Source organism: Aquarana catesbeiana, linkage group LG06, assembly GCF_042186555.1.
Source record: "Aquarana catesbeiana isolate 2022-GZ linkage group LG06, ASM4218655v1, whole genome shotgun sequence".
NCBI lineage: Eukaryota > Metazoa > Chordata > Amphibia > Anura > Ranidae > Aquarana > Aquarana catesbeiana.
The window spans coordinates 36,802,337-37,090,694 of record NC_133329.1 but is presented as its reverse complement, the minus strand read 5'-3'; the positions used below and the strand labels follow the sequence as shown (position 1 = coordinate 37,090,694).

Below are 288,358 nucleotides of genomic sequence, written 5' to 3'. Positions count from 1 at the left end.
GCTTCAGTATGTCACAGTACATGTTGGCATTCATAGTACACTTAATGAACTGTAGCTCCCCAGTGCCGGCAGCACTCATGCAGCCCCAGACCATTCCACTCCCACCACCATGCTTGACAAGACAAGACACACCAATTTGATGCAGTGTGCGGCATATGGTCTGATCACTGACAGGCTGACCCCCCATACGTCTTTTTCCCAAAGACAACCTTTGGATAAGACGCTGAGCACGTGCACTCAACATTTTTGATCAACCATGGAGAGGCCTGCTCTGAGTGGAACCTGTCTGGTTAAACCTCTTTATGGTCTTGGCCACCGTGCTGCAGCTCATTTTAAGGGTCTTGGCAATCTTCTTATACCCTAGGCCATCTTTATGTAGAGCAACAATTCTTTTTTTCAGATCCTCAGAGAGTTCTTTGCCATGAGTTGCCATGTTGAACTTCCAGTGATCAGTATGAGAGAGTGAGAGTGATAACACAAAATATAACACACCTGCTCCCCATTTACACCTGAGATTTTGTAACACTAACGAGTCACATGACATCGGGGAGGGAAAATGGCTAATTGGGCCTAATTTGGACATTTTCACTTAGGGGTGTACTCACTTTTGTTGCCAGCGGTTTAGACATTAATGGCTGTGTTTTGAGTTATTTTGAGGGGACAGCAAATTTACACTGTTATACAAGCTGTACACTCACTACTTTACATTGTAGCAAGAAGAACATGACCTACACATCAGAGGTTGGACCTCACGGTAGTCTCAGGTGAGGCCTTTGGATGGCTCAGCTCTTTGGGGGGTTGACAGGAGCCTTCCGCAACCTCTGACAAACTGGGGTCCAGCTCTTTGCAGGTGTAGACAAGGGTCGAAAAGACGGGATCTGGATCTGTAGATCTTCATCTGGAATCGGGGGTAGACCCAGGTTTTTGATGAAGGACTCACACTCCTGTATATCTCACATGGAGTGCTGTATTCCATCTTTGGTCATCAGGGCCGCCAACAGAATTGCCTCAGATGCCAGTGAGACCACGGTACCAGAGGAATACAAGTGGACATCGTGCCTATGAGGCTCAGACATTGTGAAGCTGATAAATGGGACTTTCGTATGGTCCTTAACATTTTTTGAATGATGCCCTTCATCTTCGGTTGAGGTAAAGAGACTGTGGCCAAATCTGTATCGAACATTGCCCCTAGGTAAATCATTTGTTGTGTTGGAATCAGCTGGCTCTTTCGGTGATTCACTAACCCACCTAGTTCTGACAATGAGTGCAGAAGTATTTCTCTGTGGGCTATAAGTTGATCCGGGTTGTCTGATAATAAGAGGATATCGTCCAGAAAGTGATAAATTCTTAATCCTCTCTCCCTTAGCGGGGCCAGGACAGATATTAACACCTTTATAAACACCCGATGGGAGGTGCACAGCCTGAAGGGTAGAGCCTGGAATTGCAGGTGGACATGACCCATTGCGAACCTTAGATACCTTTGAAAAGATGGTAGGATAAGGACATGGAGGTAGGCATCCTGCAGGACTACTGATATCAACCAATCGCTCCGTAAATGTAAATCGCTCTGATAGAGGGACAGGTACCGCTGCCCCATGATGCTGTAGCGACTTCATAAACTGATTTAATGCCAGATCTTTCTCTGGGGAGGTCGGCATCTGGGTTTCTTTGAAGGATGTGTGAGGAGGCTGATGAAAAAAAGGTCCAGAAATGTCCATACCGAATTGTTGATATGACCCATGGATCCTGGCATCTGGCAGCTCAGACTGGGAAGAAACATTTTAGTCTGGCTCCTACTGGGGGCTCCCCCCCCCCGGCATCAAAAGGACTTTGTCCCTTCCTGGGGAGCGGTGAGGGTCTTGTTCTTTCTGGCACCCAGAAAGGATGACTGAGTGCCTCTCCACAATCTCTTGTTATCTTCAAAGGGGCGAGAATGCCTAAAATCTCTGGGTTTGATTGTCCGAAGCAAGATAAATAATTTCTTGTTCTCCGAACCTTCCTGTCCTGAGGAAGCAAGCCGGATTTCCCCCCTGTCACTCGAGAAATTGCTTTATCCAGCTTCTCGCCGAAGAGGGATTTTCCATCAAAAGGAATCTTCCACCAATTTTGTTTTGATGCAAGATCAGCAGTCCATGGTATCAGCCATAGGGCCCTTTTCGCCATGACTGAATGTAGCATTGAGTTAGCCAAACAGTGGACCATGTCAATAGCTGCTTCACCCACAAAATCCGCCACCAACTTAAGCTCCTCCAGAGCTTTGATTATATCATCTTTGGGGACATCCTGTCGGAGGGCTGCTTCTATGTTTTCTATCCATGACCTAATAGCGTTGGAAACAGACGTTAGTGCAATGGCAGGCCTGCAAGCTGCTCCTGCAGCTAGATAGCTGCTCTGGAGATCCAGATCAATTGGCCTGTCCAGGGGATCCTTGAATGATGTTGAATCCTCCATCGGCAAGGTCATGTTCTTTGCTAGCCTTACAACTGCCGCATCAACCACAGGCATTGAACTTAAAGATTGTGTATCTATATCTGCTAAAGGATACAACTTGGACAGACGGACTAAGGAAAACTATTTGTCTGCTTTGTTCCATTCATCCTCTATGATTTTCTTGATTTCTCCCATTAACGGGAAAAAAAAATTGTTTTCTTTTGAGGAAAGGAAAATAAGTCTATGATTTCTGAGGTGGCTCTTCCGGGTCCTCCCAACCAATAGCGTTTTTCACTGCCTCAACAAATGGCTGGACCAAGGAAAAACTGAAAGCAGATGGTTCAGTTTCCTTCCAAGGACTCTCCAGAAGAATCCTCAGGGGAAGAATGTCTGGCTGTGCTTCCTGAAGTAGGTAGTGGGTTACTGCCCAACGAAGGACCCGGAATGTCGGAGTCTAGGCTTTGTTCCTGAACAGCCTGAGAAGCCGAATGGGCAGGAATTATGGCCGCCAGTTCTGAGAAAGAATCTTTCATGGTCTGTTTGAGCAGATCAACCACCTGACGATTCTCTAGTTCTTGGTTGGCTGCGTAGTTCCTGACACAGTCCTTACACACCAATTTATCAGGGAGTGGTATAGCGCCACATGACCAGCACTTCTTGTTTGACCCTCGAGATGGGGGTGAAGGAGAGTGATGACGTCTTCGAGACCAAGATCTCCTGAAGACTTATGACGTGAAGAACGTGACTCTTGGTCAGGACTGTCGTTGTTGTCATAGTGTCTTGAAGACTTTCTTGACCACTTTGCGGGAACAGGGCTGCAACAAACAGGGTTTGTTTGTAAGTGGCGCACTTTTTTTTTTATACTCACATAAAATATACTCGCTGCGAGACGAATGGCTCATGGCGAAATAGGCAGCAGAATCAGCTGCAGAAAAACAAAGTAAGAAAGAAAAGATCGAACCCAAAAGGTGAGAACTAACAAAATCCATGTCTGAAATGTAAGAGCAAAAAGTGACACATACCTGTTTGCAGAAATGTTTTTGATCTGCAGGGCACACACTGGCTATGTGGAGCAGCCCTGAGCCCAAAAGGAGCCAAACTTTTAAAGAAAGATGGTGGCCGAAGCTTCACCGCCCCATGCACCTGCGCAAGCGCACTAGTGGCAGCAGAAGGCTTTATTGATATTTGTGACACTCTGTGTTCTGGGCTGCGCCTGCGCACAGGGCCCCGGGACACTTCGGGCCACGCCAGAAAGGATGCTGCCACCACCCCCTCTTCCCACCATTTGTACAGCGAGTGGGGAGCAGGAACGACAAACTGGAGGTCACGGTAAGAGACCCAATTACCTTGAGACCAAAACCGGCATGGATAGCACCATTCCCCGTGATTCGGACACCAGGAAAAGAACAAACGGAATGCCCGGGCTGCGCATGCGCGGACCGGGAGTAAATGTCTAAAAGGGGGACAAAAATTACTGTTGTGTATATGTATATGTATATGTATATATATATATATATATATATATATATATATATATATATATATATATATATATATATGTTAACCTTTTCTCTCTTTTTTTTAAAAAAAAAAAGCTCTATTACCAAACTTACTTATCTTACTTTATTTAAGAAATAAGAGAGAAAGTCTAACCTGACCAAGGATACAAAAAAGCTGATCCTCCTGCTGTATCCACCAAAATTCGTTTGTTCTTGAGTCACCAGCAGACAGCGTTCCGGTGAGGAAACTCTGCAAGACCCCAAAAGATAAACAGAAGGGGTTCCCAGTCTTATTAGCGCCAATAGCGGCCCAAGAACAGGGACTGCGCACGTGAGAGGTTGAACCCGGCGGACGCTGCCGACTGCAGAGGTATGAACGTACTGCTACTCTTCACCAGTTCCAGAAGAATGAGGGAAAAAAGGAGAATGTTGGAGGAGGGGCTATGCCCTTTAATTTATGCTGAAGGAGGAGTCGAGGAGGAGCTCTATCACATGTGTACTGCCATGGAGGCACCAGGAGAACGTATTGATACAATCAGTCCATTAGAAGTAAACATGCCAAAAGCATTCCCTGGCAATGATTAAATCCTTTAGTGAATAAGTAAGTGTTCTTGTAATGTGTAATTTAGTAGACAAAATGAACACTTTGACCGGTGGAGGGCACGTGTTATTGTGAAGAACTTATTCACTAAAGGATTTAGTCATTGCCACAGAATGCTTTTGGCATGTTTAATTCTAATGGACTGATTGTATTAATACAATAATATCACTATTGCCATTAGGTGGTCATGTTCACTGTATTATGTTTATGTTATATTAAGAATAGTTTATATTTTTATTATTTCACATAATTTTGATTTGCAGCAAGTTTTTCATCTCAATAAATTTCCATAGGAGGGTCTCACCACTATCGCTGCATATTTAGGTGGTATATTGTTATCTTGGAGGTAGCCACTGGGTGGGACTATTATCATTAGATACATACATAGATATCCACATTATTTGTGTCTTTTCAATTTACACGAATTTCACTATTTTTTATGCGTGTTACTACACTGATTCTCAATATTTGTTAGCACTTTACAGTCACATTTGTATGGTATTTATTGCTTTATATGAATTTTTCTTATTCATTTGATTAGCGCTGCACTGTTTTTTATTTATTTTTTTGGCACTATTATCATTGTTATAGCACTTTTTACATTATTTAATTGAGAGGAGGTAGAGCTTGACCTTTTTACTTTATTATTGTTGTTATGTATGCCTTAAAGAGCTTGCTTATATCAGACAGTTATAGATTTTCCCTTTGGGATGAGCAGATTCACTAATCCCTATTCCTTAAACAGGAAATAGAGCGAATAATCCAATCAAAAGAAGTAGTGTGAAACTGGAGAGCCAATAGAAGAACTTGATTTCCATTACTCCATCTTCTGTTAACTTCATTGGTTTTGTTGACTAATATGATAAATGCAAAATAAAATAAAAGGTCTGCAGTCACCAGTGATACACCTCCATCCCACATAATGAAGAGAGTAAATAAAGTTGATACAAACGTTATACAATGCAGTGTATACAAATGCACGCATCAGAAAACCCGACGCGTGTTTCGTGAGATCATTGCTCGCTCATCAGGGGTGGATGCGGTTGAGATGTATCTAAATAGACAAAAAGATGTGTCACAGTGGTAAATATAAGAACAATGGCAGAATGGGCCAGAGCAAAACGGCCCAATACTTACCAATGAACGAAAAACCAGAGTGTCCATCGCTGAACCCCTAAATGGACGGCAGCAGCCAGAGTATGGCACGGGAGCTGAGGGGGAGAAGACGGACACGGGTACCCCCAGAGGGGGATGCCAGGCGGCAGACATGGCATAAGTGAAGGTGAATGGTCCTATTGTCTCAGTATGTAGCTTGATAGATATCAGCTGTAAACATACCCTGTTTCCCCGAAAATAAGACCTAGCGTGATTGTCGGTGATGGCTGCAATATAAGCCCTACCCTCCAAATAAGCCCTAGTTAAAGTCCTTGTAGGTCTTATTTTCAGGGTAGGGCTTATTTTCGGGGAAACAGGGTAGGGCTTATTTGGGGGATAGGGCTTATATTGCAGCCATCACCGACAATCACGCTAGGTCTTATTTTCGGGGAAACAGGGTAGATGTATATGTCTCAATGATTTGCCAAATTTAGTAAGATGAACATCAAGTTACCGGTATATAATGTAATAAATATTTTTGTATGAGAGCATGTATACTCTAGTATAAGTATATGTGTCAAGCTTTACTAAAAAAGCAGAGTAGACAAAAGTTGTACAGTTATTTGTATAGGAACATATGTGGACTAACCTGATCTAATAATGAAGCAGTCAGAGACCACGGGTAAGAAAGTAAATCCTGAAAAAATGTGTTTGTCTGGGAAAGAAAAAAGGAAAAAGGTTGTGTGAAAAGCAGTGTTATAAATGAAACAAAAAAGTGCAGGGAATGCAGATGAAGCACCAGGTGAGTGCTGGGGTGGGGAGAGTGTATCTACCTTGATATGCAAACAGCTGAACAGCAATGGAAATCTCTGTGGTGTGCATAATATTGGTGAGCAAAGGAAGTGATCTCAGCCATGTCTCACCCCTGACTTATATCCCCGAAGGGGTCCGGTCCGCTCCGCCCCCAATGCCATGCGAGGATGGATTGGTGTGCCGACGCCCAGGGTGTCAGCTAACAATGGGAGTATGCCTGCTCAGTGGACTCCCATCCATCCAAGATGACAAACTGCACTGCCACTGGGTGACAGCGCAACCGCTGAAGCCACCCAATGGGTGTAGGAGCATAGCGCCGATATGCCGGTGGCCCCTCCCCAAAGTCCATAGGTTGAGGGGGGGGGGCAGCAGGAGAAAAGAATCTCCCTTAGCATATCGCAGCTCCCATGCCAAACAAAAACCTCCAACCGCCAGAGGAGACAGCAAAGGACACAAAGGCCACAGAACACCACCACTGTTGGAGGCAAGGTCAAAGGCTAAAACATGTATATGAAATATATTTGTGAAAACAGTGGCTGGTGGTGACAGCAGGCCAGTTTTTGGGCTAAATGGGTGTCTTCTACCCGGGTTCAATAGAAGCAAAATAAAATAAAAGGTCTGCAGTCACCAACGATACACCTCCATCCCTATACACATATGCTTCTATTCAACCCCGGGTGGAAGACACCCATTTAGCCCATAAACTGGCCACCACCAGCCACTGTTTTTACAAATATATTTCATATACATGCGTTAGCCTTTGACCTTGCCTCCAACACTGGTGGTGTTCTGTGGCCTTTTTGTCCTTTGCTGTCTCCTCTGGCGGTTGGCGGTTTTTGTTTGGCATGGAAGCTGCGATATGCTAAGGGAGATTCTTTTCTCCTGCTGTCCCCCCTCCTCGTCCTATGGACTTTGGGGAGGGGCCACCGGCATATCGGCACTATGCTCCTACACCCATTGGGTGGCTTCAGCGGTTGCGCTGTCACCCAGTGGCAGTGCAGTTTGTCATCTTGGATGGACGGGAGTCCACTGCGCATGCATACTCCCATTGGTAGCTGACACCCTGGGCGTCGGCACACCAATCCATCCTCGCATGGCATTGGGGGCGGAGCGGACCGGACACATTTTTTCAGGATTTACTTTCTTACCCATGGTCTCTATGTCTGCTCCATTATTAGATCAGGTTAATCCACTTATGTTTCCAGGGCTTTTTTTCTCAGGAAATAGGTGCAGGAACTCCCTCCTTTTCGAATCACCCCTTGTCTCTGCCCCCTACACACCTCTGAGCACCGACCTTGGGTTCCACTCCCTACCCACCTCCCAGTGCCCTCCCTTCCAGGGAATACAGAAACAAATAATTTGTATAGAATTTGATACTGATGACAAGAAAAGCAATAAAATAGATCCCCTGCAGCCAACAACAATAGACAACCCCCATTCAATAACATACCCCCAGCAACAATAGACCCCCACTAGCAATAATAGATTTCCCGACCTCCAGCAACAATAAACCCCTCCCTCAACAGTAGATCCCTTCCAGAAACAAGTAACCCCCCTCCCACAGCAATAGATCCTCCACCAGCAACAATAAACCTCCCCAGCAACACTAGACCCCCCACAACAATAGATCCCCCCAGCGACCATAGATCCCCCAGCAGCCAGCATCAGTAGTCCCTCCAGCATACTATAGTACCCCTTTCCATTACATACATTCTGTGCTGGAGGTGCCGGAACTGCGTTCCCCCGCGTTCCCGCAGAAAAAAAGCCCTGTATGTTTCTATACAAGTAACTGTACAACTTTTGTCTACTCTGCTTTTTTAGTAAAGCTTGACACATATACTTATGCTAGAGTATACATGCTCTCATACAAAAATATTATTACATTATATAACTTGATATTCATCTTACTAAATTTGACAAATCATTGAGACATATACATCTATGTTTACAGCTGATATCTATCAAGCTACATACTGAGACAATAGGATCATTCACCTTCACTTATGCCATGTCTGCCGCCTGGCGTCCCCCCCTGGGGGTACCCGTGTCCGTCTTCTCCCCTTCAGCTCCTGTGCCATACTCTGGCTGCTGCCGTCCATTTGGGGGTTCAGCGATGGACACTCTGGTTTCGTTGATTGGTAAGTATTGGGCCGTTTTGCTCTGGCCCATTCTGCCATTGTTCTTACATCTACCACTGTGACACATCTTTTTTGTCTATTTAGATACATCTCATCCGCATCCACCCCTGATGAGCGAGCAATGATCTTGCGAAACGCGCGTCGGGTTTTCTGATGCGTGCATTTGTATATACTGCATTGTATAACGTTTGTATCAACTTTATTTACTCACTTCATTATGTGCAAATCCATTGGCTGAGCTAATATGCTATATTATCCATGTATGTACATTAATTTTAATAAACATTTATACTGCTATTACTCTTGTTACTCAGTGGCTAACTGTGACCACCTCATTAAAAGTCCCAGGGCGACTCTCTCCTTTTTTTGCATAATATGATAAATGGGAATGAGTGGAGTGATTTCAAGAGGTAGTAAATTCTCTTTGTGAACTTGTACTTGCAGGTACACTTATGCCCCGTACACACAATCAGAAATTCTGCCAGCAAAAGTCCGATGTGAGCTTTTGGTCAGAAATTCCGACCGTGTGTACGCTCCATCTGACTCTTGCTGGCAGAATTCCAGCCAGCAAAGGATTGAGAGCAGGTTCTCTATTTTTTGGTCGGAAAAAGTTCCTATCCGAAAATGCGTACGTCTGTATGCAATTCAGATGCGCAGAAAAATCATGCATGCTCGGAAACAATTCGACGCATGCTCTGAAGCATTGAACTTCATTTTCTCGGCTTGTCATAGTGTTGTACATCACCGCGTTCTTGACGGTCGAAAGTGCAGAGAACTTTTGTGTGACCGTGTGTATGCAAGGCAAGCTTGAGCGGAATTCCGTCGGAAAAAACATCCAAGATTTTTCTGACGGAAAATTCTGATCGTGTGTACGGGGCAAAACAATCAATCTTATCTGTGAGTATAATAAATATCTCCTAAACGTGCACAGTTTAGGAGATATTCACATTGGCAATAGCCAACGACATCACCCGTGTATGCGCAATGACACTCAGCATGCAGAACATATAGTATGCCATATAATGCAGAGCGCTGTGCTGCAGCAGCGGCTCCCACACGCCTGCAAGGGGTTGACCCCCGACTCATCCCGACTCCGGCCATTCAAACAGCTGGAGCCTGTGAACCCGGAGTGAGACCGGGTAAGACCGGGTGAAGATGGAAGATCCAGGGGAGCTGTGACAGCACTAGGCTGGAGGGCTCCATTTGCAGGTAAGTCTATTATAATGTGCTAGTATGCAATGTATACTAGCACATTATGTCAAAAATCTGCAGGGGGCCCCCTTTTTTTTGGTGGTTTACTACGGCTTTAAGCTAAATAGATTTTTATGCAAAATTATTGTTTTCATCATTACAGAAACTCTCATTTGAAAAACTTGTTGGATGCCAAAAAAAAAACCTTCAAATGTAACAATTCCATATATTAGACTTGAAACTCAGAGAACAAAGCTGAGTGTCTGAGGCTGAAAGTGAAAGAAGTTTTTCTTAGCTTTCAGTACATACCCCCCCCCCACACACACACACACACCTAGACTGGACGGCTATATATATATATATATATGACACAATCTGCCAGCAGATCAGACACAAGGAGTCCTCAGAGACACGGCTGGGAGATAAAACATCATCTAGAGGTAATTCATCTGATATTTTGTGTGTCTTATGTTAGTTTTTAGTTTCTTCTTTACCAGATGTACAAATAATCAAAAAAATTGCCAGAATAATGTGTGCTGAAATGTGACAAATGTTTGTGGGGTTAAAAGAGAAGTAACATTTTTTTTTTTTCAGTTTCATACTTACCTAGGTGGATGCTGCATCTGTCCCGCAACGCCTCCACACTGAGAACCGAGTGATCGAACAGCGCTGATCACTCGGTTCTCACAGATCCCAGAGCAGAGAGCTGTAGACTGTCAATCAGCATCTCTCCACTCTGCCCCCCTCCCTGCGCTCACTGGAGCGCTGAGCTGTGAAGGGGGCAGAACGACCGTCTCAGTCCATTACTGAGAGGCTGAGACTGCCATCAGTCCAGGCACCTGGTAGATCCAGACTCCCATAGTCAGGATGACGTGGTGCCTGGACTGATTCCAGTGATGTAAGCAGAGAGTGGACTTCAGACCGCTCTCTGCTATAAATGGGTGACAGATCACGGATGACAGCAGCCGTTTACCATGTGATCGGTGCAATCACATGTAAACAAACCTGCGTGATATCCGGTTCCTCTCTCCCCTCTCCATCCATTCTGAGCGGAGAGGGGAGATCGGATGCAGCAGCGCTGTGGGCTTGATGTGTAGTGCCCACAGTGCTGCTCTGTTACAATTGCAGCACTCATCCCAGCCATCCATCCATCCATGATCAGCCACCCCTCTATTACTCAGCCATCAATACTCATCCATCCATGCTCAACCATCAATACTCATCTATCCCTACATCCATACTCATCCATCCCACCATCCATACTAATCCATCCCTCCATCCATACTCATCCATCCCTCCATCCATACTCAGCCATCCTGCCATCCATACTCAGCCATCAATACTCACCCATCCCTCCATCCATACTCAGCCATCCATCCATACTCAGCCATCCCTCCATCCATACTCATCCATCCCGCCATCCATACTCATCCATCCCACCATCCATACTCATCCATCCCGCCATCCATGCTCAGCCATCCATCCATCCATGCTCAGCCATCCCTCTGTCATACTTATCCACCCATCCATGCTCAACCATCCATACTCATTCATCCCACCATCCATACTCATCCATCCCGCCATCCATACTCAGCCATCCCGCCATCCATACTCATCCATCCCTCCATCCATACTCATCCATCCTGCCATCCATACTCATCCATTACGTCATCCATGCTCATCCATCCCATCATCCATGCTCAGCCATCCATGCTCAGCCATCCCTCTGTCATACTTATCCACCCATCCATGCTCAGCCATCCATACTCAGCAATACTCATCCATCCATGCTCAGCCATATCATCCACCCCCAGCCCTACCCAGCCATGCTCAGCCATCAATACTCATCCATCCATGCTCAGCCATCCCTCTATTACTCAGCCATCAATACCCATCCATCCATGCTCAGCCATCAATACTCATCCATCCATGCTCAGCCATCAATACTCATCCATCCCTCCATCGATACTCATCCATCCTGCCATCCATACTCCACCATCCTGCCATCCATACTCAGCCATCAATACTCACCCATCCCTCCATCCATACTCAGCCATCCATCCATACTCAGCCACCCATCCATACTCAGCCATCCCTCCATCCATACTCAGCCATCCCTCCATCCATATTCATCCATCCCACCATCCATGCTCAGCCATCCATGCATCCATGCTCAGCCATCCCTCTGTCATACTTATCCACCCATCCATGCTCAGCCATCCATACTCATCCATCCCACCATCCATACTCATCCATCCCGCCATCCATACTCAGCCATCCCGCCATGCATACTCAGCCATCCCGCCATCCATACTCATCCATCCATACTCATCCATCCCATCATCCATGCTCAGCCATCCATGCTCAGCCATCCCTCTGTCATATTTATCCACCCATCCATGCTCAGCCATCCATACTCATCAATACTCATCCATCCATGCTCAGCCATATCATCCACCCCCAGCCCTACCCAGCCATGCTCAGCCATACTCGGCGATACCCAGCCATACTCAGCCATACTCAGCCTCTGTATGTGGCCAGGCTGTGGAAAAGTCTCACACATGTGGTATTTCCCTACTCAGGACAAGTAGGATAATCTATTTTGAGGTGTCATTTTTGGTATGTACATGCTATGTGTTAGAAATATTGTATGAATGGACAACTTTGTGTTAAAAAAAATGTGTTTTCATTTTCTTTCCACATTTTCCAAATTTGTAGAAAAAAAAATTACATGTTCAAAAGACTTTCTTTCCAAAATGGGGTCATTTTTGGGGAGATTCCATTGTACTGGTGCTCCAGGGCTTTCAAAAGTGTAAGAGGTAATCAGGAAATTAGATGTGTAATTTATGCTCCAGAATGCCTCAAGGTGCTTTCTGTGAAAATATTCCTTTAAATATCGTGCCTGGGGGTGTCTATAGTATGCCTGTAAGGTGGTGCGTGTTTCCTGTGTTTAGAACAGTCCCTGCACAAAATGACATTTCTAAAGGAATAAAAGTCATTTAAAACTGCTTGCGGCTTTAATGTCATGTCTGGTCCCGGCAATATGGATGAAAATCATTGAGAACCCCCCCAGCCCATTACCAGCCCCTTTGGGTCTTGTATGGATATTAAGGGGAACCCTGCACCCAAATAAAAAAGAGGAAAGGCGTTTGGCCCAGCCCTATATACTCTGAACAGCAGTACACAGGCGGTGCAAGCAAGACAGGGACTGTAAGTTTGTTCTCTAGTAGAATCTGTTTGTAATTTTGTAATGGTACATTTTTTATGTGTAGCTCCAGCCAAAAAATCTATTTTTAAGCTTTTTGGAAAACATAGGGAAGGATTATCACCCCTGTAACATTTGTTTTGTTGTCTGTGCTCCTCTTCAGAAGATTTCACCTCACTTTCTGTCCCAATGACAATTGGATTTTGAAAATTGGGGGTTTTTAGTGAAACAAGGAACTCTTATGCCGCGTACACACGGTCGGACTTTTCGTCTACAAAAGTCCGACAGCCTGTCCGACAGACTTCCGACGTACCTTCAGCGGACTTGCGGCAGACTTTCTTACGAACGGACTTGCCTACACACGACCACACAAAAGTCCGACGGATTCGTACGTGATGACGTACACCGGACTAAAATAAGGAAGTTCATAGCCAGTAGCCAATAGCTGCCCTAGCATGGGTTTTTGTCCGTCGGACTAGCACACAGACGAGCGGATTTCGGGGTCCGTCGTACTTACGACGTAAAGATTTGAAGCATGTTTCAAATCTAAAGTCCGTCGGATTTGAGGCTAAAAAAGTCAGTTGAAAGTCCGGAGAAGCCCACACACGATCGGATTACCAGCCAGCTTTAGTCCGTCAGCGTCCGTTGGACTTTTGTAGACGAAAAGTCCGACCGTGTGTACGCGGCATTACAGGAGAGAATTTCCCTTCCTAGGGGTAGATTTCCTCTTACTTCCTGTTGTCTCCTTCCGTTTGCAAGTAGGAGTCGTTTGTAAGTAGGGATGAGCTTCGAGTTTGAGTCGAACTCATGTTCGACTTGAACATCGGCTGTTCGCCAGTTCGCTGAACAGCGAACAATTTGGGGTGTTCGCGGCAAATTCGAAATCCGCGGAACAGCCCTTAAAAAGTCTATGGTTGAAATCAAAAGTGCTCATATTAAAGGCTTATATGCATGATATTGTCATGAAAAGTGTTTGGGGACCTGGGTCCTGCCCCAGGGGACATAGATCAATGCAAGAAAAAGTTTTAAAAAAGGAAGTTTTTTCAGGAGCAGTGATTTTAATAATGCTAAAAGTGAAAAAATAAAAGTGTAATATTCCTTTAAATTTCATACCTGGTTGGTGTCTATAGTATGCCTGTAAAGAAGCGCATGTTTCCCGTGTTTAGAACAGTCTGACAGCAAAATGACATTTCAAAGGAAAAAAAGTAATTTAAAATTACTCGCGGCTATTAATGAATTGCCGGTCCGAAAATACACATAAAAGTTCATTGATAAAAACGGCATGGGTATTCCCCACAGGGGAACCCCAAACCAGAATTAAAAAAAATGATGTGGGGGGGCGGCTGGGATCTGGGGGTCTCCTTGTTAAAGGGGGCTTCCAGATTCCGATAAGCCCCCCGCCCGCAGACCCCCACAACCACCGGGCAAGGGTTGTGGGGATGAGGCCCTTGTCCCCATCAACATGGGGACAAGGTGTTTTGGGGGGCTACCCCAAAGCACCCTCCCAATGTTGAGGGCATGTGGCCTGGTATGGTTCAGGAGGGGGGGCGCTCTGTCGCCCCCCCCTCTTTTCCTGCGGCCTGCCAGGTTGTGTGCTCGGATAAGGGTCTGGTATGGATTTTTGGGGAGACCCCACGCCTTTTTTTTTTTTTAATTTTGGCGTGGGGTTCCCCTTAAAATCCATACCAGACCTGAAGCGTCTGGTATAGATTTTGAGGGGGACCCCACGCCATTTTTTAAAAAAAAATTGGCAATACTTTGCAGCAGACCTGAAGGGCCTGGTATGGAATTTAGGGGGACCCCCATGTCATTTTTTTTTTTAATTTTGGTTCAGGGTTCCCCCGTGGGGAATTGCCATGCCGTTTTTATCAATAAACTTTTATGTGTATTGTCGGACTGGCAATTCAATAATAGCCGCGAGTAGTTTTAAATGACTTTTTTTCCTTTGAAATGTCATTTTGCTGTCAGACTGTTCTAAAAACGGGAAACATGCGCCCCTTTACAGGCATACTATAGACACCCCCCAGGTACGAAATTTAAAGGAATATTTTTGCATTGATCCATGTCCCCTGGGGCAGGACCCAGGTCCCCAAACACTTTTTATGACAATAACTTGCATATAAGCCTTTAAAATTAGCACTTTTAATTATTCATGTTCGTGTCCCATAGACTTTAATGGTGTTCACGTGTTCGAACGAATTCTGGTGCGAACCGAACAGGGGGGTGTTCGTCTCATCCCTATTTGTAAGTTGAATGTTTGAAAGTAGGGGCCTGCCCTATATACTCTTCAGAAATTTGGGCCTTAGGTGTTGGTATTGCCACAACACTGTAAGCCCTCACAGTTACTCTTGGTGGGTGCAGGAACGGGCCCTGCTGTGAAATATTAGATCAAGAATAGTAATTACATGCCCCTGTTGAACAGGGTCAGAAAAAATGGTCCTTTGGTGGTTGACGATGTGGATGTGTTGCCACAAAACTGTAAGGCCTCACTGTTACTCTTGGTGGGTGCAGGAACGGGCCCTGCTGTGAAATATTAGATCAACAATTGTAATTACATGCCCCTGTTAAACAGGGGCAGAAAAATTGGGCCTTAGGCACTGGTGCTGGTGCCACAACACTGCAACCTCTCACAGATACTCTAGTTGGAGCGCAGGAATGAGCCCTGCTGCAAAGTATTGCATCAAAAATTGCAATTACATGCCCCTGTTAAACAGGGGCAGAAAAAATGGGCCTTAGCCACTGGTGGCGGTGCCCAGAACCAAAAATGTTCTTACAAGCTATCAGCATAAACATTGAGGAGGAAGAGGATAGTCACTCAGCATAATAGGATAGTCACTGTAAGGTACCTGGTAGTTGAGCCTGACTGGTAGAAGGAGACCTCTCTTAAGCGCTGGTTCAGGAGCCGCTGAAAGTGGGAACAGTGGTCTCCTGAGCACAGTGGGTAGGAGGGCCTGATGCAGGTTCCAGCAGAAGCAGACACCGGAACTGGAAGGATGTCCTCAGGGATGGCAGAGCTACGGATGCAGGTAACTGGTGCAGGCCGGTAGGCAGGCAGACAGAGGCAGGCAGACAGATGCGAAGACAGCAGCTGGATGCAAAACAAGCAGGCTGGGAACAGCGTCACAGGACACAGGCAAGCAAGGTCAGACAGTCCGTTTTGGCAGGAGATCAGGCAGGTAGAAACAGGAGGGATGATCCAAGGGTAGTCAGACAGGCAGGAGTTCGGCAACAGGTAGCAGAGTAAGCAAGGTCAGGCAAGCCGGGTCGGATTGGAGACTGGAGAGTGGTCAGACGTAGCCGGGTCAATAGCAAACAACAGACAGGCAGATACAGGAACTTTCAGGTGCAGAGCTGCAGATGAACAGCACCTGACATGAGCACCTGTCACTCTTTTAAAGGGCCCTTGGCGCCAACCGGCGCTAGCGCGAACGGGTGTGCGCGCGCACCCGCGACCGCGCGTACGGGCACACGTGGGAGCGCACCGGCGCCCCCTGGTGGGGAATTTAGCTGAATTCGCCTAGAAACATTCCTTGTGGACCTACGTGCACGCAGATTCACCCGACGACTGCTGACATGCCCCTGACATTGCCCCCCCAACGGGCAGCCTCCGGATGCCCAGATAACTCTTCTTTTCAGGATGGGCAGCGAAATATGCATGAATCAAACGTTTGGCATGAATATTACAGTCAGGTTCCCATGAGTTGTTTTCCGGACCATACCCCTTCCACTTAATTAAAAACTGTACTTGCCCAGACCTCTTTCTGCAGTCAAGGATGGATTCCACTTCATACTCTTCATTGCCGTCCACCAGAAAAGGTTCAGGGACCCTAGTGCCCCTATCAGGAAAAAGATCATCTACAGCAGGCTTTAAGAGTGACACATGAAACACAGGGTGTATCTTAAGTGAGTCAGGTAAGCATAATTCATACGATACCTCGTTAATTTTCCTTTTCACAGGGAAAGGTCCAATAAATTTAGGGGCAAGCTTCTTGGAAGGACATGTCAATCTAATATTATTGGTAGACAGCCATACCTTGTCACCAAGCTGAAGGTTTAGATCTCCTCTTCTTTTCTGATCAAAGAACCTCTTATTGTCCGCTTGCGCCTTGGATACCGCCTCCTGCAAGATCCGGTTATTACGACTGAGGAACTGCACTGCGTCCTGGACCGCTGGAACTGAGGATTCTGAAAGAAAATCTGGTAAAAAAGATGCATGAAACCCATAATTGGCAAAGAAAGGGGATTGACCCGTGGCAGAGTGACTGGCATTATTGTAAGCGAATTCCGCTAGTGGCAGCAAGGACACCCAATCATCTTGCACAAAAGATGTAAAACACCTAATGTATTGCTCCAGAGTCTGATTTGTCCTTTCAGTTTGCCCATTTGTTTGGGGATGGTATGCTGAGGACAGAGCTAGTTCAATCTTCAAGTTTTCACAAAGGGCTCTCCAAAAGCGTGAAGTAAACTGTACCCCCCTATCGGACACTATATTTGCGGGGATCCCGTGTAACCTGACAATTTCCCTAATGAACACACGGGCCGTCTCCACAGCAGAAGGTGTTCCTTTTAGAGGCACAAAGTGGGCCATTTTGGATAGCCGGTCGACGACCACAAGGATCGCCGAACATCCTTCAGAACATGGCAATTCGACTATAAAGTCCATTGCTATCATCCTCCAGGGCCTATCTGGTATAGGCAATGGTCTTAGTAATTAGGGATGAGCCGAACACCCCCCGGTTCGGTTCGCACCAGAACCCGCGAACGGAACGAAAGTTCGCACGAACGTTAGAACCCCATTGACGTCTATGGGACTCGAACGTTCGAAATCAAAAGTGCTCATTTTAAAGGCTAATTTGCATGGTATTGTCCTAAAAAGGGTTTGGGGACCCGGGTCCTACCCCAGGGGACATGTATCAATGCAAAAAAAACTTTTAAAAACGGCCGTTTTTTCGGGAGCAGTGATTTTAATGATGCTTAAAGTAAAAAAAAAAAAGTGAAATATTCCTTTAAATATCGTACCTGGGGGGTGTCTATAGTATGCCTGTAAAGTGACGCGTGTTTCCCATGTTTAGAACAGTCCCTGCACCAAATGTCATTTTTAAAGGAAAAAATCTCATTTAAAACTGCTTGCGGGTTTAATGTCATGTCGGGTCATGGCAATATGGATGAAAATCAGTGAGACAAACGGCATGGGTACCCCCCAGTCCATTACCAGTCCCTTTGGGTCTTGTATGGATATTAAGGGGAACCCCGCACCCAAATTAAAATAAGGAAAGGTGTGGGGCCACCAGGCCCTATATACTCTGAACAGCAGTATACAGGCGGTGCAAACAAGACAGGGACTGTAGGTTTGTTGTTAAGTAGAATCTGTTTGTAATTTTGAACATTTTTAACGTGTTTAGCTCCAGCCAAAAAATCTTTTCTAAGCTTTTTGGAAAACATAGGGAAGGGTTATCACCCCTGTGACATTTGTTTTGCTGTCTTTCCTCCTCTTCAGAAGATTTCACCTCACTTTTTTGTCCCAATGAAAAATGTTTTTTGAAAATTTGGGTTTTTTTGTGGAACAAGGATTGGAAAGCATCAGTGGAAAGGAGAACTTGTTTTCCCATATTAACTCTTACAGGAGAGAATTTCCCTTCCTAGGGGTAGATTTCATCTCACTTCCTGTTGTCTCCTTCCGTTTGCAAGTAGGAGTCGTTTGTAAGTTAGATGTTTGAAAGTAGGGTCCTGCCCTATATACTCAGCAGAAATTTGGGCCTTAGGTGTTGCTGTGGCCACAACACTGTAAGCCCTCACAGGGCCCTGCTGTGAAATATTAGATCAAGAATTGTAATTACATGCCCCTGTTGAACAGGAGCTGAAAAATTAGGCCTTAGGCACTGGTGCTGGTGCCACAACACTGCAACCCCTCACAGACACTCTAGTTGGAACGCAGGAACGAGCCCTGCTGCAAATTATTGCTTCAAAAATTGTAATTACACGCCCCTGTTAGACAGGGGCAGAAAAATTGGGCCTTAGGCACTGGTGCTGGTGCCACAACACTGCAACCCCTCACAGACACTCTAGTTGGAACGCAGGAACGAGCCCTGCTGCAAAGTATTGCATCAAAAATTGTAATTACACGCCCCTGTTAGACAGGGGCAGAAAAATTGGGCCTTAGGCACTGGTGCTGGTGCCACAACACTGCAACAAGCTATCAGCGTGATGATTGAGGAGGAAGAGGATAATTACTCAGGGATAGTCACTCAGCATCAGCATAGGCAGTCTTTGAAGGGATCTGAGATTTCAAAAAAAATTATTCGGTTACATCAGCATCAGGTGCTTGGTAGCTGGTGGTGATCCAAGACTCATTCATTTTTATGAAGGTCAGCCGATCGACCGAGTCGGTGGACAGACGCACCCTGTGATCGGTTACCACGCCTCCAGCAGCACTGAATGTGCGTTCCGAAAGAACGCTGGATGCAGGACAGGCCAGTAGCTCAATTGCATACTGTGCAAGCTCTGGCCAGTGATCCATCCTCAAGACCCAGTAACCCAGAGGATTTTCGGTGGGAAAGGTGTCCAAGTCTGATCTTGCCCCTAGGTATTCCTGCACCATGTAAAACAGACGCTGGCGATGGTTGCTGGAACCGATCATACCTTGGGGCTGCGGACCAAAAAATTGTCTGAACGCATCGGTCAGACGGCCACCTTCTCCACCGCTCCTTCTTTGACTGACCGAAGCCTCAGCAACACGTTGTCCAGAAACAGGAGTTTGTAACCTCCCAGTCTCTGGGAACGCGTTGCACAGACCTTTCTGCAAGGCCTCCCGAAGATGTTTCATCCTCTGCTCCCTCTGCGATGGCAAGATAAGGTCCGCAACCTTACCCTTGTAACGTGGATCAAGGAGGGTTGCCAGCCAGTATTGGTCCTTCTCCTTGATACCACGAATACGAGGATCCTTACGCAGGCTTTGCAGGATCAGGGAGGCCATGCAGCGTAGGTTTGCTGAGGCATTCGGTCCGGAGTCCTCTGGGTCACTAAGAACGACATGGTCCGCAGCCACCTCCTCCCAGCCACGTACAAGTCCATGTGTTTCTTGGGACTGATCCCTTAAAGACTGCTGCTGATGCTGAGTGCCAGGCTCCACCTCCATACTGACACAATCTTCCTCCTCCTCCTCTTCCTCCTCGTCCTCTTCCTGTGTGATCGGCGGGCACGCAGGAACACTGTCTGGATAAAGGGGGCCTTGAGAGCTAAGGAAGTCCTCCTCTTCCTGCCTCTGTTCTGCCTCAAGTGCCCTGTCCATTATTCCACGCAGCGTGTGCTCCAACAGGTGGACAAGGGGGACAGTGTCACTGATGCATGCACTGTCACTGCTCACCATCCTCGTGGCCTCCTCGAATGGTGACAGGACAGTGCATGCATCCCTGATCATGGCCCACTGGCGTGGGGAAAAAAAAACAAGCTCCCCTGACCCTGTCCTGGTGCCATAGTCGCACAGGTACTCATTTATGGCCCTCTGCTGCGTGTGCAGCCGCTGCAGCATGGCCAACGTTGAGTTCCACCTGGTGGGCATGTCACAGATTAGGCGGTTCTTGGGCAGGTTAAACTCCTTTTGGAGGTCCGTCAGCCGAGCACTGGCATTATATGACCGGCGGAAATGCACACAGACTTTCCTGGCCTGCCTCAGGACATCCTGTAAGCCCGGGTACCTGCCCAAGAACCGCTGCACCACCAAGTTAAGGACGTGAGCCAAACAGGGCACATGGGTCATTTGTCCCTGTCGGAGGGCAGAGAGGAGGTTGGTGCCATTGTCGCAAACCACCATTCCTGCCTTAAGTTGGCGTGGCGTCAACCACCTCTGAACCTGCCCCTGCAGAGCTGACAGAACCTCTGCCCCAGTGTGGCTCCTGTCCCCCAAGCACACCAGCTCAAGCACCGCATGGCATCTTTTGGCCTGCGTACTTGCGTAGCCCCTTGAACGCCTACGGAGCACCGCTGGTTCCGAGGAAGAGGCCATGGAGGAAGAAGAAGAGGAGGGGGTGGAGGAGAGAGGTGTGTCACAATCAGCATTTTGGAGGCGTGGTGGCGGAACAACCTCCAACACTACTGCACCTTGTCCTGCATCCTTCCCAGCTGCCAGCAGAGTCACCCAATGCGCCGTGAAACTTAGGTAACGTCCCTGTCCATGCCTGCTGGACCATGAGTCAGCGGTAATATGCACCTTACCGCTGACCGCCCTGTCCAGCGAGGCATGGACATTGCCTTCCACATGCCGGTAGAGAGCCGGAATCGCCTTCCGTGAGAAAAAGTGGCGTTTGGGTACCTGCCACTGAGGAACCGCACATTCCACAAACTCACGGAAGGGGGCAGAGTCTACCAACTGAAAAGGCAGCAGTTGAAGTGCTAGCAATTTTGCCAAGCTAGCATTCAACCGCTGGGCATGTGGATGGCTGGGAGCAAACTTCTTTCGGCGGTGCAGCAGCTGGGGCAGGGAAATTTGCCTGGTACAATCTGACGTCGGTGTACCAAAAGCAGATTGCCCACAAGTACTTGGCTGTGACACACCTAATTCTACACCTTCATTCCTCTCACTGCAGGTCTCAGAGAGGACTGAAGGTCTAGTGGGGTTGGAAATCTCAGCTGATGAGGAGCAAGGAGAGATCCTCTTTGTTCTTTGGTGTGGGTCTTTTAGATACGCTTGCCAACGAACTGCATGGCAGGTCAACATATGTCTGGTCAAGCATGTGGTACCCAAGCGGGAGATATTTTGGCCACGCGAGATACGCTTGAGACATATGTTGCAAATAGCAGCGGTGCGATCTGATGCACTCGTCTCAAAAAAGGCCCACACCAAAGAACTTTTTGAATAACGCGCAGAGACTGCAGCGCCCTGCACATGTGGAGCTTTGGGGTGTGATGCAGTCAATGTGCTGCCCTTAGGCTGGCCCCTGGAGGGCATCCTGCCTCGTTGGTGATGTGCTGCCGCCTCCTCCTTCTCCTCCTCCTCCTCCTCCTCTCTCCTATCAGGCACCCACGTTGAGTCAGTGACCTCATCATCCCCTCCCTCCTCATCACTGGAGCAAACCTGGCAGTATGCTGCAGCAGGGGGAGCATGACTGCCAGATTGCTGTCCTTCTTGGGCACCCCCTCTGTCCGCGCTCATGTTACTGCCTTCATCGAGCTCAGTATCGTCATCAGAGCCTTCCAAACGCTGGGCATCCTCCTGGAGCATGTACCCAACACTGTGGTCAAACAGTTCGAGGGAATCCTCATGAGGACATGGTGGAGCTAGGGAAGGAGTCACTGATGACATTGAGCTGAGGGAAGAGGCCGCTGCTTTGCCAGACAAAGCACCCTGGGCATGGGTGAGAGAGGATGAGGAGGATGAGGACGGCTTGGTCATCCACTCGACCAAGTCTTCCGCATGTTGCGGCTCAACATGGCCAGCTGCCGAAAAAAAGGCCAAGCGTGTCCCATGGCCACGTGCTGATGAGGATGCACCGTCTCCACGACCAGCACTAGACACAGAGCCTGCTTGCCCTCTCTTATTGGCTTGTGACTGTCTGCCTCTCCTTCTTGGCCTTCCAGACATACTAATGGCCTGTAGCTGCACTAAGCTGGGATAGAACACCTGTAATTTTCTTCAAGTAGCTTTATATACTGTAACCAGACAAGCCTGCCTGTCAGTAGGAAGATAAGAGGAACAGATCTAGCTGAACACTGTGAGCAGGACGCACTGTACTAAATGTAAATAGTCTAGCTGCCTGACCGTGGTACTAATAGGATCAAATAGAACACCTGTAATTTTCTTCAGGTAGCTTTATATACTGTAACCAGACAAGCCTGCCTGTCATTAGGAAGATAACAGGAACGGATCTAGCTGTACACTGTGAGCAGGACGCACTGTACTAAATGTAAATAGTCTAGCTGCCTGACCGTGGTACTAATAGGATCAAATAGAACACCTGTAATTTTCTTCAGGTAGCTTTATATACTGTAACCAGACAAGCCTGCCTGTCAGTAGGAAGATAACAGGAACGGATCTAGCTGTACACTGTGAGCAGGACGCACTGTACTAAATGTAAATAGTCTAGCTGCCTGACCGTGGTACTAATAGGATCAAATAGAACACCTGTAATTTTCTTCAGGTAGCTTTATATACTGTAACCAGACAAGCCTGCCTGTCAGTAGGAAGATAACAGGAACGGATCTAGCTGTACACTGTGAGCAGGACGCACTGTACTAAATGTAAATAGTCTAGCTGCCTGACCGTGGTACTAATAGGATCAAATAGAACACCTGTAATTTTCTTCAGGTAGCTTTATATACTGTAACCAGACAAGCCTGCCTGTCAGTAGGAAGATAACAGGAACGGATCTAGCTGAACACTGTGAGCAGGACGCACTGTTCTAAATGTAAATAGTCTAGCTGCCTGACCGTGGTACTAATAGGATCAAATAGAACACCTGTAATTTTCTTCAGGTAGCTTTATATACTGTAACCAGACAAGCCTGCCGGTCAGTAGGAATTTAACAGGAACGGATCTAGCTGAACACTGTGAGCAGGACGCACTGCATTAAATGTAAATAGTCTAGATAGAAGATAACAGGAACAGATCTAGCTAAACTGAATACAGTGTATATATATATATGCAACACCTGGGATGCATATATATACACAATACACTGTAAGTGCAGCTAACTGACTGACTGTTCTGCCTAATCTAGCTAACTCAAATCAAATGACACTGTCTCTCTCTCTCTCTATCTCTCAGCACACCGGAACACACACTACACAGGGCCGCCGTGCAGGCGGCCTTATATAGTGTGGGGTGTGTACTAAATCCCCTGAGCCATAATTGGCCAAAGCCACCCTGGCTTTGGCCAATTACAGCTCTCTCTACTGACAGCGCTGTGATTGGCCAAGCATGCGGGTCATAGTGCATGCTTGGCCAATCATCAGCCAGCAATGCACTGCGATGCCGCAGTGAATTATGGGCCGTGACGCGCCACACGAATTTAGCGCGAACGGCCCATAACGTTCGCAATTCGGCGAACGATCGAACAGCCGATGTTCGAGTCGAACATGGGTTCGACTCGAACACGAAGCTCATCCCTATTAGTAATCCCCAAGCTCTGTTCCTGGGAGTTTTATTCTCGATGCAGACAGAGCAGGAGTTGACATATTTTCTGCAAAATTCCTTTAGGTTAGGCCACCAAAAAGTGCGCTGCACCAGCTCAAGGGTCTTACGGACCCCAAAATGTCCTGCAAGTGGATGGTCATGCAAAAGTGTCAGCACCTTGACTCTGACGTTTTCTGGTACAAAAATTTGACTTCCCCTCCATAATAGTCCATCTCGAGGTGTTAAGGAGGACCCCTGGAGACTTGAAGGTTCTGGGGATGCTTCTCTGATCATGGATAGAAGATCTGTTTGAAGGAGAAGGAAACTATTTGCCGGCAGAATAGTGTCAGGTACAGAAGAGTCTTTAGGATTATCAAACATGCGTGACAGCGCGTCTGGCTTTACATTCTTGGATCCCGGCCGGTAGGTGATATGGAAGCAAAACCATGTAAAGAATAGAGCCCAACGGGCCTGTCTGGGTTTTAGTCTTTTAGCAGATCTTAAATATTCCAGATTCTTGTGATCCGTATAAATCAGTACTGGATGGACTGCACCTTCAAGCAAATATCTCCATTCCTCCAAGGCTGTCTTGATAGCGAGTAACTCCTGGTCCCCCACATCGTAGTTCCGCTCAGCCGGAGAAAGTTTCCTAGAGAAGAACCCTACAGGATGCATCAGGTCCTTGTTGCCTTGTCGTTGGGAAATAATAGCACCCACATCTACTTCGGAGGCGTCAACCTCTAGGATAAAGGGCAAAGATGGGTCAGGATGGCTAAGAATCGGAGCCGACGTGAAACGCCTCTTTAACTCTTCAAAGGCCCCCTGAGATTCCTGGTTCCAGTGGAAACGAAGATTCTGCTTGGTTAGCTGTGTAATGGGGGAGATGATGGCAGAGAACCCCCTGATAAACTTCCTGTAAAAGTTTGCAAATCCAATGAAGCATTGTACGCCCTTCTTGTCCATGGGTGCTGGCCATTCTAACACAGCAGACACTTTCTGAGGATCCATTTTAATGCCGGTTGGGGAGATAACTAACCCCAGGAACTGAATCTCTTCTTGTTCAAATTCGCACTTGTCCGCCTTGGCATACAATCTGTGCAGGCGGAGTCGGGCCAAGACTTTACGGACATGTTCCCTATGTTGCTCGAGTGAACTGGAGAAAATAAGAATATCGTCCAAGTAGACAATTAGAAAGATGTCCAGGAAATCCTTAAACACATCATTGACCAGATGCTGAAATGTGGCAGGAGCATTGCAAAGGCCGAAGGGCATGACCAGATATTCATAGTGTCCGAAACGGGTCCGGAAGGCCGTCTTCCATTCATCCCAGGCCCGAATGCGGACCAGATTGTAGGCCCCTCTCAAATCTAATTTGGTAAAGATGATGGCGGACCTTAATTTTTGAAACAGTTCCGGTATTAGGGGCAACCGATAACGGTTCTTGACCGTAACTTTGTTTAACTCCCGATAGTCCACGCAAGGGCGGAGCGTAAGATCTTTTTTTGAGACAAAAAATATTCCTGCCCCAGCTGGTGCAGTGGACTGTCGAATGAAGCCTTTTTCAAGATTTTCATTGATGTAAACCTTAAGCGCCTCTTGTTCCTTTTCGGATAGCGGAAAGATGCGCCCAAAAGGAATCTCAGCTCCAGGAAGCAGCTCAATTGGACAGTCATAGGGACGATGGGGTGGCAGAAAGTCTGCTCCCTTCTTGCTGAACACATCTGCAAAGTCCTGATAGACCTCTGGTACGTTTTGAAGCAGATCTGGGTCAATGTCCATACACAGTAAGGTAGTAGCAGAATTAACAGGTTCAGGTAGGCAATGTCTTTGGCAATAGGGTGACTGAAACTTGATCTCGGCCGTGGCCCAGTTAACAAGAGGATTGTGGGCTTGAAGCCAGGGCATACCCAAAATGATTGGGAAAAGTGGTGATGAGATAAGGTCCAGGACTAGGATCTCTCGGTGCTGAGATGAACAGGTAGCAGACAGAGGAAGGGTATCTTGAGAGAACTGTCCAGATCTTATATGGGACCCATCGGCCAGAAAAATTGAAAGTCTACGTGTCTTATTCTTTAAAGGAAGATCTTGTTGAGTAGCAAAAGCAGAGTCGACAAAACAGCTACATGCCCCGGAATCAACAATGGCGTTGACTTGAATTGTTCTTCCCTGGAGCTGTAATGAGAGAGGGAGAACAAGTTGAGTGGCATTGGCTGTTAAAGCGGATAAACTGGTTGGAGTAGAAGGAAAACACTTACGGATCTTCACTGGGCAGTTGTTCACATAGTGGCCCGTCCCACCACAATAGAGACAAAGGTTCAGTTGGCGCCTGCGTGCCCGTTCTTCAGGGGTCAGAGTAGTACGCATAAGTCCCAGTTGCATAGGTTCAGAAGCATCAGTTGTTGGGTTGACTGGACTTGGCCCGGCAGAAGGTAGATACCGGGAGGCAGGCAGCGGGACTTTTGCGGTCATCCACATAGGCCGAGTTTGTTGAGAAGATCGTTCAGACCGGCGCTCACGAAGGCGTCGGCCAATTTGGATAGTAATGGCAATAAGCTCCTCCAAGGTGTCAGGCATTCCCACCCGGGCAAGTTCATCCTTAAGACCCTCAGATAACCCCATGCGGATTTGGTGGCGTAGGGCTGCGTTATTCCATTGAGTGTCCGCGCTCCAACGTCGAAAGTCCATGACATAGTCCTCGGCCGGCCTACGGCCTTGCTGGAGCGCGATCAAAGCTGCCTCAGCGGTGGCAGCCCGCTGAGGGTCCTCATAAAGCTGGGCCATGGCTTCAAAAAAGGCGGGTAGAGTCTGGATCTGAATAGCGTTGGTTTCAAGCAAGCGGTGGGCCCAGGTCTGGGGTTCCCCCTGGAGGAGGGATATGACAAATCCCACTTTGGTGGCTTCCAAGGAAAAAGTCCGTGGCTGTAAGCCGAAGTAAAGTTGACAAGCGCTGCGGAAAGCCAAAAACTTAGTTCGGTCACCAGAAAACTTTTCAGGAACAGGGACTCTTGGTTCCGGTGGAAGCATGACCACGGAAGGTGATGCAGCAGCCTGTACTGGAGCGGCTGCGGGAGCAGGAGCCACACCACCGGGACCACTGAGGTTTAACACTTGACCCTCCAGTCTGTTATAACTGTCCTGTAAAGTCTTTACTGCTTGGGTGAGGGCTGCCAAGTGCGTACAGATCTCCTGAATGGAAGAGGTCTCTCCTGCAGGCTCAGTCATGGCTGTTCGTACTGTAAGGTACCTGGTAGTTGAGCCTGACTGCTAGAAGGAGATCTCTCTTAAGCGCTGGTTCAGGAGCCGCTGGAAGTGGGAACAGTGGTCTCCTGAGCACAGTGGGTAGGAGGGCCTGATGCAGGTTCCAGCAGAAGCAGACACCGGAACTGGAAGGATGTCCTCAGGGATGGCTGAGCTGCGGATGCAGGTAACTGGTGCAGGCTGGTAGGCAGGCAGACAGAGGCAGGCAGAGGCAGGCAGACAAATGCGAAGACAGCAGCTGGATGCAAAACAAGCAGGCTGGGAACAGCGTCACAGGACACAGGCAAGCAAGGTCAGACAGTCCGTTTTGGCAGGAGATCAGGCAGGTAGAAACAGGAGGGATGATCCAAGGGTAGTCAGACAGGCAGGAGTTCGGCAACAGGTAGCAGAGTAAGCAAGGTCAGGCAAGCCGGGTCGGATTGGAGACTGGAGAGTGGTCAGACGTAGCCGGGTCAATAGCAAACAACAGACAGGCAGATACAGGAACTTTCAGGTGCAGAGCTGCAAACGAACAGCACCTGACATGAGCACCTGTCACTCTTTTAAAGGGCCCTTGGCGCCAAACGCTGCTAGCGCGAATGCGCGTACGGGCACACGCGGGAGCGCGCCGGCGCCCCCTGGTGGGGAATTTAGCTGAATTCGCCTAGAAACATTCCTTGTGGACCTACATGCACGCAGATTCACCCGACGACTGCTGACATGCCCCTGACAGTCACTCAGCATCAGCATAGGCAGTCTTGAAGGGATCTCACATTAAAAAAAAAAATATTCGGTTACATCAGCATCAGGTGCTTGGTAGCTGGTGATCCAAGACTGATTCATTTTTATGAAGGTCAGCCAATCTACCGATTCGGTGGACAGGCGCACCCTGTGATCAGTTACAAAGCCTCCAGCAGCACTGAATGTGCGTTCTGAAAGATTGCTGGATGCAGGACAGGCCAGTAGCTCAATTGCATACTGTGCAAGCTCTGGCCAGTGATCCATCTTCAAGACCCAGTAACCCAGAGGATTTTCGGTGGGAAAGATGTCCAAGTCTGATCTTGCCCCTAGGTATTCCTGCGCCATGTGAATCAGACGCTGGCGATGGTTGCTGGAACTGATTATACCTTGGGGCTGCGGACTAAAAAATTGTCTGAACGCATTGGTCAGACGGCCACCTTCTCCACCGCTCCTTCTGTGACTGACCGAAGCCTCACGTTGTCCAGGAGGACCAGGAAATTGTAACCTCCCAGGCTCTGGAAACGCGTTGCACAAACCTTTCTGCATGGCCTCCCGAAGATGTTTCATCCTTTGCTCCCTCTGCGATGGCAAGTTAAGTTTCGCAACCTTGCCCTTGTAACGTGGATCAAGGAGGGTTGCCAGCCAGTAACGATCCCTTTCCTTGATACCACGAATATGAGGATCCTTCTGCAGGCTTTGCAGAATGAGGGAGGCCATGCAGCATAGGTTTGCTGAGACATTCGGTCCAGAGTCCTCTGGATCACTAAGGACGACATGATCCGCAGCCACCTCCTCCCAGCCACGTACAAGTCCATGGGTTTATTTGGACTGTAAATGATCCCTTGAAGACTGCTGTAGATGCTGAGCGCTAGACTCCACCTCCATGCTGACACAATCCTCCTCCTCCTCTTCCTGTGTGATCGGCGGGAACGCAGGAACATAGTCTGGATAAAGGGGGCCTTGAGAGCTAAGGAAGTCCTCCTCTTCCTGCCTTTGTTCTGCCTCAAGTGCCCTGTCCATTATTCCATGCAGCATGTGCTCCAACAGGTGGACAAGAGGGACAGTGTCACTGATGCATGCACTGCCACCGTTCACCATCCTCGTGGCCTCCTCAAATGGTGACAGGACAGTGCATGCATCCCTGATCATGGCCCACTGGCGTGGGGAAAAAAAACAAGCTTCCCTGACACTGTCCTGGTGCCATAGTCGCACAGGTACTCATTGACGGCCCTCTGCTGCGTGTGCAGCCGCTGCAGCATGGCCAACGTTGAGTTCCACCTGGTGGGCATGTCACATATGAGGCGGTTCTTGGGCAGGTTAAATTCCTTTTGGAGGTCAGCCAGCCAAGCACTGGCATTATATGACCGGCGGAAATGCACACAGACTTTTCTGGCCTGCCTCAGGACATCCTGTAAGCCTGGGTACCTGCCCAAGAACCGCTGCACCACCAAGTTAAGGACGTGAGCCAAACAGGGCACATGGGTCAGTTGTCCCTGTCAGAAGGCAGAGAGGAGGTTGGTGCCATTGTCGCAAACCACCATTCCTGCCTTAGGCTGGTGTGGTGTCAACCACCTCTGAACCTGCCCCTGCAGAGCTGACAGAATCTCTGCCCCAGTGTGGCTCCTGTCCCCCAAGCACACTAGCTCAAGCTCCGCATGGCATCTTTTGGCATGCGTGCTTGCGTAGCCCCTTGAGTGCCTACAGAGCACTGCTGGTTCTGAGGACAAATCAGCACAGGAAGAGGCCATGGAGGAAGAAGAAGAGGGGGGTGGAGGAGAGAGGTGTGGAAGAATCACCACTAGTAGCATTTTGGAAGCGTGGTGGCAGAACAACCTCCAACACTACTGCACCCTGTCCTGCATCCTTCCTAGCTGCCAGCAGAGGCACCCAGTGCGCGGTGAAAGGTAACGTCCCTGTCCATGCCTGCTGGACCATGAGTCAGCGGTAATATGCACCTTACCGCTGACCGCCCTGTCCAGCAAGGCATGGACATTGCCTTCCACATGGCAGTAGAGAGCTGGAATCACCTTCTGTGAAAAAAAAGTGGCGTTTGGGAACCTGCCACTGAGGTACTGCACATTCCACAAACTCACGGAAGGGGGCAGAGTCTACCAACTGAAAAGGCAGCAGTGGAAGTGCTAGCAATTTATCCAAGCTAGCATTTAACGGCTGGGCATGTGGAGGGCTGGGAGCAAACTTCTTTCTCCAGTGGAGCAACTGGGGTAGGGAAATCTGCCTGCTAGAATCGGACGTTGGTGTACCGATAGCAGATTGCCCACAAGTACTTGGCAGTGGCACACCTAATTCTACACCTTTATTCCTCTCAGTGCAGGTTTCTGAGAGGACTGAAGGTCTAGTGGGGCTGGAGATCCCAGCTGATGAGGAGCAGCAAGGAGAGGTCTGCCTTGTTCTTTGGTGTGGGTCTTTTAGGTAGTGTTACCAACGAGCTGCATGGGAGCTCGACATATGTCTGATTAAGCATATGGTGCCCAAGCGCTTGCTGTCTAGTTCATGCTTGATACGCTTCAGACTAGGGATGAGCCGAACACCCCCCGGTTCGGTTCGCACCAGAACCCGCGAACGGACCGAAAGTTCGCACGAACGTTAGAACCCCATTGACGTCTATGGGACTCGAACGTTCGAAATCAAAAGTGCTCATTTTAAAGGCTAATTTGCATGGTATTGTCCTAAAAAGGGTTTGGGGACCCGGGTCCTACCCCAGGGGACATGTATCAATGCAAAAAAAACTTTTAAAAACGGCCGTTTTTTCGGGAGCAGTGATTTTAATGATGCTTAAAGTAAAAAAAAAAAGTGAAATATTCCTTTAAATATCGTACCTGGGGGGTGTCTATAGTATGCCTGTAAAGTGACGCGTGTTTCCCATGTTTAGAACAGTCCCTGCACCAAATGTCATTTTTAAAGGAAAAAATCTCATTTAAAACTGCTTGCGGGTTTAATGTCATGTCGGGTCATGGCAATATGGATGAAAATCAGTGAGACAAACGGCATGGGTACCCCCCAGTCCATTACCAGGCCCTTTGGGTCTTGTATGGATATTAAGGGGAACCCCGCACCCAAATTAAAATAAGGAAAGGTGTGGGGCCACCAGGCCCTATATACTCTGAACAGCAGTATACAGGCGGTGCAAACAAGACAGGGACTGTAGGTTTGTTGTTAAGTAGAATCTGTTTGTAATTTTGAACGGGTAAATTTTTAACGTGTTTAGCTCCAGCCAAAAAATCTTTTTTAAGCTTTTTGGAAAACATAGGGAAGGGTTATCACCCCTGTGACATTTGTTTTGCTGTCTTTCCTCCTCTTCAGAAGATTTCACCTCACTTTTTTGTCCCAATGAAAAATGTTTTTTGAAAATTTGGGTTTTTTTGTGGAACAAGGATTGGAAAGCATCAGTGGAAAGGAGAAATTGTTTTCCCATATTAACTCTTACAGGAGAGAATTTCCCTTCCTAGGGGTAGATTTCATCTCACTTCCTGTTGTCTCCTTCCGTTTGCAAGTAGGAGTCGTTTGTAAGTTAGATGTTTGAAAGTAGGGTCCTGCCCTATATACTCAGCAGAAATTTGGGCCTTAGGTGTTGCTGTGGCCACAACACTGTAAGCCCTCACAGGGCCCTGCTGTGAAATATTAGGTCAAGAATTGTAATTACATGCCCCTGTTGAACAGGAGCTGAAAAATTAGGCCTTAGGCACTGGTGCTGGTGCCACAACACTGCAACCCCTCACAGACACTCTAGTTGGAACGCAGGAACGAGCCCTGCTGCAAAGTATTGCTTCAAAAATTGTAATTACACGCCCCTGTTAGACAGGGGCAGAAAAATTGGGCCTTAGGCACTGGTGCTGGTGCCACAACACTGCAACCCCTCACAGACACTCTAGTTGGAACGCAGGAACGAGCCCTGCTGCAAAGTATTGCATCAAAAATTGTAATTACACGCCCCTGTTAGACAGGGGCAGAAAAATTGGGCCTTAGGCACTGGTGCTGGTGCCACAACACTGCAACCCCTCACAGACACTCTAGTTGGAATGCAGGAACGAGCCCTGCTGCAAAGTATTGCATCAAAAATTGTAATTACACGCCCCTGTTAGACAGGGGCAGAAAAATTGGGCCTTAGGCACTGGTGCTGGTGCCACAACACTGCAACCCCTCACAGACACTCTAGTTGGAACGCAGGAACGAGCCCTGCTGCAAAGTATTGCATCAAAAATTGTAATTACACGCCCCTGTTAGACAGGGGCAGAAAAATTGGGCCTTAGGCACTGGTGCTGGTGCCACAACACTGCAACCCCTCACAGACACTCTAGTTGGAATGCAGGAACGAGCCCTGCTGCAAAGTATTACATCAAAAATTGTAATTACACGCCCCTGTTAAACAGGGGCTGAAAAATTGTGCCTTAGGCACTGGTGGTGGCGCCCAGAACCAAAAATGTTCTTACAAGCTATCAGCGTGATGATTGAGGAGGAAGAGGATAATTACTCAGGGATAGTCACTCAGCATCAGCATAGGCAGTCTTTGAAGGGATCTGAGATTTCAAAAAAAATTATTCGGTTACATCAGCATCAGGTGCTTGGTAGCTGGTGGTGATCCAAGACTGATTCATTTTTATGAAGGTCAGCCGATCGACCGAGTCGGTGGACAGACGCACCCTGTGATCGGTTACCACGCCTCCAGCAGCACTGAATGTGCGTTCTGAAAGAACGCTGGATGCAGGACAGGCCAGTAGCTCAATTGCATACTGTGCAAGCTCTGGCCAGTGATCCATCCTCAAGACCCAGTAACCCAGAGGATTTTCGGTGGGAAAGGTGTCCAAGTCTGATCTTGCCCCTAGGTATTCCTGCACCATGTAAAACAGACGCTGGCGATGGTTGCTGGAACCGATCATACCTTGGGGCTGCGGACCAAAAAATTGTCTGAACGCATCGGTCAGACGGCCACCTTCTCCACCGCTCCTTCTTTGACTGACCGAAGCCTCAGCAACACGTTGTCCAGAAACAGGAGTTTGTAACCTCCCAGTCTCTGGGAACGCGTTGCACAGACCTTTCTGCAAGGCCTCCCGAAGATGTTTCATCCTCTGCTCCCTCTGCGATGGCAAGATAAGGTCCGCAACCTTACCCTTGTAACGTGGATCAAGGAGGGTTGCCAGCCAGTATTGGTCCTTCTCCTTGATACCACGAATACGAGGATCCTTACGCAGGCTTTGCAGGATCAGGGAGGCCATGCAGCGTAGGTTTGCTGAGGCATTCGGTCCGGAGTCCTCTGGGTCACTAAGGACAACAACGTCCGCAGCCACCTCCTCACAGCCACGTACAAGTCCATGTGTTCCTTGGGACTGATCCCTTAAAGACTGCTGCTGATGCTGAGTGCCAGGCTCCACCTCCATACTGACACAATCTTCCTCCTCCTCCTCCTCCTCATCCTCTTCCTGTGTGATCGGCGGGCACGCAGGAACACTGTCTGGATAAAGGGGGCCTTGAGAGCTAAGGAATTCCTCCTCTTCCTGCCTCTGTTCTGCCTCAAGTGCCCTGTCCATTATTCCACGCAGCGTGTGCTCCAACAGGTGGACAAGGGGGACAGTGTCACTGATGCATGCACTGTCAGTGCTCACCATCCTCGTGGCCTCCTCGAATGGTGACAGGACAGTGCATGCATCCCTGATCATGGCCCACTGGCGTGGGGAAAAAAAAACAAGCTCCCCTGACCCTGTTCTGGTGCCATAGTCGCACAAGTACTCATTGATGGCCCTCTGCTGCGTGTGCAGCCGCTGCAGCATGGCCAACGTTGAGTTCCACCTGGTGGGCATGTCACAGATTAGGCGGTTCTTGGGCAGGTTAAACTCCTTTTGGAGGTCCGTCAGCCGAGCACTGGCATTATATGACCGGCGGAAATGCACACAGACTTTCCTGGCCTGCCTCAGGACATCCTGTAAGCCCGGGTACCTGCCCAAGAACCGCTGCACCACCAAGTTAAGGACGTGAGCCAAACAGGGCACATGGGTCATTTGTCCCTGTCGGAGGGCAGAGAGGAGGTTGGTGCCATTGTCGCAAACCACCATTCCTGCCTTAAGTTGGCGTGGCGTCAACCACCTCTGAACCTGCCCCTGCAGAGCTGACAGAACCTCTGCCCCAGTGTGGCTCCTGTCCCCCAAGCACACCAGCTCAAGCACCGCATGGCATCTTTTGGCCTGCGTACTTGCGTAGCCCCTTGAACGCCTACGGAGCACCGCTGGTTCCGAGGAAGAGGCCATGGAGGAAGAAGAAGAGGAGGGGGTGGAGGAGAGACGTGTGTCACAATCAGCATTTTGGAGGCGTGGTGGCGGAACAACCTCCAACACTACTGCACCTTGTCCTGCATCCTTTCCAGCTGCCAGCAGAGTCACCCAATGCGCCGTGAAACTTAGGTAACGTCCCTGTCCATGCCTGCTGGACCATGAGTCAGCGGTAATATGCACCTTACCGCTGACCGCCCTGTCCAGCGAGGCATGGACATTGCCTTCCACATGCCGGTAGAGAGCCGGAATCGCCTTCCGTGAGAAAAAGTGGCGTTTGGGTACCTGCCATTGAGGAACCGCACATTCCACAAACTCACGGAAGGGGGCAGAGTCTACCAACTGAAAAGGCAGCAGTTAAAGTGCTAGCAATTTTGCCAAGCTAGCATTCAACCGCTGGGCATGTGGATGGTTGGGAGCAAACTTCTTTCGGCGGTGCAGCAGCTGGGGCAGGGAAATTTGCCTGGTACAATCTGACGTCGGTGTACCAAAAGCAGATTGCCCACAAGTACTTGGCTGTGACACACCTAATTCTACACCTTCATTCCTCTCACTGCAGGTCTCAGAGAGGACTGAAGGTCTAGTGGGGTTTGAAATCTCAGCTGATGAGGAGCAAGGAGAGATCCTCTTTGTTCTTTGGTGTGGGTCTTTTAGATACGCTTGCCAACGAACTGCATGGCAGGTCAACATATGTCTGGTCAAGCATGTGGTACCCAAGCGGGAGATGTTTTGGCCATGCGAGATACACTTGAGACATATGTTGCAAATAGCAGCGGTGCGATCTGATGCACTCGTCTCAAAAAAGGCCCACACCAAAGAACTTTTTGAATAACGCGCAGAGACTGCAGCGCCCTGCACATGTGGAGCTTTGGGGTGTGATGCAGTCAATGTGCTGCCCTTAGGCTGGCCCCTGGAGGGCATCCTGCCTCGTTGGTGATGTGCCGCCTCCTCCTCCTCCTCCTCCTCCTCCTCTCTCCTATCAGGCACCCACGTTGAGTCAGTGACCTCATCATCCCCTCCCTCCTCATCACTGGAGCAAACCTGGCAGTATGCTGCAGCAGGGGGAGCATGACTGCCAGATTGCTGTCCTTCTTGGGCACCCCCTCTGTCCGTGCTCATGTTACTGCCTTCATCGAGCTCAGTATCATCATCAGAGCCTTCCAAACGCTGGGCATCCTCCTGGAGCATGTACCCAACACTGTGGTCAAACAGTTCGAGGGAATCCTCATGAGGACATGGTGGAGCTAGGGAAGGAGTCACTGATGACATTGAGCTGAGGGAAGAGGCCGCTGCTTTGCCAGACAAAGCACCCTGGGCATGGGTGAGAGAGGATGAGGAGGATGAGGACGGCTTGGTCATCCACTCGACCAAGTCTTCCGCATGTTGCGGCTCAACACGGCCAGCTGCCGAAAAAAAGGCCAAGCGTGTCCCATGGCCACGTGCTGATGAGGATGCACCGTCTCCACGACCAGCACTAGACACAGAGCCTGCTTGCCCTCTCTTATTGGCTTGTGACTGTCTGCCTCTCCTTCTTGGCCTTCCAGACATACTAATGGCCTGTAGCTGCACTAAGCTGGGATAGAACACCTGTAATTTTCTTCAGGTAGCTTTATATACTGTAACCAGAAATGCCTGCCTGTCAGTAGGAAGATAACAGGAACGGATCTAGCTGAACACTGTGAGCAGGACGCACTGTACTAAATGTAAATAGTCTAGCTGCCTGACCGTGGTACTAATAGGATCAAATAGAACACCTGTAATTTTCTTCAGGTAGCTTTATATACTGTAACCAGACAAGCCTGCCTGTCAGTAGGAAGATAACAGGAACGGATCTAGCTGAACACTGTGAGCAGGACGCACTGCACTAAATGTAAATAGCAGGAACGGATCTAGCTGAACACTGTGAGCAGGACGCACTGCACTAAATGTAAATGGCAGGAACGGATCTAGCTGAACACTGTGAGCAGGACGCACTGCACTAAATGTAAATAGCAGGAACGGATCTAGCTGAACACTGTGAGCAGGACGCACTGCACTAAATGTAAATAGTCTAGAAGATAACAGGAACGGATCTAGCTGAACACTGTGAGCAGGACGCACTGCACTAAATGTAAATAGCAGGAACGGATCTAGCTGAACACTGTGAGCAGGACGCACTGCACTAAATGTAAATAGCAGAAACGGATCTAGCTGAACACTGTGAGCAGGACGCACTGCACTAAATGTAAATGGCAGGAACGGATCTAGCTGAACACTGTGAGCAACACGCACTGCACTAAATGTAAATAGCAGGAACGGATCTAGCTGAACACTGTGAGCAGGACGCACTGCACTAAATGTAAATAGTCTAGAAGATAACAGGAACGGATCTAGCTGAACACTGTGAGCAGGACGCACTGCACTAAATGTAAATAGCAGGAACGGATCTAGCTGAACACTGTGAGCAGGACGCACTGCACTAAATGTAAATAGCAGGAACGGATCTAGCTGAACACTGTGAGCAGGACGCACTGCACTAAATGTACATAGCAGGAACGAATCTAGATGAACACTGTGAGCAGGACGCACTGCACTAAATGTAAATAGCAGGAACGGATCTAGCCGAACACTGTGAGCAGGACGCACTGCACTAAATGTAAATTGCAGGAACGGATCTAGCTGAACACTGTGAGCAGGACGCACTGCACTAAATGTAAATAGTCTAGAAGATAACAGGAACGGATCTAGCTGAACACTGTGAGCAGGACGCACTGCACTAAATGTAAATAGCAGGAACGGATCTAGCTGAACACTGTGAGCAGGACGCACTGCACTAAATGTAAATAGCAGGAACGGATCTAGCTGAACACTGTGAGCAGGACGCACTGCACTAAATGTAAATAGCAGGAACGGATCTAGCTGAACACTGTGAGCAGGACGCACTGCACTAAATGTAAATAGCAGGAACGGATCTAGCTGAACACTGTGAGCAGGACGCACTGCACTAAATGTAAATAGTCTAGAAGATAACAGGAACGGATCTAGCTGAACACTGTGAGCAGGACGCACTGCACTAAATGTAAATAGCAGGAACGGATCTAGCTGAACACTGTGAGCAGGACGCACTGCACTAAATGTAAATAGCAGGAACGGATCTAGCTGAACACTGTGAGCAGGACGCACTGCACTAAATGTAAATAGCAGGAACGGATCTAGCTGAACACTGTGAGCAGGATGCACTGCACTAAATGTAAATAGCAGGAACGGATCTAGCCGAACACTGTGAGCAGGACGCACTGCACTAAATGTAAATAGCAGGAACGGATCTAGCTGAACACTGTGAGCAGGACGCACTGCACTAAATTTAAATAGCAGGAACGGATCTAGCTGAACACTGTGAGCAGGACGCACTGCACTAAATGTAAATAGCAGGAATGGATCTAGCTGAACACTGTGAGCAGGACGCACTGCACTAAATGTAAATAACAGGAACGGATCTAGCTGAACACTGTGAGCAGGACGCACTGCACTAAATGTAAATAGTCTAGATAGAAGATAACAGGAACGGATCTAGCTAAACTGAATACAGTGTATATATATATATGCAACACCTGGGATGCATATATATACACAATACACTGTAAGTGCAGCTAACTGACTGACTGTTCTGCCTAATCTATCTAACTCAAATCAAATGACACTGTCTCTCTCTCTCTCTATCTCTTAGCACACCGGAACACACACTACACAGGGCCGCCGTGCAGGCAGCCTTATATAGTGTGGGGCGTGTACTAAATCCCCTGAGCCATAATTGGCCAAAGTCACCCTGGCTTTGGCCAATTACAGCTCTCTCTACTGACGGCACTGTGATTGGCCAAGCATGCGGGTCATAGTGCATGCTTGGCCAATCATCAGCCAGCAATGCACTGCGATGCCGCAGTGAATTATGGGCCGTGACGCGCCACACGAATTTGGCGCAAACGGCCCATATCGTTCGCAATTCGGCGAACGGGCGAACAGCCGATGTTCGAGTCGAACATGGGTTCGACTCGAACACGAAGCTCATCCCTACTTCAGACATATGTTGCAAATAGCAACAGTGCAATCTGCTGCACACGTCTCAAAAAAGCCCACACCGAAGAACTTTTGGAATAAAGCGTGGAGTCACCAGCGCCCTGCACTTGCTGAGCTCTGTAGTGTGATGCAGTCGGATGGCTGCCCTTAAGCTGGCCCCTGGAGGGGGAACCTGCCTCGTTGGAGATGTGCTTCCTCTGCCTCCTCCTCCTCTCTCCTATCAGGCACCCATGTAGAGTCAGTGAGCTCATCATCCCCTCCCTCCTCGTGACTGGATCAAACCTGGCAGTATGCTGCAGCTGAAGGAACATGACTGCCAGTTTGTTGTCCTTCTTGGGCAACCCCTCTCTCTGGGCTCACGTTACTGCCTTCCTCAAGCTGGGTACCATCATCGGAGCCTTCAAAATGTTGCGCATCCTCCTGCAGCATGTACCCGACACTGTGGTCGAACAGTTCGGGGACTCCTCCGGTGGGGCTAGAGAAAGAGTAACTGATGATGATCTTGAGTCCAAGGAATAGGCCACTTTGGCACCTGCATTGGCAGCCAAGGTAGCCTGGGTGACAGAGGATGAGGAGGACGAGGACGGCTTGGTCATCCACTCTACCAACTCTTCGGCATGTTGTGCCTCAACACGGCCAGCTGCCGAGAAAAAGGACAAGCATGCCCCATGGCCACGTGCTGATGAGGATGCACTGTGTCCACGACCAGCACTGTTGCCTCTAGACACAGAGCCTGCTTGCTCTCTTTTATTGGCCTGTGACTGTCTGCCTCTCCTTGTTGGCCTTCTAGACATACTGTCTTTGATGTATTGGTACACAAGAAATGGCCTGCAGTGAGATGTAGCTGCACAAAGCTGGGATGTATATATATACTGATTATACTGCAGCTAGCTGAATCAACTGCCTGTCTGTGGTATTATTAGGAAGAGAACACCAGCAATTGTCAGCAGTTAGCTTTAGTTGCACACTGTGCACAGGATACAGTACACTGACTGAAAATACTGCAGCTGCCTGCCTGAGGTATTATTAGGAAGAGAACACCAGCAATTGTCTGCAGTTAGCTTTAGTTGCACACTGTGCACAGGATACAGTACACTGACTGAAAATACTGCAGCTGCCTGCCTGAGGTATTGTTAGAAAGAGAACACCAGCCTTTGTCTGCAGTTAGCTTTAGTTGCACACTGCACAGGATACAGTACACTGACTGAAAATACTGCAGCTGCCTGCCTGTAAGTATATTAGGAACAGAACACCAGCAATTGGCTGCAGTTAGCTTTAGTTGCACACTGTGCCCAGTAAACAGTCCACTAATATACTGCAGCTAGCTGAATCAATTGCCTGTCTGAGGTATTATTCGGAAGAGAACACCAGCAATTGTCTGCAGTTAGCTTTAGTTGCACACTGTGCACAGGATACAGTACAATGACTGAAAATACTGCAGCTGCCTGCCTGAGGTATTATTAGAAAGAGAACACCAGCAATTGGCTGCAGTTAGCTTTAGTTGCACACTGTGCGCAGGATACAGTACACTGACTGAAAATACTGCAACTCCGTCACAGAAGGCCTCACACCTCTTCCTTCTACATATAGCATATTACACTCCTAGAAGATTGTATAGGTTTGGGAGTAGGCCAGACGACAGATGCCCCAGGTGTTATAGGTCAGGAGATCTCATACACATGGTTTGGAGATGTCCAAAATTGGTAAGATATTGGTCAGAAGTGGTCGGGACAATAAACCGTAGATTCAAGGTAAACCTGGAATTAGATGCTAAGGTGTGTGTGATGGGGTTGGTGGGAGCTAATATGGGTAATCCCACCACAACCACTGCCATAGTAAGGTGTCTATACCAAGCGAGAAAGTTGATAGCACAATCCTGGCTCTCAACAAACCCTCCAACTATATGGGAATGGCTTAAAACAATGGACTCTTTGGTCTGGACAGAAAGGACGGTATACACTAAAAAAGGGAATTACAGTAAATTTCTTGGCATATGGAAGCTCTGGCTCCAGGAGCTGAATATACGGCATCTCTTCTGAACCAATTATTCTCGGTCCCCTCACGGATGCAGGGGCGAATAATGGCCCAAACCGGACAAATCCGGTTATAGGAACAGGCTCCACCGGGGCTTAGACAGTTGTAACATGCCGTGAGTCCTAGTGCTAATGAATTTAAATTTTGCGCTGTTTACAAGGGAAGGGAGGGGGTGGCAAGGCGGGCAGTAGATAAAGGGTGGGTGGGAAGAGCAGGGAGGGTAAAAAAAGGGGGAAAAATAACACATTGCAAGTTGTTACTATTTAAATATTTATTTTTGTAATTATCACAGCGCACAGTAGAAATGCGTGGTATTTAGCTCTACTTTTGCCTTTGTAATACGCCTTATTGTCTTTGTTAACTGCACTTTAATACAATGCGCCATGAAAGGTATGTAACTTTTTATATTGTTATCAATAAAAAGATTTGAAAAAAAAAAAATACTGCAGCTGCCTGTCTATAAGTATATTAGTAAGAGAATAACAGGAACGGATCTAGCTACATCAGGTGCCCCCAGTAGAGTCCTTCCTTACATCAGGTTCCCTCAGTAGAGTCCCTCCTTACACCAGGCATTCCCAGCAAAGTCCCTCCTTATATTAGGTGCCCCCCAGTAGAGTCCCTCTGTCATGGAACGTCCCACACTCCGCTTGAGTGCTTCCGTCAATATACCACTTCCTAAGTTCTGGAACACGAGTCCAATGGATCTGGCTATAGGAACCCCCAAGAACTAGACAACACCAGTCTTGGAGTATATCAGGACTAACTCTTTATTTGAGATCTCACACACATTTATACAGCAGGCTGACTCAAAGCTAACCTAATTAACATGAGCTAATTTACTAAGAAATTTACCCAGACCAGATGACAGACTTGTGGGTACCGAGCTTCACACAGTAGTATAAACACAATAGCAGGAGCTAATTACAACTAACAATACAAACAACAATCTCCCCCCCCCCTCAGCCTAGTCATCAACAGTTCATCTCCTAGCCAGTCCTGGAGGCTAATGTGATCAGCTCACTCAATTAACAGGTTGAGTTCAGAATCAACCAAACCAATAATAGTCTCTACATACATCATGGGAGATATTGTGGACAAATATTACTGTCCCATTTTAAGTAGTCCAAGATATATTTTCTCACTCACCCTGTGCCAGGATAGCACAGGGTGACTTAGACATAAGAGGTATATGGGGAGCTGAAACAAGGACATCCCCTACTTTCCAAGGAATTCTGAGTTCCACGGGCCCTCCCGTCACATCTCTCCCCTTTCGGCAGAAGACTAACACAGGAGGAGACCCCAGACGGGTTGACTCCGAAGTTAGTAAGTAGTTCCAGTCCTCTAATGCCTGTACCCACACAGTACCCCAAATAATTTGTTCCAAACAAAGCATTACTCACCCAGCCAACCTCTGCCTCTCTCAGAGAACATATCTGCAGCTGGGGAGAGGCCTGGACTGGCCCTTCTCCCTGGAGTCCTTTCTGCCGCTGGAGAGAAGACAGGGTGACTGGGCTTACTCTGTCATGCTATTGGGGATCTGGGCCAACTGCCCAGCATCCCTGGGGTATACAGGTGGAGACTGAAGTCCTATCCACTTTCACAGGAAATCCATCCTCTGTTAGTTGAGGGCAGAGTCCAGCAGTCCTCGGCCCTGTTGCCAGCCCTTCTGCTGGAAACCCCACAACATCTGCTCCGGCTAACTGTTGGGGAGGGAGGCCGACTGCCCCGCCTCCCTGGAACTCTGTAGTTGTTGCCGGTGCTGGGCAGGGGTTGGTAACACTCTGCCCTGTTGCCAGCACTTCTGCAGGGGACTCCGCATCCTCCGCTCCGGCTAACCGTTGGGGCAGGAGGCTGGCTTCCTCCACTCCCAAACTGTGTAGCTTCCATTGGGGAGGTGAGCTGGCTGCTTCCTTTTCCATTCCCTCATCTGGTTGCTTGGACGACATGTCTATGGTACTGTCTCCTAGGTGCACTGATCTTTGCTGGGGAGGGAAGGCCGCTTCCTCCACCCTGGCCAACTGTTGGAGAGGGACAACACACACCTCCTCTCCCTTCTCCCCCTGTATCTGCTGCTGGGAAGTGATTGCCACCTTCTCACCCTGGGCCTCCGAAACTGCCACAGGTGTGGGGCAGAGGTCTTGGACCCTCTGTCCGGTTGCCAGATCTTCAGATGGAGAAGTTTGTTGTAACTCCACAGATACTGCTGTTGGTGCTGGGCAGACCACAGTGAAGTTTGGCCCTAATACCAGCTCTTCTGCTGGAGGCTCATCAGGTTGTTCTTCCTCAGCAGAAAAGTCTATTAAATCCCCTATCTCTATAACTGGTGTCTGGGGATAGAGGTTCACCATCTCCTGTCCATGGAACCCAGAAGATGTTATCAGTGCTGGACAGAGGTTATCAGAGCTCTGCCCTGTGGTCAGCACTTCAGATTTGGGGACGGCAATCTTCAGATTTTCCACTGCCGATTCTCTGGCATGCTGTTGAACATGTTCTAGCAGTTTCCTATATGCCCTTTCCAGATGCTGTTCCTTCCTTAGCAAATGGTCCAGATCAGGTTTGAACTCTGAGACCCCTGCAAGACCGAGCATAGCCTCTCTATATTCTCGCAGGTCCTCAAGGTCAGGTTCCCCTTCATCGCCAAACATAAAATGATCTGTAAGGCTCTCCCACAGCAATCCAGGGCCTCCAAAGTCATATCCCTCCGGAGAGCATTTTGTTGTCTCTCCTAAATATCCCTCCTCTGCGTGCCATTGCAGAGCCCGATAATGATTGTCCAGCTCTATCTCCTGCTGGACCAGCCTGTCCAACTCAGTCACCCATTGCTCCTGGGGCCGCTCTCTCAGGAATGCCATCCGCAATGCTCGTTGGTCACTGGCCTGTTGCTCTTGGGTTGGAAAGCACTTGCCCTGTTTTATACCAGCGAGCTGGAAGGCTCCAATCCAGAGCTCCACCCAAATTTGCTGCCTAAGCTCCAGGTATTCATCCTCAGACACAGTCCTGGTGTATGTTGAAAGGATGATCCACAGCAGTCCCGGGAACTCTGATGCCAGGTCCATATCTCCGCTGGGGTGACTGAAGTCTGCTATCCTGATCTTGGATCCAGGTGGAGGTTTAGATTTCCCAGACTGCCGGAAGCTTTCCCACTGCTTGCCACCAATGTCACGGAACATCCCACACTCCGCTTGAGTGCTTCCGTCAGTATACCGCTTCCTAAGTTCTGGAACACGAGTCCAATGGATCTGGCTATAGGAACCCCCAAGAACTAGACAACACCAGTCTTGGAGTACATCAGGACTAACTCTTTATTTGAGATCTCACACACATTTTTACAGCAGGCTGACTCAAAGCTAACCTAATTAACATGAGCTAATTTACTAAGAAATTTACCCAGACCAGATGACAGACTTGTGGGCACTGAGCTTCACACAGTAGTATAAACACAAAAGCAGGAGCTAATTACAAATAACAATACAAACAACAATCTCCCCCCTCCTCAGCCTAGTCATCAACAGTTCGTCTCCTAGCCAGTCCTGGAGGCTAATGTGATCAGCTCACTCAATCAACAGGTTGAGTTCAGAATCAACCAAACCAATAATAGTCTCTACATATATCATGGGAGATATTGTGCACAAATATTACTGTCCCATTTTAAGTAGTCCACGATATATTTTCTCACTCACCCTGTGCCAGGATAGCACAGGGTGACTTAGACATAAGAGGTATATGGGGAGGTGAAACAAGGACATCCCCTACTTTCCAAGGGATTCTGAGTTCCACGGGCGCTCCCGTCACATCCTCCTTGTCAGAAACCATGAACCAGACCAAGACAGAAGTACAGTAAAATCACACTTGTTTATTAATAAAAATAAAAAGGTAAATAGAGTAAGCATAGTCATAGCATAGCCAGAGTCCAGTATCCGGATCGGGTAGTCAGCCAAGCCAGAGTTCAGTAATCAGATCGGGTAATCAGCCAAGCCAGAGTTCAGTAACCAGATCGGGTAATCAGCCATGCCAGAAGTCAGGGATCCAAGTAGAGGAACAGCAAGCAGGATAAGGAGCCAGAAGGGATGTCAGCAAAGCCAGTCTTTAACAGGAACACAGGAGATGGTTTCTTGTGATGTGACCAAGGCAGGAATGAAGTGAGCTGGACGTCTTTAAGTAGGCGGGACTGACAAGCAGATCCACAACAGCTGGCTAACTGTGGAGAGAGAAGAGAGCTGGCAATTAGCCGACAGCTGAGCGGCTAGCTCAGAGAAGGAAGGGCTGAGCCAGCCCTGACAGTACCCCCTCCTCAACGACCCCTCCCCCTTGGAGGACCACCGGGCTTGAAGGGAAACCATCTATGGAAATCATGGAGGAGGGCAGGGCATGTACGTCTGAGGATGAGACCCAGGAGCGTTCCTCCAGACGTACCCCTTCCAATGCACCAGGTACTGTATGCGTCCACGGAACCTACGGGAGTCAACGATGGATTGTACCTCCTACTCCTCATGGTTCTCAACCTGTATAGGGTGAGGACGTGGCACCGAGGTGGTAAAGTGGTTGCAGACCAACGGTTTCAATAAGGAGACATGAAACACATTTGAGATGCGCATACTAGGAGGATGTTCAAACGCGTAAGCCACTGGGTTAATCCTGCGAAGGATATAAAAAGGCCCAATAAACCAAGGTGCGAACTTCAGTGAGGGAACATGACGTCAGAGGTTGCGAGATGACAGCCAGACCCTGTCCCCAACCTGGTATGAAGGTGCAGGCAGGCGTCTGCGGTCAGCATGGAGTCTGTACCTATCATTAGCATGACGCAAAGCCTCCTGGACTTGTGCCCAAGTGGAACGAAGACCACAGAGATGCTCCTCTAGTGCAGAAATACTCTGCGGAACAAACAAGTCAGGTAACATGGAAGGTTGGAAACCATAATTCGCCATAGACTGAGACAAGCAGAATTCAAGGCACTGTTGTGAGCAAACTCTGCCCATGGTAATAGGTCTGACCAGTTGTTGTCATGGACAGAAATATAGCAACATAGGAATTGCTCCAAGGACTGATTGGCTCATTCTGCGGCCCCATTAGACTGCGGGTGATATGCAGAGGAGAAAACAAGCTGAATTCCCAGCTGTGCACAAAAGGGTCGCCAGAACCGGAACACAAACTGACTACCCCTGTCCGAGACAATCACCTTAGGTAGCCCATGTAAGCGAAAGATCTCCCGAGCAAAAATGGAAGCCAGTTCCTTAGAAGTGGACACATTTTTAAGTGGAATACAATGACACATTTTAGAGAACCGGTCAACCACCATAAGGATAACCGTGTTGCCTTGGGAGTTGGGCAACTCCACAATGAAATCCATAGACAGGTGGGTCCAGGGCCTCTCTCCATTGGGTATGGGTTGTAGAGGGCCCACTGGAAGGTGTCATGGAGTCTTACTCTGAGTACACACGGAACAGGCAGCTACGAAGGCAGTTAAATCAGCGTGTAGACTAGGCCACCAGAATTGTTGGGAAATAGCCCAGATGACTTGATTCTTCCCAGGGTGGCCAGCTGCCTTGGGAGAATGGTAAGTCTGAAGCACGGCAGTATGGAGACACTCTGGGACAAAGCAGCGGTCACAAGGTTTCTCAGGAGGAGCATCGACCTGTGCAGCAAGAATTTTGTCACCCAAAGGAGAAGACTGGTGAGAATCGTAGCCAGAATACGATCAGGAGGAATCATAGGGACCGGAACAAACTCCAACTTGGAAGTGGAGGAAAATTGTCGTGACAAGGCGTCAGCCCTTACATTTTTAGTACCGGGTAAGAATGAGACAATGTAATTGAAACTTGACAAAAAAAGAGCCCATCGTGCCCTTCTGGGAGAGAGGTGTTTAGCCTCAGACAAGAATGTGAGATTCTTATGGTCAGTAAGAATGAGAACCGACACAGTGGCAGCTTCGAGGAGATGTCTCCATTCTTTCAGGGCTAAAATGATCGCCAACAGCTCTCTGTCACCAATCTTGTAATTGCACTCCGCAGGTGACAATTTGTTGGAAAAGTAGATATCAATGAGTCAACTAAATTCCAGCACAGGATGTAACTGTGGGAATTTGGTGTTAGAACAGTGCCACGTCCCAAATAACAATCTAATTAACACTAAAGCAACAAAAATGGACTTTGTAGGCACCAATTGTAAAACATACATACATTTATTTATTATTAAACATTTAATTCAAAAATGGATTTCAAAAAACATTGCAGTAAAAGTGCAAGCAGCTAGCTAAACCTCTCTGATGTGAGTTTATACAATAAATGCATAATATTAGTGGAGATGGAATCCTGCAGTAAATTGGAATATAGAAGAACAAAATAAGCTCTACATGTTTCGCAATTAAATTGCTTCTTCAGGAGCTATAAAGTATTCTACAAAAGAGAGATAACATTACAAGCAATCAGTAACAATAGACAAACAAAAGTTTATTTAAAAGGTAGAATGTCTCCAGTGGTTTGCAGGGAGTGTCCGGAGGGGATCAGAGTTAGCTCGCAAAATTAGCGTGCATGCGGAGACACAGGGTATACGTGGGGGTGTGCCTGGTATAGAACATACAAAAATATAACAGTTGGTACTGGTGGTAAGCGGGACGCAGTCAGCCACCAATTAAAATACAAACATATCATTTTTTTCTATCAACAGATAGGGGAGATAGAGGGGTAAGTCCATGCAGGAAGGCAAAGGGGAGTGCGAGAATATAACCACTCACACAGGCATTAAGCCTACCTTGAATAAATGAATGGTAACCTGGATAAATAAACAGAGCCTGCAAGGTATAGGCCTGACAAAAAGATGATAATACTGGGCAGCAGTCAACAACGTTGCCTATAATGTAGATGTAAGGATATATGTAAAAATAGCCATAATAACAAAATAATAGAGGTCATATAGAGGGAGTTTTTATTTTAAGTGACCAAAAAAGAAAAGGAAAAATTGGTGTTCAAAGAGACACATAAAAAAAAAAAAAAACACCTCACCTTGTAATCTCAGGAGATGGAGAAGGCCCAACATGACAAGCAGAGGGCAGGCTGCAGTAACGAGATTAATAGTAAAAGAAACCAGGGTATATTGGAGACTGCTGGTCAGATAGCCATGCAGACAATGATAACATCCAGGCTATCTACAAAGGGCAGAAAGCATAGAGCTGAGATAAATATTGTAAATCTCCCACAGAAAAAGAGTATGCATCAATAGCACCAGAGTTCAAATAGATAGGTAATAAATACCTTTGCTGGATAAATGGTGAGAGTCCAGGAATGGACCTCTGCCATGGAGGGTAGTAGTGGTATAGGGCTGAAGGTCAGCCCTATAAACACACCCCAGTCAGGTGTGCGGAATCACCACAACACTTAACTGGGCCCAGGAGAGCTGCGTGCGCACCCCCGCTGTGGTCGCGCCTGCGCAGTGTGATGGAACAACCGTGCCAGGCGTCACCGCGCGAGAGGGACGCAGTCCTCAAGTAGTAAGGCTGTGGGCTCCCCCCAATGGTCACTCCTAGGCATGAGAGTAAAAGAATGAAATGGACCTAGAGACCTAAGGTGAAGGGAAAGAAAGGGAAAAAAAAGAGAAGAGAGAAACAGGAAAGGAAAGAAAAAAAAAAGGGAAGAAACAAGGAAGAAAAGGGAAGGGAGTAGTAGTGGAACAAAAAGAAAAAAGAACAGACACAGTAGGAGGACATGATGGAAGAAGGAAGAGAAAGGGGGGAGGGTGAAAAACCGGAGAAACAGTCCTGGATTTTTGTGAAATGGTAGGGGTACATTTGTACCCCATTACCAATTCACACGGGGGGGCCAGGATCTGGGGATCCCCTTGTTAAAGGGGGCTTCCAGATTCCGATAAGCCCCCACCCGCATAACCCCACAACCACCGTGCAAGGGTTGTGGGGATGAGGCCCTTGTCCCCATCAACATGGGGACATCCTCCCCATGTTGAGGGCATGTGGCCTGGTATGGTTCAGGAGGGGGGGTGCTCTCTCATCCCCCCTCTTTTCCTGTGGCCTGCCAGGTTGCGTGCTCGGACAAGGGTCTGGTATGGAGTTTTGGGGGGACCCACGCCATTTTTATTTAAATTTTGGCGTGGGGTTCCCCTTAAAGTCCATACCAGACCTGAAGGGCCGGGTATGAAATTTAGGGGGACTGCCACGCAATTTTTTTTTTTAATTTTGGTTCGGCGTTCCCCTTAATATTCATACCAGACCCAAAGGGCCTGGTAATGGACTGTGGGGGAATCTCATGCCGTTTTTTTCAATGACTTTTATGTGCATTGCCAAGACTTGACAATTCATTAATAGCCGCAAGTAGTTTTAAATGACTTTTCCTTTAGAAATGTCATTTTGCTCTCGGACTGTTGTAAACACGGGAAACATGCGCCACTTTACAGGCATACTATAGACACCCCCCAGGTACGAAATTTAAAGAAATATTTCACTTTTATTGTTTCACTTTAAGCATTATTAAAATCCCTGCTCCCGAAAAAACGTCCATTTTTAAAACTTTTTTTGCATTGATATATGTCCCCTGGGGCAGGACCCAGGTCCCCAAACACTTTTTATGACAATAACTTGCATATAAGCCTTTAAAATGAGCACTTTTGATTTCTCCCATAGACTTTTAAAGGGTGTTCCACGGCTTTCAAATTTGCCACAAACACCCCAAATTGTTCGCTGTTCAGCGAACAATGTTCGAGTCAAACTCATGTTCGACTCGAACAGACAGCCCATCCCTACCAGACACATGGATTAGGTGGCCTGCGCCCCTGATGGACGGGCCGCCACTGCTATACATACATAAAAAGAACAGATACTGAGGGGTTAATTTACTAAAGGCAAATAGACTGTGCACTCTGCAAGAGCAGTTGCTCCAGAGCTTAGTAAATGAGCAGAAGTTATGCTGACATCAATCATCCAATCATGTGCAAGCAAACATGCAGTTTTTTTAAATTTTCCTTGCACATGATTGGGTACTCTTTACAAAGTGAAGATTTACCTCATTAACTAAGCTCTGGAGCAACTGCACTTGCAAAGCGCACAGTCTATTTGCCTTCAGTAAATCAACCCCTGAGAATTACACCCGGCATACAGGACCAGAGAAGTAGTACTGTGCAGAGTCCATACATATAGAATAAGAACAGATACTGAGAATTACACCCAACATACAGGACAAGAGATGTGGTACTGTGCAGAGTCCATACATACAGAATAAGAACAGATACCGAGAATTACACCCGCCATACAGGACAAGAGAAGTAGTACTGTGCAGAGTCCATACATACAAAATAAGAACAGATGACAGGGATTATTATTATTATTATACAGGATTTATATAGCATCAACAGTTTTCGCATCACTTTACAATATAAAAGAAAGACAATACAGTTGCAATACAAAAAAATACAAGAGGATGAAAATTAAAGTGAAAGTGAAAGTAACATTTCTATGTGCTGCTAGGAAATCTTCCATTTATAGGAAAAGCCTCCCCCATCCCTCCCCCCCCTCCCCTTCTCTACACTCACCTCCCCCCCCATCCAATTCAGATTCCTATATAAAGTGACTGCAGTTGTACTGATAGAAGACAGAAGAGCTCCGTCCTCTGATCACAGTCCAGGTAATTATAACCGTCCTTCCTATTCTGATCATGTCTTATCTATGGAAATGTATCCATAGTGGAATATTATATAAATCATTACTTCTGTTTATTGGTATTATTGTTGCTGTTATTATTATTATTATTATTATTATTATTATTATTGTATCAGATCATAATGTTATGTTTAGGAAATCTTACTGAATGGAATGAAACAAAATTTCTCTTTGCAGAGAACATCCAATAATGTGCAGAGAGAGAAAAAAAAGGATGTTTGCTCACACATAATTGGATGATTGAAATGTGCACAGCTTCACCTCATTCACTAAGATCAGTGAAAATTTCCATTGAAAACAGAAAACAGAACATTCTCTGTGAATGTGAACGTTTTCCTCCTTTAGTAACTCAGCTCAGTGTGAATGGAAGTGATGAAAAGTCTGCAGAGTAAAAAGCAGAGCATTTCCAGACTTTATAATCCTGAGAACGGACAAAACTGGAATCTGTCAGTATGGATGAGAGTTTTATTATATTCTGGTGTTAATATCTGATCTACATTTTTCTGTGTGTGTCACATGATGAGGAGTGGAGTAAATAGAAACTATAGGGATTTATTTATAAAAAATATACAGAGCTATTCATCCTGGGGAACTGCATGTCCATTCATTCTGTGTGAACAGGGGCAAAGACCCTCCAGATTGAATGTTTTCCATGTGACCATATTAAGAATAACATTTAACAGGTAATATTACAAAATTTATGTCCCATGATTTTTATTTTTTGCGCTATAAACAAAAAAAGAGCAACAATTTTGTAAATATATATATATATATATATATATATATATATATATATATATATATATATATATATATATTTATTTTACTATAATAAATATCTCCAATTAAAAAAAAAACACATTTCTTCCTCAGTTTAGGCCGATATGTATTCTTCTACATATTTTTGTTAAAAAAAAAATTGCAATAAGCGTAAATTGATTGGTTTGCGGAAAAGTTATAGCGTCTACAAAAAAGGGGACAGATTTATGGCATTTTTATTATTATTATTTTTTTTACTAGTAATGATATGTGATTTTTTTTTCCGGGACTGCGACATTGCGGCGGACAGATCAGGCACTTTTGACACTGTTTTGGGACCATTGACATTTATACAGCGATTAGAGCTAAAAATAGCCACTGATTACTTTGAAAATGTCACTGGCAGGGAAGGGGTTAACATTAGGGGGCGATCAAAGGGTTAAATGTGTGTCCTAGGGAGTGTTTCTAACTGTGGGGGGATGGGACTGCCTGAGGGAGGAGACCGATTGTGTTCCTAAGCATTAGGAACAACTGATCAGTCTCCCCACCTCTGACATAACGGAGATCTGTCTATTTACATTGACAGACCTCTGTTCTGTCTCTGTGTGGAGCAATCGCTGGTGCCCGGATATTGCGACCGCCGGGCACGCTTATCGGCTCAGTCGTCGCGCCACAGGCACGCGCGCCCCCCCTAGTGGTCTTAAAGTGGCCGACGTACAGCTACGATGACTCGCCCAGGGCAGCCAACCTGGTGCAGTATAACTGAGCGGGCTGGTCGGGAAGCAGTTAAAAAGTGTATAAAAATTTACTCGGGGCCTGGTGGGTACAGTGACCTCTTCTTCCCACTCTGTGCCTTGCTTAAGAATGAAAAAAACTTGCCTTCAGCTGCGCCTAGTGTGCCCGCGCAGGAGGGGGCGGAGCCCGTTGCCCAACCCCCTCAGCATCAAGATCATGCCCGAGCTCAGGTTTATCTACATGAGCTGAGAGAAACATCTCATTTTTTTGTCCATGCTGCCAGCCCTGTATGCAACCTGTGCCTGTGAGGACCCCAGACTGAGGTCAGGCCTCCAGGAGTGATCTTCTGCCTTCCATTGCCCAGCTGCCTCTCTGCCTGCACATCCTGCCCTTCTTCCTCCCTGGATCCTACACAGGCTCAAAAGACCCTTCCCCCATGGAACCTCAAGACAAGCCACCCAGCACCCAGACCATCCCACTGGCGGCCCTGGGCCATCAGACAATCTAGGCGTGAGTCCCTGAGCCCTCCTGTCCTCCTTTGCTGGCACAGCAAGGTGAGAATGTACCTCAGGGCGGTAATTTGGCATGGCAAAGAGGAAAGAGTCCACAGGTCATCAAGAAGGTACAGCACCAGAAAAAACAGTCCACAGGGCCACAGTAAGATACGGCAAGCCATGTTGCACCTCCCCACATACAGGTAGTATCAATGTTATTTGGAAAGATGGTGGTTACTTTGTGAGTAGAAGAATCAGAATGAACATTGTTGTGTAAAGCATAGTATAGGTGATTGCTAAAACTACAATTGTTCTGTATTTGTGCATGGGAAAGTAAGCATTGGGAGAGTAGTGCAGTAATCATAGGGATCCTTAGCGTTGACATTGAAATTGTTATATTTGTGTGGATATGCTTACAAATGGAATACTAACCATGGGCAGAGTGAATTCTCATACAGACAAGCTGAGAAAATGGTAAAGGATCTGATGATGGGATGAAAGGATAAATGGATGATGATGATGATATGGAATTTGATTCTTCTGTGTCTTCTATTTCCTCACAGATTTCACTTAAACAGGAAGGTGAGATGGCCTCTCTCAGTGGCCAAGCACACAAACGCAATGCACATGGAGGTGGGTATAACAAGCACTCTGATCACATTACAGTCATTTTATCTCTCCTAAATACAAAGGTGAGGCACGGCCAAGGAGGACACTTTGGGTTCCCTGAATTCAGTCACAAATGAGAGATGAGAGTATGTCTGTTGATTTTGATCAATCTGTATTACGTTCTCACAGTTTTATATACAGTATATATATATACAAATGGGATTGCTGCACTTAAAATTTATTTAAAGGAGACATCACTTCGGGTTCCATATTAGTGTCAAATGCATGACAGTTTCGGTCTGTACAGATAGTGCCATACAATAATGGTAATCTATGCAAGCATATATATATACACTTTTCTCTCATATGGGATCAATTAGACATGTGCAATTCGTTTTGTTACGAATTAGTTTTTTAATGAATTTCGACAAATTTGTTAATTCGGAAATATCTGAATTAACGAAAACCCGTTTAAAGAATTGTTCCGAATATTCGTAAATTCGAATATTCGAAAATTCCTAAATTCGTACATTCGAACATTCGTAATTTCGTAAATGCTTAAATTTGTACATTCGTAAATTCATAAATTTGTAAATTTGTAAATTAGTAAATTAGTGCATTCAAAAATCTGAAATAATAATTAACTAATAATAACTTAACTATTACTAACTATTAAATTATAGGTATTGGAATTTCCTTTCAAATTTGGCTGTTAGTGAACGTAACGAATACAAATTTATCCGAAGTTACGAATTATTTTCCGAAATAATGAATGCCGTATCTAAACGAATAGATCGTAATAAATTAATAATAATAAATAACAATAATAATAATAAAAATGTTTTATTATTATTATTAATATTATTTATTATTAATTTGTTCCGTTCCATTTGTATGGATTCGTATTCGTTACATTCACTAACAGCCAAATCTGAAAGGAAATTACAATACCTATAATTTAATAGTTAGTTATTATTTCATATTTTTGAATTTTCGGATTTACGAATGTACGAATTTACGAATGTACGAATTTACAAATGTACGAATGTACTAATTTACGAATGTATGAATTTACAAATGTACGAATTTACGAATTCCGATCATAACGAATGACCCAAAAAACGAAAAAAAAAAAACAAAAACGAATGAAACGAAATCAACAAATTTTTTGGCAGTGCACATGTCTAGGATCAATTAATCAATCATTCAACACCAATGAAGCTAATTAACAAAATAGAAAAAAAAGCATGTAGATATATGTTGAATCATGGGTCATCAGGTGCTACCGCTTTTCTCATTACATTCGATATGCACTAAAGAACAAACACACATCATAAATTTAAATTAAATATAAAGAGCTGCGCTTAGAACAATGATTAAGGTATGCTGCCCCCCTTAAAAGAGCTTCCCTAGGGATTCTCTGCTAATTAGAATTGTGTTACCAAGGGGTATGGCGCTCCCTATAGGGTGATATATGAGAGGGGTGGTCTATAGTGTTCTCAGGTGGTTTCCCCCAATATGGTCCCAATGAAGGTACCTAATAACCACAGGGAAACCTAGTTACCATAAATGTATATGTCTGTGCCTACACACATATGTATATACACGTACACCCACATATACCATCAGGGATAAAAGGTTGTTATGGACAAGGGCCGTCTTCAGTTGTGGTTCACTCAGATCCCTATAATAAGGGGTGTGGGCTGGAACAGGTCTGCACCCTATACCCCCACAAATGAGATAACTATGCCGTATATGTATAGGACATATACATACACTCTGCTAGTGCAAGATAATCCAAACCATAAGTATAAATAAACTCTGCTAAACAGTGCAAAATAAATAAATATATATAAAGATATGTGCCATAACATTACATATTATAATCAAAGTTAGTGCGAAAAAAAAAAAAAAAAAAATATTATAATCAAAATTAGTGCAAAAAAACCAGTTAGCAGTTTCTCAGTGATTATAGTCCTTAAAGTGAAATAACTTGTTCAGATCCAGTGTTCCAAGCAATTTCGTGACTTGAGTGCTCTCGGATAATTCCTGTGACTTTTGTGCTCCCCCTTATGGGTCCCCACTCACCAGATCCAACAGCCCCAAAAGGGGCAGATAGCATAGGATGTCTCAATCACAGTCTCCTCTCCACAGCATTCATGCGGGGCATTCGGGATGATTTCCGTGCTGATTGGTTTCCCCAATGGATTCCCGGATCCTCCAACCTCAAAAGGGGACAGATTGCATGGGGTGTTGCGATCACGATTTTTTCTCCCCCACCGTCCTAACGAGCATCCAGGTAGTGTCCTTACTATTGGGTTCAATGTTCACAATGGCTCCCTCATAAAAAGAAAAAATAGGAGGCTCCCATAGTGTAGTAAATATAAGAACCTTTATTCAAAAGACTCCATCACCATACAACGGAGTGAAATAAAAATAAATTTAAAAGCAAGGATAAGCTAGGTAAAAAAGCAGTTTGCTAGCTCAGGGTAGGAGATGTGCCTGAGAACGGGCCCGTGACAATAAATGCGTGCCGTGGGTTGGAGCTGTTTGCGCTCCACCTGCGTTCCAGACAGAGTCCATACCCGGAAGTGACGTAGCGTGCGTGGCGCCGTTGTACGCATTTCATCATTGACGTCTTCAGCAACGAAACGCGTACAACGGCGCCACGCACGCTACGTCACTTCCGGGTACGGACTCTGTCTGGAACGCAGGTGGAGCGCAAACAGCTCCAACCCGCGGCACGCATTTATTGTCACGGGCCCGTTCTCAGGCACATCTCCTACCCTGAGCTAGCAAACTGCTTTTTTACCTAGCTTATCCTTGTTTTTAAATTTATTTTTATTTCACTCCGTTGTATGGTGATGGAGTCTTTTGAATAAAGGTTCTTATATTTACTACACTATGGGAGCCTCCTATTTTTTCTTTTTATGAGGGAGCCATTGTGAACATTGAACCCATTAGTAAGGACACTACCTGGATGCTCATTAGGACGGTGGGGGAGAAAAAATCGTGATCGCAACACCCCATGCAATCTGTCCCCTTCTGAGGTTGGAGGATCCGGGAATCCATTGGGGAAACCAATCAGCACGGAAATCATCCCGAATGCCCCGCATGAATGCTGTGGAGAGGAGACTGTGATTGAGACATCCTATGCTATCTGTCCCTTTTGGGGCTGTTGGATCTGGTGAGTGGGGACCCATAAGGGGGAGCACAAAAGTCACAGGAATTATCCGAGAGCACTCAAGTCACGAAATTGCTTGGAACACTGGATCTGAACAAGTTATTTCACTTTAAGGACTATAATCACTGAGAAACTGCTAACTGTTTTTTTTGCACTAATTTTGATTATAATATGTAATGTTATGGCACATATCTTTATATATATTTATTTATTTTGCACTGTTTAGCAGAGTTTATTTATACTTATGGTTTGGATTATCTTGCACTAGCAGAGTGTATGTATATGTCCTATACATATACGGCATAGTTATCTCATTTGTGGGGGTATAGGGTGCAGACCTGTTCCAGCCCACACCCCTTATTATAGGGATCTGAGTGAACCACAACTGAAGACGGCCCTTGTCCATAACAACCTTTTATCCCTGATGGTATATGTGGGTGTACGTGTATATACATATGTGTGTAGGCACAGACATATACATTTATGGTAACTAGGTTTCCCTGTGGTTATTAGGTACCTTCATTGGGACCATATTGGGGGAAACCACCTGAGAACACTATAGACCACCCCTCTCATATATCACCCTATAGGGAGCGCCATACCCCTTGGTAACACAATTCTAACACATCATAAATTTATATACATAACCAACTGTATCCCAAAAAAATATAAATATTATCATTGTTTCACAAGCCTAAAAATTTATAAATCAAAGAAATAAATATAATCAAAATCTGAATTCAATCATACCCATATAGCTCTCCCCTCTCTCGATCTGAGAACTACAGCGGGAGGGGCTGAGAATCCCTCGCTGATTTCAGTCGGGAGGGGGGGGGGGAGGTAGGTGGGCAGTCACGTGAGTGCTGAGCGGCGCTCTAAAATAAGGTATAGAATGGTATTTTTTTATAAAGCATACTGGGGCACCTAACATTATCAAACACAGAGGACTGTGTGAAAATGTAGGGGCGGACACTGTCACGAGCTGAAAGGCAGGGGGGGGGGACAGAGGAGAGCTGTGGATGACGGAAGCACGTAAACTGACCACGGTGGCAGGGCACACAGCAGCCATGATAAGTGTAGTCAGTTTACGAGGGAACCAGGCAGGATCAGCCAGGTATTTTAGGTGATAGAAAGGGACAAATTACACAGCACAAGCATTGTGCTGTATAACATGCTTTAAAGAAACAGGATTCTTTTTTTTTTTTTATGGTAACAAACGCTTTAAGAAGGGCTGAATTTTGGAAATATTATGGAAGTGAAGGAGGGAAGATTTAGACAATGATTGAATATAGGGCTGAAAGAAAAGGTTCTTACATTGTAGTTTGAAGTGGAATTCTATAACCAGATCTGTGAAGATTTACCAGCTGTAATCCTAGGTTTATTGTAAGTTCCCTTCATTTAGAGCTGATTTCTACCATCAAGATGAAAGCCCCAGTTTGCTTAATTAAGAACACAGTAGAAGATGGAAAAGCAAAGCTTGTGGTAAACCCTGAGGCTATCACAATCCTCTCCAAGATCCACCAACCAGTGGTGGTGGTGTCAATTGTTGGCCTGTACCGTACAGGAAAGTCCTACTTGATGAACAAGTTGGCTGGAGCTCAGAAAGGTGAGTGTCAGTTAGAAGGAAGCTATATAGCTACTGCTGCATGTTTAAATGATAATTTTTCTAAGTTTTATAATTGAAGGATTCAGCCTGGGTGCTACAGTTCAATCTAAAACCAAGGGTATCTGGATGTGGTGTGTTCCTCACCCCACCAACACGAATCACACTCTGGTTCTATTGGACACAGAAGGTCTTGGTGATGTAGAGAAGGTGAGAACATGATATGAATCGCCTATTTGTCCTTAATTAGCCCTTCGTGATTTTTGTTAATGTTCAAATAAAGTACTGTCAGGTAAAATGAAGTTATAGTCAGGTGGATTCCATAATCCCCTACAGGTTTATTTTCCTAACTTATGCTGCTGGACCTGGATTGGGCAGACTTTGGTTCCAAACTGTACAAGTTCCGCCCCACTCTATGTTGGCTGGAGGACCTATATACCTGTCTTTGTAACCACCATCTTGTGCCCATTTCTTCTGGCCAGAGGCCCTTCTCACACATTACCCAGCCTGAGACCTATCACTTGAAATAAAGGAATGTCCATGCATTTGCATCACTTTACTGCAACTTCCCATTTCATCCCATGACATATTACATGTAAAATACTCACAACTTTGGCGCAGAATGGCACTAGCATGGATAAACATTTTGTAGCAGAACCCAACTCACCTATTTTTGAGAATAGAAAACGAAATGCCGGCAACTCCGGAAATTCTTCTGTAATCTTTTATTATAACATGACCATTAAAATGTGACAGCTGACGCGTTTCGGCACTTAGCCTTGTTCACAGCACACTTATTTTTGCCGGCTATCCTTTTATTTTTCTCCTAGGGAGCCCCACAGAATTGGGACCACTTCCCCGTGTATACTAAGTGATCCAGCAACTCCAGTTTACCAATTTCCCCTAAAATGCAAGCTTTGTTTATGTATTTTTGTGTCTTGAGTGAGGATTGGGTTGTTTTTTTTAGAATATATAATTGTTATTGCTTCAATAGAATCTATATTTCTATTTTCGTGTAATATATATCTGCTTCTGAGAAAAAAAAAACTATTTTATAAGTCACAAGAAGCTCTGTAGATAAAACACAACTTCACTTAAAGTGAAATATGCCAAGATATGTTAAAGTGGTTGTAAACCCAGGCAGGAAAAAACAAAAAAAACAAAGACCTGCAAGACAAAGGCATAATGAGCTAGCATGCGTAGCATACTAGCTCATTATGTATTACTCACCTGGGATCCAAGCCCCCGCTGCGGTGCCCGTACACAGCACCAGCCGGGGACATGTCATCCCGGAGTTACTTACGGGTATAGCGGCTCTGGCGCTGTGATTGGCTGGAGCCACGAGGACATCACTTCCGCGCACGCGCGCAGGAGCCGCCGGTAACGCCACACTCACTGAAAGCAACGGCACGTACGTGCCATTGCTTCAGTGTGCATGTGCCGATTACGTCGGCACATGCAAATACAGGGGATATATCCTAAACCGTTCAGGTTTAGGAGATAGAAAATGAAAGATATGTATGTACTTCATGCCTGTCTATATTACCAGAATTAATGTGGACTACAAAATTAAATAATATATAAAACGGCTGCTGCCCCTAACTAAGGTAGATGTGGTACTTTAGATATTAGTGAAAGAAATGTAGGGGGCGCTCAAACACCAGGTAAAAATACTACTGTGCAATATACGAAAAAAGTGCCTAATGCCGCGTACACACGGGAGGACTTTTTGACCAGACTGGTCCAACGGACTTTCCGACTGACTTTCGAATGAACGGACTTGCCTACACACGATCAACCAAAGTCCGACAGATTCGTACCTGATGATGTACGACCAGACTAAAGTAAGGAATTTGATAGCCAGTTGCCAATAGCTGCCCTAGCGCCGGTTTTTGTCCGTCGGACTAGCATACAGATGAGCGGATTTTTCGACCGGACTCGAGTCCGTCGGAAAGATTTGAAACATGTTTTATTTCTAGATCCGCCGGACTTTTGGGGAAAAAAAAGTCCGCTGGAACCCACACACGATCCGACGGAGTCCAGCCTGCCAGACCAAGTCTGCCGGAAAGTCCGCTCGTGTGTACGCAGCATAAGGGAACACACTTAAGTACTCATATTAAAGTGCAAAGTGACACATAAAAACATAAATAGATGTGACTTGTGTAAAAAAAACTGTAATAAAGCAATATAAACAGTAATGAAGATGAAGATGAAGATTTGATAATCAATCAAAGTCCTAGCCAAAGTGACTCTTCTGTGCTGAAAAATCTTCTGAATATTATTATTATAGTAAGTGATCCTTCACCAGCTGAGCGAATAACACCCAAAGTGCTCCATAGGTGGGTTCTGCTTACCAGATGATGGTGACCCCTTTACTTAAAATGCAGGTCAAAGACGTTTTTGGCAAGATATTACTTGCTAAATAGGTGGAGACTGTAGAAGCATAAAAAAAACCTTCCTCCGACAAAGATCATAGATGGGATATGTAACGAAAGTATAAAAAGATACCAATAGTGTAATCCTGTTTATTTAAAATAGACAATAAAAAACAAAGTGCCCAATGGCTGCTTACATGTGTAGTGCCTTAGCCCGACACTGAGGCAGTGTGCGTGTCAGGTAGTCGAATGGTGCCCCGTGGCTCTCACTCGTAGCTGGCGTGCGTTCCACCTTCCAGCGTGAACAACCAAAGGGACCGGAAGTGACATGACCAAGACTCAGGTTTAGGAGATATCCAGGGTAACTACAGGTAAGCCTTATTATATGCTTACCTGTAGCAAAACGTGTGTTGTAAGGGTGTACAACCACTTTAAAGTATAATTTGTCCTATTGTTTTCAAATGTTTTATTCCTTATAGGGAGATAGCAGAAATGATGTCTGGATTTTTAGCCTTGCTGTCCTTCTAAGCAGTGCCTTGGTGTATAACAGCAAAGGAACCATCGATCAGGATGCCATGGACAAATTAAAGTATCCTTTTATAACTGACTACAAGAAGATATAATATGTAATTGTATTCTCAGAGATTGTCCATACAGTAAGTGAGAATTTTCTATAGACATAGACATATATGGATAGCTTGGATTCTTTATATCTACATTATTTAGAAGCCCTGGGTTGTATTTATCAAAGGGCGAGAGCTGACTATCAAAACCAGTTTACTTAATTTTTTTTAATGTGGATTAGTGTGCTAAATTTAGAGGTAAATATATGTTTATTGTATACAATAAAAATATAAGAACATTCCAGGTCAATCCTCATATCCAATGTCACATTTGTACAGCACATAGCATATCAAAAGTAGGTAGGGTATATTACATACTGGGATACAAAAACAATAAAGGTGTACATTTGAGTTACATAGAAATGTGCGCATGAAAACCAAAAAATTGGGATCCAGGATCTGAGGTCGGTGTATACTAGTATTGTAGATAAGAAAAAGGGGAGAAGAAAAGAGAAAAAAGAGAGGGATAAGAGAGTAGGAAATAAGAAGTCCCAAAGTGATCGAGGAGGAGGAGAAGAGAGAGAGAGGAGAGCTTGAGCGAACCTGATAGGGATGGGTATGATTAAAAGACCCATCAGTCTGCGGGTGTGAGCAACTGTTTTAGGGAATCCAATGTGGAAAAGTCTATCCAGAGAAGCAATAGAACTTTGAATTTATTAAAAGTATAATTATCCAGAGCTTACATCTCTTCCATAGTCCATACGCATGATGTTATTGACAGTAGAAACCCACAAGGACAAGAGGGGAGTAGTGGTTGTTTTCCAGAATAACATGATCAACTGTCTAGCTGCTGATAAAAAGAAGCACAGTATATTGTGTTTCTACGATGCTATAGTGCCTGGGAGCATAGACAAAAGAGCCATTTCTGGGGTAGGAGTCAGCGTTTTATCATAAATAGCCCTGTGTATGGAGAAAACCTTAGACCAAAGGGGTTGAATTTTAGTACACTTCCACTAGATGTGGAGGTAGCTCACCTCCTCAGATCCACACCGCCAACAGGTAGGGGTGACGGATGGGAAAATTTTGTGTAAGGAGTGGGGGTCCCTGTACGATCGGGAGATGAGTTTAAAGTTTTTCTCTAGTGTATAGCACGAGATGGAGGATGTATGTGTGAAGTGGAATGATTTTTGCCAATCAGCCATTGTGAGTTCCCTCCCCGATTCCGTGGGACACCTTCTGGTGTAAGGTGAGAGTTGGTCATGTAGTGGTGCGTGTAATAGTTTATAAATGGTGGAGAGTAGATGTCTGGGTGTTTCTGTGAAAGGTCTGTGTGTCTGAGAGGAAGAAAATAGGTCCGAACAAAAGGAGGACAAGTGAAGCGCAGTGAGCCAGTTATCTTGGCCCTCTGGGACAATCAGAGAACTTGACCTGGGATGTATGAAAGATCCAGCTACTGGCCATGCGGAGCGTGTGAATGGACCCACCCTGGAGGAACCCATCACCTGAGGTAGCGGGGTTGTCAAATAATGGGGTGAGCGGGGAGGGGTCAGTGATTAGGAGGGGGAACATCCCCTTCTTATACCATAAGTGCAGAGCAGCTGCGGTAAGCGGAGAGGGAGAGGACAGACCTAGTGGCTCCTGGCTATGGCTCCAGAGAAGAGCCCTGAGATCTGACGAGCATAAGTCTTGTTCAACCAAAATGGATGCCTTAGTAAAAGGACGGGGAAATCATTCTAGTGTCCGAGCCGGGATTGCTGTCTTGTGGTAGAGCTTAAAATCAGGTAAACCAACGCCTCCTTGAAGTTTTGGATAAGTACATAACATATGGCAGATGCGGGATAAGCCCTGAAGCCATACAAAGAGAATGGAAATAGAGCGTAAGGAGTTAAAAAAAAAAACATTTAGGGACAGTAATTGGGACCGTTTGAAATAAGTAAAGTAGCTTAGGGAGAGAATCAATTTTGAGCATATTTATGCGGCCGAACCATGGTAAGGAGGATAAGACCCAGAAATCTAGATATTTCCTAATACGGGCCAGTAAGGGGACATAATTTAGGGAATAGAGATCTGCTAGATAAGAAGGGAGTGTCATTCCCAAAAAAGAAATACCCTTGGTACCCCATTGGAAGGAGAAATTGGATCGTATTTGGGCAAGAGTGGCTGGGGGTAAAGATACGTTGAGGGCTTCCATTTTAGACATGTTTAATTTGCTGTATTCTCCAAACCTATGAAATTCCTGCATTAATTAGGGCAGGGATGTGTGTGGATGTTGGAAATATACCAAAAGGTCGTCTGCATAAAGCGAGAGTTTATGATGCAAGGAAGGTGTCTGGATGCCTATAATAAATTCATTTTGTCTAATGGCCCCAGCTAAATGTTCTGTGACTAAAACAAAGAGTAAAGGGGATAGGGACAGCCCTGTCTAGTGCCATTAGATATAGCAAACAGTGTTGAGGAGACACAATTGGCTAGAACAGATGCTGAAGGTCATGAGTATAGTGACATAGCTTTATTGACAAAGGCATTTCCTTTCCTTTCTATCTGTCTACTCCTCACCTCACTCCTTCAGTCTCCACTCGCATTACTAACTTACTAACTGACATATCAGCATGGATGTCGCACCACTTTCTTAAACTAAATCTCTCTAAAACTGAGCTATTAATATTCCCCCCTGCCCGTGCCCCCCTCCATGACTTTTCCATCAAAATCAACAATGCAACCATCAGTCCCTCCCCTCACGCCAGGGTACTAGGTGTAATCCTAGACTCTGACTTGTCATTTCAGCCTCAAATTCAATCCCTGTCAAAAGTTTGTAGAATTCACCTCCGTAACATCTCTAAAATTCGCCCTTTTTTAACAAATGAAACCACCAAGCTCCTCATTCACTCCCTTGTTATCTCTCGCCTTGACTATTGCAACTCCCTTCTCATTGGCCCACCGCTCCATAGGCTATCCCCTCTTCAGTCTATCATGAATGCTGCTGCCAGACTTATACACCTTACCAACCGCTCAGTGTCTGCCAACCCTCTACTTCAATCCCTACACTGGCTCCCAATCACCCAGCGAATTAAATTCAAAATTCTAACCACAACATACAAAGCCATTCACAACTCTGCCCCAAGCTACATCACTAATCTTGTCTCCAAATATCACCCAAATCGACCTCTCCGCTCTTCTCAAGACCTCCTGCTTTCAAGCTCTCTCATCTCCTCCTCCCATGCTCGTCTCCAGGATTTATCCAGAGCCTCTCCCATCCTCTGGAACTCGCTACCTCCATCTATCCGGCTATCCCCTACTCTTGCTACCTTCAGGCAATCCCTGAAAACTCATCTCTTCAGGAAAGCCTATCATGTCTCCAACTAATCTCCTACCACTTCCACCAGCTCATTCCCCACAGTTACAACCTTTTGTACCACCTGCCCCACCCTATTAGATTGTAAGCTCTTCTGAGCAGGGCCCTCTTAATCCTATTGTATGGTATTGTATTATAACTGTATTGTCTCCCTTTTATATTGTAAAGCGCTGCGTAAACTGTTGGCGCTATATAAATCCCGAATAATAATAATAATAATAATAATAATAATTTCCAGTTAAGGTTAAAGGCCTTCTCTGCATCAAAGGAGAGAAGGCATGCTTTTAAGTTGTACCGTTGTATGCAGGAGATGAGGTGAATGGTTTTAATGGTGTTATCCCGTGCCTCTTGCCCGGGTACAAAGCCCACTTGGTCCTTATTTATAACTGCAGGTAAAAGCACGGATAATCGGTTGACCAACACTTTTGCAAATAATTTGATGTCCAAATTAAGGAGGGAGATTGGGCGGTAGCTACTACATTAAGAGGGATCTTTGCCTGGCTTAAGAATTACGGAGATGTTAGCGGATAGCATATTCGTAGAGGGTAAGTGGGAATTGTCTATGGAATTAAATGCCGCCGACAGGATTGGGGCGATAAAAGGGGCAAATGTTTTATAAAATCTAGGTGAAAACCCATCTGGGCTAGGACATTTCCCAGGTTTCAAACCTTTGTTGGAGTCTAGAAACTCTGAGTCAGATAGAGGTTTGTCTAGCTCTGAAGCCTCTTCGACGTCCACTTGCGGTAAAGCAGTTTCTAGGATATATCCCTCCATAGTGGAGGATGGGGAACCCACATGAGCTTTAGGTGGACGTGACAAATTATATAATTGGAATTAATATTTATGGAGAGCAGATGAAATCCCCTGGGGTTCACAGATCCGCTGCTGGTCAGGACTGTGTATGAAGTGAACTGGGCAGCGAGGCGGACGAGGGTGAAGGGCTCCCGCTAGATGTTGGCTGCGTTTGTTGGCCAGGGAGTAGGGGTAGTTACGTGCCTTATCCCTCGCTATAGGAGAATTGGAATCTAGCATCTGGAGTAGGTCATGCTGAGCGTTGGACAGGTCCACAAAGACCGTCGGATCCAGGGCTTGCTTCTGAGTTGTCTCCAGGGTAGCTATGGTAGAAAGGAGGCAGATAATGCTCTACTTTAACCATGAACCATGTTGTATGAAGATCCCACGGAGTACACACCTCAGGGCTTCCCACTTCACCAGGGGGCTAGTGTCATCAGACCTGTGGTCCATAACAAAGTCATGGATCGCCTGTTTAATTGCTGCTATGCATGGTGTGTCCTTTAATAAGTTGTCATTAAGATGTCAAGTGAACTGCCTGGGATCGGTATATGCGGTAGGTGTAGGTGAACAGGAGCATGATCCAACCACAGGATGTTACCTAGGGATGTTGTGACTGGGAAATCTAATAGGGATTGGGGGACTAAGAAATAGTCAATACGACTGTAGGAGTTCTGGGCCACCGAGTAATGACTGGAGTCTCTCTCAAAGGGGTATTGAACACACCAGACATCTACTAATTGTGCAGAGCGTAATAATGACTTGATGTGTGTGAGAGTGGAGTGAGGGATAGAAGACTTACCTGAGGAGGCATCCACAGATGAGGAGAGAGCCACAATGAAGTCACCACTAAGGATGAAACAGGGACCACCTAAAGAGATCAGTCTGTCTAAGACAGCAGATAAGAAAGTCCCCTGGTCTTGGTTAGGTCCATACACATTGGTGACTGTATATATAGAAGAGTTATGCCCCGTACACACGGTCGGACATTGATCGGACATTCCAACAACAAAATCCATGGATTTTTTCAGACGGATGTTGGCTCAAACTTGTTTTGCATACACACAGTCACACAAAGTTATCGGAAAATCCGATCGTTCTGGACACGGTGACGTAAAGCACGTACGTCGGGACTATAAACGGGGCAGTAGCCAATAGCTTTCGTCTCTTAATTTATTCTGAGCATGCGTGGCACTTTGTCCATCAGATTTGTGTACACACGATCGGAATTTCCGACAACGGTTTGTGTTGTCGGAAAATTTTATAGCAAGCTCTCAAACTTTGTGTGTCGGAAATTCTGATGGAAAATGTGTGATGGAGCCCACACACGGTCGGAATTTCCGACAACAAGGTCCTATCACACATGTTCCGTCGGAAAATCGGACCGTGTGTACAGGGCATTAGACTTAAGCTTAAGAAAAATAAACCTACCAGAGGGATCAATAAGAGAGTCTAATGCCCCATACACACAGTAGGATTTTCTGATGGAAAATGTTCTATGGGAGCTTGTTGTCGGAAATACCGACCGTGCGTAGGCTCCATCGGACATTTGCCATCGGAATTTCCTACACACAAAATTTGAGATCTGTATCTTCTATTTTCTGACAACAAAATCCGTTCTTGTAAATTCCGATCGTGTGTACACAATTCCGACACACAAAGTTCCACGCATGCTCGGAATCAAGCAGAAGAGCCGCACTGGCTATTGAAACTTAATTTTTCTTGGCTCGTCGTACCTGTTGTACGTCATCGCGTTCTTGACGTTTGGAATTTCCGACAAAATTTGTGTGACCGTGTGTATGCAAGACAAGTTTAAGCCAACATCCGTCGGAAAAAAAAACATGGATTTTGTTGTTGGAAAAGCCTATCGTGTGGGGGCATAAGACCTCCGGATTGATGGTGTAGTGGAATGCTATGGAGACCCCTTTTGATTTGGATTGCGGTTTGTGCTGTGGAACCACTTTCGGAAGTATCAATTGTTGAGTGCAGATATATCCGCACCTTTAAAATGTATCTCTTGCAGAAGCAATATTTTAGATTGAGCTTGATGGAAGTGATAAAATATTTGGCTCCGCTTCTCTGGAGTATTAAACCCCCTGCAGTTAAAAGATGCCGATGTAATATTTTCACAGGGCAACATATCTATGGTAAGGTAGGAAAAGGTGTAAGTCCGCTTAATGGGGAGATTCACAGGGTCAAAGTCTTCATTAGGTTCGCTCAAGAAGAAGAAGTAGGGTGGAGAGTGTAAAGCAAGAGGGGAAGGGAGAAAAGGGGAGGGAGAGGGGAGAAAATGACAAGCAAGTAAAGGGGTTAGTATCCTTCTCCAGTTCAGAAAGGAGAGAAGGAGCAATAAGTGGAGAGAAGAAAACCAGCAACCACATAAAAAGGACAGGCAACGTATGACCAATGTGATCAGGGCTGAGTAGCCCTGGTTATCGTGGTCAGTTTAGAGGGGACATACAGGAAGTGGCAGATTCAGGTTTTATTTTTTTTTACAGTTTAGAGGGGGGCAGATTACACAGCACAAGCACTTTGTTGTTTTCAGCAGATGCTCAGTGGATATCAGGAGATTTACCCATATCACACATTGCGGCTCCAAACTCTTTGAGGTGTTAGCCTCTACGAGCCTTCAGCCTGTTTTCCTACATTATCCAAACAGGCTCTCTAAACACACATATGCTGGTTTATATTGCCATCACCTGTGTACTCTAGCTCTGTGTCAGCGCTTATTCTCTGCTCGATATATATCCATATTTTTGCTTACCAGCACTATAGCATACTATTATTTGTGTGATTGAACACTATATGATTTTTTGCTCCTGAGGAAGCGTACCTTTACCTTTATGTCGAGCAAATAACTGAGTATTCTGCGCCCGGATCCACATCCTGACCCACAGCTCCTTACATCTATATCTTTACTTGGAGATTACTATGAGTATTCCAAATATTGTCCTCTTGGACATATCAATGTATTTTTTCTACTATGTAACATGGTGTCAGAGTTTGTGTACAGGGTTTAAAATCACTAGTTTAATTAATTTTTATATGTATTTATATGCAACTATTTACTCTAATTATGTATAAAATAAAAAATCTAATCACTTTTATATGGTCTATCCGTGTGCCTCTAAAGTCCACGTTCTTAGCTTTTAGTTTTTTATATGTCCATTATCGGGACATTGGCACACTATTACCTGTGCACTCACAGTGTCACCCTGTGAAAGTACACACTAAATCCAAAATGTTTTTCACTGTGTTGTTTAATCTGCTCTAAAGGACAAGGATCTGTATTTTTCTTTTTTGAGTTAACAAACACTTTAAGGGATAAAACTGTCTAAATAAAGTATAGTGCATATCCATGCACTATAAGGCCTAAGGGGGGTATTCGTGAAAAGCACACGGAGTGTCTCCCGGTCCCAGGGGCTCCCAGGGGGTAAATCAGGACCCAAACACGTGGAGCGAGAGATGAATATCTATGATTCAAATAAAAAGGGGGGGGGGGTGGAAGATGCCAGTGGCTTAAATAGAAGTGCAAACATGTTAATTGCTATAACTAAAATAGGTAGGGGAAAAGGGTAACCAAAAACAATCTGGAATTGAACTTCATCAGTCTGTGGAACTAAACAGATAGACCCTGGAGGGTCTTCGATGCAGGGTAGCAACCTTGGGCAGAAGTAAAGAACCGTCTTTGTCCCAAAGGAAAAAAAAATGGGAATTGAAGAATGAGGTTATGGCAAGAAAAAGGGAACCAGTCCACGTTCAATCATCCAGAGGTAGTTGCAAAGAGGGCCTGGAGCATTTATTCCTGCCTTGCTTCTGCCACTGAGGAAGAAATGGGAGGCCTGGAGTCGTTGGAGAAAAAGGCCAATCCGGCAATGAGACTTGAGGTAGTTCCAGGGTGCTCAAAAAGTTAGGAAGGTCTCCCAGGGTACGAAAAAGTGCGATTTTAACGTCATGGTAGACTCGGAGCAGGAAGGGGAACCGCCACTGGTATTTGATGTGTCCCTCTTGTAGGTGTACCATAAGTGGTTTCAAGGCACGCCTCATGGCCAGGGTCTGGCATGAGAGGTCTGGTAAAAGCATAACAGGGGTTCCATTTAGCAAGATAGAATCCTAGGTGCTGGCCCCCCACACAATTTCTTCTTTAATCTTATAAAAGTGAACTCTGCACAGCGTGTCACGAACAAAAGAAGAGTCTGGTTTCTTCGGGCCCGAGGTCCTGTGGACTGAACTCAGCATCACTTACTACTGTCCTCTGAACTCTGCATCACCTACCACTGACCTCTGAACTTAACTTAACTTAACTTACTACTAACCTCTGAACTCTGCATCACTTACTACTGACCTCTGAACTCAGCATCACTTACTACTAACCCCTGAACTCAGCATCACTTACTACTGACCCCTGAATATAGCATCACTTACTACTGACCCCTGATCATTGCATAACTTACTACTGACTTCTGAACTTAGCATCACTTAATACTGACCTCTGAACTCTGCATCACTTACTACTGACCCCTGAAATCAGCATCACTTACTACTGACCTCTGAACGCTGCATCATTTACTACTGACCTCAGAAATCAGCATTATTTACTACTAACCCCTGAACTCAGCATCACTTACTACTGACCCCTGAACATAGCATCACTTACTACTGACCTCTGAACTCAGCATCACTTACTACTGACCCCTGAACTCAGCATCACTTACTACTGACCCCTGAAATCAGCATCACTTACTACTGACCTCTGAAATCAGCATCACTTACTACTGACCTCTGAACTCTGCATCACTTACTACTGACCCCTGAAATCAGCATCATTTACTACTGACCCCTGAAATTGGCATCACTTACTCCTGATCTGAACTCTGCATCACTTACTACTGACCCCTAAACATAGCATCACTTACTACTGACCCCTGAACATAGCATCACTTACTACTGACCCCTGAAAATAGCATCACTTACTACTGAACTCTGCATCACTTACTACTGACCTCTGAACTCTGCATCACTTACTACTGACCCCTGAAATCAGCATTATTTACTACTGACCCCTGAAATCAGCATCACTTACTACTGACCTCTGAACTCTGCATCACTTACTACTGACCCCTAAACATAGCATCACTTACTACTGACCCCTGAACTCTGCATCACTTACTACCTACCTCTGAACTCAGCATTGCTTATTACTGACCCCTGAATAGCAGCACTTACTACTGACCCCTGAAATCAGCATCACTTACTACTGACCTCTGAAATCAGCATCACTTACTACTGACCTCTGAACTCTGCATCACTTACTACTGACCTCTGAAATCAGCATCACTTACTACCGACCTCTGAACTCTGCATCACTTACTACTGACCTCTGAACATAGCCTCACTTACTACTGACCTCTGAACTCTGCGTCACATACTATTGACCTCTGAACTCTGTGTCACATACTACTGAACCAGACCCCTGGATTCTGTATTATTTACTACTGACCTCTGTACTCTGCCTCACTTGCTACTGACCTCTAAATTCTCTGCCACTTATTACTGACCTCTGAACTCTGCATTACTTACTACAGATCCTTAAACTCTTCCTCACTTATTACTGACCCCTAAATCTGCATCATATACTACTGACCCCTGAACTCTGCATCACTACTGACCCCTGAACTCTGCATCACTACTGACCCCTGATCTCAGCATCACTTACTACTGACCTCTGAGCTCTGCGTCACTTACTACTAACCTCTGAACTCTGCATCACTTACTACTAACCTCTGAACTCTGTGTCACTTACTACTGACCTCTGAACTCTGCATTACTTACTACTGACCCCTAAGCTCAGCTTCACTTATTACAGGCGGCAGTAGTAAGTGATTTTGAGTGCAAGAGTCAGTAGTAAGTGAGTAAGTGATGCAGATTTAAGGGGTCAGTAGTAAGTGAGGAAGAGTTCAAGGGTCAGTAGTAAGTAAGGAAGAGTTCAAGGGTCAGTAGTAAGTGGTGGGAAGTTCAAAGGTCAGGAATAAGTAATGCAGAGTAGTCTCTGTCTCACAGTATAGGTATACAGCCCTCCCCTGCAGAGCTCACCTCTGTTTTCTCTCTCCATGGAGTAACATGTTTCTTTCTGCAGCTCTGGCTGTCTTCCTCCTTTTCCAGGGTCCAGTGGGTGGGGCTAATATTTAACAGCCATTCACAACTTTTCTATGGAGTATCACAACCCCCCACCCCCATCACTTTCAGCAAAACCCAAAGTACCGCCCCCTCCCCTGTCTATACAAACACAGCTGCAGCTGAGACACAGTAGGGAAACAAATGGTGTTTCCCCACACAGAAGAGGGCCAGCACTTGATGTTAGAGCCATGACTTTGCAGTGAGAAGGAAGAGAAGGTGAATATTGCAGCAAGATTTGCGTTTTACAAGATGACCAATACACATTTTATTTTTATCAGATTGGTGGAGTTGGGCTCAGTTGCTTCTTATGTAAAGGTTGCATTAGAATCACTGGGTCCCTGCAATTACCTTCCATAGTGCACATTAGGCCTCATGCACGCAGACGCTTCACAGCTCTTTTGTGCTGAGACATAAAACCCTGGCGCTTTCTGGTGCCCAGGGAGTGGCACATGCCACGTACAGTCACCAAGTGAATGGCTGTACACAGAAATTGTAACCTTAGCAGACAGGAGCTGCTAAGCATCCATGTACTGTACATGAAGCCTTGTAGTGATAGAACATTCATTAACCACTTTAATACCAGGCACTTACACCCCCTTCCTGCCCAAGCCAATTTTCAGCGCTGTTGCTGTTTAAATGATAATTGCGCGGTCATGCTACACTGTACCCAAACAGAATTTTTATCATTTTGTTCCCACAAATAGAGCTTTCTTTTGGTGGTATTTGATCACCTGCGGTTTTTATTTTTTGCTAAACAAATAAAAAAACACCAAAAATTTGGAAAAAAAAAAGTTTTTCTTCTTTTGTTTCTGTTATAAAATTTTGTAAATAAGTATGTTTTAGCCTTCACTGATGGGCACTGATAAGGCGACACTGATAGGCACTGATAAGGTGGCACCAATGAGGTGGTGAAGTAATCAATATAATAATTAATATTATATCTGTGTATTAATTTGTCTAGTCCCTGTAATTAGTTGGTCTATTAAACTCCGAGCACATGTTATTGTTAATATCACAATAATACAAGATTAGCTATGAAACCAAACACACAATTTATAGGTAATAAAGTCTTATTTATTTCCCAAGGAAATAAGAAGCTAACATGAAATACTAGAGAAAGATATTACAAACACAGACCAACAATCAGAACGTATAATACAAGAACATCAAAGATACTTATCACAAGGCTCTCTGCTAGGCTTTGTTTCTTCTAGCTAAGAGATAGCTGGAAGATATCTGGAAGACTGAGGCATAGTCCCAAACCATGATCCAAAGGGGAAGGGGCTATTTCTCTTCCTTGCTCAGTCTTTTATACTTCGATCATACACCATTCAAACCCAACCCCATTGCCATACCATCTAGACTTTTGATGAATCACAGTATTTATGGGGTAGTCCTTCTCAACAGTACTGTCTGTCCTGCTGTACTTTGGCATTGTCCATGTCAATCTTTAGGTGTCTGTTGATCCTTTGATCTTTGTCACCCACCGTCATCAATCATCCTGTCAGCCATGGCCCCTTTCAAGTTTGCATTATAGCAATAGACGGTCCGGAGCCAAGAGCTGAGAAACGACATTCCAGACTGCCTCAGGAAAGAAAATGCTTGATTGTATCCACCAGAAAGAAACCACTTTAAAACCATGGAATTGCAAGGATTAGCCTGGGTGATCTTTGGGAATAGGAAACAGATATGTACGGATTTATGACAGATCCAATTCAAACTCTGGATACTAAATATGACACTAGACCATGTTGCTATGCAACATATGCCGCTTTGCGCCTAAAGGGCGCATACCACCCTTCTTCAGACACGGCTCCCATTGAACAGTCCATAAATGTCTTAACGCATGTCGTTTCCCATCCTGTGTTTCTGAACCAGTACCTATGGAACAGTCCTTAACTGTATTACTGTGTTGCGTTTTTCAACATGAACATCTCCTATGGAACAGTCCATAACTGTCTTACTGTGTTGCGGTTTTCAACATGTGCTTCAGAAACAGCTCCTATGGAACAGTCCATAATAGTCTTACCGTGTTGCGCTTCCCAACACATGCCGCTTTGCCACTGAGTGACACACCACCATCATTCTTCAGTGACAGCTTCCATGTCACCATTCTGTATCTTCTCCTTTCCGATATCTTTAGGGCGGCGTGCAGTACTGGAAAGGGGTGTCCATTCACTCAGTGGCAAAGCAGCACGTGTTGGGAAGCGCAACACGGTAAGACCATTATGGACAGTTCCATAGGAGCTGTTTCTGAAGCACATGTTAATATCACAATAATACAAGGTTAGCTATGAAACCAAACACACAATTATCATGAAAATTGACTTTTTTTCTTTTTGAGTCCCCCAAGCCTTTTCCCATTAATTGCAAAGCTAGGGAACAATTGCCATATTTTCCTAAAGTAAGCAATCAGTATTGGTAAACTTTGCCATATTACTCATGAAAAATGGCAATGCAATTTGCGTCCAACTACATACAAGTCAGAATGGTAGATTAGCCCAGGGGGCAAAGATTGGAATGTTCATCCAGTCTTGTTGCTGGCTATTTTTAGGGTGTGGACTGTCATTTCTTATCTCTTCTTCAGAACTGTGTGATCTGTCCTGGCTGCTATCTTTCATATCAGGCCTTTGTGCTGTGCTGTCCCTGTCCTGAGTCGGGGTTTTCATTGCAGATACCTGTATTTTTGGGGTTTCCTGCTCCACGCTAGCAATGTTAAGGGCTTTACGAAATCTATGTCCATGTCTATTCCATTTAGAACATCTGAACTCTCTCTGCCTTCCTGTACCTCTGCTTATTACGGATACACCTGCCTTTGACCCATATTCCCTATCACTGGACTCTTGACAGAAGTCTTGCAGAATATTGACAACATTTTGGTAGGATCTAGCATTCCTCAGAGCCATTCTAGTGGGACAGCTTACATAACACTTATTGGCCATTGAGTATATGAAACTTGTATCATCCTCCAATAAGTCAGGACAGTTGAAAACTTTCGTATACAATGCAAGATACTCACTGCAGAACAAAATTGGGTCATCTCCTCTCATAAATTTCATTTGTTGTAAATCACTCATACCATTATCAGGACTGTCCACAATACGCAGCAACTCTTTCCTCCGCACCTCTGCATCTGCTAAGTTATCATTAACCTGTGCAGATAACTGGCCTGCCAAAGGTCCTGGTAGCCATGCTTTCAGAAGAGAACATGCATCCTCATTACTCAAATGAAATTTAAGGACTAGAGCCTCAAATTTATTGGACAGACTCACTGGTGATTCCAGGGCTTTAAATTCACCCAGAATCTGGCACAAAGTAAGTCTCTCTTGGATTGTAATCAAACTGTTATTCTGCTTTGAAGCTATGGGTGCAATAGCAGACTGTGTTTCATCACAGCCCTTCTCCTCATTAACTGTGCAGATATTGGCTAATTGGCATGTTCCTTCGTGTTCATTGAGCGATACTATACAGTGCTTTTAGTAAGAAGCTGGGAGTGTGCATTTGCTAATTTTCTTTCTAAAGACATAACCAACTCTTCCATCTCTGACACCTTTATTCGCAATGACTCTAAAAGTTTGCTCTTCACATTACAGTCCATGCTGCACCTCTGAAGGTGTTCTTGTAGCTCACTGTTTCTTTCTGACAAATTGCCTGCTGTAGCCCGCAATTCATCCATTTCACTACTGGAGGCTGTTGCAATCTTTAGAAGGTTTTCACTGATTTCCTCTATGTCCTCCCCGAGACGTCTCCTCTCTGCTTCCCACTTCCCCTCCATTTGCTCAGATATAAATTTAACTCTGAGCAACACTGCAACTGCAATTTCATTTGCCAACCTTTCTTTTTTAACTTTTTTTTTTTTTTTTAGCTGTTTACCCAATAATCTGCTATTATATTGCTGACACTGAGACAATAGTACCTTACACTGGCTTTTAAGAGGTTCATCTGCACATGAATGATAATTGGCAGAAGTGTACTTTTTAACATATGTATACACAAGTTCCATTTCACAACCATACAATCCACACAATACACAATTCTATTTGTACTAACGTTCCAACACTGCACTAAGTAATAAACCAAACTCAATTATTGTTAGCTCTTACAACTCACAAAAAAAAAAAAACGAATCACTCTTATAGCATTCAATATTCTTCATTCATTACCACTTTTACCTGATATCCTTCAAAACCATTAAACTTTTGCATATCCATAGAAAAGACTCACCACGCTTACTGTGGCATTATCAGCTGCCTTGTATCTGAGCACTTCTGTCCTGTAGGTTCTATGTGGCTTTTAGGATTATCACATGCTTTCTGGGGAATATCCATTGATATGCTAATTTGCATCTTAGTCTACATTGAAGCTCGTCTAACCTGTTTTTACCAGAGTTGCTTCAATGCATAGACACACAAACAAACAAAAAAACTGATACAAAGCCGTTTAAACCTAACAGTGACTTGTAGTTCTACAGCCTACAAGACACAAGGCACATTTGTCCACAATAGAGACGATTTTCAGTTCTGGGTGTATTTGAGAATTTATGCTTACAGGTAGGGATGAGCTTCGTGTTCGAGTCGAACCCATGTTCGACTCGAACATTGGCTGTTCGGTCGTTCGCCGAATTCCGAACTTTATGGGCCGTTCGCGCCAAATTCGTGTGGCGCGTCACGGCCCATAATTCACTGCGGCATCGCAGTGCATTGCTGGCTGATGATTGGCCAAGCATGCACTATGACCCGCATGCTTGGCCAATCACAGCGCCGCCTTAACAGAGAGCCGTAATTGGCCAAAGCCAAGGAGGCTTTGGCCAATTATGGCTCAGGGGATTTAGTACACGCCCCACACTATATAAGGCCGCCTGCACGGCGGCCCTGTGTAGTGTGTGTGCCGGCGTTCATTAAGAGAGAGAGAGAGACAGACAGTAACATTTGATTTGAGTTAGATAGATTAGGCAGAACAGTCAGTCAGTTAGCTGCACTTACAGTGTATTGTGTATATATATGCATCCCAGGTGTTGCATATATATATATACACTGTATTCAGTTTAGCTAGATCCGTTCCTGTTATCTTCTAGACTATTTACATTTAGTGCAGTGCGTCCTGCTCACAGTGTTCAGCTAGATCCGTTCCTGTTATATTCCTACTGACAGGCAGGCTTGTCTTGTTACAGTATTTACGGCTACCTGAAGAAAATTACTGGTGTTACTTTGATCCTATTAGTACCACAGTCAGGCAGCTAGACTATTTACAGTTAGTGCAGTGCGTCCTGCTCACAGTGTTCAGCTAGATCCATTCCTGTTATCTTCTTACTGACAGGCAGGCTTGTCTTGTTACAGTATATACAGCTACCTGAAGAAAATTACTGGTGTTCTTTTGATCCTATTAGTACCACAGTCAGGCAGCTAGACTATTTACAGTTAGTACAGTGCGTCCTGCTCACAGTGTTCAGCTAAACCTACAAGTTAGTGGGGTGCGTCCTGCTCACAGTGTTCAGCTAAACCTACAAGTTAGTGCAGTGCGTCCACCTCACAGTGTTCAGCTAAACCTACAAGTTAGTGCAGTGCGTCCTGCTCACAGTGTTCAGCTAGATCCGTTCCTGTTATCTTCCTACTGACAGGCAGGCTTGTCTTGTTACAGTATATACAGCTACCTGAAGAAAATTACTGGTGTTCTTTTGATCCTATTAGTACCGCAGTCAGGCAGCTAGACTATTTACAGTTAGTGTAGTGCATCCTGCTCACAGTGTTCAGCTAAACCTACAAGTTAGTGGGGTGCGTCCTGCTCACAGTGTTCAGCTAGATCCGTTCCTGTTATCTTCCTACTGACAGGCAGGCTTGTCTTGTTACAGTATATACAGCTACCTGAAGAAAATTACTGGTGTTCTTTTGATCCTATTAGTACCACAGTCAGGCAGCTAGACTATTTACAGTTAGTGCAGTGCGTCCTGCTCACAGTGTTCAGCTAAATCTACAAAAGTTAGTGGGGTGCGTCCTGCTCAGTGTTCAGCTAAACCTTCAAGTTAGTGCGGTGCGTCCTGCTCACAGTGTTCAGCTAGATCCGTTCCTGTTATCTTCTTACTGACAGGCAGGCTTGTCTTGTTACAGTAAATACAGCTACCTGAAGAAAATTGCTGGTGTTCTTTTGATCCTATTAGTACCACAGTCAGGCAGCTAGACTATTTACAGTTAGTGCAGTGCGTCCTGCTCACAGTGTTCTGCTAAACCTACAAGTTAGTGGGGTGCGTCCTGCTCACAGTGTTCAGCTAAACCTACAAGTTAGTGGGGTGCGTCCAGCTCACAGTGTTCAGCTAAACCTACAAGCTAGTGGGGTGCGTCCTGTTCACAGTGTTCAGCTAGATCCGTTTCTGTTATCTTCTTACTGACAGGCAGGCTTGTCTTGTTACAGTAAATACAGCTACCTGAAGAAAATTGCTGGTGTTCTTTTGATCCTATTAGTACCACAGTCAGGCAGCTAGACTATTTACAGTTAGTGTAGTGCGTCCTGCTCACAGTGTTCAGCTAAACCTACAAGTTAGTGGGGTGCGTCCTGCTCACAGTGTTCAGCTAAACCTACAAAAGTTAGTGGGGTGCGTCCTGCTCAGTCTTCAGCTAAACCTTCAAGTTAGTGCGGTGCGTCCTGCTCACAGTGTTCAGCTAGATCCGTTCCTGTTATCTTCTTACTGACAGGCAGGCTTGTCTTGTTACAGTATATACAGCTACCTGAAGAAAATTACTGGTGTTCTTTTGATCCTATTAGTACCACAGTCAGGCAGCTAGACTATTTACAGTTAGTGTAGTGCGTCCTGCTCACAGTGTTCAGCTAAACCTACAAGTTAGTGGGGTGCGTCCTGCTCACAGTGTTCAGCTAAACCTACAAAAGTTAGTGGGGTGCGTCCTGCTCAGTGTTCAGCTAAACCTTCAAGTTAATGCGGTGCGTCCTGCTCACAGTGTTCAGCTAGATCCGTTCCTATTATCTTCTTACTGACAGGCAGGCTTGTCTTGTTACAGTATATACAGCTACCTGAAGAAAATTACTGGTGTTCTTTTGATCCTATTAGTACCACAGTCAGGCAGCTAGACTATTTACAGTTAGTGCTGTGCGTCCTGCTCACAGTGTTCTGCTAAACCTACAAGTTAGTGGGGTGCGTCCACCTCACAGTGTTCAGCTAAAGCTACCTGTAGAAGGTTGGTGGTGTTCTCATACTACAGGCAGGCAGTTGATTTTGCTAGCTGCAGTATCAGTACATATATATATATATATATATATATATATATATATATATATATATATCCCAGCTTAGTGCAGCTACAGGCCATTAGTATGTCTGGAAGGCCAAGAAGGAGAGGCAGACAGTCACAAGCCAATAAGAGAGGGCAAGCAGGCTCTGTGTCTAGTGCTGGTCGTGGAGACGGTGCATCCTCATCAGCACGTGGCCATGGGACACGCTTGGCCTTTTTTTCGGCAGCTGGCCATGTTGAGCCGCAACATGCGGAAGACTTGGTCGAGTGGATGACCAAGCCGTCCTCATCCTCCTCATCCTCTCTCACCCATGCCCAGGGTACTTTGTCTGGCAAAGCAGCGGCCTCTTCCCTTGGCTCAATGTCATCAGTGACTCCTTCCCTAGCCCCACCATGTCCTCCTGAGGAGTCCCTCGAACTGTTTGACCACAGTGTTGGGTACATGCTCCAGGAGGATGCCCAGCGTTTGGAAGGCTCTGATGATGATACTGAGCTCGATGAAGGCAGTAACACGAGCACGGACAGAGGGGGTGCCCAAGAAGGACAGCAATCTGGCAGTCATGCTCCCCCTGCTGCAGCATACTGCCAGGTTTGCTCCAGTGATGAGGAGGGAGGGGATGATGAGGTCACTGACTCAACGTGGGTGCCTGATAGGAGAGAGGAGGAGGAGGAGGAGGCGGCACATCACCAACGAGGCAGGATGCCCTCCAGGGGCCAGCCTAAGGGCAGCACATTGACTGCATCACACCCCAAAGCTCCACATGTGCAGGGCGCTGCAGTCTCTGCGCGTTATTCAAAAAGTTCTTTGGTGTGGGCCTTTTTTGAGACGAGTGCATCAGATCGCACCGCTGCTATTTGCAACATATGTCTCAAGCGTATCTTGCGTGGCCAAAACATCTCCCGCTTGGGTACCACATGCTTGACCAGACATATGTTGACCTGCCATGCAGTTCGTTGGCAAGCGTATCTAAAAGACCCACACCAAAGAACAAAGAGGACCTCTGCTTGCTCCTCATCAGCTGAGATTTCCAACCCCACTAGACCTTCAGTCCTCTCTGAGACCTGCACTGAGAGGAATGAAGGTGTAGAATTAGGTGTGTCACAGCCACGTACTTGTGGGCAATCTGATTTTGGTACACCGACGTCAGATTGTACCAGGCAAATTTCCCTGCCCCAGCTGCTGCACCGCCGAAAGAAGTTTGCTCCTAGCCATCCACATGCCCAGCGGTTGAATGCTAGCTTGGCAAAATTGCTAGCACTTCAACTGCTGCCTTTTCAGTTGGTAGACTCTGCCCCCTTCCGTGAGTTTGTGGAATGTGCGGTTCCTCAGTGGCAGGTACCCAAACGCCACTTTTTCTCACGGAAGGCGATTCCGGCTCTCTACCAGCATGTGGAAGGCAATGTCCATGCCTCGCTGGACAGGGCGGTCAGCGGTAAGGTGCATATTACCGCTGACTCATGGTCCAGCAGGCATGGACAGAGACGTTACCTAAGTTTCACGGCGCATTGGGTGATTCTGCTGGCAGCTGGGAAGGATGCAGGACAAGGTGCAGTAGTGTTGGAGGTTGTTCCGCCACCACGCCTCCAAAATGCTAATGATTGTGACACACCTCTCTCCTCCACCCCCTCCTCTTCTTCTTCCTCCATGGCCTCTTCCTCGGAACCAGCGGTGCTCCGTAGTCGTTCAAGGGGCTACGCAAGTACGCAGGCCAAAAGATGCCATGCGGTGCTTGAGCTGGTGTGCTTGGGGGACAGGAGCCACACTGGGGCAGAGGTTCTGTCAGCTCTGCAGGGGCAGGTTCAGAGGTGGTTGACGCCATGCCAACTTAAGGCAGGAATGGTGGTTTGTGACAATGGCACCAACCTCCTCTCTGCCCTCCGACAGGGACAAATGACCCATGTGCCCTGTTTGGCTCACGTCCTTAACTTGGTGGTGCAGCGGTTCTTGGGCAGGTATCCGGGCTTACAGGATGTCCTGAGGCAGGCCAGGAAAGTCTGTGTGCATTTCCGCCGGTCATATAATGCCAGTGCTCGGCTGACGGACCTCCAAAAGGAGTTTAACCTGCCCAAGAACCGCCTAATCTGTGACATGCCCACCAGGTGGAACTCAACGGGCCATCAATGAGTACCTGTGCGACTATGGCACCAGGACAGGGTCAGGGGAGCTTGTTTTTTTTTCCCCACGCCAGTGGGCCATGATCAGGGATGCATGCACTGTCCTGTCACCATTTGAGGAGGCCACGAGGATGGTGAGCAGTGAAAGTGCATGCATCAGTGACACTGTCCCCCTTGTCCACCTGTTGGAGCACAAGCTGCGTGGAATAATGGACAGGGCACTTGAGGCAGAACAGAGGCAGGAAGAGGAGGACTTCCTTAGCTCTCAAGGCCCCCTTTATCCAGACAGTGTTCCTGCGTGCCCGCCGATCACACAGGAAGAGGACGAGGAGGAAGAGGAGGAGGAGGAGGAGGAAGATTGTGTCAGTATGGAGGTGGAGCCTGGCACTCAGCATCAGCAGCAGTCTTTAAGGGATCAGTCCCAAGAAACACATGGACTTGTACGTGGCTGGGAGGAGGTGGCTGCGGACCATGTCGTCCTTAGTGACCCAGAGGACTCCGGACCGAATGCCTCAGCAAACCTACGCTGCATGGCCTCCCTGATCCTGCAAAGCCTGCGTAAGGATCCTCGTATTCGTGGTATCAAGGAGAAGGACCAATACTGGCTGGCAACCCTCCTTGATCCACGTTACAAGGGTAAGGTTGCGGACCTTATCTTGCCATCGCAGAGGGAGCAGAGGATGAAACATCTTCGGGAGGCCTTGCAGAAAGGTCTGTGCAACGCGTTCCCAGAGACTGGGAGGTTACAAACTCCTGTTTCTGGACAATGTGTTGCTGAGGCTTCGGTCAGTCAAAGAAGGAGCGGTGGAGAAGGTGGCCGTCTGACCGATGCGTTCAGACAATTTTTTGGTCCGCAGCCCCAAGGTATGATCGGTTCCAGCAACCATCGCCAGCGTCTGTTTTACATGGTGCAGGAATACCTAGGGGCAAGATCAGACTTGGACACCTTTCCCACCGAAAATCCTCTGGGTTACTGGGTCTTGAGGATGAATCACTGGCCAGAGCTTGCACAGTATGCAATTGAGCTACTGGCCTGTCCTGCATCCAGCGTTCTTTCGGAACGCACATTCAGTGCTGCTGGAGGCGTGGTAACCGATCACAGGGTGCGTCTGTCCACTGACTCGGTCGATCGACTGACCTTCATAAAAATGAATGAGTCTTGGATCACCACCAGCTACCAAGCACCTGATGCTGATGTAACCGAATAATTTTTTTTGAAATCTCAGATCCCTTCAAAGACTGCCTATGCTGATGCTGAGTGACTATCCCTGAGTAATTATCCTCTTCCTCAATCATCACGCTGATAGCTTGTAAGAACATTTTTGGTTCTGGGCGCCACCACCAGTGCCTAAGGCACAATTTTTCAGCCCCTGTTTAACAGGGGCGTGTAATTACAATTTTTGATGTAATACTTTGCAGCAGGGCTCATTCCTGCATTCCAACTAGAGTGTCTGTGAGGGGTTGCAGTGTTGTGGCACCAGTGCCTAAGGCCCATTTTTTCTGCCCCTGTTTAACAGGGGCGTGTAATTACAATTTTTGATGCAATACTTTGCAGCAGGGCTCGTTCCTGCATTCCAACTAGAGTATCTGTGAGGGGTTGCAGTGTTGTGGCACCAGCACCAGTGCCTAAGGCCTAATTTTTCAGCTCCTGTTCAACAGGGGCATGTAATTACAATTCTTGATCTAATATTTCACAGCAGAGCCCTGTGAGGGCTTACAGTGTTGTGGCCACAGCAACACCTAAGGCCCAAATTTCTGCTGAGTATATAGGGCAGGACCCTACTTTCAAACCACTAACTTACAAACGACTCCTACTTGCAAACGGAAGGAGACAACAGGAAGTGAGATGAAATCTACCCCTAGGAAGGGGAATTCTCTCCTGTAAGAGTTAATATGGGAAAAACATTTCTCCTTTCCACTGATGCTTTCCAATCCATTGGGACAAAAAGTGAGGTGAAATCTTCTGAAGAGGAGGAAAGACAGCAAAACAAATGTCACAGGGGTGATAACCCTTCCCTATGTTTTCCAAAAAGCTTAAAAAAGATTTTTTGGCTGGAGCTAAACACGTTAAAAATGTACCCGTTCAAAATTACAAAGAGATTCTACTTAACAACAAACCTACAGCCTGTATACTGCTGTTCAGAGTATATAGGGCCTGGTGGCCCCACACCTTTCCTTATTTAAATTTGGGTGCAGGGTTCCCCTTAATATCCATACAAGACCCAAAGGGCCTGGTAATGGACTGGGGGGTACCCATGCCGTTTGTCTCACTGATTTTCATCCATATTGCCAGGACCCGACATTACATTAAACCCGCAAGCAGTTTTAAATGAGATTTTTTCCTTTAAAAATGACATTTGGTGCAGGGACTGTTCTAAACACGGGAAACACGCGTCACTTTACAGGCATACTATAGACACCCCTCAGGTACGATATTTAAAGGAATATTTCACTTTTTTTTTTTTTTACTTTAAGCATCATTAAAATCACTGCTCCCGAAAAAACGGCCGTTTTTAAAAGTTTTTTTTGCATTGATACATGTCCCCTGTCCCCAAACCCTTTTTAGGACAATACCATGCAAATTAGCCTTTAAAATGAGCACTTTTGATTTCGAACGTTCGAGTCCCATAGACGTCAATGGGGTTCTAACGTTCGTGCGAACTTTCGGTCCGTTCGCAGGTTCTGGTGCGAACCGAACCGGGGGGTGTTTGGCTCATCCCTACTTACAGGGAATCAAGACAAAAAAAAATACATTAGGTTTTTGTGGATCCTGTGTAAAAATAAAATTCACACGCTCTCTGGGGGTGCCAAATGAAGTAATCAATATAATAATTAATATTATATCTGTGTATTAATTTCTCTTCCTTGCTCAGTCTTTTATACTTCGATCATACACCATTCAAACCCAACCCCATTGCCATACCATCTAGACTTTTGACGAATCACAGTATTTATGGGGTAGTCCTTCTCAACAGTACTGTCTGTCCTGCTGTACTTTGGCATTGTCCATGTCAATCTTTAGGTGTCTGTTGATCCTTTGATCTTTGTCACCCACCGTCATCAATCATCCTGTCAGCCATGGCCCCTTTCAAGTTTGCGTTATAGAAATAGACGGTCCGGAGCCAAGAGCTGAGAAATGACATTCCAGACCGCCCCCAGGAAAGCAAATGCTTGGTTGTATCCACCAGAAAGAAACCACTTTAAAACCATGGAATTGCAAGGATTAGCCTGGGTGATCTTTGGGAATAGGAAACAGATATGTAAAGGATTTATGACAGATTCAATTCAACTCTGGATACTAAATATAACACTAGACCATGTTGCTATGCAACATATGCCTCTTTGCGCCTAAAGGGCGCATACCACCCTTCTTCAGACACGGCTCCCATTGAACAGTCCATAAATGTCTTAACGCATGTCGTTTCCCATCCTGTGTTTCTGAACCAGTACCTATGGAACAGTCCTTAACTGTATTACTGTGTTGCATTTTTCAACATGAACATCTCCTATGGAACAGTCCATAACTGTCTTACTGTGTTGCGGTTTTGGACATGTGCTTCAGAAACAGCTCCTATGGAACAGTCCATAATAGTCTTACCATGTTGCGCTTCCCAACACATGCCGCTTTGCCACTGAGTGACACACCACCATCATTCTTCAGTGACAGCTTCCATGTCACCATTCTATATCTTCTCCTTTCTGATATCTTCAGGACGGGGTGCAGTACCGGCAAGGGGTGTCCATTCACTCAGTGGCAAAGCGGTACGTGTTGGGAAGCGCAACACGGTAAGACCATTATGGACTGTTCCATAGGAGCTGTTTCTGAAGCACATGTTAATATCATAATAATACAAGGTTAGCTATGAAACCAAACACACAATTATCATGACAATTGACTTTTTTTTTGAGTCCCCCAGGCCTTTTCCCATTAATTGCAAAGCTAGGGAACAATTGCCATATTTTCCTAAAGTAAGCAATCAGTATTGGTAAACTTTGCCATATTACTCAGGAAAAATGGCAATGCAATTTGCGTCCAACTACATACAAGCCAGAATGGTGGATTAGCCCAGGGGGCAAAGATTGGAATGTTCATCTTGTTGCTGGCTATTTTAAGGGTGTGGACTGTCATTTCTTATCTCTTCAGAACTGTGTGATCTGTCCTGGCTGCTATCTTTCATATCAGGCCTTTGCGCTGTGCTGTCCCTGTCCTGGGTGGGGGTTTTCGTTGCAGATACCTGTATTTCTGGGGTTTCCTGCTCCATGCTAGCAATATTAAGGGCTTTACGAAATCTATGTCCATGTCTATTCCATTTAGAACGTCTGAACTCTCTCCGCCTTTCTGTACCTCTGCTTATTACGGATACACCTGCCTTTGACCCATATTCCCTATCACTGGACTCTTAACAGATATCGCAGGATATTGACAAAATTTTGGTAGGATATAGCATTCTCCAGAGCCATTCTAGTGGGATAGCTTACATAACACTTATTGGCCATTGAGTATATGAAATTGTATCATCCTCCAATAAGTCAGGACAGTTGAAAACTTTCGTATACAATGCAAGATACTCACTGCAGAACAAAATTGGGTCATCTCCTCTCATAAAATTCATTTGTTGTAAATCACTCATACCATTATCAGGACTGTCCACAATACGCTGCAACTCTTTCCTCCGCACCTCTGCATCTGCTAAGTTATAATTAACCTGTGCAGATAACTGGCCTGCCAAAGGTCCTGGTAGCCATGCTTTCAGAAGAGAACATGCATCCTCATTACTCAAATGAAATTTAAGGACTAGAGCCTCAAATTTACTGGACAGACTCACTGGTGATTCCAGGGCATTAAATTCACCCGCAGATCGGCTCTCCTCTACTCACGCCTGTCAGACGCGAGTGAGGAAAAGCCGATCAGCGGCTCTTCCTGTTTACATCATGATCAGCCGTGGTTTGACACGGCTGATCACGTGGTAAAGAGCCTCCGTCGGGGCCGAGACTGAGATCGGTGTAGCGGTTTGTCAGACTGACACACCGCACCACCAATCGCTGCAATGCACACCCCCACGGGCGCGCGGTGGCTGTTATCCTGCTGGACGTCATGTCATATGACACCCAGTCAGGATAACTGAACCCCCGCCTGTGCGTTATTCTCCAAAGCTATGCTTAAGCACTGTTTGATAGTGTGAAACCCGTCAGATCTTCTGTCCGTTCTGCTGTGGCATGTATTTTTTATTCCTTTTGACGAATAAAGGCTATTTTTTGGAGTGCGGCTGTCCAGAATTTTTCTCAAATTTTATTGCTACATGCATTGCCAGCACCAGTGGCTTCCAAACTAGAGGAGAGGTTCACTAAAATCTGACCTGCCTGGAGCAGTTATATCCCTTTCTTTAAGGTCCCTTTAACAAGGGAAATGAATGCAGAATGGCCAAAATTGAGGAAGAGTCTGAAGCATACTTCAGCAGAACTGAACCCCTGTAGGTGGTGAACTAGTCTGATGAAGTAAGTTCCTTTACATATGGAAGAGGCTTGAGATGAGATACTAACAGTCTTCCTGTCTGCAGGGAAACACATACTCTAGCAAAAGCCCTGTGATTTCAGGGCAATGAAGAGACACTAAGCAGTAGACCGCCTTACTGAATGGGCTAGGATGTCTGTGTCACAGTGTGGCAAACTGTAATGCAAGGTGTAATAAACTGAAACAACTGGAAATGACAGAGTCACTTGTAGCTTGTGATGGTTTGGGTTATGGAACCCTCTCACCTGGTCTGTAGTTTTAGAAAAGTGAGGGAAGGTCTCTCAGTTGGGGAGCCCCCTTGTTCTCTCAGTCCCTCTGTGGTATAGATATATTGTTACCACGATCTGACTCTGTGCAGGGCCACCCTACTGCTTCTCAGTGATACCAGCGATCTGCAGTCCCTCTTTCTGGCTCTCTGATCTCCCCCAACCATGCCTGGGTCCTCTGAGTCCCACACTGTGATCTCACACATGTCCCCACCCTCTCACAGTTGCCTTCCTTCCTTCCCTGAAAGTTCTGGGGCATTTGATTATATAGGTTCCCACTTTTTTTCGAGCTCTTCTGGGAAATGTAGTCTGCATTCAACATGTCTAGGTACAGAAGTCCTGTTGTCAGCACACAAGTTCAGCAATGCTTTGCTATATTGAAGTCTATAATAACTGGCCTGCAGAACACTGCCACCTTGTGGTTAATAAACATCTTGCAATCAGTAACAGTGCAGTTTGTTACAATACACAAGGTATAATTACAGGCCCCTATGGAGCCCAAAAAGCTGCAAGAATAAACTAAACTAATTTTAGTAGAAGGAAAGGAGATGCATCCTGAGAGGGCGGACTTGTTCTGCTGGGTGCTTGAACTAACATGGCTTTACATAAGAAAGAAAATAAAAATGTTGTGTCTCCTTAATACTGAACAGATTTGTCTGGGAAATCACTGAATTAATAAAGGTGAAGACTGAAGACAACGAGGATGAGGAGGCTGAATTTTCCAGCCATTTCCCCATCTTTATCTGGGCAGTGAGGGACTTTCATTTGGCATTGAATATTGATGGAAAACAGGTTTCAGAAGACGAATACCTGGAGAATGCTTTAAAGCTTAAAGATTGTAAGTATGGAGGGTAATTTATGAAAATGTTCTTGTATATTTAATCATATAATACAGTATAAGTATAGGTGGTATTCTATGACCCAGTTGTACCTGTGCAGCTTCTATGCCGAGACTCTCATTCGAGGTTTGCTCAGAAGTTTCTTCTTTTAACGATTCCATTAGAGACCACAGGACCTAAAATGCCAACTATAGGAATTTATGGAAACCACTTCAGGATATGACACCAAAAGTGCAGCTGAAAAATGGAGTGCTGTAATGGTCCCTTGAGGGCCCATTCACACTGTTTGTTACATTAAAGTGGTTGTAAACCCTTCCATATACCCAGTGAAGTCACTGGCTTCAGGTGACACACAGAGATGAAACAAATCCTCCTATATAAGTTGTACCTGTTTATCTTCAGTCTTCTCTTCTCTACAGCCGTTCAAAGTTTAGATTCTATAGAGCTTATTTAAACTGTTGCAAAAGGGGGACTGAAGTTACACTCTTTAGAGCTCACTGAGGAGAGTTCTGAGAGCTGATTGGAAGGAAGAGACACACCCCCTTAACACAAGAACAGAACTGAGGCTGTCAATCAGCTGGAGCTCCCTCCCCTGTCACCATTTTTCTCTTGGTGTCAGGAAAACATGTCAGAAGTGACTCGTGCAGATAGCAGAGGAAGGAAACAGCAGACAGAAACGACACTTAGTGCTCTGGAATGAGACGAGTACACACTATAGAGGGATATGCTTTGTTCATATTTCACTCTAATGCAATGTTGTGTGACTGGGTAAGGTGTGCTACATTAATTAATTTTTAATGGGCTGGCTGCACACATTGAATGCATAAAGAAAAATGAATGTGGCCCATTCATTTCTACCTTAGCACATCATAAAGCACAGCATGTATGTTGTGGTTTGCTGTAGCATGGGTACGATGTGGTGCCATTAAAAATGAATAGCACCGCAATGCACCACAGCAAGGTAATGCATGGTGAAAATTTGAATGGGAATTTGGGGGGGGGGCAGCCCCTATACTACACTCTAAATGTAAAAATACATGATTACCCACTTGCCGACCGCCTAGAAAAATGTGTCGTTACTTTGATGTTTAATACCGGGGGTTATGGCTGCAGCTACATGCCATAACCCCAGTATCATTTTTTCCCTCATTTTCTCATAAAAGTGGTTCAAGTAGTGGATTCCTCACTGGGTCACTTTTAGAAGTGTGTTCAAATGACATTTACCAATAAAACTGGAAACCCAAATAACCATCTTCTCTATCCCTCTCATTCCATTCACAAAAGCTGTAAAAACAACGAAGGATGAGGCATATAACAGGCCCAGGGAATGTATCCGGATGTATTTTGGAAAGCGGAAATGCTTTTTGTTTCCTTTTCCGACTATCAGTGAGAAACATCTGCAGAAACTGGAGGAAGTAGATGACAATGAGCTCAATGACAACTTTGTGGCCCAGAGCAAGAAGTTCTGTGATTACATTTTCCAGAATGCCGAGGTTAAAGGTTTGAAGGAGGTGCTGACTCTAACAGGAGCACGTAAGTACATTCAATGTTGTATAGCTTTCAGCTGGTTAAAGAGAATTACAGACCAAAGGCAAATATAAAATGTGCCATCTAATGCCCTGTACACACGGGCAGACTTTTCGGCAACAATTGTCCGACAGTCTTTCCAACGGACTTTCGACGGACTTTTGATGGACTTTCTAACGAACTACCTTGCCTACACACGATCACACCAAAGTCCGACGGATTTGTACGTGATGACGTACGACCGGACTAAAATAAGGAAGTTGATAGCCAGTAGCCAATAGCTGCCCTAGCGTCGTTTTTTGTCCGTCGGACTAGCATACAGACGAGCAGATTTTTCAACCGGACTCGAGTGCGTCGGACAAATTTGAAACATGTTCCATATCTAAAGTCCGTCAGATTTTCGACCAAAAAAGTCAGCTGCGGGTCCGATGGAGCCCACACATGGTCGGATTGTACTCCGGATTTGGTCCGTTGGACCAGTCTGGTCGAAAAGTCCGCTTGTGTGTACACGGCATAAGGAGCACCTAGATCAGGGATATGCAATTGGCAGACCTCCAGATGTTGCAAAACTACAAGTCCCATCATGCCTCTGCCTCTGGGTGTCATGCTTGTGGCTGTCAGAGTCTTGCTATGCCTCATGAGACTTGTAGTTCTGCAACAACTGGAGATCCGCTAATTGCATTACCCTGACCTAGATCATTTTAAGGCATGGATACAGTGTATCTCTAGCTAGAATTTTGGTCAACTAATAAAAACAAAAAACTAATAATAGTAAATACAATTTTGTCACTTTTGATAGAGCACGAATGGTTAAAGCAGAGGTCCTGCGACCATTCAATTTTTTTTTTTGTAGTCATTCAGACACTCCCAATCATAAAGTAATACTCACTGTTTGGGTGTTTTAAATCTGTTGCTGTTTCGTTTGTAAGAAGTAGTTATAAAAAGTGATCCTGGCTGTTCCCATCTTTCTTGTGGGCATGTGAAGCCCACAAGCATTGCTTTCCGGGACCCGGTGAATGCTGAGCTCCCAGCATTCACTGCTCGTTCCCTTGCATGCTCAGTGTTTAAGGCTAGCAGCGCCGTAGGCTTCCGGCTTGCCATCACAGCGGGCGTCGTCGGAAGTTCCCGCCCCATTGTGATGGCAACCAAACCAATACAAAGAAAAATCCTCTTTCGAAATCCCGCGAGAACTCACGGCAGGCCTCCGCAATAACTCCTGGGAACAATGACATGAGCTCCCAGGAGAGTGCGGCACACAGGAAATGACGGAATATCCGCAAAATACCCACCCATATCTGCAGTGGACACTTATAGGAAGCAGAGATGAACATGAGAAAAACACAGGTACACTAGAAAAAAAAAAAAAAAGTTCTATTTATAACTGAATACATTGCTGTAATGTGATTGAGCAAAAGTTGTAAAATAGGGTGGACCTCCGCTTTAAAACCAGCTTTTTTTTTTGCTTTTACTGCCTGTGTTCCTTTGTGTGCTGGAGGGGTGGGTGTAATTTCCATTCACTTCATGTTACATAGAGATACAGTAAGAAGAAGTAGGAGGAAATCTCTCCCCAAATAGAAAATTCATCTCCCCAGTGGAGATACAGACAGCAATAAAAACCTGGCAGAAGTTCTTAGATTTCCCAACTCCATGCATCCATCCAAAATGGAAAAAATAGAACGTTTTGAGTAGACGTACAGTTTAAATTAAGATATATCTTCTCATCTAAAGGAAACTATCTCAACCAATGTCATAGAACACATTGGTTGCTGATGCGATGGAATGTGGCATGATGAGCACAGAATAATGGCAAAAAGAGGCCATTTCCAAACTTGTGGAAAATAGTCATGTTATTGGATATTGGGCTCAAGGACATCACTTGGACAGACACTATTATAACACCCTAGATATGTCTTATGTTTCTTTTTCTCTGTGTGTAGTTAGGTCCTTTAGGCCAGCTGTGGTGTCGGGGTCATGTAAGCAGGGGCATATATTTGTAACCTTTTTTTATTATTATTAACTTCCCTCTAAATGGGGATAATCCACTCAATAATGGGTCAAACTAAATTGGTAAAGTATTAGTAAACCCACTTTTTCACCTTGTACCTACAGGTAAGCTTGTAAGAAGGCTTACCTGTAGGTGCAATGAATATCTCCTAAACTTACACTGTTTAGGAGATATTGACACAGAATGCAACTGGTGATGTCACCGGTGCATGCGCTGTGAAGGTCCGGCATACTGTGCCGGACCTTTAGAGCTAGTGCTGTATATGAGGGCTCCTACGGACACCCGTGGGAGTGGCGTTATTGCGGCCCCACGGAAGGAAGACCGGGCGAAGATGGAAGCCCTGCCAGCGCTGGCAGCGCGCTGCTGGAGTGCTTCATTTTAAGGTAAGTCTTGCATAGTGTGCTAGCACATTATACATTTGTCTTACAGGGGAAAGTTTTTTTATTGTTTTTTTTTTTTTGGAGCAGTTTACTATCGCTTTAAGCTAAATGCCCAATTCCCAATCCCAATACTAAACTTCCTCAGATTGTAATGTCTGCCACACCTTCTGAGGAAGTCCTGCTCTGGGACAAAATGTGTTAGAAAGATATAAGACTGTGTAAGTGCTTCCAGCCTAAATGAGAACTGTAGGCAAAACTTTTTTTTGGATAGAGAAGGGGAGGGTTATAACCCCTGTAAGGTTTATTTTTGCCATCTGTGTCCCATTTGGGAGATTTCCCTTAACTTTCCGTCCCATAGCTATTACAGGAAGTGAGAGGAAATCTCTGCAATTTAAAAGAGAATTTGGGGATTTAAAAAACAATCATACTCACCTAAGTGGATGTGGCATCGAGCTGTTGCTGCATTTGTATCCCGCTGGCTCTGGAGTGAGAACTGAGTGATCAAACACCATTAATCGCTCAGTTATCCCCTTCTGCACTACTGTGACTGTCATTCAGCAGCTCTCTGTCCTCCCCTCCAACGCTCACTGGAGTGTTGGGCTGTGGAGGGGGTGGGAGAGGCTGGCTCAGGCTCTTAGCATATTGCTGAGAGGCGGAGCCAGGTGCCAGTCCAGACTTCTTGGGGGTATACCAACCATATGGTCGGGATCTTGCCAGAGCCTAGACCAGCTGAGCGACATCAGCCGACATCAGGCTTTAGCCCACTGTTGACTGAAATAAACTGCACACTTGTGATCCATAGGAGATAAATAGCTTTGGCCATACTTCTTCTTTAAGGAAATCTCTTGGGACCCCCCCACCCAGGTCACCAGAACTAGTGTCCCCATTGGAGGATTTCCCCTCTCTTACTCTTCTGGGGACAACCCAAAATTTAGGATTTTCTTTTACTTTCACTTTCACTGATAATGGTAAACAAGACCAATAGAGAGGATGAATCTCCTTAAAGGGGGCACAGACAGTAATTAGCTGTGGCAGGCGGTGCTCCATTTTTTTGGGGGGGCAGCAAACAAATCACCCCCCACCCCCCGTTTGGCCAGTCTGTCAGTCGATCCATCCATCCCCCCATTTGGTCGGTCTGTTTGTCAGTCAAAATCCCCCCATCGCTTGGTCTATTGGCAAACCATGTCACTCGCCCGTCTGCCCACCAGCCCCGCACTTACCCCATCTAGGTCGGGGGGAAGCTTTGGCAGCTTCCCCCTGCATTTCCTCCTCGGCAGCTTCCCCCTGCATCTCTTCCTCGGTGGCCAATACAGTCGCTTCTCCTCTCAGCCAATCGAGTCTAAAGAGCCACTTCCTGATTGGCCGGGAGGAGAAGCAGGAAGACAATATTAGTTCTCTATTGTCACACAATTGGGTGGGCTCAGGGCGCAGTGCTCTGCGCCCCGGGCCCACGCTTTTTCGAAACCAATTAGAGCCTCATTGAAATCCTTGCGTCCTGCGCCCTGCATGTAGATTAGGGGACAAGCGCATGGATTAGGGGGGTGGTGCCCCTAATGTAGCAGCCGCCACTATTCTACTCTCTATCCAACAACAGTAAACGTTTTCTTTTAAAGGGGTTGTAAAGGTTCGTGTTTTTTTTTTAAATAACAAACATGTCATACTTTTCTCCTCTGTGCAAAGGTTTTGCACAGAGTGGCCTAGATCCTCCTCTTTTGGGGTCCCTCCATGGCACTCCAGGCTCCTCCTCTTCTCGAGTGCCCCCACGGAGAAAAGCTTTCCATGGGGGCACTTGTGTGGGCGTGCTCCTGTGTCCTGCTACTGCGTCCATTGACACAGACTGCAGGACTCAGCCCCGCACTCTGCCTCCCGGGTCATTGGATTTGATTGATAGCAGCGGGAGCCAATGGCTCCTGCTGCTATCAATCTATCCAATGAGGATCCAAGACAGCGGCTTGAGCTGGTGTGCTCACCCCTGGTGATGGAAAGACCGGGTTCAGGTAAGTAAAAGGGGGGCTCTAAAGAGGGGGGTCTGCATCACAGGAGGTTTTTCACCTTAATGCATAGAATGCATTAAGGTGAAAAACCTTGAGGTTTTACAACCCCTTTAACTCCTGGAATATGGTAATTTTGTAGTAAATGGAAAAGTATCTATTAACTGTGCTATACAGTACCATATCAGTTGCCTGTGTTGTAAACTGCTATTTGTCTTCCTTTTGAGTTGGATCACTTAGTAAATTATGTAGTGAGGGGAGGAGAGATGCCGCTCTAGGAAGGGTGTCTGGAAATGTAGCTCTCCTCAGAGTAGGAACAGCAGGTGCTGGCTAAGCATAGGTAATTGGATGAAAGGAAGATTCTGGACAGCCGCACTCAAAATCAAATGCCTTTATTAAAAAAAGGAGGTAATAATCCAAAAAATACAAACCACAGCAAACAACAGATCACAGGACCCAACGCATTTCACACTTTCAAAAGGACTTATTCATAGCTTGAATGCTCGAAGATATGAATAAGCACTTTTGAAAGTGTGAAACGCGTCAACTCCTGTGATCCGTTGTTTGCTGTGGCTTGTACTTTTTGGATTATTACCTCCTTTTTTTTAATAAAGGCATTTGATTTTGAGTGCAGCTGTCCAGAATCTTCCCTTCATTAAATTATGTAGTGACCTACAAAAGATCTGCATGATGAAACCATTCTCTATCACAATGACACAGTAACCCTACAGTATTTGTTGTGGCAACAATTATCTGGTAACTTTTTGAATGATGTACTTTGCCAACAAGTGGAATCAGCACCTTTGATACATTGTTATATATCAGCCCTGATGAAAGATTGTTTCTGCATCATGATTTTGCATAGAATTGATACATATTATACTGAGACTCATTATCATACAGAGACAAATAAGCCAATTCTGCTCATGTATTTTCTAATGTCTCCAGAACTGGGTGATCTGGCCACAATTTACACTGAAGCTATAAGCTCTTCTAATGTTGCCTGCATGGAGGATGCTGTGATTTCTTTGGCTGATAAAGAGAACAAAGTGGCCATCCAGAAAGCGGCACAGCTCTATGAGGAAAGGATGAAGGAAGTTACGCTGCCCACTGAAACACTTGACAACTTCCTTGGAAAAAGTCAAAAGTGTGAAGCTGAAGCTCGGGCATTGTTTCTGAAAAAGTCCTTCAAGGATAAAGATCAGAAGTTCCTTATACAGTTTATGGTAAGGTTTTTTTTTGTTTCAAATAAAAACATAAAATACACAAATGAACAAATTGGTTCACGGTATTTAGTTAGCACTGCAATTTTAGTAATTGTTTGAGAAACTGAAGCTTTTTGGAATCAGTTTTCCCAGCTATGCCATAGGCAGGTTAGGTTGCTTCCTGTAAGGTTTGCTGCCAGATTTGGAAAGTGGTCAAAAATGTGGGCAGAGGTCAGCTCCAAACAAACTAAAAATAATATGGTACCAACATCCCTAAAGTTCATAAGACAAATAGATTGGAGATATGGGACTTTAAAGGTACACCGCACAGAGAATCACTCAAGTTTAATATAAAAATATATAAGTTATTTATTTAAGAAAGCATTAAAAAAGGTAAGGAATACAGTTTACTACAGTCATAGGTATACACCCACTTCATATTTCTGACAATAGCATAAAAAATATAAGTAATACAGCGCTGCGTAGAAAATTGGAAGTAAATAGCAGCCAACACACCTATAGACCCAAGTATTAGAAAATATACAAAAAAGTGTAGCGCTATAAACTCCGAAAATTAAGTAAATGGTGTTTAAACACAATTCACAGTGTATAACATAAAATTAAGTGTTAGCATAGAGAACTATGATGTACTATATATGTACAAATACTGTGTACATACTATAAACAAAGTGGAAAAAAAACACAATGCAATATTAGTATAAACTAAATATGATACACTGTGTACATATATAATATGCAAGTAATAAAAAACGAAAGTAGTAGTATAAATATAGTAAAGTCCAAATGGGGTTGACACCATCCAGACTTCCAAACCAAGAGGGCAATTCAACTTCCATAGTTATCCACACGGCATATACATTATATTCCAATAGAAGGCCACAAACGAATAGTCGTATATCATGCGAGAGATGGATAAAAAGACTCACATATTAGAAGATCATCAAAGGCACAAAATTCAAATAGCGGTAATTATGAAGGGTCCACCCAACGTGTTTCTGCTAAAGAGCCGTCATCTGAGGTTGGAGTTTATAGCGCTACACTTTTTTTGTATATTTCTGACAATAAAATACTGTAATCACATACAAAGTAGTATGACGTCCAAATGTTTCAACATGTTTCGCCGATGTGGCTTCGTCAGGAAAAGGGACTTAATTATCAAGTGTAAAGGAGCGTGATTCGCTGAGCCTCATAAATAGGCGTGGGAGTACAAACAATTGGAAAAATTTCCTGAGTAGCCCCACTGCCCTGCATCCAAGACCAGTCCAAACAATGCCAGATCTCCCGTAGGGAGGGATGTAATATTTATCGTTCAAACTGTCATGCGGAAAAGACAATAATACCTCAGTCCTATTATTTAATTAAGAGATACATATACTGGGAGCTCATGAGGATGGCAAGAAAGGGAGAAAGGCATTGGCATATGCTAAAATGTTCAAATAGTTTCAAATAGTTTCATCTGAAAAGTTCTCAGTAAGTCCTAATGCTACTGTATGGGATACCCATCCAACAGTCACTCAGACACCAAAGCAGGAAAGGTGCATGGAAGGAGACAAATAACAAAAAGCCGGAGAGCCGAACCCCCGAGAAAAGAGGGGGTGGCCGGCTTGTATCTGTATCTTGTTGCATTTTCTTGGGCCCTCCCAAATCCACTTATCAACTGTTTGCCAGCAATGCGGGCTCAAGGGGCAGCTGCTTTGGGCCCCACAATAATGACTGAGGACAGGGCAGCTGCCCCTTTTGTCCTGGGTTAAAGACAGTCCTGGCCATTGTATCTGGTGGCCTGAGCACAACCTGTTAGGATAACATATCTAAACATTGTGCCTAAGAAAAAACATGTTGAAAATGTATGACTATTCTATATCTGATGAGCCCTGTACCATAAATACTGATTGTTACAGTAATGAACACAACCTGACCCCACATGTGAAGTAAAGCTTGTATATTTCATTCCCTTTAGGAACATTTAGTCAACAAGAAACAAGAATTTATTGCCAAGAATGAGAAAAAGTCTCGTGAGGTATGTTGGGCCATCATTAGGAAGCATTCTGCGGACTTTGAGAAAGCTTTGCCTGCAAGAAAGTACATGGAGCGTGGGGGATATGCCAAGTTCAAGAAGGACTTGAAAGCTATAGAAGACAAATATAATAAGGAACGTGGAAAAGGTGTAAAGGTTGGTGGACTTAATTTATAATGAAATAAAGAATAGGAGATCCCAGCATGTTACATTATTACAACACATTTAAAAAGGTTACAATTCATAGAAGCTGAAGCATAGAAGCCAGAATCAGGCTGTGATTGGGAGGGGGTCTGACAGAGACCCCCTCACAACAACAGCCTGACTCTGGAACAGACCCCCTCCCAATCACAGCCTGACTCTGGCACAGGCCCCCTCCCAATCACAGCCTGACTCTGGCACAGACCCCCTCCCAATCACAGCCTGACTCTGGCACAGACCCCCTCCCAATCACAGCCTGACTCTAGCACAGACCCCCTCCCAATCACAGCCCGACTCTTGCACAGACCCCCTCCCACTCACAGCCTTCATCTGGCACAGACCCCCTCCCAATCACATACTGACTCTGGCACAGACCCTCTCCCAATCACAGCCTGACTCTGGCACAGACCCTCTCCCAATCACGGCCTGACTCTGGCAAAGACCCCCTCCCAATCACAGCCTGACTCTGGCACAGACCATCTCCTAATCAAAGCCTGACTCTAGCACAGATCCTCTCCCAATCACAGCCTGACTTTGGCACAGACCCCCTCCCAATCACAGCCTGACTCTGGCACAGACCCTCTCCCAATCACAGCCTGACTCTGGCAAAGACCCCCTCCGAATCACAGCTTGACTCTGGCACAGACCCCCTCCCAATCACAGCCTGACTCTGGAACACACCCCCTCCCAATCACAGCCTGACTCTGGAACAGACCCCTTCCCAATCACAGCCTGACTCTGGCACAGACCCCCTCCCAATCACAGCCTGACTCTGGCACAGACCCCCTCCCAATCACATCCTGACTCTGGCACAGACCCTCTCCCAAACACAGCCTGACTCTGGCAAAGAACCCATCCCAATCACAGCCTGACTCTGGCACAGACCCTCTCCCAATCACAGCCTGACTCTGGAACAGACCCCTTCCCAATCACAGCCTGACTCTGGCACAGACCCCCTCCCAATCACAGCCTGACTCTGGCAAAGACCCCCTCCGAATCACAGCCTTCATCTGGCACAGACCCCCTCCCAATCACAGCCTGACTCTGGAACAGACCCCCTCCCAATCACAGCCTGACTCTGGAACAGACCCCTTCCCAATCACAGCCTGACTCTGGCACAGACCCCCTCCCAATCACAGCCTGACTCTGGCACAAACCCCCTCCCAACCACAGTCTGACTCTGGTACAGACCCCCTCCCAACCACAGCCTGACTCTGGCACAGACCCCCTCCCAATCACAGCCTGACTCTGGCACAGACCCCCTCCCAATCTCAGCCTGACTCTGGCACAGACCCCCTCCCATTCACAGCCTGACTCTGGCACAGACCCCCTCCCAATCACAGCCTGACTCTGGCACAGACCCCCTCCCAATCACAGCCTGACTCTGGCACAGACTCCCTCCCAATCACAGCCTGACTCTGGCACAGACCCCCTCCCAATCACAGCCCGACTCTTGCACAGACCCCCTCCCACTCACAGCCTTCACCTGGCACAGACCCCCTCCCAATCACATCCTGACTCTGGCACAGACCCTCTCCCAATCACAGCCTGACTCTGGCACAGACCCCCTCCTAATCACAGCCTGACTCTGGCACAGACCCCCTCCCAATCACAGCCTGACTCTGGCACAGACCCCCTCCCAATCACAGCCCGACTCTGGCACAGACCCCCTCCCAATCACAGCCTGCCTCTGGAACAGACCCCTTCCCAATCACAGCCTGACTCTGGCACAGACCCCCTCCCAATCACAGCCTGACTCTGGCACAGACCCCCTCCCAATCACAGCCCGACTCTTGCACAGACCCCCTCCCACTCACAGCCTTCATCTGGCACAGACCCCCTCCCAATCACATCCTGACTCTGGCACAGACACTCTCCCAATCACAGCCTGACACTGGTACAGACCCTCTCCCAATCACAGCCTGACTCTGGCACAGACCATCTCCTAATCAAAGCCTGACTCTAGCACAGATCCTCTCCCAATCACAGCCTGACTCTGGCACAGACCCCCACCCAATCACAGCCTGACTCTGGCACAGACCCTCTCCCAATCACAGCCTGACACTGGCACAGACCCTCTCCCAATCACAGCCTGACTCTGGCACAGACCATCTCCTAATCAAAGCCTGACTCTAGCACAGATCCTCTCCCAATCACAGCCTGACTCTGGCACAGACCCCCACCCAATCACAGCCTGACTCTGCAACAGACCCTCTCCCAATCACAGCCTGACTCTGGCACAGACCCCCTCCCAATCACAGCCTGACTCTGGCACAGACCCTCTCCCAATCACAGCCTGACTCTGGCAAAGACCCCCTCCGAATCACAGCTTGACTCTGGCACAGACCCCCTCCCAATCACAGCCTGACTCTGGAACAGACCCCCTCCCAATCACAGCCTGACTCTGGCACAGACCCCCTCCCAATCACAGCCTGACTCTGGAACAGACCCCCTCCCAATCACAGCCTGACTCTGGTACAGACCCCCTCCCAACCACAGCCTGACTCTGGCACAGACCCCCTCCCAATCACAGCCTGACTCTGGCACAGACCCCCTCCCAATCTCAGCCTGACTCTGGCACAGACCCCCTCCCATTCACAGCCTGACTCTGGCACAGACCACTTCCCATTCACAGCCTGACTCTGGCACAGACCCCCTCCCAATCACAGCCTGACTCTGGCACAGGCCCCCTCCCAATCACAGCCTGACTCTGGCACAGACCCCCTCCCAATCAAAGCCTGACTCTGGCACAGACCCCCTCCCAATCACAGCCTGACTCTGGCACAGACCCCCTCCCAATCACAGCCTGACTCTGGCACAGACCCCCTCACAATCACAGCCTGACTCTGGCACAGACCCCCTCCCAATCACAGCCTGACTCTTGCACAGACCCCCTCCCACTCACAGCCTTCATCTGGCACAGACCCCCTCCCAATCACATCCTGACTCTGGCACAGACTCTCTCCCAATCACAGCCTGACTCTGGCACAGACCCTCTCCCAATCACAGCCTGACTCTGGCACAGACCCTCTCCCAATCACAGCCTGACTCTGGCACAGACCCCCTCCCAATCACAGCCTGACTCTGGCACAGACCCTCTCCCAATCACAGCCTGACTCTGGCAAAGACCCCCTCCGAATCACAGCCTGACTCTGGCACAGACCCTCTCCCAATTACAGCCTGACTCTGGAACAGACCCCCTCCCAATCACAGACTGACTCTGGAACAGACCCCTTCCCAATCACAGTCTGACTCTGGAACACACCCCCTCCCAATCACAGCCTGACTCTGGAACAGACCCCTTCCCAATCACAGCCTGACTCTGGCACAGACCCCCTCCCAATCACAGCCTGACTCTGGCACAGACCCCCTCCCAATCACATCCTGACTCTGGCACAGACCCTCTCCCAAACACAGCCTGACTCTGGCAAAGACCCCATCCCAATCACAACCTGACTCTGGCACAGACCCTCTCCCAATCACAGCCTGACTCTAGCACAGACCCTCTCCCAATCACAGCCTGACTCTGGCACAGACCCCCTCCCAATCACAGCCTGACTCTGGCACAGACCATCTCCCAATCACAGCCTGACTCTGGCAAAGACCCCCTCCGAATCACAGCCTTCATCTGGCACAGACCCCCTCCCAATCACAGCCTGACTCTGGAAAAGACCCCCTCCCAATCACAGCCTGACTCTGGAACAGACCCCTTCCCAATCACAGCCTGACTCTGGCACAGACCCCCTCCCAATCACAGCCTGACTCTGGCACAGACCCCCTCCCAACCACAGTCTGACTCTGGTACAGACCCCCTCCCAACCACAGCCTGACTCTGGCACAGACCCCCTCCCAATCACAGCCTGACTCTGGCACAGACCCCCTCCCAATCTCAGCCTGACTCTGGCACAGACCCCCTCCCATTCACAGCCTGACTCTGGCACAGACCCCCTCCCAATCACAGCCTGACTCTGGCACAGACTCCCTCCCAATCACAGCCTGACTCTGGCACAGACCCCCTCCCAATCACAGCCCGACTCTTGCACAGACCCCCTCCCACTCACAGCCTTCATCTGGCACAGACCCCCTCCCAATCACATCCTGACTCTGGCACAGACCCTCTCCCAATCACAGCCTGACTCTGGCACAGACCCCCTCCTAATCACAGCCTGACCCTGGCACAGACCCCCTCCCAATCACAGCCCGATTCTGGCACAGACCCCCTCCCAATCACAGCCTGCCTCTGGAACAGACCCCTTCCTAATCACAGCCTGACTCTGGCACAGACCCCCTCCCAATCACAGCCTGACTCTGGAACAGACCCCTTCCCAATCACAGCCTGACTCTGGCACAGACCCCCTCCCAATCACAGCCTGACTCTGGCACAGACCCCCTCCCAACCACAGTCTGACTCTGGTAAAGACCCCCTCCCAACCACAGCCTGACTCTGGCACAGACCCCCTCCCAATCACAGCCTGACTCTGGCACAGGCCCCCTCCCAATCTCAGCCTGACTCTGGCACAGACCCCCTCCCATTCACAGCCTGACTCTGGCACAGACCACCTCCCATTCACAGCCTGACTCTGGCACAGACCCCCTCCCAATCACAGCCTGACTCTGGCACAGACCCCCTCCCAATCACAGCCTGACTCTGGCACAGACTCCCTCCCAATCACAGCCTGACTCTGGCACAGACCCCCTCCCAATCACAGCCCGACTCTTGCACAGACCCCCTCCCACTCACAGCCTTCATCTGGCACAGACCCCCTCCCAATCACATCCTGACTCTGGCACAGACCCTCTCCCAATCACAGCCTGACTCTGGCACAGACCCCCTCCTAATCACAGCCTGACTCTGGCACAGACCCCCTCCCAATCACAGCCTGACTCTGGCACAGACCCCCTCCAAATCACAGCCCGACTCTCACACAGACCCCCTCCCAATCACAGCCTGCCTCTGGAACAGACCCCTTCCCAATCACAGCCTGACTCTGGCACAGACCCCCTCCCAATCACAGCTTGACTCTGGCACAGACCCCCTCCCAATCACAGCCCGACTCTTGCACAGACCCCCTCCCACTCACAGCCTTCATCTGGCACAGACCCCCTCCCAATCACAGCCTGACTCTGGCACAGACCCCCTCCCAATCACAGCCTGACTCTGGCACAGACCCCCTCCCAATCACAGCCTGACTCTGGCACAGACCCCCTCCCAATCACAACCCGACTCTTGCACAGACCCCCTCCCACTCACAGCCTTCATCTGTCACAGACCCCCTCCCAATCACATCCTGACTCTGGCACAGACCCTCTCCCAATCACAGCCTGACTCTGGCACAGACCCTCTCCCAATCACAGCCTGACTCTGGCACAGACCATCTCCTAATCAAAGCCTGACTCTAGCACAGATCCTCTCCCAATCACAGCCTGACTCTGGCACAGACCCCCACCCAATCACAGCCTGACTCTGGCACAGACCCCCTCCCAATCACAGCCTGACTCTGGCACAGACCCCCTCCCAATCACAGCCTGACTCTGGCACAGACCCTCTCCCAATCACAGCCTGACTCTGGCAAAGACCCCCTCCGAATCACAGCTTGACTCTGGCACAGACCCCCTCCCAATCACAGCCTGACTCTGGAACAGACCCCCTCCCAATCACAGCCTGACTCTGGAACAGACCCCTTCCCAATCACAGCCTGACTCTGGCACAGACCCCCTCCCAACCACAGCCTGACTCTGGTACAGACCCCCTCCCAACCACAGCCTGACTCTGGCACAGACCCCCTCCCAATCACAGCCTGACTCTGGCACAGACCCCCTCCCATTCTCAGCCTGACTCTGGCACAGACCCCCTCCCATTCACAGCCTGACTCTGGCACATACCACTTCCCATTCACAGCCAGACTCTGGCACAGACCCCCTCCCAATCACAGCCTGACTCTGGCACAGGCCCCCTCCCAATCACAGCCTGACTCTGGCACAGACCCCCTCCCAATCACAGCCTGACTCTGGCACAGACCCCCTCCCAATCACAGCCTGACTCTGGCACAGACCCCCTCACAATCACAGCCTGACTCTGGCACAGACCCCCTCCCAATCACAGCCTGACTCTTGCACAGACCCCCTCCCACTCACAGCCTTCATCTGGCACAGACCCCCTCCCAATCACATCCTGACTCTGGCACAGACTCTCTCCCAATCACAGCCTGACTCTGGCAAAGACCCCCTCCCAATCACAGCCTGACTCTGGCACAGACCCTCTCCCAATCACAGCCTGACTCTGGCACAGGCCCCCTCCCAATCACAGCCTGATTCTGGCACAGACCCCCTCCCAATCACAGCCTGACTCTAGTACAGACCCCCTCCCAATCACAGCCTGACTCTGGCACAGACCCCCTCCCAATCACAGCCCGACTCTTGCACAGACCCCCTCCCACTCACAGCCTTCATCTGGCACAGACCCCCTCCCAATCACATCCTGACTCTGGCACAGACCCTCTCCCAATCACAGCCTGACTCTGGCACAGACCCCCTCCTAATCACAGCCTGACTCTGGCACAGACCCCCTCCCAATCACAGCCTGACTCTGGCACAGACCCCCTCCCAATCACAGCCTGACTCTGGCACAGACCCTCTCCCAATCACAGCCTGATTCTGGCACAGACCTCCTCCCAATCACAGCCTGACTCTGGCACAGACCCCCTCCCAATCACAGCCTGACTCTGGAACAGACCCCTTCCCAATCACAGCCTGACTCTGGCACAGACCACCTCCCATTCACAGCCAGACTCTGGCACAGACCCCCTCCCAATCACAGCCTGACTCTGGCACAGGCCCCTTCCCAATCACAGCCTGACTCTGGCACAGACCCCCTCCCAATCACAGCCTGACTCTGGCACAGACCCCCTCCCAATCACAGCCTGACTCTGGCACAGACCCCCTCCCAATCACAGCCCGACTCTTGCACAGACCCCCTCCCACTCACAGCCTTCATCTGGCACAGACCCCCTCCCAATCACATCCTGACTCTGGCACAGACCCCCTTCCAATCACAGCCTGACTCTGGCAAAGACCCCCTCCCAATCACAGCCTGACTCTGGCACAGACCATCTCCTAATCAAAGCCTGACTCTAGCACAGATCCTCTCCCAATCACAGCCTGACTCTGGCACAGACCCCCTCCCAATCACAGCCTGACTCTGGCACAGACCCTCTCCCAATCACAGCCTGACTCTGGCAAAGACCCCCTCCGAATCACAGCTTGACTCTGGCACAGACCCCCTCCCAATCACAGCCTGACTCTGGAACACACCCCCTCCCAATCACAGCCTGACTCTGGAACAGACCCCTTCCCAATCACAGCCTGACTCTGGCACAGACCCCCTCCCAATCACAGCCTGACTCTGGCACAGACCCCCTCCCAATCACATCCTGACTCTGGCACAGACCCTCTCCCAAACACAGCCTGACTCTGGCAAAGACCCCATCCCAATCACAGCCTGACTCTGGCACAGACCCCCTCCCAATCACAGCCTGACTCTGGCACAGACCCCCTCCCAATCACATCCTGACTCTGGCACAGACCCTCTCCCAAACACAGCCTGACTCTGGCAAAGACCCCATCCCAATCACAGCCTGACTCTGGCACAGACCCTCTCCCAATCACAGCCTGACTCTGGCAGAGACCCTCTCCCAATCACAGCCTGACTCTGGCACAGACCCTCTCCCAATCACAGCCTGACTCTGGCAGAGACCCCCTCCCAATCACAGCCTGACTCTGGCACAGACCCTCTCCCAATCACAGCCTGACTCTGGCAAAGACCCCCTCCGAATCACAGCCTGACTCTGGCACAGACCCTCTCCCAATTACAGCCTGACTCTGGAACAGACCCCCTCCCAATCACAGACTGACTCTGGAACAGACCCCTTCCCAATCACAGTCTGACTCTGGCACAGACCCCCTCCCAATCACAGCCTGACTCTGGCACAGACCCCCTCCCAACCACAGCCTGACTCAGGTACAGACCCCCTCCCAACCACAGCCTGACTCTGGCACAGACCCCCTCCCAATCACAGCCTGACTCTGGCACAGACCCCCTCCCAATCTCAGCCTGACTCTGGCACAGACCCCCTCCCATTCACAGCCTGACTCTGGCACAGACCACCTCCCATTCACAGCCTGACTCTGGCACAGACCCCCTCCCAATCACAGCCTGACTCTGGCACAGGCCCCCTCCCAATCACAGCCTGACTCTGGCACAGACCCCCTCCCAATCACAGCCTGACTCTAGTACAGACCCCCTCCCAATCACAGCCTGACTCTGGCACAGACCCCTTCCCAATCACAGCCCAACTCTTGCACAGACCCCCTCCCACTCACAGCCTTCATCTGGCACAGACCCCCTCCCAATCACATCCTGACTCTGGCACAGACCCTCTCCCAATCACAGCCTGACTCTGGCACAGACCCCCTCCTAATCACAGCCTGACTCTGGCACAGACCCCCTCCCAATCACAGCCTGACTCTGGCACAGACCCTCTCCCAATCACAGCCTGACTCTGGCACAGACCTCCTCCCAATCACAGCCTGACTCTGGAACAGACCCCCTCCCAATCACAGCCTGACTCTGGAACAGACCCCTTCCCAATCACAGCCTGACTCTGGCACAGACCACCTCCCATTCACAGCCTGACTCTGGCACAGACCCCCTCCCAATCACAGCCTGACTCTGGCACAGGCCCCCTCCCAATCACAGCCTGACTCTGGCACAGACCCCCTCCCAATCACAGCCTGACTCTGGCACAGACCCCCTCCCAATCACAGCCTGACTCTGGCACAGACCCCCTCCCAATCACAGCCCGACTCTTGCACAGACCCCCTCCCACTCACAGCCTTCATCTGGCACAGACCCCCTCCCAATCACATCCTGACTCTGGCACAGACCCTCTCCCAATCACAGCCTGACTCTGGCACAGACCCTCTCCCAATCACAGCCTGACTCTGGCAAAGACCCCCTCCCAATCACAGCCTAACTCTGGCACAGACCATCTCCTAATCAAAGCCTGACTCTAGCACAGATCCTCTCCCAATCACAGCCTGACTCTGGCACAGACCCCCTCCCAATCACAGCCTGACTCTGGAACACACCCTCTCCCAATCACAGCCTGACTCTGGCACAGACCATCTCCTAATCAAAGCCTGACTCTAGCACAGATCCTCTCCCAATCACAGCCTGACTCTGGCACAGACCCCCACCCAATTACAGCCTGACTCTGGCACAGACCCTCTCCCAATCACAGCCTGACTCTGGCACAGACCCCCTCCCAATCACAGCCTGACTCTGGCACAGACCCTCTCCCAATCACAGCCTGACTCTGGCAAAGACCCCCTCCGAATCACAGCTTGACTCTGGCACAGACCCCCTCCCAATCACAGCCTGACTCTGGAACAGACCCCCTCCCAATCACAGCCTGACTCTGGCACAGACCCCCTCCCAATCACAGCCTGACTCTGGAACAGACCCCCTCCCAATCACAGCCTGACTCTGGTACAGACCCCCTCCCAACCACAGCCTGACTCTGGCACAGACCCCCTCCCAATCACAGCCTGACTCTGGCACAGACCCCCTCCCAATCTCAGCCTGACTCTGGCACAGACCCCCTCCCATTCACAGCCTGACTCTGGCACAGACCACTTCCCATTCACAGCCTGACTCTGGCACAGACCCCCTCCCAATCACAGCCTGACTCTGGCACAGGCCCCCTCCCAATCACAGCCTGACTCTGGCACAGACCCCCTCCCAATCACAGCCTGACTCTGGCACAGACCCCCTCCCAATCACAGCCTGACTCTGGCACAGACCCCCTCACAATCACAGCCTGACTCTGGCACAGACCCCCTCCCAATCACAGCCTGACTCTTGCACAGACCCCCTCCCACTCACAGCCTTCATCTGGCACAGACCCCCTCCCAATCACATCCTGACTCTGGCACAGACTCTCTCCCAATCACAGCCTGACTCTGGCACAGACCCTCTCCCAATCACAGCCTGACTCTGGCACAGACCCTCTCCCAATCACAGCCTGACTCTGGCACAGACCCCCTCCCAATCACAGCCTGACTCTGGCACAGACCCTCTCCCAATCACAGCCTGACTCTGGCAAAGACCCCCTCCGAATCACAGCCTGACTCTGGCACAGACCCTCTCCCAATTACAGCCTGACTCTGGAACAGACCCCCTCCCAATCACAGACTGACTCTGGAACAGACCCCTTCCCAATCACAGTCTGACTCTGGAACACACCCCCTCCCAATCACAGCCTGACTCTGGAACAGACCCCTTCCCAATCACAGCCTGACTCTGGCACAGACCCCCTCCCAATCACAGCCTGACTCTGGCACAGACCCCCTCCCAATCACATCCTGACTCTGGCACAGACCCTCTCCCAAACACAGCCTGACTCTGGCAAAGACCCCATCCCAATCACAACCTGACTCTGGCACAGACCCTCTCCCAATCACAGCCTGACTCTAGCACAGACCCTCTCCCAATCACAGCCTGACTCTGGCACAGACCCCCTCCCAATCACAGCCTGACTCTGGCACAGACCATCTCCCAATCACAGCCTGACTCTGGCAAAGACCCCCTCCGAATCACAGCCTTCATCTGGCACAGACCCCCTCCCAATCACAGCCTGACTCTGGAAAAGACCCCCTCCCAATCACAGCCTGACTCTGGAACAGACCCCTTCCCAATCACAGCCTGACTCTGGCACAGACCCCCTCCCAATCACAGCCTGACTCTGGCACAGACCCCCTCCCAACCACAGTCTGACTCTGGTACAGACCCCCTCCCAACCACAGCCTGACTCTGGCACAGACCCCCTCCCAATCACAGCCTGACTCTGGCACAGACCCCCTCCCAATCTCAGCCTGACTCTGGCACAGACCCCCTCCCATTCACAGCCTGACTCTGGCACAGACCACCTCCCATTCACAGCCTGACTCTGGCACAGACCCCCTCCCAATCACAGCCTGACTCTGGCACAGACCCCCTCCCAATCACAGCCTGACTCTGGCACAGACTCCCTCCCAATCACAGCCTGACTCTGGCACAGACCCCCTCCCAATCACAGCCCGACTCTTGCATAGACCCCCTCCCACTCACAGCCTTCATCTGGCACAGACCCCCTCCCAATCACATCCTGACTCTGGCACAGACCCTCTCCCAATCACAGCCTGACTCTGGCACAGACCCCCTCCTAATCACAGCCTGACTCTGGCACAGACCCCCTCCCAATCACAGCCCGACTCTGGCACAGACCCCCTCCCAATCACAGCCTGCCTCTGGAACAGACCCCTTCCCAATCACAGCCTGACTCTGGCACAGACCCCCTCCCAATCACAGCCTGACTCTGGCACAGACCCCCTCCCAATCACAGCCTGACTCTGGCACAGACCCCCTCCCAATCACAGCCTGACTCTGGCACAGACCCCCTCCCAATCACAACCCGACTCTTGCACAGACCCCCTCCCACTCACAGCCTTCATCTGTCACAGACCCCCTCCCAATCACATCCTGACTCTGGCACAGACCCTCTCCCAATCACAGCCTGACTCTGGCACAGACCCTCTCCCAATCACAGCCTGACTCTGGCACAGACCATCTCCTAATCAAAGCCTGACTCTAGCACAGATCCTCTCCCAATCACAGCCTGACTCTGGCACAGACCCCCACCCAATCACAGCCTGACTCTGGCACAGACCCCCTCCCAATCACAGCCTGACTCTGGCACAGACCCCCTCCCAATCACAGCCTGACTCTGGCACAGACCCTCTCCCAATCACAGCCTGACTCTGGCAAAGACCCCCTCCGAATCACAGCTTGACTCTGGCACAGACCCCCTCCCAATCACAGCCTGACTCTGGAACAGACCCCCTCCCAATCACAGCCTGACTCTGGAACAGACCCCTTCCCAATCACAGCCTGACTCTGGCACAGACCCCCTCCCAACCACAGCCTGACTCTGGTACAGACCCCCTCCCAACCACAGCCTGACTCTGGCACAGACCCCCTCCCAATCACAGCCTGACTCTGGCACAGACCCCCTCCCAATCTCAGCCTGACTCTGGCACAGACCCCCTCCCATTCACAGCCTGACTCTGGCACATACCACTTCCCATTCACAGCCAGACTCTGGCACAGACCCCCTCCCAATCACAGCCTGACTCTGGCACAGGCCCCCTCCCAATCACAGCCTGACTCTGGCACAGACCCCCTCACAATCACAGCCTGACTCTGGCACAGACCCCCTCCCAATCACAGCCTGACTCTTGCACAGACCCCCTCCCACTCACAGCCTTCATCTGGCACAGACCCCCTCCCAATCACATCCTGACTCTGGCACAGACTCTCTCCCAATCACAGCCTGACTCTGGCAAAGACCCCCTCCCAATCACAGCCTGACTCTGGCACAGACCCTCTCCCAATCACAGCCTGACTCTGGCACAGGCCCCCTCCCAATCACAGCCTGATTCTGGCACAGACCCCCTCCCAATCACAGCCTGACTCTAGTACAGACCCCCTCCCAATCACAGCCTGACTCTGGCACAGACCCCCTCCCAATCACAGCCCGACTCTTGCACAGACCCCCTCCCACTCACAGCCTTCATCTGGCACAGACCCCCTCCCAATCACATCCTGACTCTGGCACAGACCCTCTCCCAATCACAGCCTGACTCTTGCACAGACCCCCTCCTAATCACAGCCTGACTCTGGCACAGACCCCCTCCCAATCACAGCCTGACTCTGGCACAGACCCTCTCCCAATCACAGCCTGATTCTGGCACAGACCTCCTCCCAATCACAGCCTGACTCTGGAACAGACCCCCTCCCAATCACAGCCTGACTCTGGAACAGACCCCTTCCCAATCACAGCCTGACTCTGGCACAGACCACCTCCCATTCACAGCCAGACTCTGGCACAGACCCCCTCCCAATCACAGCCTGACTCTGGCACAGGCCCCCTCCCAATCACAGCCTGACTCTGGCACAGACCCCCTCCCAATCACAGCCTGACTCTGGCACAGACCCCCTCCCAATCACAGCCTGACTCTGGCACAGACCCCCTCCCAATCACAGCCCGACTCTTGCACAGACCCCCTCCCACTCACAGCCTTCATCTGGCACAGACCCCCTCCCAATCACATCCTGACTCTGGCACAGACCCCCTTCCAATCACAGCCTGACTCTGGCAAAGACCCCCTCCCAATCACAGCCTGACTCTGGCACAGACCATCTCCTAATCAAAGCCTGACTCTAGCACAGATCCTCTCCCAATCACAGCCTGACTCTGGCACAGACCCCCTCCCAATCACAGCCTGACTCTGGCACAGACCCTCTCCCAATCACAGCCTGACTCTGGCAAAGACCCCCTCCGAATCACAGCTTGACTCTGGCACAGACCCCCTCCCAATCACAGCCTGACTCTGGAACACACCCCCTCCCAATCACAGCCTGACTCTGGAACAGACCCCTTCCCAATCACAGCCTGACTCTGGCACAGACCCCCTCCCAATCGCAGCCTGACTCTGGCACAGACCCCCTCCCAATCACATCCTGACTCTGGCACAGACCCTCTCCCAAACACAGCCTGACTCTGGCAAAGACCCCATCCCAATCACAGCCTGACTCTAGCACAGACCCCCTCCCAATCACAGCCTGACTCTGGCACAGACCCCCTCCCAATCACATCCTGACTCTGGCACAGACCCTCTCCCAAACACAGCCTGACTCTGGCAAAGACCCCATCCCAATCACAGCCTGACTCTGGCACAGACCCTCTCCCAATCACAGCCTGACTCTGGCAGAGACCCTCTCCCAATCACAGCCTGACTCTGGCACAGACCCTCTCCCAATCACAGCCTGACTCTGGCAGAGACCCCCTCCCAATCACAGCCTGACTCTGGCACAGACCCTCTCCCAATCACAGCCTGACTCTGGCAAAGACCCCCTCCGAATCACAGCCTGACTCTGGCACAGACCCTCTCCCAATTACAGCCTGACTCTGGAACAGACCCCCTCCCAATCACAGACTGACTCTGGAACAGACCCCTTCCCAATCACAGCCTGACTCTGGCACAGACCCCCTCCCAATCACAGCCTGACTCTGGCACAGACCCCCTCCCAACCACAGCCTGACTCAGGTACAGACCCCCTCCCAACCACAGCCTGACTCTGGCACAGACCCCCTCCCAATCACAGCCTGACTCTGGCACAGACCCCCTCCCAATCTCAGCCTGACTCTGGCACAGACCCCCTCCCATTCACAGCCTGACTCTGGCACAGACCACCTCCCATTCACAGCCTGACTCTGGCACAGACCCCCTCCCAATCACAGCCTGACTCTGGCACAGGCCCCCTCCCAATCACAGCCTGACTCTGGCACAGACCCCCTCCCAATCACAGCCTGACTCTAGTACAGACCCCCTCCCAATCACAGCCTGACTCTGGCACAGACCCCTTCCCAATCACAGCCTGACTCTTGCACAGACCCCCTCCCACTCACAGCCTTCATCTGGCACAGACCCCCTCCCAATCACATCCTGACTCTGGCACAGACCCTCTCCCAATCACAGCCTGACTCTGGCACAGACCCCCTCCTAATCACAGCCTGACTCTGGCACAGACCCCCTCCCAATCACAGCCTGACTCTGGCACAGACCCTCTCCCAATCACAGCCTGACTCTGGCACAGACCTCCTCCCAATCACAGCCTGACTCTGGAACAGACCCCCTCCCAATCACAGCCTGACTCTGGAACAGACCCCTTCCCAATCACAGCCTGACTCTGGCACAGACCACCTCACATTCACAGCCTGACTCTGGCACAGACCCCCTCCCAATCACAGCCTGACTCTGGCACAGGCCCCCTCCCAATCACAGCCTGACTCTGGCACAGACCCCCTCCCAATCACAGCCTGACTCTGGCACAGACCCCCTCCCAATCACAGCCTGACTCTGGCACAGACCCCCTCCCAATCACAGCCCGACTCTTGCACAGACCTCCTCCCACTCACAGCCTTCATCTGGCACAGACCCCCTCCCAATCACATCCTGACTCTGGCACAGACCCTCTCCCAATCACAGCCTGACTCTGGCACAGACCCTCTCCCAATCACAGCCTGACTCTGGCAAAGACCCCCTCCCAATCACAGCCTGACTCTGGCACAGACCATCTCCTAATCAAAGCCTGACTCTAGCACAGATCCTCTCCCAATCACAGCCTGACTCTGGCACAGACCCCCTCCCAATCACAGCCTGACTCTGGAACACACCCCCTCCCAATCACAGCCTGACTCTGGAACAGACCCCTTCCCAATCACAGCCTGACTCTGGCACAGACCCCCTCCCAATCACAGCCTGACTCTGGCACAGACCCTCTCCCAAACACAGCCTGACTCTGGCAAAGACCCCATCCCAATCACAGCCTGACTCTGGCATAGACCCTCTCCCAATCACAGCCTGACTTTGGCACAGACCCTCTCCCAATCACAGCCTGACTCTGGCAGAGACCCCCTCCCAATCACAGCCTGACTCTGGCACAGACCATCTCCCAATCACAGCCTGACTCTGGCAAAGACCCCCTCCGAATCACAGCCTTCATCTGGCACAGACCCCCTCCCAATCACAGCCTGACTCTGGAACAGACCCCCTCCCAATCACAGCCTGACTCTGGAACAGACCCCCTCCCAATCACAGCCTGACTCTGGCACAGACCCCCTCCCAATCACAGCCTGACTCTGGCACAGACCCCCTCCCAACCACAGCCTGACTCTGGCACAGACCCCCTCCCAACCACAGCCTGACTCTGGTACAGACCCCCTCCCAATCACAGCCTGACTCTGGCACAGACCCCCTCCCAATCACAGCCTGACTCTGGCACAGACCCCCTCCCAATCACAGCCTGACTCTGGAACACACCCCCTCCCAATCACAGCCTGACTCTGGAACAGACCCCTTCCCAATCACAGCCTGACTCTGGCACAGACCCCCTCCCAATCACAGCCTGACTCTGGCAAAGACCCCATCCCAATCACAGCCTGACTCTGGCATAGACCCTCTCCCAATCACAGCCTGACTCTGGCACAGACCCTCTCCCAATCACAGCCTGACTCTGGCAGAGACCCCCTCCCAATCACAGCCTGACTCTGGCACAGACCATCTCCCAATCACAGCCTGACTCTGGCAAAGACCCCCTCCGAATCACAGCCTTCATCTGGCACAGACCCCCTCCCAATCACAGCCTGACTCTGGAACAGACCCCCTCCCAATCACAGCCTGACTCTGGAACAGACCCCCTCCCAATCACAGCCTGACTCTGGCACAGACCCCCTCCCAACCACAGTCTGACTCTGGCACAGACCCCCTCCCAACCACAGTCTGACTCTAGTACAGACCCCCTCCCAACCACAGCCTGACTCTGGCACAGACCCCCTCCCAATCACAGCCTGACTCTGGCACAGACCCCCTCCCAATCTCAGCCTGACTCTGGCACAGACCCCCTCCCATTGACAGCCTGAATCTGGCACAGACCACCTCCCATTCACAGCCTGACTCTGGCACAGACCCCCTCCCAATCACAGCCTGACTCTGGCACAGACCCCCTCCCAATCACAGCCTGACTCTGGCACAGACTCCCTCCCAATCACAGCCTGACTCTGGCACAGACCCCCTCCCAATCACAGCCCGACTCTTGCACAGACCCCCTCCCACTCACAGCCTTCATCTGGCACAGACCCCCTCCCAATCACATCCTGACTCTGGCAGAGACCCCCTCCCAATCACAGCCTGACTCTGGCACAGACCATCTCCCAATCACAGCCTGACTCTGGCAAAGACCCCCTCCGAATCACAGCCTTCATCTGGCACAGACCCCCTCCCAATCACAGCCTGACTCTGGAACAGACCCCCTCCCAATCACAGCCTGACTCTGGAACAGACCCCTTCCCAATCACAGCCTGACTCTGGCACAGACCCCCTCCCAATCACAGCCTGACTCTGGCACAGACCCCCTCCCAACCACAGTCTGATTCTGGTACAGACCCCCTCCCAACCACAGCCTGACTCTGGCACAGACCCCCTCCCAATCACAGCCTGACTCTGGCACAGACCCCCTCCCAATCTCAGCCTGACTCTGGCACAGACCCCCTCCCATTCACAGCCTGAATCTGGCACAGACCACCTCCCATTCACAGCCTGACTCTGGCACAGACCCCCTCCCAATCACAGCCTGACTCTGGCACAGACCCCCTCCTAATCACAGCCTGACTCTGGCACAGGCCCCCTCCCAATCACAGCCCGACTCTTGCACAGACCCCCTCCCACTCACAGCCTTCATCTGGCACAGACCCCCTCCCAATCACATCCTGACTCTGGCAGAGACCCCCTCCCAATCACAGCCTGACTCTGGCACAGACCATCTCCCAATCACAGCCTGACTCTGGCAAAGACCCCCTCCGAATCACAGCCTTCATCTGGCACAGACCCCCTCCCAATCACAGCCTGACTCTGGAACAGACCCCCTCCCAATCACAGCCTGACTCTGGAACAGACCCCTTCCCAATCACAGCCTGACTCTGGCACAGACCCCCTCCCAATCACAGCCTGACTCTGGCACAGACCCCCTCCCAACCACAGTCTGATTCTGGTACAGACCCCCTCCCAACCACAGCCTGACTCTGGCACAGACCCCCTCCCAATCACAGCCTGACTCTGGCACAGACCCCCTCCCAATCTCAGCCTGACTCTGGCACAGACCCCCTCCCATTCACAGCCTGAATCTGGCACAGACCACCTCCCATTCACAGCCTGACTCTGGCACAGACCCCCTCCCAATCACAGCCTGACTCTGGCACAGACCCCCTCCTAATCACAGCCTGACTCTGGCACAGACCCCCTCCCAATCACAGCCTGACTCTGGCACAGACCCTCTCCCAATCACAGCCTGACTCTGGCACAGACCTCCTCCCAATCACAGCCTGACTCTGGAACAGACCCTCTCCCAATCACAGCCTGACTCTGGAACAGACCCCTTCCCAATCACAGCCTGACTCTGGCACAGACCACCTCCCATTCACAGCCTGACTCTGGCACAGACCCCCTCCCAATCACAGCCTGACTCTGGCACAGGCCCCCTCCCAATCACAGCCTGACTCTGGCACAGACCCCCTCCCAATCACAGCCTGCCTCTGGCACAGACCCCCTCCCAATCACAGCCTGACTCTGGCACAGACCGCCTCCCAATCACAGCCCGACTCTTGCACAGACCCCCTCCCACTCACAGCCTTCATCTGGCACAGACCCCCTCCCAATCACATCCTGACTCTGGCACAGACCCTCTCCCAATCACAGCCTGACTCTGGCACAGACCCTCTCCCAATCACAGCCTGACTCTGGCAAAGACCCCCTCCGAATCACAGCCTGACTCTGGCACAGACCCTCTCCCAATTACAGCCTGACTCTGGAACAGACCCCCTCCCAATCACAGACTGACTCTGGAACAGACCCCTTCCCAATCACAGTCTGACTCTGACACAGACCCCCTCCCAATCACAGCCTGACTCTGGCACAGACCCCCTCCCAACCACAGCCTGACTCTGGTACAGACCCCCTCCCAACCACAGCCTGACTCTGGCACAGACCCCCTCCCAATCACAGCCTGACTCTGGCACAGACCCCCTCCCAATCTCAGCCTGACTCTGGCACAGACCCCCTCCCATTCACAGCCTGACTCTGGCACAGACCACCTCCCATTCACAGCCTGACTCTGGCACAGACCCCCTCCCAATCACAGCCTGACTCTGGCACAGGCCCCCTCCCAATCACAGCCTGACTCTGGCACAGACCCCCTCCCAATCACAGCCTGACTCAAGTACAGACCCCCTCCCAATCACAGCCTGACTCTGGCACAGACCCCTTCCCAATCACAGCCCGACTCTTGCACAGACCCCCTCCCACTCACAGCCTTCATCTGGCACAGACCCCCTCCCAATCACATCCTGACTCTGGCACAGACCCTCTCCCAATCACAGCCTGACTCTGGCACAGACCCCCTCCTAATCACAGCCTGACTCTGGCACAGACCCCCTCCCAATCACAGCCTGACTCTGGCACAGACCCTCAGCCAATCACAGCCTGACTCTGGCACAGACCTCCTCCCAATCACAGCCTGACTCTGGAACAGACCCCCTCCCAATCACAGCCTGACTCTGGAACAGACCCCTTCCCAATCACAGCCTGACTCTGGCACAGACCACCTCCCATTCACAGCCTGACTCTGGCACAGACCCCCTCCCAATCACAGCCTGACTCTGGCACAGGCCCCCTCCCAATCACAGCCTGACTCTGGCACAGACCCCCTCCCAATCACAGCCTGACTCTGGCACAGACCCCCTCCCAATCACAGCCTGACTCTGGCACAGACCCCCTCCCAATCACAGCCCGACTCTTGCACAGACCCCCTCCCACTCACAGCCTTCATCTGGCACAGACCCCCTCCCAATCACATCCTGACTCTGGCACAGACCCTCTCCCAATCACAGCCTGACTCTGGCACAGACCCTCTCCCAATCACAGCCTGACTCTGGCAAAGACCCCCTCCCAATCACAGACTGCCTCTGGCACAGACCATCTCCTAATCAAAGCCTGACTCTAGCACAGATCCTCTCCCAATCACAGCCTGACTCTAGCACAGACCCCCTCCCAATCACAGCCTGACTCTGGAACACACCCCCTCCCAATCACAGCCTGACTCTGTAACAGACCCCTTCCCAATCACAGCCTGACTCTGGCACAGACCCCCTCCCAATCACAGCCTGACTCTGGCACAGACCCTCTCCCAAACACAGCCTGACTCTGGCAAAGACCCCATCCCAATCACAGCCTGACTCTGGCATAGACCCTCTCCCAATCACAGCCTGACTCTGGCACAGACCCTCTCCCAATCACAGCCTGACTCTGGCAAAGACCCCCTCCCAATCACAGCCTGACTCTGGCACAGACCATCTCCCAATCACAGCCTGACTCTGGCAAAGACCCCCTCCGAATCACAGCCTTCATCTGGCACAGACCCCCTCCCAATCACAGCCTGACTCTGGAACAGACCCCCTCCCAATCACAGCCTGACTCTGGAACAGACCCCTTCCCAATCACAGCCTGACTCTGGCACAGACCCCCTCCCAATCACAGCCTGACTCTGGCACAGACCCCCTCCCAACCACAGTCTGACTCTGGTACAGACCCTCTCCCAATCACAGCCTGACTCTGGCAGAGACCCCCTCCGAATCACAGCTTGACTCTGGCACAGACCCCCTCACAATCACAGCCTGACTCTGGAACAGACCCCCTCCCAATCACAGCCTGACTCTGGCACAGACCCCCTCACAATCACAGCCTGACTCTGGCACAGACCCCCTCCCAATCACAGCCTGACTCTTGCACAGACCCCCTCCCACTCACAGCCTTCATCTGGCACAGACCCCCTCCCAATCACATCCTGACTCTGGCACAGACTCTCTCCCAATCACAGCCTGACTCTTGCACAGACCCCCTCCCACTCACAGCCTTCATCTGGCACAGACCCCCTCCCAATCACATCCTGACTCTGGCAGAGACCCCCTCCCAATAACAGCCTGACTCTGGCACAGACCATCTCCCAATCACAGCCTGACTCTGGCAAAGACCCCCTCCGAATCACAGCCTTCATCTGGCACAGACCCCCTCCCAATCACAGCCTGACTCTGGAACAGACCCCCTCCCAATCACAGCCTGACTCTGGAACAGACCCCTTCCCAATCACAGCCTGACTCTGGCACAGACCCCCTCCCAATCACAGCCTGACTCTGGCACAGACCCCCTCCCAACCACAGTCTGATTCTGGTACAGACCCCCTCCCAACCACAGCCTGACTCTGGCACAGACCCCCTCCCAATCACAGCCTGACTCTGGCACAGACCCCCTCCCAATCTCAGCCTGACTCTGGCACAGACCCCCTCCCATTCACAGCCTGAATCTGGCACAGACCACCTCCCATTCACAGCCTGACTCTGGCACAGACCCCCTCCCAATCACAGCCTGACTCTGGCACAGACCCCCTCCTAATCACAGCCTGACTCTGGCACAGACCCCCTCCCAATCACAGCCTGACTCTGGCACAGACCCTCTCCCAATCACAGCCTGACTCTGGCACAGACCTCCTCCCAATCACAGCCTGACTCTGGAACAGACCCCCTCCCAATCACAGCCTGACTCTGGAACAGACCCCTTCCCAATCACAGCCTGACTCTGGCACAGACCACCTCCCATTCACAGCCTGACTCTGGCACAGACCCCCTCCCAATCACAGCCTGACTCTGGCACAGGCCCCCTCCCAATCACAGCCTGACTCTGGCACAGACCCCCTCCCAATCACAGCCTGACTCTGGCACAGACCCCCTCCCATTCACAGCCTGACTCTGGCACAGACCCCCTCCCAATCACAGCCCGACTCTTGCACAGACCCCCTCCCACTCACAGCCTTCATCTGGCACAGACCCCCTCCCAATCACATCCTGACTCTGGCACAGACCCTCTCCCAATCACAGCCTGACTCTGGCACAGACCCTCTCCCAATCACAGCCTGACTCTGGCAAAGACCCCCTCCCAATCACAGCCTGACTCTGGCACAGACCATCTCCTAATCAAAGCCTGACTCTAGCACAGATCCTCTCCCAATCACAGCCTGACTCTGGCACAGACCCTCTCCCAATCACAGCCTGACTCTGGCAAAGACCCCCTCCGAATCACAGCTTGACTCTGGCACAGACCCCCTCCCAATCACAGCCTGACTCTGGAACACACCCCCTCCCGAACACAGCCTGACTCTGGAACAGACCCCTTCCCAATCACAGCCTGACTCTGGCACAGACCCCCTCCCAATCACAGCCTGACTCTGGCACAGACCCCCTCCCAATCACATCGTGACTCTGGCACAGACCCTCTCCCAAACACAGCCTGACTCTTGCAAAGACCCCATCCCAATCACAGCCTGACTCTGGCATAGACCCTCTCCCAATCACAGCCTGACTCTGGCACAGACCCTCTCCCAATCACAGCCTGACTCTGGCAGAGACCCCCTCCCAATCACAGCCTGACTCTGGCACAGACCATCTCCCAATCACAGCCTGACTCTGGCAAAAACCCCCTCCGAATCACAGCCTTCATCTGGCACAGACCCCCTCCCAATCACAGCCTGACTCTGGAACAGACCCCCTCCCAATCACAGCCTGACTCTGGAACAGACCCCTTCCCAATCACAGCCTGACTCTGGCACAGACCCCCTCCCAACCACAGTCTGACTCTGGTACAGACCCCCTCCCAACCAAAGCCTGACTCTGGCACAGACCCCCTCCCAATCACAGCCTGACTCTGGCACAGACCCCCTCCCAATCTCAGCCTGACTCTGGCACAGACCCCCTCCCATTCACAGCCTGAATCTGGCACAGACCACCTCCCATTCACAGCCTGACTCTGGCACAGACCCCCTCCCAATCACAGCCTGACTCTGGCACAGACCCCCTCCCAATCACAGCCTGACTATGGCACAGACTCCCTCCCAATCACAGCCTAACTCTGGCACAGACCCCCTCCCAATCACAGCCCGACTCTTGCACAGACCCCCTCCCACTCACAGCCTTCATCTGGCACAGACCCCCTCCCAATCACATCCTGACTCTGGCAGAGACCCCCTCCCAATCACAGCCTGACTCTGGCACAGACCATCTCCCAATCACAGCCTGACTCTGGCACAGACCATCTCCCAATCACAGCCTGACTCTGGCAAAGACCCCCTCCGAATCACAGCCTTCATCTGGCACAGACCCCCTCCCAATCACAGCCTGACTTTGGAACAGACCCCCTCCCAATCACAGCCTGACTCTGGAACAGACCCCTTCCCAATCACAGCCTGACTCTGGCACAGACACCCTCCCAATCACAGCCTGACTCTGGCACAGACCCCCTCCCAACCACAGTCTGACTCTGGTACAGACCCCCTCCCAACCACAGCCTGACTCTGGCACAGACCCCCTCCCAATCACAGCCTGACTCTGGCACAGACCCCCTCCCAATCTCAGCCTGACTCTGGCACAGACCCCCTCCCATTCACAGCCTGAATCTGGCACAGACCACCTCCCATTCACAGCCTGACTCTGGCACAGACCCCCACCCAATCACAGCCTGACTCTGGCACATACCCCCTCCCAATCACAGCCCGACTCTTGCACAGACCCCCTCCCACTCACAGCCTTCATCTGGCACAGACCCCCTCCCAATCACATCCTGACTCTGGCACAGACCCTCTCCCAATCACAGCCTGACTCTGGCACAGACCCTCTCCCAATCACAGCCTGACTCTGGCACAGACCATCTCCTAATCAAAGCCTGACTCTAGCACAGATCCTCTCCCAATCACAGCCTGACTCTGGCACAGACCCCCACCCAATCACAGCCTGACTCTGGAAAAGACCCCTTCCCAATCACAGCCTGACTCTGGCACAGACCACCTCCCAATCACAGCCTGACTCTGGCACAGACCCCCTCCCAATCACAGCCCGACTCTTGCACAGACCCCCTCCCACTCACAGCCTTCATCTGACACAGACCCCCTCCCAATCACATCCTGACTCTGGCACAGACCCTCTCCCAATCACAGCCTGACTCTGGCACAGACCCTCTCCCAATCACAGCCTGACTCTGGCACAGACCATCTCCTAATCAAAGCCGGACTCTAGCACAGATCCTCTCCCAATCACAGCCTGACTCTGGCACAGACCCCCACCCAATCACAGCCTGACTCTGGCACAGACCCCCTCCCAATCACAGCCTGACTCTGGCACAGACCCTCTCCCAATCACAGCCTGACTCTGGCAAAGACCCCCTCCGAATCACAGCTTGACTCTGGCACAGACCCCCTCCCAATCACAGCCTGACTCTGGAACAGACCCCCTCCCAATCACAGCCTGACTCTGGCACAGACCCCCTCACAATCACAGCCTGACTCTGGCACAGACCCCCTCCCAATCACAGCCTGACTCTTGCACAGACCCCCTCCCACTCACAGCCTTCATCTGGCACAGACCCCCTCCCAATCACATCCTGACTCTGGCACAGACTCTCTCCCAATCACAGCCTGACTCTGGCAAAGACCCCCTCCCAATCACAGCCTGACTCTGGCACAGACCCTCTCCCAATCACAGCCTGACTCTGGCACAGACCCTCTCCCAATCACAGCCTGACTCTGGCACATACCCCCTCCCAATCACAGCCTGACTCTGGCACAGACCCTCTCCCAATCACAGCCTGACTCTGGCAAAGACCCCCTCCGAATCACAGCCTGGCTCTGGCACAGACCCTCTCCCAATTACAGCCTGACTCTGGAACAGACCCCCTCTCATTCACAGACTGACTCTGGAACAGACCCCTTCCCAATCACAGTCTGACTCTGGAACACACCCCCTCCCAATCACAGCCTGACTCTGGCATAGACCCTCTCCCAATCACAGCCTGACTCTGGCACAGACCCTCTCCCAATCACAGCCTGACTCTGGCATAGACCCTCTCCCAATCACAGCCTGACTCTGGCACAGACCCTCTCCCAATCACAGCCTGACTCTGGCAGAGACCCCCTCCGAATCACAGCTTGACTCTGGCACAGACCCCCTCCCAATCACAGCCTGACTCTGGAACAGACCCCCTCCCAATCACAGCCTGACTCTGGCACAGACCCCCTCACAATCACAGCCTGACTCTGGCACAGACCCCCTCCCAATCACAGCCTGACTCTTGCACAGACCCCCTCCCACTCACAGCCTTCATCTGGCACAGACCCCCTCCCAATCACATCCTGACTCTGGCACAGACTCTCTCCCAATCACAGCCTGACTCTGGCACAGACCCCCTCCCAATCACAGCCTGACTCTGGCACAGACCATCTCCCAATCACAGCCTGACTCTGGCAAAGACCCCCTCCGAATCACAGCCTTCATCTGGCACAGACCCCCTCCCAATCACAGCCTGACTCTGGAACAGACCCCCTCCCAATCACAGCCTGACTCTGGAACAGACCCCTTCCCAATCACAGCCTGACTCTGGCACAGACCCCCTCCCAATCAAAGCCTGACTCTGGCACAGACCCCCTCCCAACCAAAGTCTGACTCTGGCACAGACCCCCTCCCAATCTCAGCCTGACTCTGGCACAGACCCCCTCCCATTCACAGCCTGACTCTGGCACAGACCACCTCCCATTCACAGCCTGACTCTGGCACAGACCCCCTCCCAATCACAGCCTGACTCTGGCACAGACCCCTTCCCAATCACAGCCTGACTCTGGCACAGACTCCCTCCCAATCACAGCCTGACTCTGGCACAGACCCCCTCCCAATCACAGCCCGACTCTTGCACAGACCCCCTCCCACTCACAGCCTTCATCTAGCACAGACCCCCTCCCAATCACATCCTGACTCTGGCACAGACCCTCTCCCAATCACAGCCTGACTCTGGCACAGACCCCCTCCTAATCACAGCCTGACTCTGGCACAGACCCCCTCCCAATCACAGCCTGACTCTGGCACAGACCCACTCCCAATCACAGCCTGACTCTGGCACAGACCCCCTCCCAATCACAGCCTGCCTCTGGAACAGACCCCTTCCCAATCACAGCCTGACTCTGGCACAGACCCCCTCCCAATCACAGCCTGACTCTGGCACAGACCCCCTCCCAATCACAGCCTGACTCTGGCACAGACCCCCTCCCAATCACAGCCCGACTCTTGCACAGACCCCCTCCCACTCACAGCCTTCATCTGGCACAGACCCCCTCCCAATCACAGCCTGACTCTGGCACAGACCCCCTCCCAATCACAGCCCGACTCTTGCACAGACCCCCTCCCAATCACAGCCTGACTCTGGCACAGACCCTCTCCCAATCACAGCCTTACTCTGGCACAGACCATCTGCTAATCAAAGCCTGACTCTAGCACAGATCCTCTCCCAATCACAGCCTGACTCTGGCACAGACCCCCACCCAATCACAGCCTGACTCTGGCACAGACCCCCTCACAATCACAGCCTGACTCTGGCACAGACCCCCTCCCAATCACAGCCTGACTCTGGCACAGACCCTCTCCCAATCACAGCCTGACTCTGACAAAGACCCCCTCCGAATCACAGCTTGACTCTGGCACAGACCCCCTCCCAATCACAGCCTGACTCTGGAACAGACCCCCTCCCAATCACAGCCTGACTCTGGAACAGACCCCTTCCCAATCACAGCCTGACTCTGGCACAGACCCCCTCCCAACCACAGCCTGACTCTGGTACAGACCCCCTCCCAACCACAGCCTGACTCTGGCACAGACCCCCTCCCAATCACAGCCTGACTCTGGTACAGACCCCCTCCCAATCTCAGCCTGACTCTGGCACAGACCCCCTCCCATTCACAGCCTGACTCTGACACAGACCACTTCCCATTCACAGCCTGACTCTGGCACAGACCCCCTCCCAATCACAGCCTGACTCTGGCACAGGCCCCCTCCCAATCACAGCCTGACTCTGGCACAGGCCCCCTCCCAATCACAGCCTGACTCTGGCACAGACCCCCTCCCAATCACAGCCTGACTCTGGCACAGACCCTCTCCCAATCACAGCCTGACTCTGGCACAGACCCCCTCCCACTCACAGCCTTCATCTGGCACAGACCCCCTCCCAATCACATCCTGACTCTGGCACAGACTCTCTCCCAATCACAGCCTGACTCTGGCAAAGACCCCCTCCCAATCACAACCTGACTCTGGCGCAGACCCTCTCCCAATCACAGCCTGACTCTGGCACAGACCCTCTCCCAATCACAGCCTGACTCTGGCACAGACCCTCTCCCAATCACAGCCTGACTCTGGCAAAGACCCCCTCCGAATCACAGCCTGACTCTAGCACAGACCCTCTCCCAATTACAGCCTGACTCTGGAACAGTCCCCCTCCCAATCACAGACTGACTCTGGAACAGACCCCTTCCCAATCACAGTCTGACTCTGGCACAGACCCCCTCCCAATCACAGCCTGACTCTGGCACAGACCCCCTCCCAATCACATCCTGACTCTGGCACAGACCCCCTCCTAATCACAGCCTGACTCTGGCACAGACCCCCTCCCAATCACAGCCTGACTCTGGCACAGACCCTCTCCCAATCACAGCCTGACTCTGGCAGAGACCCCCTCCGAATCACAGCTTGACTCTGGCACAGACCCCCTCCCAATCACAGCCTGACTCTGGAACAGACCCCCTCCCAATCACAGCCTGACTCTGGCACAGACCCCCTCACAATCACAGCCTGACTCTGGCACAGACCCCCTCCCAATCACAGCCTGACTCTTGCACAGACCCCCTCCCACTCACAGCCTTCATCTGGCACAGACCCCCTCCCAATCACATCCTGACTCTGGCACAGACTCTCTCCCAATCACAGCCTGACTCTGGCACAGACCCCCTCCCAATCACAGCCTGACTCTGGCACAGACCATCTCCCAATCACAGCCTGACTCTGGCAAAGACCCCCTCCGAATCACAGCCTTCATCTGGCACAGACCCCCTCCCAATCACAGCCTGACTCTGGAACAGACCCCCTCCCAATCACAGCCTGACTCTGGAACAGACCCCTTCCCAATCACAGCCTGACTCTGGCACAGACCCCCTCCCAATCAAAGCCTGACTCTGGCACAGACCCCCTCCCAACCAAAGTCTGACTCTGGCACAGACCCCCTCCCAATCTCAGCCTGACTCTGGCACAGACCCCCTCCCATTCACAGCCTGACTCTGGCACAGACCACCTCCCATTCACAGCCTGACTCTGGCACAGACCCCCTCCCAATCACAGCCTGACTCTGGCACAGACCCCTTCCCAATCACAGCCTGACTCTGGCACAGACTCCCTCCCAATCACAGCCTGACTCTGGCACAGACCCCCTCCCAATCACAGCCCGACTCTTGCACAGACCCCCTCCCACTCACAGCCTTCATCTAGCACAGACCCCCTCCCAATCACATCCTGACTCTGGCACAGACCCTCTCCCAATCACAGCCTGACTCTGGCACAGACCCCCTCCTAATCACAGCCTGACTCTGGCACAGACCCCCTCCCAATCACAGCCTGACTCTGGCACAGACCCACTCCCAATCACAGCCTGACTCTGGCACAGACCCCCTCCCAATCACAGCCTGCCTCTGGAACAGACCCCTTCCCAATCACAGCCTGACTCTGGCACAGACCCCCTCCCAATCACAGCCTGACTCTGGCACAGACCCCCTCCCAATCACAGCCTGACTCTGGCACAGACCCCCTCCCAATCACAGCCCGACTCTTGCACAGACCCCCTCCCACTCACAGCCTTCATCTGGCACAGACCCCCTCCCAATCACAGCCTGACTCTGGCACAGACCCCCTCCCAATCACAGCCCGACTCTTGCACAGACCCCCTCCCAATCACAGCCTGACTCTGGCACAGACCCTCTCCCAATCACAGCCTTACTCTGGCACAGACCATCTGCTAATCAAAGCCTGACTCTAGCACAGATCCTCTCCCAATCACAGCCTGACTCTGGCACAGACCCCCACCCAATCACAGCCTGACTCTGGCACAGACCCCCTCACAATCACAGCCTGACTCTGGCACAGACCCCCTCCCAATCACAGCCTGACTCTGGCACAGACCCTCTCCCAATCACAGCCTGACTCTGACAAAGACCCCCTCCGAATCACAGCTTGACTCTGGCACAGACCCCCTCCCAATCACAGCCTGACTCTGGAACAGACCCCCTCCCAATCACAGCCTGACTCTGGAACAGACCCCTTCCCAATCACAGCCTGACTCTGGCACAGACCCCCTCCCAACCACAGCCTGACTCTGGTACAGACCCCCTCCCAACCACAGCCTGACTCTGGCACAGACCCCCTCCCAATCACAGCCTGACTCTGGCACAGACCCCCTCCCAATCTCAGCCTGACTCTGGCACAGACCCCCTCCCATTCACAGCCTGACTCTGACACAGACCACTTCCCATTCACAGCCTGACTCTGGCACAGACCCCCTCCCAATCACAGCCTGACTCTGGCACAGGCCCCCTCCCAATCACAGCCTGACTCTGGCACAGGCCCCCTCCCAATCACAGCCTGACTCTGGCACAGACCCCCTCCCAATCACAGCCTGACTCTGGCACAGACCCCCTCCCAATCACAGCCTGACTCTGGCACAGACCCCCTCCCACTCACAGCCTTCATCTGGCACAGACCCCCTCCCAATCACATCCTGACTCTGGCACAGACTCTCTCCCAATCACAGCCTGACTCTGGCAAAGACCCCCTCCCAATCACAACCTGACTCTGGCGCAGACCCTCTCCCAATCACAGCCTGACTCTGGCACAGACCCTCTCCCAATCACAGCCTGACTCTGGCACAGACCCTCTCCCAATCACAGCCTGACTCTGGCAAAGACCCCCTCCGAATCACAGCCTGACTCTGGCACAGACCCTCTCCCAATTACAGCCTGACTCTGGAACAGACCCCCTCCCAATCACAGACTGACTCTGGAACAGACCCCTTCCCAATCACAGTCTGACTCTGGCACAGACCCCCTCCCAATCACAGCCTGACTCTGGCACAGACCCCCTCCCAATCACATCCTGACTCTGGCACAGACCCCCTCCTAATCACAGCCTGACTCTGGCACAGACCCCCTCCCAATCACAGCCTGACTCTGGCACAGACCCCCTCCCAATCTCAGCCTGACTCTGGCACAGACCCCCTCCCAGTCACAGCCTGACTCTGGCACAGGCCCCCTCCCAATCACAGCCTGACTCTGGCACAGACCCCCTCCCAATCACAGCCTGACTCTGGCACAGACCCCCTCCCAATCACAGCCTGACTCTGGCACAGACCCCAATCCCAATCATAGCCCGACTCTTGCACTGACCCCCTCCCACTCACAGCCTTCATCTGGCACAGACCCCCTCCCAATCACATCCTGACTCTGGCACAGACCCCCTCACAATCACAGCCTGACTCTGGCACAGACCCCCTCCCAATCACAGCCTGACTCTGGCAGAGACCCTCTCCCAATCACAGCCTGACTCTGACAAAGACCCCCTCCGAATCACAGCTTGACTCTGGCACAGACCCCCTCCCAATCACAGCCTGACTCTGGAACAGACCCCCTCCCAATCACAGCCTGACTCTGGAACAGACCCCTTCCCAATCACAGCCTGACTCTGGCACAGACCCCCTCCCAACCACAGCCTGACTCTGGTACAGACCCCCTCCCAACCACAGCCTGACTCTGGCACAGACCCCCTCCCAATCACAGCCTGACTCTGGCACAGACCCCCTCCCAATCTCAGCCTGACTCTGGCACAGACCCCCTCCCATTCACAGCCTGACTCTGACACAGACCACTTCTCATTCACAGCCTGACTCTGGCACAGACCCCCTCCCAATCACAGCCTGACTCTGGCACAGGCCCCCTCCCAATCACAGCCTGACTCTGGCACAGGCCCCCTCCCAATCACAGCCTGACTCTGGCACAGACCCCCTCCCAATCACAGCCTGACTCTGGCACAGACCCCCTCCCAATCACAGCCTGACTCTGGCACAGACCCCCTCACAATCACAGCCTGACTCTGGCACAGACCCCCTCCCAATCACAGCCTGACTCTGGCACAGACCCCCTCCCACTCACAGCCTTCATCTGGCACAGACCCCCTCCCAATCACATCCTGACTCTGGCACAGACTCTCTCCCAATCACAGCCTGACTCTGGCAATGACCCCCTCCCAATCACAACCTGACTCTGGCACAGACCCTCTCCCAATCACAGCCTGACTCTGGCACAGACCCTCTCCCAATCACAGCCTGACTCTGGCACAGACCCTCTCCCAATTACAGCCTGACTCTGGCAAAGACCCCCTCCGAATCACAGCCTGACTCTGGCACAGACCCTCTCCCAATTACAGCCTGACTCTGGAACAGACCCCTTCCCAATCACAGACTGACTCTGGAACAGACCCCTTCCCAATCACAGTCTGACTCTGGCACAGACCCCCTCCCAATCACAGCCTGACTCTGGCACAGACCCCCTCCCAATCACATCCTGACTCTGGCACAGACCCCCTCCTAATCACAGCCTGACTCTGGCACAGACCCCCTCCCAATCACAGCCTGACTCTGGCACAGACCCCCTCCCAATCTCAGCCTGACTCTGGCACAGACCCCCTCCCAGTCACAGCCTGACTCTGGCACAGGCCCCCTCCCAATCACAGCCTGACTCTGGCACAGACCCCCTCCCAATCACAGCCTGACTCTGGCACAGACCCCCTCCCAATCACAGCCTGACTCTGGCACAGACCCCAATCCCAATCATAGCCCGACTCTTGCACTGACCCCCTCCCACTCACAGCCTTCATCTGGCACAGACCCCCTCCCAATCACATCCTGACTCTGGCACAGACCCTCTCCCAATCACAGCCTGACTCTGGCACAGACCCCCTCCTAATCACAGCCTGACTCTGGCACAGACCCCCTCCCAATCACAGCCTGACTCTGGCACAGACCCTCTCCCAATCACAGCCTGACTCTGGCACAGACCTCCTCCCAATCACAGCCTGACTCTGGAACAGACCCCCTCCCAATCACAGCCTGACTCTGGAACAGACCCCTTCCCAATCACAGCCTGACTCTGGCACAGACCACCTCCCATTCACAGCCTGACTCTGGCACAGACCCCCTCCCAATCACAGCCTGACTCTGGCATAGGCCCCCTCCCAATCACAGCCTGACTCTGGCACAGACCCCCTCCCAATCACAGCCTGACTCTGGCACAGACCCCCTCCCAATCACAGCCTGACTCTGGCACAGACCCCCTCCCAATCACAGCCCGACTCTTGCACAGACCCCCTCCCACTCACAGCCTTCATCTGGCACAGACCCCCTCCCAATCACATCCTGACTCTGGCACAGACCCTCTCCCAATCACAGCCTGACTCTGGCACAGACCCTCTCCCAATCACAGCCTGACTCTGGCACAGACCATCTCCTAATCAAAGCCTGACTCTAGCACAGATCCTCTCCCAATCACAGCCTGACTCTGGCAAAGACCCCCTCCGAATCACAGCTTGACTCTGGCACAGACCCCCTCCCAATCACAGCCTGACTCTGGAACAGACCCCCTCCCAATCACAGCCTGACTCTGGCACAGACCCCCTCACAATCACAGCCTGACTCTGGCACAGACCCCCTCCCAATCACAGCCTGACTCTTGCACAGACCCCCTCCCACTCACAGCCTTCATCTGGCACAGACCCCCTTCCAATCACATCCTGACTCTGGCACAGACTCTCTCCCAATCACAGCCTGACTCTGGCAAAGACCCCCTCCCAATCACAGCCTGTCTCTGGCACAGACCCTCTCCCAATCACAGCCTGACTCTGGCACAGACCCTCTCCCAATCACAGCCTGACTCTGGCACATACCCCCTCCCAATCACAGCCTGACTCTGGCACAGACCCTCTCCCAATCACAGCCTGACTCTGGCAAAGACCCCCTCCGAATCACAGCCTGGCTCTGGCACAGACCCTCTCCCAATTACAGCCTGACTCTGGAACAGACCCCCTCCCAATCACAGACTGACTCTGGAACAGACCCCTTCCCAATCACAGTCTGACTCTGGAACACACCCCCTCCCAATCACAGCCTGACTCTGGAACAGACCCCTTCCCAATCACAGCCTGACTCTGGCACAGACCCCCTCCCAATCACAGCCTGGCTCTGGCACAGACACACTCCCAATCACATCCTGACTCTGGCACAGACCCTCTCCCAAACACAGCCTGACTCTGGCAAAGACCCCATCCCAATCACAGCTTGACTCTGGCACAGACCCTCTCCCAATCACAGCCTGACTCTGGCACAGACCCTCTCCCAATCACAGCCTCACTCTGGCACAGACCCCCTCCCAATCACAGCCTGACTCTGGCAAAGACCCCCTCCGAATCACAGCCTTCATCTGGCACAGACCCCCTCCCAATCACAGCCTGACTCTGGAACAGACCCCCTCCCAATCACAGCCTGACTCTGGAACAGACCCCTTCCCAATCACAGCCTGACTCTGGCACAGACCCCCTCCCAATCAAAGCCTGACTCTGGCACAGACCCCCTCCCAACCACAGTCTGACTCTGGTACAGACCCCCTCCCAACCACAGCCTGACTCTGGCACAGACCCCCTCCCAATCACAGCCTGACTCTGGCACAGACCCCCTCCCAATCTCAGCCTGACTCTGGCACAGACCCCCTCCCATTCACAGCCTGACTCTGGCACAGACCACCTCCCATTCACAGCCTGACTCTGGCACAGACCCCCTCCCAATCACAGCCTGACTCTGGCACAGACCCCTTCCCAATCACAGCCTGACTCTGGCACAGACTCCCTCCCAATCACAGCCTGACTCTGGCACAGACCCCCTCCCAATCACAGCCCGACTCTTGCACAGACCCCCTCCCACTCACAGCCTTCATCTGGCACAGACCCCCTCCCAATCACATCCTGACTCTGGCACAGACCCTCTCCCAATCACAGCCTGACTCTGGCACAGACCCCCTCCTAATCACAGCCTGACTCTGGCACAGACCCCCTCCCAATCACAGCCTGACTCTGGCACAGACCCCCTCCCAATCACAGCCTGACTCTGGCACAGACCCCCTCCCAATCACAGCCTGCCTCTGGAACAGACCCCTTCCCAATCACAGCCTGACTCTGGCACAGACCCCCTCCCAATCACAGCCTGACTCTGGCACAGACCCCCTCCCAATCACAGCCTGACTCTGGCGCAGACCCCCTCCCAATCACAGCCCGACTCTTGCACAGACCCCCTCCCACTTACAGCCTTCATCTGGCACAGACCCCCTCCCAATCACATCCTGACTCTGGCACAGACCCTCTCCCAATCACAGCCTGACTCTGGCACAGACCCTCTCCCAATCACAGCCTTACTCTGGCACAGACCATCTGCTAATCAAAGCCTGACTCTAGCACAGATCCTCTCCCAATCACAGCCTGACTCTGGCACAGACCCCCACCCAATCACAGCCTGACTCTGGCACAGACCCCCTCCCAATCACAGCCTGACTCTGGCACAGACCCCCTCCCAATCACAGCCTGACTCTGGCACAGACCCTCTCCCAATCACAGCCTGACTCTGGCAAAGACCCCCTCCGAATCACAGCTTGACTCTGGCACAGACCCCCTCCCAATCACAGCCTGACTCTGGAACAGACCCCCTCCCAATCACAGCCTGACTCTGGAACAGACCCCTTCCCAATCACAGCCTGACTCTGGCACAGACCCCCTCCCAACCACAGCCTGACTCTGGTACAGACCCCCTCCCAACCACAGCCTGACTCTGGCACAGACCCCCTCCCAATCACAGCCTGACTCTGGCACAGACCCCCTCCCAATCTCAGCCTGACTCTGGCACAGACCCCCTCCCATTCACAGCCTGACTCTGACACAGACCACTTCCCATTCACAGCCTGACTCTGGCACAGACCCCCTCCCAATCACAGCCTGACTCTGGCACAGGCCCCCTCCCAATCACAGCCTGACTCTGGCACAGACCCCCTCCCAATCACAGCCTGACTCTGGCACAGACCCCCTCCCAATCACAGCCTGACTCTGGCACAGACCCCCTCCCAATCACAGCCCGACTCTTGCACAGACAACCCTCCCACTCACAGCCTTCATCTGGCACAGACCCCCTCCCAATCACATCCTGACTCTGGCACAGACCCTTTCCCAATCACAGCCTGACTCTGGCACAGACCCCCTCCCAATCAAAGCCTGACTCTGGCACAGACCCCCTCCCAATCAAAGCCTGACTCTGGCACAGACCCTCTCCCAATCACAGCCTGACTCTGGCACAGACCCCCTCCCAATCACAGCCTGACTCTGGAACAGACCCCCTCCCAATCACAGCCTGACTCTGGAACAGACCCCTTCACAATCACAGCCTGACTCTGGTACAGACCCCCTCCCAACCACAGCCTGACTCTGGCACAGACCCCCTCCCAATCACAGCCTGACTCTGGCACAGACCCCCTCCCAATCTCAGCCTGACTCTTGCACAGACCCCCTCCCATTCACAGCCTGACTCTGGCACAGACCCCCTCCCAACCACAGCCTGACTCTGGTACAGACCCCCTCCCAACCACAGCCTGACTCTGGCACAGACCCCCTCCCAATCACAGCCTGACTCTGGCACAGACCCCCTCCCAATCTCAGCCTGACTCTGGCACAGACCCCCTCCCATTCACAGCCTGACTCTGACACAGACCACTTCCCATTCACAGCCTGAGTCTGGCACAGACCCCCTCCCAATCACAGCCTGACTCTGGCACAGGCCCCCTCCCAATCACAGCCTGACTCTGGCACAGACCCCCTCCCAATCACCGCCTGACTCTGGCACAGACCCCCTCCCAATCACAGCCTGACTCTGGCACAGACCCCCTCACAATCACAGCCTGACTCTGGCACAGACCCCCTCCCAATCACAGCCTGACTCTTGCACAGACCCCCTCCCACTCACAGCCTTCATCTGGCACAGACCCCCTCCCAATCACATCCTGACTCTGGCACAGACTCTCTCCCAATCACAGCCTGACTCTGGCAAAGACCCCCTCCCAATCACAACCTGACTCTGGCACAGACCCTCTCCCAATCACAGCCTGACTCTGGCACAGACCCCCTCCCAATCACAGCCTGACTCTGGCACAGACCCTCTCCCAATCACAGCCTGACTCTGGCAAAGACCCCCTCCGAATCACAGCCTGACTCTGGCACAGACCCTCTCCCAATTACAGCCTGACTCTGGAACAGACCCCCTCCCAATCACAGACTGACTCTGGAACAGACCCCTTCCCAATCACAGTCTGACTCTGGCACAGACCCCCTCCCAATCACAGCCTGACTCTGGCACAGACCCCCTCCCAACCACAGCCTGACTCTGGTACAGACCCCCTCCCAACCACAGCCTGACTCTGGCACAGACCCCCTCCCAATCACAGCCTGACTCTGGCACAGACCCCCTCCCAATCTCAGCCTGACTCTGGCACAGACCCCCTCCCAGTCACAGCCTGACTCTGGCACAGGCCCCCTCCCAATCACAGCCTGACTCTGGCACAGACCCCCTCCCAATCACAGCCTGACTCTGGCACAGACCCCCTCCCAATCACAGCCCGACTCTTGCACAGACCCCCTCCCACTCACAGCCTTCATCTGGCACAGACCCCCTCCCAATCACATCCTGACTCTGGCACAGACCCTCTCCCAATCACAGCCTGACTCTGGCACAGACCCCCTCCTAATCACAGCCTGACTCTGGCACAGACCCCCTCCCAATCACAGCCTGACTCTGGCACAGACCCTCTCCCAATCACAGCCTGACTCTGGCACAGACCTCCTCCCAATCACAGCCTGACTCTGGAACAGACCCCCTCCCAATCACAGCCTGACTCTGGAACAGACCCCTTCCCAATCACAGCCTGACTCTGGCACAGTCCACCTCCCATTCACAGCCTGACTCTGGCACAGACCCCCTCCCAATCACAGCCTGACTCTGGCACAGGCCCCCTCCCAATCACAGCCTGACTCTGGCACAGACCCCCTCCCAATCACAGCCTGACTCTGGCACAGACCCCCTCCCAATCACAGCCTGACTCTGGCACAGACCCCCTCCCAATCACAGCCCGACTCTTGCACAGACAACCCTCCCACTCACAGCCTTCATCTGGCACAGACCCCCTCCCAATCACATCCTGACTCTGGCACAGACCCTCTACCAATCACAGCCTGACTCTGGCACAGACCCCCTCCTAATCACAGCCTGACTCTGGCACAGACCCCCTCCAAATCACAGCCTGACTCTGGCACAGACCCTCTCCCAATCACAGCCTGAGTCTGGCACAGACCCCCTCCCAATCACAGCCTGAGTCTGGAACAGACCCCCTCCCAATCACAGCCTGACTCTGGAACAGACCCCTTCCCAATCACAGCCTGACTCTGGCACAGACCCCCTCCCAATCACAGCCTGACTCTGGCACAGGCCCCCTCCCAATCACAGCTCGACTCTTGCACAGACCCCCTCCCACTCACAGCCTTCATCTGGCACAGACCCCCTCCCAATCACATCCTGACTCTGGCACAGACCCCCTCCCAATCACATCCTGACTCTGGCACAGACCCTCTCCCAATCACAGCCTGACTCAGGCACAGACCCCCTCCTAATCACAGCCTGACTCTGGCACAGACCCCCTCCCAATCACAGCCTGACTCTGGCACAGACTCCCTCTCAATCACAGCCTGACTCTGGCAAAGACCCCCTCCCAATCACAGCCTGATGTTTCAGGATGGAGGACAGGGGCCAGTAAATATTTTATCTTTATCAGTGTTCAGTCCTCACTGAAACATGGTAAACCATGTTTACTATGCTTCAGTTTGTGAATGAACAGAAAGGCTCTAGACACTTTGTATTTCTTCATCTGTGCATCTGAGGCGGGGATGGAGGAATCTGTGTTTTCTTTCCCTTTCTCTTTTTCAAAAGTAAAAACAGGGCAGTTAAAAAAAGAAAGTTCTAAAAAATAAGTTGAAGGGGGCAGGAGGCGGAGCCTAGCGGAGCAGACATGCAGTGTTAGAGCTCCACACCGCTGAGGAGAGAAGAGAAGGACAAAGCGGAGCCTGCAGGCTCAAAAGGTATCCATTTGAACCTTTTTGCCCCAGGGAACAAACTGTGAAAGTTTGGGCAGGAAATATGGTACTGGGAGGAAACCGTGGCAGAAATAAAAATCACCTCACAAAGAGCTCACAGGCACTCACTGCAGCTGAAGCAGCTCCAGTCACCTCACAAGATACAGCATCAGGGCGCTCTCACAGACAGAAAATGTCACAGCAAGACTCTCCATTTGAGTCAGATACAGAACAAATCCTCTCACAAACTTCTCCACAAACCTCCTCAGTATCCCCAGTAATATTATTACAATTTGAAAAGATGCTTCATAAGGCTTTAAAACAAACCTCAGACCAAATAACAAAAAGCCTAACCAAAGAAATAAGAGAGCTGGGAAACCGCACCGCAGCCTTATGCCGCGTACACACGGTCGGACTTTTCAGCTACAAAAGTCCGACAGCCTGTCCGACAGACTTTCGACGGACTTTTGGCGGACTTTCGACGGACTTGCGGCAGACTTTCTAACGAACAGACTTGCCTACACACGATCACACAAAAGTCCGTCGAATTCTTACGTGATGACGTACACCGGACTAAAATAAGGAAGTTCATAGCCAGTAGCCAATAGCTGCCCTAGCGTGGGTTTTTGTCCGTCGGACTAGCATACAGACGAGCGGATTTTTCGACCGGACTCGAGTCCGTCGGAAAGATTTGAAGCATGTTTCAAATCTAAAGTCCGTCGGATTTGAGGCTAAAAAAGTCAGTTGAAAGTCCGGAGAAGCCCACACACGATCGGATTACCAGCCAGCTTTAGTCCGTCAGCGTCCGTTGGACTTTTGTAGACGAAAAGTCCGACCGTGTGTATGCGGCATTAGAAATAAAAATGGATGAAATTGAAATTACAACCCAAGAAAATATAACAGAATTGGAACAATTAAAAAAAGAGAATTTAATACTTCAAACTAAGCTCGAAGATTACGAAAATAGAGCCAGACGTTCAAACTTGCGCATAAGGGGAATACCTGAAACTGTGACAGACCTGCAATCTACTATTACTGCTCTATTACAAGAACTAAAGCCAGATATCCCTATTGAACGTTTAGAACTGGACAGAGTACACAGAGCCCTCACAGCCAAAAAGAAAGATGGACCCCCACGTGATATAATCACAAAATGTCATTATTAAAGAACGAAAGAACAAATACTAATTGCTGCAAGAGAAAAAAAGGAACTTAATTTTCAAGGACACAATTATCAAATTTTTGCTGACCTATCCCAACTTACTATTACTAAAAGACGATCCATGAAACCCCAACTAATGGAACTGCAACGCCACAACATTATGTATCAATGGGGCTTCCCCTTTTCAGTCAGATTTAACTACCAAGGTACAATTTACAGAAGCAGATCAGCAGATGAACTACAACAAACCCTTTTAAAATTAAATCTGACAGAACCCACAAGCAGCAACTCTCCCACACGCAGAAGAATGGCATCATCTTCACCTTCAGGCAGCACCCAGAAAATTTCAGAACAAAATGGGAATCATCATTCTCACAAAAGAGGCCGTTATGCCACATCATCCATGGACCAAGAAGATTCAATGGACTGACATCCTAATTCCTGATATCTCTTCATTTATTATACTAAGAGATGGTTCTCTATAAAAAAAAAACTATATTTATAACTGAGTGTAACTACATTCTGATAGTCACACACTGTGTGGGATCATGTTACATTCCAGTTATATTTCTTATTACTTCTGATTCATATGGCCTTAGAATATATAAGTGAAATAAGGAAATTCTTGTTCAGTTATATATTATCAGGTAATAACAATAGATTTATTACTTTTTAGGACAAATATGTTCAATAATCCAGAAGTAATGGAAGCTTTTTCTTTCTTTTCTTAAAACAAATATATTATTACCTAACTAGTTCCTAGAATTATGTTTTTGTTTATTCTAATCTGAAGCAATACAACCTCAATTTTATGAGTTAACATATCTAAACAGTTACATATGAATAAAATATGCAATTGTTTACTCTAAAAGGGTTAAAATCCCAAAATAATTCAAACTATCTTCATCAATACCAATGTTATTAACAGTACCTTTCTAACTGAATTATTTAGCCTAGGGCAAGACTAACCATATACAACCACCCTGGAATAAATAATTTCAACAAAAACTATATTCTGCACTCCAATTAATGAAACATCATTTTGATGTCTTTTGACATAGCACTTCTCTCCTGTAAGCGGAAGATCCGTGTACCCCCATTAGCCCTCCTCATTCTCCCAACCATATTATGTGGGAGTGTGACGAAGGCACTTATTCCCCTGAGAGAGATATTTATTCTCTTTCATGGGTAAATTGTGATTACTTGCAAAAAATAATTTATACAATGTATCATCTAATCTCATATGTTTTTTGTTTACTCTTTACTCCAGAATTCACTGGTTTCTTTTCTATCTATTCATCTCTTCAGTCCACACAGGTTGATCTGCGCAGTCAGCTCTGCATAACAAAAAGTAAGTCAAAACTATTTGATCTATTGCCATGGCACCACTGAATATACTTTCCCTGAATGTTCAGGGAATAAATGTCCCTCAAAAAAGGACCAAAGCCTTCCGTACTTTCCATAACAAGAAGGCTCACATAGTATGCCTCCAAGAAACACACTTCACCAAAGATTCTACTCCAAAATATATTTCTCCTTTTTATCAACAAATTTACACGGCTTCTGCCTGTACCAAGCAAAGGGGAACTCTAATTGCATTTCACCGATCCACACCATTCACCTTATCATCAGAAATTAAAGATCCAGAAGGTAGATACCTGATACTCATGGGTTATATAATGGATACAGCAATCACGGTGATTTCCTACTACGCTCCTAACAAACAACCTACACCATTCCTCTCACATATATTACAAGTGATTAATACACACAAAATAGGAACAGTGATAATGTGTGGGGATTCGAACCAGGTCCTCCTCCCATTTCTAGATAAATCACCTTTTACACCATCCAAAATAACCTCTAGATTACCTTTTTCTCAACTTCTTTCCAAATACAATCTGGTAGATTCATGGAGAGAAAGTAACCCAATGAAAAAGAAATTCACTTATTTCTCGCACCCTCATCAAACCTTCACCAGAATAGATCATATTTTTCTAACAATAGGAATGATACCAGAAATTATTGCATCAGATATAATTCCGATTCCGTGGTCTAACCATAATGCAGTCTACACTACTATAGCCTCAGCCATACCAAAAGCGCATGACCCAACGTGGTACTTACCGGACATAATGCTCAAACACCCACTACATCAGATGGCCATTGAACAAGCTTTAAAGGAATACATATCAATTAATAATACAACAGACATCTCCCCAATAACACTGCGGGAAGCTCATAAGCCTGTCTTGCGTGGTACAATACAAAGACAAATGGCACTATTTAAACGGGAACGCAAAAATCTAGCAAAAAAACTAGAACTCAATTTTAATGCAGCCTACGTATCATTTCAAGATAATCCATGTCAGAGTACAAAATCTCATCTTGAAAAATCTAGATTGGAATACGATCTATTTCTCACTGAGTCAGTTGATAAATCCCTCAAACGCTCCAAACACAATTTCTACATGAATACAAACAAACCAGGTACATATTTGGCTCGGGCATTAAATTCAACAAACAAATCTTTCAAACCAATACGTTTGAAATTATCAAAAAATGTTTACACTTGTAATCCAGTTAAAATAGTCCATAAATTTCACTCACATCTCGCAACTTTATACAAGACAAACAATGAATTTAATCCTACAGAGGCTGAATCCTTCTTCTCAAAAATAACCTTACCTGAGTTATCTCAGAATCAAAAAAGCAGTTTGGATGAGCCTATAACTATAGATGAAGTTGCTAACGCCATAAAAGACCTAAAACTTAACAAAAGACCAGGCCCAGACGGCTACTCGGCTTTATACTATAAAACATTCTCAGAAATACTCTCTCCCATTCTCACTGAAACTTTTAACAAACTTCTAGATGGACATTCTTTTCGGCAAGAAACACTAATGGCAATTGTTTGTATGATCCCAAAACCCCTTTCTGATGATACTTCCTGTGTGAATTATCGGCCTATCTCTCTGTTAAACCTCAATATTAAATTATTAGCAAAAATAATAGCAAAACGCCTCAATAGCATTATAGGAAAATTAATACATAGAAATCAAGTAGGCTTCATGCCAAATAGACAGGCAGGCGATAATATACGCAGGGCAGTGTTATTGGCACATATTGCTAAAAAACGGAAAATCCCTTTATGTTTTCTATCTCTCGATATTAAGAGGGCATTTGACACAGTATCCTGGCAATATATGCAATATTCATTACAAAAATGGGGTTTTGGACCCCACTTTTTAACATGGATCAAAGCATTATATAATAAACCCAAAGCCTATATAAAATATGCTGGATACAAATCTGAAGCCTTTAATATCGAAAGAGGTACCCGACAGGGTTGCCCATTATCTCCCTTATTATTTGCCCTTATACTCGAACCCATGGCCCAATACATCAGAACAAACCAAACTATAACTGGCATTGAAGTAGGAGGTATTACACACAAATTATGTATATTTGCAGACGATATATTACTTTTGCTATCATCACCACAGGTCTCTGGTCCTAACTTAATACCAGCTCTTGATGGATTTGCAGCCCTATCCGGCCTTATGATTAATCCTAAGAAATGCCTAGTGCTTAATATTTCACTCACAAACATGGAATTGATCCCGGCTAGGGCTGCACTCCCATTCACATGGGTAGAAAAATCAATCCCATATCTTGGAATTCATTTAACAGCATCTCATTCTGACTTATTCTCAACCAATTATCCTCCTGTATTAAGACAGATCACAAATCTAATAAAACAATGGTCGCAACTTCCTTTATCCTGGATAGGGAAGATTAATGCAGTCAAAATGACTATTCTACCCAAATTGCTTTATCTATTCAGAGTCCTCCCTATTCCAATTCCTTCCTATTTTTTGAGAATAGTACAAAAAAGAGCAACTTCGTTTATATGGGGCTCTTCTAAACCACGTATACCTATACACACACTACATCTTCCCAAAAATAAAGGAGGCCTGGGATACCCTAATTTTACTAACTACTACAGAGCAGCACATTTGGCCAGTCTGTCCAAATACCATGCAAAACAGGAAATCCCATTATGGGTATTTATAGAGGCTTCAGAAAATGACCCTCTATTAATATCAAATTTATTATGGCTTGATCCTAAAGACCGCTTTAAAATTCATAATCCCATAACTAAACACTTCTTATCTCTCTGGGATAAACTAAAAACCAAATATCAGTTACAATCTCCACACAATCCTCTCCTTTCTTTTATCTGAAATCCTTTTATTCGGCATGGATCTACCCAAATTCTTTTAAAGCTTGGACAACATCAGGCATTCAGACACTAAATGACTTCATAGCATCTAAATCATTCCTTTCATTCCCATCGCTTAGAGAAAAATATGATCTACCAAACTCTGAGATATTTAGATATCTCCAAATCAAAAATTTCTATACACCATTCCTAAAGGGGGATACACCATTATCCCAATTATCCATTTTTGAGTCAATCTGTACAAAAGATCCATTTGCTAAAGGTACAATTTCATCACTTTATAATCAATTATATGGAGTAGCAAATCTTAATAGACCCTCTTACGTTCAGAGGTGGGAGAAGGACCTGGGACGGACTTTAGAAGACACGGACTGGTCTAACATATGGCTCACATCTAAGTCATCTTCACCCAACATCTTAGCACTGGAGACAAATTATAAAGTCCTAACTCGCTGGTACCTTGTACCCGCTAGAGTGGCAAAATATTCACCTAATACCTCAGCTCTTTGTTTTCGAGGATGCCCAGAAATAGGCACATATTTACACATATGGTGGACGTGCCCAGTAATCCAAACCTTCTGGAAGGAAGTCTTCGTGATTGCATCTAAAATATTTAAAAAAATAATACAACCAGATCCATATTTAACTTTACTTAATCTAAAACCGGAATGGTTAACACTCTCTCAATTCAAACTTATGATCCAACTAATAACGGCTGCAAAACAAACAGTGGCCAAGGCATGGAAATCTCCTACATTGGTACTAGCAGAAACAATTCACAGAATGAATAATACAATGTCCCATGCTAAGATGGTAGCCATCGATCAAATTCCAAAATTTGAAAAACTTTGGCATCCTTGGATAAAACAACAGTTCCTGTCAAACTTCAATGACTCTGTCCTGTTGCCATGGTAACAGATTAAATGACTTACAGAGACACCCATTCTAAGGCTTCAAAGAGAACTAAAAAGAATAATAAACTGACGAGCGGGACAACCTTGTGGACCATACCTCTACCTTTCAACCCTTTTTCTTATTTCTCTTTCCTTTTCTCCACCTTACGATTAAAGCTCATTATCAGAATTTATTTGACCTATATACACTCTACTTGTAAACAATATGTATAGTAGGTATAAATCATTTAAATACCTACAAAAGTAACTAAGGAAATGATATATATCTTTAATTTAGGTTTACGTGAACCCAATGTTTAATATTTGAAATTTCATGATATTTACCTATATAAACCCTACTGTAAAACAATGAGCTTACTTTATAGATCCTTGTAAACTTACTTTATGTATCTTTATAACATTGTATACTCAATAAACTTCTTTTGACAAGGAAAAAATAAGTTAAAAAAAAAAAGAAATGAAGGTCTCGTTCACATGTGTTTTGCCCTCTGAAGAGCACATTTGACACGGGATGAGGGGTCCCTTTCAGGTAGGTTGTATGGGGCCCCATGATTTCTAACAGCAGCCCTTGCCCCATCTGATGTGTGATTTCAGCAGGTTTGGATGATGAAGAAGTGGACAGTATTCTCTCAGACAATATGTTTTGGTATACAGGGGTCTCTCTTATTTCCAGCAATATATTTCTGACCATGTTCATATTCTACAGGCAGAAGAGGTGCTACAGGAATACATGAAGTCCAAAAAAGATGCTGAAATAAACATTTTAAAAGAAGATAATTCTCTAAGTCAGAAAGAGAAGGACGAGGAAGGTAAGACATTTTTATTATCACTGTGGCATCCACTGACATAATTCCTTTATTATTTGGTTAAGTAATGGTAACAAAATTATAGGATTGGACGCCTCTATTCATTTTTACTTTTTTAAATGGTACGTACACCTCAACGATGAACAACTCTTTGGTTTCTTTTTGAACTGTTAAATTCACCATTGGAAGTATTTTGTTATACACTATATTACCAAAAGTATTGGGACGCCTGCCTTTACACACACATGAACTTTAATGGCATCCCAGTCTTATGCCCCGTACACACGGTCGGATTTTCCGATGGACAATGTCCGATCGGAGCGTGTTGTCGGAAATTCCGACCGTGTGTGGGCGCCATCAGACATTTTCCATCGGATTTTCCGACACACAAAGTTGGACAGCAGGAGATAAAATTTTCCGACAACAAAATCCGATCGCGTCAATTCCGATCGTGTGTGGCCTGTTCCGACGCACAAAGTGCCACGCATGCTCAGAAGAAATTCCGACACGGGACAGCTCGTTCTGGTAAACTTAGCGTTCGCAATGGATACAGCACTTTCGTCACGCTGCAATGTTAAAAATGGTTTAATACAGCGCACTCTCTTCTTTATAATGTGACAAGAATTAAGTAGTTTTGCTGCTCATATTCACACACACTTCTCACAAACTTTTATTTGTGTTTTTTTAGTGGGATTCCCTGAATATATTGTTATTAGTTGTCACATCTGACAGTTTTTTTATATTTTTTAATTTTTTTTTATTTTGGATTTTAAGCCTTTTTTTTTCTTTAATGTTTGGATTTTTTCCAAGGCTGATCTTTGTTCAATGTTATTTTTATTTTTACTCCAGAATATTTTTGGGTGTGTTTTGTGTGTCAAGTTACCCCAACACCATTGATATCTTTTATTATTTAATCTCCAGGAGATTGTTTGGTGTTGGTGTCCCTTGTTCATTTCACATTGTATATTTGAAATGTACCTGAATCCTCACAAACCAACTGTCATTTTTGAAGTAAAACACATAGGAGAGTATAATTCAAAACAAAAATCCTTTATTAAGGGATCAGAACCAAACAAAGAGGAAGGCAACACTGGATCAACAAGAGAAATTAGCGAAGCCTGGGACCCCCACGGCAGACATCAATTCTTCAACATCAAAATTGGTGGCCTGAGGAGTCCATATGTAAGGGAGGGCAGTCTGGTCCGGGATTCGCAGAGACCTGGATAGCAGCAGATGACATCTGTGTCCCCAGGCTGTGGTACCACAAGAGGCTGCATCTTTTGGCCGACCAGACTGAACCCAGGGCAATCACTGTCTGGTCTTCCTTCCATGCTTCATTCCGGCTGTGGCTGTGCTGGTGGAGATGTGGCAGGAGGAGGAGTAGGACCTGGAGGAGGAGGAGGACTGGGAGGACCTGGAGGAGGACTGGGGGGACCTGGAGGAGAGGGAAGAGGAGGAGGAGGACCTGCAGGAGGAGGAGGAGGACCATTCCAAAGATGTGTGTGAGGTGTAATTTGGCCCCTCATACCTTTCTCCAGAGCCTCCGATATGAGGGCCTCACACAAAGCTTTTTGGCCCTCCTCCATCCTCTGCATTTTATAGGCTATGAAGGCAGCAATGTTCTCCTGCATGGTGTGTGGTGCTCCCAGGACCTCTGTAGCCCTCCAAAAGAATGCTATAGCAGCCTCCTCTAGGGTATTCCTCCTACTGCCACTTTCTCTTTTCAGGGGGGGTGGAGGGACCTTGATATCAGCCAGCCGGCTCGGCCCGGCCACCTCCTGGCTGAGACTTCCCTGTGTATGAAAAAGGGACATAGTTTTAGTTTTTGCATCATCAATCACAATCCTAAATTAGTACTCCCAACTAACATCTAGTTAACATCATTGATTGGACAAGCAGAAATATTTAGAGGAATGCTATACCTGGCTCAATCTGGGCTCCTCCACATGTGGCCTGGAAGGCCCAGGTTGGGCGTCAGAAGCCTCAGCCGGGGGGAAGGAAGCGTGGAAGGAAGACTGGAGAGGGATGACCTGGGTCCAGTCTGGCCTGCCAGAAAGTGCAGCCTGTCGTAGTACAACATCCTGGGGACATAGATGTCATCTGCTGCTCCAGATCTCTGTGAATCCAGGACTTTCTTGCGCTCCCTCAGATATGTACTCCTCAGGCCACCAATTAATATCTTTAAATAGGTGATGTCTGCCGTGGGGGTCACCTGCTTCACAATTTCACACAATTGCTCCAGTGCTGCCTTCCTCTTTGCTTGGTTCTTGAAATGGGGGTGGGTAATCTCCCACAGACAGGGCAGCTCACTTAGCATATCTATGAATACTGACATGAAGTCATTGTCTTTCATTAAGATATCCATGTTTACTGCAAGACACAACACAAGACAAAGCCTAATGTCAGACAAAACTCTCCTAATCTTGTTACAATATAGGCCTCAATCTAAAAGCAGTATAGGCACAAGTTTGTCTCTTACCTTTGTTCTTACGATCGGCGCGTCCAATGCTCCTTCCTCCGCTCACAGATCGTACGTAATACGCACGCATGTTACGCTTTATACACACTGCGCATGCGTGTAACTCCGCCCGCCCCTGATGTTCTTTCTAGTGTATTCCCCGACCCTTTTTGTTCGGCGCAGTGGGTGAAGAGCACATGGCAGAGTTACAGCAGGTGCGTGCTAATTCTAGCAACGAGGAGGAGGAGGAGGAAAGGCCGGATCCAGACACGTCCCGATCCAGAAGGAGACGTTTTAAGGCCACAAATATGTCGTTTGGGGAGATGTTGGAGATGGTCGACATCATGAGGAAGTCCGACTATGATGGAAAATATGGGCCTTACCCCAACCCCAACATCAGAAAGGCCAAGATCATGGCGAAAGTGGTCAGGAGTCTTGAGAGGAATTTCGGGGTACGAAGATCAAAAGATCAGCTCAGGAAGCGGTGGTCGGACCTGAAGTTAAGAGAGCCAGAGCAGTACCGAAAGATCCGGAGAGTGATGCAAAAAAGTAAGTAGTTGTGCTGTGTTCCTATTCTTTCTGTCTTTATTAAGTTCGTTCTGCTCCATATGCTTTTATTAATTGTAACGTTTAAAAAGGTCAACTTTAATGTTCATGGGCCCATTATTCGTTCGTATCAAACATTTTTCTTTCGGCCTCTAGAACACCATTGTTTAGGCCATATGCATTTTCACACATTTTTGGGGGCCTACTTGGATGCCAAATATTTGTTTGTGTAGATGGGTTTGTTACTAGAATGAAATTCAAACTAGATTGTGTGTAAAGAGAGAACACTGAGCAGCTGTTTTCACATCTGGACACTGGAGCACTAGTGTGGGACCCCAGAACACCATTTTTATTAGGGGGGCCACACAGGTGCTCCAGTGTATACTATAGGGGGGGCTACATCTGTGAAGCTTGTACTAAAAAGGTAAAGTATTGCAGCTTGACAAAGGACACTAAAAAATATACATCTTGGAACTCGGCTAAAATAGACAATTGTACCCCACTTCCAAGCAATGTTTCCTATTTCTAGTTCTGCCTTCAAATATCTGTGTGCTATGTATACCATTTTTGTTTTACATATGGGAGAAAAGACTCGGACACCCCTCATCCCAGGAGACCAGGGACCCCCCCCCCCTCTGGAAGAAGGGGAAATACCAACCCAAGAAGCTGAGCAGGAGGAAGAAGAAGACGTGGTGGAGATTGGCACCACAACAGGTGAGTGTCTGCGACCACAGGCTCAGGTAAAAGAGATGGATGGTGGCAGATTTTTGAGACCTTTTTTTTTGTTCTTTATCTCTTTTTAGGTGATCGTGATCCAGAACGCTTTACATCTGAAAGTGCCCAGATACTCATCGGGGAGATCATGGGGTGTAATCTCCAATTGCAAAACATCCAGCAACAAATCAGTGATGTTATTAAAAAAAATAATAACATCATTGATGTTTTGGGGCGAATTTAAACCCCACAAAATCACCTGTTTTATCGTACGAAAATTTTTTCAATGTTTAGAAAAGCCAAATTTGGAGGATGCACACAGTGTGCCAACATGTGCTATCTGCCATCACGGGAGATCAATGGACGCATTTTGGGGGTGCAACCCCTTCCTCAATTATAAAGTCGCATTGAGGAAGGGCTTGCTCCCCCAAAACACGTCCCTTGATCCCCCCTGATGGCAGATAGCACATGTTGACATTCGTAAATTGGTGTGCATCTTCCAAATTTGGCTTTTCCAGGGGTGATTTCCCCCCATCTGAACGCTATATCAAACACAGTTCCTAAATACTCATGTCTGATATAGCCTTAAGGTTTTACCATATGTGAACTTTTTAAGTTCAAGTTTTTTGGCTTTCTTGTTGGTTTTACACAGGCCTGTTTTATCTGAAATGGATATTTCGATTTTTGATAATGCTACTGCAAACATTGTTATACAACAAACATGTTGGTTTGTTTTAAAAACCTTTGGGAAATGCACATGTGATTGTGCAGGTATAAAAAAGTGCCTTACTCAAGAATGTGTGGATTATTGTCTCAACACTACAACACCTTTGGGGTGATGTAATTGCTGTTTTATGCAAAAATGGGGGTTATTTCCTAAGGGCAAATCCACTTTGCACTACAAGTGCAGGTTCAGTGCAGTTGCAAGTGCACTTGTAGTGAAATGTGTTTTTGCATTTAGGAAGTACCAGCCAACACTGTTTTTTATAAGGTTACCCAATCACGACATTTTCTGCACTCAACACATTTCTGTCAGGGTCAGCTAAAACAAACACAAGCAGTAAATGTCCACAAAGAATTTCTTTTGGTTGTTTTTATTTGAAAAAGGTGTCACAGATTGTCTGGCATATTGATAGCCCCCCTACCCGCAAAGAACTCCAGGTAGCGTAACTGGACATCACGGGCATTCAGGGAGGGCAAGCCAGGACGGCCACTTTCAAGCGCCGTCCGTGTTGATGGATTAGGGATTCCGGCCTCAGGCCCAACTGAGCCAGCATAGTTGGCTGAATGTTTTCTTAAAAAATTATGGAGAACACAGCAGGCAAGTATTATATGGTTCAGTTTATACTCCGCCATATGGATGGGTGTCAGAAATAATCGGAACCGGCTGGCCAGGATTCCAAATGTGTTCTCCACCACTCTTCGGGCTCTGGCCAGCCGGTAATTAAAAACCCTCTGTTCCGGGGTGAGGGTCCTCATCGGGAATGGCCGCATCAGGTGGTCCCCCAGCGCAAATGCTTCATCAGCAACGAACACAAATGGGAGACCTTCAACATTGTCCTCTGGAGGTGGCAAGTCCAAGCTGCCCTTCTGGAGACGCCTGTAGAACTCCGTCTGGGCGATCACTCCACCATCGGACATCCGACCATTCTTCCCCACGTCCACATACAAGAACTCGTAATTAGCCGACACCACCGCCAACATCACTATACTATTAAACCCTTTGTAATTATAATAGTACGACTCCGAGTTGGGTGGTGGGACGATGTGGACGTGTTTCCCATCAATTGCCCCTCCGCAGTTAGGAAAGTCCCACCGCTGGGCAAAGTGGGAGGCCACAGTCTGCCATTCCTGTGGCGTGGAAGGAAACTGTTGAGGAAAAAACAATAAACATTACTATTTTTTCAAAGATACATGGCAAGCAGATTATACACAAACATTATGGGGCAACCTCCAGATAGCATTTACTAAGGGGAATTTAACAAGGCCAAAGTATAAGGTACACCTATCATATTCCCCCTCCCCCCTCCCATGGGCCATTTCTAACATTATAGGGGGGGGGCTCTTGGACAGGTAACCCTCTTCACTTCATTGAGAGATGAATGCCTAAATAATGGGTATTACTTGGAACAGCCCCTCCTTAGTTACACTATTGGCAGACCACTGGACAGGTAAGAAGTGTCATAATACAAAGATATAAATACACACTGTACACATTTGAGGACATTTGAACATTCTGCTATTACCTATCAAGATAATAATATGATACCAAAACTTTAAACAGTACCATTGGAAAGTATACAGGCAGGCCCTTGCACTACATGCTTTGGGGAATTCATCCATACATCTGACCAGTAAAGAGGTGGGTATAGTGTGTATGGGTTTGGCAAAGTCAGCAGATAGATGATTGAGGATAGAGAATTGGGATCAGCTGACTTAGCAGTTGGGGGGAGGGAGGGTTAAAAAAAATTTGGGGACACCACAAAAAAAACCCACTCTGCCTGAATTTAAATCAAAAATAACATTTCCAAACATTTTAGGGGGTGTTTGGGGTAAAGCACTACTATGGAGCTGATAAAATACATTGTTAAGTACTACATGAGGTGAATATAGGCCAGGAAAGACCATGCTGGGGAGGTTATTGAAGGGCAAATATGTATGAAGGACATAAAATAATAATTACTTAAAAATCCAGCATGCATGAGAACAAAGGGGACATTCACAGCATATTACAATCATGGTAATTAGGGAATGAGGGAAGAAATACAATATATTATCAAACATTCAATACAATAAAATGTGATATAAAAGGATAAAAATCTTACCTTCATATACTCCTTCTGCAGGACCTGGATGATGGCAGAACAGGTCTCTGGGATAATGATCCCCAGAGCCTGGGGGGAGATGCCTGTCGAGAACTTGAGGTCCTGCAGGCTTCTCCCTGTGGCCAAATACCGCAAGGTAGTGACCAACCTCTGCTCCGGAGTGATGGCTTGCCTCATGCAGGTATCCTGCCTGCTGATATAGGGGGTCAGCGAAGCCAACAGACGGTGAAATACGGGGTCCGTCATCCTGAGAAAGTTCCTGAAATCATCAGGATTATTCTCACGGATCTCACGGAGCAAAGGCATATGACAGAACTGGTTACGCTGAAGCAACCAATTCTTGGTCCATGAACTCCTCCCCACCCTGTTCATGGACTGGACTTGTGTCAAGGTCAGGACCCCAACACCAAGCCCCCGCACAGCACGAACTCTACGAGGAGTACGCATACGAAACATGGCTAGAAAACGGTCGGCTGCTCAGAACGAAGTAACAGAACGCACTGAAGAACAGCAAGGCCTGTGAAGAGCGACCTGAAAAACAGCAACGAGCGGGCAAGATCGCACAGAAAACTCTGATACGAACTGACTGCACGCACTGAAGAGCAGATACAAACCCACAAGCACAAACTGAACGGCAGAAAACGATCTGAAAGCCACGAGTCTGAAAAAGCGCGAATCGTCTCTCACCAAACTTTTACTAACACGAGATTAGCAAAAGGAGCCCAAAGGGTGCCGCGCTTGGTTCTGAACCGGCCTTTTCTAGTCTCGTCGTACGTGGTGTACGTCACCGCGTTCTTGGCGATCGGAAATTCCGACAACTTTGTGCGACCGTGTGTAGGCAAAACAAGTTTGAGCCAACATCCGTCGGAAAAAACCCTAGGATTTTGTTGTCGGAATGTCCGAACAAAGTCCGACCGTGTGTACGGGGCATTAGTCCGTAGGGTTCAATATTGAGTAACAGCTTCAACTCTTCTGGGAAGGCTGTCCACAAGGTTTAGGAGTGTGTCTATGGGAATGTTTGACCATTCCTGCAGAAGAGCATTTGTGAGGTCAGGCATTGATATTGAATGAGAAGGCCCGGCTCACAGTTTCCACTCTAATTCATCCCAAAGGTGTTCTATCGGGTTGAGGTCAGGACTGTCATGTTTCTCCACCCCAAACTTGCTCATCTATGTCTTTATGGACTTTGCTTTGTGCACTGGTCCAAATCATTTGGTGGAGGGGGGATTATGGTGTGGGGTTGTTTTTCAGGATTTGGACTTGGCCCCTTAGTTCCAGTGAAGTGAACTCTTAAGGCGTCAGCATACCAAGACATTTTGGACAATTTCATGCTCCCAACTTTGTGGGAACAGTTTGGGGATGACCCCTTTCTGTTCCAACATGACTGCCCACCAGTGCACAAAGCAAGGTCCATAAAGACATGGATTAGCGAGTTTGGGGTGGAGGAACTTAACTGGCCTGTACAGAGTCCTGACCTCAACCGGAAAGAACACCTTTTGAATGAATTAGAGCGGAGACTGTGAGCCAGGCCTTCTCGATCAACATCAGTTACAAATGCGCTTTTGGAAGAATGGTCAAACATTCCCATAGACACACTCCTAAACCTTTTGGACGGCCTTCCCAGAAGAGTTGAAGCTGTTATAGCTGCAAAGTATGGGCCAACTAAATATTGAACCCTACTGACTAAGACTGGGATGCCATTGGTAATATAGTGTATATGTTTCAATCGGTTGATCCTGTCAAAAAATTTGTGAGCTGATACCTCGCTCTCTGTCTGTGCTGCACTCCTATTGGTTACATTGTTTCCACCTCTCTGGTCACACATGATGAGTTCTGCAGCTTTCTACCAGAGTTACACTGCACATGTGTGGCACAAAAGAATGAGACAAGACTCCCTCCTGGGGCAATAGGGGTCGCTGTTCTCAATGGCTGCTCCATCCATACAGTAGAGGCAGTGTTTGCTTCATAAGATTTGAAGAAGCTTCTTCTAAATGTGACTGTGGATTGTGGTGTTTAAGTCCTGGCTGGTTGGTAGGTTTAGCACACTAAATGTGCTTTTTTCTTAAAGTGGAACTTACACTTTAACCACTTCTGTACCGGGCCAATTCTGGCATTGATCTCCTACCTGTAAAAGTACTCAGAACCCCCAAACATTGTATATATATTTTTTTTTTTCAAAAGCAATTTTTCAAACGCGGTTTTGTTGTAAAAAAAAAATCACTTTAAACACACAATATTTACCCCAATTTTTTGTATAATGTGAAAGATGATATTACACCGAGTAAATAGATACCTAACGTGTCATGCTTTAAAATTGTGCCAAACTTCGGTACATAAAAATCCTAATAGGCTACATTACATTTTTTTTACAGGTTACCAGTTTAGTGGTACAGAGGAGGTAAAGAATTATTGCTCTCACCCTAATGATTGCAGAGATACCTCACATGTGTGGTTTGAATTCCATTTACATATGCGGGCGTGGCCTCCGTATGCGTTCGCTTCTGTGTGCGAGCACGCGGGGCACATTTTTTATTTTTACACTTTCCCTTTAATTTTGGATTTTTTTTATCACTTTGATTCCTATTACAAGGAATAGGGCATGACAGGTCCGCCATACGAAGAGAATTGTGGTCTATTAGTCCCCACATCTCTCCTCTATGCTGGAAAGCATGAGATAAAAAAAAAAAGTGACCTCAGACTTTTCAACAAAAAAACTGGCAGTGTTTTCTGCCGGCGCCGGAAGTGACGTCATGACGTTGCTTCCTGCCTCTGAGGGTCATAGAGATGGCTGGAGACCATCTGGTCAATGGCCAGCTCTATGGTAAACCGCTGCCGCCAATTTCATTCTCCGACTCCCCGACCGCACGGGCAAGCCTGGAGAAGCACCAGAGGGCGACAGGAGGAGGGGGGTGTACCCTCCCACCGACTGTTAAAGCAATCAAGTTGCTATGATGACTTTTAGGGAATCGCTGGCTGAAAAAAAGATGTGGATGATGCCTGTAATATTCAGATATCACCACTCAAAGTCCAGGACCTCATATGATGTCTTTGGGTGGGAAGTGATTAAACTTTATCTGTGTTACAAAGCTTAGTTCTGCTCATCATTTGGCTCCTTTATCATTTTTTTTTGTACAGTATCTTGATGCTTTGTTTTAAATAGGTGGTGGTACCCAAAGCTTTCTTATTTTGTGTGTGTTATTTGAGTTTTTGGAGATGGGTTCGATATCTCCCCTAAAGTTTTTTTTCTTCCTCGCAAGGCTTGCCTCCCCAGACAATCTATAACAGTAATATTACAAATATAATATTTATTGTTCTGATTTCTCTTCGCACTGTTTTTCAGAGGCAAAAACTAGAAAAAAATGTGAGGAAATGGAAAAAAAAATGCAAGAACTAGAAGAGGTCAAACAAAAGTTGATGGTAGAGGCTCAGAACAACTGCAATGAGGAGACCGTGAAAAAGCTGACGGAGAAGATGGAGGAAGAAAGACATTTTATGGCAGTGAAAATGGAAAAAATCATTAATGACAAGGAAAAGGTAAGTCCAATGAATTTGGTTGATTTGTTTATTGGAAATGAAATGTAATATTGCGGCCATGAACACGCCTAAACACACAACTGGGACATAAGAAAATCACACATTGCATGTATGTCCCTTCTAATAGAATGTGTCTATGAAGGTTTTCAGTCATCAAGGCCATGGAAGAAATAATGGTACCAAATCCAAATCATCAGGATATGCTAGTTTTTGTTGAACACAATTCACTGATCCTTCCAGTGGCCTCTTCAGTTAAAGTGGTTATAAAGTCAGATTTTTTTTTTTTTTTTATCTTATTGCATTCTATGTATTAAGATAAAATGCCTTCTGTGCAGTGGCAGCTGGTGCTCAAAATTTTGTTTGGGGGGGGGGGGGGGCGCAAACGAACTGAAAAATTCTGAAAAGCAAAATATTCACCTAATACCTCAGCTCTTTCTTTTCGAGGATGCCCAGAAATAGGCACATATTTACACATATGGTGGACGTGCCCAGTAATCCAAACCTTCTGGAAGGAAGTCTTCGTGATTGCATCTAAAATATTTAAAAAAATAATACAACCAGATCCATATTTAACTTTACTTAATCTAAAACCGGAATGGTTAACACTCTCTCAATTCAAACTTATTATCCAACTAATAACGGCTGCAAAACAAACAGTGGCCAAGGCATGGAAATCTCCTACATTGGTACTAGCAGAAACAATTCACAGAATGAATAATACAATGTCCCATGCTAAGATGGTAGCCATCGATCAAAATCAAATTCCAAAATTTGAAAAACTTTGGCATCCTTGGATAAAACAACAGTTCCTGTCAAACTTCAATGACTCTGTCCTGTTGCCATGGTAACAGATTAAATGACTTACAGAGACACCCATTCTAAGGCTTCAAAGAGAACTAAAAAGAATAATAAACTGACGAGAGGGACAACCTTGTGGACCATACCTCTTCCTTTCAACCCTTTTTCTTCTTTCTCTTTCCTTTTCTCCACCTTACGATTAAAGCTCATTATCAGAATTTATTTGACCTATATACACTCTACTTGTAAACAATATGTATAGTAGGAATAAATCATTTAAATACCTACAAAAGTAACTAAGGAAATGATATATATATCTTTAATTTAGGTTTACGTGAACCCAATGTTTAATATTTGAAATTTCATGATATTTACCTATATAAACCCTACTGTAAAACAATGAGCTTACTTTATAGATCCTTTTAAACTTACTTTATGTATCTTTATAACATTGTATACTCAATAAACTTCTTTTGACAAGGAAAAATTCTGAAAAATACTGAAACAAAAACATCAAATGCAGTCACTGTGCCCATCATTGGCAGCCAACTTTGCCCATCATATGCAGCCAACTTTGCCCATCATATGCAGCCAACTGTGCCCCTTTATATGCAGCCAACTGTGCCCAGCAAATGCAGCCACTGTGACACCCCCCACCCACCCACCTGCTGTCTGACCGGCACTTACCCCATTGTGGTGGCGGGTCAGGCAGCAGGCGAGTTGTGGGACAGTTGTGGGACGGGTAGCATAGGTCAGGCGACAGCTCCTGTGTCCTCCCTGTGTCTCTTCTTTCCTTCTGCTAGGCGGCCAATGGGATCACCTGTGCCTTCAGCCAATCAGGTGACGGGTATTAGACTCGCGCCTCCTGATTGGCGTAGAGGCATTTCAGTGTTAGAAAAGTGAATATTAATGTACTTTTCTAACACATCGGGGTGGACTGCGAGTGAAATGTGCTCCAAGTCCACCTTTATTGAAGCCTATTAGAGCCTATGGCTCTAAGCAGGTGCTTCAAAAAAACACCCCCGTTGCTGGAATTCAGGCACCCGGCATCCGAAAATGGGCCGGAGCCAGATGCCTGAATAGGGGGTGGCTACAGCGGCCATGGATAGATTCATGCAATGCAGCATCCCCCCCCTTCAAAAAAAAAAAAAATTGATCGCTAATCTGCATGTTCACCCCCTAACCACCCAGCTCTCTCCCCATATGCCCCCAGAACAAATCCCCCTCCCCCAAATAAATAAATATTCCCCCCTTAGTACAAATCCTCTACCCCTCAACTTTCCATGCACAATCTTCTCCCCACCCCCACTCCACACACACACTCTAAACCAACCTTTTATCACAAATTTCCCCCACAAATTACCCCTCCTAGCACAAATACCTCCCAATCACTACTACTAGCACAACCCCCCCCCCCAAAAAAATAATCCCCCTCTAGCATATTACTTTTATAGCACAAACCCCCCTAACCCCCCCTCTTAGCACAAATCCTCTTCCCCCATCCCCCTCCCAACACAAATCCCCCCCAAATTAGTATTCCTAGCACACCTTCCCAAATCTGCCCTTCCAGAAAAATGCTAACCCCTGCCACCCCCAAGTTCCCCCACCCAACATAATCTCCTTCACCCAATCTTCTTGTGGTGCCCCCCCACCCCACATAGTAACACAGTTGTCCCTCCTGCCCACCCCTTGTCCTGGCCCTGATTGGATCCCACTGCTTTCAGTCAAAGTCAGTTAGCCAATCAGGAGAGAGAGGGGGCATGTCCGAACCAGGGATCCATGTCTGAATGAGCTGCTGCCCAGCTTGGTTGACCCCATAGCAAGCTGCTTGCTGTGGGGGCACTGGACAGGAGGGAGGGTCCAGGAGCAGCGAAGAGGGACCCGAGAAGAGGAGGATTTGTGCAGGTCCACTGCAACAGGGCAGGTAAGTATAACATGTTTATTATTTTTATAGAAAGAAATCAGAGACTTTACAATCACATTAAGCTGATAATAAGGGCCTGGGGCGATGGGCTTTTGTCCACACCAGATGGGTTTTGCGATCTCATAATAGTCTATAGGAATGCAAAACCCACATGAAGCAGCTCAAATGTATCATCAACGCAGTCTGAGTGATCTCATAAGCATCTAAAAATGGATCTCAAACTGAAGCTGCCAACACAAGCCCAAAATCCATTGACACAGACCCTAATGAACGTTCTAACATTTAAAGCCAAATGGGTAACCCTGTTACCACAAACAGACACATGGATGACACCTTGGTCAAAACCCACAGGACACAAACATTCACTGAACACATCAACTCAGTTGACAGCAACATACAATTCAAAAAGAATATCCACCTAAAGTGATTGTAAACCCTTGTACACCACTTTTACCTACAAGTAAGCCTATAATAAAAAGGATTACCTGTAGGTACTGGAAATATCTCCTAAACCTGTACAGTTCAGGAGATATTTACCATATACGCTTGCCCCGACGTCATCGGCGCACACGCACTTTAGAAAGGGCACAATCTTGACAGGCGGCTCTGCGCGGAAGTGACACCGCGCGTCAAAGGAAGGGAGAGGGGTTGAAGATGGATGCTTCCACCTGCGGGGACAGCGAGCACATTGTGGGTTTGCTTGCAGGTAAGTGGCACAGAATAGGCTAGTATGCTATGCATACTAGCCCATTATGCTTTTAGTTTGCAGGGGAATAAAGAGGAAGTAAAACCCATCAGGGCTTACTTCCTCTTTAAGGGCCACCCTGTAGCAAATATACTGCTACAGGACGGCCCTCCTGTGCATAATCGCATATATGTACAGAAGGGGCTGCCTGTCCAGAGATGCCCTCTGCCGCTGCCCGATCCTGCTGCCAATGCCTGACCCCTCTGCTGATGGCTATTACCCACCACGTAGATGGGGTAAGACAGCGAGCGGGGGGGCTGAGGGGTTTGAGGTGCCGCCGGCTGCCTGGGGGGGTGGTTGTTTGCTGCCCCTCCCAAAAAAACCACCAGCTGCCACTGATATATAGTATATATACTGTACGTGATTGTGCACTTCTGCCTAGGTGGCGCGTGCCGCCGACGGGCAGCTTCTGCTGTGATTACTCACAGTAGAAGCTGATTAGCGGGTGCTGGGCAATGGATGTCCGCCGGCAACCGCCGATCGCTGGGCAGAGACACAGAACGAAGCTCTGTCTATGTAAACGAGAGCTCTGTTCTGATGAGGGGGGATGGATTTTGAGTCCGTGAGCACTGATCACTGTATTAGTGTCACTGGTTCCCATAATGTGTGAAAAGTGTTAGTTAGGTGTCAGATTTTCCGCTGCAATATAGTTGTCCTGCTATAAGTCTCTGATCGCCACCATTACTAGTATGAAAAAAAAAACTACAGTATAGAGTATATACCATAGTTTGTAGATGCTATAAATTTTGCAGAAACCAATTTTGTTTACCAACAGTATGTAGCAGAATACATATTGGCCTAAAATTATGACGAAATTAGATTTTTTCCATTTTTTTTATTGGATATGTTTCATAGCAGAAAGTAAAATATATTGTTTTTTTTCCAAAATTGTTGGTCTTTTTTACGCAAAAAATAAACAAACCCAGAGGTGATCAAATACCACCAAAAGAAAGCTCTATTTGTGGGAAAAAATTACATACATTTTATTTATGTATAGTGTAGCATGACCGCGCAATTGTCAGTTAAAGTAACGCAGAAAAAAAAATGGCCTGGTCAGGAAGGGTAGTAAATCTTCCTGAGATCAAGTGGTTAAAAAAAGAGAGATGGCCACTTAAGTGATTTGGTATCTGGTGGAGGTCCACAATGAACTATGGGCTTTTACAGCCCCCCCAAACCACAAATATAAATGTCCTCTTACTGTCCTGAGCCCCTTTAACCACTTGCCTACTGGGCACTTTCACCCCCTTCCCGCCCAGGACAATTTGTACCTTTCAGCGCTGTCACACTTTGAATGACAATTGCTCGGTCATGCAACACTGTACCCAAATTAAATTTGGATATTTTTTTCACACAAATAGAGCTTTCTTTCTTTAAAAATGTTTTTTTAATGTTTTGCTAAATAAATGAAAGAATACTTTTTCATAATTTGTTATAAAATTTTGCAAACATGTAATTTTTCTCCTTCAGTGATGGGCACTGTTTGGCTGCATTGATGAATGAATGAATGAATGAATGATTTGTATAGCGCTGCAAATGCGAACTGAATCGCCTCAATGCGCTAGATCTTTCCTGTGTTGTCCAGCTTCTTAGAAGAGGTAGGTCTTGAGTTTCTTCCTGAAGGCCTGATGGTTTTCTTCCATGCGGATGTGAGTAGGTAGAGCGTTCCACAACCGTGGTCCTTGGACTGCGAATCTTCGTTCTCCTTTTGTTTTGTAGTGGGTTTTTGGAATAAGGAGGAGGTTTTGGTTTGAAGATCGAAGACTGCGATTGGGTGTATAGTGCTTTATTTTCTCGCATAGGTATTGAGGAGCGTTTCCTTGTATACATTTGTGGGTGAGGCAGAGGGTCTTGAAAGTGATTCGGTTCTTTACGGATAGCCAATGTAGGCTCCTCAGGGAAGGGGAGATGGATTCCCAGGGTTTTTTTCCTGTTAACAGTCTTGCCGCCATGATTTGGATGAGTTGCAAGCGCGCAAGCTGATATTGGGGTAGTCCTATGTAGAGGGAGTTTGAGTAGTCGAGTCTGGAATTGATGATTGTTCCAACTACTGCTGCTTTGTCCTCTTCTGGGACGAAGGGGATGAGTCTACGTAGCAGGCGGAGGAGATGGTGAGATTGGCTGACTACTGATCCTATTTGTGCATCCATTGACATTTCTGAGTCAAAAATGACTCCGAGACTCTTGGCTTTGGTGCTTGAAGAGATGGTCTGTCCGAAGATGGTGGGTGGTGTCCATGGGGTCTTAGTTTTGGAATTTTGATTTGCATGTAGGAGAAGAAGCTCTGTTTTTAATCCGTTGAGTTTAAGAGAGCTAGTGGTCATCCAGTCGTCTATCAAAGTGGGGCATTTTTCTAGTTGCTGATGATGGTCTTTTTCTCCAGGGATGCGAAGGTAGAGTTGGGTATCATCAGCGTATGAGTGGAAGCAGAGGTCCGATTTTCTGATGATTTTGAGGAGTGGGCGGATGTAGATGTTGAAGAGCACTGGTGACAATGGTGAACCTTGAGGGACTCCACAAGAGATTGCGTGGGTTTCAGAGGTGAAAGCTCCTAGTTTCACTGTCTGAGAGCGATTTGCTAAGAAGGATGCGAACCATTGTAGATCTGGATCTGTGACTCCTGCTACTTCTGTGAGGCGGAGGAGTAGAGTATTGTGGTCCACTGTATCGAATGCTCCACTGAGGTCCAACAGTACCAGGAGACAAGATTCTCCATCATCAGCAGCTTTGAGGGCGTCGTCCCATATTTTGAGAAGTGCCGTTTCTGTGCCATGGCCTGGGCAGAAGCCTGATTGCAGAGGGTCCAGGAGTTTGTGCGTGTCCAGGTGGTGTTGAAGCTGTTGTACTACTGCTTTCTCCATAATCTTGGAGATGGTGATGAGGCCTGTTATCGGTCTGTGATAGTTAGGGTCCTTAGGGTCGAGGTTGGGTTTCTTTAGGAGGGGTTTGACGATGCCATGTTTGAGGGGGGTTGGAACAGTCCTTTCTTTGAACGACTGGTTGATGAGGTGTGTTATAGTTGGAGCCAAGATGTCGGAACATTCTTTCAGGAGTTTTGTGAGAATGATGTCGTTTGGTGATGTGCTGTCTCTGAGGCTTCTAATGATGTTTTTGTTGGTGTCAGTGGTGATTGGGATCAGTGAGAAATTCGGTCCTTGTGTGATGATCGTATTGATTTTTTCTTTTTGCTTTGGTTGAATGAGATTGGTTGTTTTTTTCTGTTGAATTTTTTCCGGATGTTGTCGATTTTATCGATAAAAAAATCCGATAATTCATTGCAGAATTCTTGGGTTTCGTTTCCTGGGGGCTCTAGACAGGTAGGGTTCATTGTCTTGGTGACTATTTTGAAGAGTTCCTGAGGGCGGTTTAAGGCTGATGAGATGGTGTTTGAGAAATGTTCCTTTTTTGCTTTGAAGATTGCTTTGTGATATTTCTCTGTGAGTGCTTTGTAGTTTGTGTGGTTTTCCTTTGTGGGTTTTCTTCTCCAGGCTCTTTCAGCTCGTCTGCGTTCCTGCTTTAATAAAGAAAGAGTGCCATTAAACCATCCAGAGGTTGTTTTGTGGATGTGTGTTCTACGTTTTGGAGCCACTGAGTCCGCAGTTTGTAGTAATGCCTTGTTTAAGGAGTTGAGTGTTTGTTCTGTTGAGTGGCTTAAGTTTAACATTGCTATTTTGTTTGATAATGTGGTTTTGAAGAGTTTGGAGTGTAGTTTCCTCTGAGATCTTGTCCAGTGTGTTGTAATTGCCTGTTTCCGTTTTTGGAGGGTGGTGTTGGTAGTGATATTAAATTTGATAGCGTGGTGATCCGTCCATGGTACCCAAACAAACTTTTTATCATTTTTTTAAAACAGATAGAGCTTTCTTTTAGAGGTATTTCATCACCACTGAGTTTTTTTATTTTTTGATAAATGAAAATTCCGAAAAAAAAAGTTTCTGTTATAAAATTTTGTAAATAAGTACGTTTTTCTTCTTCACTGATGTGCGCTAATGAGTTTGCACTGATGGGCACTGATGAGGCACTGCGATGATAGGCTGCACTGATGGGCACTGATGAGGCACTGCACTGATAGGCTGCGCTGATGCGCACTAATAGGCTGCACGGATGGGCACTGATAGGCTGCACTGATGGGCACTAATAGGCTGCACTAATGGGTACTGATGAGGCACTGCATTGATGGGCACTGATGTACTATAGTACAAGCCTGACATTATTGATCCTTTTTGCTCTTCTTTGGAAATGTATAATGTAACACTGACTTTTTAACCACTTCAGCCCTGGAAGAATTTACCCCCTTCCTGACCAGAGCACTTTTTGCTATTTGGCACTGCGTCGCTTTAACTGACAATTGCACAGTCGTGATGTCCTTTTTTTCCCACAAATAGAGCTTTCTTTTGGTGATATTTGATCACCTCTGCGGTTTTTATTTTGTGCGCTATAAAAAAAAAAAGAGCCATGATTTCGGAAAAAAAAAACGCGTTCTTTTTTACTTTTTGCTTTAATAAATATCCCCCAAAAATATATAAAAGAACAATTTTTTTCCTCAGTTTAGGCCGATACGTATTCTTCCACATATTTTTGGTAAAAAAATTGCAATAAGCGATAATTGATCGGTTTGCACAAAAGTTATAGCGTTTACAAAATAGGCGATAGTTTTTTGGCATTTTTATTAATATATATATATATATATATTTTAAAATGGCAGCGATCAGTGATTTTTATCGTGACTGCGACATTATGGCGGACACATCGGACATTTTTGACACATTTTTGGGACCATTGTCATTTATACAGCAATCAGTGGTATACAAATGCACTGATTCCTGTGTAAATGACACTGGCAGTGAAGGGGTTAACCACTAGGTGGCAGAGTAGGGGTTAAGTGTGTCCAAGGGACGTGTTTCTAACTGTGGGGGGCATGGCTTTGTGTGACATGTCACTGATCTCTGCTCCAATGACAGGGAGCAGAGATCAGTGACACTGTCACTAGGCAGAACAGGGAGATGCTTGTTTACATTACCATCTCCCCGTTCTTCCTCCCTGTGAGGTGATCGCGGGTATCCCCGCGACCGGACTTACTGAGCTTGCCGCTGGCCACCTCTTAAAGGGGAACGTAAAAGTACGTGATTCTGCCTGTGCGAGCCCTTCTGCCAACGTATATCGTCATGAGGCGGTCGGCAAGCTGAGGCCATTGTTATTAGCCTTTTTTTTATCAAATGTTATTAATAAAAACAATTTTTACATGTTTGGTTGACAACAAAATCCCAACAGAGGTATATAATAATTTGTAGTTTTCAACCAACTGAATAGTCCTGTCCAACAGTATGTGTTAAAAACAGAGGTTTAGTTTTCACACATTTGCAAATACATGCATAAGCTACAGAGCCCCTTCACGGCATCCCAGTATTATCTGCAGTCTTAACTCAAAATTTTGAGAGCCTCCATAGTGAAAGCACAGGTATTACAATAGATAGATAGAGGGCAGGTGAGCCTAGAGGGAGCCCACCCCTCCTTAACCACTTCCCGAACCGCCTCACATACATATACGGCGGCAGAATGGCACCGCTGCGCAAACCGCCATATAGGTAAGTCGGCCCCTTTAAGAGCCATAGCAGGGCGCAGTGGGGGACCCGATGCGCATGGTCGCTGATCGCTGCCCGCCACCCACAATTGCAGGTGCGAGAGCTGGGATTTGTGTGTGTAAGCACACAAATCCATGTTTTGTCAGGGGAGAGACAGATAGTGTGTTCCTACTAAGTATGAACAATGATATGTCTCCTCCCCCAGTCAGTTACATCCCCATACAATTAGGATCACTCACGGTGGAACACATTTAACCCCTTGATGGCCCCCTAGTGTTAACCCCTTCCCTGCCAGTGACATTTACACAGTAATCAGTGCATATTTCTAGCACTGATCGCTCTATAAATGCCAAAAGGTCCCAAAATGTGTCAAAAGTGTCCGATCTATCCGCCGCAATGTCACAGATCACCGCCATTACTAGTAAAAAATAAATAAATAATAAAAATGCCATAAAAATGCCATAAATCTTTCCCCTAGTTTGTAGACGCTATAACTTTTGCGCAAACAAATCAATATACGTTTATTGCGATTTTTTTTTTTTACCAAAAATATGTAGAAGAGTATGTATTGGCCTAAACTGATGAAGACTTTTTTTATTTGGGGATATTTATTATAGCAAAAAGTAAAAAATGTGTTTTTTTTTCAAAATTGTGGAGTTTTTTTGTTTATAGCGCAAACAATAAAAAACACAGAGGTGATCAAATATCACCAAAAGATATTTCTATTTGTGGGGGAAAGAAGGACCCCAATTTTGTTTGGGTACAGCGTCTCACGACCGCGCAATTGTCAGTTAAAGCAACGCAGCGCCATATCACAAAAAAATGGCCCGGTCAGGAAGGGGGTAAATTCTTCTGGGGCTAAAGTGGTTAAAGGCACAGGGGTGCACTGGACACCCAGCACATAGCACCATGGCAGCGAAGGTGTCCAGTGTGTCCCCTCACCAATATTCCAACAGTACAAACAAATGGCCCCTGCCCCACCTATAACTGGCCTTTGCAGCAAGGAGCACATAGAAGGGCGACGCATGTGTAACAAAAACCAAAGAACCAAGGAAAATTCTCAGCTCTACTTACCAACCAGTCTGCAATCAACCAAACTAACTGGGGTGCCGTGAACAGGTTAATTCAGTTGGTTGCAGGCTGGTCAGTAAGTAGAACTGGGAATTTTCCTTGGTTTTGTTTGACACGCGTCGTCCTTCCATGTGCTCCTTACTGCAAAGGCCAGTTATAGGTGTGATGGGCTCTTTACCCTGAGCTCCGAAGGACATGTGTCCATCATCTTTCATGTCTTAAAAAAATTGGGGAATATATATTGTGGTTTTTTTTTTCATTCATTAACCACTTCAGCCCCGGAAGGATTTACCCCCTTCCTGACCAGAGCACTTTTTACAATTCGGCACTGCGTCGCTTTAACTGCTAATTGCGCGGTCATGCAATGCTCTACCCAAACGAAATTTGCGTCCTTTTCTTCCCACAAATAGAGCTTTCTTTTGATGGTATTTGATCACCTCTGCCGTTTTTATTTTTTGCGCTATAAACGGAAAAAGACTGAAAATTTTGAAAAAAAATGATATTTTCTACTTTTTGTTATAAAAAAAATCCAATAAACTAAATTTTAGTCATACATTTAGGCCAAAATGTATTCGGCCACATGTCTTTGGTAAAAAAAATGTCAATAAGCGTATATTTATTGGTTTGCGCAAAAGTTATAGCGTCTACAAACTAGGGTACATTTTCTGGAATTTACACAGCTTTTAGTTTATGACTGCCTATGTCATTTCTTGAGGTGCTAAAATGGCAGGGCAGTACAAAACCCCCCCAAATGACCCCATTTTGGAAAGTAGACACCCCAAGGAAATTGCTGAGAGGCATGTTGAACCCATTGAATATTTTTTTTTTTTTGTCCCAAGTGATTGAATAATGACAAAAAAAAAAAAAAAATTTACAAAAAGTTGTCACTAAATGATATATTGCTCACACAGGCCATGGGCATATGTGGAATTGCACCCCAAAATACATTCAGCTGCTTCTCCTGAGTACGGGGATACCACACGTGTGGCACTTTTTGGGAGCCTAGCCGCGTACGGGGCCCCGAAAACCCAGCACCACCTTCAGGATTTCTAAGGGCATACATTTTTGATTTTACTCCTCACTACCTATCACAGTTTTGAAGGCCATAAAATGCCAAGATGGCACAAACCCCCCCCCCCAAATGACCCCATTTTGGAAAGTAGACACCCCAAGCTATTTGCTGAGGGGCATGGTGAGTATTTTGCAGCTCTCATTTGTTTTTGAAAATGAAGAAAGACCAGAAAAAAAAATTTTTTTTTTCTTTTTTCAATTTTCAAAACTTTGTGACAAAAAGTGAGGTCTGCAAAATACTCACTATACCTCTCAGCAAATAGCTTGGGGTGTCTACTTTCCAAAATGGGGTAATTTGGGGGGGGGGGGTTTGTGCCACCTGGGCATTCCATGGCCTCCGAAACTGTGATAGGCAGTGGAGAGTGAAATCAAAAATTTACGGCCTTAGAAAGCCTGAAGGCGGTGCTTGGTTTTCGGGGTCCCGTGCGCGGCTAGGCTCCCAAAAAGTCCCACACATGTGGTATCCCCGTACTCAGGAGAAGCAACAGAATTTATTTTGGGGTGTAATTTCACATATTCCCATGGCATGTTTGAGCAATATATCATTTAGTGACAACTTTGTGCAAAAAAAAAAAAAAAAAAAATTGTCTCTTTCCCGCTACTTGTGTCACAATATAAAATATTCCATGGACTCGACATGCCTCTCAGCAAATAGCTTGGGGTGTCTACTTTCCAAAATGGGGTCATTTGGGGGGGGTTTGAACTGTCCTGGCATTTTATGCACAACATTTAGAAGCTTATGTCACACATCACCCACTCTTCTAACCACTTGAAGACAAAGCCCTTTCTGACACTTTTTGATTACATGAAAAAATTATTTTTTTTTGCAAGAAAATTACTTTGAACCCCCCAAACATTATATATTATTTTAAAGCAAATGCCCTACAGATTAAAATGGTGGGTGTTTCATTTTTTTTTTTTTCACACAGTATTTGCGCAGCGATTTTCAAACGCATTTTTTGGGGAAAAAACACACTTTTTTAAATTTTAATGCACTAAAACACACTATATTGCCCAAATGTTTGATGAAATAAAAAAGATGATCTTAGGCCGAGTACATGGATACCAAACATGGCATGCTTTAAAATTGCGCACAAACGTGCAGTGGCAACAAAATTAATACATTTTTAAAAGCCTTTAAAAGCCTTTACAGGTTACCACTTTAGATTTACAGAGGAGGTCTACTGCTAAAATTACTGCCCTCGATCTGACCTTCGCGGTGATACCTCACATGCATAGTGCAATTGCTGTTTACATTTGACGCCAGACCGCCGCTTGCGTTCGCCTTAGCGCGAGAGCAGGGGGGACAGGGGTGCTTTTTATTTTTTTTTTTTTTTTTTTATTATTTTTTTGCTTTTTTATCTTATTTTTAAACTGTTCCTTTCATTTTTTTTTTTTAAATCATTTTTATTGTTATCTCAGGGAATGTAAATATCCCCTATGATAGCAATAGGTAGTGACAGGTACTCTTTTTTGAAAAAATTGGGGTCTATTAGACCCTAGATCTCTCCTCTGCCCTCAAAGCATCTGACCACACCAAGATCGGTGTGATAAAATGCTTCCCCAATTTCCCAATGGCGCTATTTACATCCGGCGAAATCTAAGTCATAAAATGCTCGTAGCTTCCGGTTTCTTAGGCCATAGAGATGTTTGGAGCCACTCTGGTCTCTGATCAGCTCTATGGTCAGCTGGCTGAATCACCGGCTGCATTCTCAGGTTCCCTGTTGAGACAGGAGAGCCAGAGAAAAACACGGAAGACGGTCGGGGGGGGGGGGCATTCCCTCCCACTGCTTGTAAAAGCAGTCTAGAGGCTAATTAGCCGCTAGGATTGCTTTTACATGAAAGCCGACCGCTGGCTAAAAAGAATGATACCAAGATGATACCTAAACCTGCAGGCATCATTCTGGTATAACTACTCAAAGTCGTGAATGGCGTACCTGAAGACAAAAAAATGGTTAACAATAAAGCACAGTAAACGATAAAGTATAAAAAATTGCATACCTGAAAAGCAAACATGATAAAACATAATAACAATAAAACATTGCAGAATAGAATACAGTAAAAAAGAGCAGAACAATAGAGAGAGAGAATAGAGAGAGAGAACAATAAAACGACAACTATTTTTTTTTATTTTTGTTTGTGTTTTTTTTTTTTTTACACTTTTTTTTTTGTAACTGTAACTTTTATAACTGTAACCGGTTCCAGGTTCGGGTCTCTCAAAATGCGATGGCATCTTGGGAGACCCTGTGAAAGTGTGCCTAGTCTGTGCAATGCTGTACCCTACGCTAATACTCAACTAGTGAATGGTAGCGTTCAAAACATTCACCAATGCAAAGACCAGGATTGTCAGGACAGGAGGGACAATAATAGTGAGTGTCACGCCTATATCCGCGCTTGCTGCAGACACAACATCTTTTTTGGGGGGTTCGTTGGGTAGGGGTACTTGGGAGGACATAAAGAAAATGCCTCTCATGCAGCCGACTGCATTTGGTTGGGGATGTGAATGGGGGAAGTACGGGCGCTGCAGAAGCGGTGGGTTCCCAATTAGGATTGGCGAATGCAGCAGGAAGGGCATTATGGGCACGACGGGCCTGTGTTTGTCTTCTTCTTGGTGGCAGCGGGACACTACTTGTGCTTGCCACCTCACCAGCTTGAACTGCACTTATGGGACTCGCCACATCACCAAGTGTTACTGCAGTGCTGGTTTGACTATGACCGGGGTGTACTAGGCCGCTGGTGCTTGCCAGTTCACCAAAACGCTACAAAAAAAGTGACAGTGATCGATCGATACTGCACTTGGGTGGGCTGGACTGGGCTGGGCCGGGCGGAGGGGCAAAACGCAGGTGCTAGCAGGTATCTGGGCTGATCCCGCTAACACTGCGTTTTTGGGAACCCTAAACTGCTGGGGACGCTAGTATAGATCTGATCGGATCAGATATTGATGCGTTCAGATACTATACCACTAAGGGAGGTGTACGGTGCGTGTACGGTGTGTGCGTGGGTGTTCGCGGTACTGGCGCTAATCTGACGCTGCCTAGGGCGACGCATATCACCGCCGGGCGATCAGGGGGCTAAACCTTTTTTCGGTAATAAACGGCGGGTGCCCTGACACTATAAAAAATAAACGAACTAACCAGCGTCACCCGTAACGGTTATACGGTGATCAGTGGTAAAAGGGTTAACTAGGGGGCCATCAAGGGGTTAAAACATTTATTAGATAGTATATGGGGGTCCCTGTCGCTATAAAACACTGACGGCGAACCTAAATATTTACGTCCCTAACTAGCGTCACCAGCGACACTAATACAGCAATCAGAAAAATGATCGCTTAGCGACACTGGCGACAGGGGGTGATCAAGGGGTTAAAACTTTATTAGGGGGGGGTAAGGGGGGTACCCTAGACCTACAGGGGGCTAAACCTTTATTTGGTAATAAACGGCGGGTGCCCTGACACTATAAAAAATAAACGAACTAACCAGCGTCACCCGTAACGGTTATATGGTGATCAGTGGTGAAAGGGTTAACTAGGGGGCAATCAAGGGGTTAAAACATTTATTAGGTAGTATATGGGGGTCCCTGTCACTATAAAACGCTGACGGCGAACCTAAATATTTACGTCCCTAACTAGCGTCACCAGCGACACTAATACAGCGATCAGAAAAATGATCGCTTAGCGACACTGGTGAGGGGGGGTGATCAAGGGGTTAAAACTTTATTAGGGGGGGTAAGGGGGGTACCCTAGACCTACAGGGGGGTAACAGTCACTACCCTAACACTGCTATGCAGTAATCAGGAAAAAAAAAAAAAAATAAAATAAAAACCTGCTTGGTGTCAGTTTGTGACAGGGGGGGGGGGGTGATTGGGGGGGATCGGGGGGCGATCGGGGGGGGATCGGGGGTGTAATGTATGCCTGGCATGTTCTACTGTGTGTGTGTGTGTGTGTGTTGGTGCACTTACATGTCATCTCCCCTCGGCGCTGGAACGGAAACTCCCGAGCCTAGGAGAGATGACATCACATCCTCTGCCTCTGTGTACTATACAGAGGCAGGGGATGTTTCTCATTGGCTGGGAGCGATCGCGAGGGGGGGGCCACGATCGGATGGCCTCCCCCTCGTCTCTCATCGCTTCCAACCAAATGCCGACCGCAGCTGGCACCGGGGGGGGGTCCGATCGGACCCCCCACCCGCGGGAAGGCAATCACGTTTCAGGTACGTGATTTTGCCTGCCCGTGCCGCTCTGCTCACGTATATAGGCGTGAGGCGGTCGGCAAGTGGTTAAAGTGTAATTTTTCCCAACAAAAATGTGTTTGAAAAACCGCTGCGCAAATACCTTGTGACATAAAAAAATGCAACAATCCGGGGAAAGCACCAGGCCTGGATGGCCTTACTATTCAATACTATAAGGTCCTACTACCTTCTCTGGTCCCATTCATGACCAAACTGTTTAACGCGGTAGGCTTGACCACTTCGTTTGCAGTAGACACCCTACAGGCCCATATCTCGGTCATCCCTAAAGAGGGGAAAGACCCAACCTCATGTGGCAGCTATCGGCCGATTTCGCTGCTAAACCTAGACCTTAAACTCTTCATGAAAATCTTAGCGAATAGGATTCAACATCTCCTTCCCAATCTAGTTAATTTGGATCAGGTAGGCTTTATTCCTACCCACGAAGCTATAGATAATACCACCAAGGTCCTCAATTTATTACACGTAGCAAATAAATCTCACACTCAATGTGTATTCCTCAATACAGACACGGAGAAAGCCTTTAACAGGGTGAATTGGAGCTTCATGCTTTTGGTGTTGAAGTACTCTGGCTTCAGCTCTAACATGCTCCAGTGGATCTCCACAATTTATTCTCGCCCTTAAGCTCGAGTTCGAGCCAATGGAGTTCTGTCAGAACCCTTTAAAATCACAAATGGAACACGTCAGGGTTGTACCTTGTCACCCCTCCTCTTCACCCTGTCATTGGAACCCTTTCTACGTTCCACACGTCTAAACCCAGATGTTGCTGGCATAACGATTGGTGATACCCAACACAAACTCTCGGCCTACGCTGACGACATGTTATTCTCCCTCACGAACCCTCTGATCTCGTTCCCAAATGTAATGAAGGAATTTGAAAGATATGGAGGTCTCTAATCTTCAAATTAACTCATCTGGTGTCCACGTTGGAGAAGTGCTCTCCTTGGTGGATACCCGTTGCGGCCGTGCTCCCGAGTCCTGCTTTTGCCTGTAATTACACACAAAGCAGGACTCGGTCCCAACCCCATCGCCCGCGTCATTGTATTTGATTGACAGCAGCGGCAGCCAATGGCTGTGCTGCTATCAATCTATCCAATCAGGACACGAGACACAAGCTAGAGTTGGTGTGCTCGTTCATGGCCGGAGGAAGACAGCATTCAGGTAAAACGGGAGAGCTGGGGGGCTGCAGCACTACAGAAGGTTTTTCACCTTAATGCATAGAATGCATTTAAATTTAAGTAAAACATTTTTTTTGTTTATTTGTAAGAAATTAAAGTTACATTCAAGCATATAAAATCAACCCCCCCCCCCCCCCCCCACACACACACACACACAGCATATCCTCTCACAACTCCAGAGCAATTTTAAGTTAAAATGGAATAGTACGGCACTGACATATCTGGGCACGCAGATCCCTTCCAACGTATCCAAGATATTCAAACTGAACTTTCCCCCACAACTGAAGAATGTCAGAGCTCTTCTGGACAAATGGAACACTGGCCGCTGCAACATTCTTAAAATCAGTATTCTTCCTAAATATATTTATCTTCTACAAGCCCTACCACTCCATATCCCAACTACTTCAAACAGATTCAGGAAGTGTTTTTTGCATTCATATGGGCTCATAAATGCCCACGATTGAAACGTAGCCAGGTCACACTACCTAAACAATACGGGGGTCTGGCAGTACCAGACATTAGCAATTACTACCAGGCTATTCACCTAAGCATACTCCTGGATTGGAACAGACACGGCGACCTCGAATTATGGATTCGGATTGAACAAGCCCAAAGTGTCATACCCCTTGTTAAAGCACCTTGGTGTTATATGTCCCTACCAACAGAAGTGAAAAACCAGCCTCTGATAGGCCAAACAGCAAAGCTCTGTTCAACCCTGTTTACATGAACCCTTCTCTCTTTCCCGATCTCGCCACTATTCCCAATCCTTGGGAACCCACTTTTTACCCTTGGATTTAGAGATCCGACTTTTCGGAACTTGATGAGGAATGGACGCTCACAGGCTTCTCACTTCTTGGTGGGGGGGAGATGGCCATCGATTTTGATTCTTACCGGTCCCGCTGGGGACTTCGGCTTGGGATTTTGGGGGGCTCTCCAGCTCACACATTTTCTTCGTACCCTCCCGCCCCTGAGCAGCTATAGTAGACCCCTCACAACTTTTGAGGAATACTGCTCGGACTTGGGAGCAATGCCACAATCGCTCTCAGCCAACTATAACCTTCTGATCACACCTTCTGAACCCCATTCCCTGAGTTGCATTCGGGAATAGGAGCAAAATCTGGGTACATCGTTCAATACTCAAAAGAGACAACATATTCTCCGATTTATGTACAAATCTTCCATCTGCACAAAAGTGCAAGAGACTAACTTTAGAATTTTAACTAGGTGGTACAGAACGCCGGTAAGGTTACACAAAATTTCTCCTGTAACCTCTGATTGTTGTTGGAGATGCCAGAAAGAACGATGAACCATTCTCCATATTTTTTGGTCCTACCCCAAACTAGAACACTTTTGGAAGGAAGTCAAATGCAATGCCCAAAAATATACCGAACGCCCAATACCAGAAGACCCAGCCTTTTTCCTCCTCCATGCCTCTAATGCCCCTGGGAAACACTACAAGAAATCAATCATTCGCCATCTCCTTGATGCCGCTTAGGCATGCATTCCTCTTAAATGGAAATCCCAACCACCTCTGACCAGGGATGTGGCTTAGAAAAGTAGGGGAAATAAATAAGCTGGAGGACCTCATTCTCTTGGCATGCCACCAACAGGGACGTTACTCCAAGACCTGGTCACTCTAGAATGTGTTCATCTTCTCTGATGAAGGTAGAGCCCTCCTTGACTGTGATCCTGCTCACTAAACCTATTGTACCTGGACACTAACCCTATTGAGTATCTTGGTATTTTTGTAGTGCCAATTAGGCTTCCCCGTCACCCAGTTCTGCGATCTGGGAGGTCACGCTGAGCATCGCTACATTCCTTCCCTGACCCCCACCGCCTCCCTCCCCTCACACCCTCCTTTGCTCCCTTCCCTCTCTAACTTAGTACTCTCTTTTCTACTCTATTGCCCCGTACACACAATCTGAATATCGTCCGATGGATCATACAACTTTTTTCGCTTAATAGTCGCAAGTAGAAATTGAATAGGTAAATAAATTCACAAAAATTCTTGTACGACAGGAAAAAAAAATCGGAAGTGATGTCATGTGTTGTAATGTATTTGTAATGTATTTTCGGACGACAACTATACTGACTAAGCGAAAATCGTACGATCTGGAATCATACGAGGAAAATTTTCTTGCATGTCCGATCAGAAAATATTGGATGAACTGTCGTGATCGGCTGTCGAAAGTAGTGTACACACAAGTCGAAAATCGTACGATTCATCATCGGACGACCGTTTTCGTACGATTTACGGGCCATTACGCTATTCTTCATTCTCTCTTTTCCTCTTCTGTTTCCCTTATGCTACGCTGATTCCACTCTCTGGACCAGTGTTGTTCTTTTAGCTCCATCCCACTCCTTCTCTACGTAACATTATAAATTGATTTGGGTTGTTTCTGAGGCCTCAACCTAGCAGAATAGGGATGAGCCGAACACCCCCCTGTTCGGTTCGCACCAGAACATGCGAACAGGAGAAAAGTTCGTTCGAACACGCGAACACCGTTAAAGTCTATGGGACACGAACATGAATAATCAAAAGTGCTAATTTTAAAGGCTAATATGCAAGTTATTGTCATAAAAAGTGTTTGGGGACCTGGGTCCTGCCCCAGGGGACATGGATCAATGCAAAAAAAAGTTTTAAAAATGGCCGTTTTTTCAGGAGCAGTGATTTTAATAATGCTTAAAGTCAAACAATAAAAGTGTAATATCCCTTTAAATTTCGTACCTGGGGGGTGTCTATAGTATGCCTGTAAAGGGGCGCATTTTTCCTGTGTTTAGAACAGTCTGACAGCAAAATGACATTTTAAAGGAAAAAACTCATTTAAAACTACCCGCGGCTATTGCATTGCCGACAATACACATAGAAGTTCATTGATAAAAACGGCATGGGAATTCCCCAAAGGGGAACCCCGAACCAAAATTTAAAAAAAAAATGACGTGGGAGTCCCCCTAAATTCCATACCAGGCCCTTCAGGTCTGGTATGGATATTAAGGGGAACCCCGGCCAAAATTTAAAAAAAAATGACGTGGGGTTCCCCCTAAATTCCATACCAGACCCTTCAGGTCTGGTATGGATTTTAAGCGGAACCCCGCGCCAAAAAAAAAAATGACGTGGGGTCCCCCCAAAAATCCATACCAGACCCTTATCCGAGCACGCAACCTGGCAGGCCGCAGGAAAAGAGGGGGGGACGAGAGCCACATGCCCTCAACATTGGGAGGGTGCTTTGGGGTAGCCCCCCAAAACACCTTGTCCCCATGTTGATGAGGACAAGGGCCTCATCCCCACAACCCTGGCCGGTGGTTGTGGGGGTTTGCGGGCGGGGGGGCTTATCGGAATCTGGAAGCCCCCTTTAACAAGGGGACCCTCAGATCCCGCCCCCCCTGTGTGAAATGGTAAGGGGGTACAAAAGTACCGCTACCATTTCACTAAAAAACTGTCAAAAATGTTAAAAAAAAGATGAAGAAGATGAAGAGAAGAGCGGGAGCCTCCCCCCATGCCATGGGTGCGGAGCGGGCCGAGGAGAAGAAGATAGAAGACGCCGCGGAGGAGATGCTGGACGAGAACGCCGGAGGAAGAACCAGAAGAGCCAGAAGAACCAGAAGAACCAGAAGATGAAGGAAGATAGAAGAAAGAAGAAGTATTTAAATAAAGGAATTGTCAAAAACTGTCTCTTGTCATTTTTAACATTTTTGACAGTTTTTTAGTGAAATGGTAGGGGTACTTTTGTACCCCCTTACCATTTCACACAGGGGGGGGCGGGATCTGGGGGTCCCCTTGTTAAAGGGGGCTTCCAGATTCCGATAAGCCCCCCGCCCGCAGACCCCCACAACCACCGGCCAGGGTTGTGGGGATGAGGCCCTTGTCCTCATCAACATGGGGACAAGGTGTTTTGGGGGGCTACCCCAAAGCACCCTCCCAATGTTGAGGGCATGTGGCCTGGTACGGTTCAGGAGGGGGGGGCCGCACTCTCGTCCCCCCCTCTTTTCCTGCGGCCTGCCAGGTTGCGTGCTCGGATAAGGGTCTGGTATGGATTTTTGGGGGGACCCCACGCCGTTTTTTTTTTTTTTTTTTTTGGCGCGGGGTTCCCCTTAAAATCCATACCAGACCTGAAGGGTCTGGTATGGAATTTAGGGGGAACCCCACGTCATTTTTTTTTTTAAATTTTGGCCGGGGTTCCCCTTAATATCCATATCAGACCTGAAGGGCCTGGTATGAAATTTAGGGGGACTCCCACGTCATTTTTTTTTTAAATTTTGGTTCGGGGTTCCCCTTTGGGTAATTCCCATGCCGTTTTTATCAATGAACTTCTATGTGTATTGTCGGCAATGCAATAGCCGCGGGTAGTTTTAAATGAGTTTTTTCCTTCAAAATGTCATTTTGCTGTCAGACTGTTCTAAACACAGGAAACATGCGCCCCTTTACAGGCATACTATAGACACCTCCCAGGTACGAAATTTAAAGGGATATTACACTTTTATTGTTTGACTTTAAGCATTATTAAAATCACTGCTCCTGAAAAAATGGCCGTTTTTAAAACTTTTTTTTGCATTGATCCATGTCCCCTGGGGCAGGACCTGGGTCCCCAAACACTTTTTATGACAATAACTTGCATATTAGCCTTTAAAATTAGCACTTTTGATTTCTCCCATAGACTTTTAAAGGGTGTTCCGCGGCATTCGAATTTGCCGCGAACACCCCAAATTGTTCGCTGTTCGGCGAACTTGCGAACAGCCAATGTTCGAGTCGAACATGAGTTCGACTCGAACTCGAAGCTCATCCCTATAGCAGAATATACCGGGGTTTTGGCTATGACTTACCTGAATACTTCTCGGATAGCCAATAGATGTATTGTCATCTTGGGTCTACGGCGTTCCACTCTATGTAACGCATGTTTGTAATAATGTATGGTATGCCAAGACTGCTCATATGCCACTGTATGTCCTTGTACCATGCCCTTTGACTAAATAGAAATTTGTAAAAAAAAAATTTAAAAAAATGCAACAATCACTATTTTGTTCCCTAGAGTCTCTGCTAAAAATATTTATATAATGTTTGGGGGTTCTAAGTAATTTTCTAGTGAAAAATACTGATTTAAACTTGTAAACAGACATGTGCAGAACAAAACAATTTGTAATGTTTCGTTTTGATTCGTTATTTACATAAATTAGTTCATTAAATTAGTTTAATTTGCTTAATTCATTTTCGGAATTCATTTTGAATTAAATTGATTCAAATTTTCTGAGTTCCAATCGACTCAAATTTTCTGAATTCCAATTAATTCAGATTACATTCAAATTGCATTTGAATTCAAATCGAATTCCATTTGAATCAAATTCCATTCGACATCAAATTTATTCTATTCAAAATTAGAATTTTGGATGATGGTTATATTCTTCTATTCCATTCTATTCTTTTTATATTCTATTCTTTTATATTATATTATATTCAATTCTTTTTTATTATGTTCAAATTCACATTCATTCTATTCAAAATTTGCATTTCGGAAACCAGTTATATTGTTAAATACTTTTTATTCTATTCTTTTCTATTTGTTTATTCTATTTTACTCTAGTCTATTCTTTTATATTCTATTGTTTATTTTTAGTTCTATTTTTATTTTCTATTCTATTCTATCTGAAATTTGAATTTCAGAAGATTGTTATATTCTTTCTAATTTATTCTAGTCTATTCTTTTTAATTCTATTCTATTTTTTTTCTATTCTATTCTTTTCTATTCTATTCAAATTTTTTTATACAAGAGTATATATTGGCCTAAACTGATGAAGACATTTTTTATTTTTTTTAAATTTGGGGATATTTATTGTAGCAAAAATTAAAAGATATTGTGTTTTTTTTCAAAATTGTCGCATTTTTATGTTTATGGTGCAAACAATAAAAAACGCAGAGGTGATCAAATACCACCAAAAGAAAGCTCTATTTGTGGGAAAAAAGTCATCCATTTTTTTTGGGTACAATATCACACAATTGTTAAAGCAACGCAATGCCATATCGCAAAAAATGGCCTGGTCAGGAAGGGGGTAAATTCTTCCGTGGCTGAAGTGGTTAAAGGCACAGGGGTGCACTGGACACCCAGCACAAAGCACCATGGCAGCGAAGGTGTCCAGTGTGTCCCCTCACCAATACTCCATCAGTACAAACAAATGGCCCCTGCTCCTGCCCCCACTAATTACTGGCCTTTGCGGCAAGGAGCACATGGAAGGACGACACGTGTCAAACAAAAACCAAAGAACCAAGGAGAATTCCCAGCTCTAGTTACCAACCAGTCTGCAATCAACCAAACTAACCAGAGTGCGTGAACAGGTTAATTTGGTTGGTTGCAGGCTGGTCAGTAAGTAGAACTGGGAATTTTCTTTTGTTTTGTTTGACACGCGTCGCCCTTCCATGTGCTCCTTACTGCGAAGGCCAGTTATAGGTGTGATTGGCTCTTTACCCCGACCTCCGAAGGACACAGCGATCACAGATCCCTGCCGATGCATGCCGTAGGGGGCACATGGATGTCTATGTCGATAGACACCCTCCCAGAAATGTGCGACAGTGCTGTAGTCGTCATTCGTAAAATAAATGGGATTAAAAGTAAAAATTATTTATTGGTGGTCCCAGGATTAAATTGCTTTTCTTTCAAGTGTTTTTTTTGTATATCCACTTGCAAACTACGGTACGTATATATATGCGTTGCGGCTTGCAAGTGGTTTACCGGGGTTATGGCTGAAGCTTTATTTTTTTCAGTTGGCAGCTGGCTTTCTCATGAAAGTGGTCCAAGTGACTCATTAGCCGCTGTAACGCTTTCATAGCAGCAGGAGGTGTCGCCCCCTCACGCAGCTTACCGGTGTTTCTCGGGCTTACTGTTTTGTGGCTTACCAGATGGTCTCTGATCACCTCTATGGCATCACATCTGGTCTGGGGCGGAGTTAAACAAATATTGTTTTTATTTTTTAAAGCAAAAGATCAAAGCAACCTTTTACGTTTTATGTCTTTTTGACCCCAGATCTCCACATAAAGAGGACCTGTCATCCTTATTTCTATTATAAAAGGATGTTTACATTCCTTGTAATAGGCATAAAAGTGATAAAAAAAAGAAATGAAAGGAACAGTGTAAAAAAAAAAAAAGTGAGGCACTCCCATCTCTCCGTGCTCACGAGCAAAAGCGAACGCATACGTAAGTCACGCACGCATATGTAAATGGTGTTTGCACCACATGTGAGGTATCGCCGCAAATTTTAGAGCGAGAGCAATAATTCTAGCACTAGATCTCCTCTGTAACTCTAAACATGTAACCTGTAAAAAAAATGTAAAGTGTCGCCAATGGAGATTTTAAAGTACCATAATTTGTCTCCATTCTAGGAATGTGCGCCATTTTAAAGTGGGATATGTTAGGTATCTATTTACTCAGCGTAACATCATCTTTCATGTCTTAAAAAAATTGCGGGATATATTGTGGTTTTTTTCATTCATTAAAGTGTATTTTTTCCCCAAAAAATGTGTTTGAAAAACTGCTGTGCAAATACCGTGTGACATAAAAAAAATGCAACAATCAACATTTTGTTCCCTGGAGTCTCTGCTAAAAATATATATACAATGTTTGGGGGTTCTAAGTAATTTTCGTTTTGATTCGTTATTTACATAAATTAGCTCAGGTAAATTAGTTTAATTTGTTTAATTCGTTTTCGAAATCCATTTTGAATTCAAATTAATTCAAATTTTCTGAATTCCAATTAATTCAGATTACATTCAAATGGCATTTGAATTCAAATCGAATTCCATTTGAATAAAATTACATTCGACATCAAATTTATTCTATTCAAAATTAGAATTTTGGATGATTGTTATATTCTTCTATTCCATTCTATTTTATTGTTTTTATATTCTATTCTTTTATTTTATAGTATATTCTATTCTTTTTTATTACATTCAAATTCGCATTTATTCTATTCGAAATTAGAATTTCGGAAACCGGTTACATTGTTAAATACTTTTTATTCTATTCTTTTCTGTTTGTTTATTCTATTCTAGTCTATTCTTTTCTATTCTATTGTTTATTTTTAATTATATTTTTATTTTCTATTTGAAATTCGAATTTCAGAAGATGGTTATATTCTTTCTAATTTATTCTAGTCTATTCTTTTTAATTCAATTTAATTTGTTTTCTATTCTATTCAAATTCAAATTTATTTTATTTGAAATTGAAATTGAAATTTGAAATGTAATTTATTTGAAATTCGAATTTCAGAAGATGGTTGTATTCTTTCTATTTTATTCTATTCTATGCTAATTTTTATTCTATTCTATTCTTTTATTTTTTATTCTATTATATTATTTTCTTTTATTTCCTATTCTATTTTGTTCTGTTTTACCCTATTCTTTTATTTTCTATGCTATCCCTTTATTTTCTATAAACATTCTTGCTATTCTTTTATTTTGTATTCTGTTTTACTCTATTCTATTCTTTTATTTTCTATTATAGTCCTTTCTATTCTATTACATTTTTTCCATTCTATTCCTTTATTTTCTATTCTATTTCATTCTCATCAGCAATGTCAAAACAGATTGAAAAACTTTTTGAATTTGAAAACTCTTTATTTATAAACTATTCGAATTAGAAAACTATTTGAATTTGATCAAAAAAATTATTAGAATCAAATTAAAAACTATTCAAAATTTGTCTGAAATTTTCTTTCATTATTTCGTATTCGTTTAAATTGATCACTATTGTATATCGTAAATTTGGATAAATCTAAACCAAAAAATTGTCAGTATTTCAATTTGAACGAAACGAACTGCACATGTCTACTTGTAAACAAGAAGAACCAGAAAAGGCTCGGTCTTCAAGTGGATATATACCGTATATTAACAAACAATATCTTCACAGGAACGAGAATTATTGCTGCAGCAAGGATTGGAGAGACAAGCCCGTATGTTTCATGAACAGATCGCAGATTTAAAGAAACAAAGAGACACTCCTGATTTTGGCGTCCTTAACCCAGTCATACGTCCTATCGCAGCTGGTATTCGTGGATTTCTTGGGCTTTTTGAACCATAAAAACAGTCATGGGAAAATGTATCTCCAGCCAAAACTTCATGTTATTTTTGATTGACTGAGGAAGAACTAAAATTTCTATCAATATTTACTGCAGTATGTGGCCCTTTATAGGAGACGTCCTCTCACTTCAATTTTTAGTGATAATGTGACACTAGGACAGGAAATGTGGGACAGAGACAGCAAGAAAAACTGAATTTTTGGGTAGTTTTTTTGGCAACCGCACCACTGACACCACTGTAATGGGAGCCCCCAACCACTGAATGGGAGCATTACCCCACTTCCACCAATATAATCTAGAGGACTATACCGCTGACACCAATGTATTGGGCGTGCTACATCACTGACTGTAATGAGAGCACTACACCGCTGGCACCAATGTAATGAGGGAATTATCTCCCCCACTGACATTGATATATTAGAAGTACTGCCCTACTGTCGCCAGTTAATTAGTGGACTATAGTAGATTCGTTTTCAGGACTTGCTGGTGCCTTATGTTACACTAATGTAATGGGGGCATGCGACAGGCCTAACCAGGACAGGGGCTTTTGGAAAGGACTAGGAGCAAGCCTCTTACCCACTGACTATGGGCCCTGGATTTTAAGGGAACACTACTCTTTGGGAGGCATATGCCTGGGGGACCCTTGGAGTAATGGTACTTTGGATTAACCACTTCTGGAGCAGCCGCCACAGTTATACTGCGGCAGGCTGGCTCCCCTGCGAGAGCCGTCGTAGCTGTACGTCGGCTCTTAAAGATGCCTCCGGCAGTGTGCGCATGCAGCCAGAGCCACGCGCACGTGCCCGAAGCGTGTCCCCGGAGCCGATGCGAGTGCCCGACGGTTTGCGATGACCGCCGGGCACCCGCGATTGCTCGTTACAGAATGAGAACTGGGATGTGTGTGTGTAAACACACAAATCCTGGTTCTTTCAGGGGCGAGGAGACTGATCGTGTGTTCATACTAAGTATGAACACTGATCTCTCTCTTCCCCTAGTCAGTCCCATCCCCCTACAGTTTGAACACACATTAAGGAACACAGTTAACCCCTGGATCGCCCTCCTAGTGTTAACCCCTTCCCTGCCAGTGTCATTTACACAGTAATCGGTGCATTTTTATAGCACTGATCGTTGTATAAATGACACTCGACCCAAAAATTTGTCCACAGCAATATCACAGTCCCAATAAAAATCGCAGATCACCGCCGCCCATTACTAGTAAAAAAAGAATAAAAATGCCATGAATCTATTCCCTATTCTGTAGACGCTATAACTTTTGCGCAAACCAATCAATATACACTTTTTGAAATTTTTATTACCAAAAATATGTAGAAGAATACATATCGGCCTAAACTGAGCAAAAATTTGCTTTTTAAAAAAAAATTGGGTTTATTTATTAAAACAAAAAGTACAAAATATTGTGTTTTTTACAAAATTGTCGCTTTTTTTGTTTATATCGCAAAAAATAAAAACCGCAGAGATGATCAAATACCACCAAATGAAATTTCTATTTGTGGTAAAAAAAGGAAGTAAATTTTGTTTAGATACAGCGTCGCACAACCGCGCAATTGTCAGTTAAAGCGGCGCAGGGGCGAATCGCAAAAAATGCTCTGGTCATTGAGCAGCCAATTCTTCCGGTGGTGAAGTGGTTAAAGTCCATGTCTCCCCAAAACACACAGACTCTGGGAATCTAGGCCCCGGATCCATGTTTAGGACCTAGATGCCCCATTACCAACAATGACTGCTTCACACTGTGAGGCTCATAGATGTTAATGTCATCAGCTCAAAAGCAACCCAATTCTTGAGATCTTCTGAATTAATCAGTTTAAGGTGTTCTGTGTCTTTGTCGCATTGTATCATCTCCCATAGTACGCCTCCTAAGTGTCTTTCACCCATTGTAAGTTGTGCTAATTAACTCACCTATTGTTTCTGTCTGTCTGCTAGCAAACTATTGTGGGATGTTATACTAATGTGTAATCTACTATGTTGTGACCTTGGGGCTGGGCAGTCTGACCTGGAGTGAGATCTCTGTTTAATCACAACATTGTCATCTGGGTGGCTAGTTGTTTAATTAATATTAATGATTATAGTATACGGTATGTTGGCTGTTTCATTATGTTAATTATATTTCTGTATACAATTTCCTTTGCATACGATAATGTGATCAGACTTATGTGACCTGGTGTATTATAAATTCTGTTTGAGTTTTCAATAAAGAGTTCCAGTTCTCATACAAGCTGTTGCCAGCTAGTCTTGTATGCTATGCAAAATTCAGCTATAATATCTGGTTCCTATGTCAGACTGGAGAAAGCGGTATACTCACGGAAGCAATGAAATTTGTATCATTTTTTCACACAAATAGAGCTTTCTTTTAGTGGTATTTAACCACCACTGGCTTTTTTTTTTTTTTTTGCTAAATAAATGAAAAACATTTTTTTATAGTTTGTCATGACATTTTTCAAAAATGTAATTTTTCTCCTTCAATGATGGGCACTGATAAGCTGCATTGATGGACACTGATGGGCATTGGTGGGCACTGATAGGCGGCACTGATGGGAATTGCTGGACACTGAAAGGCTGCACTGATGAGGCGGCACTGGTGAGCACTGAAGAAAACACCTACTGGTGCATGCTGGAACTACACTATTCAAGTCCTGTGGTCTCGACAAAGTAGCTCATTACACAGCCAAAGTACTACTTGCCTATTGGGTACTGTCACTCTCTTTGTACTCAGGCCAATTTTCAGCTGTCATTGCTGTTGCACTTTAAATAACAATTGCGAATGTGAAAAAAAAAAGTTTCTGTTATAAAATTTTGTAAATACCGTATTTATCGGCGTATAACACGTGCCGGCGTATAACATGCACCCCAAGTTTAGGAGGGAGTTTTAAGGAAAAAAACTTTTAGGAGGGAAGTTTAAGGGAAAAAAAACTTACATTTAAATGCCCATCAATGCAGCCTTATCAGTGTCCATCTGCAGCCTTGTCCATCATTGCAGCCTTGCCCAGTGCCTTTGCAGCCTTGCCCAGTGCCTCTGCAGCCTTGCCCAGTGCCTCTGCAGCCTTGCCCAGTGCCTCTGCAGCCTTGCCCAGTGCCTCTGCAGCCTTGCCAGCCTCTTTGCAGCATTTCCCAGTCTCTGATTATTTAAAATTGGCACCAATCTCCACTGACTGTGAGCGGAGAGAAGCGAGCGCCAGCGAGATACACAAAGCTGAGTGTACTCGGCTAGTTTTGGCTCCTCTCGCAGTCCCACCAATCTCCACTGGTTGCGAGAGGAGAGGAACGAGCGGCACCAACAAACACATAGCCGAGTGTACTGGGCTAGTTTTGGCTCCTCTCGCAGTACCGCCCCTGACTGTAAGTAGAGCCGAGAATAGCCGAGTACACTCAGCTATGTGTATATTGCTGGCGCTCGCTCTGCTGTGTTCACAATCAGCGGAGATCGGCGGGGATCGGCATATAACACGCATCCACGATTTTCCCCTGATTTTACGGGGAAAAAAGTGTGTGTTGTACACCGATAAATACGGTAAGTAATTTTTCTCCTTCACTGATGTGCGCTAATGAGGCTGCACTGACAGGCAAAAAAAAAAATAATAATAATAATTCCACGCTTAGGATTATATGAACTGCTGCCTCCCTGTAAAAAGATTTCACCAAGGTGAAATCCAACCAGATTAAAACTCACAGAAAAGGGGGGGTTGGCGCTGTTCTATAGAGTAAATACATGTATCAAGCAGGGGGGGGGGACCCTGCTTGTATGTGATAATTTGATAATGCGCTATATGTAAACACTAAAAAATGAACTCTGGTTGAATATAAGGTGAGGTGTGCTGACAAAAAATGTGCGTAAAAGACTTCAGCTGTAAACATATAATTATTATAAAGTGACTTATGGTGGCAAAAAAACCCACATCCACTGTAACTTGTGCTAGTAAAAAGCATCAGCCGAAAACTTATAGTAAGTATAAAGTGACGTGTGCTAACAAAATTAATTGAACAATAAATAATATCAACTATACGTATATATATTAATAAATGTCCATATTAAAAAAAAAATCTCCAAAAAGTGACATGTGCTTCATATGAAAATATGAAATATGAAAATAATTTGTGCTGGCAGTGACTTTTCTGTGCTCCCCTCTTGTGCTCACACTCACCAGAGCGCTTCACCCCTGCAGGGGTAAAAGCGTTTATTAGAAGTACACTCCAGATCCTGGTGTCCCTCTGCTGGAATATTTTTCACAATGTGATTCTCACAGCAAAACTGACCCATCCACGAGTGTAGGGATGTAGTTTAACTCCTACTGCTTCCCCCTCTGTAGTGTAATCTCCAACCGGGTATCAACATATGGTTTAATATAAGAAAAAAAATCCTCATAGCGTGACTCCACAAAGCTATGTTTATTGGTATTTAAAATTCTTATAATAAAAAAAGGGAACTGCAATGCTCCAACTGGTATAAAGACAAGAAAGCGACGATCTCCGTGATCCGAGTATGTGTTCCACGGATCGTATCGCAAAAACTGGAAGTACCGGACGTGATGTATTGCATATCAAGTAAGTCCCGCCTTACGCATTTCATCATACGGACATCATCTGAGGTGCTGCCATCTTGGTACACCATACGTCTTAAGTACCGGATGGAGGTGTCATTGAGGCCAATCATTACACGCGCTATCAGCGGTAAATTAGTGTCTGCCAGGGATACAACCATTTGTATGAGGCCTAATTGCAGTACCTTGGTAACTGAAAGCCAACCACTAAGCACCACATAGAGGTGGATGTTAAAAAGGCAGCAACGACAGATCCAGTCAGGTGCAATCCAGATATTACATAGTAAAAGTATTTAATAGGCATAAAAATACACATAAAATTACAAAGCTATACATAGTATATGGGCAAACTATACACATCAGTGCATATATCGGGTCCTACATATGGACCCATAAATGCGAAATTAAAAATATAAAAAAAATATATATAAAAATATGTCTACATGCATATAAATCCATGTATGAATATTGGAATTAAGAGGCAACATGATTTTTTTTTTTTTTTCTCATCCATTCACTTTTTTTTATCTCTTCATCCATTCACAATTTTTTTTTTTCTCATCCATTCACTTTTTTTATCTCTTCATCCATTCACAATTTTTTTTTTTTTTTTCTCTTCATCCATTTACAACTTTTTTTTTTTTTTTTCTCATCCATTCACTTTTTTTATCTCTTCATCCATTCACAACCTTTTTTTTTTTTTTTTTTTGGGAGCATAGTGATATGTTTAGATATTATACATTATAATGATTTAGTCGCATCATTGTGATACCGAGTGCTCTTCACGTTCATGGATGGGCCTCCATTTATTACGGTGTGACTTTAATACATATATATATATTTTTTCCATACATGTGTTTTTTGAATGTGGTTTTATTTACGGAGATGAACGTTTTTTCTTTTCCGTACATTTCCATATATACTTACAATTTTTTCCATCACATCTTGCCTCTTGGTGAGATTCAGTGATTTTCTCCTTTCTGCTCTGTCAGTTTTACGTTCCAAATTAGCATCTGTAAGACATATTAATTGTCTAGTAATACTGGGCTTCTTCCTCCAGATGGCGCGAGAGATTGGCTCTGCTGGGAGGGGCTGAAGTTTTGTTTAGTTTCAGTCCTATGTGTCACCTTGGCAACATCCATTCACTGAGGAGCACCAGGTAGAGGCTTGGGTTTTCCCTCCCCTGAGAGTGGAGGTGAAAACGAGGCTTAGTGTGCACAGTTATACTATATAGGGGATGGCTTAACACGTAGCCCGTGCCACTTTGAAGACGTCTACTAATGACGAAACATGTAGGGCGTGGCTACGTTGTAAGCCGTCACGATTGCCCCATGTTATGCACGGGTTATTACGATTTTTATATGCCGGCTTGTTTTTAATTGTATTTTCACCTCACGGAGCGTGCACTCTCCGTTGCGGTCTGTACTTTTATTTAATAAATTCCGAAACTTTTTACACTATTGGAGCTCCGCTCTTTTGTTTTTTCCTTTGCCACACTGGGAGCAAGAGCGCTTTCCTTCCCCCCTCTCCAGGCGTTTCACTTGGACCAGCCCGGATCGGAGACAACATTCCTAACAGCTGCTGGGGAGATTTTCTCATTACATGGTCCCTGCAGAGGGCAAAAATCTGCATGCCTGATAGACCCTGCCAAGGAGGGGGTCCAACACGGAGGGTAAGAGTCCACCTTTATCACTTTCTCACTTATTGGAGTCACCGCCAGTGGATTTGCACCATCCTGCACATCTCTCTCCTTTGTCAATCCACTCATAGGGGGATTAGTTGCTGCTGAGCTGTATAGTGGATGGAAGCTTTTTTTCACTGATGAACTTTTTATATTTGAACCCATGGACTGAGTTTGTTTGATTTTCAGATTTTCACGCTATTAATATCATTGTATTTCACATGTACACATTTTTTGTTTCTTCCTTTTATTTGAGTTTTTATGTTTTGCACTTATATATTTTTACCACTCATGGAGTCATTTACTTGCTCTCAGTAGATTGTGGTTTTTACTACTACCCACATGTATTCACATCTATGTGTGTATTTTCATATAATTAGCGCACTTTATTTATTTTTTATTTTTCATGGTATACACAGATATTGGTGTATTTTGTGTGCAGCTTTTACTTTTGACCTTTTTTGCTCTGCAGCGCAGTTTTTCTTTTTATTTTTGAACATGATGTATACATGATGTCAACTCTCATGGAGATAAAAACAAATATTTAAAACAGATATTTAAAAACATGATGAGGAGTGATCAAAAATTCAAATATAGTTCATGATAATAGGGGATCCTCAACCGAGAGAGAGATGGGAGTATGGGCTTCATATTAAGAATAAAATATATATATATACATATACTGAGTATGATTATTATGTTCAGATCAATGTCAACATTTAACCCTCTAGGCACTAGGCACCCCAACTGGTATATCCATTTAGTCTCATTTTGAGACACCCTTATCTTCTTATTATCGCCTCTCCAATGATCATTAATGAGGTCTATACCGTATAAAATTAGTCCTGTGGGGTCCCTATTGTGAAACTCGTCGAAGTGTCTAGAAAGGTTATGCTTGGGAAAGCCTATCCTTATGTTACTAATATGCTCTCTGATCCTAACAAAGAGAGGCCTAGTGGTTCTACCTACGTATTGCAAACGGCACGGGCATTCAATGACATATATCACGTGGGTACTATTACAGGTAATAAGTTCCCTGATTTGGTATTCTTTCCCAGTTCTAGATTTAAAAGATGCCTTTTTCCTCGGTTGTCTTTTGCTAACGCGACAGGGTAAACATTTCTGGCACTTATAAAAACCTTTCATTTAAGAGAACAGTTTTATAGTTTTAGGTGGGTTGATCACATTATGGACCAGCTGGTTTCTAAGATTGGGGGCCTTTTTATAGATGAATCTTGTTTTTTTTGTGAGGATTTTTGCCAAAATCCTGTCTGATTTCAGGATTGGCCAATACTTTCTAATGATCTGCTCAACGGATCGATTGGTTATTAAAACCAGTGATAAAGGCTATATCCATATGGAAACTATTGTTGTTCTTCTTCTTTACCAGTAGGGAATTCCGATATTCTTTATCTCCATCTTTTGTTTCATCATGGATACCTTCTGGTCCCCTTTGTCTAAGAACTTTTTTATCAGGCAAATGTGTACAACACCAAATAGATTACTTGGATTTGCAAATTTTTAAGGAAAACGATGAACTACATACCAAAACCTTTTTTAAGGCAACGGATCGCAATGGTTATATACCAGTATCCAGCTGCCACCACCCAAAGTAGAAGAAAAACGTACCGAAAGGGCAACTGATGAGACTATGGAGGATCTGTCATAATGTGGATGACTACTGTGTACAAAAGATTTAAAAGATTTTGGATTCCCCAGTGGGGCTTTAAAACAGCAAAGGATAATATTACAAAAATCATTGATATTGATGTTATGAAGACAATTTATTGACAAAATGTCCAATAATGTCATGTACTTATACAAAGTCTGATCCAATGATGAATTCAGGTTACATAAAACGGTAAAAATGCAATTATAATCCATAAAGCGGTAAAAGTGCATTGACACATCATTACATTACATAGTACAGTAAAGTACCGAAGCCCCGACGCGTTTCGACCTATATGCGGTCTCTTCAGGGGCACATTTGAATCTATAAAAAATATAATACAATTATTCAGGATTATAAAGATTTTTTGTTGGGAAAATATCGCATTAAATAAATCATGGTGATGAATTTTACCGTTATGGATGAAGTAGGTGTTTCTAATCTAGATATTAGGAGCCATTGAGGAGTCCGAGTGGTACGCAGGCGATCCCCACCTCCCCAAACGGGGTAGAGAGCCAGCCCCAAGGGGCTTACAAGGAGCCACACAAATCCACGCCCCCCCGGGGGGTGAAGGAGTGCACACCTGCAACAGACATCCATTGTTTGCCATTAATGAAGTAGTATACTAGTATTTAAGTCATCGTTGTAAATGTTTGTTTTTAGTTATATATATAGACTGAAAGTGTGTACATATTTTAGAATGTTAATTGCGTCACATGGAGTAAGAGTGTGAAAATGAACATGAAAATATAACAAAGATAAGTGAATGATCCAAGTAAATTGGTGTTACTACCAGACACAATATGGTACACAGAAAGTGCCCAGTCTGTGTGTGAAAATGTGTGCAGTGGATAGAATTATAAAGTCCCTAAGAAAGTGCATGTTGTGATGAAAGCATAGTGTAATTAACTGAGTGTTGGCAAAGGGTGAAAAGTGAAGAACAAAAACAAACACAAGCAGAAATGTGAAAGGTAAAAACGTGAGATAAGTGAAGAGCCAACCAAATATGACAATGTATGATAATATGATGTGTGAAGTGAGATGATATGATTTAAAAGAAGTGATAGTGTTACCTTGTGCTGTGGCATGACCCTTGTAGGTTGTATGACGTGTATGGAGCATGTTGGTTGACAGAAACCAGGCTGCAGTTGTTTGGAGAGAAAGTGCCGTCTGTCCCGGCCTGCATAGAAATTTTGTTTGATTTGTAAACATATGGTCTCATATATAACTGGGCTGAGGCTATTAGGATAATCATATGCAGGTGCAAGACTCCCCCACCCACCCAGGATCCAGGCGTATGGGCCGCCAACCTCAGCCCACGTGTGGCTCCCTCGGCATCCCTGAAGGCCAATAGGTGCCGACCACCGTCGTCATCTCCGTCGCAATACGCGTGACGTCATGGCGCCGTGCGCGCGCCGGGCCCTCGCGCACGCGCACCTCGCCACATACATTCCGGACGTGAACACGGGGCGCCGCCGGCAGGGTGAGGCTCGCCTCTGCGGCTGGTTCAGACGCAGAGTAGAGCAAGCATAGGGGCGTACGGATGTGTCCATGTGCCCCCACCCTGCCGGGAAGTCCCAAGGGAGCCAGGCTCAACCCCGAGGGGGGGGGAGGTGAAACTGCACCCACCGGAACTTACAAAAATACCCTCAAATGCTCAAAAAATACACTTGGACAAACATTTTAAGTGGTCATAAAATGTACCAAAAAAAAAAAAAACAATAGATGTTGTATTTGTACATAGGAGCAGAGTGCCAAAACCATAACCCCAGACTCCTGCATAGAGTCCATAGGGGGTAATCACAAACTACCGTGTAAAGCATTTAAGCATCATGCAATACAGGGGTCTATTCCTCCTGGTGCATGGAAAGGGAAGGGATTGGATCTCAATCCGGTTCCCCAAAGGAGAATGGGTATGTCATCCAAACCTTGGGTTTTACCCATTAACAGCCTTTGTAAGGAAATTTGGGTATATTCAAAGGTTAAGTATATGCTAAAGTTGGAAAATGCAGGAATCTGAAGGTGGCAAGGAACACTGCTCCTGTTGGGATCTCTACTATGTCTAAGCGGGGAAGGGGTGTTTAACCACCCAAAAGAAAACTACAACTAACAGGAGACATATGTAAGGAGACCAAAAAAGCTGCACACCCCGAAATTAATTTGTCTAAAAGATTTTGGATTCCCCAGTGGGGCTGTGTACAAGCAGACACCCTAATAAAAAAAAGGGAGACAAATGGTACCAGAAGGAAACCATGATGAAACAAAAGATGGAGATAAGGAATATGAATCGGAATTCCCTACTGGTAAAGAAAAAGAACAACACCAGTTCCCATATGGATATAGCCTTTATCACAAATTATTATTCATAGACTGTCACTATTTGGATGAAGCACATGTCACTTTTTAGAGATTATTTGAATTTGGACATTTGAATATAGCCATCAAGTCCAACCTATGTGTGTGATTATGTGTCAGTATTACATTGTATATCCCTGTATGTTGTGGTTGTTCAGGTGCTTATCTAATAGTTTTTTGAAACTATCGATGCTCCCCGCTGAGACCACCACCTGTGGAAGGGAATTCCACATCCTTGCTGCTCTTACAGTAAAGAACCCTCTACGTAGTTTAAGGTTAAACCTCTTTTCTTCTCATTTTAATGAGTGGCCACGTGTCTTGTTAAATTCCCTTTTGAGGAAAAGTTTTATCCCTATTGTGGGGTCACCAGTACAGTATTTGTAAATTTAAATCATATCCCCTCTCAAGTGTCTCTTCTCCAGAGAGAATAAGTTCAGTGCTCGAAACCTTTCCTCATAACTAATATCCTCCAGACCCTTTATTAGCTTTGTTGCCCGTATTTCCAGTACATCCTTCCTGAGGACTGGTGCCCAGAACTGGACAGCATACTCTAGGTGCGGCCGGAACAAAGTCTTGTAGAGTGGGAGAATTATCGTTTTAAAAATTATTTTTATATAATTTTCTACTTTACTATGCTTGGTTGCCGACAAAACCCCAACAAGGGTTTATAATAATTAGTAGTTTTCAACCAACCGAATTGTCCTGTCCAACAGTATGTGTTAAAACAGGGGTTTAGTTTTCACACATTTGCAAATACATGCGTAAGCTACAGAGCCCCTTCACGACACCCCAGTATTATCCGCAGTCCTAGCTCAAAATTTTGAGAGTCTCCATAGTGGAAGCACAGGCATTATAATGGAAAGATAGAGGGCAGGTGAGCCTGGAGGGAGCCCATCCCTCCTTAACCACTTCCCTCACCACCTCACATACATATACGGCGGCAGAATGGCACCGCTGTGCAAACCACTCTATAGGTACGTCGGCCTTTAAGAGCCATAAAAGGGGCCCCTGCGTGATGGGGGACCTGATGCGCGTGGTCGGCGTGCATGATCGCCGCCGACCATCCGCAATTGTGGGCACGAGAGCGAGAGTCGGGATTTGTGTGTGTAAACACACAAATCCCTGTTATGTCAGGGGAGAGGAGACAGATCGTGTTTTCCTACTAAGTAGGAACAGCGATATGTCTCCTCCCCCAGTCAGTCACATCCCCATACAGTTAGATTCACTCACGAGGGAACACATTTAACCCCTTGATCGCCCCCTAGTGTTAACCCCTTCCCTGCCAGTGACATTGATACGTAATCAGTGCATAGCACTGATCGCTGTATAAATGTCAATGGTCCCAAAAAATGTATCAAAAGTGTCCGATCTGTCCGCCGCAATGTCGCAGATCACCGTCATTACTAGTAAAAAATAAATAAATAATAAAAATGCCATAAATCTTTCCCATAGTTTAGAGATGCTATAACTTTTGCGGAAACCAATCAATTTACGCTTATTGTGATTTTTTTATATATCTATATATATATATATATATATATATATATTATATATATATATTTATATATCTATCTAGTATATATTGGCCTAAACTGATGAAGACATTTTTAATTTTTTTTAAATTTGGGGATATTTATTGTAGCAAAAATTAAAAGATATTGTGTTTTTTTCAAAATTGTCGCTTTATTTTGTTTATGGCGAAAACAATAAAAAACGCAGAGGTGATCAAATACCATTAAAAGAAAGCTCTATTTGTGGGAAAAAAAGTCATCCATTTTGTTTGGGTACAACATCGCACAATTGTTAAAGCGACACAGTGCCATATCGCTAAAAATGGTCTGGTCAGGAAGGGGGTAAATTCTTCCGTGGATGAAGTGGTTAAAGGCACAGGGAGGCACTGGACACCCAGCACATAGCACCATGGAAGGTGTGGAAGGTGTACAGTGTGCCCCCTCACCAATATTCCATCAGTACAAACAAATGGCCCCTGCTCCTGCCCCCACTAATTACTGGCCTTTGCGGCAAGGAGCACATGGAAGAGCGACACATGTCAAACAAAAAACAAAGAACCAAGGAGAATTCCCAGCTCTACTTACCAACCAGTCTGCAATCAACCAAACTAACCAGGGTGCCGTGAACAGGTTAATTCGCTTGGTTGCAGGCAGGTCAGTAGCCCTTCCATGGGCTCCTTACTGCAAAGGCCAGTTATAGGTGTGATTGGCTCTTTCTTTCTCCCAACCTCCGAAGGACAAAGCGATCACAGATCCCTGCCGATGCATGCCGTAGGGGGCACGTGGATGTCCATGTCGATAGACACCCTCCCAGAAATGTGCGACCATGCTGTAGTCGTCATTCAACTATAGGGTGATCGGAAAGAGGTTCATTTAGAGCATTGAGAGATTCATCTTTTGATTTTTAGATATTGTTTTAATGAAAAAAAATATATATTTTTTTAGAAAATAAATTACAAAACATACGACAGAAACAGTAAAATAAATGGGATTAACCACCTCAATACATGGCACTTTCCCCCCCTTCCTGCCCAAGCTATTTTTCAGTTTTCAGCGCTGTCGCACTTTGAATGACAATTGCGCGGTCATGTTACACTGCACCCTAATGAAATTTTTATCATTTTTCCCCCACAAATAGAGCTTTCTTTTGGTGGTATTTGATCACCTCTGTGATTTTTATTTATTGCGCTATAAAAAAAAAAGTGAGACAATTTTGAAAAAACACAATATTTTTAACTTTTTGCTATAATAAATATCCATTTTTTTTTTAAACAAATGTTTTCCTCAGTTTAGGCTGATATGTATTCTTCTACATATTTTTGGTAAAAAAAAAATCATGATAAGCGTATATTGATTGGTTTGCGCAAAAGTTATAGCGTCTACAAAATAGGGGATAGATTTATAGCATTTTTATTTATTTATTTATTTTTTACTAATAATGGCGGCGATCTGCGTGTTTTATTGTGACTGCGATATTGCGGCGGACATATCGGACACTTTTGACACATTTTTGGGACCATTCACATTTATACAGCGATCCGTGCTATAAAAATGCATTGATTACTGTGTAAATGTGACTGGCAGGGAAGGGGTTAACACTAGGGGGCGATCGAGGGGTTAATGTATGACCTAGGGAGGTGATTCTAACTGTGGGGGGAGGGGACTCACTAGGGGAGGAGACCGATCGCTGTCCCTATGTACAAGGGACACACCATCGGTCTCCTCTCCTCTGACAGGACGTGGATCTGTGTGTTTACATACACACAGATCCATGGTCCTGCTCTGTTACCCGGCAATCGCGGGTGCGTGTGCTTCAGAGACTAAGAGAGAAAAATCTCTATTGTAAATTGGAAAAGTGCGAATTCCATTGTGAACAGGTTAAATTCCTCGGCTATGTCATTTCCACTGCTGGTTTTTCGATGGACCCAGAGAAACTTTCAGAGGTCCTACAGTGGCCTCGACCCATAAGTTTACGTCCTCTGCAACGTTTTTTTGGCTTTGACAACTGTTATCGGAAGTTTATTCGTAACTTCTCGTCTCTGGTCAAGCCCCCGATTGATATGACCAGGAAAGACGGCAACCCACAGAGTTGGTCTCCTGAGTCCATTAAGGTCTTTGAGAGTCTCAAGGCTGCCTTTGTTTCTGCTCCTGTGTTGGCACACCCTGATCCTACGTTGCCTTTTATCCTAGAAGTTTATGCTTCTGAGACTGGAGTTGGCGCCCTTCTGTCTCAATGTCCTAACGCGCTATTGCATCTGTGTGGCTACTTTTCCAAGAAATTGTCACCGGCAGAGTGCAATTATGAGATTGGTGACAGAGAGCTGTTGGCGATCATTTTAGCCCTGAAAGAATGGAGACTTCTCCTTGGAGGTACCACTGTGCCGGTTCTCATTCTTACTGACCATAAGAATCTCACATTCTTGTCTGAGGCTAAACGCCTCTCTCCCAGAAGGGCGCGATGGGCTCTTTTCTTGTCAAGTTTTAATTACATTGTCTCATTCTTACCCGGTACTAAGAATGTAAGGGCTGACGCCTTGTCACGACAATTTTCCTCCGCTTCCAAGATGGAGTTGGTTCCGGTTCCTGTGATTCCTCCTGATCATATTCTGGCTACTGTTTGCACCAGTCTTACTTCACCTTTGGGTGACAAAATTCTTGATGCTCAGGTCGATGCTCCTCCTAAAAAACCTTGTGACCGCTGCTTTGTTCCTGAGAGTCTCCGTACTGCTGTGCTCCAGACTAGACATGTGCACACTGAAATATTTCGTTTCGGAATTTCGTTTTCGTCCGAAAAATAAATTTATTTAGTTACTCCCGAAATTCGTTTTTATTTATTTTGTTTTTCGTTAAAAATTGCATTCGTCCGAAAATCCAAATTGAGGTCGAATCTGTCATTGAAGGCTTATGGTGTCTGTCGAATGTTCAAAGAAGATTCGACGGAGCAGCTAAACTGTACGACGCCGTATAGTTTACCTGCTCCGTCGAATCTTCTTAGAACTTTCAACAGACACCATAAGCCAAAGTACGTGTGCACTTAGTTCTAGCTATTTTACTGCTCCTCCTCTTTGGTTACAATCAGCCAATAACATTCATCATCATCATTATTTTTATTCATCTTTTCTCCCCTACGTCGAATCTTTTCTCCCCTACGTTGAATCTTTTCTCTCTATGTCGAATCTTTTCTCTCTATGTAGAATAATCTTAGACTAATAGAGTTAAGGTTAGGCACATTCGACCACAGGTTTGATGGACACAGATTGTTATTGTCATCATCATGTCGAATCTCCTATCTATATCGAACTGTTGTAGCAACGAAAACGAAAATAAAGCATTTGTTTATGTCGGATCTTTCGTTTTTCGGATTCTGCACTTTTGTTATCGTTTGTTAAAATGATAACGAAAATACCTGAAATTCGGATGAAAATGCATTCGAACGAAAACGAATGCACATGTCTACAGACTTACCATTCTCCCAAGGCTGCTGGTCACCCTGGGAAGAATCAACTCTTTTGGGCCATTTCCCAACAATTCTGGTGGCCTAGTCTACGTGCTAATGTAACCGCCTTCGTAGCTGCCTGTTCCATGTGTGCTCAGAGTAAGGCTCCACAACACCTTCCAGTGGGCCTCCTACAACCCATACCCAATGGAGAGAGGCCCTGGACCCACCTGTCTATGGATTTCATTGTGGAGTTACCCAACTCCCAGGGCAACACAGTTATCCTTATGGTGGTTGACCGGTTCTCGAAAATGTTGCATTGTGTTCCACTCAAGAAGTTACCTACTTTTAAGGAACAGGCTTCTATTTTTGCTAGGGAGATCTTCTGCTTACATGGGATACCCAAGGTAATTGTCCCAGACAGGGGTAGTCAGTTTGTGTCCCGGTTCTGGCGAGCCTTTTGTGCACAGTTGGGTATTCAGCTTGCTTTCTCCTCTGCGTATCACCCGCAGTCTAATGGGGCCGCAGAACGAGCCAATCAGACCTTGAAGTGGAGTTTGCTCACAATAGTGCCTTGAATTCAGCTTCCCGTTTGTCCCCATTTATGGCGAACTACGATTTTGGTTGCATGCCTCCTTTGTTCCACAGAGTATTCCTGCGTTAGAGGAGCATCTCCTTCGTTCCAGCATGGCCTTCGTTCCACTTGGGCACAAGTCCAGGAGGCTTTGCGACATGCTGACCGCAGACACTGCCTGCGCCTTCCTACCAGGTTGGGGACAGAGTCTGGTTGTCGTCTCGCAACTTCCAACTTCGTGTTCCTTCTTTGAAGTTCGCACCTCAGTTTATTGGGCCTTTCTGTATCCTTCGCAGGACTAACCCAGTGGCTTACGGGTTGGACCTTCCTCCTAGTATGCGCATCTCTAATGTACCATATTTATCGGCATATAACACGCACTTTTTTCCCCTGAAAATCAGGGGAAAATTGTGGGTGCGTGTTATAGGCCGATTTTGTGTTTTATCGGAGCGATCGTGGCAATTGCCGCGGTCGCCGCCGACATACACAGCCGTGGGTAGATTTAAATATGGCGCCGAGACTGCAGGGATACTTCGGAGCCGAGATACACATACCCGAGTGTTCTCGGCTTTTTTCGGCGCCGCCGTCATGCCCAGTCCCGCCCCTGGACCTATGTTATGTCCATCATAGGGCGGGACTGGGCGTGGCTGTGAGCGGCGGCGAAAAAAGCCGAGAACACTCGGGTATGTGTATCTCGGCTCTAGTCGGAGCCGAGATACACACACCCAAATTTTCTTGGCTATTTTCGGCGCCGCTCACAGTCACGCCCAGTCCCGTCTATGATGGACATAACACAGGTCCAGGGGCGGGACTGGGCGTGACGGTGGCGCCGAAAAAAGCAGAGAACACTCGGGTATGTGTATCTCGGCTCTGAAGTATCCCTGCAGTCTCGGCGCCATATTTAAATCTATCACAAAGCTGCACTGACATGGCTGGACTGGGGCAAAGCTGCACGGGCAAAGCTGCACTGGGGCAAGGCTGCACTGGGGCAAAGCTGCACTGGGGCAAGGCTGCACTGGGGCAAGGCTGCACTGACAAGGCTGCACTGGGGCAAGGCTGCACTGACAAAGCTGCACTGACAAAGCTGCACTGACAAGGCTGCACTGACAAAGCTGCACTGACAAGGCTGCATTGACAAGGCTGCACTGGGGCAAGGCTGCACTGACAAAGCTGCACTGACAAGGCTGCACTGACAAGGCTGCACTGGGGCAAGGCTGCACTGACAAGGCTGCACTGGGGCAAGGCTGCACTGACAAGGCTGCACTGACACTGAAAAGGCTGCAGATGGACAGATAAGGCTGCATTGATGGGCATTTTAATGTAAGTTTTTTTTCCTTAAACTTCCCTCCTAAAAGTTTTTTTTCCTTAAAATTCTCTCCTAAACTCGGGGTGCGTGTTATACGCCGGCGCGTGTTATACGCCGGCGCGTGTTATACGCCGATAAATACGATATTTCATGTCTCCTTATTGAAACCTTTAGTCTGCAACCGCTTTACCACCTCGCTGCCACGTCCTCACCCTGTACAGGTTGAGAACCATGAGGAGTATGAAGTTCAATCCATTGTTGACTCCCGTAGGTTCCGTGGGCGCATACAGTACCTGGTGCATTGGAAGGGGTACAGTCCGGAGGAACGCTCCTGGGTCTCATCCTCAGACGTACATGCCCCTGTCCTTCCATAGACATTTTCCCCTCAAGCCCGGTGGTCCTCTGAGGGGAAGGGGTCGTTGAGGAGGGGGTACTGTCAGGGCTGGGCTCAGCCGTTCCTTCTCTGAGCTGGCCACTCAGCTGTCGGCTAATTGCCAGCTCCTTTCTCTCCACAGTGACTCAACTGTTGATGATCTGATCGTCAGTCCTGGCTACTTAAAGCCGTCCAGCTCACTTCATCTCTGCCTTCACCTTTGGTCACATCTCAGAGACTTTTTTCTGCATTCCTGTTGAAGACTTGCTCGACTGACGTCCCTTCTGGCTCCTGATTCTGCTTGCTGTACTACTACGTTGATCTCTGGCTCTCTGACATTAGCATTAGTATTGGCTGACTACTCAATCTGGTTACTGAACTCTGGCTATGTATTGACTACGCTTACTCTGTTTACCTTTTTATTATTAAACAAGTGTGATTAACTGTACTTCTGTCTCGGTCTAATTCATGGTTTCTGACATCATGCCAAAAAACTGTCTTTTACTTAAGGATAGAAATCACATGAAGCCATTTATTATCACATAATTTTTTGGATCCTTTTAAAATCATAATGATAACAGAAATCACCCAAATGGCCCTGATAAAAAGTTTACATACCCTGGAATGTTTGGCCTTGGTACAGACGCAGAAGGTGGCACACTGAGGTTAAAATGGCAATTAAAGGTAAATTTCCCACATTTGTGGCTTTTTAAATCACAATTTAGTGTCTGTGTATAAATAGTCAATGAGTTTGTTAGCTCTCACATGGACGCACTAAGCAGGCTAGACACTGAGCCATGAGGAGGTAGAAAAGAACAGTCAAAAGACCTGCGTAACAAGGTAATGAAACTTTACAAAGATGGAAAAGGATATAAAAAGATATCCAAAGCCTTGAAAATGCCAGTCAGTACTGTTTAATCACTTATTAAGAAGTGGAAAATCCGGGGCTCTTTTGATGCCAAGCCAACGTCAGGTAGACCAAGAAAGAAAGGGCCTGGTATAAACTGGGGGCACCCCACGCTGTTTTTTTCTTTATTTTTTTTATTCAGCTGTCAAAGGGGAAGCCCATTGACAGCTGATGACTCATCGGTTGTTAAGGATGCTGCCTGCCAGCTTCCTGACCCTGCTCTTTAACAATCAGCTTACACTGCACCAAGATTGGACAAAGCTTTGCCCAATCAGGGAGCAGAATGCACTGTTCCTAGGAGCCGGCCCTGGGAGGAGGGGAGAGAGGGGGCTTCTCTCCAGTCTGCACGTTTACCCCCTGACACTACAACCGCTCCTGGGACCTGTATCAGGTTGGACACTCTGAGGCCCCCCTGGTTGGACCCTGAGCTAGGCACCGATGCTGTGGTCCCTCTGGACACCCCCTCGGTTCATACTCCTGTTACAAGGCAGTTCCACTTACCCTGCCTTCACCAGTGACCCCTTTCACACCGGGTCTCACTTTGCCTGAAAATAAGGACCCCCCCACAGTGCGGTATCACCAGGGCCCCCTCTCTCCCCTCCTCCCAGGGCCGACTCCCCCTCAACACCAGACAGGACCCTGCGCATACGGCATACGGCATCAACCACCTGTTCCAGATTGGAGCTTCACCCCAGGACCTCCAACTACACCTAGTGGTGCTTTCTGACGCCCTCTGTTGTGGAATACCCCCCTGGTGGCTCCACTGGGACACGGCTCATACGGCCTGCCCAATCTGGACCAGGAGTGAGCACACATTCAGCGTTCAGTGGTTATATGTCCCTCCCAACCCTTTTCCTTGAATGTTTCTAATGGATGCAGCAATACATATATCCTTCTAAGCAATACTATATGACATACCTCTGTTTGTGCTGATTCCAATCAGACACCCCAAAGAAGAGCATATCTCGAAATGCGTCGGGTACTTCCCATATGTGTGTTCCATATGTACCAGAGGTCTATGAGGGAATGAAGGGTAAGAGACCCTCAAAAATGCCCAACGCAAGAGGAGCGCTATATATGAACCGAAGGTGCGGTTCTGCCTATACTGAGCCCCTAAATTAATGGTTAAAGTGGACAGTGATCCACAATGGGTAACTGGGTTACCAAGGTCCACAGGGACTAAGAATCATGCAGAGTAAACAGCTAGAGAAACAGCTATCTATGTGAGCAGGATGGATGAAGGGTGACAATTAACACTAGACAGAAAGGGACATTTTCATATTAAGTTGTGGGGTGAATTTGGGGTCAGGCACTACAACTAGTAAAATCAAGAAACAGAGTAATAAGAGTTAAAAGAAAGTGAGAGAATGATATGCATGTGTTGTATACAAATGGGAAAAAAGTAAGCGATTTAAGATATATATTTGTGTATGTGTGTGAATGCTGGAACCTTTAGTTCTATTGCTTGTGTATGTCATGTACGCAGATGTGACCCCCTCCTTTGTGCTCTCATGAAAGAATGTGGCTGGGATTAGAGGTCAGTGATAAGCTGGAAGGACACCATGCCAATTCCAGTTTTTTAGACAAAACATTTATAACAAAATGTGCCGGGTTAACAAATCTAATGATAAACAATGTGATCACAATTATTTTTTGAATCTGTTTTCCAAACATGGTAAAATGAAGGTTACATTTAACCGTGTATTACACAAATTGAATATCCTTTCATAGTGGAAACAGTGCATTTAAAAAAGGGAAATTAAGTAAAATTAAGTAATAATGAGTATTAATTTCTAATATGAGTTAAACAATTTTATTAATAATATAGATATATTGAAACTGTTTTTTTTGGTTGGAAATGAAATCCAGGTTAATGGGGAAATTTGTAATGAATGGGATTAGTTTAGATTAAGATAACAATTTTGTTATTTTACATTTATACAATAAATCCTTATTGAAAGAAAAAAAAGATTAAGATGAGGTTGTTATTTGGAATTAAGCTGCCATAATATTTAACAAAGCCAAGATGGATGGATAAGAAGTTTTTCTGCAAAAATTTAATTTTAAGGTTTTTGATAATAACTTGATGTGCGGTCCATGATGTGAGGGTTATAATAAATAAAATTTAAATATAACAGACCCATCACATCAAGTCCACACAACCTGTTAGGATAGATGCCACCTGCAGCCAGTTGTTTTTTAGTTTTTGATGCTTTCTGGTCCATCATACAGATTGTTGGTCCTTTTGTTTTTATTTATTTTTATTCTTGAAATCCAAAGCAGAATGTGTGGATTGTGAAATGATGTGCCCATTTTCCTTGTAAGTGCCGTGGTATAAGCAGAAGAATATTTTGGATTTATGGACATCTCTCCATGACCGCAGGGTATTGTTATCATTTATTATACTATGACCAGGAAAAAGTTGTCTTTTTGAAACATGAAACTGGAGTTCTTACACAAACAGCGTGATAGAAAACAAGCCATTGTAATATATTTATGCAAGCTGGACCCAGTAATGAAGGGTTAACCCCGATATATCAGAGCTGTAGCTTTATGCAAAGGTGCTATTAGACAAAGTTACAGACATTATTTTGGTCAAATATTTAATTTTTAATGGTCCCACATTCTGCGCAGCAAATATACAGCTAACTAAATGTTTGTCTAATGAAAGGTTTAAAATATGAGTTTATGTACAAATCTAACAATGAAAACTGCGTACATTTGAATCCAGCCACCTTATTGCCTCTAATGGAGGAGGCTGGAGACAAAGGAAGATACATGTGTTAAATTGATGGTGTAGGAATCAGCTGCTGTGAGCCCAGTGCAGGACACACTCCCTGAAGACCCAGATATTTAATTCTTTGTAGAGTTATTCCCGGTTTTATACTGAGTATGCAGTTTATCACCCAGAAGGATACTCTGTATTTAAAGTCATTGGATCCTTTTTCCCCAGCTCAAGAAGCAGAGCTCCATGTTTTAGCAAAGCCTGTGAGCTATAAAAAGAGTGTATATTTATATAGATAGTCGAGATATCGAGAGCTTTTGGTTCCATTTGAAGGGCCAGAAGTTTGATTTTACTTCAGCAGGTAAACCAACCAAGCATGCTAAGTTAATTTGATTGGCTGTTTTCAACCTTCCAGGTTCTTGCTGAGGTAGCCATATTAACACTCACACATGGAAGCAGTCCAGGTGACTAAGGATGCTGCATTACTGCCCCGGACACTTGCTGGGCCTGTGCAACTCCCAGATTCCACCATAGTTCTGGCCCAGTATAGCTGGGATTAATAATTCAACTTTAAGGACCCCAGAACGAGAATAACAAGTGGTCCACAGGGGACAACTTCTTATGAAACAGGACTTTGGAAAAGGTGATCATTTATGTCTGCCAGCCACTCTTTTCCCTCCAGCTTGACACATGGACATGTCATCAGTCACAAGCAGTTATGGCTGCCTTAGTAAATGAGCATGGGATTGAGCCAGGGTTCTCCACAGTTGTTTTTATAACATACTACTTCTTGTTTTACCTGTTACCAAAGGTGTTACCAAAAGCTGAACATCCCTCCCAGAGATTACAAAAAGATATATCCAGATGCCCAAGTCAGGATCTTACAAGTATGCATTTTATCTGTATGGACATGTTTTCTGGATGTCCAGTGGCAAATGCTACTGCAAAGGCCACAGTAAAAAGTGTTATCAGAAGTAGTTTGTAAGTACAGAGTGCAGAATCTACAGAGAGTAACAGAGGAAATCATTTTTATAGGAGAGTGCTTACTAGAAGTTTTGAGGTTTTATTTTTACACTCCCTACTGTCTACAATGTAGTGGACAAAGTAGAGTAAGAAACTAGAAAACTTTTGCCTGAATGTTTTCTTATATTTTATGAAGCCTCTAAGGGGTATGTTGGACTCTCTTCCTATGGGATTTGGTTTGGGAGTGTGCTACTCATTTGCTTATATTTTGTCTCAGCAGCTGAAGTCCTCCATTCTGATCTCACAGAGAACGTTGATGATCTTTTAAGGTTTTTTGACAAACTCATTTATGTGTTTTCTCCCCAATTCCAGATCCTAAAAGTTTGGAAGGATCTAAAACTAAAGCCAGGTGACTTATGGATTGTTAAGAGACATTTATATATAAGGAAATGTTTGGAGACTCAATACAGCATCTATTTCATGTACAGTTTTGCAAAACTTGAAGGAAAAGTCACCTGGATCCACACCAGACACTGCAAAAATGACCAAATTAAAGAAATATCTGTGTTTGATTTGTTTCCCTCTTGTGATCACAGTCCCTTTAATTGTAAGGGATATATATATATTTGAAAAGTAGTTTAGCCATGTTGAAGTCATATTTGTCTTTTGTGCATCTTCCATTTTATGTAGAATTGTCTGTGTTTACATGTGCTGATAAGTCAGCATGCCCACAATTCAGCTAGAAGGCCATTCTGGCCACAGGAGTGTACAGCCAGTACTCTGTAAATATGTCTTATCAATCATTTGTTTTCACAATGAAAAGTCATTTTGTAATGAAAAAGTTGCATAGCTATTATTTTCTCCACAATGGAGTTTTTTGCCTCTCTGGCCAGGACTACCTCCACCTAAGCGTGTGGAGGTTCCAGGTTAAAGGTGATAGCAGGTATGGTTAGTGATCAAAATATTGAGCAAAAGAGGGGAGACTATAATGGAAATTTGTACGTTCTGTAAATAATTGTATTCTATTTTGTATGTATTGCACACTGTCCTCACTGTGCACACAGAACTAATAATGTTTTCTTTCGAGTCCTGATTGGAATTAGCCTGCCTATGTAACGCCCCTTGTTACCATAAATGTACAATTGTAATATTAATGTGATACCTACATAATCATGTGTATAAAAACCTTCAATTGCGTCATATTAAAGCAGAACAGTTATTTGGAAAGATGCTGAGCGTATCTTTTGTGTCTGTTCCCTACTGCAGTAGTTATTATTAATTTGGAACCACTAATCAATATGAGGATAGGAGTTGCCTATCATCAATTTAACCAAGTCACATACACATCATTTTCTATTTTTATGCAAAATCACTTTTGATTGTTACTCCTTTTTTGGGATAAAGTTTTTCAAGAATTTTTATCAACCAACATTTTCATACTTTCACTCACCTATCAGAGGTGACTCTAATATGTTATCACAGTGTCATAACACTTTGTCATAAAACCAGAACAGCGCCGCACCCACAACTAATTTCTTCTCAGTGCAGCTTTTTCCACTTCGGTGGTGATTGCATTTGTGGAGGCAGCAGTTCTGAACCACTTTTATACCTACCCCCATTGCGCGGATTCATCAATATTTTCCTATTTTCTGGAATGAGTCCATACCCCCCCCCAGGATATTGTAATCTGGCTTAGAAGACATTGTGAAATGGTTTCTGATTTGACAAAAACTAAAGACAGTGATGGTGGTTGGAGGGTGCTGGTTAAGTTGAGGCAAACTAACAATGTTACCCATCGCCTGCCAAACTCTTTTTTCATTGGGCGGGAGAGAGGAGTTTGCTTCTATGCAGGTGTTGGAAGGCAGCATGATTTAATATCATATTTCTGGAGTTTCACTCCCTGGATGATACAGGCTCCCAAGTTGGAATGTAACCAATTACATCTCTAACTTTTTAGAACAAAGGCCTGGCTCCTGTCCTGCTAGTGCGATAAAATTATTGATTACCACTCTGCAAGCAATCTTCAAAGCTGCCAGGATGATTGATCATGGTGGGTTACAAAGATCAAAGGATCAACAGGCACCTAGAGATATACATGGACAATGCTGCCCCTAGAGGCCAATACAGCAGGACGGACAGTAATATAATATATTGAAAGGACTGCCTCTTGGCAATATCTCATTGGACAGGAGGCTTGTGGGGGTGGTTATGAGTGGGTTATGAGTGGGTCTGAATGAATGTGTAAAAGGTGCACACAGAAGGGAAATCGTCCCTTTTTGGCTCTTGGCCTGCTTCTGTGAGCCTCGTGGCTCTTTCTCTTATACCATCTTGAGCCCAGCCAATGAAACCATGTCTAAAGGATGTAATAAGTATCTGTGATGTTCTGTCGTTATATGCTCTGTATATTTGACGTTGGTGTTTTCATGCTAGCAGTTCCCTATTTTCTTGGGAAATACATAAGATATTGTTTTACTAAGCAGTGTGTTTATTTTCATAGCTAACCTTATATCATTGTGCTTATCAAAGTCTTAATAGACTAGTTAATTATAGGTATAGACAAATTAATACATATATGCAGTAAATAGAGGGAATCCATAACCACCTTCGGAATAGTTATTTATTGTAACATTTACTTCATCTGGCATCCCACAAGGCGTGTGAAATCTATTTCTGCACAGAATCCACAAATCCTAATGTACTTTTGTATTGAGTCCCTATAAGCTAAAGAATCCTCAACTAGAACTAAAAGCATTCTATACTGTGGACAAAGATTTGTACTGGTTCGTGAATTCTGAAGCCCTGCTGGAATGGTTGTGAAAGTTCTATGAAATATTTCATCAGTGAGCAGACACGCAAAACCTGGTGAGATTTTTGGCTGATATATGTGTATGTGTTAACGTTTATTGTGTTGCTAATGCATATTGTTATAGGCCTGTGTAGCTTGTCAAGTGTGCTGGCGAGTGAAGAGCTGATCACCCTTGGTTATCTGATGTAGCCTGCAGATTGACAAGATAACCATACATCTTTGAGGAGAAAGTGGGATATAGATTTTTATTTTTATTTTTTTTAAAGCTTTTTTTTAGTTGTTTATTTTTTATTTTTATTTTTACCCACGTGAGAGTGAAATAGCTCTCTGTTCCAATAGAAGTTCAATGTGGCCTGTGATCTAAGGTGGCTAAAACCAGGTGTAAACCAAGAGCATTGATTAAGAGTGTGCTCTGCCTTGTAGGCTGTAGAACTACAAGTAACAGTTCATTTTTAACCACTTTCCAACCGGCCCATAGCCAAATGATGGCTACAGGGTGGTTCGATAACTCTGGGAGCGCGTACATTGATGTCCTCCCAGTATCGCGCTCCCGCGGGAATGTCCGCGCATCATGGATCACGGTAAATGGCCGCTGACAGCGGCCGTTTACCACGTGATCTCTCTGTCAAATGATGGAGCGATCACTTGTAAACAAACCGGCGTGTAAACAAACCGGCGTCATATGACGCTGGTTTCACTCTCCCCTCTCTGTACCGATCAGTACAGTGTGAGAGGAGAGGGGGAGAGTTCAGTGGCAGCAGCGCTGTGGGCTGGATGTGTAGTGCCCACAGCGCTGCTCTGTGACAATTGCAGTCACATCCAGCCATCCATCCATCTATGCACAGCCATCCCTGCATACCCAATACTCAGCCATCCCTGCATACCCAGTATTCAGCCATCCCTGCATACCCAGTACTCAGCCATCCCTGCATACCCAGTACTCAGCCATCCCTGCATACCCAGTACTCAGCCATCCCTGCATACCCAGTACTCAGCCATCCCTCCATGCTCAGCCATCCCTCCATGCTCAGCCATATTCAGTGATACCCAGCCATACTCAGTGATACCCAGCCATACTCTTCCATACTTGGTGACACCCAGCCATGCTCGGTGATACTCAGCCATACCCAGCCATATTCTGCAATACCCAGCCATACTCTGCCATACTCTGCAATACCCAGCCATACTGGGCCATACTCGGTGATACCCAGCCGTACTCGGTGATATCAGCCATACCCAGCCATACTCAGCAGTACCCAGCCATACTCTGCCATACTCTGCAATACCCAGCCATACTGGGCCATACTCGGTGATACCCAGCCGTACTCGGTGATATCAGCCATACCCAGCCATACTCAGCAGTACCCAGCCATACTCTGCCATACTCTGCAATACCCAGCCATACTGGGCCATACTCGGTGATACCCAGCCATACCCGGTGATACTCAGCCATACCCAGCCATACTCAGCCATACTCTGCAATACCCAGCCATACCCAGCCATACTCTGAATCTGCAATACCCAGCCATACTCTGCAATACCCAGCCATACTCTGCCATACTCTGCAATACCCAGCCATACTCAGCCATACTCGGTGATACCCAGCCATACTCGGCGATACCCAGCCATACTCGGTGATACCCAGCCATACTCAGCCATACTCAGTGATACCCAGCCATACTCGGCGATACCCAGCCATACTCGGTGATACCCAGCCATACTCTGCAATACCCAGCCATACCCTGCCATACTCTGCAATACCCAGCCATACCCTGCCATACTCTTCAATACCCAGCCATACCCAGCCATACTCTGCAATACCCAGCCATACCCAGCCATACTCTGCAATACCCAGCCATACCCAGCCATTCTCTGCCATACTCTGTCCTACCCAGCTATACTCGGCCATTCTCAGTGATACCCAGCCATACTCTGTGATGCTCGGTGATACTCAGCCATACTCAGCCATACTCGGCGATACCCAGCCATAACCAGCCATACCCAGCCATACCCAGCCATACCCAGCCATACCCAGCTGTACTTAGCCATACTCAGCCTCTCTATGTGGCCAGTAGGGATGAGCCGAACACCCCCCTGTTCGGATCGCACCAGAACTTGCGAACAGGCAAAAAATTTGTTCGAACACTCGAACACCGTTAAAGTCTATGGGACACGAACATAAATAATCAAAAGTGCTAATTTTAAAGGCTTATATGCAAGTTATTTTCATAAAAAGTGTTTGGGGACCTGGGTCCTGCCCCAGGGGACATGGATCAATGCAAAAAATAGTTTTAAAAACGGCCATTTTTTCGGGAGCAGTGATTTTAATAATGCTTAAAGTGAAACAATAAAAGTGTAATATTCCTTTAAATTTCGTACCTGGGGGGTGTCTATAGTATGCCTTAAAGGGGCGCATGTTTCCTGTGTTTAGAACAGTCTGACAGCAAAATGACATTTCAAAGGAAAAAAAGTCATTTAAAACTACTAGCGGTTTTTAAGGAATTGCCGGTCTGACAATACACATAAAAGTTCATTGATAAAAATGGCATGGGAATTTCCCACAGGGGAACCCCGAACCAAAATTTAAAAAAAAAAATGACGTGGGGGGTCCCCCTAAATTCAATACCAGGCCCTTCAGGTCTGGTATGGATATTAAAGGGAACCCTGGCCAAAATTTAAAAAAAGAAATGGCGTGGGGTCCCCCTCAAAATCTATACCAGACCCTTCAGGTCTGGTATGGATTTTAAGGGAAACCCTGCGCCAAATTTTTTTAAAAAAATGGCGTGGGGTCCCTCCAAAAATCCATACCAGACTCTTATGCAAGCACGCAACCTGGCAGGCCGCAGGAAAAGAGGGGGGCACTCTCTCGTCCCTCCTGAACTGTACCAGGCCACATGCCCTCAACATTGCGAGGGTGCTATGGGGTAGCCCCCCAAAACACCTTGTCCCCTTGTTGATGGGGACAAGGGCCTCATCCCCACAACCATTGCCCGGTGGTTGTGGGGGTCTGCGGGTGGGGGGCTCATCGGAATCTGGAAGCCCCCTTTAACAAGGGGACCCCCAGATCCTGGCCCTCCCCCTGTGTGAAATGGTAAGGGAATACAAAAGTACCGCTACCATTTCACAAAAAACTGTCAAAAATGTTAAAAATGACAAGAGACAGTTTTTGACAATTCTTTTATTTAAATGCTTCTTCTTTCTTCTATCTTCTATCTTCTTTCTTCTATCTTCAATCTTCTATCTTCCTTCGGTTTCTTCCTCCATCTTCTTCTTCTTCTGGTTCTTCTGGTTCTTCTGGTTCTTCCTCCGGTGTTCTCATCCGGCATCTTCCTCCGCAGCGTCTTCTTCCCTTCTTCTCCCTGGGCCGCTCTGCATACATGATGGCATGATGGGAGGCTCCCGCTGTGTAACGCTTCTCCTCTTCTGACGGTTCTTAAATAACTGGGGGGCGAGGCCACCCGGTGACCCTGCCCCATCTGACGCACGTGGACTTGACGGGGACTTCCCTGTGGCTTCCCCATGATGTCAGAGGGGGTGGGATCACCCGTTACGTAACCCCACCCCCTTCTGACATCACAGGGAATGCCACAGGGAAGTCCCCGTCAAGTCCTCGTGCATCAGAGGGGGGTGGGGTCACCAGGTGGCCCCACGCCCCCATTATTTAAGAACCGTCATTGTGGGAAAAAATTATAAATTCAAAAAACTGAAAATGCCTCTTACTAAATACCTTGGAATGTCTACTTTCCAAAATGGGGTCACTTGGGGGTATTTTTACTTCCCTGGCTTGTTAGGGTCTCAAGAAATGAGATAGGCCATCCATACTTCAGGTGTGATCAATTTTCAGAGATTGTCACCATAGCTTTTAGACTGTAACTTTCACAAAGACCAAATAATATACACCAATTTGAGTTATTTTTACCAAAGATATGTAGCAGTATAAATTTTGGCCAAAATTTATGAAGATAAATTACTAATTTGCAAATTTTAATAACAGAAACTAAGAAAAACAGATTTTGTTTACAGTACAGAATTTTCAGTCTTTTTTCTTTTATAGTGAAAAAATAAAAAACCCAGCAGTGATTAAATACCAAATTAGAAAAAATACCAAATGGCGAAAGTTGCGCTCGAAAAAAATTATATTAAAAAGGAAAAAGTGAAATAAAATGAAAAGTATAGACTGAAGCTTCTTTAAAGTCCCATTATAATGAATCAGAAGGCATCCATGTGGGTATGAATTGTGGCCAAGGGGTTGTAAAGAAGAACCCAATCTCCAAGTAGATATATACACCCAAAGTGAGTCTGTAATCTCCTTACCAAAAATAATGACCACAACGGCGGTTACACCAAGCACAGGGATTTTGCTCTCCCAAAAACCTAGCAGTCTCCCAATATGACTGATCAGCTAAACAGGTTCAGGATTCACAAATGCTATGTGCATGACATCTGTCTGTGCATGTGGGCCTCATACATGATGGTATTAAGATTCTGCTGTCCAACACTGTTCTTATTTTTTCTCGCCTCCCTTTGCTGTGCTTTCAAGTCTGTAGGTAGATATAAAACCTCAGAATTACTTAGCAATGCCGCATTTGTATCTTTTCTCAGTCCACACAGACATGTATGAGGCCCACATGCACAGACAGATGTCATGCACATAGCATTTGTGACTCCTGAACCTGTTTAGCTGATCAGTCATATTGAGAGACTCTGGTTGGATGTGTGCTCGTATATAAATATATAAAGTGGGTGTGTGCCCAGTGGGGTTAATATCCCGTGCTACTGTGTGCAAGACCAGTGCCTTCTAATTCTAGGATATAAATGGCTACCCTTCCACCCAAATGTGAATTAATCCAGTAAATTATATACTAAATAAATCAATCAATCAATAAACATTCCCTTTAGTGCGTGAAGAGGATTAAATAAATCTATAAAATTCTAAATGCAAATCCTCCTTCTCATAATTAGGAATAAGGAAGGCCCATAATCAGTGGGATTAACCCAATGTTTTCGAGATTAGGGGAATACCTGGACAAATACCTGAAGCCGTTAGTCCAACGAGGTAAATCATACTTACGGGATAGCCAACAGCTTATCCAGGAACTCCAAGAAATTAGAGATGGCAGCAATTGGATCCTGGCAACCATAGACGTAAATTCATTGTACACCAGTATTGTACAAAAAGATGGCTTAGCCGGAGTAGAAAAAGCACTGCATGAAAACACAGGGATGAAACAACAGCAGATTAACTATATCCTGGAGGGGCTTAAATTGGCCATGGAATGCAATTACTTTTGGTACAATAATAACTACTATGTGCAAACCAAAGGTGTAGCCATGGGGGCAAGGTATGCCCCCAGTGTAGCGAACCTCTTCCTAAATATGTGGGAGGAGGAGTATATCTATGGGAGAAAAATCCCCCAAATTAAGATGTACAGGCGCTACATTGATGATCTAATTATCCTATGGGATGGAACATCGGACACCCTTGAACATTTCCTTGGACAACTGAACGACAACAAATATGGTATTACGTTTACAGGAAAATGGAACCCTCAGAAGATTGAGTACCTAGACTTGGAAATCTTTAAGTCAGGACCATCTCTCGGTACCCGTACCTTTTTTAAGGACACAGACCGGAACGGGTATATACCCACTTCCAGCTGCCACCATCCAAGGTGGAAGGGAAATATCCCAAAGGGTCAATTAATGCGTCTTCGCAGGAATTGTGATCTTATTGAAGATTTTGAAAAACAAGCAGACGTGTTAATTCAGAGGTTCCAAGAAAAGGGATATGCAAAGGACACCTTGGCCAAATTGAAGCTGGAGATAATGAAAGCAGACAGGAAGACCTTAATGAACAACAACAAGAAGATAAAGAACAAACAAGAAGAGATCCTGTTTATTACAGGATACAATAATCAATATAAAGATGTTGAACGTATTATTAACAGATACTGGCCCATCCTACAAAAGGACAGGGTACTATCAAAATACTATCCTCCCTAGAAGACCAAAATTTGTATATAGAAGAGCACCTAGTCTCTGGAATTACCTAGTACACAATGCCATAGACCCTCCTAAGCAAGTAAAAATCAGTGCCGGGTTGAAAGGATTTTATAAATGTCGCAGGTGCTTAGCATGTAGGGTCAGCAAACCACAGCCTAGAAAGAAAGAAGTATTCAAATCTACAGTTGACCACAAACAATATAAAATAAAAAAATTAATTACATGCCAGACCACGCATGTGACATACATTATAGAATGTCCCTGTCACCTGCAGTACGTGGGAAGAACTACTCGGCCGTTAGCAGTTAGAATAAGGGAACATTTTAATTGTATCAAGAATGGATCCCCTAAACACCATCTATATAGACACTTTAATGAGGTACACCAGCGGGACCCCACAGGGCTTGTGTTCTATGGTATAGACCATATTGAGGACCATTGGAGAGGAAATAATAAGCTCACACTCATTTCTCAAAACGAAACTGAGTGGATCTATCGTTTGCAATCCCTGGCCCCTAAGGGGTTAAATTTGGATATAGACCTAAACTGCTTCATAGCTAACCCTTAGATACAAATATGGGTATTACATACTGGTGTCCTACAGCTATTTAGCAAATACGTGTACATAGACCTCTGTAATATCTAGTGATATACATTAAGATGACTGGTAGTGGAGAGCCTAGCACAGGGCTCATATCTACCTCCCCTCTATGCTGATGGAACCAAGGGATACCCCGATAGGGACCTCTAAATGGGGAGTATTGGGCATAGCACTAGGGGTCTAATACTTTATCCCATATGTGGTTTTTCCTCCCCTTGGATTCGGGTGGCTTATTCTATACAGGGTCCTGTATTCCTCTTTCTGATTTACGTGAGCTCCTCTCCCAACAGGAGGGGTACAAAGAAACCCCCCCTGATATGGGTTAGGGTAGGACACATGACAGGGTATATGTACACATATATACACGTATGGATAATGGCATGCACATGGTGAATATTGACCCCCTAATGGGGTAATTGTATATTATACACATGGAAATAATGATTTCACTTATTAAGAGTATGTTTCCTTTATGTATGGTGTTGCCATACATTTCTCAGTCCAGTACATGATAGTCAACCTAGGGCATAAATATGGGATAAGGGAACTAACAATTGGTTTATAATGATTTATAAGAATAGCTCATAGCACACACTCACTGTGTAGACTATGGGAAAGAGCTAATATATACTAAAAGGGTTAATTATAAATATCTAACATCAGCCATAGAGATCTCAATTATGCCCTTCCCCCTATACGTCCTCCCCCCAGCTTTTGTAATCCCTATATATGGACTGAGAAAATGGTACCACCCCGTGATTAATTTAGAATATTATACAGAGTGTTATTTGTATAAACAGTTACATGTACTGTATATGAGCATCGTTCAATGCATATGTCTGTCCTTAATGATAGCAAGCGGGAGTATCAAGCCTTTAAACTGAGACATTAATAATAAATAGCCCCATATTTTCTGAGTAGTTTAACCCAGCAGGGAAGCCTCTTAATACATCAAAGGGATCCCGCCCATGGGAGGAGATATATCCGCTTGCCTTCAAAAGCCCTGCACTAAGTACGTCAGTCACGCCTTTGATAATGTCGATGACGAAACGCGTAAGGCAGGGCTACGTACTTACGTCACACACGGAAGTCGGAGGGAGCTTGGAGCGCAGTTGAGGCGCACGCCGCTCAGCTGAGGAAATACATCCACGAGCTCCTCTCCGGGCTTGATTTTTTTACGCAGTGTGATTGCCAGGCTCTTGTAGCAGGAGTTTGGAACTTTTTTACATACTTTTTATTTCGTTTTGTGCTGGTTTAACTAGCTTTTTAAATAAAATTAATTTTACGTTATCACACTACGAGAGCCCTGTCTCTTTCTTACGAGGACAACCAGGATCACTTAAGGAGATACCATATCTGGAGGGGAACCCCCGGGGACAACTCTACTGGAATCCCAGATGTCATCCACGGCCAGATAATACATGCCTATTACCCCTGCAGGGGTGTAGGGAGCCGGTGAGTGGGGATCCTTGAGGGGGAGCACCTCAAGTCACTGGATTTAAAATTGATGTCATCACAAAAGTCACTATCCACAGGAATCCTATTCATGGTGGAACTTCATGCAATTCTATGCAATTATATCTATGTTGGAACTTTGTAATTTGGGATTTTTTCATATACAATAATTTTTATTTTTGATAATTTTTATTTTAATTTTTATTTTATTTTTTTATTTTTTATAGGTTCCCATTTTTTAAATTTTTTTCATTATTTCACTAGTATTGCACTTTCTTAATGTAGTAGTACTGAATTTTGATTACACCCTCCACCGGCTCAGTCATACGGGTGAGAGCACGGGGAGTTGCATGAATTATTGGGTGTTAAGATGCATTTTCAGATCAATGTTATTAATGCACAGGTATAATTATGAGAAGGAGGATATGCATTTAGAATTTTATAGATTTATTTATTCCTCTTCACGCACTAGAGGGAATGTTTATTGATTGATTGATTTATTTAGTATATAATTTACTGGATTAATTCACATTTGGGTGGAAGGGTAGCCATTTATATCCTAGAATTAGAAGGCACTGGTCTTGCACACAGTAACACGGGATATTAACCCCACTGGGCACACACCCACTTTATATATTTATATACGAGCACACATCCAACCAGGTATTCTATACAGGTAGCGCCACTCGCCCTATCTATAAGCTCTTAATACTATATCTCACCCCTCTGGGGGTGTGTAAGGGGAGGCTGCAAACCTTTTTTTTTTTTAGTCTGTGAGAGCGGAAATTCTTTTACACTGGGAGACTGCTAGGTTTTTGGGAGACCAAAATCCCTGTGCTTGGTGTGACCGCCGCTGTGGTCATTATTTTTGGTAAGGAGATTACAGACTCACTTTGGGTGTATATATCTACTTGGAGATTGGGTTCTTCTTTACAACCTCTTGGCCACAATTCATACCCACATGGATGCCTTCTGATCCATTATAATGGGACTTTAACCACTTGACAACTGGGCACTTAAACCCCCCTCCTGCCCAGACCAATTTTCAGCTTTCGGGGCTCTCACACTTTGAATGACAATTACTCAGTCATGTAATACTGTATCCAAATGATTTTTTTGTCCTTTATTTCATACAAATAGAGCTTTCTTTTGGTGGTATTTGTTTACCTCTGGGTTTTTTAGTTCTTGTGCTATAAATGAAAAAAGACCGAAAATTTTGAAAAAAAAACAAATTTTTCTTAGTTTCTGTGATAAAATTTTGCAAATTAGTAATTTTTCTTCATAAATTTTGGCAACAATTTATACTGCTACATATCTTTGGTTAAAATAACACAAATTAGTGGATATTATTTGGTCTTTGTGAAAGTTAGAGAGTCTACAAGCTGTGATGCAAATCATAAAAAATTGATCACACCTGATGTACTGGTGGCTTATCTCATTTCTTGTGACCCGAACAAGTCAGGAAAGTACAAATACCCCTCAAATGACCCCTTTTTTAAAGGTAGACATTCCAAGGTATTTAGTAAGATACATGGTGGGGTTTTTGATGTTGTCATTTTTTCCCACAATTCTTTGCAAAATGAAGATTTTTTTTTTCCCACAAAATTGTCATTGTAATAGGTTATTTCTCTCACATGGCATGTATATACCACAAATAACACCCACAAATACAGATGAAAAATAGAGAGGCCCAACATGCAGGGAACACCGTCAGGTGTTCTAGGAGCATAAATTACACATCTAACTTGTTGACTACCTATTACACTTTTAAAGGCCCTGGAGCACCAGGACAATGACATGTGACACTGACGTGGCACTGATGACAGATGGCACTGATACGTGGCACTGACACTGATGTGGCACTGATGACAGATGGCACTATTACGTGGCACTGATGAAAGATGGCACTAATACGTGGCACTGATGACAGATGGCACTAATACATGGCACTGACAGATGGCACTAATATGTGGCACTGATGACACGTGACACTGATGACAGCTGGCACTAATATGTGGCACTGATGACACGTGGCACTGATGACAGATGGCACTAATACGTGGCACTGATGACACCTGGCACTGATAAAAGATGGCACTAATATGTGGAACTGATGACAGATGGCACTAATACGTGGCACTGATGACAGATGGCACTAATACGTGGCACTGATGACACCGATGACAGATGGCACTGATACGTGGCACTGATGACAGATGACACTGATACGTGGCACTGATGACACGTGACACTGATGACAGATGGCACATGACACTGACAGGTGGCACTGATGACAGATGGCACTAATATGTGGCACTGATGACAGATGGCACTTATACGTGGCACTGGGGACAAATGGCAGTGGGGACAGATGGCAGTGAGGATATATGGCAGGGACATGACAGTGGGGACAGATGGCAGTGACATGACAGTAGGGACAGATGGCAGCAGGGACACTTTTTTCGTTTTTTTTTTTTTACTTACTGCCCCAGCAGTTCGCTCTCCCTCCTCACACGCTGTCTCTGTGTGAGGAGGGAGAGCCGGCGATGAGAGATGATCTCATATGTTTACATATGAGATCATCTCTCATTGGCACCGCCGATCGCGCTGAAAACGGCCGCTATGATTGGCTGTTTTCAGCGATCTGTGACTGGCTGTGTCCAAGGGACACGGCCAGCACAGAACTTCCCTGATGTGCGCACGCGGGAGCGCACATCGTGGAAGTAAACAGGAGGACGTCCAGGGACGGCCTCCCGGCAATTAGCATCCGCGCTGCAGCCGTCTTTCGGCTATAGAGCGGGCACGAAGAGGCTAGAGAAGCTTCAATATATACTTTTCATCACTTTTTGATTGTATTGATTTCACCGCTTTATGTGATGCTCCACGGACACCTGTTTTCATTCATTTGGATCATGTTTGTGGATTTACTATTTATTATTTTTTGGATTATTCGTTACAGTATTTGGTACTTATTCATATTAGCTGCCACTTATAGATTACGTATTGTCCATTTAGGTTCACTATTTATGTAATATCACACATTTTACATAGAGGACTCTGCTTTAGTTTTCTTTTTTTACTTATTCATTTTTTTCACCACTTCTGAATATCTGACACAATTTTACTTGATTTGTTCAGTACTGCTTGGACCTTGAAGAAGGGGACATACCCCAAAAGCTTGTCCTGAAAAATTGTATGTTAGTGCAAATAAAAAAAGTATCACGGATAGTACTCAATTTTCTCTGACACAATTTTAAAATGTTTGTGTTTTTTTTTGTCACAGTACTTTTAGCGCCGCATTCACTTATATGTTTTTCAGTGATTAAATACCACCAAAAGAAAGCTCTATTTGTAGGAAAGAAAGGACAAAAATTTCATATGGGTACAGTGTTGCATGACTGAGTAATTGAAATTCAAAGTGTGAGAGCACCGAAAGCTGAAAATTGGTCTGGTAGGAAGGGGGTTTAAGTGCCCAGTGGTCAAGTGGTTAAACAGCTTTTAATCTGTGTGTGTTTTGTCTGTGTACATTGTCTAAGCAACTGTTGTATAGACTGGTTAAACAAGATTCAGTGTAGACTAGTTAGCATATTAATGGAAGTCATTGAAGATTTTCTTAAAAAACATGCCTGTGTTGAATTCGACACTAGGCCAGAAAAAGCTTTAACGCAACAATTTAATGAGTTATTGAGACAATGTAATATTCATAATGATGAGATAAAACATAGGCCATCTTCGAAAAAAGGCAGGAAAGCAAGGATGGCCAATGTTGTAGGCATGTTATTGAAAATGAAAGGCGTTGCTATAGTGAAAGAAGCCCAATGGGATACTGAAAGAGAACAATTATTGGAACAGGTACAAAGTATAACTAAGAATATATTAACAATGGTTGCAAAGGCAGATGCAAATGTTTGTGATCACATTTAACAATTAGTGACTGAGAAATGTGTATTGGAACAGAAAATTAATGAATTAGAGGAAAGTGTAAATTTTTTTTTTTTTTTAATTTTTGTTATTTCTTTATTTATTTATTTTATTTTTGTTTTGTTCAGGTGGAAAAATTGTTAGGTTTATTCCACCTGAAAGGGGGGTCATTGGCTATGCCCTCATTTAGCAGCTAAATAGATGGTCATTGACTATGTCCTCAATTAGCAGCTGAATAGATTTTGTTTAAGACAAGAGTTGGTAGGAAGCCATTTTAGCCGCTGGAGTTATTGTAGTTTTTTTTTCTTTGTTTTTTTTCATTCAGGAGGAAAAAGTTCCAAAAGTTTTAGGCTTTGTCCACCTGAAAGGGGAGTTAGTGCATAGGTCTTAAAGCAGTGTTTCTCAACTCCAGTCCTCAAGACGCACCAACAGGTTGTGTTTTCAGGATTTCCCTCAGACGAAACCGCTGTGGTAATTACTAAGGCAGTGAAACTGATCAAATCACTTGTGCAAAATAATGCTAAGCCTGAAAACATGACCTGTTGGGGTGCCTTGAGGACTAGAGTTGAGAAACACTGTCTTAAGGTACAGATAGATGAATTGTTTTTTTTTTTTTTAGTGTTTAAAATGAGAATTTTTGAGAAACAAAGTTCACGTTCATTTTTTATTTTTGCTCGTACCATGGGGATCCATTTTAGAGTGGGTTCATTCTAAAGAAATCATGGTTGTTTTGATAATTTGTTCAGTTTCAGAAACCAGAAATACTATTTAGGTTCCTGAGTTTCAAGGAGGGAACTATAAGCAAACATAGCAAGCGAGTAGATATTGTGGATAAGAATTTGATTCTGCTCTTGTTTTTCACTTCCAGAGTCCTGGTGGAGCGAAATTGGAGAGATCTCTTGAACATGGATGACAGATGCTCAGTTTGGCATAGAGAGGGGAGTTTGGGACTTTAAATGAGGCGCACTCGTCGCCTCCATCCCGAAATCGGATACATACAAAAAGGGAGTTGGGACTTTAAATGAAGCGGTTGGAATGCGGAGGGTTAGGAAATGTAAATTTAATAATCATAGTAAATAGAGTAAAAGGATTTCACATATGTATACACACATATATGTTTTTAGCATAGAGATAAAGCATGTAGTATAGAAAATTACATACAGTAGATACAAAATCATACTAGGTAGATCGTAATAGAAATAATAATGGTACAACGGTAACTAAAATTATAATCACATAGCCATAATGATAATCATAATAGGTGCCGGAAATGGCATGCCCGGGACCTGGTAGCTGGAGTTTTTATCGCATGGTAATAATGATGGTCATAGTGGGTACCAGAAATGGTGTACCCGGGACCTAATATTACAGGAGCATAATACTAGTAATAATATCAAAATATTAGAAATAATGATGACGTCAAGTGCAAAGTTAAAGTTGAAGCATCAAGTGTAGCTCGACGCGTTTCGTGGATGGTTTTCTCCACTCATCAGGAGCTGATGCAGTGCATACCTGTAAAATATATACATAAAATAAACCTCCATCTTAGTAGAGAGGAGTAAAATAGATCTAGTCATAAAATGGTTGGTCAAAAGACACACACTTACCAACCCTGGCACTGAATGCGACGCATGGCAAACAGAACGGAGCGAGCCAGAGGCAACAAACCCCAGCACGGGAGCTGAGGCAGCATGATATGTCTAAGTGGCATCGGGTGATGGAGTAGCAGTGTCTGGATAATGGGGTGATGTCCATGTGACAGCAATAGTGATGGAGAACTTGTCAGAATGAAGGAATGTCTGGGAACAAAATATTAATTTATAGATTATAAACATTAGTAATCTGAAATATAATTAGTAATATTGAGTAATGTACAGATAATGTACCCAAAGATACCCTTGTATATGATGTTGATAAATATTATTATGGAATTAGTAGTAGTAAATGATACCCTTATATATGATATGGTTAGATAGTGTTCTGGAAGTCATGGTAAAACAGTAAAGTAGTGACTAGTGCAGATCTAAATAAGTGTGATATGTTGGAAGGGGAGTGTTGAGAAGGTAGTGATTGATGTACAAAACAAAGTGTGTGGTGAAACAAAGCAGGGGCATAACAGAGAAAGTGAACCCATTATCCAAAGACTTACCCGATGCTACAAGTCAAGTTCAACCAGCAGGAGGAGGACAGCTGGTGTGTTGAGACCCCAATCGGGGACAGGCCATCTAGACAGCCCACTCGGATTGGGGGGGACATATAAGTATATGCCGCCAACGCCACGTGCGTGAGCCTAACGGGAGGAGGGGGCGGCGTCCGCACCTGAGCTGAGTGATTGCTCAGTGTTTGGCGCCAAAACCGTCCTCCTCCCAGAGGTGAGTCACGCAGATGACGCTCCAAGCGTCAGCGCGGTGACGTCAGTATATGACGTCCCGCGCATGACGCAGGGACCGTGGCGCCGATGCGCACAGTGGTGACCGCCCAAACCTCCCAAAGGGGGTCCCAAACTCCCAAACTCCCCTCTTTATGCCAAATATAGTACCGGGATGGAAGCGTTTGGAAAGTTGGATCAGCAGTGTTCCCCTGCTATCTACGCGAGAGGGTTTATGCAGACCCTACACAGGGCTGTATTTTTGGAACAGTCGTATACTTACACATATTGTTATGCTTGTATTTAGTTCTTTTATGTTATCATGGATGGCATGTCCTGTACTGGTTGCTGCTATATACATTGATTTTAGTTCTTTGTTACACATTCAATCCCTACAGCTCTGCCACTGTTCTGCGTCAGCGTGGCTTTTGCCACGGTATCGTGCTGGGGCTTTCTTCCTCGGCGCGGGAGCTGCGATGCGCTCCTTGGACCCTCCCCCTCCTCCCCCTTTGGGAGGTTCGGGCGGTCACCACTGTGCGCATCGGCGCCACGGTCCCTGCGTCGTGCGCGGGACGTCATATACTGACGTCACCGCGCTGACGCTTGGAGCGTCATCTGCGTGACTCACCTCTGGGAGGAGGACGGTTTTGGCGCCAAACACTGAGCAATCACTCAGCTCAGGTGCGGACGCCGCCCCCTCCTCCCGTTAGGCTCACGCACGTGGCGTTGGCGGCATATACTTATATGTCCCCCCCAATCCGAGTGGGCTGTCTAGATGGCCTGTCCCCGATTGGGGTCTCAACACACCAGCTGTCCTCCTCCTGCTGGTTGAACTTGACTTGTAGCATCGGGTAAGTCTTTGGATAATGGGTTCACTTTCTCTGTTATGCCCCTGCTTTGTTTCACCACACACTTTGTTTTGTACATCAGTCACTACCTTCTCAACACTCCCCTACCAACATATCACACTTATTTGGATCTGCAATAGTCACTACTTTACTGTTTTACCATGACTTCCAGAACACTATCTAACCATATCATATATAAGAGTATCATTTACTACTACTAATTCCATAATAATATTTATCAACATCATATACAAGGGTATCTTTGGGTACATTATCTGTACATTACTCAATATTACTAATTATATTTCAGATTACTAATGTTTATAATCTATAAATTAATATTTTGTTCCCAGACATTCCTTCATTCTGACAAGTTCTCCATCACTATTGCTGTCACATGGACATCACCCCATTATCCAGACACTGCTACTCCATCACCCGATGCCACTTAGACATATCATGCTGCCTCAGCTCCCGTGCTGGGGTTTGTTGCCTCTGGCTCGCTCCGTGCCGTTTGCCATGCGTCGCATTCAGTGCCAGGGTTGGTAAGTGTGTGTCTTTTGAACAACCATTTTATGACTAGATCTATTTTACTCCTCTCTACTAAGATGGAGGTTTATTTTATGTATATATTTTACAGGTATGCACTGCATCAGCTCCTGATGAGTGGAGAAAACCATCCACGAAACGCGTCGAGCTACACTTGATGCTTCAACTTTAACTTTGCACTTGACGTCATCATTATTTCTAATATTTTGATATTATTACTAGTATTATGCTCCTGTAATATTAGGTCCCGGGTACACCATTTCTGGTACCCACTATGACCATCATTATTACCATGCGATAAAAACTCCAGCTACCAGGTCCCAGGCATGCCATTTCCGGCACCTATTATGATTATGATTATTATTATGGCTATGTGATTATAATTTTAGTTACCGTTGTACCATTATTATTTCTATTACGATCTACCTAGTATGATTTTGTATCTACTGTATGTAATTTTCTATACTACATGCTTTATCTCTATGCTAAAAACATATATGTGTGTATACATATGTGAAATCCTTGTACTCTATTTACTATGATTATTAAATTTACATTTCCTAACCCTCCGCATTCCAACCGCTTCATTTAAAGTCCCAACTCCCTTTTTGTATGTATCCGATTTCGGGATGGAGGCGACGAGTGCGCCTCATTTAAAGTCCCAAACTCCCCTCTTTATGCCAAATATAGTACTGGGATGGAAGCGTTTGGAAAGTTGGATCAGCAGTGTTCCCCTGCTATCTACGCGAGAGGGTTTATGCAGACCCTACACGGGGCTGTATTTTTGGAACAGTCGTATACTTACACATATTGTTATGCTTGTATTTAGTTCTTTTATGTTATCATGGATGGCATGTCCTGTACTGGTTGCTGCTATATACATTGATTTTAGTTCTTTGTTACACATTCAATCCCTACAGCTCTGCCACTGTTCTGCGTCAGCGTGGCTTTTGCCACGGTATCGTGCTGGGGCTTTCTTCCTCGGCGCGGGAGCTGCGATGCGCTCCTTGGACCCTCCCCCTCCTCCCCCTTTGGGAGGTTCGGGCGGTCACCACTGTGCGCATCGGCGCCACGGTCCCTGCGTCGTGCGCGGGACGTCATATACTGACGTCACCGCGCTGACGCTTGGAGCGTCATCTGCGTGACTCACCTCTGGGAGGAGGACGGTTTTGGCGCCAAACACTGAGCAATCACTCAGCTCAGGTGCGGACGCCGCCCCCTCCTCCCGTTAGGCTCACGCACGTGGCGTTGGCGGCATATACTTATATGTCCCCCCCAATCCGAGTGGGCTGTCTAGATGGCCTGTCCCCGATTGGGGTCTCAACACACCAGCTGTCCTCCTCCTGCTGGTTGAACTTGACTTGTAGCATCGGGTAAGTCTTTGGATAATGGGTTCACTTTCTCTGTTATGCCCCTGCTTTGTTTCACCACACACTTTGTTTTGTACATCAGTCACTACCTTCTCAACACTCCCCTTCCTACATATCACACTTATTTAGATCTGCACTAGTCACTACTAGGGATGAGCCGAACACCCCCCGGTTCGGTTCGCACCAGAACCCGCGAACGGACCGAAAGTTCGCACGAACGTTAGAACCCCATTGACGTCTATGGGACTCGAACGTTCGAAATCAAAAGTGCTCATTTTAAAGGCCAATTTGCATGGTATTGTCCTAAAAAGGGTTTGGGGACCCGGGTCCTACCCCAGGGGACATGTATCAATGCAAAAAAAACTTTTAAAAACGGCCGTTTTTTCGGGAGCAGTGATTTTAATGATGCTTAAAGTAAAAAAAAAAAAAGTGAAATATTCCTTTAAATATCGTACCTGGGGGGTGTCTATAGTATGCCTGTAAAGTGACGCGTGTTTCCCATGTTTAGAACAGTCCCTGCACCAAATGTCATTTTTAAAGGAAAAAATCTCATTTAAAACTGCTTGCGGGTTTAATGTCATGTCGGGTCATGGCAATATGGATGAAAATCAGTGAGACAAACGGCATGGGTACCCCCCAGTCCATTACCAGGCCCTTTGGGTCTTGTATGGATATTAAGGGGAACCCCGCACCCAAATTAAAATAAGGAAAGGTGTGGGGCCACCAGGCCCTATATACTCTGAACAGCAGTATACAGGCGGTGCAAACAAGACAGGGACTGTAGGTTTGTTGTTAAGTAGAATCTGTTTGTAATTTTGAACATTTTTAACGTGTTTAGCTCCAGCCAAAAAATCTTTTCTAAGCTTTTTGGAAAACATAGGGAAGGGTTATCACCCCTGTGACATTTGTTTTGCTGTCTTTCCTCCTCTTCAGAAGATTTCACCTCACTTTTTTGTCCCAATGAAAAATGTTTTTTGAAAATTTGGGTTTTTTTGTGGAACAAGGATTGGAAAGCATCAGTGGAAAGGAGAAATTGTTTTCCCATATTAACTCTTACAGGAGAGAATTTCCCTTCCTAGGGGTAGATTTCATCTCACTTCCTGTTGTCTCCTTCCGTTTGCAAGTAGGAGTCGTTTGTAAGTTAGATGTTTGAAAGTAGGGTCCTGCCCTATATACTCAGCAGAAATTTGGGCCTTAGGTGTTGCTGTGGCCACAACACTGTAAGCCCTCACAGGGCCCTGCTGTGAAATATTAGATCAAGAATTGTAATTACATGCCCCTGTTGAACAGGAGCTGAAAAATTAGGCCTTAGGCACTGGTGCTGGTGCCACAACACTGCAACCCCTCACAGACACTCTAGTTGGAACGCAGGAACGAGCCCTGCTGCAAATTATTGCTTCAAAAATTGTAATTACACGCCCCTGTTAGACAGGGGCAGAAAAATTGGGCCTTAGGCACTGGTGCTGGTGCCACAACACTGCAACCCCTCACAGACACTCTAGTTGGAACGCAGGAACGAGCCCTGCTGCAAAGTATTGCATCAAAAATTGTAATTACACGCCCCTGTTAGACAGGGGCAGAAAAATTGGGCCCTAGGCACTGGTGCTGGTGCCACAACACTGCAACCCCTCACAGACACTCTAGTTGGAATGCAGGAACGAGCCCTGCTGCAAAGTATTACATCAAAAATTGTAATTACACGCCCCTGTTAAACAGGGGCTGAAAAATTGTGCCTTAGGCACTGGTGGTGGCGCCCAGAACCAAAAATGTTCTTACAAGCTATCAGCGTGATGATTGAGGAGGAAGAGGATAATTACTCAGGGATAGTCACTCAGCATCAGCATAGGCAGTCTTTGAAGGGATCTGAGATTTCAAAAAAAATTATTCGGTTACATCAGCATCAGGTGCTTGGTAGCTGGTGGTGATCCAAGACTCATTCATTTTTATGAAGGTCAGCCGATCGACCGAGTCGGTGGACAGACGCACCCTGTGATCGGTTACCACGCCTCCAGCAGCACTGAATGTGCGTTCCGAAAGAACGCTGGATGCAGGACAGGCCAGTAGCTCAATTGCATACTGTGCAAGCTCTGGCCAGTGATCCATCCTCAAGACCCAGTAACCCAGAGGATTTTCGGTGGGAAAGGTGTCCAAGTCTGATCTTGCCCCTAGGTATTCCTGCACCATGTAAAACAGACGCTGGCGATGGTTGCTGGAACCGATCATACCTTGGGGCTGCGGACCAAAAAATTGTCTGAACGCATCGGTCAGACGGCCACCTTCTCCACCGCTCCTTCTTTGACTGACCGAAGCCTCAGCAACACGTTGTCCAGAAACAGGAGTTTGTAACCTCCCAGTCTCTGGGAACGCGTTGCACAGACCTTTCTGCAAGGCCTCCCGAAGATGTTTCATCCTCTGCTCCCTCTGCGATGGCAAGATAAGGTCCGCAACCTTACCCTTGTAACGTGGATCAAGGAGGGTTGCCAGCCAGTATTGGTCCTTCTCCTTGATACCACGAATACGAGGATCCTTACGCAGGCTTTGCAGGATCAGGGAGGCCATGCAGCGTAGGTTTGCTGAGGCATTCGGTCCGGAGTCCTCTGGGTCACTAAGAACGACATGGTCCGCAGCCACCTCCTCCCAGCCACGTACAAGTCCATGTGTTTCTTGGGACTGATCCCTTAAAGACTGCTGCTGATGCTGAGTGCCAGGCTCCACCTCCATACTGACACAATCTTCCTCCTCCTCCTCTTCCTCCTCGTCCTCTTCCTGTGTGATCGGCGGGCACGCAGGAACACTGTCTGGATAAAGGGGGCCTTGAGAGCTAAGGAAGTCCTCCTCTTCCTGCCTCTGTTCTGCCTCAAGTGCCCTGTCCATTATTCCACGCAGCGTGTGCTCCAACAGGTGGACAAGGGGGACAGTGTCACTGATGCATGCACTGTCACTGCTCACCATCCTCGTGGCCTCCTCGAATGGTGACAGGACAGTGCATGCATCCCTGATCATGGCCCACTGGCGTGGGGAAAAAAAACCAAGCTCCCCTGACCCTGTCCTGGTGCCATAGTCGCACAGGTACTCATTGATGGCCCTCTGCTGCGTGTGCAGCCGCTGCAGCATGGCCAACGTTGAGTTCCACCTGGTGGGCATGTCACAGATTAGGCGGTTCTTGGGCAGGTTAAACTCCTTTTGGAGGTCCGTCAGCCGAGCACTGGCATTATATAACCGGCGGAAATGCACACAGACTTTCCTGGCCTGCCTCAGGACATCCTGTAAGCCCGGGTACCTGCCCAAGAACCGCTGCACCACCAAGTTAAGGACGTGAGCCAAACAGGGCACATGGGTCATTTGTCCCTGTCGGAGGGCAGAGAGGAGGTTGGTGCCATTGTCGCAAACCACCATTCCTGCCTTAAGTTGGCGTGGCGTCAACCACCTCTGAACCTGCCCCTGCAGAGCTGACAGAACCTCTGCCCCAGTGTGGCTCCTGTCCCCCAAGCACACCAGCTCAAGCACCGCATGGCATCTTTTGGCCTGCGTACTTGCGTAGCCCCTTGAACGCCTACGGAGCACCGCTGGTTCCGAGGAAGAGGCCATGGAGGAAGAAGAAGAGGAGGGGGTGGAGGAGAGAGGTGTGTCACAATCAGCATTTTGGAGGCGTGGTGGCGGAACAACCTCCAACACTACTGCACCTTGTCCTGCATCCTTCCCAGCTGCCAGCAGAGTCACCCAATGCGCCGTGAAACTTAGGTAACGTCCCTGTCCATGCCTGCTGGACCATGAGTCAGCGGTAATATGCACCTTACCGCTGACCGCCCTGTCCAGCGAGGCATGGACATTGCCTTCCACATGCCGGTAGAGAGCCGGAATCGCCTTCCGTGAGAAAAAGTGGCGTTTGGGTACCTGCCACTGAGGAACCGCACATTCCACAAACTCACGGAAGGGGGCAGAGTCTACCAACTGAAAAGGCAGCAGTTGAAGTGCTAGCAATTTTGCCAAGCTAGCATTCAACCGCTGGGCATGTGGATGGCTGGGAGCAAACTTCTTTCGGCGGTGCAGCAGCTGGGGCAGGGAAATTTGCCTGGTACAATCTGACGTCGGTGTACCAAAAGCAGATTGCCCACAAGTACTTGGCTGTGACACACCTAATTCTACACCTTCATTCCTCTCACTGCAGGTCTCAGAGAGGACTGAAGGTCTAGTGGGGTTGGAAATCTCAGCTGATGAGGAGCAAGGAGAGATCCTCTTTGTTCTTTGGTGTGGGTCTTTTAGATACGCTTGCCAACGAACTGCATGGCAGGTCAACATATGTCTGGTCAAGCATGTGGTACCCAAGCGGGAGATATTTTGGCCACGCGAGATACGCTTGAGACATATGTTGCAAATAGCAGCGGTGCGATCTGATGCACTCGTCTCAAAAAAGGCCCACACCAAAGAACTTTTTGAATAACGCGCAGAGACTGCAGCGCCCTGCACATGTGGAGCTTTGGGGTGTGATGCAGTCAATGTGCTGCCCTTAGGCTGGCCCCTGGAGGGCATCCTGCCTCGTTGGTGATGTGCTGCCGCCTCCTCCTCCTCCTCCTCCTCCTCCTCCTCCTCCTCCTCCTCTCTCCTATCAGGCACCCACGTTGAGTCAGTGACCTCATCATCCCCTCCCTCCTCATCACTGGAGCAAACCTGGCAGTATGCTGCAGCAGGGGGAGCATGACTGCCAGATTGCTGTCCTTCTTGGGCACCCCCTCTGTCCGCGCTCATGTTACTGCCTTCATCGAGCTCAGTATCGTCATCAGAGCCTTCCAAACGCTGGGCATCCTCCTGGAGCATGTACCCAACACTGTGGTCAAACAGTTCGAGGGAATCCTCATGAGGACATGGTGGAGCTAGGGAAGGAGTCACTGATGACATTGAGCTGAGGGAAGAGGCCGCTGCTTTGCCAGACAAAGCACCCTGGGCATGGGTGAGAGAGGATGAGGAGGATGAGGACGGCTTGGTCATCCACTCGACCAAGTCTTCCGCATGTTGCGGCTCAACATGGCCAGCTGCCGAAAAAAAGGCCAAGCGTGTCCCATGGCCACGTGCTGATGAGGATGCACCGTCTCCACGACCAGCACTAGACACAGAGCCTGCTTGCCCTCTCTTATTGGCTTGTGACTGTCTGCCTCTCCTTCTTGGCCTTCCAGACATACTAATGGCCTGTAGCTGCACTAAGCTGGGATAGAACACCTGTAATTTTCTTCAAGTAGCTTTATATACTGTAACCAGACAAGCCTGCCTGTCAGTAGGAAGATAACAGGAACGGATCTAGCTGAACACTGTGAGCAGGACGCACTGTACTAAATGTAAATAGTCTAGCTGCCTGACCGTGGTACTAATAGGATCAAATAGAACACCTGTAATTTTCTTCAGGTAGCTTTATATACTGTAACCAGACAAGCCTGCCTGTCAGTAGGAAGATAACAGGAACGGATCTAGCTGTACACTGTGAGCAGGACGCACTGTACTAAATGTAAATAGTCTAGCTGCCTGACCGTGGTACTAATAGGATCAAATAGAACACCTGTAATTTTCTTCAGGTAGCTTTATATACTGTAACCAGACAAGCCTGCCTGTCAGTAGGAAGATAACAGGAACGGATCTAGCTGAACACTGTGAGCAGGACGCACTGTACTAAATGTAAATAGTCTAGCTGCCTGACCGTGGTACTAATAGGATCAAATAGAACACCTGTAATTTTCTTCAGGTAGCTTTATATACTGTAACCAGACAAGCCTGCCGGTCAGTAGGAATTTAACAGGAACGGATCTAGCTGAACACTGTGAGCAGGACGCACTGCACTAAATGTAAATAGCAGGAACGGATCTAGCTGAACACTGTGAGCAGGACGCACTGCACTAAATGTAAATAGCAGGAACGGATCTAGCTGAACACTGTGAGCAGGACGCACTGCACTAAATGTAAATAGCAGGAACGGATCTAGCTGAACACTGTGAGCAGGACGCACTGCACTAAATGTAAATAGCAGGAACGGATCTAGCTGAACACTGTGAGCAGGACGCACTGCACTAAATGTAAATTGCAGGAACGGATCTAGCTGAACACTGTGAGCAGGACGCACTGCACTAAATGTAAATAGTCTAGAAGATAACAGGAACGGATCTAGCTGAACACTGTGAGCAGGACGCACTGCACTAAATGTAAATAGCAGGAACGGATCTAGCTGAACACTGTGAGCAGGACGCACTGCACTAAATGTAAATAGCAGGAACGGATCTAGCTGAACACTGTGAGCAGGACGCACTGCACTAAATGTAAATTGCAGGAACGGATCTAGCTGAACACTGTGAGCAGGACGCACTGCACTAAATGTAAATAGTCTAGAAGATAACAGGAACGGATCTAGCTGAACACTGTGAGTTGGACGCACTGCACTAAATGTAAATAGCAGGAACGGATCTAGCTGAACACTGTGAGCAGGACGCACTGCACTAAATGTAAATAGCAGGAACGGATCTAGCTGAACACTGTGAGCAGGACGCACTGCACTAAATGTAAATTGCAGGAACGGATCTAGCTGAACACTGTGAGCAGGACGCACTGCACTAAATGTAAATAGTCTAGAAGATAACAGGAACGGATCTAGCTGAACACTGTGAGCAGGACGCACTGCACTAAATGTAAATAGCAGGAACGGATCTAGCTGAACACTGTGAGCAGGACGCACTGCATTAAATGTAAATAGTCTAGATAGAAGATAACAGGAACGGATCTAGCTAAACTGAATACAGTGTATATATATATATGCAACACCTGGGATGCATATATATACACAATACACTGTAAGTGCAGCTAACTGACTGACTGTTCTGCCTAATCTATCTAACTCAAATCAAATGACACTGTCTCTCTCTCTCTCTATCTCTCAGCACACCGGAACACACACTACACAGGGCCGCCGTGCAGGCGGCCTTATATAGTGTGGGGTGTGTACTAAATCCCCTGAGCCATAATTGGCCAAAGCCACCCTGGCTTTGGCCAATTACAGCTCTCTCTACTGACGGCGCTGTGATTGGCCAAGCATGCGGGTCATAGTGCATGCTTGGCCAATCATCAGCCAGCAATGCACTGCGATGCCGCAGTGAATTATGGGCCGTGACGCGCCACACGAATTTAGCGCGAACGGCCCATAACGTTCGCAATTCGGCGAACGATCGAACAGCCGATGTTCGAGTCGAACATGGGTTCGACTCGAACACGAAGCTCATCCCTAGTCACTACTTTACTGTTTTACCATGACTTCCAGAACACTATCTAACCATATCATATATAAGGGTATCATTTACTACTACTAATTCCATAATAATATTTATCAACATCATATACAAGGGTATCTTTGGGTACATTATCTGTACATTACTCAATATTACTAATTATATTTCAGATTACTAATGTTTATAATCTATAAATTAATATTTTGTTCCCAGACATTCCTTCATTCTGACAAGTTCTCCATCACTATTGCTGTCACATGGACATCACCCCATTATCCAGACACTGCTACTCCATCACCCAATGCCACTTAGACATATCATGCTGCCTCAGCTCCCGTGCTGGGGTTTGTTGCCTCTGGCTCGCTCCGTGCCGTTTGCCATGAGTCGCATTCAGTGCCAGGGTTGGTAAGTGTGTGTCTTTTGACCAACCATTTTATGACTAGATCTATTTTACTCCTCTCTACTAAGATGGAGGTTTATTTTATGTATATATTTTACAGGTATGCACTGCATCAGCTCCTGATGAGTGGAGAAAACCATCCACGAAACGCGTCGAGCTACACTTGATGCTTCAACTTTAACTTTGCACTTGACGTCATCATTATTTCTAATATTTTGATATTATTACTAGTATTATGCTCCTGTAATATTAGGTCCCGGGTACACCATTTCTGGTACCCACTATGACCATCATTATTACCATGCGATAAAAACTCCAGCTACCAGGTCCCGGGCATGCCATTTCCGGCACCTATTATGATTATGATTATCATTATGGCTATGTGATTATAATTTTAGTTACCGTTGTACCATTATTATTTCTATTACGATCTACCTAGTATGATTTTGTATCTACTGTATGTAATTTTCTATACTACATGCTTTATCTCTATGCTAAAAACATATATGTGTGTATACATATGTGAAATCCTTGTACTCTATTTACTATGATTATTAAATTTACATTTCCTAACCCTCCGCATTCCAACCGCTTCATTTAAAGTCCCAACTCCCTTTTTGTATGTAACAGATGCTCAGTTTGGCAGTTTTTCTGTGCCATACCACACCGCAAATTTGTATAGACAAGTTAATACATATATGCAATAAATAGAGGGACTCCGTAACCACCTTCGGAATAGTTATTTATAGTACCATTTACTTTAGCAGGTCACCCCAGGTTATGCTTTAAATGTAGCAAAACTGGCCATGTGGCGAGTGTTTGTACGATCCTAAAGTGTAATCTTTGTGGGGAGGTTGGCCACCTCAGTTCTACCTGTGAGAAGGTTAAGTGCAATCTATGTGGTAGGCTTGGCCATTTCCACAGAGATTGCCCGGAAGCCTTCCATAACATGGGTTAGGAATCTGTAGATGATGAACTGTTGGCTGCAGCAGAACATCTAGAGGAGGAGACCCTCATGAATGGGGCTATCTTGACTAGGGAGGAGGTGGACCTAGAGGACCAGGAGACTACCCCCGAACCGATAGGCAGTGTTCAGCAGGCTGAGGAGCAGAGGTCATGTGTACGCTATTCATCTGTTTCAGTTCCTGTCTCTGTGGAGAACATTCTCGGTCACAAGAGAAGGAAAAAAAAAGATAAGTCTACCCGTAAACCTGAAAGTGAATGGACCTTCGTGCAGAAGCCAGCTAGGAAAGTGAAAGGGGCACCAGAAGTGGGGAGGGCAGTTTACACCAACAGGTATGAAGTCTTATCAGATTTGGATCCTGAGTCCTATACTTTAGCAGCCCAGGAACTGGAGGAGGAATTACAAAGGGTGGAAAGGGAATTTGCGGCTGGCTCAGAGGATGACCCGCCCACAAAAAGGCATCCGCCCCTGATCCTGTATACGCAGAATCTGATATGGAAACTGGTAGTCGACAAAGTGACTGTGATTCTGACTTATAATAATGGGAGGTTTACCTTTAATTGTCTTTACTATGATGTCAGGACTGAGGAACATAAGGGGTTTGGCCACACCTAAAAGAAAATTGGGCTGTAACCAGGAGAGGTCCATGGATATATGTATAATAATGGGCTTCTCTTCAGAATATTGCAGATTTAGGTCTATCTGAAGTGAGACAAACTCACGGAAGGGAATTTATATATAACGTTACATTTCTATTTATGATTTTTCTTGACCTATTTTGAGTTTTTGACCTAGAGAATATTTCAGTAATTGTATTTATGTCATCATGAATGTTAGTCTGTTACCACGTATTCTGTTTGTTTTTACAAATAAAAATCTCCATACATACAGAATAAGAACAGAGGATTACACCCAGCATACAGGACAAGGGAAGGGGTACTGTGCAGAGTCCATACATACAGAATAAGAACAGATACTGAGAATTACACCCAACATACAGGACAAGAGAAGTGGTACTGTTAGGTACCTGGTAGTTGAGCCCGACTGGTAGAAGGAGACCTCTCTTAAGCGCTGGTTCAGGAGCCACTGGAGTGGGAACAGTGGTCTCCTGAGCACAGTGGGTAGGAGTGCCTGATGCGGTTTCTTGCGATGGCCGACACAGGAGCTGAGGAGACTTCCTCCGGGGTGGCTGTATTGCGGATGCAGGTAAGCAGAAGCGGATCCGTTAGCAGGCAGGTGGAGGATATTGCAGCAGCAGAACCTGGAGCTGGAAGAGCAGGTGGTGAGCAACATCACAGGACACAAGCAAAGCAGAGTCAAACAGTCTGTATCGGCAGGAGATCAGGCAGGTATATGGCAGAAGGGATGATCACAGAATAGTCAGGCAGGCAGGTGTTCGGCAACAGGTAACAAGATATCAGCAAGGTCAGGCAGGCCGGGTCGGGTAGGAGATAGTAGAATAGTCAGACGGAGCCGGGTCAATAGTAATAGTAACAACAAGCAGGATACAGGAACTCAGGTGCAGAGCTGCAGACGAACAGCACCTGATGGGAGTAACTGACACCTTTTTAAAGGGACTTTGGCGCCAAACAGCGCTAGCGTGAACGGGCGCGCGTGCACGCGTGAACGGGCGCACGCGGGAGCGCGCCAGCGCCCCCCCCAGTGGGAAATTCAGCTGAACTGCTCTAGAAAAGCCTCTCGTGCACCTACGTGCACGCAAGTTAGCCCGATGACCACCGACATGTCCCTGACAGGTACTGTGAAGAGTCCATACATACAGAATAAGAACAGATACTGAGAATTACACCCGACATACAGGACAAGAGAAATGGTAATGTGTAGAATTATAGCCTGCATATATTTTTTTCCCAGTTTACAGAACTCTGCCTTTCTAGAAGCAGACTGCTGAATAGTTTCTTGTACCAGGCGCTTTCAGACAGGCGGCTGCTCCCTGGGTTACACTGAACACAGAACACATTATTTAGATTGAACATTTTCCAGCAGAGCAGAGAGTAAATAGTGTAACAGAAAGCAACAGACCATTTTTTTTTTCCAGAAATTGCTCTCTCCCTGGAAAGCCTGCCCCTGTATGTGTTCTGTTATACAACTGGTATCGTGGTGTTTCAGCAGACATACTGCCAAAAGCCAATTCTCCATCTTCATGGAATAAAAGGTATTTAAAATGTTATATTTTTCTTTATTGTGAATGCTCTGCCTATATGTCACGTACTTGGTAGGTGGAGCCCGGAATGCAGAGAATGGCCTCTCGTATGCCTCTGATTTAAGAACCCCTGAAGGTGTGAACAGGGACTCGAAAGTACAGAGGGGCACAAGTGCCTGACTGGAACACTGAAGTAGAAGGCAGGATCCTGTAGTCAGCAGGGAGGTGCACTGTAGTCCTGTAGCAGGTTGCAGACAGCAGGGTGGTGCACTGTAGTACTGTAGCAGGATGCAGATAGCAGGGAGGTGCACTGTAGTCCTGTAGCAGGATGCAGATAGCAGGGAGGTGCACTGTAGTCCTGTAGCAGGTTGCAGACAGCAGGGAGGTGCACTGTAGTACTGTAGCAGGATGCAGATAGCAGGGAGGTGCACTGTAGTCCTGTAGCAGGTTGCAGACAGCAGGGAGGTGCACTGTAGTACTGTAGCAGGATGCAGATAGCAGGGAGGTGCACTGTAGTCCTGTAGCAGGTTGCAGACAGCAAGGAGGTGCAGGTCAAGGTACTGGCGGGCAGATCAGGTACAGAAGGGCAAACCAAGAGAATAGTCAGAGTCCAAGCCAAGATCGGGGCGGGCAGCAAGCAGGTAAGTCAGGAACAAGCCAAGTAAGTACTGGATACAGGAAAACTGGTAACAAGGTAGCAGGGGTCTCAGGAAACGCTGTAGACCGGACAGCAAGGCAGCATTGAAACAGTCTTCTTTAAATAGCCTATCTTTGGCGCCAAGTGGCGCTATTGCGCATGCGCGTACGTTTGTTAGCACTATTAGCGCTATTGGCGCTATTGCGTGTGCGCCAGTGCCGGATGGCGCTTCTATGCACAGGCATTCGTTTAACCCTCAATCTGCTGGGAAAACTGCAAGAGGGCTTTTCCTGACACTATATCTACTACAAATACATATATTAAAAGCCTTGTTGGTGCTATAAGTAGGTGGTACACCCTGGGGTGTATTTCTTAAAAATCTGCATTTCTATTTGTTCTGGTGAAACTGCAAGTACATTCCTTTTGTATGATATACCAAGATGTTGTGAGAATGTGCCAAATTCAGATGTTCTTATTGTATTTTTCTCTATTGGTGGAATGTTCTTATTGTATTTTCTCTTCTGGGTCAATGTCCTTATATTTTCTCTCCTGGATCAATGTTTTTATATTTTCTCTTCTGGGTCAATATCCTTATATTTTCTCTTCTGGAACAATGTTCTTATATTTTCTCTTCTGGGTCATTATCCTTATATTTTCTGTCCTGGGTCAATGTCCTTTATATTTTCTCTCCTGGATCATTGTTCTTATATTTTCTCTCCTGGGTCAATATCCTTATATTTTCTCTCCTTGAACAATGTTCTTATATTTTCTCTTCTGGGTCAATATCCTTATATTTTCTCTTCGGTGTCAATGTTCTTATATTTCCTCTTCTGTGTCAATGTTCTTATATTTCCTCTTCTGGGTCAATGTTCTTATATTTCCTCTTCTGGGTCAATGTTCTTATATTTCCTCTTCTGGGTCAATGTTCTTATATTTCCTCTTCTGGGTCAATGTTCTTATATTTCCTCTTCTGGGTCAATGTCCTTATATTTTCTTTCCTGGATCAATGTCCTTATATTTTCTCTCCTGGATCAATGTCCTTATATTTTCTCTACTGGGTTAATGTTCTTATATTTTCTCTCCTGGATCAATGTCCTTATATTTTCTCTACTGGGTTAATGTTCTTATATTTTCATTTCTGAATCAATATCCTTTATAATATTTTCTCTCCTGGTTCAATTTTCTTATAGTCATTTCTCCTCTGGTTTTAATGTGTTTGTAGCATTTTCTCTTTTGGTCAAAGGTTCTTAGGCTATACTTTTTAGGATGTATAAACCCGGCAAATATACAACTGTATACCAGCATTCGCTCTGCTCCTTAGCCCTATGTTTAGGCCTTCTACACACGGATGTAATAATTCACTGATGTTTATATGCAGGATCTTGCTGTCAGAAATCCTCACAATCATTCTCAGTGACTTTAAAATTCCTGTTAATACTGCTTCTTCTAAACTTCTTAGTCTAACCTCCTCCTTTGAGATGAAGCAATGGGTACAGGCTTCTACTCACTCTGTTAGCAATATCCTTGACCTTGTTTTCTCCTTCCTATGCACTCCATGTTTCTTCCCTCCTATGCATTCCATGCTTCCTCCCCAACAATCCTTTTCCTTTCTCTTATCACTACCTTATTAATTTCACTCTCTCGCTCTCCTCCACCTCCTCTACCTCCAACTGCCTAACAGTTACCCGTAGAAACCTTCGGCATCTCAACCCTTCTCTTTCTACTCTGCTGCTGACCACCTCTATAACAAAATCTCATCCCTGTCCTGCTCCAACCTAGCCACTTCTGTCTACAACAGTTCACTGTCATCCTCCCTAAACAAACTCGCCCCCCTTACTATGGCACAGAATCAGGTCCCAACCCCTACAACCTTGGCAAACAGATGACACCAGAAGTCTGAAAAAACATAGCCACACACTGTCCATAATGTCCTTTATAAATGTCCAAATGTCTAAAGGATAATGTTCCACACTGTCTAAAAATAATGCCCCAAATGTTCACAAAATAATCTTCCATGATATCCATAAATAACATCCAAAATGTCCGCAAAATAATGTTCTAAATGTCCAAATACAATGTCCAAAAAATAATGTTCCATAATGCCCAAATATAACATCCCAAATCTAAAAAAAACCTTTCATGATGTCCAAAAAATAATGTCCCAGATGTCCAAAAAATAACATCCCACAATATCTATGGGCTATCTATGGACATAATGTAACAAATATCTAGAAACTAATGTCCAAAAATAGGCCCCTTTCACACGGGGCTGACTCCACCAGGAGTCTACCTGCTCAGTGGGGAATTTGTCCGCTGATCCCCACTAAGCAGGCATATGGCTGGTCTGTGTCTGCTCCGCTTATGCAGAACGGACACAGACACAACCTGTTCTCCTCTATGGGCAGTCGGATGTAAATGGACTGCCTGTAAGTTTATACCCAACTGCCATCTGATCCACTAAACCAGTAACCTCCAAACTGTGGCCCATGAGCCAGATGTGGCCCTTTGCTTGCCCTTATCTGGCCCTTGGAAATTCCTCCCACATATATGAAGCGCTATTCCTCCCACTGATATCAAATACTAAATATTAATTATTTCACTGAAAATAATGATGGGGCACTATTCCTCCCACTAATACCAATGATGGAGCACTATTTCTCCCAGTGACACCAATGATAGGGCACTATTCCTCCCACTGATACCAATGATGGGGCACTATTCCTCCCAATGACACCAATGATGGGGCACTACTCCTCCCACTGACACCAAAGATGGGGCACTATTCCTCCCATTGACACCAATGATGGGGCACTATTCCTTCCACTGACACCAATGATGGGGCACTATTCCTCCCACTGACACCAATGATGGGGCACTATTCCTCCCATTGACACCAATGATGGGGCACTATTGATCTTTTATTAAAAAGATTCAAGCAACCAATTTTATACAAAAGTAAAAAAACAAAACCATAGTACAAAACTTCAACAGAAATCCAAGGAATACACATCCATGTTCAGAATATATACAATATATACATAATCCACTACCAAAATTATTTACATAAAGCAGCAGAGAGGGCCTAAGAGGCACAACCCATCACCTATGTACGCAGCCATTTATCAAAAATGAATCCCAAAAAAAATAATAATCTAGGGTGATAAGAGACAGACAGCCACACCCGGGAAAGAGACTCCTGGCAGTCAGGGAGGCTTGAAACCCCTCCACGCCTTCAACCAAGCCCCCTGACTCCGCTTGTCTCTCTCAAGTACCCGAATCTTCTCCACCTCATGCAGAATGTCATACACCACCACCTGAACAGGAAGGATTTTATGCCGAATGCTGACCTGACACCGTGCGTTCCAAGTGAAATAACGGACTACTAGGCCAACTAGAAAAAGTGTATCTAAACAAAAACCACCACCAGTATTGAATGCTCCGTACACCCACTCAGCATAACCCAGCCTGGAGAGGAAAGGAACACCGAGGGCCCGCCCCACCTGTTTGTACACCTCTATGTTAAAGGGGCAATGAAGCAGAAAATGGTCCATAGTCTCCTCCTCACCTGCACACTCCTCCCGAGGACAGCTACGATCCACCCCACTGCGGAATTTCAAATTGCCCCTAACATAGAGCCTCCCATGGAAGCACAACCAGGCCAGATCCCTGAATTTAGGGGGTACTCTGTCCAAATTAATAAGTCTTAACCCTGCCCTCAAAACTGGGCCTGGGCAATCCCTTAAGGCCAATGGGTCATGAAAGACTTCGCTCAAGACTCGGCTCATAAGGACTTTCCTCGGAACCGATCTGAGATCTTCAGCCGACAATCGCCACTGCCGTAGTAACTTCAGGCACGGAGCGACATAGGCTGGTAGCTGACCACGATGACCCCTGAGATTCTTCACTTGGCCACCTTCTTCCCAAAGTCGTAGAAAAGGCCTAAACCAAGATCTAAATATGCCTGCCCATCCAGGAGGTTCCACTGCAAGCATATTACCAATATTAAACTTGAGAAAAAGCAGTGAAAAGAAAAGAACTGGGTTGACCATACCTAAGCCACCCTCCCTCCTGGATAGATAGGTGACATTCCTCTTGATGGGGTTCAGTCTGTTCCCCCACAACATCTGGAAGAACACACTACTGACCCTAGCATAGAGAGACACTGGCAAGATGCAGACAAAGCTGACATACAAGAAGATCGGAATCAGGTAAGGCTTAATCAGATCAACCCTTTCCCTCATAGATAACTTCCATCTCTTCCAGCTGACCACCTTAGTATTGGCAATTTCCAGTCTGCCTTCCCAGTTTTTGAGGCCATAATCGCCAGGTCCAAATTCAATGCCTAGAATCTTAATTCTTTCCTGGGGCACTGGAAAGGTGTCCGGGAGATCAAAACCCTCACCTTCCTTTCCCATCCAGAAAACTTCAGTCTTTTCCTGATTGATCTTGGAGCCTGATGCTTCAGAATACCATGATGTCAGAGAGACCACCTCCTCTGCTTCATCCGCCCCAGTGACAATCACGGACACATCGTCCGCATAGGCAACAACCCTCAAAGGCGGCTCACCTGGGAGCCCCACTGGCACCCCACACAACATGCCGCTCTCTAGCCTCCTGATGAAGGGGTCGATTACAAACACATAGAGCAGGGGACTCAGGGGACAACCCTGGCGCACCCCGGAGCCAACCTCAAAGGACTGCCCAACCCAACCATTAACAAAAGGAAAGCTTTCTGCCCCCTTATACAAGACTTTTAACCAATTGACAAAACCACCCGGCAGACCGTACTTACTAAGGAGCAACCACAGGTACTCATGGTTAACACGATCAAAAGCTTTTGCCTGATCCAATGTCAGCAAATACTTTCCCCAGCCTGCAGCCCTGCATCGCTCCAAGGCCTCCCGGACAGCTAAAACTGCTGTGAAGGTGAACCTACCCTGGACCGAACAGTGCTGATGGCGAGAAAGCAAAGACTCTGCTACTGACGATAGGCGCCAGAAAATGATCTTTGCCAGTATCTTTCTATCGACATTAAGAAGGCTGATGGGGTGCCAATTCTCAATCATCGAAGGATCTTTACCCTTTGAAAGAAGAATCACAGCTGAGTGCCTCATGGAAGGGGGAAGTACCCCCTCTGCAAGGCAACTGTTAAAAACCTCTACCAAATGTGGGGCCAGAATAGGCTTAAAAGCTTTGTAAAACTCAGCTGTCAAGCCATCCGGTCCAGGTGACTTTTTGATGGCAAGCTGTTCAATTGCTCTCATCACCTCTTCAACTGTGATCTCCTCTGTCAAATTCATCAATGGGACATCTTCATCATTTAGACCTGGAGTAGAGTCCAAAAAGCTTTCCATCTTGTCACGGCCAAGCTCTTTCCTCCCAAGAAGGTCAGAATAAAAGGACCTCACGACCTCCAGAATCCCTGACCTGGACTTTGTCAAGGAACCTGTACTGTCCTTAAGGCCAACGACCGTTTTAACAGCTACACCTTGTTTGCAGTTCTGGTAAGGGTCAGGCGAGTGGTACTTCCCATAGTCCCTCTCCAGAACCAAAGAGGCATGCCGGTCATATTGACACTTCCTGAGAAGGAGTTTCACTTCGGAGATTGCCCCAGGATCTCCTCCTCTCGAGACAAGAATATCCAGCTTCCTCCGTAAACGTTGGTAGGTCATGTATTTATGAAACTGTTTTCTATTGGCTAGGCCCCTGAAGAATCCAGCGATCCTCTTTTTGGTCAGCTCCCACCACTCAGCCTTGCTGCTACAAAAGTCCAGGATGGTCACCTGTGCCTGAAAGAATTCCTCAAAGGATTGTCTAACATGTTCTTCCTTGAGTAGAGTCGAATTCAATCTCCAGATGCCCTTACCCCTCTGAGGGGCGTCTGAAGCATTCAGGACCACAGATAGCATACAGTGATCAGAGAACTCTACTGCCTGCACCACTGGGGGTGAGAAAGCAGAGGTCTCCTTAAAAAAAAAAACCTATCTATTCTACTCTGACTATTACCTCGATGAAAGGTGAACCCAGTGTCATCCGGGAGGTGCTTAATGTGCACATCCACAAGACCAGCATCCCTAACCATACTATTTAAAAAAACGCTATCATATCCCAGCCTGTCCTTGAAGTCCTTCCTGTCCTTGGGCCTAGTTACTGTATTAAAGTCACCTCCAAAGACCACTTGCCGGGATGTAAAAAGAAATGGCTTGATCCTTGTAAAAAAGCATTTCCTGTCCCACTTTGTGTGCGGCCCATAAACATTAATTAGGCGCAGGTCCTGCCCTCCCACAAGGACGTCTAAGACCATACATCTCCCAATCTCCACCTCAATAACCCGCCGGACAGTTACCATGCCGGTTTTAAACAACACCGCCACACCGCCGTAAGGCTCGGCCGCAAGAGACCAGTAAGATGGACCATACCTCCACTCTCTCTTGGCCATATGAATATCTGCCAAGGAGGTGAGCCTAGTCTCTTGCAAAAATAAAATTTCAGCATCTAATTGGCTGAACAAAAAGAAGGCCATAGAACGAGCTCTTACTGACTTAATGCTGGCGACATTTATTGTCACCACTTTTAACGGAGAGGGAACCGCCATTTGGGTTATTGGGTGGATTGCTTCTTAGCTCCCCTCTGCTGCTCATCACCAGATGCCTCTCTCTTTCTTGAGGCCGCCTCAAACTCCATTTCGGAATCAGAACTTCGCTCCGAAGAAGCTCCAGATGAAGAGATATCCCAATTAGAGGACCTATAACGGTTGGAGACAGGCACTGGAGCCTGTTCCGTCCTCACCACCTGCTTCTTCCGCTTCCCAACCTTCCTTCTCTCCTCCAGGTACTGCAGGTCAGCTTCAGAGATGCCCTCATCTCTTACTTTTTTCTGTGAAGTCTTTCCACAAGACTTCTTTACAGAGGAAGAAGCAACCTTTTTAGTACATGTTACCACTCCTGGTGGGGGGGGGTGCTCCCTTTGAGTCAGACTTAGGAGGAGTAGACTCCTGGGGGGGAACTGACTCGGGGGGCACAGACTTGGAAGGTTCTGACACATGAGGAGAGGGTACAGTAGGCTGGGGGGAGACAGATACAGATACAGAAGGAATACTTACAGACACAGGAGGGGTGGCCACAGGAACTGGGGAGGGATCCTGATCAGGACCAGGGGAGTCAGTCACCGCAGAGGAGGATGGTACACCAGGGGCCTCACCCTCCATCCTGTCCAGCCTTGACATGTCATCAATTACCTCCTTCTCCATATTGTGCCAGGCTTCAGGACATCTGCTGTAGGGGTGGCCAAGGCGCAGGCACAGGTTGCACCTGATCATCTCGGTGCAGTCCTTGGCCATATGACCCTGACCCCGACACACTGAACATATCAAGGCTAAACAGGAGGAGCTCAAATGCCCCTTTTCTCCACAGCGGTGACACAGCTTCGGCTGACCAGGGTAGAAAATAGTCATCCTATCCCTCCCTATAAAAGCTGAGGAGGGCAGGTGACGGACAACATTCCCATCCCTGGCCAACCTGACTGTAACCGACCAACACCCAGTCCAGATGTTACGCTCATCAAGTATTTTATCGGGCTTAGTCAATACCTCACCATAATTCTTTAACCAGACCTCTAAATCTCGAGCAGGAACACTCTCATTAGTGAGAATAATTGTGATTTTTTTCACTGTAGACCTTTGTGAAACTGCAACTGGGGTCAGACCTTCCCATTCGGGTCTTGACCTGCACCGAGCCTCATATCTCTCCCAGAACAGGTCAAGACCCTCTGGCCTGGTGAAACTGATGGTATAATCCCGTGTCCCAGCAACATGTATTAGGGCATACAGATCGCTTGCCCCAAAACCCATCTCCAAAATCATGTCCACCACTGCACGCCATGCTGGAGGGATTGCACCACCTTCCGATTTAAGAATCACTACATTTCGTCTCAGACCCCCAGCAGAAGCCAGAGACCCAAGACCAGATCCTGGGGTGCTCAAGGTGATAGGTCGCAGGGGGAAAACCCTCTTGGGGGCGGAGCTACCAGGAGCAGAGCGTACCACCTGAGCAAATGTAGGCTTATCAGGGCCAAGGCCCCACACTTATGTAACATTAGTCTGTACATTACAATTATTATTATTATCTGCTGGAATGGAGTTGGTAGGACTGTCCATCACACTTGTGCTGGGAAGATTTTTATCAGTCACACAAACATTCACATTCCCATCAGGAATAGTCACAGTTTCTGATGTAATACCAGCTGTCTCCTGAAGCTGTGCTGTAGAGTCTTCAGCAGCTGTGGGGCAAACAACTTTAGACTCAGCTAAAGGGAGGTTAATTGGTTCTGTTGAATCTTGTAGTTCCTCTGCAGGAATGTCATTTTTTAAATGCATTTTTTGCTGCACTGCAGCATCAGCAGGCACAGCATTGCTACACATGGGATTAGCAGCCTGATTGTCACTGGGCACATTGTCAGTATCAGTCACAGTGTTCACAAAAACAGTTTTATGAACCACATGAGGCTTGACAGGCTTTACCTTGTCAGGCACATTATCAGCAATGTCCTCCTCATGAAATACCAACTGATCACCCCACATAGGAGACTCCATTGCTTGGATTACCCTGAGCATGCCTCCTGAGTCCTGGGAAGGCATGGGGCTGCTTACCTCTCCCTGAGGGGGCAGGGGGTCTGAACTGGGGGTCTCCTCCTCCACCTCCATTTTTGTCATCCTGGCAAACCTTCGGTCATTGCAGAATTTTTCCTTAAAAGGACCATCTCTGCCTTCCATCATGGCCACAATGGTTTCTTGGTGTTCCACCCGGACCTTGGCCAGTTGGATCTCCGGATCCATGGATCCACGTCTCTGGCTATGCAAGCCCTCACGCTGCCTTCTCAAGCGCTTCAGCTCCGCTCTCAGTTTATAGAGTTTGTCTCTCTCCCTATTCAGGACCTTAATCCCGGCCACCACTCGCTCCTGAATTGCCTCTGAGCCTTCATTCTCACCAGGGGCAGAGAGATCACAAGCCATGGTTTGCACAGGGGCAGGCATGTCACCTGATGGGCCAGGAGATGGCTGGGAGCTTCCAGCAGGAGAGGCCCTGCTGGCCTCCATGGCTTCCCCAGAAAGGAGCCAGGAGAGCTGGGAGAGATTTCACCACCACTCCCCTCTCACACGGATCACCTGTAGCAGCTCCAGACAGCTTCATCCTGACACACCTGTGCTCCAATGATGGGTGGGGCACTATTCCTCCCACTGACACCAATGATGGGGCACTATTCCTCCCACTGACACCAATGATGGGGCACTATTCCTCCCACTGACACCAATGATGGGGCACTATTCCTCCCATTGACACCAATGATGGGGCACTATTCCTCCCACTGACACCAATGATGGGGCACTATTCCTCCCACTGATACCAATGATGGGGCACTATTCCTCCCACTGACTCCAATGACAGGAGTCTATTCCTCCAACTGACACCAACAATAGGGCATTATTCCTATCACTAATACCCAATACGAGGCACAATTCTTCTTTCTACTGACCAAAGGTACTAAAAACTTGTTTTACTCCTACTGACCACAGTCCGGCTCCCCTAAAGTACAGTAAACTGGCCCTTTGTTTGAAAAGTTTGGAGACCTCTGTGCTAGAGGGATGGGGAATAAATCCCTATTCGTCTGTTTTTGGCAGATCGTTTGGATGTTGGCCGGTGTAAACAGACACATGTCCATTTATACCTGCAAAGAGGGCAATGGAGGGTCTGATCGGAACCGCTTGAAAAAAATGACAGGTGGACCCGATCAGTCCGCTCATGTGAAAGTGGCCATAATGTTTATGATGACCAAAAAAATGTAAAAAAAAATGATCTAATGTCTAAAAAATCATGTTCCAAATGTAAAAAAATAAAATAAAATAATGTTCCACAATATAAATGACCCACAATGATTCTCTCCCTCTTAGCTAATTACAAAATGCCAACCTTGATTCAATGCTCTCGTTTACCCACTTAAAGCGGGAGTCCCGCGAAAAATTTTTTTTTAGATGTCAGCAGCTGCAAATACTGCAGCTGCTGACTTTTAAAATAAGGTCACTCACCTGTCCCGGGGTCCAGCGATGTCGGCACCCGAGACCGAACCGTCCCTCAATCCTCGGGTGCTGCCGCCACCATTCTCAGTGAGGGAATCAGGAAGTGAAGCGTTGTGGCTTCACTTCCCGATTCCCTACTGCGCATGCGCGAGTCGCGGTGCGCTTTCTCAATGGTCCCCGCTATCTCCTGGGACCTGTGTCTTTCCCAGGAGACAGCGGGGGAGTGCGGGAGGGGGTGTGACTCCCATGGGAGTCTATTCCCAGAAGTGGGTGCAGATACCTGTCTTAGACAGGTATCTGCACCCCCCTCCCCCCTGAAAGGTGCCAACTGTGACACCGGAGGGGGGAGGAATCCGATGAGCGGAAGTTCCACTTTTGGGTGAAACTCCGCTTTAAGGACTGAGCTTCTTTCTGAGATTTGGTGTTTACAAGTAAAAAACTGGGTTTTTTTTGCTAGAAAATTACTTAGAACCCCCAAACATTATATATATATATTTTCTAACACCCTAGAGAATAAAATGGCGGTCATTGCAATACTTTTTGTCATACCGTACTTGCGCAGCGGTCCTACAAGCGCACTTTTTTTGGAAAAAAATCTATTTTTTTAATTAAAAAATAAGACAACAGAAAAGTTAGCCCAATTTTTTTTATTGTGAAAAATAATGTTACTCTGAGTAAATTGATACCCATCATGCTTCAAAGTTGTGCTCGCTTGTGGAATTGGCGACAAACCTCTACCTTAAAAATCTCTGTAGGCAACATTTAAAAAAACTCTACAGGTTGCATGTTTTGAGTAACAGAGGAGGTCTAGTGCTATAATTATTGCTCTCGCTCCAACGATTGCGGCGATACCTCACATGTGTGGTTTAAACACCGTTTTCATATGCGGGTGCTGCTCACGTATAAGTTCGCTTCTGCATGCGAACTCGTTGGGACGGGGCCCCTTAAAAAAAAAAAATCAATTTCTTATTTATTATACCTTTTTATTTTTTATTTTTAAACTTTTCTTTAAAAAAAAAAAAAAATTGTGTCACTTTTATTCCTATTACAAGGAATGTAAACATCCCTTGTAATAGAAAAAAAGCATGACAGGACCTCTTAAATATGATATCTGGGGTCAAAAAGACCTCGGATCTCATATTTACACTAAATTGCAAAGAAAATAAAAAATAATTGAATGTCATTAAAAAAAAAAAAAAAAATGTCCCTTAAAGAGCATTGGGCGGAACTTACGTTTTGAAGTTTTTTGAGCACATGCAGTTATTGATTCATTTTTATGTGCAAGACCCCCTGTTTGTGCCCAATTGTGACCTATTTTACTAAGAGCTCATTTTATTTTTTCACATTTTGTGGAACTCGTCATCTCAGCATTTTGTTTTTTGGCCAGGAATTCTGCTTTAACATCTGTAATATCTAAATGTTACTTTTTTAGGTGCTTTAGCCTGACTGTAAAAAAAAAAATAAAAAAATAACAGATCCCTTGACTCACCCTTGACTCAGCAACTGTGAAAAGCTTGGAATAAAAAAATTATTGGCATGAAGAGGACTGTAAGAGACGCCCTGGTGAACGCTCTGGAGAACCTAGAATCCAACAGCTTCAAAAAATTTAAAGGAAAACTCAGTGATGTGAAAGTTGATGAGAAATATTCTGTTATACCAAGGAGCCGCTTAGAAAATGCAAATGTAGGCCAAATCGTTGATCTGATCTTGGATTACTATAAAGATTCTTACGGGGGTAATATTACACTGGAGGTTCTACACCACATCAATGAGAGGAAAGTAGAAGAAAAACTACGTAAAGACTTGGGAAAAGGTAAGAAAAAAAAAAAATGACAGTTTTATGGCATTTTTATTAATATTTTTTTTTTACTAGTAATGGCGGCGATCTGCGATTTTTATCGTGTCTGCGACATTATGGCAGACACGTCGGACACTTTTGACACATTTTTGGGACCATTGTCATTTTTACAGCGATCAGTGCGATTAAATTGCACTGATTACTGTAAAAATGACACTGGCAGGGAAGAGGTTAACGACTAGGGGGCTAGGGAAGGGATAAGTGTGTCCTAGGGAGTGATTCTAACTGTTAGGGGGCGTGGCTACAAGTAACACATCACTGATCACTGCTCCCAATTATAGGGAGCTGTGATCAGTGACAGTGTCATTAGGCAGAACGGGGAGATGATTGTTTACATTAGCATCTCCCCGTTCCTCCTCACCGTAAGACGATTGCAGGTGTCCCTGTGGACATCGAGTCTGCGGGACCCGCGGTCGGACTCACGGAGCTTGTGGTAGGCACGTGCATGCACCGGCGGGGGAGCGCACGTGATGGCACGGCAGCAAATTCAAAGGGACGTATAGGTACGCCCATTTGCCTGTCCGTGCCATTCTGCTGATGTACATCGGCGTGCGCCGGTCGTTATGTGGTTAAAGGTGATATAAATAAACACCAGATAGTGATAAGCAGCCCTATGAAGGGTGAGTCCAGCAACCCTTCATAGGGCTGCTTACCACTATCCGGTGTTTATTTATATCACCTTTAAGCGCTGCTTCAACCTATGAATTACATATATGAACTTCTTGGGTTGCTTCCTTTCAGTAATAGCTTATTATAGCAGCAGCTCATTCATTCATTTATTGTTTTAACTGCTTCCTGCCCGCCGTACGCCAAGTGACGTCCTCGGCTTTGAGCGGGGATATCTGAGTGATGCCTGTAGCTACAGACATCATCCAGATATCGTCTTTTAGAGCCGGCGAATCTGCGCACCATAAGAATGATCATAGCGGCTGTTCCGCCGCTTGATCGTTCTTATGGGAGGCGAGAGGGGACATCCCCCCCCTCCCGCCACCCTCCGGTGCTTGTACCTACTCACCGCTACGATCGGTGAGTCGGTCACAGGATCCACCAGCCCCGGATGTTTAGCATATAGATTTCTGGCGGACCAGATGGTCGCCTAAGTTTCTAGGATCGTTCGGAGGCCGGGTGCGATGTTATGACGTCCCGCCCTCTGTATTAAAAAAAACGGCGCCGCTTCGGCTGGGAAGCGGTGATCGTTTTTTTTTTTTTTTTTATTTCAGGCTTCTAAGCCTAGAGGTGAGATGTGGGGTCTTATTGACCCAATATCTCACTGTAAAGAGCACCTGTCGTGCTTATTCCTATTACAAGGGATGTTTACATTCCTTGTAATAGAAACAAAAGTGATCAAAAAGAATTTTTTGGGAAAAAAAGTGTCAAGCTAAAATAAAAAAAGTAAAATTAACAATTAAAAAAAATATATATTTTTTTTTTAAAGTGCCCCTGTCCCCGTGTGCTCGCACGCAGAAGCGAACGCATACATAAGTCTGGCCCACATATGAAAACGGTGTTCAAACCACACATGTGAGGTGTCGCCACGAACGTTAGAGTGAGAGCAATAATTTTGGCCCTATACCTCTTCTGTAACGCAAAACATGCAACCTGTAAAAATTTTTAAATCGTCGTCTAAGGGAATTTTTAAATAGCAAATTTTGGCGCCATTCCACGAGCGTGTGCAATTTTGAAGCGTGACATGTTGGGTATCTATTTACTCGGCGTAACTTCATCTTTCACATTATGCAAAAACATTGGGCTAACCCAAAAAGACGCATTCGAAAAATTGCTGTGCAAATACCGTGCTAAATAAAAAGTTGCAATGACCGCCATTGGATTCTCTAGGGTCTCTACTAAAAAAAACATATATAATGTTTGGGGGTTCTATGTAATTTTCTAGCAAAATAATTATGATTTTTACATGTAGGAGAGAAATGTCAGAAATGGCCTGGTAGGCAAGTGGTTAAAGTGTTATTTGTCCATAAGCGCTGGATCTGCTTGACTTTGTTTGCTTTTAATTGATATTCTATTATATTCTTTTATTTTCTATTCTATTTTTTTCTATTTTATTCCACAGCCTTAGTAGGAATCATCATCTTATTTAACGTTTATACCATACTGTATTTATCGCAGTATGTTTCCAATTCAAATATATTTTCTAGTTCAAATTCCTTTTTTAAATTTAAATTCGGATAAATAGTTTTGTTATAATGTATTTCGGATTTTTGGAAATTCATTACTACCCTGTTTCCCCGAAAATAAGACCTAGCGTGATTGTCAGTGATGGCTGCAATATAAGCCCTACCCCCCCAAATAAGCCCTACCCTGTTTCCCCGAAAATAAGCCCTACCCTGAAAATAAGACCTACAAGGACTTTAACTAGGGCTTATTTGGGGGGTAGGGCTTATATTGCAGCCATCACCGACAATCACGCTAGGTCTTATTTTCGGGGAAACAGGGTATAGAATACATCAGAATCTCTGAATAACTAAAACATTGTCCACATCTTGATTCATAGTAAAATTAATATATAACATATCTACCAGCCACACAATGGGGGTTATTTACGAAAGCCAAATCCACTTTGCACTACAAGTGCAAACTACAAGTGCAAAGTGCACTTGAAATTGCACTGAAAGTGCACATGGAAGTGCAGTCGCTGTAGATCTGAGGGGAACATGCAAGGAAAATAAAAAAACAGCATTTTAGCTTGCACATGATTGAATAATAAAATCAGCAGAGCTTCCCCTCATTTCAGATCTTCCCCTCAGATTTACAGCGACTGCACTTCCAAGTGCACTTTTAGTGCAATTTCAAGTGCACTTTGCACTTGTAGTTTGCACTTGTAGTGCAAAGTGGATTTGCCTTTCATAAATAACCCCCACTGTGTGTTTTCACAGTTGACTGGAGATTTCCTAATCTGTGAAGGCTGCACCTGAAGAAGCACTGCGCACCCAAGTGTTGTAATATGTTGGCCGATTTATGTATAATGTTGTATTGGAGTGCCATGTTGACCAGAAATTCAGTTGAGTTGTCCAAGCCAACTGAATTTTAACATATCAAGGGGACATCTGAAGACCCTTTGATGTGTTAATCTTATGCAAGTCTACCTAGTTGTGTGAGGTATGGCCTGTTAACCTAATTGAACATTTCAAAGGGTACATTGTTTAAAGAAGTATTTATTGATGGTAATTAGACTTGAGGGGGTAACAATAAGATCAAAGAGTATTTTGGGTTGACCTAGCAGAAACTCCCTCCTAGTGTACTAATATTTCAGGGGGGACTATTCAAGCTAGCAGTCAGTCCTGTCTGTGTGTGACTATGAAGGGGCAGATCTAGGAAAAATGGGACTCTAAATTATATTTACTCTGTTGGATTTTTGTCATTTGTGGACTTTGGACTTTGTTCTGTGTTGGAAGTCAATAAAGTGCATCTCTATGGGAGAATTGGGTTGCTGCGGAAGAGTACTTACATCATCATCATAATAACTACTAATTGATTATCCACCCAATATAATATTTCAGATATTTGTCATATCACTACATTATATATAATATATCACTACACCAAGTACCTTCGGGAGCACCTTGGATCGAGCGCTGGAATGTTTTTGATGGTTTAGTGATTGTGTTCCTGATAATTCTAGGTGTGATGTATAGTGAACCACCCACTGGGCGTCTTAGTTCTTCCAGCTAGTTATAACTGGAAATAGTATGAGAAAGGAGGTATGGTGCCCAGCAGGGGACACTCTATGGGTTATCTGGCACACCTGGACATGTTGGCTAGCTGAGGTGCAAGTAGCTGATGACAATGGAGACAATTTCAATTGCTGTAGGTATTTAGCTTTTTGTATTACAGGAAGCAACTGGCTGAATATTCTAAAGAGAGGTAACAGGATATAACAAGGGGTTAAATTCCGTTTTACATTTAATCATTTTTTTTGGACAGGTTCATTCAATATATTTACCCTTCAGATTTGTGGAAGTAAATATAATGATTAAAACAACACACAAGTAATACAGCAAAAAGAGATTTACTTAGCTTTGATTAAAGATGTATTACAGATGATACAACACAGATAAATACAGCATATTCAATCCAGGGGAGTTCATAACTCCTTCAATTGAAGACGTTCTTGGAGACGATGGTCCTTGATTTGTACTTCCCTTCTAAATCCAACTCAAACTTGGGACTGCTCTCCCAGGCATTTTTATATGGCAGGGAAAACAATAGCTACAACTGACGAAAAAAAAAGGTCAAAGGTTCCCAACTTCACATAGCATAATTAAGCAGATGTCTCATGCATTAAGCATGTTGTATATAGATAAAAGTGATTACTTATAAAACTATTACTAAGTTTCTTGTAAATCAATAACTAAAGATATATATCAGTATAGACCCATACAACAGTGAAGTGAAAGTGTACACCTTTATTGTTTGGGATAGAATAGGTAAAGAATAAAACCCCATCAGTTTATTTTTCGTTGTCCAGGTCTTGCTAGGGAGATTCTATTCACTTTCCGCCCTAGGGACACAATGGGAAGTTAGAGAAAATCTCTCTAAACTGGGAAGAAATCCTCTAAGACAGTTGATCCAGTGTCAGCTTCAAAAACGTTGGATTACCCAGCACTTTTTGAGTAGCTGACAATGATCAACCGGACAATGAGAGAAGGTGCATCTCCTAGTGAGGAAACAAACAGCATAAAAAACCCATTAGACCTGCAATTCCTTCTATACTCTATACAAAACTAAAAAAAAACAAGCGTGAGTATACATGAACCTTACCTTGCCTTCTTTCAGATAATTCTCCATCCCTTACTGTGGGATCAGTGATCACAATGGAAGCCCCCATCCGCCTAATTGAACACACAGAAAATGATAAGCTTGTGGTGAACCAAAAGGCCATCAACATCCTCTCCAAGTCCAACCAACCAGTGGTGGTGGTGGCTATTGTTGGCATGTATCGAACAGGGAAGTCATATCTGATGAATAAATTGGCTGGAGCTCAAAGTGGTAAGTGGTCAGTTAGTATAAAGCCATGAAACTATTGTTGATCTTTTCTAAAACAATTGTCTACATTTCTTCCATGTACGCTTTGACGTGGGGTCCACTGTTCAAGCTCAAACCAAAGGCATCTGGATGTGGTGTGTTCCTCACCCTATTAAGGCAAATCACACTCTGGTTCTCCTGGACACTGAAGGTCTTGGAGATGTAGAGAAGGTGAAAACATATGTTACTTCCAGTATATCTCTAGTGGTTGTGTTAGTTTGTAATATTTTTTATTACAGGTACTTTTATAGTGTTGTCAATGTATGCAGCACTTTACATATTTATTGTACATTCACATCAGTCCCTGCCCTCAAGGAGTTTACACTCTAAGATCCCTAGGTCACATTCATTCATACTAGGGCCAATTTATCCAGGAGCCAATGACCCTACCAGCATGTCTTTGGAGTGTGGGAGGAAACCTACTCTGGGACAGGGAGAACATACAAACTCAAGGCAGGTAGTGCCATGATTGGGATTTGAATCAACTACCCTAGTGCTGCTAGGTGTAACTGCTAACTACTTAGCCACTATACATTTTTTACATGTACTGAAACATACCTGTTGTTCCGGCAAGAAATCCAATATTATTTTAACTTGTCCACTAAATTTAAGACCCCTTTCAAACTGGGCCGCCCATAGCGTCGGCGATAAAACACCGCTATTTTTAGCGGTGTTTTACCGTCAGATTAGGGGCGCATTTTGGTCACTAGCGGGGGAGCTTTTACCCCCCGCTAGCGGCCGAGAAAGGGTTAAAAATGCCCTCAATGCACCACAATAGCGGCGTTTTGCCGGCGGTATCCCAGCGCTGCCCCATTGATTTCAATGGGGAGCAGTGGTGGAGGAGCGGAGGAGCTCCTTCACCACTCCAAAGAAGCTGCTGGCAGGACTTTTTCTAACGTCCTGCCAGCGCAGTGCTCCGGTGTGAAAGCCCTCGGGCTTTCACACTGGAGACAATGCTGCAGCTCTTTGAGGGCGGATTGCAGGTGCTATTTTTAACACTATAGCGCCTGCAAAACGCCCTCAGTGTGAAAGGGGTCTAAATCTTAACCACTTCCCGCTAGGCCTATAGCAGAATGACTGCCGGGCGGTGGTTCTATTATCCTGACTGGACGTCATATGACATCCAGCAGGATAACATGCCGGCGCGCGGCCACGGGGGAGCGCTCGCGGGGGCGCGCAGTGCAGCGATCACGAGTGTGGCATGTCAGTCTGACACGCTGCATCTCCGATCGTGGTAAGAAGCCTCTGATGGAAGCTTTTTACCAAGTGTTCAGCTGTGACCAATCACAGCTGATCATCACGTGAACCAGGAAGTGGCGGTAAATAGCATTCCTCGGTTCGTGCTGACAGGGAGAGTCGATCTGCGGCTCTTCCTGTTAGAGGGGGGTCTGTGCTGATAATCAGCATATTGATTATCAGCACAGCCCCGTCAGATGTGCCAAAAAGGTGCCCTTCAGCTGCCAGTCAGTGCCCCATCAGAAAAAGCTGTAGGTGCCCATCATAGTGACAAATAGTGCCCATATCAGTGCCAATTAGTGTCCACCACAGTGCCAATCAGTGCCTATCACAGTGCCAATCAGTGCCCTACAGTAACACCTATTAGAACCTCATCAGTACCTCATCATCAGTGCTGCCCACCAGTGCCACCTGTCAGTGCCGCCTGTCAGTGCTCATCATGGCCGCCTGCCATTATCCATTACAGCCACTTGTCAGTGCCCACCAGTGCCCCCTGTCAGTGCCCATCAGTGCCACCTATCAGTGCCCATCAGTGCCGCCTATCAGTGCCCATCAGTGCTGCATATCAGTGCCGTCTATCAGTGCCCATCAATTCTACATATCAGTGCCTCCTCATCAGTGCCCAGCAGTGCCAACTCATCAGTGCCGCCTCATCAGTGCCCATCAGTGCCGCCTCATCAGTGCCCATCAGTGCCGCCTCATCAGTGGACGTCAGTGAAGGAGAAAACACAATTTTATAACCGAAACAAAGAAAAACTTTTTTTTTTTTCAAAAATTGCTGCCTTTTTTAGTTTGTTTAGCAAAAAATAAAAACCCCAGGGGTGATCAAATACCACCAAAAGAAAGCTCTATTTGTGGAAAGAAAATTATAAAAATGTAGTTTGTGTACAGTGTAGTATGACCGCGCAATTGTCATTCAAAATGTGACAGCGCTGAAAGATGAAAATTGTCCTGGGCAGGAAGGAGCGAAAGTGCCTGGTATTGAAGTGGTTAAACAATGTTATCACATTTCCCAGCTTTTGTTTTGCCATCCGTGTTGTACTTAGGAGATTCCTCTTCACTTCCTGTTAGAAAATGACAGGAAATCTCAATAAACTGAGAGGAACTCTGTTCATTCTTCAGTAAAATCATAGGCGAGTTGTCACCCAGACAAGATAGCTTTAGATGGCCATGTAGGATTAGACCAGGGATGTACAACCTTTTGACCTTCCTGGGCCACATTGGAAGAAGAAGAGATGTCTTGAGCTACACATAAAATGCACTAACAATAAAGCAACTGAAATCTGGGGCCACGCGGCACCCACTTGCCGGGCACAGGTGGGAGTCCCTGCATTTTCCACCACTGGTGTTATACCAAACACAGCATCCCTGGCCTCCTTCCAGGCATGGCTGGGCCTGGCTTGTCTGTGCTGGCCACCGCTGCGGATGCTATGCTATTCCCGGCATCCCTCCATGCTTAACTCTCTTGCACCACATGTGGCCCATGGGCTGCAGGTTGGACAACCCTGGTTTAAACAGGCTTTATATAGGAGACAAAGAAATTACGGTAAATCCCAACTTCAGATAAAAACATCTTTTTAAGTAATCACAGACACATTTGTTTTCCTGTTGGAAAAAAGTTTAAATCATATGAGTAAAAATGACCATGCATTTTTTTTAACTTTCCCAACAGTTTAGCTTTAATCCTAACCAATAAATCTAATCCTAACTTAAAATGTATACCTAGCCAAAATATTATTTTTCATTTTTGAAGGAATAGGGAAGGTTTAAACCCACTATTGGGCATTTTTTTGGTCATGTCCTGTTGTGGAAATTTACCTTCACTTCCTGTCCTGGCGACACACCAGAAAATGAGAGGAAATCTCCACAAAGTGAGGGGAAATCCCTGCTTAGATAGCTGACACACTTAAAGATTTCAACACAACTTTTGATCTGGTGGCACATTTTTGGATTTTCCCTTCAATGACACTGTGTTAATCGTCTATAACAGAAATAGGAAAGGCAGGATCTTATCCACAGATATAAAAAAAAGCTATTAAAACTGGACAGAGGACCTAGACCTTCTTTGTTCTATCCAAAAACAAACCAAAATGTGTTACATCCTACAATTACTTATGCCGCATAGACACGACCAGAATTTACAGAAAACTTGGTCATGCGGACCGGAGTACATTGGACAATTCGATCGTGTGTGGGCTCCAGCGGACTTTTTTTCCCCAAAAGTTCGACAGACCTAGAAATGAAACATGTTTCAAATCTTTTCGACGGATTTGAGTCCGGTCGAAAAGTCCGCTCGTCTGTATGCTAGTCCGACGGACAAAAACCGACGCTAGGGCAGCTATTGGCTACTGGCTATCAACTTCCTTGTTTTAGTCCGGTCGTACGTCATCACGTACGAATCCGTCGGACTTTGGTTGATCGTGTGTAGGCAAGTCCGTTCATTCGGAAAGTCCGTTGTAAAGTCCGTTGTAAAGTCCGTCAAAGTCTGCAGGACAAAGTCTGCCGTGAAGCCCGGTCGTGTGTACATGGCATTACTTACCTACTTGGATATTTCCATAAATGTAATTCTATTTATTTTTAGGGAGATTGCAAGGGAAACATCAAGGTTTTTTCCCTTGCTATCTTGCTTAGCAGTGCCCTGATCTACAACAGCAAAGGAATCATCGACCAGGACGCCATAGACAAATTGAGGTACGTTTTGATAATATCACAATTAACCAGTACACATTGCTTGTGTAGTACCAGGGCTTTTTTTCTGCGGGAATGTGGGGGAACGCAGTTGCGACACCTCCAGGACTGACTGTATGTATTGATGCTCACTGCTGGGGGATCTATTCTAGCTGAAGGGGATCTATTTTTGCGGGGGGGGGTGGGTCTGTTGTTGCTAAGGCAGTCTATTATTGCTGGTAGGGGACCTATTGATGCTGGGGGTGGGTCTGGGTCTTATGTTGCTGGGAGAGATCTACTATTGAGGAAGAGGTCTACTGATGCTGGCTGTGCAGAGATCTGTTGATGCTGTCGGGAGTCTATTGTTGCTGTAGGGATATTTTGTTGTGGGTGGCCCATTGTTAGGGGGATCTATTGTTGCTGGCTGCTGGGGATCTATTTTACTGCTTTTCTTGTTATCATTACCAATTTCCATACAAATTACTTAACACCACAAAATAAAACTTGGTTCTGTATTGTCTAAAAGGGCAATACTGGGAGGTGGGTAGGGTATGGAACCAAGGAATGGTGCTCAGAGGTGGGTAGGGGTGGAGTAAAGGGGTGACACTGAAAAGGGAGCGTCCCAGCACCTATTGAGAAAAAAGCCCTGTGTAGTACGCTGTCCTTCTGCCCTGCTGCTGCATCCCACACTTTCTGCCAGTGAAAATTACAGTTGTAAGTTTCTGTGTAAATACAGGAGCTGTTGAAGTTTCTTCTGTCAAAAAATGAAGTGTCTGCACAGTGTTTATAAACATCCTTCAGACTCAAGATAGAGAATACAAAGTAACTTTCTTACTTTCATATCTACTGTGTCACATTTACCCCTAAGCAGGTCATACAGTGCCTTGTAAAAGTATTCATACCTCATCCCCCTTGATATTTTCCCCATTTTGTCATGTTACAATCAAAAACATAAATGTATTTTATTGGGATTTTTTGTGATAGACCAACACAAATTGGCACATAATTGTGAAGTGGAAGGAAAATGATAAATGGTTTTAAATTTTTTTTTACAAATAAATATGTGAAAAGTGTGGTGTGCATTTGTATGGCGCCCCCCCTGAGTCAATACTTTGTAGAACCGCCTTTCGCTGCAATTACAGCTGCAAGTCCTTTTGGTGTTGTCTCTCCCAGCTTTGCACATCTAGAGAGGGACATTTTTGCCCATTCTTCTTTACAAAATATCTCAAGCTCTGTCAGATTGGATGGAGAGCGTCTGTGAACAGCAAATTTCAGGTCTTGCCACAGATTCTCAATTGGATTTAGGTCTGGACTTTGACTGGGCTTTTTTGTATAACACATGAATATGCTTTGATCTAAACCATCCCATTGTATCTCTGGCTGTATATTTAGGGTCCTTGTCCTGCTGGAAGGTGAAGCTCCGCCCCAGTCTCAAGTCTTTTGCAGACTCTAACAGGTTTTCTTCTAAGATTGCCCTGTATTTGGCTCCATCCATCTTCCCATCAACTCTGACCAGCTTCCCTGTCCCTGCTGAAGAAAAGCATCCCCAAAACATGATGCTGCCACCACCATGTTTCACGGTGTGGATGGTGTGTTCAGGGTGATGTACAGTGTGAGTTTTCTGCCACACAGTGTTTTGCTTTTAGGCCAAAAATTTCAATTTTGGTCTCATCTGACCAGAGCACCTTCTTCCACATGTTTGCTGTGTCCCCCACATGGCTTCTCACAAACTGCAAACAGGTCTTCTTATGGTTTTCTTTCAACAAAGACTTTCTTCTAGTCACTCTTCCATAAAGGCCAGATTTGTGGAGATCACGACTAATAGTTGTCCTGTGGACAGATTATCCATCCTGAGCTGTGGATCTCTGCAGCTCCTCCAGAGTTACCATGGACCTCCTTGCCCAGCCTGTCAGTTTAGGTGGACGGCCATGTCTTGGTAGATTTGCAATTGTGCCATACTCTTTCCATTTTTGGATGATGGATTGAACTGTGCTTTGTGAGATGTTCAAAGCTTGGAATATTTTTTTTTTAAAACCTAACCCTACTTTAAACTTCTCCACAACTTTATCCCTGACCTGTCTGGTGTGCTCCTTGGCCTTCATGATGCTGTTTGTTCACAAAGGTTCTCTAACAAACCTCTGAGGGCTTCACAGAACAGCTGTATTTATACTGAGATTAAATTACACACAGGTGGACTCTACTAATGAGGTGACTTCTAAAGGCAATTGGTTCCACGAGATTTTAGTTATGGGATATCAGAGTAAAGGGGGCTGAATACAAATGCAACCCACACTTTTCACATATTTATATTGAAAAAAAAAAATGAAAACCATTTGTCATTTTCCTTCCATTTCACAATTATGTGCCACTTTGTGTTGGTCTATCACATAAAATCCCAATAAAATATATTTACGTTTTTGGTTGTATCATGACAAAATGTGGAAAATTTCAAGGGGTATGAATAGTTTTTCAAGGCACTGTAGATGGCTTCTGCATTTTTCACCTATAGCAGTACCCTTTCCCATACCCTACCGGTACTCAGTTATCCCTAGGACTTACACACAATGCTATAGTGCCTGGTCACCACGCCGGGGCAGGTGCAAACTGAGCAAAGCAAATAGATCCTTGCGGTTGGCAGACAGGCAAAGTGGTTCAATGACAGCCCGGGTACAAGTCAGGCAAGGTTCAGAATAGTCAGGGGCAATCCGTAGTCAAAAGACAGGCAGAGTTCAGAGAATAGTCTGATATCCAATCTGAGGTCATCGACAAGGGAATCCAAACAGCAGAGCAGGACAGATAAACAGGCAGCTTTAGCACATGTAATGAGCGATATCCCATGCGCGATCAAGGTAAAGAGCCAATGAAAATGGCTCTATACAAAGTGACTGGCTGTGTCCAGACACAGCCCGTTACATGTGATGTCCTTGTACACATTGCTTGTGCACCCCCAGGGGTGCGCAGCACGGAGATTTGGGATGAGGTGTGTTCTTTGGACACAGCCCATCCATGATTAGGGTAAAGAGCCAATAAAATTGGCCAACCACAGCTGGTCATAAATGTCAACAAACCACGATAACTCGCTGTTACCGGGTTCTCCTCCTCACACACCGATCTAGTGTGAGGAGGAGATTGTGGTAACAATGAGTTACCATTTGCAGCGTAATGTACTATCTCCAGATTGCCCCAGTAATAAAGAGTGCCTGCCTGTGAGCCCATCAGAGTGCCTGTATACCTTTCTGCAGCCCATCAGAGTACCTGTCTCCAGCCCATCAGAGTACCTGAGTACCTGTCTCCAGCCCATCAGAGTACCTGAGTACCTGTCTCCAGCCCATCAGAGTACCTGAGTACCTGTCTCCAGCCCATCAGAGTACCTGAGTACCTGTCTCCAGCCCATTAGAGTACCTGAGTACCTGTCTCCAGCCCATTAGAGTACCTGAGTACCTGTCTTCAGCCCATCAGAGTACCTGAGTACTTGTCTCCAGCCCATCAGAGTACCTGTCTCCAGCCCATCAGAGTACCTGAGTACCTGTCTCCAGCCCATCAGAGTACCTGAGTACCTATCAGCCCATCAGAGTACCTGAGTACCTGTCTCCAGCCCATGAGAGTACCTGAGTATCTGTCTCCAGCCCATCAGAGTACCTGAGTACCTGTCTCCAGCCCATGAGAGTACCTGAGTACCTGTCTCCAGCCCATGAGAGTAAGTGAGTACCTGTCTCCAGCCCGTCAGAGTACCTGAGTACCTGTCTCCAGCCCATCAGAGTACCTGAGTACCTGTCTCCAGCCCATCAGAGTACCTGAGTACCTGTCTCCAGCCCATGAGGGTACCTGAGTACCTGTCTGCAGCCCATGAGAGTACCTGAGTACCTGTCTCCAGCCCATGAGAGTACCTGAGTACCTGTCTCCAGCCCATGAGAGTAAGTGAGTACCTATCTCCAGCCCGTCAGAGTACCTGAGTACCTGTCTTCAGCCCAGAGTACCTGAGTACCTGTCTCCAGCCCATCAGAGTACCTGAGTACCTGTCACCAGCCCATGAGAGTACCTGAGTACCTGTCTCCAACCCATCAGAGTACCTGAGTACCTATCTCCAGCCCATCAAAGTACCTGAGTACCTGTCTCCAGCCCATGAGAGTACCTGAGTACCTGTCTCCAGCCCATCAGAGTACCTGAGTACCTGTCTCCAGCCCATCAGAGTACCTGAGTACCTGTCTCCAGCCCATGAGAGTACCTGAGTACCTGTCTCCAGCCCATCAGAGTACCTGAGTACTTGTCTCCAGCCCATCAGAGTACCTGAGTACCTGTCTCCAGCCCATGAGGGTACCTGAGTACCTGTCTCCAGCCCATGAGGGTACCTGAGTACCTGTCTGCAGCCCATGAGAGTACCTGAGTACCTGTCTCCAGCCCATGAGAGTACCTGAGTACCTGTCTCCAGCCCATGAGAGTAAGTGAGTACCTATCTCCAGCCCGTCAGAGTACCTGAGTACCTGTCTTCAGCCCAGAGTACCTGAGTACCTATCTCCAGCCCATCAGAGTACCTGAGTACCTGTCTCCAGCCCATGAGAGTACCTGAGTACCTGTCTCCAGCCCATCAGAGTACCTGAGTACCTGTCTCCAGCCCATCAAAGTACCTGAGTACCTGTCTCCAGCCCATGAGAGTACCTGAGTACCTGTCTCCAGCCCATCAGAGTACCTGAGTACCTGTCTCCAGCCCATCAGAGTACCTGAGTACCTGTCTTCAGCCCAGAGTACCTGAGCACCTATCTGCAAACCATCAGAATGCCCGAGTACCTGTGTCCAGCCCATCAGAGTACCTATCTGCAGCCCATCAGAATTCCAGAGTACCTATCTCCAGCCCATGCCTCATGGAATATATGTTGGACGTTTGCTTTCCAAAATGGGGTCATTTTGTGGGCGCTTCCATTGTCCTGGTGCTTGTTTGGGTACAGTGTTGCATGACTGAGTAATTGTCATTGTAAGCGTAGGAGTGCTGAAAGCTGAAACTTGGTCTGGGCAGGAAGGGGGTTAAAGTGTTGAAGTGTTTAAAACAAAAAAATAAAAAATAAATAATACAAGGGGTATTTAAAAGGTTTCTGCACTGTTATATATACAGTATTTACTGTAATAGAGTTCAGAAACTATGGAAACTTTTTGAAGAACCCTCGTAAATATCATCTCAGTGACATATACTGTATCTCAGATGTTTTTCCCATATAATAATGTTAAACAATGTGCACTAGTCCACAGTTATTATGGTTGTTATAACACATTTCGTGTTTCAGTGGTTGACCCCAGGTGCCAATCCAACACACGCTCCTCAGAAGTGTTCAGTGCAATGGTCCATTAAAAGGACGTGCCCAACACAAAATGAGAACCCAACCAGAGCCACTGACCCTTTAACTATTAATGGGTCAGATAACACTTATTAGTAATACAGCTATTCCTTTTCTTCTGGAAGACATTCAGCATATATCTCTCAATAAGATGTTAGACCACAGACCGAGGAACAATAAAGAATAGAGCCATCATTGTGCAACTTGCATATTTATTAAAACTTGCTCACCAACAGTACACTTTCCTAACAAGAAACCCAATAGGATTCACATTAAATAGTTACTTATCAAAATTTGATGGTAAAGGTGGCTACCATTACCTTAAATTTTGTGATCTAATCTTTAAATCTAAAATTTCTGAGAGGTATCAAAATGGAATAAATGTACGTTTCACATCTTTTAACATTAACAGGTTTGTCGGAGAAATTTCTGAATTTATCAAGATAAAATCAGAGGACAATGAGGACGAGGAGGAGGAATTTTCCAACCATTTCCCCATCTTTATCTGGGCTGTGAGAGACTTTCATCTGGAACTTACGCTTGATGGGCAACCGATCTCAGAAGATGAGTACCTGGAGAATGCTTTAAAGCTTAATCGTATGTACCATGGCTTTTTTTTCACTTCAGCAGAATATCTGGAGTTATTGTACTGTAACCATTACAGAAAATACAGGATTTTTTTTCTTTAACTGCCAATTGTGGCACTGTCTCTGTTTGTCCGTGAGGGAAAATCCCAAAATCTGTCACCTGAAAACATAAAGTGTTAGTAAACCCACAACAGTAAAATCAGTCTTTATATACAGTGAAGCATGCTTGTCATACTCACTGTGGAACCTAAGGGGTTAATCCTCTGCATTGTGTAAAAAGGCTGCTTGATCCTGTCTTCTCTGATCCTTGCCATCTTCCATTGTCCCCAATCCATCTCCTCATAGAACAGAGCCTTGGGGACACTCTGCACATGCTCAGATTGGTGCGTATTGCTAGAGAGCTTTTTTTTTTTTGAGAGAGTGCATGTGATTAACACAGGGTCAATCAGCACTGTCCAGAAAGAGGGTCAGGGGTCATGCAGCCTCACAGGATAATCAGAAGAGAATAAAAATTCCTCCTACAAGCTTTAACCAGTGCTCGGCCTGACACTGATAGAAGTCACAAGACAGCTATATACTGCCGGTGAGAAAAGGTATTTAGCAGTTTATATTTACTAAAACTATTGCATTTCCATGTTCTGTGTACTGTGGGTGACCAGATATAATGAATGCAGAGTCCTGGGTTTAGTAACACTTTAACCACTTCAGGCACCCCCCCCCCTTTCCGCCCAGGACAATTTTAAAGTGGAGTTCCACCCAAAAGTGGAACTTCCACTCATCGGATTCCTCCCCCCCTCCGGTGTCACAGTTGGCACCTTTCAGGGGGGAGGGGGGTACAGATACCTGTATATTACAGGTATCTGTACCCACTTCCGGCATAGATAACAGAATCTGCGGTTATTTACGCCACTTCCTGTTTCCCCCCTGCTGTCTGCTGGGAAACACACAGGTCCCAGAGACAGCAGGGACCAGCCGTATTGCGCTGCGCGACTCGCGCATGCGCAGCAGGGAACCGGGAAGTGAAGCCGCACGGCTTCACTTCCTGATTCCCTTACCGAAGATGGAGGCGGCAGCACCCGAGGACCGAGAGACGGTTCGACCTTGGGTGCCGACATCGCGGGCGCCCTGGACAGGTAAGTGTCCATGTTTTAAGAGTCAGCATTAGTCAGTATTTGTAGCTGCTGACTTTAAAAAAAAAAATTCGGCGGAGCTCCGCTTTAAGCATTTAGTGCTGTCGCACTTTGAATGACAATTGCGCAGTCATGCAACACTGCACCCGAACAAAAATTTTATCATTTTCTTCCTTTTGGTGGTATTTGATCACCTCTGGGGTTTTTGTTTTTTGCTAAACAAACTAAAAAAAAACAACATTTTTGAAAAAAAAAGATTATTGTTTCTTTTGTTTTCTCCTTCACTGATGAGCCGCCACTGATGGGCACTAATAAGTTGGAACTGATAAGGTGACACTGATGGGCACTGATGAGGAGACACTGATATGTAGAACTGATGGGCACTGATAGGTGGCACTGATGGGCACTGACAGGAAGCACTGATGGGCACTGACAAGTGGCTGTGATGGGCACTGACACGTGGCTGTGATGGGCACTAACAGGTAGCACTGTTTGGCACTGATAGGCAGTACTGATTGGCACTGACAGGTGGCACTGATGGACAGCACTGATGATGAGGTACTGACAGGTGTTATTGTAGGGCACAGATTGGCACTGTGATAAGCACTGATTGGCACTGTGGTGGGCACTGATTGGCACTGATATGGGCACTGATTGGCACTGTGATGGGCACCTACAGCCGTTTCTGATGGGGCACTGACTAGCAGCTGATGGGCACCTTTTTGATTATGAGCACAGACCCCCCCTCTGACAGGGATAGCTGCCGATCGGCTCTCCCTGTCAGCACGAACTGAGGAAAGCCATTTACCAGCACTTCCTGGTTCAGGCGATGATCAGCTGTGATTGGTCACAGCTGATCACGTAGTAAGGAGCCTCCATCAGAGGCTCCACACCACAATCAGAGATGCAGTGTGTCATATGACGCCCAGTCAGAATAACTGAACCACCGCCCAGGAGTTAATCTGCTATAGGCCGGGCGGGAAGTTAAAGAAGAAACCTTCCAATATGGACACCGTATTGTAAATGATTTCCTTTACTTTACAGAAAATCGCTCCCACTTCCTGTCTTCCATTCTGGAGATAAGACGTGAAGGGGGAAAATCTCTCCATTGCTCAAAAATAAACCAAACAAAATGGGTAAGATCTCCCCCCACCAGGTGGTCATTGGTCCTGGAAGAGGCAAGCCATGATCTGTTGGGTCAAGCTGATCATCAGCGGGTGCATGTTTTAGGTAATAGTTAGTCCTGGCAGAGTTGGGAATGGTTCATCTATGGGGGATGTGGAGAAAGGTCACACAAATTGCTGTTTTGGGGTGTGTTGAATGGGTATGTTCAGAAATATGTTGGGAAAATAAGTGGGATTACAGAAACTTGTCAGTAGACATGCCAAGGTTATACAAAACAACGAGAAAGACAGCTCTGCTGAAGAGAGAAAGAGACCACCTTGCCAGAAAGACTGACCTGTTTAAGAGATTGCCATATTAGAGAGACTCAGAAAATGTCTCCTGGTCATTGAATGTGATAACTGTTACCAAGAAGTGTCAGCAATGTTTAAATTTCCTAAGACTTCCCAGGAAAAATGGCCTAGGGAAAAACATCCTGGAGTCCTTCTATCGCTCCTCCATTGAGAGTGTGCTGACTTACTGCATTTTAGCTTGGTATTCAAACTGCACACTAGCAGAAAAAGCTTCCCTTCAGAGAATAATAAATGCTGCACAGAAGGTTGTGGGCTGCAGATTAGCTTCTTTAAACAAAATGTACAAGTCCCGTTGTGTCAGCAGGGCAGGCAAAATAGTGAGTGACTCGTCCCACCCTGGAAACTATCTTTTTGAACTCCTGCCATCTGGCAGGAAGTTCAGAATCATAAATGTGAGGACAAACAGATCCAAGGAAAGTTTCTTTCCAAGAACTATCAAGGCCGTAAATGGTAATTTGGAATATTAGTATTTAATTGTAGGTGATTTGGCTTTGCTGCTGTTACTGGGGTTCCTTTTAGGCTTTTTACATGGGGGGCATAATTGTCTATATGTGTGTATGTTGAGGTTGTTATATATTTACACATGTGTGGAGCTTATATACCGTATATACTTGAGTATAAGCTGACCCGAATATAAGCTGAGGCACCTAATTTTACCACAAAAAACTGGGAAAACGTATTGACTAGAGTATAAGCCTAGGGTGGGAAATGCAGCAGCTACTGTAAGTGGAAAAGAGGGTCAACAATGCCCATCTGCAGCCTCACTGTGCCATCTTCATGTCCCACTGTGCTATCTGCATGCCCCACTGTGCCATCTCCATGCCCCACTGTGCTATCTCCATGCCCCACTGTATGATCTGCATGCCCCACTGTCATCTGCATGCCCCACTGTGCGATCTGCATGCTCCACTGTCATCTGCATGCTCCACGGTCATCTACATGCCCCACTGTGCGATCTGCATGCCCCACTGTCATCTGCATGCCCCACTGTGCGATCTGCATGCCCCACTGTCATCTGCATGCCCCACTGTGCGATCTGCATGCCCCACTGTCATCTGCATGCCCATAGGCATGCACACAGGGTGTGCTGGGTGTGCCTGGGCACACCCTAATCACCCTGTGTGCATGTGTCTGTATGCCAGCAGGGAGATGGGAAAGATCTTCCTCTTACCGGTTCCACCATAAGAGAAGCGCTTACACACTTCTCTTTCACTGTGCTGGCAGGGAGATCAGTGCTGGGTCCATATTTCTGTAAACACACGCACATGTGTGTTGGAGCTTTGGGGTGCACACACTAATGCAATAGCCTGCGCACAGCTATGTGCATGCCCCACGGTCATCTGCATGCTCCACTGTGTCCATCTGCAGCCACATGTACCTGATCTTCTGATCTCCCAGCGCTGTGACATGCAGTCTAGTTGGCAGCCGTGCAGTGAAAGCCCCGCCTCCACCTCGTCCTCGTCCGTGACGGAACACTGATTCATTTTCCCAGCAGTGAATCAGTGTTCCACCTATCACGGACGAGGATGAGGAGAAGACGGAGCTTTGTTACACTGGACGGCCGCCGACTAGACTGCATGCCACAGTGCTGGGAGATCAGACGCATGAGGCTGCAGATGGGCACAGTGACTCGAGTATAAGCCGAGGGGACTTTTTCAGCACAAACAAATGTGCTGAAAAACTCGGCTTATACTTGAGTATATACGGTACAATTTCATTGTAATGTGCGTTGCAATAACAAGAAAGTATTTATCTGATCTTATCTATTGTATAATGCCACTTTCACATGGGGCACGTTTGTTTAGACGGACTCCACTTGATCAATGGGGGATGGATCCATAGATCCCCCCTGAGCAGGTGGATGACAGATCCATCTCCACTCACTGTGCTGAGATGGACCTGTCAGAGCACCACTCTCCTCTATGGGGAGAGCGGATGAAAACAGACAATTTTTCCATTTTCATCCGTTCCCATCCGATCCGCCAGGTGGATGCAAAATAGGATCACCATCCGTCTGGATTTGGCGGACCTGACATTGGACCACACGTCCACACAGACTGATACTGATCGGACCACACGTCCACACAGACTGATACTGATTGGACCACACGTCCACACAGACTGATACTGATTGGACCACACATCCACACAGACAGCTTTCAGGTGGCACAGAACAATGATCACCTGACTCCACACGAATATATAGGCTCTCCCAGCAGGCCAAGGGATTCATGAAAACCCCTGCCCATTAACTGGCATACCCCATATACCCATAACCTGACATTGCGTTGCCCTTCTCATATCTAGTACCACCAAGTACCCGGCCACCTAGTGGTAGAAGAGAAAAGTACAACAAGGCCAAACTTAGGAAGAAATCAATAGATCCCTATCAATCAACCAGGATAACTACTCCTGGCAAGTAAATTTGTGAGGTGCAACCCTTCCTAAACTCCAGGGTGCTACATCGGTATTATAAGTGTATAAAACAGCGCTAATAAATGAAAATCAGTGTTGTGAAAACATAAATAAAATTAAACATAACTCAATAAACATAATAATATCTAACTTATAAAGTGGGAAAGTGAGTGAAAAAATATCACTAGGGGGCAGGAGGCGGAGCCTAGCGGAGCAGACATGCATTGTTAGAGCTCCACACCGCTGAGGAGAGAAGAGAAGGACAAAGCGGAGCCTGCAGGCTCAAAAGGTATCCATTTGAACCTTTTTGCCCCAGGGAACAAACTGTGAAAGTTTGGGCAGGAAATATGGTACTGGGAGGAAACCGTGGCAGAAATAAAAATCACCTCACAAAGAGCTCACAGACACTCACTGCAGCTGAAGCAGCTCCAGTCACCTCACAATATACAGCATCAGGGCGCACTCACAGACAGAAAATGTCACAGCAAGACTCTCCATTTGAGTCAGATACAGAACAAATCCTCTCACAAACTTCTCCACAAGCCTCCTCAGTATCCCCAGAAATATTATTACAATTTGAAAAGATGCTTCATAAGGCTTTAAAACAAACCTCAGACCAAATAACAAAAAGCCTAACCAAAGAAATAAGAGAGCTGGGAAACCGCACCACAGCCTTAGAAATAAAAATGGATGAAATTGAAATTACAACCCAAGAAAATATAACAGAATTGGAACAATTAAAAAAAGAGAATTTAATACTTCAAACTAAGCTCGAAGATTACGAAAATAGAGCCAGACGTTCAAACTTGCGCATAAGGGGAATACCTGAAACTATGACAGACCTGCAATCTACTATTACTGCTCTATTACAAGAACTAAAGCCAGATATCCCTATTGAACGTTTAGAACTGGACAGAGTACACAGAGCCCTCACAGCCAAAAAGAAAGATGGACCCCCACGTGATATAATCACAAAATTTCATTATTACAGAACGAAAGAACAAATACTAATTGCTGCAAGAGAAAAAAAGGAACTTAATTTTCAAGGACACAATTATCAAATTTTTGCTGACCTATCCCAACTTACTATTACTAAAAGACGATCCATGAAACCCCAACTAATGGAACTGCAACGCCACAACATTATGTATCAATGGGGCTTCCCCTTTTCAGTCAGATTTAACTACCAAGGTACAATTTACAGAAGCAGATCAGCAGATGAACTACAACAAACCCTTTTAAAATTAAATCTGACAGAACCCACAAGCAGCAACTCTCCCACACGCAGAAGAATGGCATCATCTTCACCTTCAGGCAGCACCCAGAAAATTTCAGAACAAAATGGGAATCATCATTCTCACAAAAGAGGCCGTCATGGACCAAGAAGATTCAATGGACTGACATCCTAATTCCTGATATCTCTTCATTTATTATACTAAGAGATGGTTCTCTATAAAAAACCTATATTTATAACTGAATGTAACTGCATTCTGATAGTCACACACTGTGTGGGATCGTTACATTCCAGTTATATTTCTTATTACTTCTGATTCATATAGCCTTAGAATATATAAGTGAAATAAGGAAATTCTTGTTCAGTTATGTATTATCAGGTAATAACAATAGATTTATTACTTTTTAGGACAAATATGTTCAATAATCCAGAAGTAATGGAAGCTTTTTCTTTCTTTTCTTAAAACAAATATATTATTATCTAACTAGTTCCTAGAATTATGTTTTTGTTTATTCTAATCTGAAGCAATACAACCTCAATTTTATGAGTTAACATATCTAAAAAGTTACATATGAATAAAATATGTAATTGTTTACTCTTAAATGGTTAAAATCCCAAAATAATTCAAACTATCTTCATCAATACCAAAGTTATTAACAGTACCTTTCTAACTGAATTATTTAGCCTAGGGCAAGACTAACCATATACAACCACCCTGGAATAAATAATTTCAACAAAAACTATATTCTGCACTCCAATTAATGAAACATCATTTTGATGTCTTTTGACATAGCACTTCTCTCCTGTAAGCGGAAGATCCGTGTACCCCCATTAGCCCTCCTCATTCTCCCAACCATATTATGTGGGAGTGTGACGAAGGCACTTATTCCCCTGAGAGAGATATTTACTCTCTTTCACGGGTAAATTGTGATTACTTGCAAAAAATAATTTATACAATGTATCATTTAATCTCATATGTTTTTTGTTTACTCTTTACTCCAGAATTCACTGGTTTCTTTTCTATCTATTCATCTCTTCAGTCCACACAGGTTGATCTGCGCAGTCAGCTCTGCATAACAAAAAGTAAGTCAAAACTATTTGATCTATTGCCATGGCACCACTGAATATACTTTCCCTGAATGTTCAGGGAATAAATGTCCCTCAAAAAAGGACCAAAGCCTTCCGTACTTTCCATAACAAGAAGGCTCACATAGTATGCCTCCAAGAAACACACTTCACCAAAGATTCTACTCCAAAATATATTTCTCCTTTTTATCAACAAATTTACACGGCTTCTGCCTGTACCAAGCAAAAGGGAACTCTAATTGCATTTCACCGATCCACACCATTCACCTTATCATCAGAAATTAAAGACCCAGAAGGTAGATACCTGATACTCATGGGTTATATAATGGATACAGCAATCACGGTGATTTCCTACTACGCTCCTAACAAACAACCTACACCATTCCTCTCACATATATTACAAGTGATTAATACACATAAAATAGGAACAGTGATAATGTGCGGGGATTCGAACCAGGTCCTCCTCCCATTTCTAGATAAATCACCTTTTACACCATCCAAAATAACCTCTAGATTACCTTTTTCTCAACTTCTTTCCAAATACAATCTGGTAGATTCATGGAGAGAAAGTAACCCAATGAAAAAGAAATTCACTTATTTCTCGCACCCTCATCAAACCTTCACCAGAATAGATCATATTTTTCTAACAATAGGAATGATACCAGAAATTATTGCATCAGATATAATTCCGATTCCGTGGTCTGACCATAATGCAGTATACACTACTATAGCCTCAGCCATACCAAAAGCGCATGACCCAACGTGGTACTTACCGGACATAATGCTCAAACACCCACTACATCAGATGGCCATTGAACAAGCTTTAAAGGAATACATATCAATTAATAATACAACAGACATCTCCCCAATAACACTGTGGGAAGCTCATAAGCCTGTCTTGCGTGGTTCAATACAAAGACAAATGGCACTATTTAAACGGGAACGCAAAAATCTAGCAAAAAAACTAGAACTCAATTTTAATGCAGCCTACATATCATTTCAAATCCAAACCTTCTGGAAGGAAGTTTTCGTGATTGCATCTAAAATATTTAAAAAGATAATACAACCAGATCCATATTTAACTTTACTTAATCTAAAACCGGAATGGTTAACACTCTCTCAATTCAAACTTATGATCCAACTAATAACGGCTGCAAAACAAACAGTGGCCAAGGCATGGAAATCTCCTACATTGGTACTAGCAGAAACAATTCACAGAATGAATAATACAATGTCCCATGCTAAGATGGTAACCATCGATCAAAATCAAATTCCAAAATTTGAAAAACTTTGGCACCCTTGGATAAAACAACAGTTCCTGTCAAATTTCAATGACTCTGTCCTGTTGCCATGGTAACAGATTAAATGACTTACAGAGACACCCATTCTAAGGCTTCAAAGAGAACTAAAAAGAATAATAAACTGACGAGCGGGACAACCTTGTGGACCATACCTCTACCTTTCAACCCTTTTTCTTCTTTCTCTTTCCTTTTCTCCACCTTACGATTAAAGCTCATTATCAGAATTTATTTGACCTATATACACTCTACTTGTAAACAATATGTATAGTAGGTATAAATCATTTAAATACCTACAAAAGTAACTAAGGAAATGATATATATCTTTAATTTAGGTTTACGTGAACCCAATGTTTAATATTTGAAATTTCATGATATTTACCTATATAAACCCTACTGTAAAACAGTGAGCTTACTTTATAGATCCTTGTAAACTTACTTTATGTATCTTTATAACATTGTATACTCAATAAACTTCTTTTGACAAGGAAAAAATATCACTAAATAAACCAAAAGTCCATCAAAGCCCATAGAGAAAGGCGCTGGGTAAAAAATATATGTATGTATATGTATATATATTTATGTAATATATGTATATGTATGTATGTTTCTCATTGAGGGAGAAAACTTTTTTATAACAGAAATGAAGGAAAACTTTTTTTTTCCAAAATCTTCTGTCTTTTTTCATTTGTTTAACAAAAAATAAAAAACCCAGTGATGATTAAACGCCATCAAAAGAAAGCTCTATTTGTCTAAAAAAAATGGTAAACATTGTTTTTGTACAGCATTGCATGACCGCGCAATTGTCATTCAAAGTGTGAGAGTGTGCCCGGTATTGAAGTGGTTAATATTGGTTAAATTCTTCCAAATTCCAACATGTAGGGCCCTTTTAGTCCTACCCACATACTGCAGGTGGCACGGGCACTCTAAGAGATTGACAACATTTTTAATGGAACAGGTAACAAACTGATTAATTTTATTCACTTTTTGGGTAACAGGGGACTGAAAAGACTTTGTTCTAACAGGATGAAAGACACAACACCTACAGACCAGGCATTTCCTACATGGGGAAAAAACCCTTAGAGCCCTTCTACACGGGGGTGGGCGGGCATCAGTGGTAAAGCGGTGCTATATTTAGCGCCGCTTTATCGTCGTTTAAGCAGTGCTTTTCGCCGCTAGCGGGGGTTAGAGCCGCCCACAAAGCGCCGCAGCAGCGGCGGTTTGCCGGCGGTTTGGTGGCACTGCCCCATTGTTTTCAATGGACAGGGGCGTTTTAGGAGCGGTGTATACACACCGCTCCTATAGCGCTGCAAAGATGTGGCTTGCAGGACTTTTTTTACCGTCCTACAAGCGCACCGCTCCAGTGTGAAAGCACTCAGGCTTCCACACTGGAGAGACAGGAGAGGCACTTTACAGGTGCTATTTTTAGCGCTGTAGTGCCTGTAAAGCGCCTCAGTGTGAAAGGGGTCTTAAAGATTACTAAAAAAAGTGGGTCGTTCTGGATGTTCAATAACATTATGAACAACCAAATTCTTTTAAGTCTGGGTTTTTTAAAAATTACTTTAGGTTTGTCAGGTAAAATATGTCTCAACACTCTATCATCATCCTGTGGTTTAACCTCTTGCTTACTGGGCACATTCACCCCCTTCCTGCCCAGGCCAACTTTCAGCTTTCAGCACTGTCACACTTTGAATGACAATTGAGTGGTCATGCAACACTGTACCCAAATTATATTTTTATAATTTTTTTCACACAAATAGAGCTTTCTTTTGGTGGTATTTAATCACCACTGGGTTTCTTCTTTTTTTTCGAAAAAAAACAAAAAAAATTCTGAAAATTTTGAAAAAACAAAACAGTTTTATGGTTTGTTATAAAATTTTGCAAACAGGTAATTTTTCTCCTTCATTGATGTGCGCTGATGATGCTGCACTGATGGACACTGATAGGTGGCATTGGCGGGCACTGATGAGGTGGCACTGGTGGGCACTGAGAGGTGGCACTGATGGGTGGCACTGAAGGGCATTGATAGGTAACACTGAAGGGCACTGATGGGTGGCACCGATGGGCACTGCTAGGTGACACTGATAGGCAGCACTGATAGGTGGCACTTATGATGAGGCACTGATTGACAGCACAGGTAGGCATTGATAGGTGACACAGGTGGGCATTAATAGGTGGCACAGGTTGGCACTGGTAGGTGGCAGTGATTGGTGACATTGCTATGCACTGGCAGGTAGCACTGGTGGGCACTGCCAGGCGGCACTAGTGGGCACAGATAATCTGGTGATGTCTCACTCTCTTGAAGACCGATGTCCCTCTGACACAAGCCGGTGATCAGCTTTTGTTTTTCTGCTCACACTGTCAACCCAAGCAAAAAAAAGATGATTACTGATCTTTTGTTTACATCACGTAATCAGCTGTCATTGGCTGACAGCTGATCACGTGGTAAGGAGCGGGGACTCCAATCTGTGATCAGCCGAGTCCCATTGATTCAGTGATCACAGAGCGCGCCGCACGCACCCTGCAGGCAGCTCATGCACGGGAGGACATCTTTTGACGGCCTCCCAGCAAATAAGGTCCGCGCTGTAGCCATCATTTGGCTATAGCACGAGCGCGAATTGGTTAATATCTTTATGAGAGAGACTTGGGGCATTGACAGCTGAATGATCAAGCGGTCTGGAGCCAGCCATCCATGCATCCATCGATCCATTCATATGGGATCCTGTTTCATCTAAATGCTGTTTTAGACCTCATATAATATGAGGTCTAAACTACAGGTAAGCGTCTTTCCTTTTCACATGGTGGTTGGTGCACTTTGGGTTCATCAAGATTTTGACAGTGGATTTCTTATAACCAACACTTTTTAAAGTTTGTTTTTCCACTTTTCAGCTTGCTTAGCATGGGATATACTTATATACACACAAACACACATTGCATGCATTGCCGTGTTACAGTGCCATTATTTTGAATGGCACCCCAATGCACTAAGGCAGGGGTCTCCAAACATTTTAAGAAAAGAGCCAGTTTACTGTCCCTTAGACTTTAGAGGGGCCGGACTTTGGCCAGTGGGAGAAGAAAATATCCTTGCATCAGTAACAATGCCCCATCATCATTAGTGTCTGTGGCAGCAATAGTACCCAATAGTATAGTGGGAAAAATAGTGTTCTATCGTTGGTGTCAGTGGGGGGAAAAGTGGCCCATTTTTGGTGTCAGTGGTAGGAATTATACCCCATTGTTAATGTCATTAGGAGGAATAGTGTCCCAAGAGCCGTATAAAGGCAAGCCAAGGTCCGCAGATTGGAGACCAAAGCACTAAGGCAAAGCACAGCAAGACACCATATTGTTGTGTTGCGTATTGTATTACAGAATGTGAGACACTTTTTGGGACCTTTTGGTACATCGGGGGCCCATTATTTTTAATGGGCTGCCTTAATGCAATGAACAATTACGCACAATGAAAATATAAATGGTTCCTAAGAATATTCTTACTAATGTACGCAAGTTTAAATAATATTAACACTTACCCATGACCCTAAAGACTTAAATAACTGCCCTTTCTACATTTTTTCTATACTCTACAAACAGCTGAAAAGACAACAAAGGACAAGGACTATAACAGACTGAGAAAGCGCATTCAGATGTATTTTAAAACTCGTAAATGCTTTACCTTTGGGTTTCCTGCTACGGATTTCGAGGGTCTTAAGAATCTGGAAAAGGCTTCGGCACTGAGTGAGAATTTTGTGGCTCAGTGCCAGAAATTTTGCAACTACATTTTCCAACAAGTTGGTGCGAAGAGTGTCGGGGACATGCTAGCGGTCACAGGACACCGTGAGTTAATTAAGTTGTTTTAATAGTACTCAACATTTGTTGTGTTTCTACAGAGATGCTTTTTTCAAGTGCAAGCTGCTTTTTTGGCAGGTTAAAGGCCCCTTTCACACGGGCGGTCCTATCAGCGGACTCCGCTTTGCTCAGTGAAGGATCATTCTAGTGATCCTCTCTGAGCAGGCAGATGACGGGTCCATCTCCCCTATGGGAAAATCGGGTGAAAACTCAACGCCCCTTGAAGTCCTCACTGACAAGCGGCAGAGCCTAGGACTGTCCTCACTGACAAGCGGCAGAGGCTAGGGCTGTCCTCACTGACAAGCGGCAGAGGCTAGGGCTGTCCAACAGCTCCAGTGACCATTTTCAAGATACTATCTCCTACAATGAAAACAGGCAATGCATTCCACCTTGGGTTTAGCCTTTACGCATGTGGTGGATGGGCAAATGTTAATCTTTTTGGATGTGGAACTCATCCATGGAGGAAACAGGATTATTGATAAAACCCATTTCAAGCCCCTTGGTGGTAATTCTTATCTCCACTACAAGAGTTGCCATCACCCATTACGGAAAATACATTTACTGAAAGGACAGTTTTGAACGATAGAAAATAACTGTAGCAACAAATTGGATTATATTAACAAAAGCAACATCCTAATAAACCACTCCAGTGAGCTGATCAATGAAGCATTTGATTATTAAATTATTTTAGGGAATCCCTGCCAGATGGAAGTGTTAGAAACACAGACAGGAAGAGAGAATCCAAAGTTTGGTTCATTACGCAGTACAACAGTAATCTTAGGTCCATCAGAAGGGCTGCTCAAAGGAAACGGTTTAGTTTGCTTCAGGACCATAAACTTGGACCTACAGTATACTACCAAAACAAGCCAATATACAGTCATTTTCAAGAAACCAGACATATTAAGAATATAACCGTTCCAAGTAAGTTAGTGGGACATGCCTGATGTAATAAGGAACATTCCCTGTTTAACATTAGAAAGGGCATTTTTACGTGCAAAAAGCCTAATGTGTTCATTCATACAGCATTGTCAAGGTTTCTTCATTGGCAGTGTGGGACAATTACTGTATATTCCATCAATCAATCAATTTATCACCTGCTCTAATGATCATGTAGTCTATGGTCTCATCCTTCCAGACGGCTTAATAAATATAGGCTGAACTAAAAGAAAAAGAAAAGGGGAACACCAGACTTATTGAATGTGGTTCCTTGACCATAATGTCCGTTGTTATTTCACTTTCACTTTCAATTGGAAATATATATTTGATAGGTTCATTTTTATGTTAATCAAGCTGTTCTTTTATATTTTAATAACATTTAAGAATTTAATAACATTTGTGAATTTATAGGATTACCCCAGACACTTTTTTATTTATTTATTGTGTCCAATAGGTTTTGTTTTATTTTTACTTTCGTTAATACGTTATTTAATAGTCAGTGTTCTTATCGTACATCACGGGACACAGAGCCATAGTAGTTACTATGTGGGTTATAGGCCACCTTCAGGTGATGGACACTGGCACACCCTAAATTAAAAAGTGCACTCCCTATGTAACCCCTCCCACTGGTGGGAGTACCTCGTTTTTTTTTGCCAGTGTCTAAGGTGTTGGTCACAAGTAAAGATGTGCTGTACTGAGCTCCACTGGAGCAATCCTTGCTGGGGCTAGCCATGCAGCCGGATCCATTCAAAGTGTCTTTTTTGGCCGAATTGAATGGTACCCAGGCCTCGTATCCGAAGAAACAAGGTCTTCCCTGTACCGCTTCTCTTTTAGAGAGCTGGACCCTGGGATCCAGTACTTTTTGATATTAAGGCCATCAAGTTATTACTGGCAGTGGTGCTATTACAGGTCCAGGATTGTGGGTTTCCTTGAGGATCCCCAGCTCCTGAAGGTGTAATGGAACCCACTGTGAAGGGTGAAGATTGGGTCTGTTGGTTTACCACAGAAAACCCTGCGGCGGGAAAGGTAAGTGGAGTTTTCTAAGAAATTTTTAACATTTTCTTATGAATGTCTCCTTTAACCTCCCTGGCGGTATTCCCGAGTGTGGCTCGGGGTTAAAATTCAGGACCATTAGCGGTAACCCCGAGCCACACTCGGGATTGCATCGCAGGATCCTGGTGCCTCCTTACTTACCTTGTCCCCGGGATCCTGCGATGTCCCCCGCAGTGTCCGAGGGCTGTGTCCTCCTCCGAAGCCTCTCCGTGCCAGGCTCCGTTCCCTGCGAGCGTCGCGACGCACGGGGGCGGAGCCTGGCGGCAAATTAAAAAAAATGTAAAAAGCATAACACATACAGTACTGTAATCTTACAGATTACAGTACTGTATGAAATCATTTCACATCCCATTTGTCCCCAGTGCTCTGGCCCATGCCCTGCATGCAGTTTTATATTGCATATACTGTTCTTTCTGCCTGGAAACTGGAGATTGTCCATAGCAACCAAAAAGTGTCCCTTTACGTCAAAAATGGCTTTAGACCAGCTAGAAAACAGCGATAGTAAATTAGAACACTTGCAGAATTGAGCAATAGTGAATCGTGTGGAAATTTATTTTATTACTATTTATTTTTATTTTTTTTAATTATTATTTTTTTTTTATTATATTATAATTTATGTTTTTGTGTTTCAAACTTTATCATACCCGGGATATCTACTAGACTCTTGTTTGGACAGATTTAAGTGTGTTATTGTTAAGAATTACAGACCTACAATATAAAACGCCAAATTTCCATGCAAAATAATTGTACCGCTTTCAGCACCTAAAATCAGAAAGAATCATACCGCCAGGGAGGTTAATTTAGTAAATACTGTCATGCCTCTGTGTCACCACTGGGGGCTGTATTGAGCATTCATGTCATGCTTCTCAGAGAGCCCACACTGTGTCTTGAAAGCTGCAGATGCTTCTTCCTCCGACCAAACAGCAGACCTCCGTTAAGTCTGGGAGAGTTCTCTCTCCCCACCAGATGCCTCTCTGCTGGTTTTATTCCCCTCTTCAGTGGAGAAAGAGCGCTGAAGATTTGAAAAAAAAATGGCACAAACGGCATGCTGCTTGGTGGCTTCCAGACAACCCCCTCACCATTTCTGCTTCCCTACCTTGACCTCATAGGATCAGGAGCCCACACTCACGTGGGAAAAGCTATTTTTAAAAAAGGAGGGGAAGGGCTGTAGGCGACGCGGTGGCGAGGCGTAGCGCGGCATTGGTGTCCTCCAACATTCAGCGCAGGAAGGTATGTTTTTAAAAAGGCACCATGTGTGTTGTTGCAAGCTGCGGAGGGACACAAGAGCAAAGGTAAAACAGATGTTTTGTTTGCATAAGACTTTGGTGACACAGGCATTTCTTTGACACATTTACTACTGCATCAGGTTGAGCATTAATAGCAGCGACAGAGCTGGACTATTGCTCAAGCAGTGGATGCATTCCTTCTGATAGTACTTCTGCTTTGTGCATTGGGCTATGCTCAGAAAGGGGTGAAAAATACCTCAAAAAGGGCTCTAAAAAGACTTTTATAAGTCACACGGAAGCCTAGATCCATCCCAGTAAAGATGGCATCCTCCCCTGAGAGTAATATGGCTGGTTAGAGTGAGCCATCAGGAGGGGCAAGTGTTGCAGCTGCTCTTAAACACTGCAGCCCCTGTGTAAATTACTAAGGAGTTTTTTCTTCAACCATTTTAAGTTTAAAGAAAAAGATTGATACTTAATCGCATCCCAGAGTGGGACTAAGTGTAGAAGGTCCCTGTCCATTGCTCAGGACCCTCTTACTGAGGAACATGGAGCAAGAGATGACAAATTTCTTTCAAAGGACCAGGAAGAGGCTAAATGTCTCCTCTTCCAAAGAACCTTATATGGAAGTGTCAGGTTCGCAGGAAAGGTTGTTGGTACAGTCTCTCACTGAATTGGTCCGCTCCACATTTTTACTGCCAGTAACGCAGTCAGCGGATGAGCCCATCTCTGGTTTGGGTTCCCTAAAGCCTCCCAATTCTGATTCATGTTTTTCCTATCCATTCTTGGCTAAAGAAGCTAATGTGTTCTGAGTAGGAGCACCCAGATGAACAGTTTTTTCCTCCGAAAAATTTTTCAATACTTTATTCTATGGAGGGGGAGTTTTATAATGGGGAATTCCAGCAATTGATGCTGCTATATCCTCTGTAAACATGACTTGTCCAGTAGGCAATGCTCATATGCTAAAGGATCCAACAGATAAGAAGTTGGAGTTCCTTAAAAAAAAAATATATATATAAAACTTTTTTGCTTGCAGGTTCAGTCAGAGCTGGCAGTGATCGGGGGATCTCGGTCCTTATAGGACCAGTTTATAGAGGTACTCAAAGTTATTCCTGATCAGCAGGACCAGGATTGGTCGGGATATCAGAAGCGTTGTGTTTTACAGTAGATGCTATGAAAGATTCTATTCTCCAAGCCTCACGGCTCATGCTAGGGCTGGTACATGTGCGTAGAATCCTATGGTTGAAAAATTGGTCAGCCAAAGGGCCATGCAAAAAGCTCTTGGCTATTTTCCCTTTTATGGGAACGGTTATTTAGAGACGATCTGGATAAGTATATCCAAAGAATTTCTAATGGGAAAAGTTCCCTTTTACCGCTTGAGAAGAGTTTTTCTTTTAAACGTGCTCCTTCTCCAGTGCCAGGGGCATTAGCCCCCAGGCAGTCACGATGGCCTCCACCATCAGGTTCAAGAGGTAAACCTCAGGGTCGGTCCCAGGGTCAAAGGAGGACCTGGGGGAGGAAACCCACAAAACGGAATATTTTTTTTTTTTGCAAATACCTTATTGTTTTTTTCCAACAAGAAATGGATAATGTAGCAGACAAAATGAACGTGTTTATGTATGACCTGAAGAGTCAGGTAGGACCAAGTATTGGTAGACCTAAAATTCCGCAAGCAGGCAGGGTACTGAAGAAGCTTAACCGCTTCAATACCAGGCACTTAGACACCTTCCCGCCCAGCCCAATTTTCACCTTTCAGCGCTGTCGCAATTTGAATGACAATTGCGCGGTCATGCTACACTGTACCCAAACAAATTTTTTATCATTTTGTTCCCACAAATAGAGCTTTCTCTATTTGTTGGAAAATTTTGAAAAAAAACAAGTTTTTCTTTGTTTCTGTTAAAACTTTTTGTAAATAAGTATGTTTTCTTCTTCAATGACGGGCACTGATATGGCTGCACTGATGGGCACTGATACGGCGGCACTGATGGGCACCGATGAGGTGGCACCAATGAGGTGGCACTGATGAGGTGGCACTGACAGGCACTGATGATGGGCACTGATAGGCGGCACTGATGGGCACTGATAGGTGGCACTGATGGGCACTGATAGGTGGCACTGGTATGCAGCACGGATGGGCACTCATAGGTGGCATGGATGGACACTTATAGGCGGCACTGATGGGCACTCATAGGTGGCATTGATGGGCACTCGTAGGTGGCATTGATGGTTACTTATGGGTGGCACTGATAGTTGGCACAGATGGGCATGGATGGGCACTGATATATGGGCACTGATGGGCACAGATGGGCACTGACAGGTGGCATGAATGGACACTGATGGGTGGCATTGATGGCACTGCTTGTTTGCAGTGATGCCCCTAAGGGTGGCATTGCTGGGCATCACTGCAACATGATGGTGCCAATCAGTGCCCATTTGTGGGCACTGATTGGCAAAAATTTGGCACACTGGGCACATGTGGATGGCCATGGGGTACATACCTGGCCATCCACATTTTGCCCCTTCCCTGGTGGTCCTAGTGGCGATCCCTGGTGGTCCAGTGTGGTGATCTGCGGGGGGAGCTGCGCTGATAAACAATCAGCGCAGACCCCCCCTGCCAGGAGAGCCGCCGATCGGCTCTCCTCTACTCGCGTCTGTCAGACGCAAGTGAGGAAGAGCCGATCAACGGCTCTTCCTATTGACAGCGTGATCAGCCGTGATTGGACACGGCTGATCACGTGGTAAAGAGCCTCCGCCGGAGGCTCTTTACCAAGATCGGTGGAGCGGTGTGTCAGACTGACACACCGCTCCACCGATCGCCGCGATGCGCGCCCCCGGGGGCGCGCTGCGGCATGTTATCCTGCTGGACGTCATATGATGCCCAGTCAGGATAACAGAACCACTTCCCGGACATCAATCCGCCATAGGGCGGGCGGGAAGTGGTTAACAAGTGTCAATACAGATAATACATATAACTATATTTATGTAAAGGGTGGAGTAACAGAGGAGCTAAAGTCACTGGTGCAAATACAGAGCGGGGGTGACAACATTCAGACCCTTCAGCATCACCCTTCTTCGGCTCCAAACCGGAGATAGAGAAAAAAGAGAGGCAGGCGGTATGAGGGTTCCGATGTTATACCTCCTGGGGGGAATGTGAAGGCGCCAAGACAGTGATCTGGTAAGGACTGGATATGGCCCATTGCGATTCAGAGAGCAGGTAACTAGGGGTTTGGGAGGAGAAGGGTTCATGATTTGGAGACTATGGATGGGTCCCAGGCTAAGAGAGGTACATAGATATATATTTTAGCAGCATTACACCACAGTAATTATGTGGGCTATGGTTTAATGGTAAGTATTCGGAGAGCCTCTATTGCTGATGGTCGTTAGAGAATTGGAGGAGCGAGAAGAGGGTGGAGATGACCTGGTGTGGTATGACATTGAGAAGGGGAGGCAACACCCATTGAAGTTAGTAGCGGGGAGGGTGAAGAATATAAAAGGTGTGAGTGATGATTGAATCAGGTACAAGTTTATGCATTTCATATCCAGATCTTAAGGTGAGTGTAGACCAGCAGGAAGAAAGAGGGTTCCAGGAGAAGTTGAAGAGGAGGATAGGGAACCAGGAATGTGTGACGTTGGTAGTGTTGTAGCGATGAAAGATGCCCATTTGCGTTTGAAGCGGGGTGAAGGATTACGTCTGGATAGGTGTGCATTAAGGATTTCTTTATCCAGCAAAGATGTGAGATCATTTACGGATTGACGGGGGGCAGGGGAGGACCATTTTTTGAGTATGGCACATCTGGCTGACATGAAACAAGTTGATAACCAAGCTAAATTGTGCTGACCGGTTTCTTGCTGAGTATTTTGGTCTTTTGTTGAGGGGGCTGCCAGGTAACCAAAAAGCAAGTGAAAAATGTCCTCCGTGGGGGGGGTGTCCCGTGACCTGTAGTGCAAGGTATTCCACCTGTTTCCAGAAGGAGGAGATATGAGGGCAGAGCCAAAGTCTATGAAGTAGAGAAGGTTTCTCCAGGCGGCACAGGGGGCAGAGGTGTTTGTGAGATTGTTGAGTAGTCGGCAAAGCTGGGATGTAGCCACGGTGCATTATTTTGAACTGTTCTCTCCAGAATTCATTGGTTACATAGGAGCAGGTAGAGTTGTATCCACTGCGACTCACTGCTTCTGGAGAATTTAGGTCAGAGTTCCAAGATGCGATAGATGTTGCCAGTAGTGGTTTACTGAGACGTGTGTTTAGAGGTTTGTAGATATCAGATATTTTGAATTGGTGACGTTCCAGAATAGAAGTCTGAAAACGTTGGATTTTGTTCGGGCACAGCCTAGAGACATGTTGAATAGCCTGATGGATGAGCAGAAAGTGGTGTCGTGGAAGCTCGTAGTGGTCCAAAGTTTGGGAGACCGGTTTGGCGTGTCCCGTATGCAAGTCGAATAACTGGACGAAGTGTTTCAGTTTTTGATGAGCCCAGAGTTTGAGACCTGAGGGAGATGTGGTAGACGTGAAGAGTGGATTCTCTTGGAATGGAAGGTGTTTGGAGACCCATGGGGAAAGGTTTATTTTGCATCTGACCTCATGCCAGGCTATCATCGTGTCTCTAAACAGCAGGTTTTGGTGGAGGTGAGGAGGGGTGGACCATAGTGAAGTGAAGGAGAGCCGGTTAGCCATATGGGGCAGCCAGTTGGGATTCCTGCTCATGATTGGAGTACCTAGAGGAATTTGATATCCAGTCCAGGCATATTCTCAGGAGACAAGATAAGTTATATACTCTAATATTGGGAAGGTTGGCACCCCCCTCGCTCCTCGGGAGGAATAGTTTGTTCAATGAAATACGGGGGCGTCGTCTCTGCCAGAGATAAAGTGATAAGGCTTTGTGTAGGTTTGTATGTCTTTGTGACATAGTAATAATGGTATTGTCTGGAGGAGATATAGGAGTCTGGCAAACCTGACCATTTTGAACAGATGACACCTTCCGAAGAGTGAGATGGGGAGATCCATCCATGTCTCCAGTTCAGATACTATTTTAGAAATTACTGGGATGAAATTTAGGTTATATAAGGAAGAAGGAGTCTTACCAATCTTTATTCCTAGATAGATAATGTGAGGTTTTGCTACAGAGAAGATGGAGGAGGAAGCCCAGGGAGGGGTTCTAAAGTGAAACAAAGGGAGGATCTCACTTTTGGCAAAATTAATACGTAACCCTGAGAGAACTTTAAACATTGTAAAAACATCCTGGATAAATAGCATGTCGGAGGCCGGTTTGGAGGAAAAGATGAGTTTGTCGTCTGCAAAAAGGGCTAAATGGAGTTCCTGTTGGCCTAGATGCATGCCATGTAGGGAGGGATGGGAGAGGAGATATAGTGAGAGAGGTTCAAGGGCCAAATTAAAGAGCAATGGGGAGAGGGGACATCCCTGTCTGGTGCCCTTGAATAACTTAACGGTTTTTGAGATGAGGCCTGCGGCTACAATGTTTGCAGTAGGGGCGGCGTACATGGTCTCGATTAGGTGAAGGAAGGGACCTGAGAAGCCAAAATGATGTAGTACTGAAGACAGCCAGGAGAAGCTGACATTATCAAAGGCTTTCTCCGCGCCTAGGGAAATTATGGCTATATCGTCATTGGTTTTGGATCTGGCATGTTTGAGTACCGTGAGAACTTTGCGTATGTTAGAGGATGCGGATTGGCCTTGGGTGAAGCCAGCTTGCGCTGGGTGGATAAGGGTTGGCATGATTTTGGCCAGTCTGTTGGCTATGATTTTGGAGAGGATTTTAGTCTAGATTCAGTATTGATATGGGCCTGTAGGAGCTGGGTTCTGAAGGATCCTTTCCTTTTTTGGCTATCAACTTGATGTGGGCTTGGTAGGCGGATGGTAGGTAGTCACTTGGAGGATGGACTGTTAGACCCTTGCAGGGTGGGAACAAGCGTGCAGGACATAAGTTTGAAGAACTCAGGTGTGTACCCACCTGGGCCTGGGGCTTTCCCGTTAGCAAGGCAGGAAATAGTTTTTTTAATTTCCTGTTCGGTGACTGGGGAGTTGAGTTGAATCAGAAGAGTCGGGTCAATATGAGGGAGTGGAACTTTCTTTAGGACTTCCTGAGCAGCGTTCAGGTTGGAGGGTATGGGCTGTATAGGGCGGTATAGTACTGTTCTAGAACAGAGCTGATATCGGTGGGGGAGGAGCATAATATTCCTTGGGTGTTTTTCAAGGAGGATATGTGCGTGGGAACATGTGCACATTTGCATAGCCTCGCTAGTAATTTCCCTGGCTTATTACCAAATTTATGGTATTGTAGCTTGGAATGAGTTTTAAGTATGCGTTCTTGGGCTGCCGCCCACTGATCAAAGTTTGTTTTGGCCATGTGCTAAGACTCACGGTTCGAGGGGGTATTGTTAGTGGATAGTTAAGCCTGGGCATGTCGTAGGCGGCCACTGGTTTCCCAAAAGCTTGTGAGGACCTTTCTTTTGTATTGAGTGGCGAAGGCAATAATCCTGCCTCGTAATACGATTTTGCCTGCATCCCAAAACAGGTTTGGGTCTGGGCGGTGCGGGGCATTGGTCGAAGTGTACTCCGTCCATGTCTCATGCAGGGTTTTCTGGAGGTCGGGGTTATGGGTCAGGAATTGGGGGAAGCGCCAAATTTTTGTAGTGGGTGGATGGTTGAAATTGCATAGTGATATGGACACTGGAGCATGGTCGGATATGGCAATGTCATGAATAAGAGTCTCTGAGGTTTTTGTGAGCAGTGCTGAGTTACATAGCAAGTAGTCTATTCTAGATAGTGTGTGGTGGGGGGGTGAATAGAAGGAGTATTCCCTGCCTTCCGGTTGTGATAGACGCCAGGGATCGATAAGTTGGAGGGCTGCTGCAAAGGAGTTTAAAAGGGTTGTGGTGGGTTGAGACGCGGGTTGTGCGGTGGGGTTTCCACTGCATTTGTCTTCTTGGGTGTCCCTTACTGTGTTAAAGTCGCCTCCTAGCAGAAGGGGGTATTGTATGTAAGGGGCTAAGTGCGTGGCGACGGCCTGGAAAAAAGATTTTGTGTGGGAGTTGGGCGCATATATATTAGTGAGTATGAGGTCTTTAGAGGAGAGTCGGAGGTGTAAGGTCAGGAGGCGTCCCTCCACGTCGTGGTCAGAGGATATAACTTCACAGGAAGGGCGTTTATGAATGAGGATCAGAACTCCTTTACCGTTAGTGGAGGCTGAGCGGTGAGTTTGCCCCACCCACAGTTTATGCATTCGCCAGAAGTCAGCCGATGGGAGGTGGGTCTCCTGGAGGAGTGCTATGTCTGTTTTTAGCCGTTTTAGGTGTCGGAGTATGGCCTTGCGTTTGTTAGGGGACCATTCCATGAAACAATTTTCATGGCATCAAATGGTGATAGGGCTGGGTTAGTGTAGGATGTGTGACAATTGGCAGTGGTGCTAACAGATAATTATACGGTCTGTCTCAGAGACAATGGGAGAGAGAGGGAAAGAGGAGGGAGGAGGGGGGTGGGTATGTGCACCAGGCTAGGTGAAGAAGAAATGTAAGTGTGATGATAGGGTATAAACAGATAGGGTTTAACAAATATAAAACTCACAGTATATGGGAATCCGAGACTTCGCTTTTTTCCTCACATAGCAAACACCATAGGACAGCGTTACCGGAGAGGGGGACTCGAGTACAGTGCCAGTGTGCATCCACCAGTTACTGAATCGTGGGGTGATGAGGTATTGGTAGGTCACCTAACGATGCAGTTCAATACAGATCGGAATCATGTCGCGCATCTCCGGAAGGCTGTAGTTTGGATAGAAAAACAAAAACAAACAAGTCAAGGCAAACAGTAATCATTAATTAATCAAAAGAGTAAAACGATAGGATAAACTGAACAGCCACACAAATGTGTTGACCATAAAAATCTCCTGGAAGGCCAGGATGTTGGGATAGCGCTTTGGCTCATAGATCCTGTATGGAACTCTTCATCCGTGTTTTGGTGTTCCCGGATTATTCGAGTAGCGAATTCTTTTTGGGGGGTCTTTCGAGGTCTGCGTTGCTTCCTGGGGCCTGCGGGGCATCGGCTAGTATCCATGGGAGAGAGCTCCTGCGGGATATGCAGATGCGCCTGAAGATAAGAGGCTGCGTCTTCTTGGTGTGAGAAAGATTTTGTCTCCCCTGCCTGGTTAGTGAAGCATAGTATAGCTGGGTATACTAGAGTGAACTTTACTCCCTTGAGGTGGAGAGCTGAGCAGATAGGTTGGAAGGTTTTGCGTTTGCAGGAAACTTCTTGCGAGTAATCAGCAAAAATCAGTAGCTTATGGCCCTCCAATTGAAAGGAATTGGCATTTCTGAATGATTTTAAGATGGCAACTCTATCTGAGTAGTTCAAATAACGAACTTTTATTGGGCGGAGGGAGCGTCTGTCGTTAGAAGGGGCTCCCACTCAGTGCGCTCTTTCCACAATAAAGGGAGTGGTAATGCTGAGAGCCGCAGGGATGCGAGTGTTACAAAGGTCTGTCAGAGAGCTAGAATTAGAAGCTTCCGGGAGGCCTATAATCCTGAGATTGTTACGACGTGAACGATTTTCCAGGTCATCAAGCTTTTCCAAAATATATTACTGGGTTTGAAATGCCTGGTGTGCCGCTGCCTGAGAGCTCTGTGCTTCCTCTTCTAAATCAGACAAGCGCTGCTCAACCTCAGTGAGCCTGCATGCCTGCTCTCTTATCTCTCTCTGGAGCTGTTTGATCCCTGCAGTGACTGCCCTGTCCACTGCAGCAGTGATTGTAGGGGAGAGTAAAGCTGCCACTGCCTGGGCCATCTTGTTGTACTGATCATCTTCCATGGCCAGAGACAGTGCAGCATTGTGGGCTGTGTGGACAGCAGGCGCTGTGAGGGAGCCGTTGTCCATATTGGGAGGCAGAGAGGTGTGCAGGGATGGAGCGAGTTCCGCGGCTTGAGCGGGGTTAGTGTCGCCCGTTATCAGGTACCGTTCCATAGGCAGAATAGCGGGGGATGTGCAGGGCTCGGTAGGTGGAGCAGGAGGGGTGTCTGGCGGACAGGAGCCGGTTTATTGTGCAGTCCTTGCCAGAGCCGCTGTCTCTCACTCCCGCTACATGAGGCGCCGGAACCGGAAGTCCAAATCGGAATATTAAAGCCTCCTTATGAAGGAGCGCCCCCGGTCGCTCGAGTGGGGGGAAGGCTTCTACAGTTTTCAAGGGTCTAGCAGGAACAATGTCAGGACAGATGGGTGGCTTCCTCAATTTCTCTAGGTTATAAACTAGAGTTCCGAGAGTTCCCCTCTCCTCGTTTTCTCAGATCAAACGTTGCCAGAGATCCAGTGAAAAAGAAGTTTCTCTTTCTAGCTTTGGATCATCTCTTGTATAAAAGAGTGATATCAGTGGTGCCCTTGGAAGAAGCAAGGTTTAGGGTTTTATTCAAACCTGTTCACAGATCCAAAACCAAACGGAGATGTCAGACCCATTTTATGTATCAAAGATCTAAACCGTTTTTTGAATATCTGTTCTTTTCACATAAAGTCAATCCGATCAGTAGTCTCCATCCTACAAGGGGGAGAACTTCTGGCTTCAATCGACATCAAGGATGCTTATCTCCATGTGCCGTTTTTCCCCGCTCACAGAAATGTCTACACTTTGAGGTAGAAAATCTTCATTTCCAGTTTGAAGCTCTGCCTTTTGGTCTAGCTACTGCACCTCGAGTATTTACAAAGGTCCTGGCTCCACCTTTGGCCAGGTTAAGGGCTCAAGGTATAACAATAATAGCCTACTTAGACAATCTTCTCTTAATAGATCAATCGGTAGCCCACTTAAACCAAACTTTGTTCACCGCAGTCAGCTACCTGGAATACCTAGTTTGGATTCTCAACCTGGAGAAATCCTCCTTATAACCAATAAAGAGATTGCAGTACTTGGGGCTGATCATAGATACAGCTCAGAAGAGAGTGTTTTTTGCCCCGGAAAAGGATCAGTTCCATAAGGGAACTGATTCAGTTGGTGGAAAACAAAGAAGAATCGTTCCTTATGCGCAATTTCATTCAAGACTGCTGCAAAAAAGTATCCTGTCAACTTGGAATAAAAGGGTCCAAGCTCTGGACTTTCCAATGCATTTATCCCCCAATGTGCGTCAGAGCCTCAATTGGTGGTTGATATCCAAGAATCTTCAAAAAGGAAAAATCCTTTCTACCTGTTACCTGGAAGGTGGTAACAACAGATGCCAGCCTTCTAGGCTGAGGAGTAGTCCTGGAAGAAGCATCTGTCCAAAGGAAATGGTCGAAATCAGAGATGATCGTGCCCATCAATATTCTAGAGATTTAGGCAGTATGCCTGGCCCTCGAGGCCTGGACGCCCAGACTATGGAATCGATCCAATCTGACAATGCCACAGGTGTGACCTATATCAATCATCAAGGGGGCAGGAGAAGTCATGCGGCCCAGAAAGAGGTGAATCATATTCTATCTTAGGCAGAAAACAACATTCCTTGCCTATAAGCAATATTTTTTTCCAGGGATAGAGAATTGACAGGCGGACTACTTGAGTCACCAACAATTGTTCCCGGGGGAATGGTCCCTTCATCCCGACATCTTTCTGTCAATATGTCAAAGATGGGGAATTCCGGATGTGAATCTGTTTGTGTCCAGGTTCAACAACCCGGAGGGTTTCCTCTGGGTACTCCGGTTTCCTCCCACACTCCAAAGACATGCTGGTAGGTTAATTAGATCCTGTCTAAATTGTCACTAGTATGTATGAATGTGAGTTAGGGACCTTAGATTGTAAGCTCCTTGAGGGTAGGGACTGATGTGAATGTACAATGTATATGTAAAGCGCTGCGTAAATTGACGGCGCTATATAAGTACCTGAAATAAATAAAATAAAATAAAAACAACAAGATCGACAACTTTGAGTCAAGGACAAGGGATCCCGATGGCACACGGAACAGATGCCTTGGTTTTTCCGTGGGATCAGTTTTTCACTGATCTATGCATTCCCTCCTGTTCTGCTGCTTCCGCGCCTTCTCTCAGGATCAAGCAAGAAGGGAAGGAGGTGATTCTTGTGGCCCAGGAGATCTTGGTTTGCCAAGATCATAAAGATGGTGGTAGGGGACCCTACCACTATGGCCAGACCTTCTCACGCAAGGTCCGGTATTCCATCCTACCTTACAAACGCTAAAATTAGCGGTTTGGCTATAGAGACCCACATTCTGAAAGATCATGGGCTGTTAGCTTCAGTAGTTTCTACTTGGTTAATGCTGGGAAGCTGGCCTCCAGAGTCCTATACTATAGAATCTGGAAAGCATATGTCTCCTAGTGTGAATCCAGGGGTTGGCACTACAGGAAATATGTCATAGGTAGGATCCTTGAATTCCTACAGATAGGATTAGGAATTAAGCTGGCCTTGAGTACTATCAAAGGCCAGATGTCGGCCTTATTGGTCTTTTTTCAATGATCACTTGCTTCACTCTTTCTGGTTCGTAGGGGGTAAAGCGGATTAATTCTCAAGTTTGGTCACCCCTGAACCCTTGGGACTTAATTTTAGTCCTGTTGGCTTACAGAAGCAGCCTTTTCGGCCAATACGAGATATTCCCTTGGTCCTCTTGAAGGGGGAAAAATAATTTTCTTGGTTTCCATATCTTCTGCAAGAAGAATATCATAGTGGGCTGCTCTTTCTTGTAAAGAGCCATATTGGTTTATTCATAAGGATGAGGTTGTTTTGCGGCCTCATCCTGAATTCCTACCGAAGGTAGTATCGGGTTTTCATTTAAACCAGGATATTGTTCTGCCTTCATTTTTTTCCAGAACCTTGTTTCTGTGGAAGAAAGGTCACTACATTTCTCTTGATGTGGTGAGGGCGGTCAAGGTCTATTGAAAGTGACCGCTCAGATTCAAAAAACAGATGTTTGTTTGTGTTACCAGACGGTCCTAAAGGAGGACAGGCAGCGTTGAAATCTACCATTTCTAAATGGATTCGCCAAGTGATTGTTCATGCTTATGGTTTAAAGAGGAAAATTCCTTCTTTTCATATCAAAGCGCACTCCACCAGGGCTGTTAGTGCTTCTTGGGCAGTGCATCACCAAGCCTCCATGGCTCAGATCTGCAAGGCCACAACTTGGTCTTCAGTCCATACATTTATCTACTTATCAAGTAGATGTAAAAGATCATGAGGATATCGCCTTTGGGCGCAGTGTACTGCAGGCTGCAGTATGAGTCCTCTAGTCTCTTGGTGCCCTACTTTTGTTGTGTCTCCCTCCCTTCAGTTGGCATTGCTATGGGACATCCCACATACTAACTACTATGGCTCTGTGTCCCATGAGGTACGATAAGAAAATAGGATATTTATAACAGCTTACCTGTAAAATCCTTTTCTTTGAAGTACATCACGTGAGACAGAGGTCCCTCCCTTCTTTGGTATACACGTGTATTGCTTTGCTACAAAACTGAGGTACTTCCACCAGTCGGAGGGGTTATATAGGGAGTGCACTTTTTAATTGAGGGCGTGCCAGTGTCCATCATCTGAAGGTGGCCTATAACTCACATAGTAACTACTATGGCTCTGTGTCCCGTGATGTACTTTAAAGAAAAGGATTTTACAGGTAAGCTGTTATAAAAATCCTATTTTTGCTCTTGGTTACGATTTTGATAGTAATATGTATGACATATTTATCAATCCAGATCCACCCCCTCCCCTTCTGTAGTTACAGAGTGCTCCTTATAAACCCATTAGTGAATGTGCATGCCAGGCTTGAGAAAGAGGGTGGTACCCTGGAAACTCACTGCCTGCTGTCAGCGACATCTGGGAACATCTGGAAACACACTGTGAATAGAGGATGCAGCTTCTGCTTCCTGACATCTGTCTATTTGCTTTACTGTCATTTAACATTTTTTTCAATAAACTGTTAACGGTTGTACTACTAAATAGAACCTTCTGTGTGTTCACATATACCAGGGGTCCTCAAACTACGGCCCGCGGGCCAAATCCGGCCCTCCAGCGTTTTTTATCCGGCCCGCCGACTGCCCCTTTAACATCGCAGCACTCCCCCTGCCCTCTGCTACTTTTATCACACAGGACGGGAAACATGACAGGTCTGGACAAAGGACCTTTTGTGTTAAGAAGCAGGTGATTGGTTACTAGGCATCGGGGCAGTCCCAGGAATCAATCACCTGCCTTTCACTTCCAAAGTCCCGCCCTTTGTCCGGACCTACCATGCTTCGTGTCTTATGTGATACAGGTAAGTGCTGAGTGGGAGTGCTGTGATATTATACAAGGGGCAGCAGTGTAATATTGATATGGGGAGTCTGTGATGGGGGATCTGTGATATGGGGGGATCTGTGATATGGGGGGGATATGTGATATGGGGGGATCTGTGATATGGGGGGATCTGTGATATGGGGGATCTGTGATATGGGGGATCTGTGATGGGGGATCTGTGATATGGGGGGATCTGTGATATGGGGGATCTGTGATGGGGGATCTGTGATATGGGGGGATCTGTGATATGGGGGGGATATGTGATATGGGGGGATATGTGATGGGGGATCTGTGATATGGGGGAGTCTGTGATATGGGGGGGATCTGTGATGGGGGATCTGTGATATGGGGGAATCTGTGATATGGGGGGATCTGTGATATGGGGGGGATATGTGATGGGGGATCTGTGATATGGGGGAGTCTGTGATATGGGGGGGGATCTGTGATGGGGGATCTGTGATATGGGGGAATCTGTGATATGGGGGGATCTGTGATATGGGGGAGTCTGTGATATGGGGGAGTCTGTGATACGGGGGGGATCTGTGATGGGGATCTGTGATGGGGAGATCTGTGATATGGGGAATCTGTGATGGGGAGTCTGTTATGGGGGGATCTGTGATGGGGAGATCTGTGATATGGGGGGATCTGTGATATGGGGGGATCTGTGAAATGGGGGATCTGTGATATGGGGAGTCTGTTATGGGGGAGTCGGTGATATGGGGGGATCTGTGATGGGGAGTCTGTTATGGGGGGATCTGTGATATGGGGGAGTCTGTGATAGGGGAAGTCTGTTATGGGGGAGTCTGTGATATGGGGAGATCTGTGATATGGGGGGATCTGTGATGGGGGAGTCTGTAATATGGGGAGTCTGTGATATGGGGGATCTGTGATGGGGAGATCTGTGATATGGGGGGATCTGTGATGGGGAGTCTGTTATGGGGGATCTGTGATGGGGGAGTCTGTTATGGGGGAGTATGTGATATGGGGAGTCTGTTATGGGGGAGTCTGTGATATGGGGGATCTGTGATGGGGAGATCTGTGATATGGGGGAATCTGTGATGGGGAGTCTGTTATGTGGGGATCTGTGATGGCGGAGTCTGTTATGGGGGATCTGTGATGGGGGAGTCTGTTATGGGGGGATCTGTGATGGTGCAGTCTGTTATGGGGAAAGTCTGTGATGGGGTATCTGTGATGGGGGAAGTATGTGATATGGGGGAGTCTGTTATGGGGGGAATCTGTTATGTGGGGCTTTGTGATGGAGAGGAGTTTGTGTTGGGGGGCTTTGTGATGGGGGGATCTGTCATGGGGGGGCTTTGTTATGGGGTGAGTCTGTGATGGGGGGGGGGTCTGTGATTGGGAGTGGTTCTGTAATGAGGGGAGTCTGTGAAATACTGATAAGTTCATATTGATTACAATTGTTCTTTATTTTAAATATTGTACTGTTATTTTCCTGTTTTTTTCCACTACAAATAAGATGTGTGCATAGGAATTAGTTCATATTTTTTTAAACTATAGTGCGGCCCCCCAACAGTCTGAGGGACCATGAACTGGCCCTCTGTCTAAAAAGTTTGAGGACCCCTGACATATACCCTAGTGACCCTGGATTTCTGAGCAAGCAATGCATGTGCTTAGGCAGGTGAAAAATATTCCTCTATCCAGTAGGTGGCACTGTGCCACTCTACAGATAGAGCTGAGTTTTTAAAGAAAAATTGTTTCTTTTAGAGACTTTGTAGTTGGGTACCATAGCCCCTGGTCCCACCTACACTTGGTGTAGTGGGCAGGATAATCAAAGTTCATTCTCTTCCGAGGATGAGGGCCTTATTACCACCATGGCACCTCTGGAAGCAGTTCTGTCAGCCTCAAGGCTGCTGGGAGATTTTCGTCACGCCAATACGTCACTTCCTTGCTAGGCGAGAGCGAGGATTGAATCGCAAGCCGGCTGCAAACGAGGCTTGCACCGCACGCCGGCACGGGATTCACAGGGCGCCATCCCTACACCCAATACCAACTGCTGGAATAGCTTGGTGCCGGCTCATGGGCACCTGGAAATGTGAGTGTAATACTTTCTTTTTAAACTGAGTATTAATAAAAGTTTTTACATATTGCGCAATGATCATTGTCTGTTTCTCATGAGGAGGACATGGTCTATATATAGCGCATTGGAGTCAGCAACAATACGGAGTATGTGGAGTGGTTATCCCTAATAAATGAACCAAAGGCGCAGTCTAACCGGCATCTGGTGACTGACCAATCCAGGTGGTGGTGTTCTTGGCACTAAAGTGGTGAAGGGGTCACGAAGAGTCACGGATAACATATACTACAGAGATCTTGGCAACTATTGCACATTGCATTTTGCACATTAAAGCGGAGCTCCGCCGAATTTTTTTTCTTGTAAAAGTCAGCAGCTACAAATACTGCAGCTGCTGACTTTTAAAACATGGACACTTACCTGTCCAGGACGCCCGCGATGT

The 288,358-nt window shown here is 46.2% G+C and overlaps 2 protein-coding genes across 4 annotated transcripts in view; both read left to right on the top strand.

Annotated features, from left to right (window-relative positions):
• The first annotated feature begins 49,965 nt into the window (after nucleotides 1-49,965).
• Nucleotides 49,966-179,013, top strand: LOC141148308 (guanylate-binding protein 3-like). Its single transcript, XM_073635612.1, has 12 exons — nucleotides 49,966-50,045; nucleotides 52,632-52,701; nucleotides 57,264-57,467; nucleotides 57,547-57,674; nucleotides 60,319-60,428; nucleotides 86,505-86,692; nucleotides 87,978-88,226; nucleotides 93,545-93,822; nucleotides 95,780-95,992; nucleotides 140,940-141,042; nucleotides 150,923-151,116; nucleotides 176,615-179,013. The coding sequence occupies exons 2-12, from the start codon at nucleotides 52,656-52,658 to the stop codon at nucleotides 176,783-176,785; spliced, it is 1,884 nt and encodes a 627-aa protein (XP_073491713.1). The 5' UTR covers nucleotides 49,966-50,045; nucleotides 52,632-52,655; the 3' UTR covers nucleotides 176,786-179,013.
• Nucleotides 179,014-229,365: 50,352 nt separating this feature from the next.
• LOC141148306 (guanylate-binding protein 6-like) overlaps nucleotides 229,366-288,358 on the top strand; it is a 128,278-nt gene continuing 69,285 nt past the window's right edge. Inside the window, exons 1-8 of one of the 3 annotated variants that reach the window (XM_073635608.1) lie at nucleotides 229,366-229,550; nucleotides 241,680-242,060; nucleotides 246,897-247,110; nucleotides 247,190-247,316; nucleotides 250,963-251,072; nucleotides 256,788-256,972; nucleotides 259,137-259,322; nucleotides 269,186-269,428. In XM_073635608.1, coding sequence (XP_073491709.1) covers nucleotides 241,784-242,060; nucleotides 246,897-247,110; nucleotides 247,190-247,316; nucleotides 250,963-251,072; nucleotides 256,788-256,972; nucleotides 259,137-259,322; nucleotides 269,186-269,428 — 1,342 coding nt within the window. In that variant the 5' untranslated portion in view covers nucleotides 229,366-229,550; nucleotides 241,680-241,783. The remainder of the gene's footprint in view (nucleotides 229,551-241,679; nucleotides 242,061-246,896; nucleotides 247,111-247,189; nucleotides 247,317-250,962; nucleotides 251,073-256,787; nucleotides 256,973-259,136; nucleotides 259,323-269,185; nucleotides 269,429-288,358) is intronic. The other 2 variants (XM_073635610.1, XM_073635609.1) reach the window with 2 other exon arrangements.

What these genes read in the sequence shown, in the direction of transcription:
- LOC141148308 (XM_073635612.1), top strand. Translation starts at nt 52,656, where the DNA reads ATGGCCTCTCTCAGTGGCCAAGCACACAAACGCAATGCACATGGAG. An exon ending in CAAACGCAATGCACATGGAG is followed by an intron (nt 52,702 to 57,263) that starts GTGGGTATAACA and finishes CCCTTCATTTAG; the next exon opens with AGCTGATTTCTACCATCAAG. An exon ending in TGCTTTAAAGCTTAAAGATT is followed by an intron (nt 86,693 to 87,977) that starts GTAAGTATGGAG and finishes CATTCACAAAAG; the next exon opens with CTGTAAAAACAACGAAGGAT.